The 228573-nt window shown below is 43.2% G+C and overlaps 18 protein-coding genes across 21 annotated transcripts; 6 read left to right on the top strand and 12 right to left on the bottom strand.

Moving 5' to 3' along the window:
- Nucleotides 1–3612: 3612 nt before the first annotated feature.
- Nucleotides 3613–12599, bottom strand: LOC306709960 (jupiter microtubule associated homolog 1-like). The gene is made up of 5 exons (XM_079178295.1): nucleotides 12420–12599; nucleotides 9852–9991; nucleotides 6838–6986; nucleotides 5648–5678; nucleotides 3613–4198 (listed from the first exon to the last, which is right to left on the bottom strand). The coding sequence occupies exons 1-5, from the start codon at nucleotides 12473–12475 to the stop codon at nucleotides 4044–4046; spliced, it is 531 nt and encodes a 176-aa protein (XP_079034421.1). The 5' UTR covers nucleotides 12476–12599; the 3' UTR covers nucleotides 3613–4043.
- Nucleotides 12600–12959: 360 nt separating this feature from the next.
- On the bottom strand, nucleotides 12960–18073 carry LOC306709767 (small ubiquitin-related modifier 2-like). The gene is made up of 4 exons (XM_079178041.1): nucleotides 18021–18073; nucleotides 16655–16786; nucleotides 14895–14966; nucleotides 12960–14337 (listed from the first exon to the last, which is right to left on the bottom strand). The coding sequence occupies exons 1-4, from the start codon at nucleotides 18039–18041 to the stop codon at nucleotides 14275–14277; spliced, it is 288 nt and encodes a 95-aa protein (XP_079034167.1). The 5' UTR covers nucleotides 18042–18073; the 3' UTR covers nucleotides 12960–14274.
- A 762-nt stretch (nucleotides 18074–18835) lies between these two features.
- On the top strand, nucleotides 18836–24426 carry nup85 (nucleoporin 85). The gene is made up of 19 exons (XM_079178046.1): nucleotides 18836–18969; nucleotides 19394–19484; nucleotides 19571–19727; nucleotides 19857–19927; nucleotides 20013–20056; nucleotides 20191–20260; nucleotides 20393–20514; nucleotides 20606–20740; nucleotides 21100–21222; nucleotides 21348–21479; nucleotides 21590–21696; nucleotides 21816–21899; nucleotides 22009–22074; nucleotides 22269–22420; nucleotides 22518–22635; nucleotides 23129–23229; nucleotides 23644–23795; nucleotides 23911–24000; nucleotides 24271–24426. The coding sequence occupies exons 1-19, from the start codon at nucleotides 18937–18939 to the stop codon at nucleotides 24367–24369; spliced, it is 1947 nt and encodes a 648-aa protein (XP_079034172.1). The 5' UTR covers nucleotides 18836–18936; the 3' UTR covers nucleotides 24370–24426.
- A 94-nt stretch (nucleotides 24427–24520) lies between these two features.
- Nucleotides 24521–30412, bottom strand: gga3b (golgi associated, gamma adaptin ear containing, ARF binding protein 3b). The gene is made up of 17 exons (XM_079177083.1): nucleotides 30358–30412; nucleotides 29802–29886; nucleotides 29645–29720; nucleotides 29459–29557; nucleotides 29246–29369; nucleotides 29067–29170; nucleotides 28798–28878; nucleotides 28531–28668; nucleotides 28055–28136; nucleotides 27836–27961; nucleotides 27509–27757; nucleotides 27311–27393; nucleotides 27064–27215; nucleotides 26600–26886; nucleotides 26332–26501; nucleotides 26065–26175; nucleotides 24521–25952 (listed from the first exon to the last, which is right to left on the bottom strand). The coding sequence occupies exons 1-17, from the start codon at nucleotides 30395–30397 to the stop codon at nucleotides 25842–25844; spliced, it is 2118 nt and encodes a 705-aa protein (XP_079033209.1). The 5' UTR covers nucleotides 30398–30412; the 3' UTR covers nucleotides 24521–25841.
- A 200-nt stretch (nucleotides 30413–30612) lies between these two features.
- Nucleotides 30613–34090, top strand: mrps7 (mitochondrial ribosomal protein S7). Its single transcript, XM_079178324.1, has 5 exons — nucleotides 30613–30680; nucleotides 31555–31746; nucleotides 31860–31923; nucleotides 31999–32166; nucleotides 32254–34090. The coding sequence occupies exons 1-5, from the start codon at nucleotides 30637–30639 to the stop codon at nucleotides 32473–32475; spliced, it is 690 nt and encodes a 229-aa protein (XP_079034450.1). The 5' UTR covers nucleotides 30613–30636; the 3' UTR covers nucleotides 32476–34090.
- Nucleotides 32674–37562, bottom strand: LOC306709984 (MIF4G domain-containing protein B-like). The gene is made up of 6 exons (XM_079178323.1): nucleotides 37503–37562; nucleotides 36783–36899; nucleotides 36568–36677; nucleotides 36122–36274; nucleotides 35614–35706; nucleotides 32674–34502 (listed from the first exon to the last, which is right to left on the bottom strand). Exons 2-6 carry the CDS (start codon nucleotides 36856–36858, stop codon nucleotides 34275–34277), a joined length of 660 nt encoding a protein of 219 aa, XP_079034449.1. The 5' UTR covers nucleotides 36859–36899; nucleotides 37503–37562; the 3' UTR covers nucleotides 32674–34274.
- A 968-nt stretch (nucleotides 37563–38530) lies between these two features.
- slc25a19 (solute carrier family 25 member 19) lies at nucleotides 38531–41445 on the top strand. 2 transcript variants are annotated; one of them, XM_079177710.1, is made up of 7 exons: nucleotides 38531–38652; nucleotides 39125–39285; nucleotides 39429–39584; nucleotides 39682–39852; nucleotides 40106–40289; nucleotides 40389–40519; nucleotides 40607–41445. In XM_079177710.1, exons 1-7 carry the CDS (start codon nucleotides 38634–38636, stop codon nucleotides 40820–40822), a joined length of 1038 nt encoding a protein of 345 aa, XP_079033836.1. In that variant the 5' UTR covers nucleotides 38531–38633; the 3' UTR covers nucleotides 40823–41445. The 2 variants fall into 2 exon arrangements, with proteins under 2 accessions (XP_079033836.1, XP_079033837.1); XM_079177711.1 differs by lacking the exon at nucleotides 38531–38652 and adding an exon at nucleotides 38806–38886.
- A 1578-nt stretch (nucleotides 41446–43023) lies between these two features.
- On the bottom strand, nucleotides 43024–77238 carry pitpnc1a (phosphatidylinositol transfer protein cytoplasmic 1a; the record flags this gene model as incomplete). Its single annotated transcript, XM_079177109.1, has 9 exons — nucleotides 43024–43334; nucleotides 44348–44411; nucleotides 44994–45149; nucleotides 46783–46878; nucleotides 48202–48273; nucleotides 52239–52246; nucleotides 53085–53173; nucleotides 55753–55901; nucleotides 77191–77238. 9 exons carry the CDS (start codon nucleotides 77236–77238, stop codon nucleotides 43024–43026), a joined length of 993 nt encoding a protein of 330 aa, XP_079033235.1.
- Nucleotides 77239–93019: 15781 nt separating this feature from the next.
- On the bottom strand, nucleotides 93020–101420 carry cacng1b (calcium channel, voltage-dependent, gamma subunit 1b; the record flags this gene model as incomplete). Its single annotated transcript, XM_079177737.1, has 4 exons — nucleotides 93020–93252; nucleotides 93665–93802; nucleotides 94846–94920; nucleotides 101180–101420. The coding sequence occupies 4 exons, from the start codon at nucleotides 101418–101420 to the stop codon at nucleotides 93020–93022; spliced, it is 687 nt and encodes a 228-aa protein (XP_079033863.1).
- Nucleotides 101421–107551: 6131 nt separating this feature from the next.
- LOC306709114 (voltage-dependent calcium channel gamma-4 subunit-like) lies at nucleotides 107552–118314 on the bottom strand (the record flags this gene model as incomplete). The annotated part of the gene is made up of 4 exons (XM_079177152.1): nucleotides 107552–108075; nucleotides 108424–108564; nucleotides 109670–109753; nucleotides 118092–118314. 4 exons carry the CDS (start codon nucleotides 118312–118314, stop codon nucleotides 107552–107554), a joined length of 972 nt encoding a protein of 323 aa, XP_079033278.1.
- A 2701-nt stretch (nucleotides 118315–121015) lies between these two features.
- zbedx (zinc finger BED-type containing X) lies at nucleotides 121016–123705 on the top strand. Its single transcript, XM_079176838.1, has 2 exons — nucleotides 121016–121303; nucleotides 121621–123705. Exons 1-2 carry the CDS (start codon nucleotides 121082–121084, stop codon nucleotides 123349–123351), a joined length of 1953 nt encoding a protein of 650 aa, XP_079032964.1. The 5' UTR covers nucleotides 121016–121081; the 3' UTR covers nucleotides 123352–123705.
- Nucleotides 123706–124731: 1026 nt separating this feature from the next.
- aimp2 (aminoacyl tRNA synthetase complex interacting multifunctional protein 2) lies at nucleotides 124732–128080 on the bottom strand. 2 transcript variants are annotated; one of them, XM_079177891.1, is made up of 4 exons: nucleotides 127944–128080; nucleotides 126501–126719; nucleotides 125891–126125; nucleotides 124732–125572 (listed from the first exon to the last, which is right to left on the bottom strand). In XM_079177891.1, exons 1-4 carry the CDS (start codon nucleotides 127956–127958, stop codon nucleotides 125184–125186), a joined length of 858 nt encoding a protein of 285 aa, XP_079034017.1. In that variant the 5' UTR covers nucleotides 127959–128080; the 3' UTR covers nucleotides 124732–125183. The 2 variants fall into 2 exon arrangements, with proteins under 2 accessions (XP_079034017.1, XP_079034016.1); XM_079177890.1 differs by having other exon boundaries at nucleotides 127830–128079.
- A 7021-nt stretch (nucleotides 128081–135101) lies between these two features.
- On the bottom strand, nucleotides 135102–137187 carry pvalb8 (parvalbumin 8). The gene is made up of 5 exons (XM_079176915.1): nucleotides 137160–137187; nucleotides 136709–136776; nucleotides 136125–136257; nucleotides 135704–135813; nucleotides 135102–135202 (listed from the first exon to the last, which is right to left on the bottom strand). The coding sequence occupies exons 2-5, from the start codon at nucleotides 136767–136769 to the stop codon at nucleotides 135177–135179; spliced, it is 330 nt and encodes a 109-aa protein (XP_079033041.1). The 5' UTR covers nucleotides 136770–136776; nucleotides 137160–137187; the 3' UTR covers nucleotides 135102–135176.
- Nucleotides 137188–140998: 3811 nt separating this feature from the next.
- LOC306709243 (parvalbumin beta-like) lies at nucleotides 140999–151038 on the bottom strand. Its single transcript, XM_079177310.1, has 7 exons — nucleotides 150953–151038; nucleotides 149792–149924; nucleotides 149409–149518; nucleotides 145730–145792; nucleotides 145334–145466; nucleotides 144836–144945; nucleotides 140999–141292 (listed from the first exon to the last, which is right to left on the bottom strand). Exons 1-7 carry the CDS (start codon nucleotides 151011–151013, stop codon nucleotides 141267–141269), a joined length of 636 nt encoding a protein of 211 aa, XP_079033436.1. The 5' UTR covers nucleotides 151014–151038; the 3' UTR covers nucleotides 140999–141266.
- Nucleotides 151039–152878: 1840 nt separating this feature from the next.
- lmtk2 (lemur tyrosine kinase 2) lies at nucleotides 152879–175238 on the top strand. 2 transcript variants are annotated; one of them, XM_079177564.1, is made up of 14 exons: nucleotides 152879–153383; nucleotides 158779–158912; nucleotides 159130–159283; nucleotides 159378–159454; nucleotides 159732–159850; nucleotides 160313–160400; nucleotides 164307–164437; nucleotides 166275–166359; nucleotides 167780–167901; nucleotides 168527–168676; nucleotides 168817–171904; nucleotides 172000–172129; nucleotides 172221–172466; nucleotides 173071–175238. In XM_079177564.1, exons 1-14 carry the CDS (start codon nucleotides 153281–153283, stop codon nucleotides 173097–173099), a joined length of 4656 nt encoding a protein of 1551 aa, XP_079033690.1. In that variant the 5' UTR covers nucleotides 152879–153280; the 3' UTR covers nucleotides 173100–175238. The 2 variants fall into 2 exon arrangements, with proteins under 2 accessions (XP_079033690.1, XP_079033689.1); XM_079177563.1 differs by having other exon boundaries at nucleotides 172221–172470; nucleotides 173075–175238.
- A 736-nt stretch (nucleotides 175239–175974) lies between these two features.
- On the bottom strand, nucleotides 175975–186138 carry tecpr1b (tectonin beta-propeller repeat containing 1b). The gene is made up of 24 exons (XM_079176775.1): nucleotides 185908–186138; nucleotides 185649–185828; nucleotides 185437–185559; nucleotides 185219–185341; nucleotides 184605–184779; nucleotides 184045–184145; nucleotides 183857–183958; nucleotides 182866–182993; nucleotides 182154–182743; nucleotides 181788–181915; nucleotides 181528–181683; nucleotides 181287–181436; nucleotides 180953–181110; nucleotides 180610–180737; nucleotides 179108–179201; nucleotides 178899–178995; nucleotides 178727–178806; nucleotides 178577–178633; nucleotides 178320–178494; nucleotides 177964–178099; nucleotides 177728–177820; nucleotides 177543–177649; nucleotides 177302–177421; nucleotides 175975–176939 (listed from the first exon to the last, which is right to left on the bottom strand). The coding sequence occupies exons 1-24, from the start codon at nucleotides 186130–186132 to the stop codon at nucleotides 176799–176801; spliced, it is 3567 nt and encodes a 1188-aa protein (XP_079032901.1). The 5' UTR covers nucleotides 186133–186138; the 3' UTR covers nucleotides 175975–176798.
- Nucleotides 186139–188631: 2493 nt separating this feature from the next.
- bri3 (brain protein I3) lies at nucleotides 188632–193547 on the top strand. The gene is made up of 3 exons (XM_079178062.1): nucleotides 188632–189191; nucleotides 190093–190201; nucleotides 192183–193547. The coding sequence occupies exons 1-3, from the start codon at nucleotides 189041–189043 to the stop codon at nucleotides 192313–192315; spliced, it is 393 nt and encodes a 130-aa protein (XP_079034188.1). The 5' UTR covers nucleotides 188632–189040; the 3' UTR covers nucleotides 192316–193547.
- Nucleotides 193548–193712: 165 nt separating this feature from the next.
- Nucleotides 193713–220668, bottom strand: baiap2l1b (BAR/IMD domain containing adaptor protein 2 like 1b). Its single transcript, XM_079177867.1, has 14 exons — nucleotides 220361–220668; nucleotides 218194–218269; nucleotides 217889–217975; nucleotides 211166–211227; nucleotides 209834–209905; nucleotides 209009–209143; nucleotides 204985–205137; nucleotides 204468–204623; nucleotides 203394–203514; nucleotides 202645–202861; nucleotides 200318–200380; nucleotides 199175–199397; nucleotides 194726–194772; nucleotides 193713–194635 (listed from the first exon to the last, which is right to left on the bottom strand). The coding sequence occupies exons 1-14, from the start codon at nucleotides 220409–220411 to the stop codon at nucleotides 194563–194565; spliced, it is 1536 nt and encodes a 511-aa protein (XP_079033993.1). The 5' UTR covers nucleotides 220412–220668; the 3' UTR covers nucleotides 193713–194562.
- Between the last annotated feature and the right edge of the window lie 7905 nt (nucleotides 220669–228573).

Genomic DNA, 228573 nt, shown 5'->3' with positions numbered 1-228573 from the left:
CAGTAAAAAGAAGAGCTTTTACTTAGTGTGAAGCTAGCTGTCACAATAGTTAAACTCCTTAAACAGGCGGTGTGTTGATAAACTTAACTGTAAAATATACTTTATGTTTTAAAGATGAGTATATATTCTGAGTAGATCATATACAGACAGCAATGAATATAATGCCAGCTAATGGCATGTTTCATACAAAGGAGGAGAAACCACCTCACTGGCTCAGAATACAGTTTTGCCAGGAATGAAATGAAACAGTATAAAAGGGTCGGTATGATTCTACGTCGACAGAGACACAAAAAATCTCAATCGTAATCCCAGTGATGCAAAAGCTTTATGAAATTTTAGATATTAAACATGTAATGAGTCTTACCTGGGCCACCCAGGGCTGTGCAGGACAAACAAAGGAAGGCTATGCGCTTAAACCAGACAATAGACATGCTGACAGTGACTGTATGAAAGAAATCACATGAAATGTAAACCCTAAAAGGGAAGCAATATAAATCTTTTTTGCTTACGCCTCAGACTTCTTGACCAAAAAGTCTTCCAACAACATGTGAAACTTGTGTGTGCAATAAGATAACTTCTGCAATATGAGATTGGCAGCTCTAATCTGAACTAAAATGATAATATACACACATGGCAGGAATTGGTTTATCACCTTGACAAAAGACAGATTATCCGTCCCAAAACTATTTATATAAAATATATATATGACTCATACTTAAAGGGAAGCTGAATATTAGACTGTTCTTCATTAAATCTCCAGAAAGCATCAGACACAAGGAAACACATTAGCACTTAACAATGTTTTTGAGAGCTTGTCAATGCATATTCCACACTGAAAGTAGGTCAAACGTTTAGCATTTAGTGTAGTGCAGTGAGTGGGAGGCCTTTGTTTTGCACTGTTTGTATTGCCCTCTAGTGGCAGAAGTGTTAACCATTTAGATAAAATACAGTTTGATGCTAAAACTCCTCTGGCCACCAATAAGTGGAGGCTGGTGTGTAAACATTTCTGCATCAACATGTACTCAAAGAAAAATATCCGCCCATATATTCAGGAGTAAAATCACATAATGTACCTAACAAGGTTTTATAAGATGCTGACCAGTGTAGTTTGAAGCAGAAAGGACCTCAACAGACTCCATTAGATGTCACTGTCCTGAGAGAATTGTAAACATCAACATCGATCACATCAATAAAAGGCTTTCAGCGTCTTTGGAGATGAATTCAAGACCTACCCCCACCCCGCCTGCTCTCTCTGCCTTCCTCTGGGACAGATTTGAAAAGGTCCCCGTCCATCCCCCTGCTCCTCTCTCCTCCAGTCTCATCTGCTTAAAGAGATACGACGTGAGCCGGAGCAGACACCCCCAAGCAGGGCTTTTACACTCCCTCTGTCGCTACGGAAATGGCCCTGTCCACTCGCCAACCAGTGCTTCCTGTTTAGGGCTTCTGGTGGGCGACGCTTTAATAATAGCGTACTTCCTCATACAATTATCCTTTCTCCTCAATTGCTGAGTCAGTGCAGTGTGAGTGGATGGGATCATCGATTGCCTGATTGCCTGATTGCTTGCCATGTCACTCAGAGATGACTCACCTCATTTCCACGCGCTCATATCCTTTTTCCTCCTCAGAGATCTCCTGGTAACACACAAGGCCTCATCTGGAGGACACCTGGTGTCATGGCCCCGTCAATACATTGAAGTTGCAAATGAGCACGGGTGCTTCCACATTAATCACAGACATCGGTTAAATAACTTGGCATATGGCTGCGGGGGGAGGAAAATGTTAATCTCCCGTCTCTCTAGAAAGATTAGCAGGATAATCAGGGGGGGGGATTGACAAAATAGTCTGTTTCTAATGTGGTTTTACTGATTAGCTGTTGATCTGGACAAAAGAGCAAACGGCAGGGTGGCATTTGTTTGCTACAGAGGACAAAAAGTAAGGAATTGTACACTCAAAATGAACGCTGGGTCTTCTCCAGGAGGGAAAGGCAGCAGAGATCCAGTCTGACTGTGTGTCTTAAGGTATGTATTTAAAGGAACAGGGCTTTCCCTTGTGGGTATACAGCACTTACCTAAAAACAAGCCTTCATTGACTGCCCTCCAACATCCTGGCGCGTCTCCAGAGCAGGAAGTTCTTTGCTTGATCTTAAGTGACCTCTGCATGCCTTTCACAGCAGACGAGGGCTTAAACACACCGCACTCTTCACGGGCTGCTCTTCGCGGTTTGTCAGCTCAGGAGGGAGAGTTGTAGCTCCGGAGGGAGAGACGAAGGCCACAGTTACAGACGTATGGAGCTTTCAGAATATAGTGGGAAGCCCACGGTGAGACTTAAGAGAAAAAGAAAATCTAAACGTGGATGCTTTGGGTCAGCAAGATCGTTCAAACTACCAGTCATTCCCAGATATTTCTCTATCATCACTGCTAAAAGATCCCCCAGCTTCACAGTAACAGCCAACAATACAGGCATTCAGATCAAATCACAGAGTAAAGATGAAAGGACTCTATTTGGGGCTCATGAATAATCAGAAGTGATCATTTTCTATTAGAAGCCTTTTTTTTTTTTGCATTTCACATCAAGGACTGACAAGTGCATCTTTCCATCTCAGTTGGTTGTACAGTAGTTCAAGGACTCAATCTATGATCAAGAGTCACTTCCTGGGGTTGAATTTCTATGATAATCACCCTCGTCTCTGCTACTCAGTCCGTCCAGCAGTTATAGCTTCCATGCTGTTATAAGATAAACATGTAGGGGCATTCTGGCATCAGCATGGCTGTAACAGCTGAAGGAGTTATGTGCATAAATGCACTAAATATAGGTGACCATATCTCAAATGTGCCTTTATATGTCACAATACCTACAGAATCGTCTTCTCCAGATGCAATCATTTGAATTGCAATTTCCATTACTGAATTGGTCACATAATTGTATAGAAAGTAACCTCAAACAAATTGGATTTGTTACTCGTTTGTCAAAAAGGAAATCTAATTGTCGCGATTCACCACTCTTTGTGTAGCTTTCGATTCAACGATACTTTCTCAGAGTAACATTGAACTCTGCGCTCTGAATATTTCAGAATACGAAAAGAACAATGTGTGAACGGCATCCACATAAACTCAAGACTAAGACAAGCATTTCCAAATAAAGCCATCTTCGTGGAGTGCTGCTGAAGGTCGTGTTTCAAAAGTAACATTACATCTTAGAGATGAATCACTTCACCTTTTGAATCCGACTCCACAGCAAAATGCAACGCCGGTCTTAAATCAGACGGACTGCAGAGAGCCAAATATCCAGCGTGTGATGTCATGAAGAGACATGGGGGTGGGGGGAGGGGGGCTTTGTGATTACTTTGGCAGATCTCCAGTCACAGAGCCTGTCTCTGCTCTCAACAGCCGCAGTTTTCGGTCTTCATCCAAGTGTACTAAATAATATTCAGCTCTATATGCTGAACTATTATTAATACACATGGAAACTGAAAAGGAGAAATGTGATGTCTACATTTTTAGTAACTTTACGTGCCTTCATCTACACTATTTCACGTCTAAACTGCAATAAAATATTCATTCTATACCGTTGCATGACCGTTACCAAATTAAAAAAAAAAAGACGCCAGCCACAGCAAATTCATATCAATCTTTATTGTATTTAGAAATCCACGCATCAAATCTTTTAATTATTTTTTCCTTTACCATTTACAACAGGGAAGAATGAGGGACAAGCTAAACGTCATGCCTTTCCCAGCAGGCGCGATGCACTACAGGATGGGCGGAAATGGAACAGGGGCAGAGAGAGAGAGAGAGAGATACGTAAAGTGCTTTTGTCAACAGTTTTCTTATTTTAATAGAAAAAAGGATCAAAACAAAAGGTTTGAGGGTGGAGGGAGAGGACACGGGGGCCCATGGACGTGACGGCGCTGAGTGCATGTGAAGTAGGGAAGAAGGTGACGAGTCGATGAGGAGGAGGAGGAGAGCGGTGGGGGGGCATTTATCTTTTAAAATATAAAAAAAAGCGTTCGAATGAAAAACAAAAACAAAAACAAACAAGTGGTCTCAACCCAGGATGAGGCTGGACTTGCCACCGGGTGGGTTTCTTCGGCCGCCCGCGGCAGCGTTGGCATCTCCCGACGGGGCAGAGGGCTGTGTCGTCTCCTTCGGCTGCTCCTGCTCCTCTTGCTCCACCTCCACCTCCACGCTGTCAGGACACTCTGCAGGTGCAGCACAGAGACACGACGAGGTTTAGCCGGTAAAAACACACTGGGGCTGGAAGCTAAGTGTCCTCAACGGTTGCATTAGGTTTTAGAGTAAAGATTGGTAAACTGGTCAACGGATGGAGAGGATGCAATGCCTCCTTTTTAGACCGATTGTGTTAGAATTGTAGCGTCTGTATAAGTTCTATAAAAAATAACATTTCATATGTTATTACAAATGTCAACAAGTCAGCCTCTGGTCCATTAGTGGCTGAATTACTGCAGGATTTGCAAACTCAAGAGGACGCAACAACGTAAAAGTCACATATAAGGGCAACACTGATTTTAAAATCTTCTCTTCTCTCATAATGGACACTCAAATATTCTCGGCTCGACACCAGAGCGAGTGGTGTGGTTGCTGTGACAACTGCATTAAATAATGTTTTAGGAGACCACACGGGCAGCCTGTTCAACGTGGACCCAGAAGCTCACACATCAGAACTCTCCAGGCCTTTGCACGCCTTCCACCACAAACGTGTGTCGTATTTATCAAACAGATAAACCCGGCTGTTGCAGTTTGCATTATTTGTTTGCAAGGTGCGCCTTTCTACACATGTTATTTTAAGGGAGGATCATGCAAATAATAGGAGGAAACGTGTCAACAGAGGGCGATTGTGTATTTTGCGGGATCTACTGATCAGTTTCGCTGGGAAGATTCTCCCTCAACACAGCGCAGTTTGGATTTCTAGGAACCACAAAGAACGCTGCAGTGCCAGAAATAAACATGCATTAAATAAAGGCTTATGAATAACTAAATACAGATTATTAGAAGCAAAACGGTTATTAAATGAAACAAACATCTGGTAACGGTCCCGCAAGCGCGAAGTGGACGGTAAATTGTAGTTTGTGTTCAACTATCAATGAACTGTGCAGCAGACTCGCTTCATTGTGTTGATAAACTGACTGAAGTCCTTTCTATTCCATTTCTATTATAATATATACTTCAAAAGCACACACACACATTCCAATCACATTCAAAAACAGGGCAAATAAGAGAGCTGTTATTTCTAAAGAGGCATGGACGTGCGGTGAAACCCTCCATTATGTGAGCAGTCAGCCACTCGCTTACAAACCTGCACCTGGAGGTTAATAATAAAAAGCGCTTCTTACTAAGTGAAGCCTGCCATCAAAAAAACAGCTGCCTGACTACAGACCATCACGCCATCATGACAGGGAGAAACCACATCAAAGAGATCATGTGATGTTGACTTAGAAAAGGAGAACACGTGTACTGTCTCTTTAAGAAAACAAGTGACGGACGCCAGCAGCACATTTAGAGTATTTAGAGGCAGTGAAAGTGGAGTTACCTGATCTATTAAAGTGGACCACGTCGCTACTCACTGAAGTCATGCTGTTTAGACAGAGAGACACTCACAGGCCTCTTTACAAACAGATCAGCATACTCACCAGTATTCGCTGGTTCTTGGCCATTTTCAACCTACAATGAAAACACAAGACAAAGATATCAGACATCCTCGCTGAACCAAAGGGACTTTTTCGCCTGCATCTGTAAAATGTCTTTGTGTGTCTTTGTGTTATCTGAATCATTTCCTGCTCTGTGACAACACAGTCCACGAGACAGGTAGCGGATTAAAGCTCATTTGTGTTATTGTCTTGTTATAACAGCTGGTTTAAAAGGCCCCGAAGTCCCGAAGTCAATAAAATAAACTTGTTATTTTCATCTATAGTGGTTATTATCATAAAACATACAATTCAAATGACTAGCAAAATAAAAGATTGTATTTGTGTTAATAAAACAAACTTGGCATTAGTAGTTTTAATTATGTATTATACTGATACTTAGCGTTATATAGCTCTAATATATATTTAATATTACTGTGAAAACATCTCCTTCAAACAATGTATTTATTAAAGTTTCTCGACAGAATCTACATTTTACAAGATTACACTTCAACACATCATTTTAATTTAATAATTGACGTTTGCCCAATAATCCTTTTTACTGAATAGAGCATGAACGCATCATAATGTAACTGAACGGTACTTCCGTACGTTAGCTGCACCGGCACTGCCATCGTTATTAGCTCAGCTGTTAATTCAACACGGATTTGTTGTTCACAATGTAGCATCATCAGCGAAGAGAAAGCATTAATGCCAATATCCCAATCTCATATTGTTATTGAATATCGGCCGATGACAAATCGGCAGTAAAACTCTATTTCACGCTAAGATGGTTAAACTGTGTAATTAATCGACGGTTCACATGCGTGCCGAGCCGTGAGGGGGATCCTTACGGACCAACGGCGGTCCGTTACACCACCAGGAACAGACTTCCTGCTTCACCGTCTCTTTATACCTCATTTAAAAACTGCTCAAACAGAACATTCTACCCATGTCAGGGAGTGAAGATGAAAAATTAAACCTCCACAGGGATTACAAATAACGTCAGCGGAGAACATCGATCAAACAACATCCTGGGTCAGTTTCAAATAGATGGATTAAGTCATCCATCCCCCAACGAATTTTCCACTGAACTGTTTAGAATGACAGGACTGTGTGCTTTTCAGGCCCTAAACTATGGGCTGCGGCTCCGTTTTTTGGAAACGGCGCCTCGACAAGACTGAAGCGAGCGGTACCTCTCGTCTCTGGTTCCAGACCAAGGCGGCCCCGGAGTTGTGGATGGTGGTCAGCTCCGGCTCGGTGTTCTTGGGGAAGAGAAGAGGCTGCTGGCATCGCCTCAGCGGGGCGGAGGGCTCGCCGCACAGGGTTCCTACAGCTGCTCCAGCTGTGATGGTAAGAGACAGACGGGGAGAGCAACGAACTGATTAAAGACCGATCAGAGTGTAATAGTCAAGTCAATTTCATTTATATTGCCCGATATCACAGATTTGCCTCAAAGGGCTTTTACAATCTGTACAGCATACAACACCCTCCATCTAGAAAAAACATGTTAAGAGGAAAACACGACATACACGAGCTGAAAGCCTGTTTTATTGATCCCGCCCCCCCCCTCCTCCCTTTTGGCCAATAGATTATTTTGAAGTGAGACAGGAAACACGGGAGACAAATGACAAAACATGACTCAGGCTTCAAAAGCAGCAGACTCATACCATATGGACACTAATCCAATTAGCTACAAAGCCCCCCCCCCCCCTCCAAATGTTTCTCACCCATGAGACAACCACGCTCGCCAAAAGATTCATCTCGTCAGATTTGAGAAAACATCAGCTTTATTAAAAAAAAATCACTGAGACCCAACAGAAAAACATCAGCAAAGCCGATTGGGCGTCTGCAACAGGAACCTAGTGGAACTCTTCCAGGCAGACGGCACCACTGCCAAACCTCACGTAACGCTGCAGCGGCTGTATTCTCCTTTAGCAGAAAGAGCATTAAAACAAAGCGTTTTGGCACGCTGTGGGGAACTAAAGCCACATAAGGTAACAGCCCAGCTGTAGCCCAGAGGGCCGTGGAGGGGACAGACCGTCTTTGTCATGAGGGGGGAACAACGGCCTGCCGGAGAAGCGTGGGAGTGGCCATTGTTGTTAATGGAGTGAAGTGAATCAGCCCCGCTGAAAGCCTCGTTCGCTCAACAAGACCTCCTTCATTACCGGCTCCACATTTCTGGCCGGTAAATGGAAGACGATAAACCAGATTCATTGGCTGGACAGTGATGCATTATGTTCTCATCACTACAACGCATATCCTACTTAACCGTATAGCTCTCCTGGGGCCAAGATATAAATGCATGTTGACGCTAACGTCATCGGACAAACGAGCTTGAAGGCAGAAACGACAACCATGCTGGGCTGGTGCTGCTGGTCTCGGCTTCTTCTCCGATTACAGAGGGGTCCTCGTGTGGCCCGATGCTGAGGACACTCACTCAGTATCTGAAAACCTTAAAATCCTGACAAACAACCTGCCAACGGCTTCGTCTAGCACTATGCTTCTACGTCAGCATAAACATAACACCAGCACATTCCTACAGCTGAACTGACACAACACAGTCATAACGCTCGTCAGAAGATACGGTTTAAGACCGAAACCAACTTTAAGAATTAGCTTCACACACTCGAAGACCACCTTATGAAGAACACTCCACTCAACTCTTTTTTTAGTTCATACAAATCACATCGTGTGAACAGTTTTTCATTGGAAAGGAACAATCCCTATAAAAACTCTTCCGTGATACAGATTCAGTCTTTACTGAAATGTGCTTTCACAGTCGTGCAAAAACACTCAACAACACAAGTCTTCTAGTGTGCCCGGGCCGTTTACGGCAGTAATGCCTGAAGGCACAAAACTCGTCCCAAAGCAAGTTTCTCATGCAGAGCAGTCGTCCATATCTGCTGCCAGAGGGCACGAGGGTGAAGCACGGGTTTAGTGTGTGTGTGTGTGTGTGTGTGTGTGTGTGTGTGTGTGTGTGTGTGGGGGGGAACTAGCAGGTGGATGGTGAAGTCTACAGAGCTTCCTAGGTCTGTTAGTGTACACAATGTTGCCATATAATGTCCAATTATTACCAGACTAACAGCTATACCCAGGGTGACGCATGGATGCGTCCTGCAGGATAGTATTCATACTTAAAAAGGATCTAACCAGGACGGCCTGTTCGTCTATGCTAGAGAGTTCACAGGCAGGCCAGACAGATCGCACAATGCTTATAAATCGTGCTCATTCAGGCAGAGACAATTATCCTCATCCAGTTGTATCCGTTAAAGGGGGAAAGCTATGAGCCGGCTCTCCTGAACTTGACCCAAGTGGATACAATGCGGGCAGGAAAAGGCCGTTTACTGTCAGCAGCTGCTGTCCATAAAGGTCAGAGGCTGAACTAATGATTTGGGGGTAAATTCTTCACTGTCCACGCATCCAGAAATCATTATACACCATGTAAATTGTTTCCCACAGAGTGACCAGTGTGAAGACATGTGATCATTGGCTCGTGAGTAACTTCACGGCCTCGAGCAGGAATGGAATCCTACTGCTGCGGGGACTCAACCTTCCTCTTTCTGCACACCGACTGGAGCCGGCTGCAAATCCACATCCTTATCACAAGCAATAAGGATAATGCATACTTAAGCTGAGAATGAATTATTCATTTGGCTAAATACTGGCAGGCTCATGTGAGACTATATTCATTTTTCATTCGAGCCTCAGTGGCTACATGTTTGGCAGTGGCCGTGACACTTTATACATCAGTTAAACTGCCGCTCGCAGGCTCCGTATCGCCTACTGCTGCGTTTGCCTTCCTCTCCTCGTGTACCCAAAAGTGAAACGTCCCTCGTGTCTGTGCAAGGCCACACGTTTCACCGATTGACACGTTTTTATACTGACCTATTTCTTTCCGTTGAGGGCTGATCCTCATCCCCGTCCAACAAAGCCTAGCTTCAAATTACCCTTATCCCAGTGCTCCGGAGCTTTTGGGCTATTTCACTTGAGGGATGTTCTTTCTGACAACCTAAATGGAAAAATACTCTACACTCTAGTTTGTATCTTTTCCACGGTCACCTGAGAGGAATCAAGTCCATGTTGCTTTTCCCCTGGTGCCAAACTCAAACAACTTGTAAATCTAAACCTTATTGTTTTCAGCCCGTCGGTATTGTCACATAGAAAAAATGAATCAAGATGGGGTTAAAGTGATATTAGATTGAGTTACTGGGTGGATTGTTCCTCCGATGAGCATGGAGGTCTTCGGGTTCTGCAAAGATGTTGGAGACCATCTTGTCCTTGCGGGGAGTCGAGTCGTCGTCTGCGCCGAAGGAAATGCTGGAAGCCCCGCCCGGCGGTCGTAGTATCCTAAGGAGCAACAAATCACGGATCATCATATCATTTGACTGACATCGGGCTACCATCCCCCACTATTTAGGCCAAACTAAAACGCAGGGCCTTCATGTCACATGCTGCTGATCAGCTGCACAGTGCAACAAAAAAAAAAAAAATCAATAGTCAAATATAACATGAGGACGCCTTAAGCTACTTGCAGCTTTCTCGCTGCTCCACCCTAACCCTTCTATAAACATACCACACACACAAAAAACACACACGGGCCACCAGCAAGGTCTCCGCTCTCTAAGCCCCGGCTGTCAGCCCGTCATATAGACAATCTCTGCCCTGCAGCTGACTCCAGTCACATATAATCAGAGAGGGTAGCGGGCCGGCCGCTGCCCTCTCCTCGGCGCAGATTCCTTTGCAGTGACAACACGAAGGCGTTGGTGTCGGTTCCTGGTTGCATTGTAATGTCATTGTTTTGTGAGTAAATCAAACACGACGCCCCTTCTGGGTCAACGTCACACAATGGAGGTGAAAAGTCTGATGTGCACAGCTAATATAGGTCACCTAGCTGTTCTAGAACAATATAGAAACGCTGCATGCGGAACCAATGCGTGGTAAACAAAGCACACTATCCAGCCGACATTCCTACCAACACAAGCTCAACAAAAAGGGGGACGCGATAAGGAGAAGGGAGGCCGCTTGTCCTCGCTGTGCTGAAGGACAGTCGGGGTGTGTTTGCAGAGCCCCTGCTTGACCCCTCCCTCTTTTTCCTCTCCTCACAGTCCCTGAAGCCACCAGCTGACACACACTGAGCAGCTGTCTGAGGGCCAGGCCGGGCAGATGCTAGAAGCAAAACTACAAAAGAAAAGCAACTGCATTGGCGTGGATTTTCTAAATTAATTCTTGTATACACACACACTCGTGGCTGTGACAGTAATGCCTAAAGCAGACTTCACCTCCTAGCCAGCGAAGGATGAGCTCATGCTTTCCACCCGGATTGCGATGGGAGGGGAGGGGGGGGGGGGGGGGGGGGGGGGGGGGGGGGAGCTTTTAGCTGCCTGGCAGGCAGACCCCACCCTAGAATGAAACTGCAAATAATATCAATGAAAAAAGGGGCATTAATGATTAGAAGCTGGAGGTTCAGCCTCAGGGCCGGTGGAGCTAGGGCAGATCTAGCTGAGCTCAAAAAGCCAGAAGATCTGCATGTCTGATAAGAGAAGGGTGGAAGGCTTTTTGATGGCCTACTAAAGATTTTTAGCTTAATTCTGCTCAAGTAGCTGCTGCACGGATCCCTCTGGTCGGCTAGCATCAGAAATGACCAGCAACTCGTAAAAAAAGGGTCTTTAAAAAAAAAAAAAAAGGAGCAAAAGCAAAGAGCTAAGGGAAGATTTACAGGCTTATCTAGCGCAAAGCCCCCACCCAAGGCCTCCCATCATCAGAAAACAGCATGCGACTTCAAAACGCTTAATGACTGACCGACACTTGACATGCTCACCACAAGCAAAAGGCGAATAGGAATAGTTTTACTCGGAAATCGGGCTCGTGTGCCCTGAAAAACACGACCCATTAAAAAAAGGCCTTTTCTCTGCATTGTTTTTCACTGCAGAGGGGCAGGAATGCATCCAGACGAGACGCATCACTTACTGGAGAGCCGCGTCTGCGTGCCTGGAGGATGCGTGGCCCTCTTAAGGTGTTTTTAAAAAAAAAAAGATTTAACCGATATTATTCGTCAGATGATGTAGCGTAGACATGTCTATTGAAACTACAATATTATCTAGAAGTTTCTCCAAACTTCCAATCGCCCTAACCAACAATGAGCCATATCGAGTGATAATGACATATGCAGACACAAGTCTCGTCTACGATTCTTCCTGCAATCAATCAACATTATCATCACATATCTGGACTCTCGCCCCTGAGCTTTAACGTTACACTTTTTTTTTTACTTCTATTTAAAAATGGCTGCAAAACCCCCACAGTTAATATATTGGCTAGATTAGTAGCTAGCAACTCCGAACAACAGCACATTTAGAAATCACCGCAGGAGAGGAGCTGGGACTTGAAGAACAAATTAAAAAGTTTTTTTAATGTATGAACCACAGCTAGTTAACCACAAACGGGTTAACGTTAGGTAACGGCAGCTTTGACCATTTCTCCATTTTCTTCCATCTTCTCAAACCCGCATGTCTAATTATCGCTATCCTGCAACGCCCAGACAGGCTAACCTAACGAACCTAGCTAAAGGCTACGTGGAGCACCAGTCAGCCAATAAGATTAACTTAATTAGCAAGACTATGTGACAGTTTCTCTAAATCCAGCGGGCTAACGTGAGGTAGCAGGCTTGCCTTGAAGCAGAAAAGAGGCGTTTGCTAGCTGAGAGGCTTGACCGCATCACACTTCTTTTGTTCCTCCGCAAAAGGTTTTCAGCTCTTTTCTTTTCTTTTTTTTCTACCTGGAACTGCTTTTAGAACCCGGCTCCATTCCTTTGAAGGTGGTTGTCGTCGTCATCTTCGTGGAGTATTTCGACGCCTTGGCGGTGACAAATAAGTCAAAGAGAAACTAGTGAAAGAAACAGTCCTCCTCCTTCTTCTTCTTCTTCTTCTCCCGCAGAGCTGCGACGGGATGTAGACTCCACCCGACACTGAAGAGCACAGCGACGACCAGATCCGTTGGTTCTGCGGGTGCCAGCCCACGAGACACAGCCCACCAGCGTTTGACCCGCTCTGATTGGATAGAACGTCACAGAACTACTCTCTGATTGGATAGAACGTCACAGAACTACTCTCTGATTGGAAAGAACCTCAGCGATCGCCTCTCTCTCTGGTGGCAGGTCTCAGACAGTAGAGTCCACATCCCTGCTATCTAATCTATTAGCATTGATCATGAAATATTTCAAACTGCAATGTAAGGGTAAAGAAAAACGTTTATATGCGTTTCTGCCCAAAAGAGGGTCCAGCAACCACATTGGAAAGCCAGACAAAATTAGTGGAAGTTTAAAAAAAGGACAATAGCTTTATTTTAACAAGCATCTTAATAGACAATACAGATGTTTATTTAAGGGGAGACACCCCAGGTGAATAAGGTAAAAATGTTTGACTGACATATGTCATCATGAAACTTCCCGAGTTGGTTGTTTATATTAAGGCAATACATTTCTTTTTATTACAAGTTTTCAGAAACATTATTTTAAATATGCAAATTATGCATTACCTTAATAAATATGTGCTAATTTGCAAAAAAAGAAAAAAGAAGCCAGGTTAAAAATTCATGTTTCATTTTGTTGACATGTTAGAGGGTAAGGTTTTTACATCACTCTATAAATCAGAAAATACTGTCAACAGCCATAAAAAAAAAACACACATTTTCACCATGTTTTTAAGGAATAAGATGTTCTACAAATCATACTATGAAGGATATATGAACAAACCCGTCTTTAGAAAAAAGTGGAAACTTTGGTGTATGTAAGTCCGAAGTGGAGATTTCTGGTTCTCTGTATGAGAGACATGTATTGTAAAATGTCATACATTTTAACAGACAATACAGGTGAACAGGGCAAAACATTTTCTGAAATTCCATTTGAAAATATGCAAATGAGACATTATCTATTGCTAACTTTTGGTGAATTTAGGAGAAAGTGAAGTGAAATAAACACCTAAATGTGTTTTTGGGATGTTTTTGTTTCCACTAGTCTGAAATCAGACACGTTATGGAAGCAAAATAGCCCGAATTCTCAAAATTGATCAGTGCATGATAAACAATGTTTTTGCCCGGGGGTGTCTCTCCTTAACTGAGACGTCCCCTTCAGGCTTCCCAAAACATGAAGCGTGGCTGAGTCAAACGACTAATGAAACATTCCTTTACACGTCCACTACTATATAAAAATGTATAAAATCAAGTATTTTTTTACTGAAGATAACAATGCAGCCCCATTCATAAACTGGGTATACTGTTCCCTAAGGGATGAAATACAGATTAAGAACAGATATTGTGGGCACTTACCAAGCCGAGCCCAACAACATTAGTTCAGTAAAGTCTGTTGCGTTCATTCTCCCTCCGTCACCAGTCCTATCTGTCTGCAGCCCTCGACCACAATACAGCATGAACAAACAAAACCTGGGCGTGGTTTATGTACAAACACAGAAAAGCAACACGGGTAAGAACGACAAACACTATACAGCAGTCGTGTGTAGTGCAGAGAAAATAAGATCTTCTTCAGCATGGACATCCGTTGAAGCAGCCGCTGTCTATCACAGGCCGGGGAGGTTGATTGTGTCAAGGAGGAACAATGGTGACGCGATTGCGGTTGATTAAATGAGGCCTCCAGTCTGTTGTTGAAACACGTCAATTGTATCTTCATCTTCCATTTCCAACTGTTCAGGGAAAGAAAAAAGAAGTTACACAAGCACGCGTCACATGACTTTGATAAGCCTGAAGTTATGTGCATTTCATACACAGTTGGTCTGCATCTTCCAAGATAAATTGGGTTCATTAGGCAAACGTTGTACAGTGAGAGGAGATATATTGTAGAGAGAGAGAGAGGAGAGGAGATGTTGCAGTTACATGTTATGAGCCTCAGGGCTGAGATCGAGCTCTATTCAAGCTTAAATTTGTCGTTTGCATCGGCAAAATGGCTTCATTGAAACATTAAGCCAGGCTTGCACAGCATTGCAATAAAATGGCATAACATGCAAGTTGTGCGTACTCCAGCCTTTAACTGCAGCAAGTATGTTTCCATTTAAGGTGTCACATACTATCACATAAGTACTTCATTTCTATAGCGTATTTAACAGCGCAGAGGGTAGAAAGGGAATATCAAAAACCCAGAGCACCAGTTCGAGCTTCCCCATGAAAGGGTCTGAAATACCTTTCTGGATAAGTGCACGGCGCTTATTCAGTCTGTTTTGGGTATTGACTCATTGTCTCTTACCTGCGATGGTGTGTCCGTCTCATTCACTGGCTGTCCGTCAAACCTGAACCTGATTTGCCTCATTGAAAGTCCCTGGAGAGACAAACGCATACAACGATTGCTGTAAATCAAAAGACTCATTATTCCCATTCCATGTTATGAATTGTAAAAACAGACGGTGCTGATCAGGTGACTTTGACCAACTCTATGTTAGCACGACCATCAGTGAGCAAGACTTCTACCAACAATCGATCATTCATCCTGTAGCACATTTCATTTACATTTAGAGAAAAACACAAAATACCTCCACCCAATTTATGTATTTTAAAACGGTATCTGTCATGTTGTTTATAGTTGATTGCATACAGCACAAGCAGAGCGTTTCATGGACATCTCTAGATATTATATTCATAACATTTTAAAGCATGTATTTCTTTGTATTAAGTGCTGAAGTTTAAAGGCAATAGAAGAGTATTGCTGTACCGTCTCCTGCAGTAAAACACAAATAAAGGAATATTGAAAAACATCTGCTTCTCACGGTAGTTTTAAAAAATGAGCTGCCTGACAAACGCGTCTCTTTTCTGGCCGTCTAAGGAACAGACAACGCAGAGTTTCCATTCCTCAAGAGAGTTAAACCTCATCTGACTTTCAGATGCAGAATAATATCAGAGGCTGCTGAAATAGATGCTTCAGAATGTAAAAGTTATCAAACCTCAACATTGTTTTCGTAGCCATGCGATCACTCTCGTAGATCTCGTAGCAGAACTGGATCATAGCCAATAAACTATGAACAATACCTCTTTGAGGACACAAATGACCATGATGAATAACTCCTTAGTGTGTCTCTTCTGGCTTTTATTTAAGTCTGACCTTTCCGCAGACTGCAATGTCTCTACATGGCTTGTATGTGACGCGTCTGTTGGACAAAACTTGAATTTCTCAAAAGGCCAGCGTTCGGTAGTTAGTTAGTTATGTCTTCTTAACACGACTAAACATGTGCATCCTTCAGAGAGGTTGCTTTGAGCCATCAATTCAATTCAAATAAGTATTTCCATATGATGTCAAAGCAGCACACACTTAGCAACATTGCTCTCCTCAGCCTCGCTCCACGCCGTCCAAACATTTTGGAAAGACGACGACAAGGCTTCTGCTACAGTTTGCCAAAAAACATCAAACTCTGGTTAACCTTTTACTGGCAGACATGTTGACATGTCAGAGCAGGAAAAGCTCAATAACTTGAATAATAGCTGCATTACATTTAGGTGTTCCAGTTCTAGGTCCCCAGTATTGTGAATACCGGTGCAACTAATATTATTAATGAGGGGACATCGGGAGTTTTGTCAAAAAACCTGCAAGAGGGTCTTTAGGTGTCATTTACCCAACATATTCTAAAAAATGAAACCGAGTGGATGTATTTCATGCAGTGGGTGTGAGTAATAGTGGAGGTGCTGCTCCTCTTGACTCCATAAAGATTAAAAAGCAAGCTAAATAATAAAGGAAAAAGACACTATAAGGTATGTAACATTTTCTTAGTGGCTGATATGAAGCTAAACATCACAACAAGCACACATTGGAGGGTGAATATCAAAGCTAACCTTCATTAAAGATCTTAAATAACTAAGTGGCAGTACACACAAGAGAACACTCACTGGCTGTATGTGGTCCAGTACAATGCAGTGATTTGTTACCACTAGTTTAGGAAATAAACCTGTGACATCATCCTGAATGGTCACGATCAATCAGCTATGGTTGCTGTGTGCAGATATTGAGCAACCGCCCACCTGTCTGTCGCAGTAGGCCTTCATGAGTTTGATGAGCGCCGTGTGTCTTTTGATCTTGAACTGCACTATCGATCCATCCTGACCCGCCACCTTCAGGTTGATGTGTTCGTTGCTTTCTGTCTTGACCGATTCCTGATTGATAAAGAAAGAGAGAGAAAAAAACAAAAGTTAACACGGCCATGCAGGGAACCAGAGCGGATTAATCAGATTATTGTCTTATATATATGCAGATTTGATCCACGACAAACACGGTTCATTTCCGGGTTACAGCTTCACAGATGTAAAGAACTGCATGTTTCTCTTCTTGTTCCAGAGCTGCAATCTTAAATCATCTTTACGTCGTTGTTGTTGACATTTAGGGTGATTGATTGATTAGTAATAACAGATGAAACATCAACAGTGAATGAAGAGCAACAGGTAACAGGTGTAACATGTCATTAAGGTATGTAGAGTAGTATGAGTCTATTTATACTGTGAGACAATAGAGCTTTGAGATCCGGTTTGACTTATAAACCTTCTCCTCAGGCAGATGTCTCTTTAGTACCGTTGACTCTTAAGCCGTTACTGACAATGTTCCAAATATCATTAAATATAAAAGATTTTTGCATTAATGTGATGAAATTATTAATCCACTTATGTATTTTAGTAAACATTTTATATCTGACATTGTTGTGAGTGCCACAACAAGTTTTGATGGCCTGGGGCATGTGAAATTGTATCATCGGCAAAACAAATGGACATTAAAGTATTGATTAGGATACTACAGAGTTATTTAGGTATAAAGTAAACAGAAATGGAACAAAGATGGACCCCTTCCTGATGGTAAGCTGGCTTGACAGAGAACCATTATGGATGCTATGTTGTCTTTATCACTTTAATGTTGCAGCTGGTAAAGGTGGAGCTCTGCTGGGAAACCTGATCCATAACAGCATATCATTATTTATTAGTTGTTGTATTGTATTTCATATTGATGATCTGAATCTACAAAGTAACTAATGTGTCAAACAAATGGAGTAAACAGTATATTTCCCTCTGAGATGTAGTAGAGTAGAAATAGAAAGTGAACACACACACACACATGCTATTAACATCAAAAGTCTCTCTCTCGCACACTAGTAAATAAACTGAGCCACCGAGGATGACACGCGCTGGTTGGCTGTGTGATCAAGCAGAAAGCGAGACGCGCGCCTGTGAATGCGCGTTCACAAACCTTCCGGTCTATCAAAGTAGGTACAGCTAGTAGTTCAAATTTAGCTCTCAACTTTATCAATGCAAAACAGAACATGTGGACATTTCCCCATGTGCCCCTATGACACAGGTCTGGTGGAATAAAAGAGTATTTTTGACACAATGTGAAGATACTCACCTTTGGTTTTTCATCAGCCATGGTCACTCTTTTGGCGCTTCTCTACACTGCCACACAAAGAATACGGGTGCGCGCACGTACTCGCTCCCGTTTAAACTATTCCAACCAAGCGTGCGCGGTCACGCGCCAGTGCGCGTCCACAGTGCCGGGCTCTGATTGGCTACACCGGATCACGAGGATGAAAGCGCGGTCTGGGCATGGGCGGGAGAGTCCCAATGCGCGTGACAGGAGCACTCAGCGCCACGTGCACGCGCACAACTATGTTTTTTCCTTTTGTTGTCAGGATTGTGTCGGTTCAGTTAACCCACAACACGCACCTCCTCACACTACTGACCTCTCCTCAGTCCTCCGCCAGCATCACTAGACAGTACATTACACTTACTGCACTTATTCTTCTTTCTTCTTTTTAACTCTATAAATCCCAGCGGCCATCTTGTTTTTCTCTCTGATGATGAAGATGCGCTTCTTTATTAAATTATTTCATATATATATAGATATAAGACTGTGTACTTGCATGTAAATCAAATCAAAACACTGATTCTTAATCTAGTGAAAACGTGTATGTTTGTGCATGGATAACAGAACATATTTAGCCAATTCATTAATTGATTTCCTGTATGTGAACCAGATGTATTGGTCATATGTTGTTCATTTAAGTATGTATGTCTTATATACAGTCCATGGTCGGGATAAAACCACATAATAATGAGCCATATACAAAGCAGATGTAAAGACCACCGTACAGTCAGGCAGGAGAACGGCCAGCTCCTAGCGTGACGTCATCACCACTGCGCGGTGAGGGGCCTTCGAATGAATGAGTGAGGCGCGCGAGAGGACCTGTAGTTCATGTGGTGGAGTGTTTACAGCTGAATAGTTGTTCATTTATAATATATTGTGTCTATAATACCGTTCTCTGATGGAGGAGGTAGACGTGGAGCCGGCGGTCACAGTGAGTAGCCCGCAGTAGATGAATCCTCTCTCTTTTCTCCCTCTGAATAGCATTGCTAACTAGCTTAACTGTATCGCAACAACACAACTAATCAAGCTACGTTGAATTATTAAATAAACAGAGAAAGTCCCATAACGTGTGTGAGACACAAAGGTTAATAACAGAAATTCATACGTCCTAAATGTAAAGCAGGAAGAACATAGCGGATACAATGGAGACTAGTTAGTTAGAAAGTAACTAACTAGTAGTAACTTAATTTAAGTTAATATAACGTTGTAAATTTGGCTATTTTATCATGCTTTTATGTCTTTATTCAATAATCAATGAAGGGATTTCTACAAGCTAGAACACATAATGAGTCTATATTTAATTTGAATCTTTCCGTCACCTGTTTTGATGACAAATGTCTCTTCCTTGAATGCAGAATATTCCTGCAGCCAGTGATGGGAAGCATTTGGGATTTGCATGGGGTCCAGGTGACATCCTCGTGTATGAGACCATTTACAAAGCGTCAGGTATGTGTGGATGTTGATACAAGCCCCTCTCTATGTTTCCACCCTCTCCCTCGTCCCTAATGTTGCCGTCTGTCCTTCATTTTCAGATGCTAAAGGATTTGGCTGCTCCTTCGTCCATGAAGTCAGGAAAGATGAGGATATATACTCCCCCATTTTACGCAAGCTCTTCAATGAGTCGCATCACATCTTTGTTGGCCTGCAAACGATTAAGGAGGACCTCCCCAGCAAGAACAAAAAACCCCAGTAAGGCGACGGCTCTGTTTCTGTGCATGTCACTGTGTTGCTTTTCACACAAGCCTTCGTTATAAAAGGCAGACGAAGCACCTGCAGAAAGGATTGGATATCATGATCTGTCTCCATCTTGCTCCTTAGATTCGTCAGCATCAGTAAAAACTACAGATCCGTGATACGAGCCTGTATGGAGGAGCTTCAGCAAGTCGCAGGTCAGAATTATTAAATGTAATTTTAATATTTTTAATCTTCGTTGTGAATTTTCTGAAATAATCACGTTTCTCTCTTTTTCTGCAGTTTCTACAAAAGATGCAGAAGTAGCCACGCAATATGGAAATCAGGTATGTACTGAGCCACTACATCCTTATGTGAGATGCAGACACAATGCACATACAGGATGCAATCTGTGTATGAGTTTAGAGTAGCGCTCAGCAGTAATTCAAGAACAACCTCTGCCTCTGTGTTGGTGTTACAGGTGTCCATTCTGTTGGCCATAGAACTGATCTGGAATCTGTGTGAAGTGCTGTTCATTGATGCTGCTCCTGGTTAGAGTTTGACTTTGTGCTTGTCGTTAATCTCCCTTTGTATCTCTGCAATACATTTTATAACGTGACTTTTGAGATTATGAAAGCACCCAAACAAACAGAGTGTGTGTGTGTGTGTGTGTGTGTCCTCAGCGGGTTCCCTGTTGCTCCACCTCCTAGACTGGGTAAGGCTACATAAGGCTGATGTGGATGAGAAGGCCAGAGAAGTGCTGCAAAGTGAGAGCCCTGCTGAGCACCACGACTACTGGGATGTGGTAGGTGTAGCACACACACACCATGCACACCTAGCCCTAGTTTTGAGGCTGAACTCTCGGTTATCTCATGTTTTGTATCTGTGCTGTGCAGGTGGTGAGTTATGTGCTGCAGGGCAGGTTGGAAGAAGCCAGACAGATGCTGGTGAAGCAGGCCACCCTGCAGCCTGCTGCCAGGAACATGTACAAGCTGATGGACACTTTGCTCAGCAAGATGCCATTCTACAACGTAAGATCGTCTTATTAGTTTTATTCTGCCGTGGCGAGATGATATCTGCATGTCATTTTATATTCTTGCTCGCCAGAATTATGTCACACGATGGTTTGATCTGAGCTGTAAGTGGAATTACTTTTAAAACACACTTCATGCCGAAATTACAAATATGAATGCTGGCTTTTTAATAAGCACAATTATCATTCAGGAGAATGACGCCTCTATTTACAGCATTAAAAATGTCAAACCTGTTTTTCTGCAGGAGTTGAACACTACACGCTTCGCAAAACTATAATTGATTGCAGTGCTATTGTACTAGTTTCCATTATGTTGAACATTCACATTTTTTTTTAACTCTCTATGATGATCATTAGCCTGGTGGCACCCAGACGCTGACAGAGTTTGATGTGAAGTGGAGACACTGGCATGACGAGGTGAACCGCTGCCTGCAGGACAACTCGTTCGCCAGCAATCAACACCTGGAGATCCTGTGCAAGGTCAGAGCCCTCAGTAGAACATGTCGAATGACATCTTTAGTATAAGCAATGAGAAGTCCTGTTTTAAGATATATAATCTTTACATTAACACCATTTCCCTCCTGTGTTTTGTCGTGTATTGTTAGATCCTAGTGGGGGACGAAGACACGTTGCTGGAGCACAAGGAACTCCTGAGCACCTGGTACCACTTCCTGGTCACGAGACTGCTCTTCTGCCACCCCACGGTCAAACCCACCGAGTTACATTACTATGCACAGGTACACTATACTAACTGCTGCTGCACCACTCGGCATTCATGTTCACTGCTACTGCGTGCCTGTTATTTACTGTGTCTGTCTTTGTGTGTGTGTGTGTGTGTGCGCTGCAGTCATGCATGACGATGTTTCTAGACTTGAGGAGCGTCCCAGAGCCCCTGGACAATATCTTGCTGGCTGCCTTTGAGTTTGACATCCATCAGGTCATCAAGGACTGCAGGTAACATGGCAGAATTACATCCATCTATAAATATATATCTATACTGGACATACAGTACAAGCCACATTCCTGTTTAAACTTGAACGCTTTCCTAATGTCTCCACCACGTGTCTCATCAGCATCGCTCTCAACAACTGGTGGTTTGTGGCCCATTTGACGGATCTGTTGGATCATTGCAAACTCCTCCAGTCCCACAATCTGCAGTAAGGACTCTGTTCAGCTGCGTTTGTACATTCATACAGTCTTAATCTGGAGACAACAAGACTGCACACTTTAGTCATCTAACATCTACGTGTGTGTGTGTGTGTTCAGCTTTGGCTCCAACTTGAGGGAGTTTCTCCTGTTGGAATATGCTTCTGGTCTCTTCACTCATCACAGGTACGTTTTATTTAAGTTACTAATCATCCTCATGGTGTAGAAATGACGTAGTGTATTAAATTACATTAGTCTCCGCCCTAGAAGGTGTCGGCACAGTTGGAATTTGCTTCTACAGTCGCCTCATGTTATAGGATGTTTTCATGTGTGTGTGTGTGTGTGTGTGTGTGTGTGTGTGTGTGTGTGTGTGTGTTCAGTCTGTGGCAGTTGGCCGTGGACTACTTTGACCACTGCCCAGAGTTCGGCCGTGTCTACCTGGAGCTGCAGATTGAGCGCGTTCCTTTAGACACGGAGCGCAAAGCCCTCAAGGTGCTCCGGATCTGTGAGCAGAGGCAAATGTCCGAGCAAGGTAGCTCTTCTTTCATAGTATCCGCCTGTCTTACCCAAAACGTTAATGTAGCTGTGATAGCGAGTTAAACCTTTTTTAATTCCTGGTCGTTCTCCAGTGCGGAGTATCTGTAAGATCATGGCTATGCGGGCGCTGAGGAACAACAGACTGGGCTCTGCTCTCTCCTGGAGCATCAGGGCCAAAGATGCCGCCTTTGCCACGCTCATTTCAGAGAGGTTAGTCCCCCGAACAACACTTCTTCTGCAAGACGTTGCCTTTTTAAAGAAACCTTTTGGCTTATTGGAGAGAGCTGTATCTTGTTTCCACCATGGACTCTGAAGAGCAGCCGTTCTGCAGGCATGTCTTAATCACGCTCTTATATCGGCCTCAAACCTCAAGTTCAGATGACTCTTGTGAGATGATATTTCTCGAGTTGATCACTCTTAAAGACAACTAAACGCTTCTTGCTTAAAGTACAGACGTACAGTGAATAAGTACATGTGGTTTGTGATTTGAGGTCTAAATTGCAGCTTGCTGGTCTCCTTGTGAAAGCACTTGAGGTTGTTTTCTTGCCAAGTGATTTTAAAAGTGTGTGTGTGTGTGTGTGTGTGTGTGTGTGTGTGTGTGTGTGTGTGTGTGTGTGTGTGTGTGTGTGTGTGTGTGTGTGTGTGTGTGTGTGTGTGTGTGTGTGTGTGTGTGTGTGTGTGTGTGTGTGTGTGTGTGTGTCAGGTTTCTACAGGATTACTGCGCCAGAGGGACCTTCTCTGATTTGGACCTGATAGACAACTTGGGTCCGGCGATGCTCCTCAGCGACAGGCTCACGTTCCTCGGTATGAACAAGGAACACTTGTAGCGCTGCTGAACTTGTGACTCAAGTGAGAGGACGTTCAGCCTCCTGGACAGCTTCCCTTATCGTCACATGAGACTCGGACACAGAGACATGTGTGCACACATAAATAAAGCTATGTGCTGCTTAATGTGACGGCATGTGACCGCGTGATAAACTGGAAGAACATCAGGGAAACTAGACAAACCAACCTATAGATACAAGTACAGTACATTTAATGACTTATTGTAACTCTGTTTCTCTACATTTAGTAAGAAATTATACAGATTTCATGACTAAATTAGCTGAAGTGTGAACAATTCATGCAGATGAAAGGTAACTTTACTGTGTGATGTAATCTATGTCAGCATTATCTTGGTAGAATTGACCTAAAAACAATGTTTATTTTCATTCCTAGGGAAGTATCGTGAGTTCCACAAGCTGTACGGAGAGAAGCGCTTCAGCGAGGCGGCCAAGCTGCTCCTCTCTTTAATGACGGCCAAGATCGCCCCCCGGAGCTTCTGGATGACTCTGCTGACCGACGCCCTGCCGCTGCTGGAGCAGAAAGAGGTCGGGACCACCGCGCACAAAACAAAGAACAAAAGAGGAACCTCGCACTGCTTGCAAAGAAGCTGTTTTGTGGACCGTTTCACCTAAAAGGTTGCTTTGTGTGTCGATTGTTCAGGTGATCTTCTCGGCGGACCAAACCCATGAGCTGATGTTCTGTTTGGAGGAGCTCACCTCCTCGCTGAACGCCTCAGACAAGCCCCCGCAGGTACGCAGCTCCTCACGCAGCCCGAATCCTGCTCAGGTGCTGATCATTGTGACGACAAAAGTGTTTCATATTTGGTCGTTTATGTCAATTTGGTGTTTGAGTTTGAATGAAGGTAAGTGAAACCAGACAAGTTATTCAAGTTTTCCCGCTTCAAGGTTAAACGAGAGAACAATTCACCCATGATGCATTAGCTTGTAATACACAAGACTCTTCTTCTACAGCTGCAATACTTCCTCCACACTTCTTATGCGAGTGTGTTTGTCCTTTCAGGAGGAAGACATAGAGCTGACCAAAGTGGAGCTACTGAGACTCGCGCTGGCCAGGAATCTGGCCATGGCGATCATCAAAGAGGGAACTGTGGAGGCATGAGTGGTGACATTATAAAGAAAAGCTCTTCCTTTGCATTTTTGTATTGTGTATATAAAGTCCAAGTAATGAAAATGTGCTGTTTGATAATAAAACTCTTTTCATAATGTTCATTATTGCCTCTCAATAAGTAAAATAACCTCAGGCGTCCGTTGAAAGTATTTATTTGTTTTCAGGTAGCGAACACATGGCACATCATACAGTATGTACAGACCTAGCGCTCTCCCAAAATCTACACGTCACATGTTCACATAACTTGTTATACAACAAAGAAAAGGTACATTACACACTATGTACAGTAAACACCTCGTCTGTACATCCCGCGTGACGAGCGGAGGACGACCAGAGGGACCTACGGGAGGATCAGCAGCACTGATTTATGAAACGTTGCTCACAGCACAGGCTCACTGCTGAACACACACTTCATCCACCTGGTGACGGATTTCCCTTTACATTTACATTTTTTTTCAGTTCACATTTTCTAGGTTCAGTGATGCACTGAAATACTAAAACGGAACAGAAAACAATAAATAAGACAAAAATACTCCCAACACTTGACATCGGTAGAGGAGTAAATAATCTTTAAAATATAAAACAAAAATATAATCACCCACTGCTAACATCACGACTGAAATGGGAACAATCACCTTTCATTTATTTTCAAAAGAAAAGACTAATCCCATGAAATAAAACCAGAGTTTGACTCAAACATAACGACATAGTTATGAATAAAAATGAACCACCTTAAGTGCAGTCGGTTCCCTTTACAGAACAAAATTAAATATTGTTGGTCCTCTACATATTTTAATAGTATAATTGATAAACAGGTACCCATGTCAAACATCTTGATGTCTGAAGTAATCAGTAGTTTTCACTAAACGGGATTCATTTTCCAGTTTAAGAAATCTCCTGGATCCTGTTTTCAAATATCTGGATATATTCAAGTATATTTTCTGCGGGCTAAACAAAGTGCTCAGCCAGAGGAATACATTAAATAAAAGCACAGCTGTTTGTATCTTAGGCTCTGCTAACTTAGATGTTAGCAATTTTGCGATACTGCAATCCATCACGTCCGTCTGGAGCTGAGCTCTGATGCATTGATTATTTATAGCACGTTAAAATCCGTTATATTCATCTTGGGGAAAATCCCTTTTAATATTTATCATAACACCATCGACCTGTAAACACCGCGGCTGTTTTACTTGCCCAGTGTGTATTTTTAGTTTGTTCGCAGCAGAAAAGTACACAAGCACCGTATTAATACAACTTTAGTTTCTGCTGTTAGCTTCTCACTGCCAGTAATAACAATGGCCGAAAAGAAAAATGAACAACTATAAGGAATGTGACGCTGTAAGGTCGAGTGCAGCTGAATTTCCCCTCCTTTCTCTCTGGGATGGATGTGCACACACACACAAACACACACACACACACACGCACACACACCTTCATGGAGCATGAACCGGTCCCCCACACCTCTATAGCTGACCCCATGTCTCTGGTGGGGGGAACTGGTCGACCTCTCCAACCTCGTTGCACAGACGGTCTCCAAGTGTGAAGGCCAGCTTGAAGCGCAGACGCACCTTCTCCTGTGAGGATACACACACACACACACGCACACAAAGATCTTTTAGCATTAAAGCTCTGTGGCGCCGACATTCTTAGTGTATTTGTGTCCTTAAGTGTGATTGTGTCACCTACCTTTGTTGGGTTGGCCAGCAACATGATCTGGGTAATGGAGGCTGGAGGCAGGATGGGGTTAAACGGAGCCAGTTCTGCTCCCGATGGAGGCAGCAGCTTCACCTTCATTGCCTGGTGGAGGATGAAAGGAGTCTGTGTATTTATGCCTTCATTAAAAAGGATGAATTTTCTACAACGTGCTTCCGTGCCGAAGGTGGCCGAGGGACAGCAGCACAAAGAGTCAAATGAACGCACAGTGGAAGGTATCAGGGGAACACGTGTCTCTACCTTTGGCACGGCAGCTTGCAGTACCACGTTGTGAACAAGCAGCGGTGCCGTGTTGAGCATGGACACCACCATTACCAACACGTCAGGCCTGCCGGGGGGACAGTCGGCGGCGAAGTTGAGGAGCATTCGAACGCCGTCCTTGTCGTAGGCCGTCACGGGCAGCACTTTACCTGAGGAGGGGACAGGCAGACATTCATCCAAATCATTTGTCCGTTAACCAGTCGAGCCCCGTCGTACCCGCCCCCCTCTGCTGTCCCCTGTTCCTTACTCGGTCTGATGGCCTCCGGAGGGACGTGCACGCTGCTCAGGGAGTCCGTGGCTCTGGCCGGGCTGCCCTGGAGGGGGAGGTGGCAGGGGGACAGAGAGCGGAACAGCGGGCTGCCCGGGGCGGAGCCCAGGCTCTGGGCCGCCTTGGCGTGGGACAGAGCGGGAGAGCCGGGAAACGTTCCCTGGAGGAGAGACGGCGAGGAGGGAGAGCCACGCCCTGGTACGAGGGGGGGTGCTGCTGCAGGCAACCCAAAGCTGCTTCCTCTGGCCGCCATCTGGATGGACAAGCTGAAAAATCACAATTGATAGATCGCTATGAGACCTTAAAGTACCTTGTACACAAAAATAAATCCTCAAAATGTCTACAAACAAGCACATAATAAGAGACAATTGTGTGGGAATGTACAGTGTTTACTCTCAAATAGTTAGAGAGCACTGACAGAGAGGCTGTAGGTGACTGTGTACCTCTTGTGATCTGAAAAGCCCATCATGGCCAGGTCTTGCAGGTCCTGCAGACTGTGTGTGGCAGCAGCGGGTTCAGCTGGAGGCACAGCTGGAGGCACAGCTGGACCAGAACACGCCACACTGCCAAACATATCCACACCTGCAGCTGGAGCCTGCAGAGGAGAAGAGGAGACAACAGGTAGTTGACCCTCTCCTGTTGACATGTTAACGAACAAAGCCGCGGTCTGGTTCAACATCTTAGATGTACCTGCAAGGAAGTCCACTGATTGGACAATTCATTCAAGCTGGGTTTTGATTGGCTGCTCAGAGAGGTAGGGGGGTCGTTCAGTCCTGGAAGAAGATACAGGCATTCGGATTTTGTTAAAGAGAGCCATGAGCCGAGCTTATTACCCAAAATGTGAAAGTGTTCCTTTAGCTCAGTGAGTCCCGATGGGGGATACGCTACCTAGAGACAGCAGCTCATCGTCGAGGAGTGAGAGGGCAGTGGAGGCCTTGTCGAGGGGGGGGTGACTCGGGCTGCTGCTCTGGCTGCCGTGGGAGCCGGCCAGGCGCTTGGGAGGAGGAGGCAGGACGGGGATGGGAGAAGCCGTGGGATTGGCAGAGACCAGATTCGAGTACTGGAAGGGAGGGGGGGCGGGCTGAGGGGGACTCGGAGTGTCGAGGCCGGCGAGGTCGATCAGTGTGTCTGTGGTGTCTGTCGAGTGAAGAGGACACATGAAGCAATCGCGCTTATTTAACAGAAACGTGAGCACATCTCTGAGACGTCGCTCACCGCTCTCGCTGGGAGCAGCTGTGGATCGAGGGTCCTCGCTGTCGCCGTTAATGTTCTGCCCCTCGACAATCTTCTTGTAGGCGTTGATGACCCTGGAGAGGTCATCGCTGGCCTGCAAGATGTCACCTGAGGAGTCAAAGGTTACAGATGGTCACACACAGCGGAAACGGTCGAGAACGGGCTTCTTCGGAGAAAGACAAAATAGCAAGCACAGCAAACCTAAATTGGTGTCATTGTCCTCCGTCTCGGTGGCCATTTTGAAAGCAGCGCGCCTCAGCTTGTCACATCGCTCGTAGAGTTCCTGGGATAAAAACGCAAAGGAGGTGCTGTACAGTTAAAACACAGCTGTGGTGTTGGCATTTGAATAATGCAAACATATAAAATAATTAGATATAAATATAAGAGACAACACTCGTAAACTGATCTTAAGCACAAACTTACGTACTCTTATTGTGTTTACATATCATTAGCATTGAGGTGGAAACTGAGACGTTGGTTAATGTGACTGTCCCTCGTAAATAAATAAATCATGTTAGGATGCTGACTGCACAGAGAGTTTTAGGACATGAATACATTACTCCTACATCTGGAAAAGTTGTGTTTTCCCTGTTTAGAAGGAAATGGTCCAGTTTCTTCCTTGTAGGTTAAAGATCTGATGTGTGTATGTGAGTGTGTGAATACACGGACACACGCACCTTAATGATATCCCTGTCTGAGTCGGTGGAGCTGTCTCTGTTGTATTGTGACAGCATCTCCGTGAGCAGCTTGACATTGATGTTCACCTCCTCCAGCGTGTGGATACGCTTTGTCACCTTATGCACTCGAGCCTCATCCTGTTAAAAACAACAAGACACAATGTCACTGTGCACCACACATAGACACGGTCACGTCAGCTACAACAAATATTATACAATGTTAAATAAATTCAATGCAACGGTTTCAGCGAGAAATACAGCTCTTACCTCTTTCACCATGTTTTTGATTAGTCTGTTGGCTTCCTGGAGGTCTTCTGGATTTTTACTCCGGAGAAGCTCAGCAAGCAGCTAAACACACACAAACACACATACACACCGACCTCCTTCACTACTAAATGGACAGCACTAGTTTCACCGACAACAAATGATTCTGCTAAACTGTTGGTGGCGATGCCCTTCATTTTCATGTAATAAACTCTAATTATTCAGAGAGGAGCGTTGTTTTCTTTGCTCGTTCCTTTCCTCCGGCCTCTCACCTTGCCCATGTCCTCGTTGTCAAACACCGGATGTTTCGGTCGAGTCGGAGGAGAGGGAATCAGAGTCCTGTCCAGCGGTAACTCGGGGTCATGCGTCACGAGGCCTGGTGAGGAGAGCGAGGATAATAAGATGTTGTTTCACACGCGTCATGTGACCCGCCTGACTGATCTCAACACACCCTGTCTCCTCAGCGTCTGGTAGGCTTCGCCGATCTTGGTTTCATTTGGAAAAGCCACCGTCCAGCTGTACAGCATCTCCACAATCTTCAGCTTCACCTTCTCAGGTGCACTGTCACCCATGTACTGGGAAAAACAAGAGGAAAAAAAGAGGCTGGATGGTAGCACATACAGTCAGCATACATTTCAGATAAACTAATTATGAGGCTGCTTACCTTTGGAGACACAACTTTAATCAGCTCGTTCAAAAATCTGTATTTTCCGACTTCATTATGAAACCTTCTGCCGCAGTTCTTCATACATGCCTCCAATACCTGTAGACAACATCGTTAAGATGAAGACAGCTTTGAGGGAGACTAACAAAAAGGTGCTTGTTGATATTAAGGTGAATCATTTCTTACTGTCAGAGCCTGCAGAGCTTCCCATTCTTGTGGCGAGTGTATTTTGTGGACGAGCAGAGTCACAGCTATCTGAGGACTGCAACAAGAAATTCCAGATGAGAGACTTTTTTTTTTCTTTTTTCTAGAGGTGACTAAAGAAAGATAATCACAGACATACCCTTCCAGCTCCTTGTTGATCTGATCACAGAAGCCTATGATGTACTCCCAGTCCTCCTGTCTGTTTGTCGGATGGGTGGCTTTATCTGTCAGAGAGAGACATTTACACTAACTTACACAAGTGTGTTTGAGGAGCACTATGTGCATGCACAACACATCCTATTGTGATCAAACGTTACAATGCAGCAATTGTCATCCTCGTAATTAATGATAGAGTGCTCATTGTATTGGCAGTGCTGCTCACTGCTGTCCAACAAACAGCAGCAAGTATTTAACTGTGCTGAGGGACAACTATCTTCTGTAAACAATCAGTGCACACAGACTGAGCTGTCACTGATAAACGTGACCCATGCAGTGTGTATTAAGGCTCTCCACCCATCCTGCCAGTGATGCAGACTGTGAACCAGCAGGACCCTCTATCGGCTCCCTCCAGCAAGCTGGAAAGCGGCTATCAGCGCGTGCTAACAGCTTCCTTACATCACCGATTTAACGTTACTGCCCCGTATCCAGCTAATTACCCACATTATTTAATTCATAAAATGAGATTAATCACTCACTGAGCCAGGATTCAAGCGACTCCCCTTCCTGGTACGCCATAGCACTAACAACATCGCGTGATGTCACCACCAGCGTGTGCGCGAGAGTCCAACATTATTGATCAGAATTATAAAAAAAAAAAATAAGAAACAATGTGTACCGTTGTAAAAAAAAAATCACATTAGTGTTCAGTTTTAAATCTACCGAATGAAACTCTGATTTTGAATTCAACTTTTTTTTCTGAAGGCATCTGCAGGAGGTACTAAGCTGGGGTCCGAACTGACACTCACATTTTCAAGATGGCTGCCTCCATCTCAGGATTATTAAAACCTTGGACACCAAGGTAATTATCATTTAATAAAGACACAGACACATTAACAGGTTGTATGAGCGGTCTATTTGATATTACTGTGCTTTGAGCGCAATTTTACTGCAATTCAGGAACGAAACGATGTAAATGATGTGATTGCTCTAATGTTTAAATATCTGCCAACACGAACGTTAAATAGCAAGTCTGCGATAAACTATCTTCATTATTACGCTTGCTTCCTCTGTCCTATAAAATATATTCAGTGATTTTATTGTTTTTCAATAAAAAATAAATTCAGACTATTAACGGTTTACCAACGTTAGACTACCAACGGTTAACTTGATTTAATTGGTTATCCTCTTGTCTTTTTTTTTAGCTCTCTGTCATTTAATATCTAATTTTACATCTTTTATCTTAATTTATGACTTTATATTTGCATTTAGTGCTTTGTATACCTCTATATGCCTTTATGTATTTTGCTTTTGTTTTCTTCTTCTTCTGTGAATCACTTAGATCAAATGTTTTACTATCAATCAGCTACTCTCATTAATGTCAATATTTTTCAATACAAAATTAACACTACAGTGTCTAAAATAATTACATGTTTTGTTCATTTAATCATTTTTTTAATAAAATGTTCCAAAACATGCAAAATACTGACAGGACGTCTTCAACTGTGTTCGACCAATAATAACAATAATGAAACCTAATATGTTTGATTTACAATGATAACTGAGAAAAGCAGCAAATCCTAATTCACCAGTTCACCAGATCATTTTCTGTTGATCAACTATTTATTCCAGAATTAATCTAATCAAAAATGTTTCAAAGTTTTATATGATTTGACTAACTTTTTTTAAATATCAAAGTAACTTGTGAAACTCTCTCGCCTGTCCTTTGTCGGCAGAGTGTTCCTGGTGAGGTGGAGCAGATACAACCCGTACTATCTGGAGCCGGAGGTCAGGAAGGAGGCCTACAGCACCCCGGAGACGGAGCTGAGTGCCGAGGAGAAGGAGCAGCGGGAGCTGAAAGCGCTCCGACCCATCAAGGCAGCAGCCAGCGGAGTCACCAGCTCTGTGTTCAGCGACCCGGTCCTCAGGTACAACAGACAGACCCCCCCCCCCCCAGCTCTCTGCAGCAGGAGTTCACGTCTTCAGTCAAAGCTCTGAGACTTCATGTCAGGCGATAAAGGTTTTCTCTTTTCCTTTTCAGTAAATTCATCAACATGATGATGACGGACGGAAACAAGGTTCTGGCCAGAGAGATCATGACGGACGTAAGGAAGCAAACTCAAAGTGGAGCTCAAAGATTTGCCGTGTGTCTAAATCGCTCTCTCTCTTTCTGCTTCCAGACCCTGGGGAGCATGAAGAGGAAACAGGTGGAGAAATACCACAAAACTCCAGAAGGGAAGAAGGAGGAGATCGAGTGTAACCCCTACGCCATTTTCCACCAGGCTCTGGAGAACTGTAAGCCTGTCGTTGGGCTGGCCAGCATACAGAAAGGAGGAAAGTACTACCAGGTGAGTGATGAGGCAGATCAACAATTGTTGGATTTGAAAGAAGTAAACATAAAAGTCTAATTATATTCTGTTTCGGTCTCCACCCAGGTGCCCATCCCTCTGTCGGACAACCGACGTCGCTACCTCGCCATGAAATGGATGATCTCAGAGTGCAGGGACAACAAACATCGACGCATGCACATGTACGAGAAGCTTTCCCAGGAACTGCTGGCGGCATCCGTGAACGAGGGCAACGTCATCAAGAAGAAGTTTGAGCTGCACAAGATGGCCGAAGCCAACCGAGCCTACGCTCACTACCGCTGGTGGTAGAGAGAGAAACCCCTCGGGACTGAAATACAGACATTCAGGGACACATTCTGCTACTCGGAGCGCTTCTATGAATAACGAACACCGTGAAAAGCCTTTTGTTGGAAGGACTACGCTGTAAAAAGTGAGCTGGACTACTGCATCGTGTACAATATACAGACGGGGCTCAACTGTACTGTTAATAAACACACAACTAAGGAAAAACTTCCAAGATTTATTAGAACAAATACATTTGCATTAAATGTACAACCCAACCATAAAAAATGGAATTGAGAAATGTAAAAATGTAATAAAATATATGAACAGATGCTGCAGTCAGCACTGCGTCCCGTCATTAAGGGACTAGTTCAACTCTTCAAGATCACTTTAATATGGCGTTGAACTTATCGTGTTTGTTTTATTAACTTGGTCTAAAGGAGGTGGAAAAAAAACCTTTAAACTGAAATCCTCAAACACAACTAGAAGAAAATATTTGGGGAAATATAATACAACATTTCCTAAATCCTGACCATGGCTGGGCTTTTAATTAAACTATTTTCCAACACCGAGGTTGATCTGTCTGCCAATTTTATATTAACCTTTACTTATTTACATATAATTACAGGAACAGCTTTTCAAAACAATGCTATTTCAAATGCAACATTTCTACCACACGACATTCGTCTGCTTGTGTCTGAATCAAAAGGCACAGCTCTGGTTAAAGACTGTGAAGACGTGAGTGAGAGTCAAACAGCAGACTGAGCTCAGCTACATACAGTGGAGTGAACAGGACGTCTGCTGGTTTTATAACTGACCTGCGTACACGTCAACATGAACATAAACATTCCTCCAGCAGTGGTGAGAGCAACTAAGCACATTTACTTTAAAACAATTGAGGTAAATATTGTACTTTCATTTATGTGATAACTTTAGTTCCTAGATATTTTGCAGATTAATAATACAAGATGAGTACTTTACTTTTGGTTACTGTGGTATTGCTACTTTTATTTCAGTAAATTAAACTACAAATTAAGAGCTCCGGCAAGAAGTGTTGCACGACGCTGTTCTTGTTATATTGGCACAAGTTAACAAATGAAATTTGTGAATCCAGAAATTTGTTTAATATCTGATTGATTTATCTGTAGAAACTATTTTAAAATATGAACGGTAACTAAGCTCTTGGTCTTTAGTGTATTAGTCGAGCTGTAACAAAGAATTAACTAAAAGAAGGTCCCTGAATTAAGACACTTTATCTAATTAAAACAGTAACTCAGGAATCCTACAGGACCAATGAGGGAGAAAAGTCCTCTGAATAGCAATTCAAACTTTTTTGTAAAATGTCAATTCCACAAACTAAATTATTAAAAATATTGATTATCAATTAAATTTGGTCACAACAGAAAAAGCAAAGCAAAGACCAGCTTGTCTCTTACTGGAATGTCTGTTCCAAGTCCTGTGGATCTGGTAAAAAATAAGTTGGGACTTTGAAATGCTTCTTTAAAACAGGAATGCCTGCAAGATCAATAAAAAAAAAAAAAAACTTAAAAAATATCTTCAGCTTCTTTAAAACAAAGTGTACCTGAATGTGGCTAAACCTCGTTAACATAACTTTGTGAACTATTGCACATTCCACATCCACGGCACCAAGTCTCGGAAATATTATCAAACAGCCAAATCAAAAAGTCTATTTACAGTTTTATGAACCGCCGTCTTCTCAAAACCCCTCCGCTGGTTTCCTGGAGGATGTCGACGTCCTTCAGAAATGTTGCTGGTTTTTAAATAATCAGAGGCTGCTCAGCACCCTTTGTCCATGCAAAACAATCCTAGTCGGCAATCTCACTGTAGTAGTACTTGTGGGCGGTGCCGCTGAGCACCCAGCCTCCGGCCCTGAACTCCAGGATCTCCAGCAGCAGCAGACGGGTCATAGAGGTCAGGCCCTCCTGCAGCAGGAAGCCGTCCCGCAGCAGGAAGAACAGCTGGTCCATCCGCGGGCCGTTCACCTTCTCCAGCTGCTCTCCGATGCGATGCAGCTGCACCACCAGACAGTCCACCTGCAGAGGGAGGAGGAGGAGAAGGGGACGTCAGGGACTTATATCCATGATATTAAAGTTACATTACAGTCAGGAAATGGCCTCAGACACGGCCGAAAACGTTTGTGAATAAAGCATGGTGGTCTAGAGGAGAGGTGTGCAAGGTGTTTTGATGGATTTGCATTGAAGGTCACACTGGTCTGCACCTCGTTTTATGTGGTTTCTCAAAGTTAGACATGAGTATTATTGCTACCATGGCCTGTGACTCAAAATATGTCATAAGGAATCAGAATTTCTCCTAAATACTTCTGCTACAATGTTGAACTTGCTCCGGGAATGTGACGAAAGAGGGAGTCTATGCAAGGTTAAACTCCAGGTGAGCCTAATCAAGCTAACGACCCTCTCTGCTGCCTGCTGAGGAGGAACAGGACTCTTCAAAGACACCGGGAGGCAACATTAACGTTAGCGCGATAACATTTACTGATGACACTATCAGCTAACGCACCAGACCAAAGACATTCTAGAGTCTCGAACATTAACGTTACTTGATGATGCCAGCTTGAGCTGAATACTTTTTTTGACCCGTTCTCTTCCTTTAACAAAGTCGTGATTAGCTTTTTGCTTGGTACTCCCAAAAATGCTCATTAGCAAAGGCACTTAAATCTGTACTCCTGAAAAGCGCTTAAACAAACCACAAAGGTCTCACACCAGATTGGTCAAACAGTAGCTCAGGGTGAACAAGGAGACCATGCAAGGTTTATACTTAATAACAAACACAATTTATCAAACTAAAGTTAACTCAAATGAACATTGGAATGTGTCCATCACTCAACAGCAATAGCAACAATGCATAGATGTGTGCTGTGGAGGTTTTTGAAGGCGCAAACGACAATGAGGCAGAGTGGATGTCAACCACATAATGAGGGAGCACAAGGTCAGCGTTTTATAGCTCCAGGTGAGCCTAATCAAGCTAACGACCTTCTCATGTCAGCCAACTGCCTGCTGAGGTGGACCAGGACCGCCTCCAAGACACAGGGAGGGGTGTGAAAAACTATTGCCACATATGCAGGATATTTATCAGTGCTTATTCATAAAATGAATATAACAACAACAAAAAAACATTCTTTCTCACCTCCTCTTCATTTATTAGAGCATCTGGTTGGGCCAGCCTGATCAGACAGTCATACACAGGATGGACCAGAGCCACCATTGGCATGTTGTTCACCTAAACGTCAAGAAAAAAAACATACATAGTGCTCAAACACTTTACAATAGATGCAGCTGTGTTGTTGTCTGTAGTTTAATTTCCCTTTCACACAAAGTGAAAAATGAGCACTGAGCCACTATTAAGAGAGTTGACCTGTTCAAAACAACAATGGCCGTTATCAAGGATGTAACCTGAGTCATTGTGAAAGTGAACTGGGGCCACACCTTCATATTTAACCCTTGTATAACCACACTTGTATAACAGTGTTTTACATCTGAACACAAGATGTGATCAAAGACAACACATTCAAGACATTCTACAGATGCTCTGATCCAGAGATATTCAACAATGTCGCTCCGTATTGTTGATTAAGCCCACATGATAACATGATCAAGTTTAAAACATATCTTAAGGGGAAGCAGCAGTAACTCACTTTGAGGTAGTCGAAGACGTTACAGATGAACGTGACGTAGCACACCCACTCCTGCAGCGAGCGCCCCCTCGTCTCCTCGCGCTTCTTGAACTCCTGCTGGAGGCGGTTCAACACGTTCCTCCTGAACGTCCCGTTGTTCTGCTTGGCCTCGGCCTGCAGCGAGGTGACCAAGATAGAAGGTGGAGGTATGGACCAAAAGTCAGGAAACACAGCGATTGTAAAGTAAGCTGGCTTAAGAGCCTCCTGTTGCTCCAGTGTAAACTACCAGTTAGGCATTAATAAGGGAAGAGGATTAAGAATTTGGTTAAGAGACTTAATGAGATGTTGAAGTTCTGCTCTGGTTTCTTAGATCCCTCTTGACTCAATGGTGCTCAGTGTCTTGATCAAAGAATCTAATGGTTGTCAAACTGTGTAGAGGCAAATGTAGAAGTAAAACTAGTATGGACCTGCACGATGGTGTAGCAGATGCGTCCAGCCTCTTTGCTGAAAACCTGGTCCTTTAAAGACTGATCCACGATGATATCGGACACCTTCTCCAGGTTCACTGAACTTGGATCTGAAAGAAACAAAAGTGCATTTACAAAAATGTGTATCATTCACACAGAGGATGCTGCAGGAAACTGAAATTGTAATAAGTCAGTAATAAGAGGAACACGCAGACCTTTCAAGGCTGTTTTCAGCAACATCTGTGTGTCCAGGTCAAAAGACTGGATCCTGTAGTCATCAGTGTTTTCCATCACAGACGGTAGCACCCACAATACCCCTGAGAGCGGTCACGCTGGAAAGATCAGACAATACTTATTACTGCTTTTTTAGATGTAACTGGTATTTTAAAACGAAATGTAAACACACACATTGAGGATCTGACTCAAGCCAGTGCTAGAAACACAGTGACGTGAGAGACAGACAGCGGAACAACTTCTGTAGCAACAATAACAAAATCCTGTGCTGTCATCAAACTGCCCACAGCTCATTCACTGAGGGATTACAGGGGCCGACGAGGGTCAAATATCACCCAACACCCCAAATCAACAGATTCAGTTCAAGAACATAACGTTAGTATTCCTTTAAATTGGGAGGTATTTATACCGTTAGCCACATGTAACTTACGCTAACGTTACTCCGAACGTCTGGCTAACGTTACACGTGATGTTAGCTAACCTAATTTACACAGAATTAGCTAACGTTAGCTTGAGTGCTTCTCCTCAATTGCAGAAACCAAAACGTTAAATGTTGAGAGTTAGCGTCAAGTTTGATGTCTAACGTACATTTTGTTACGTTACAACCGCCAAAAGAAAGAAACGGAGTACCGTTATATTAACGTTACATGTAGAGTTAACAGAGTTACTCACGTTTCGATAATAACAATGCCAAAAATTACCTAAAATTGACTCCACTTCTTTACACCGAAGCTGGTCATCCCACTTGGGTGGATGTAAAGCAGACGTTAGCCTTTCAAAGCTGAGGTATCGTGGCGAGATGAGTCCCTGCCCCTCTTCAAAAATAACGTAACGACGAACGAAAAGAGCGCTATTTGCATCTGTGTCAACCGTAAAAGTCCCGATTCTCGTAAACACAACCCTTATCTACACTTCTGCCGAGTTTTATATTTTTTATTTTTAATGTAATCACCAGAAATGCTATTTAGGTAATCCCAGAGCCGTATAAAGAGATCAGCCATGAGCAAAAAATATCCGTTTGAGTGAACGGAGATGACGTGACTCTCGTTAAACGGCTCTGGGTAATCCTATACATCCATGAGGTAATCATGCTGTTAACACCACTAGTGTGCAGCGACCTCTAGTGGCCATAAGACGTAGTTACAACACGTTGACTTTTTAAATGTTATGTTGGTTGAAAGTGTACAGAGCAAGATTAAATACTGTATTAAACTTGAATTGTGATTCAATTTGAACACTAAGTAAATTACATTAAATAAAAAATAAGTTCATACAAAAACAAAAAATATTGAAGAAGAATACATAAAATGGACAGTTGCGTTGATATGTAAGGTTTAGTTACTTCATACTCTGCAGGTTAGAAGTAAATACCATTTCAGCTGTTGTATTTATAAAGCCTATGCATACTGCTGAGTTTGTTTGTGAATATAAACAATAATTAATTGCAGTATGCTTTAATGAGCATTCATCATTTCATATGCCATAAAGACTATTATGCAGCATTGCATAGTCATCTATATTCAAACTAAAAGCATAGCTTCACATTAGCAATTCTACATTAATTTCTCCGTATTTAAAGGAATTAATAGGGATGTTAGCAAAGATTTTACGTCTATGTTCTTGATGGTCGTGTTATTTCCGGTGTGTTGAAGCGAGGCAGGAATTCATCTTGTCGCGATATTTCTTCTTTGAAAGGCGGAGTACGGTCCGTCTCACCCGGAAGTAATGCGGACAACCTGTGACGTGCAGCACAACACTTATGAGTAGCAAGCTGTCTTGTCCTATTATTGTTGGACCGGACGTGTCGGGCTCAGTACTGCAGCTGTAGTTTAATGTATGAAGGACTAGAAGGTAAGTGTCTGCAGCTCAAAGGCATCAGCTGCTCTGTTGTTGTTAGCTTAGCTTTGCTAGCCCCAAGGTCCCACTGCATGTCCTCTACACGTTGACAGTGTTATTTTCTCTAGATGCTGATGCTTCTACAGTAGTTTAGGATGGGCGACAGGTTCTAAAAATGCCCATCCAGGAAGATGTTTCACAAACCTCTGCTGACTCAAGAATACAAGTGAATGAATGACGTAGTTAAAGGTGTGTTTGTGCATAATTAAGTCAAATAATAAAAAAAAAAAAGTGCAGGACTTTTACTTGTAAAGGAGTACTTTTACACTGTGTTATGTAAACATCTTACTTAAGTAAAGGACACCAACATATTTCAGGGTTTTGTCAAGTAATCTTAATGGCTCACACATCCTGAATCTACCAACTTCATAATCCATTTTAAACATTACGAAACACAAATCCTGTGTTCCACCATTTCTCTCTGCAGTGTTAACGAGCATCGGTTCCTGTGGAGACATGGTGGGCTTTGACCCCGGGGCTCAGGGTGCAGCCCTCTGCCCAGAGGAGGCCGCCCTGGCCGGGTCAGCTGCTGGGATGGTCACCCGGGCGCTCATCAGCCCCTTTGATGTGCTCAAAATCAGATTTCAGGTAATGATGTGTGGGACTACTTTCTGTGTGCGGTGGTCGGGACTCACGATAGAGCTCAGTGTCATATCTCATCAGCTGGACTCTCATGGGTAATAGTGCTGTTTGCGTCCTGTATGTTCATCCCTATTTTTCCCCCCCCACAGCTGCAGATTGAGCGCGTGTCTTCACGGAGGCCCGAGGGAAAGTACCGGGGATTATTTCAGGCATCCCGGTGCATTTACTCAGAGGAGGGACTCTCTGCTTTCTGGAAGGGCCACGTCCCCGCACAGCTCCTCTCCATCTGCTACGGGGCTGTCCAGGTATAGCGCCCGTGTGGCCTTTTTCTCAAACCAACCCGACAAACACGGTCAGCTGTATTTACAGGTTTTAAATAACTGTGTGCGCGTGCTTTTGCAGTTTGCCAGTTTTGAGTTTCTGACGGAGACGGTCCACAAGTCGACGCTGTACGACAGCCAGACGGCAGGAGTTCACTTTGTGTGTGGCGGCTTGGCTGCGTGCTCGGCTACTGTGGTCTGCCAGCCTCTGGACATACTGAGGACACGCTTTGCAGCTCAGGGAGAAACCAAGGTGGAGAGATATGTCAAGAATTTCTCACGTCATTGTTTTGATTCTATTGGATAGCCCCTGTTGGGACTGAAATTCAAGACACTGTGAATTTAGCTTTCTCCTTTTGAATGTATTTAAAACATCTTACATTTAATCTACAAAATATCCTCTCTTGCCTGCTCGCTACAGCAGCCAGCTAATTGACTCATAATAGGCAAGTGTTGATTTTTAGCAAATAGCGAAACCCTGTGTAACGCTTCTTCTTTCCTCTCAGGTGTACAGGAACCTGCGTCACGCTGTGTCCACGATGTGCCGCTCGGAGGGAGCGCTGACATTTTACCGCGGCCTGTGTCCAACGCTGCTGGCGGTGTTTCCTTACGCTGGGCTGCAGTTCTTCTTCTTCAATGTCTTCAAGAAACTGTTGGCTCCACCGCCCAAAGAAACGGGAAACTTAGGAGGTCGGTGGAGATGGTGGCATTTACAACACCGCATAAAGCACGTGAAGGGTTCACGGCTTGACGTTTTATCTCTTCCTATGTCCCCCTTTCCCTTTCAAGGCCACCTGAGAAGCCTGGTCTGTGGCAGTGGAGCTGGAATGATCAGCAAAACAATCACATACCCCTTTGACCTCTTCAAGAAGAGACTGCAGGTGGGCGGCTTCGAGGCAGCCAGAGCTCAGTTCGGACAGGTAAGCTCCTCCACGACGTGCTTCACATATACCCGGAGCACGTCTACGCCTGACGTGTAAGCATCGTGTCCGGTTTCTCGTGTGCAGGTGCGGACTTACACAGGCCTGGTGGACTGCATGGTTCAAATAGCCAAAGAGGAGGGCGCCCGAGGCTTCTTCAAAGGCCTCTCGCCCAGCCTTGTGAAGGCGGCGTTGTCGACGGGCTTCATCTTCTTTTGGTACGAGGTGTTCCTCAATGCCATGCGGGACCTCAAGGAGATACGGAGAACAAATGGCCTCACCAAAGACCTAGAGGAAAGATAGTGAAGAGGGGGAAAAAAAAGTAACAAAGGCACAATCACGCACATCGTAAATAGACCCTTCTTCTTTCTTTGCACTTAACACATTTCATCAACTGGGTTGATGTTCGGTGGAGGTTTTTGTTGTGTTTACATGTAAGGATGTGAGAACATAACCTCATTTACATTGTTCTTGTGGTGTTGTTCCACCTTGTGTTGTATAAGCAGTGATTTTTTTTTGTATGTATTTAATATTATAAGAGTTTCTGATGGGTATGGATGTTTGCTTTTAAAAGATAAATGTTTATGGTCAAGCTGAACTTTGCACATTTTACGCTCTGACTTATTCTTAACTTTGCCAACATTGACTCAACTTCTCTTGACATTTCTTCATCTTCCAGATGGCTTCATGCGGAAGATGAATATTCAGCAACATTTGCTTTGTTTGTGTGGTCGAATGTCATCACAAACTCGTGTGTAATATTCATGTTGTTTTGTACTGTGGTGGAAAGAACGGCATCCTGTTGACAGTAGGAGAAATCCACTGCTTATTAAGAGTTTAGCGTTAGTTTGTTCTAAGTTAAACTCTGTAAAGTGGCTGTGCCCACACAGGTCTATCCAACACTTTATTTTTTAAATAAAACATGTTTGTAATAACTGAGTTGTCAGCGTGGTCCGTTGCAAAGAGGATGCATTAATGTTTGCAAAACACTGACAGCCGTGTGTATTAAACAGTATTGCAGTAGCATTAAATTAGGTGAAAGTGAAGGACTTGTTGAAGGAGAACCCCCCCCACACACACACACACACACACACGTTTATTCATTTAATTTAAGCCCAATGTCTCAACATGTGTCTTCATCAGAGGCCAAACAAGAATACTTGGTGGCAAACCACTTTTTATACATTTTCAAACACAAGGCAGATAATCACATCATTGGTAATCAATTCAACATGTATCACCTGCGTTGCCTTCTGTATATACGTTACATGTTATAGTGCCATCTTGTGGTTAAATTCAATTTTGCCAAAATAACAAAACAAATCTTATTTCCAACAAATTATATCAAAACTAAATAACAGTTGACTTTACATATAATATGTTTTTAGTTTATTTATCCAAAATGCTTCGTGTTTAAGGAGAAATGCATCCGGATTGCTTATTGAAGCTTTCTCGATGCCTCGTGTGGCTGTGCCCTAAATAATCATTAGATCTCCTAATGTTGCTTTTAGGAATCAAGGCTTCTTACACAATTATGGATACGTCAGGATTTCATTTTAATTAAATTTACTGAATACAAAACCCATCAACAGTATGACAAAAAATGTATACATTTGAAATGAATAAAGATGCAAAACAACATGCAAAGTACATGACCGGTCTGTAAAAACTCAGTTAAAACACAACATCAAGTGTGAGACCAAGCTAATAAAAACAGAGAACATTTAATATTCAGTCTCTGCAGTTAAAATCATGCAATTACGTAATTCATTTACAGACGACGTAGCTGACAGAACTCACTATAATAAACACTTAAAGAAGATAGAGAGTCCTGTTCTTTAAAATACCATTTCATAGCAGCATCGTCACTTGATATGATATTCTTTTTGAAGTACTGACAATTTACCGGTTTAGATATAGATCATACAATATATACAAGAATACACAATCACCTTACACCTGACTGTGAAAACCATAACACTCAACTGATACAGTGGCCAACGAGGATCTGTCGTAAAGTCTGAACCACATAAATAGATACGTCAAACCACAAGGTCCACTTAACAAAAGCCAGAGACTCCGATGCCTAACGCAGAAAAAAACAAAATTCTGTACATGTAAAGATTATGTGCAGTGACTGAACCTCCACACACCTTGTCAAGACACAAACAAAGCAAGGTGATACTCTTGTGGGATAAAAACATTTTCAGGAATGTAAACTAAAAGAAGAATGAGGAGCCTCCAGCTGCTTTTGTTCGCACTGTAGGACGCACTATACCTTTACACCTCGCAGGACTTTTTGCTATGGAGGTCAGGCTGCCTGTCGGAACCTGTTGGCTTTTGCTGTAACACCGGCGAGTATGCCGAGGGGGCTTGGATCACCAGGACAGTGAAAAGTCTCCTTCACTTCAGCTGGCTTGAGGGGGGCATTGTGGGATGTGCTGGGCACGCATCCTCCACTGATCCACAGGTCAAAGGCGTTCACCAGTGGCGCAGCCCTGCTCTCACTCTGGCTGCGGACTGGAGTTCCAGGAGAAGAAGTTGGGCAGTTTGAAGAGGGAATCCCTCCGGCCCGGATCCGGCAGGGTCAAGGTCTCCGGAGCGGACTTCTTCCTGGGGCGCTCCTTCGGCACCGACAGGAACTCGGGGGCTTCCGTGGAGAGGGGAGTGGTCGGGGCGCTGCTGGGGCCGCTGCGGGCGCTGGATGGCAGGGGGGTCTCTGAGATGGAGATGGCGGGGGGGAAGGTGCCGATCTTCAGGTTGGTGGCTTCTTGTGTGGCACGCTCGTACTCTCTGACCTCCTCCATGGTCATGTCTGTGGGGATGGATTACACACTTCAAAAGAGTGATAGGACTTCATTCTACAGAAGGCAGGGACCACTTTGTGCAGGGTCTTATGATTAACATAGAAAAAAAGTCAACTGCTCGGGAAATTAAATGGACGTTGGCTCTGGATATACTTTACTAACAGTCCAATTATTGCTGTATCAGTCCTCTGTAAAGTAATGAGAAAAGCAGGAAAAGGACGACTGACAGTGATAGACTGTCACTTATGATAAGTTGCCTGTGGTTTGAAAGCAAATTAAATAATAATGGCTCAGAGGAGGCGTGAAATGAATCATGAAACAGTGGAGATGAAGAGAGAGAGCACGCAGTTGAAAACAATGAACCTTTCAATGAAAATGAAAAACTCAAATCAAATTAGAAAGCCTCATTGATTCAGAAGATGAGTCACTGTCATGAAATAGAAAAAAAACGTAACAATACCAAAAAACAACATGATTCAGCTATGAGTGTATAGTGACAGCAACAGGAACCCAAAAAATGTCATTCTACAAATGTAGGCTTGAAGTATCACGTATTCACTTCTGCTTTGCCTTTAGAATGACGACATTGCTCACAGGGTTTCTGACATAAAGACACATACTGTAAATGCCGCCACCATGTTGTTATCTTTGTTGGATTAAATGCTAAACACAACAGCATATAAAGTTATACAGTTATTTATCCATTCAGAGAGATTGTGCATCTTTATAAACAAGAGAATACTGCAGTGTGCAAATAATGTCTAAATAACAGTGGTAGCTGTGAAACACATGACCCTTAAAAGACATATTCACATTAGCTGTCATCAGTTTTATACTTTCTATGAGGTATACTTTGAATTTGACCCATACAGATTGGGCTAAAACGGTAAGAAAACGTTATTCCACTCGCTGACTTCTGATATTTGTTCCGCATTATCCAACTACAGTCGTGAGATGAGTCAGTGTCTACACACAAAGCTAACCCGTGTTTCACCGGCGCTGCCATCTCTAACAAACTTACCGATCCACTCATCCACCCAGGCAAAGGCCTGCCTGTGTCCTAAAAGCAGGACATCTCGAATCACCTGAGCGGAATGAGAAAAAGAGAGAGAGAGAGAGAGAGAGAGAGAGAGAGAGAGAGAGAGAGAGAGAGAGAGAGAGAGAGAGAGAGAGAGAGAGAGAGAGAGAGAGAGAGAGAGAGAGAGAGAGGGGAAGAGGAAGCAAGATCACAGAGGAAGAAAGATAAAGAGGGGCAGAGGGAGTTCAAGGAGAGAGGATGTGAATCACAACGCGTTAACTTTGAAGGCCGTTAATGTTTCAAAAACATTTTTATGTTCTGAATGTTTCCGTTCACCCCTTGGTGGTATGTGAGTCACTCCCGGTGTTACCATGTGAGTAATGGCCCTGACGCCGTGTGTGTGTGTGTGTGTGTGTGCCTCGGGCAAGGAGAGCACAGGGACGGTTCACCCCGGGGACTGATGCTGTAGAGGGCCAGGTGAAATTTATTTGGGAAATAGGAGATATGTGCAAGGTAATCTGCAGGATGTGAACAGGGCAGATATTGTAGAAGGTGCCTGAAGCACTTACATTGATCTACAAGGGTCAAACCGTTTGACTGAGTAAGGAAATGGTATTTCTGAGAGGAAAGAACTCGTTTTCATCCCGACCTTGTGTACAAACTGCTCCACACGCGTTTGCAGGCCCCAGACTTCAAACTTGACTGAGACCAGTTTGTAGGAGCACATGATGGGCTCTTGGGTGTTGATCCATCCTTCCTCCAGCAGGCCTCGGTTAGTCTTCTTCGACTTAAAATAATGCAGATCCTGCAAGGCCACGAGACACCAGTTTAGAGAAAAGGTAAGACCAAAAATGCTCTTTTAGGATCTGTTTTTCAACCTGTTATCAAAATGCTGTTTCACATCATTTATCTCTCACACACACACACATTTCCTCCTCCCTGCCTTAAGGACATGAACATGCATTCATTATGTGTGAGATTCCCTACTCACAAACTTAGCGTGCATTAATCACTGCTCCCTATAGACTAATTATGCTGTCTTGGGGTAATGTGTCTGACTGTGACAGTGTGCGCGGGTGTTACAAAACTCTCTTCAGCCCTGCTGGGAAAACACTTGCCGTGTGAGGTGGAAAAGGCTTGTTGCAATTTGTCTGCGCATTAAAACGTGTCGTACTTTAATTGGCAGACCTTTTTAAATGATTTTATAAAATACCGCGATTACTGATATACTGAATAGTTTTTAGGAAATATTCGTATTCGCTGTCTTGCTGAGAGTTAGATGAGAAAATCGCTACCACTCTCTCGTCTGTACATCTAAATACGAAGCTACAGCCAGCAGGTTAGCTTAGCTTAGCACGAAGACTGGAAAACAGGGGGAAACGGCTAGCCTGATGTGGTTTTACAGGGGATAACGTGGGCTCCTGGAGTCTTTGCTGGCAACCTTACAGTACACTTCAGGAAGTGAGCTCGGCCAGTAAATAGTCAGGCACCTAACCCCTGTTAAATCTACAGCACATTGTTTTTTACATTTCCGTTTTTGTAACATGTTAGAGGCACATTTTGTTACTATTAAGACAAAGCCAGGCTAGCTGTTTCCACTTGTTACCAGTGTTTGTGCTAAGCTAAGCTAACAGGCTGTAGAATAAGTATGAAACAAGTATGTCTTAGAACATTGTCTTTTATTTCTTAGATTGAATATGTATAAGAAAACTCAAACAAGACAACAACAAAACGCATTGACGCTTTCGAGGTTTTCTGACTTCATTCATGAAACTGGATTGACAGGTGTGACTCCAAAAAAACATCCGTCTTTAAAGTCAAATGATATTTATATTGGCCAAGTGACATCCACTTTTAGCCCTGGACAGCAGCTCTGTGCTATTTTTAGCTGTGAGAGGATAAAAGCAGAAGACCATAAAGCCTGGTGGGAGGTGTGTGTGTGTGTGTGTCTGTGTGTGTGTGTGTGTGTGTGTGTCTAAGTGTAAGTGGGGGTGTCAATAATAAAACACCACTGCACTGATATCATGGCCCCTCGTGATTATTAATAGCTCAGCATTTTATGAGCATCACACCCTGACAGACGGACAAACACACACACACACACACACACACATAAATGTCAAATCACCACAGCTAATGTCCATCACCTCCCCCTCACGTAAACATGCATTTCCATCACTCTGAAGAGGCAGATGGTCAAAAATGAGCTGGCGCTGCAGGAGAAAGATAACACTCTATTCTGTCTTCTCACACGCCATCCCTTCTTCTGATCTTTCATTTGTGGACTTGTTTGCGCCCCCGCTCGTCTCCTCTCCTCTCTCCTTTTCATCCTTCCCTCCTCTGTCTTTGTGTGCATGTATTCATTTGCCCCGTGCTCCTCTACATTCATACAAACGTGTATATTTGTATCATGAGGTCAGTGACTGGACTCCCCTCACCTCTGACTCCTTGTAGTGGCGCTCGGGGATCTCATCATAGCAGATGTCCACGAAACACACCTCTGTTTCCTCTTCTTTGGGCTCGCTGCAAAAGATCTGAGGAAAAGGGAACAAGTCAATGTGTGAGGAGGACATTTAAATCATTAGGGGGTTTGACGTATGTTGTGGGACGGTGCGTTGTGTTTGTCTTGGTACGGTTGTAATGGGGCAGCTTTACACACTTACTGACAGAAAGGGAAAAAGAACATTAAATATTGTATCCTTAAAGTACAAAGCCCAGGTGTCCTTCCTTCTGGCTTTAACACACTAAACAAAAAGGATGTGACTCACTCCGTGTGGTCAGTGATTTCTTCCTGTGTCTGACTCACACAGGAACAGCAAAGCAATGTCGTCTAGTTATCCGCTCCTGAGAACAATTTCACCGCTCCTGCGTCACAGAAAGTTGATCACACTTTTGCCACAAGCGTTCATAGAGGTGTAGCGGAAGGGAGAAAGGCCAGAGAGAGGGATGATGAGGTTATTAAAAGAGACGAGGGAGAAGAATGGAGGAAGAAAAAGACAGACGGCACAAATGGTGAAGGCAGTGGCAGGAAGTGTAAGCGGAAGGAGCAAACACTCACTTCTAAAAACACCTCCGCTTGTTACGATTAGCTTCAAATGTGAAATTCTGACCGTCTGTGAAACCACACTGGGTTTGCGTCTCCCCTGAGCCACCACTAAGTGGAGCTGTGGCCTTGTGCTTTCAGCCACAAGTACGGATCGAGGCAGTATTGCATAACCTTCAGACCCTACTGCCACCAATGTGGTGCTGAGGGAGAAATGGAGATCAAGCGATGTGCTTTTAACAATAAAAGACTCAACAACAGCAATATTGTTATTATTTATTGATATGTAATTGTGCAGCTACATCCTTTGGAAATTAATTTCAAGCCAATAGCTGTTGGTTGTGATGTAGCTACAGAACCTTAGCAGGTCGTGGATTCTTTATGATTTCTTTGTTTTACTATTGATGTTCTGACTGACCTGCAGCTAACTGTCATAACGTCATCATTTTAGTCACATAAATGTAACCAAAGGCTCGATCATACCGAGTAAAAAGTGTCTACAGGACTGAGAACATGGTAGACCTCTTCGCATCCTTCACTTAATATCAGCAAAATCTCACAATGAAATGATGGCACAATGATGCCGTCACCCTCCGACACAGAGAATTCACCATTTGGAGGCTTTGAAGCAACAAGGTGTGTAAATATGGAAGAAGAAAAAAAAAAAAAGAGGCAAATTAAATAGACAATTGTGCAACAAGGGACTGGCAAAGGTACAAGACAGGAGAGTCCGTTGAGAAGCCATGCTGAGATCCCTGTAGCTTTGTCAGATCTTTCCACACAATACAAATCTCCCACTCTGAGCTCTACTCACATTATCATTGCTCCCTTTGTTGTCCTCGTATTTGGTCTCTATGTGGATGGAGAACTTGGGCAGGAAGGAGCACTGGAGGGAAAAGAAAAGACGAGAGAGTGAGGAATTGATATGAACAGATGATAATTACATAGCTTAGGTTTGGACCACACACACACACACACACACACACACACACACACACACACACACACACACACACACACACACACACACACACACACACACACACACACACACACACACACACACTTTATTGGTAATATTGACTGCCGTTCATCAGCTCTTAAACACAGGAGCTTGATTAGATCAAAACCTAACACTTCCTATTAATATACAACCAAAGAATGCTGGTTACATAAGCTGCTGATGTACAAGCTGGTGTGTGTGTGTGTGTGTGTGTGTTTGTGAAGGTGTGCGTTATGTGTGTTATGTGTGCCACAGCAGGACAAAGACAGCCGGAGGGATGAGGAAAAAATGAGCTATAGAGGGCAGCAGGAATGAGTCCTAATACCGGCAAAGGAGTTCGCATTTTTGTCAACGGGCTTTTGGTTACATGCCTTAAGAGATGTTAACGTTTTGTTCTGTAACTTAAAATACACTAATAAATACCCATCACGTGAAATTTGAAGCTTTTACGAACTTTTAAAAAGACGGCTGCTAACAAGGAGATAAACGAGACAACAAAACGTCATCACGCCGACTGTTCTCACACGATGCTGGTGGAGTTCGTCTATAGCCTAACATTAGCTTTTTACTTCTGCCCATTACATTGTTACTGTAATTATTGTGCACAGTGCAGTTAGTCAGTGCCGCCAGGTCTCACTGGCCTTGTCACGCTTAGAATGAGAAGACAAGCAAAGTGTGTGTGCATGTGTGTGTGTGAGAGAAGATAAACACACGCACCTTCATTCTGGAGAAGATAGACGAGACTGAGCTTTTATACAATATCATATTGAATATTCATCTCATAATACAGTAGGCAGCATTTTCAAGGACTCATGCAGTGGTTACTTGCCAAAGATGTGCTTTGAACATGTACTTTTAAAATGCCTTTAATGTGCTGTGATTTACTTTAGCTTTTCTTACAAAAGTTGATTAATGAAATTCCTATGTGTCGTGCAGACACTGCTGAAAAAGAGTCTGAAGCCACGTGAGGCTGTATTCAGACACAGCGGTGCCATGAGTTATAAAAGGTGGAAAGAAGAAAGATTGTGGATAATTGAACTCAAAACCCAAACAAATACACCCCTCCCCGATTAACTCCTCTGTGTACATCCGTGGCCTTTCCCTTGACCTTTGCACAAGCAGCAGCGTTGCCTGTTGCTGATTGGCTGCAATAGTTGTTTGCTGCTCATTTACAGAGCCAGGGCCGTTACCTGGCATCGACAGCTGGGTTCTGTCAATGTCAGGACGAGGATCGCGGCATCACATGTCACATGAAAAATCCAGAGGCGACAGTTCGTTTTGAACAATGAGCGGCTCCTTAAGAGGTTAGCGTAGATGCTGCAGTAGCATCAGTTATATTAGAATCGAGTATTTCTTCATTAAAAGAAGAGAGAAGAACGATTTCCAATGACGGGTTCTCAGATGGTTGTGTGTAACAAACCATCTGGCGGGTCGGGTTACGAACAACACACACAGATCAGACAGCTAGCTGACTACGATTAGATATTTGATGAATTTGTCAAAAACTGTATTGGATTAGTGCTGACTGCACCTTTAAATGCTGACATCGGCACACCAACACGTTCAAAGTGACAAAGTCAACTTGCTGATGTTTGTCATCCCAGTTTAGCAAGTTAGCAAAATTCAAGCAAACATTAGCTAATAAGCCCAAAAGTACAAAAGTACAGCAGAGGCTAATGGGAATCAGACATTTGGCCCTAATTATTGGACAAATTCAAATTTTGATTCAAAGATGGTGCTAGTTGAAAAGTCAGATTATCGTATTAGATTATGTCAAATTATTATCACCATTATATTATCACAATTCACCCCGAGAGGGACAGGAATATCTGTACCAACTGCCATGGCAATCCATTAAATAGTTACGATGATATTTTCACTAAAATCCCAAAATGTCAACCTGCTGGTGGCGAGTAGAGAGAGGAAAGCATGACATGAAGACAACCTATTTTAAAAGCAAAGTCATTGTCATTGCCCCTACCAATCATCATCCTCTTCTTTTGCATCACCAACCACCTCTAGCTAATCATGGCAAACCACTCCCGAGCATAATCAGTCCCATGAGGCAGCGTGACAACACAAGCATCATCAACACAGACTATAAATACCAAGTACATCTGGACATCAGCTTTGTTAGAGGCTCTTATCAAAAATCACGATGATTGCCAATTTGAGAACACAGGGAGCGGCTTTGTACACCTTCAAAATATATTTTCAGGAAAGGTTGCTTCTGCTCATTTTTGGCAACACTCATGCGACTTAACAACCTTCCTGACCTCCTTGCAACACCCAGATGTTTCGTGTATCTGCACGGTCTCGGGGGAAATGATCAACCTGCTGCTGATGTTATTTGTGGCTCATTGATGTTTCCTTGATGCCTGACATAAGGTGGGCAGATAACTGTTCCTTTAATGTCCCGAGCAAATCATTAGTGCTTTTTCCTCAGTGACGGTAAATTAACCAGTCGTAACACAGAGAGCTTTTTAATGTTTTTTAAGGAAAATAAACTTGATTAGTTGATATTTGCAGCAGGGTGGCAGGGGTCGTACCAAACAATCAGTGAAGAACGATCTAGGCCTGAGGGGGAAGTTCTTACATCTCGCTTTGACATTTCAACCTTCATTATGGTCCTGAGTTAAACCTGATTTCAGAAAAAAGCAGCTGCAATTAGTTTCCTTTACAGGGTGTCTTTGTGCACCCATATGCATATGATGAGGAGCTCATACTGTATATTCAGAAGGAGCCTACAGTAAACTGGTGCTCCTTGTGCATAAAAAAAAGTCAGTTCATCAGGATTCTGATCAGGATTTATCCTGGACTTCCAGAGTTAATCCTGGCATATCCAACTGGGAGTTGACCCCAATCAGACCCACAACACACTGGAGGTATTAAGTATATCACTTGGCCTGGGAACACCTTGAGATTCCCAAGGAAGAGCTGAAGGAGAATAACATCATGGTTACCTTGTGTTAGCATGCTGCCAACATGACTGACTCGGGTGAGCAGTGGAAAATGAATGGTTGATGCTTATTGTCACTGTCTCTTGGGTACCATTTTTAAATGGATGTACATCATTTTGTAAAACACAAACTAATCATTGAGTAAGAAGGAGAAAAATGCAAAGTGAGAAAAAAACAACAACAAAAACACGTTACTTCTGGATTTATTCGAGTTTCCAGATCACGCTTGTTTTTTGCCGGATGTGAAATTACATGCAATTTGCTGTGAGCACAATCTGATGAATGAAGGCAAGAAATGTCACAAACATGTTTCTCTTTCTCTCTCTATGTTTTGCACACACACACACACACACACACACACACACACACACACACACACACACACACACACACACACACACACACACACACACACACACACAACACAAAAAGCAATTATTTATGCACTTCATTCTCATAAAGTTTAATCAGTATGCGCGGTATTGAATTGCATTCAAGCACACAGCAACATGAACACGTGCCCTCATTCAAATGTCAAAAGGCTGAACAGTCTGAAACATTTCCAGGAAAGGAAAATGATTAAAAGAAGGGAACCTGCCAACGTAATATTGGAGCGTATTGCAAGACGTTGTATCCTAATAGACTACAGTGTATACCCTGTATGCACTACAGATGTGAGCAGTGTGACAGATGGATTCAAAGAACCATGAATTCCTGCTGGAGACTGGATTTTCTGGATTCCAGTGCCAGCAGCATTCAGGAAGTGTAACCACTTTCCCGATTAACCTCTACACCACAAAGATTAACATGTCAGCTTTTGGATCAAAGTGTTTTTTTTTTTGTATGTGTGATTTTGTGGGCGGGTGCAGACACATTGAGAGTACTCACCGTGTACTCTGATCATATTCCCAGCAGAGGCCATCAGTGTAATGGGCCGAAATGGGAGGAGTGTGAAGAGGGTGCAGACAGGTAGAAGAGAGCAGAGGAATGAAACAGTATGAGAGAGATAAGAAAAAAACAATTTAGTTCAAAATGGACAAAGGACCATTACGCCTCAGCAATAGCACTTCAGTCTCAGCGATAGTGTTTATGAAACGGTCTCATAAAAGTATTATGGACATACTGCACACACAGGAGGGCTGCACTTCCCTGTGGAGCTGCCACCATGTTGTTTTGCATGCTGCAGTGCTTCCAGTTAGTGAAAGTTTCAACATAACCACAAGGCAATGTGATAGCCGCAGGCTGATGATAGTGTATTACCTGTCAGTATGTTTTGTTAAGCTTGTGTTCATGTGTAGCCTTCCATTTGTCCATTTATCTTTCAGGTTAAACCTGCCTGTCCTCTCCCCGTCACTTCTACCGTCCCAAATGACCTCCGCCTCCCCTCCTTCCCTGAACCTCTGCTCATTGTGGATTGTGAATATTATAGAATATTGCTTCTATATCTCTTTGCCCTCCAAATGATCCCATATAATGGCGGCCAGCAGGTGAACGGAGCCATGATTGTAGAGGGCTGCAGAAAATGGAAATGTATTTGTGTGTAAATTGTTCTAGTAAAAATCCACAGAAAGCCATGCTATTACAGAGGGAGAGATCTTTCTTGAAAGAGACAGGGTTTTTTTAAACCAATGCTAATATTTGTGTATAATATAGTGTTCTTTAGGTAATAATGGTGGGACAAATCTTGCACATTTGAGATAATTGTAGCACAAGGATGTGTAATTAAAGCTTTACCTGTGACAGTGTAGGGGTAATAGTTCCAAGCCTTCTCTGTGACATAGAAGATTTTAGGGACCACTGCTCTGGCCCAGCTGGGCAGCTTGCTGAAACACAGAGAAAGAGCGGATGTATTTGTAAACTGTGAACTGAAAAGTTAGAGGACTGATGATACAGACAACTTGCTGTAGAGTAAAAGTAGCCCTCTCTGAAGGTGTCTCCACTCTATTCCTTTCACCCAGAAAAAAGCAATGACAAGCATCCAGCTGTTTGGAGCCATGGAGGCCATACGAAGAAGCCAGGATGGCCCCTGGGGAAGTTAATTACACTGATTACACGCTCCACCCTGCAGTGGAGTTTCACCGGAGCCTGAACTGTGATAGATACAGAGAGGGACGTGGAGGGCGGCAAGTACACAAAACTAGCTATTACTCAGCCCAAATTGATTCTAAATGCGGACAATTGCAGCCAAGTAGCCGGCACTTTATTGGGCGTCCAAGCTAAATGCAAACGATTGCTGAGGAAGAGAAACAACAGGGGCCAAACTGGAGGGAACATTTTGAAGAAACGCACGATTTCACAGGTGAAAAGACCAGATTTCTGGGACAGCGATACCTTTAACAATTGAACAGTCAGTCTAGAATAGCAAGAATGAAAATTGAGTTCAGTCTGTCTCATTATTGAGTCCAATCAGAAACATCACTGCATTCCAAATCACAGCTGGTTCAGATTGCTGCTGATTTTCAGCCAATCAAGCGAGGCAAATAGCACCATGATTGGACACAACGCCCAAAATTAAGCTATACTAAATTCCACTTTCAGGGTAATTCTCTTTTACACCAGCCTTTGATTATTTTTGCTCCTACATTATCACCCTCGTTCTTCTTACTTTGTGTCTAGCAGCTATAATTGAATGTGGAAATTATGCGGAGTCTGTGCGGACCATTGGGAGGAGACGGACGCTCTCCCTCTGGTCTCTCTCCAATGGACTGTCAAACAGCCAGGGGAGTGTGCACACAGCAGACTGGTCACATGTCCTCACACTGCCTTAACTACAAGCCACACACACACACACACACACGCAAACACGCACTCGCGCACATACACGCATAGACTGCAGCTATATCGCGGTAACAGGTGGTCTGTGGGTGGAGAGACGCAGGCGCGGCGTCCAACAGTGACTGCTCAAATTATCCATCACTTACACTGACCTTATCTCCCTCTGCCCACACACACACACACACACACACACACACACACACACACACACACACACACACACACACGCACGCGCACACACACGGCACTAAATCTTCCCGTCCTCTGAGTTTGTCAATGACACTTCACATTTCCCAAAGGCCCACTTACTTGTCACTCCTGACCACGAAGCCTTCCCCTCTCTGCCTCTCACGTTGGTTCTCTCTTTTCATCTCTGTCTCATTGTCTCACTTTTGGGGATGAGTGACCCAGTTGTCTGTGACAACAGTATTTGATTCTGATGAATGTGGACTTACTCGTATCCGTCATTACATCTTTGTAGACCGTTATAACATTATTAAACTATAGATGAATGCCGTGAATGGGGCAAGAGCACCGAAGGGCCCGTTATCATTAGGGTTGGTTGCATTATTGCTCTATAGCCGTAAAAACAATACTTAGTTAGCACCTAAAAGTAGTTTTAAAGACCTATTTTACGTGATAGTTTGCTCTTTTGATTGATCACTGCGTCCCCATGCATTGCTAATATCTCCTGTTTTGTCTCTTCTTCTATTTTCTGTGTAAACCTCGTCATTGCTGTTTGTTGTCCGTTTTCTGTCGGACAGTGCGATAGTCCTGGTAACACACCACCAAGTATGATCTCAGCTATAAATACTCCCGACAATGTCACCACAAACTGTGCAGCTTCGTAAAGATAGACGCTGTGGCAGCGCTGTATCAGACTGTAGGTGTACCTGATTCAAGAGCTTTAACATTCTTCCATCCATTCTCATCCATTTTGTTCGTTTATCGCTCATCCTTTGCAATCGTTGTGGATCCAATACGGGAAATCAATGAAGTACTGAACCAGACTTTCACCTATATTCGTCTCATCAGTGTACTCAATAAAAAGTCCAACTGTCCTTTATATTCTGTACACACTTATTTGTTTACTGCCGTAATGCTGCACAGCTAAATTGATGCAGGTGTGTGATGAGGGGTTACATTCAGAGCAAGTGAGAATGAGGAGACCACACTTCAGACTACACACAGAGAATTCAATTGCAATCTACATAAAAGAAAATGAAAGAATCAATTTCACGCTCGTAAAGTTTAACAAAGCACAGGAAGATAGGCTTATAGAGAGATGAAAAGGGGAACCTAACTAGATTGTCCCCTCTGCTTTCTGCCTGAAACACAACAGCAATTTCGTAGTAGCCTTACAATACCTAAAAATTGCATTTTATGAAATAATCATGTCCTATATGTGACTACTCAGCTATTTATTTGAATAAGACAAAGACATGAACACATCGTAAGATATCTAAGGAATGCTAATCTATGTCTCCCAAGGACTCTCCTGATATCTTTAACAGCAGCTGCCTAACAAACGTTGACCTGTGACAGAACACTGAGGATCATTAGTGTGAAATGAAATATTTTTTATTCATATTGAACATACGTTACATGGCAAGAGGAAGACACTCACTTGTTGAGGTAGATTCGTTTCTCGGTGAACTGGCCTGATCCGTGCTCAGGGTCCTCATACGGCTCGTTCTGGACCACCTCCACCCCCTCCCCACGCTCACTTTGTTCATGACTGTGTTTACTGATCATATACAGCTGACCAATCCGGTACTGAAAGACAGACAGGAGACAAACAAAAAAACAGAGGAACCTTGATATTAGATCAATTGTTTTATCGAATCTAGTGAGACTTAATTAAGGCAGGAGGAGGAGGTCATGCCGACATATTAACACATTGTTATAGCAACAAACTGTCCTGATACGCATCTGGAGTTCAATTCTGATGAGGCAACTTTGAATGGAAACAACATGCTCTTTGCTTTAAGTCCAACAACTGACTTAACGGTATAGTTTTATAGCAGCCATAACAAATAAACACAGATGGGAAAATACCAGGGTTTCACTGAGTGGTCCCGACACCTGGGTACAGTCGCCATCGGGAAAGAAAGCTGGAGTATTATGAGCGGTCAGATATCAGGTCAGGGCCAAGCAGGACAACAATAGTAACACTATAGCAGCAGCAGCAGCAGCAGCCAGTGAGGTGGTGACCCGATACCACGGCCCCTTGTGGCACATTAGTCAACAACCACATCTTCCTCATTGCTGAATGACCCACTTGGCCCAAAGACAATGTCCCTTTTGGTCGCTTTGATAGGCTGGTTCGTCACACTGCAACTATTTTCCATACATTTGGAAAACGACAAGCATTAGAGCGAGAGAGTGCTCCAGGACGGAGATTTCCGACAACTTGTAGGCCTATTTCCGGGGCCGGGGGAAATAGATACGGCCTTGATGGTGACTTATGCCACTCTGCTGGAATGCCTAGGGGTCATGTAGGACTCAACTGCCACACACACACACACACACACACACACACACACACACACACACAAACAGAGCAAACCAATGATAGCTGTGTTAAGCTCGTGGAAAAAAAAAAAAAAGGGACAAGGACTGCCTGGGATGTTGACTTGTGACTCCATATCCAGCCACAAAAAGCAAGGAATGGAGAGAAGCGACATTTGATAGTGTAGTGGAAAACAGCAAAGCCAATGTGTACCCGTAAACAAGCTCAGGGTGCAACTTATTTTATCACAATGCCAAATTTTTCCATCTGCCGACCATGAGAGAAAAAGCAAAGGGCTGAGACGGAGTATTCCTAGCTGGAATGTTGATGGCCGTACGTTTCTGACTGAACAGCTGTTGGAGTCTGGCATCATTTTTCCGCTGCAATGACAGTCGCAGGCAGGAGGATCCTGTGTTCAGTCACACAAACACATGACACGCATACAAAGCACAGTGGCAGTGAATGATTTGTGCACGCAAAACAACAATAAGGAAGAAGAAGAGAGGCTTCATCTCGACAACTTCAAGCTGCTCTAATCAATATTACGATCACTAAATGGATCCAATGATCGTATGTATGTAAAAGGGGTTTGAACCCACAGAGAATGTGCATGAGGAGATGGACAAGGGCCAAAAATCATACACATGCAAAATACATGTTGTGTAAACAGCATCGACAGACAAGAATAGCTGTCACAAGGTGAAACTAAACACCAGGGATATACTAAGGACATAACCTGAAACTGCTGTATACCGCATAGAGCAGTTTCATAGAAAACAGCTCCTCATCCAAAACACTTGAGACCCATCTTTGTCCCTTTGTTTGCAAAAGTGAGCTAGTTATTCAAAAGGCATAGTAATCGCCGTAATGAGTAGACATTATTTTGTAATTAACCGCAGCATTACGCTGTCATTTGTCGCATATTTCATCTGTATTTGTGATTCATTATGATGATCGAGAGCGAGGAGGTCCGTGACTTTCAGACAGCTAAGAGAAGAAGAAGAAGAAGGAGGATGAGGTCGTCGTACAAATCAATCGTTACATTTCCAGAGATTCCCGTTTTGGGCAAAAACAAAGATGAGAAGTAGTGTGAACAGCACACATGAATCTCCCTGCGAGACGAAAAAGCATTAAAGGCAGAGTAACCACTCGAGGGGACCTCTGAATGCCACTCGGATCACACTGATGGCCAGCAACAGCGCATTAACATTAAGCACCATCTTTCATGTTTCCCATGGCTCATTCAGGGCTCAGACATATTGTGTAAACACGCCAGCTGTGTTGATGTTCTTCCTACCTTCCATTGTATTGAGCCCCTTGTGTGCCGTCTACCTGATGGCTGCTGCTGATGAGTGAGAGGCTGCTTTCATTGTTGTCTTTGGAAATCTTGCTCTAATGACTAGGAGGGAGAAGCGGCCCTTGCTCAGGTTAGAGTGGCCATGAATAATCTTTTTTTTTTATCTCTTTCTATTCATCCCTAAAGAAAGTAGAGCCATTGGGGCTGACGGCAAGGAGAAAAAATGCTTCATTGGAGGCTCGGGTGCTGTTCTTTGCTCTTCCACCGGTCATTAGATTTATATACACAGTCAATTTTCTTTATTTCCTTCTTTCTTGCTTCTCTTTTTTATCCTCACCCTTCCTCTATGTCCCTGCCTAATTTCAACCTTTCCTTTTGTAAACATCTCTTTTCACTCTCTGCCACCAAACTGTACCTCATTATGTTGCATCTGTTAGAGCCACGTACAGTTCAGTCACTTTCAGCGCTCAGTCCTCAGTATAATTAACTCTGGTTATTATTTTATTTGTCAGAGGGAGACTGGCTGGATGAGCTGACCCAAGAAACATATCATCCTGATGTTGGCCCCACTTCTTCCTTCCTTTCAATCTCTTTGTGAAACTCCTCTGTTTTCATTTCTGTCAAATATGAAGCTACAGCCAGCAGTCACCGTAGCTCAGCACAACGAATGGAAACAGGGGTTGGTTATATTTCATATGTTTAATCTTATACAAAAACTGGAGTAAAAATTACAATTCACTATTACTGCCATAAGCCCAGAAATAGTCTCAGACATAACCCACCGTTAAATACGGAATTGTCCTTTTTACACCGTAGTTTATGTATGGATTTTACAAAAACAATGTTAAGCGTGTGTTAGGTGCTGGTAGACAGATGTAGTCTTCATTTGGACTAGAGCTGCAACAATTAATCAATTAGTTGTCAACTATTAAAATTAATCGCCAGCTATTTTGATAATAGATTAATACATTCTCTGATTCCAGCTCCTTGATTCTAAATATTTTCTTGTTTCTTTACCCCTTCATGACAGTAAACTGAATATCTTTTAACGAGACATTTGAGGACGTCATCTTGGGCTTTTGGAAACACTGATCAACAGTTTCCACCATTTTCTGAAATTTTAATCAACAGATTAATCAACAATGAAACTAATCGTTAGTTGCCGCCCTTCTTTGGACAGAGCAAGGCTAGCTGTTACCCTGTTTCCTGTCTTTGTGCTCAGGGCTGTAGCCTCATCTTCAAAGGGCAAATGTGAGAATGGTCCAAACCGGAGACGGCCACAAACACACTTCCTTCACTGCATACAAGTATAAAACAAACATGAACATATCAAAGCGCCCCGCTGTGCTTTTACTCTCAAATAGCAAATTTCTGAAATGTCAAACTTTTACTTTAACAAGCAGATGAATGTAACAATATCACATGACAATATCAGTTCAATGTAATGGCAGCAAAGTCCTGGTTACATTTAAATGTAGTCCCCAACACATAGGAAGTAATGAAACACATTATCCATCTTTGGAAATTTTCCCCAGTGAACTTAAAAGAACAATAACAAAAAAACTACAGTGCATTAAAGAAACATGCTGGTTACAACTAAAAATGCAACCGAGTCACCGTGGTTTAATAGGCATGTATGAAAAGTAAAATAATATTTAAAGACGAAAGCACTGAACCAATTCTGTGATCAAACTGTGTCGCATACTGCCTCTCTGTTTTAACACAACAGCAGGTGGTGGGGAGCTGTTATTGTGCTGCAGCCAAGGAGTGTGTTAGTGTGAGTGTAAGATAAGACTCCTGACAGAATGCACACACACGAGCGCGCGCGCACACACACACACACACACACACAAACGCACACAAAAAAACCCCCACACACACACATACACCCACACTTCTGCATATAAGACAATACTGGGCACAATGCATATATGTAATTAAAATTCAACCAGAGACAGAGTAATTACTGCTTTAAGCGCTGTGCTCCTGTTCAGACAAATGGCTTCTGCAGTTTGATGTCCCCTTTAGGGTTGTGTGTAGGGGGGCAACGGATCATAAAACTCACGGTTCGGCTTGTATCATGGTTTTCAGTCACGGATCGAAAAAGTTCTAAATGTAATCCTTTTACTTTGTTATCGTCATCTATCGTGGATTAAAAACACACCAAAATATATTGTGTTTTTATTGCAAAAAAATATTGGAATTAGCTGTTTTATTTATATATCTAAACTATATATATAAACTAGTGTTAAGAAGTTAAACATGTACTAATTATTTCTCGAATATCAATTTTATATTGCAGTGAAAACATCTCCTTCAAACAACTGTGTATATTCAAGTTTCTCTCCAAAAACTACAAGATTACATTTGAACGTTATAATTTTAATGAACAGAGCTGAGCGCCTCCTAATGTAACTGAATGGTACATCCGTACGTCGGCTGTTAGCGCTGGTGCTGCCAACGTTAGCTCTGCTCCTGTCAACTTCAACACGGATTTATTGTTCACAACATAACTTTATCAGGGATCAGCAACTAGAAAGCATTATGCACTAATACAAATGTGGACTTCCCAAAAAGGCACCGTGTACAAGACAGTACATTGTGTATCACATCCGGGAGAATCATGTTGCTCGCATGTGTGTGTGTGTGTGTGTGACCGTGCACCTGTGTCTGTCCACGACTAATCTCGCATTCTGCTGCAGCAAACTGCATAAGATTGTGGGTGTCCAATTATGACCGGATGTTCAACGACCTCTCGTGGTTGTGTTGACTTACACTGTTTCAAAACACCTTTTTTCGTATTTCTATGGGAAAAATCAGTTTGCCCACTTTTATTGTTTGGCTATCAGCTAACGGAACGACACACACAGCTGACTGCATCATCAGCGACCTGCAGCCAGAGACAGTTATTCCGATGCCTTTTTACTGAGCATCAACCTCACGTTTACTCTGGTATTGTGATCAAAAATAGACTTGAATAGACGGCTGTGAGCATACGCAGAGCCGGTGCAGACATCTGAATAGACTAAAATGAAAGTCTATCTAATGCGTAAAACCAGCGAGTGAAAAACAAGTCTGATACACTTGGATAATCTAGACGGTTATTTATTAAATAATAAATAAAGTTTAGTGAAAGTGAATACTTCCTTTGTCTTTATTAAATCGGGTGTGATGTGAAACAAAGAAGAGTTTTCATTCATTTTAGGCCATATCACCAAGCCCTACGGTATCTTTTAACAGCTTTATTTATGAAGTTGTATTCCCTCTGTTGCTTCGCAGATAAACGTTTGTGAAAGCCATCCTTGTGGTATTATCTCATCTGCCCATATGGTGGATGAATTATTCTGGTATCTGCTGTGAGAAGAGGGGTCTTTATATGTATATCTGTGCACCATATTTGTTTGCGTTGGCAAAGGTTGATCCTAATTTATCAAACCACATGAGAACACCCATATTTCAATACTTGGAACAATGTAGCAGACTATGAATTAAAAAAATAGAACATCCACCTTCCTGCCAACAACAACCAGTCTCCTCTGTGTCAGGAGAGGAAGGTTGCTTCCCCATAACGGACCAAGACTAATACAATCACATCTTTTAATTATCTGAACCATCATGAATATACTCAATTTGAAAACAGACAACAGAGATACAAAGGAAAGCCCGCTGAGCATGTTAAGGTACAGAACTTATGTTTCAGCTTGGTCGAAGTACTCCCGTGGCGCTGCTAATGCTAAACACACACATAACACACTGCTAATGTCACCAGCTGAACTTAATCAAAGCAATCAGTCAGTCAGAGAAAGAGGCACACACACACACACACACATGCGCTTGTACTAACGAGGACACAACTCCCACCCACGACTACAAATCTAACCTGAATACTTTACTGAACACACACACACACACACACACACACACACACACACACTGCTGTTTCAGCAGAAACCAGGGCATGCTGTTGAGAGCGAGTGCATATGACTGACTGTATTTGCTCCATTCACGCTGATTCAGCAGAATGTGAAGGTGAGCATTGACTCCCTGTAAAGGTTTGATGAATCCACAAGCCATAGCACTGCGGGTCACATAGGCAGTATAAGAGGATGCCAAAGACAGCAGCAGGCTCAGCCGTGTGTGTGTGTGTGTGTAGCCAAAACACGAGTGTATGTCGTGACACACGTTGTCGTTTCCTAATTTCATTGCCTTACTCAAGAACTCAGTCAGTCAGAGCAGCACGCAAGAGCAATAGAGCGTGACAGGTCTGAGAGCAAGATGACTGAGTGTCAGGACGAGGAAGTTCAGATTCTACCAGAGTACACCTTTTGCATTTTGAGGAGAGTCAAGTGAATTCATCATGCAGAACTTCTTCTGTAGTCATGTATAACAAAGATGGAGTAGACCACATACCGCCCTATACAGCAGTTATATTTTGTGCTTCTTTAAGGAGGGCGTATAAAATATAAACGTCTGTTGTAGCGTCATAAAATCACCCATTAGATGACCTACAAGCATTTCCCAACATAACATATCCTGTAAAACTACCACATGGTTGACGCACAGCAACAATATCAGAATTCTGTACAGATATTGGTTTGAGATTTTCTGCCTACGCCTCACTACAATAGAGGGGGATTGAATTGAATTTGTATCACTGGGTGAAATGCACTTTCACTTTAGTTGTGGCAACAAAGAACATGTAGTGTCCGACTGCTGTAATGAATGGACTGAAGTGGAAACGGCAACAGCCCTGATCCGCACAGCGAGGTCTTCTTAAAGCCACTTGCCAGGAGCAAAAGACTGCATCACATAAACCATGTCAAAGACGTGTGGAGAAGCATCATTTATTAATACTGATCGCTGCATCCATCTCCACCCGTCTTCTCATCCTGCATCTCTGCAGTGTCTGAGGTCACTGAACCAAACATTACGTAACGTCGAGATCACTCACTCCGGATCACACCACTACGCTTCATCTTTACTCCCCGCCTGGCAGCACACTGGGTAGCCTACCGAAGAGATGTGCTCATATGCATACATGTAACCAGGAGGGAGGGAGAGAGAGAGAGAGAAAAAGGGTGAGGAGAGGATTGGATTGAGGTAGATTGGCAGAGAGAGGTGAAGATGGCGACAAGGAAAAAGAGAGCAGTGCTTCAGAGCGCAAGGTGTTCAAGAGACTGACAGACTGTTGGCGGTATTACATGACAGGACTTGACTGAGGGCAGCTGTTTCCCTCTTGCCCTGCCCACTACTCCTGTTCCTCATCCCTTTTATATGATGCATGTCACTTTCTCCTTCAAGCTTGCCAAACATCTTTTTGCTTCGCAGTACTAACTCTTTCCTCCCCTCCCTGTCTTTCCCCTCTTGTCTCCATGCAGGGTGGAGAGCATCATTACGTCAGCCATTCTTCTGATACGAGTGGATGAAAGCATTTCACCCCTTTTACCAGAACGCAACTCCTTAGTTCAAGCCCTACGATATTACCTTTGACAATATTTCAGAACCAACATCACATTAGGCCTCGACTGGGCTGGCAGTGACAGCAGTATCCAACCGTGTAGCTTTTAAGGACTCGATGCAATTCAAACGCCTGCATAAAAACAAAATGAAGTATTATCAGATCATAATGCGTGTATTTACATGCAATTTACATTTATATGCATTCATATACGTCGGATGTCATCTAATAGAAGAATTTGAACCAACACTTGGTTCTCAGATTAATCCTAATAACTTTGGTGATCCTCTGACTTTTATTCTGGGGCGACTTATGTGGTTAAATATCTATGCATCGATTGCCATAATTGATCCGAAATTATGACATCCACACCATCCTCAGCTGTACTTTGGTTTCACACTAATTAGCATGCAAGCACGCTAAGCTAAGCTGGTGAACATGGTAAACATTATACCTGCTAAACATCAGCATGTTAGCATGCTCCTTGTAAACGTTTTAGCATTCTGATAATAGCATTTAGCTCAACGCACCGCTGTGCCTAACTATAGTCTCAAAGAGCCACCAGCATGCCTCAAGACTTGTGATCCTTAGATGTGCATGTTCAATCAAAAACCAGCAGGAGATCAAGTGCCTTTTCTGGCATCGGGTGTTTGATGTTTGACTGCTGACACACTGTGATGCTGGTTCACTTGACATACTACAATCATAAAGTGCAGGGAGTGTTACTGGTGAGATGGAGCCTGAAAGATGGGCTCAATCTTTGCGTGAGAAAAGGGTGAGATTCTCTTACCCCAGAGACTCTGAAGAGCCTATGGTGACACAACGTGAGCTAATAAGAGAGAACAGTCAGAGAAAGAGCAGCGATAAAGAATAGTGAGTCACAATTCAACCAATTTTGGTTCACGGCCAATTGGTGCTGTTGGATTAAGTTAATTTCTTCATACAAGTCTGTTTATTGATGTCCTTGGCTTCGTTTTAGTACGATGGACCACACATACACACACTGTCAACACAAAACAAACAGTGTTCTCCATTGTTCTGAGACACAGCTAAAAGATAGTCACATGTACCAAGGCCAATCTTTTTTTTAATGTTTTTGCCATTTTTCTAGCTTAAACAGCAGAATTAATGAGCAAAAAAAACAAAACGACTATGAGACAAAACTGAACCAATCAGATTAGACTATGTGAGTTTTAGTACACACACTATGTTCAGGTGACTGCAACAACACATCAAACATTAAACTGAGATCAAATGTAAATTAGAGATTTCACTATGCCACCCCAGGATGTGTTTAATCTCACTCCCTGCAGAGCTTAATTCACAGTCAGTAAAAAGCAGGAGCAGGGAGAGATCAATCAAACCCCCCGTGGAGAACAAAGAATAAGCCGCGGTGGATGCTGAGGTGTGACACACGTTAGTAGCAGCGCAGATTTTAGTGTCATTTGTGTCACAAACATAACATGCATACGTGGGCACACACCCAAACTCTGAAACACTGTTTCAACTCACTCTGGAGCTGTTTGATGTGCAGCTGACTGCAACTCAAGAGTAATTTACTCTACCTGCATTATCTTTTCTCAATACCTCTTGAGCCTTGAGCAAGAAGCAGGTGATTTTACTCCCAGGCCTCGCTCAGTTGGTTGATAAACAACTCTCCCTTCAAGTTAGATAAGCCTTTTGTCCTCTCTGTTCCACTCCGTGTTTTGGTACAACTTGAATTTCAAGTTGCTTGGGGAAAACCATCTAATTTATTATGTATAGAGAGAGAGAGAGAGAGAGAGAGAGAGAGAGAGAGAGAGAGAGAGAGAGCACAGTGTATCTCTTGAAAGCACTTTTGAGACGGAAAGAGAGAAGAAAAAGTGAGCGCGAAAAGTAGAGCAAGGGAGAAGGAATGAGAGAGAAAAGGATTGACCATGAGCGTTCTCTTGGTTTGGTCTTGGATACAATACTATTAGTGAGTGGATAAAATACATTAACAAGTGGCAAGATATATACATGTATTTGGTGGAGAAACTTAGCGTGTAACGATATACCAGCCAGACATTACGAGCATACAAGCCACTAGATGCATTCATCTACATTATCTCTGGTCATGTACAGAACGTCAAACACCATGACATATAGACTCTGATTTGTACGCTTATTTAGTTTTAAAATGGGCGCTACAAACACAAACATTTTTTAACAGCTTGGAGCCATAGACTGCCGTGACCGCGTTAACTTGGTACTCTCAGTATGACGTGTGTCCGTGGTGGCTCGTTGCGACGGCAGCTGTTGAAAACACGACCAGAGCAGGTGTCCTGATAAATGCCTAAAATCAATTTTAATTATAAACTCATCTGTGTTTATTTGCTGCGCCAACCATTTACATTAGTTGCTACGAGCTTTACGTACATTATTGATGACATCGGCAGTAAGAGGGTCTTTAAGGGCAGGGAGGCTTAGGACTGAGCACAGGGCAGTCTTGTGTGAGTGCTGTGGGGAAAACAGAAGCTGGTTGTAGAGCCAATATATTTGCAAATGTTAGGTTTTTCTGATCTTGGGGAAAACAGGGTGAGGGATAAGCTGAGAAAGTGTCGCATGAAAGAAACTGTGAGGTGTGGAAAAATCTGAATTGGAATAAGCAGTGTTATTTTTTATCAACTCAGTCAAATAGTGTTGTTTAGGAGGCTTGGTTCAAGGCAGCAGAAGCAGTGGATACTCCTTTTTGAAGAAACACAATAAAATAATATGACAAAACATACTCACTTTATTATTGCAGTTCACTCTGCTTAGAAAAAGGAAGGTACTGTAGTGTTATAACAATCAAGGATTTCTGGTTGCGCAACAACACTGTTTTTGGTATGCGTACACTTTATTCAAATTTTGTATGACTAAGCTAATTAGCTTATGTATGTACTCACATTTGTATACAACCAGATAGGGATGCAGTTTGAATTGACAGGAACAGGACAATCTTATGACTTGCAACCAAGTAAGACGGCAGTGCTGTAATTTCCCACAGGTACAGTACATTCAGTACGGAGCAGATAATAAGTAGAGGGTAGTAAATGTACCGGTTATCTCTGATTGGGTCTTTGTCGAGCCAGCTACAGCAAGAAAAAAAACCTGGCTCTGTGCTTTGTGGTAAGTTTGCTCCAGTGGTTCGAATAAGGGGCTTTCATTTCATGCAAAAACTTTCCTAATTTTGTGACTGTGCCCCTACAGTTCAGAAAGTTGACAAATGGCAATGAAGGCAAATCAGTGCATCTTTACACATACGGCATTTTATTCAGTTTTAGCTATTGTGGCGGCTAACATATCAACATACAGTATATGTGTGCTTTCTGATATACCCTGTCCAGTGGCCTCTATGCACAAGCAGTAAAGCCACACCCCAACAAACAAACGTTTCACAAGGTTGAGTCCACTAAAGTGAAGTGGGGAGGAGAAGAGAAGAGTTTACAGTACGTATTACTAAAACTCAGGGTGTGTATCCCTGAACTCTAAATATCACCCGACCCCTTCATCCCTCTACCCCTATCTCTACCCTATATCCCTTCATCCCTCTATCTCTACCCTACATCCCTCAATCCCTCTATCCCTACCCTTCATCCCTCTCCCTTGACCTTTTCCGCTTCCTCCATCATGCAATAAACCTCTCAAAACTCATATTGTTATTGGCGTGGTCCTTGTTAGTGAAATGTGTTTTAATACAAAGCAATTGCGTGTGAATGCATTTGCAGTACACACGTAACTTCACCTTATAAGCACAGACCGATGTTTGTGTTTGTTTAGAGCGATACGTGAACATTGAGGCAAATATCATTTTGCAATGAGCAAAAATAACAAAAACTAGAGTTACCGACTTGCGCTTATATGCCTCCACCAAGCAGTCATGGATGGTGGAGGCATCTGTGTGAAAATGTCATAACTAGCATATCGATTCTTCAGTTGTGGCAAAAAAAAAAAGGTGTTTCGTGATGTCGGTGTGACCTTTCACTACCAAATTCTTATAAATTCAAACTTTGTGCCAAATTTGAAGAAAATTGCACAAGGTGTTCCTGAGATATCATGTTGAGGTCACAGTGACATTGACCACCAAAATTGAATCAGTTCATCCTCGAGTCCAGGTGGACTTTTGTGCCAAAATTTGTAAGAATTCCTTCCGGGCGTTCCTGAGATATAGCGTTCACGAGAATGGGGAGCCACGGCTGCAAGTCACAACACCGCAATTACAAAGCAGTTTGGAGAACAGAGAATAGCTCCAGATCCCTCGGGTCTGCTAGCAGAGAGAAAAGGATCCATGCTGCTGGCCACCTGCACCAATCACACTAGTAGCTGAGTCAGAGAAACCAGGCAGGAACAAATACAAAAGAAAAGATATCTTGACAGAAAGTGTTGGAGAATGGCGTAATCATGTCCCACAAGATGAGAGGGTTATTATTCCGTTTGAGTGGGTGGTTTGAAAAAAAAAAAAGTGTCATGTAAAAGCTTCAATACCTCAAAAAACTCTTTGTTTGTGTGCTTGCCTTCATGAAATAAGTCAAAGAAAGTCTTGATTACGCTTGGAAGAAAAAAAAACAAGCTCAGGTCATCTTGATGGAAATGTTGTCCTTGTGTGAATGTTTCTAACAGATATTTGACACTCAAGTGAGATTTCTAAATAATGTATAAACATTTTACAAAAATGATCCTTTTCAAAGACAGCTAAATTAACTCCAGAACGAAATGGAGGAACACGACCTGCTGAGCTCATCGCTACATCAACATCGCACTCACCCCGTCTTCAAAACGTTGGATAACGTGCTAATTGTTGCAGCAGAGCACAGGTTCAGTATCAGAACTAAATTAAAACGGCAATGAGAAGTCATCTGTCCGAGGCAAAAAAAAAAAAGCAGAAACTAATAAAAATGACCTCTGCTGCAATCTTCCTTGATGAATTTGAGAGGCGAGCACCCATTTTAAGTCCATGAAGACCAGGAGGAAAGTTTGAGTTCAGGCTGAGTTACAGCAAGTCAACTGAGCTTGATTGTAGAAAATGGTTTGTTCATATTTCAATTGTAATCATTTAATTTTGTTGAATAGAATTGTTCATTTGTTGCTTGGTTAGTCATAATCTCAGGTATCATTTTTTGGACCCAAATGCAGATGAAAGTTGAGGAGGCAGCAGGTAGATTACACAATGTTTAATGAGAAAGGTATCTTACAACTAGAAGTAAAAGAAACAGGCAGGTAACAGGAGATCATGTGACTGTGACAAATAGTTAACTGATAAAAGCACTATTTACATGTCGAGGGAAAGAAGGCCAATTCGCTTTTAAATGCTTTAGAAACAGGTGGTCTTCACAATCTTCATTTGTGTATGTATTTTGCCAGCCAAATCAATCGAGTACAGTATATATGATGTACATGCATCACGCACCTACTGGTTCCATCGTCATGTTGAAGTGCTGAACTCTCTATCGACGTAGTCACTGAGCCAGTTACGAAAGCTGTTCACCAGATTATTAGAGTTTTCAAAACACAGTAAAAAGCATTAAAAGGTGTGTGAAAATGTAACTAAAATAACTTAATGTGAGGAGACAATTATTAATTGTATTAATTGTGTGCCCTTTAGTAAAACTCTCTTCTTCTGTGTCTCAGGGAAAACAGTTGGCTGTGTGGGTCAACACACACACACACACACACACACGCCAACCTTTATACGCATGTGCTCACTTACTGCACACAAAAGGCCACTTCATCATCAAAGAGATTTTTAATCAGTTGTGAGCTGCTGATGTTCCTATAGTAACCAGGGACACTTGTACCTGCTATAGCATGCACACTGTGTATCTGCGCACACATGAATACACCCACATACGGTAGAAGGGTGTGGACCTGCATTAGCATGGATGTGTTTCATGGTAAAAAAACAGGGCTGTTTGATTGTGAAGCAGCCCTTTGGCTCTAAGAGCCACTCGTGAGAAGGTTAATAGCGCGTGCAGGTACAGTTTTACATTTCACGTTACTGTAATTGTGTTTCGGTAATGACCGGGTTGGGAGATGATTGGGTGCCAGTGGAGTTGGAGTGAACTTCTCCTTTAAAGGCTGAACCCTTTCAAAGAATCAGGTGCCATTCGGACACATTCATGTGCGTTACTTGTACGGATCGGGGTTATAACGTATGCGTCAGCAAGGGGAGCACTCTCATGTTCAGCAAACTGTCACTCAGAGAAAACAAAGAACCCAGGAAATCAATTTCACCCCGGTGACAGCGTAACGTCTGTGAAACAAACGTGATGGAATATGGATTCATCAACATAAAAGGACTCGACAATGGCAGGATGGGTAATGATTAAGTGCCTTGAAGAGTTGTTTATTTTCCTATCCTTTGTTAGAAGGGCACTTGTTGTAGTGCTACGCTCAAGTGCACTCCCAATCGTCTGACCCTCTGTGAGCCTTTGCAATTCACGGTTTTCAATAAGGTGCTTCTTTGCGTAGGTTGTCAAGCAATGTTTACGTCCATGTAAGCAGACGCAGAATTTCTGTTTGAAAAGTTGGCAGATTTGTTTCCCATTTTAACACAAGATTGAAGGCTGAAGATGAGACTTTCTTGTTTAGATGGATGTTCTGTAGCAACCGCTTTGGGGGAATCAGTGCCATTTAAAAAACAAAAAACAGCAAAGGACTGATGCACGTCACTCCCCATTATCATACAATGATTCTGATCACATAAACAATCCACCGCCAATGCGTCCTGATACATTGTGATCACATTATAGTGTGGCGTGCCCAGCTGGTGCCCTTCTCACACAGCATCTCTCCTACCACCTGCCCCATAACTCTACCGACACATTCACAATGTGTCAGCACAGCTTCTATTCCCAGTCGCCATTGTTTCTCCTTGTTTAGACAGAATGTTGACAGTAAGTAAGGTTGAGGAGGAGAGGAGGAGGAGAGCTGGGGTACAAGGGAGAAATGGAGAGACAGGCGATTGAGAGCTTCCTGTTGTGATAAGGTGAATGATGACAGCTTCCCATTAAACTGGAGGAAGTGCAGCCTGTACACACAAAAAATCATATATTTTTCACACCAGTGTAGTCACCAAACCTGAACTTGCGAATCGGACGATAAATGAGATACAAGTGCATTAACAAAAATATGCGCATATATTTAGTATATATATTAATGCTGGGCAACGATTACAATTTTTAATCGCCATTGTCAAATACGAAGGCCGTAATCCAAGATGGCAACAGCGAAATCACACTCGAGGCTTCAAAGCGGCAGTCCACAAACCGATGGGTGAAGTCACGATGACTACGTCCACTTCTTATACACAGTCTATGAGTGTAACGAGTTGACACTGTGTGTGTGTGTGTGTGTGTGTGTGTGTGTTTGGCTGTTATTCTTCCCAGCTCACCTCTGTCTTTTTGTCTGTCCTTCATCGACTCTGTGCCTGAAATGAATGAACGCACTAGGTCTACTGTGATCCAGCCAATATCAAAGGCTCCCCCCACACCGGTCCACTAGCCAGCCTGGTTCTCACAACCTCCAGTCACTTGACCAACTGTTCTTGCACATTAACTGCTCTTAATTTAGTCCTTAGCGCTCTGCTATAAATAGAAATCTGCTGGCCCTACATGTTTACCAGATCAATAATGTTGCTACGTAGCCATTGCAGACGGGCCATTTTTGCCAGTTTGTCTGTTTTAGTATGTAACCCTGCCACGCCTTCTTAGTAATCTGAAAATAAATATAAATAACAAGATACACACTAGAAGTGTCTCTTGATTCGGGGGACCTACAAGGAGGCCGGGTCTGGGAAGCCTTCTGTGCAATACTTCGTCCTACGTGGCCCCTTGCAGGCAAGTAAAAACAAGCAGCTGGCAAAACTTTGCATCACGGAGGTTGTGCATGTCCGTCTACACACCCTCCCCAGCCCAACAGCAGAGCAGGCAGTGACATGGACCTCAATTTAAGGGGAAGTGGGCATTACAAATTTGGAGAAAACAGAGAAAAATGCAAAAAAACATGACAGGAGAATGTCACACAAGAGTTCCAAAGCCAGACTCCAACCACAAGGGTCGGAACTACATGCTATGCTTTTTAGACCACTGGATCACCACATCACCATCTTCAGGTGATATATCTGATGTCTTTGGGACCATTTTTGGAACCATCCAACTAACAGACAAAAAGGTCTTTTACTTGCTGGTGGTCAAGAAAAAAACAGAGTGCTACAGTTTTTCACTAGACGGCATTACACACTCATACAATCCATTTACAGGCCAAATGAAGCTTGCCAAGTTATTGCCCTTTAAAGCCGCAGCGTTTACTCTTTCGTATTACAACCTTGGAATCTGTAGAGTAAATAATGTGTGGTTAAAATGTGAAGAGAAAGAAGCGACTAAAGATACAATCAAAGCAGAGATCAAGACATAGAAGTATATACTTGACTCTCTCTCTCTGTTGTATATCATCTCTGTGCAGATTTGCCACTGCGTCACTAATCCAGTGCACCAAAATCTGAATCCCCCCCCCCCCCAGTCCCCAAACTCATAACAAACACACGCAGAATGACGAAGCACACTAACATGATTATGTAGGAGGCTGGATACGAAACATATCGCATTAATCGTCTGCCCATTGTTCGCCAAAAGATGAGCCAAGCCGACCACAATGTAATGCACTGATAAACGTAAAGCCAATGTTGCTGGATCCCAAAATAAAGTATTGCACAGACAACAGCAACAGTCTGACTCAGAAAGAGAAGAGCTCAGCTGGAGAAGAGCAGAAAATTAGCTGTAATAGCGAAGCCATAATCTCGAGACAAGGCTTGTGAGCGCAACCTCGAAAATACCACCAGGGTTTCAATTATCCCCCCAGCGGGTTCTCATTCAGCGCTGTCCTGTGAGCCGGCAGGCTGGCAGCTGGATAGAAGTCAGGCAAATGGAAGCAATTTAAGAAACGGTATGCGGATAAATAACCCAACTGACTGATCACCGTCAGTTACAACCTGAGGTAGAACATAACAAAGCAATATAGAATCGACTGTTGAAGACGTACGTGAACTGCAGGCACTGAGTGCAGACCACTGCACGGTCCAACAGAGGACGCAACGAAAACAACGTAACATTGGAAAAACATAAAAGCAAACTACAGCAGGATTCAGCAAAGACGGGGCAGAGGACCACTCCATTGTATTCTTGTCGTGCATTATCTTTCATTGATTTCATGTTTAAATCCACACATGCCACTTTAAAAAAGATGAAAATGTACTCCACACCAGTACAGCATATCAGCTGAGCAGATGTTGGAGCATACAGTGAAAGCAGTGAATGAACTATGATGGGTCTGGACTGATGCCTCTGTTGATAGTAGTAGTAGTTTAAACACTAGCACTGATTTAAAGTGTAATTAAGCTCCATTTTAATGACTTAGGGGGCTAATTTACTGCCTTTATTAAGCAATGATGGCGAGCAGACACTTCCCCTGTCTTTTATCAGAGCATTCTCCAAAGCTCATTACTCAGGATCTGATCAAGGAAGCGGCGAGAGTAATTCAACTGCTGCTCAGGTGCAGAACAGACACTCTCAGTTCTTTAGCCAGCGAATGGGTAATTAATTGCAGAAGTAACGGCACGGTGATTTATGAGGCAGAGAAAACTCTGCTCAGTGTAGTCTGAAAAATGAATGTGAGAAGGAATCGTTCGTAGCTGTATGTGAGATTTGCCTGTATGTCCATTCATCAGATATACCGGGTTTAATTTCCTCAACAATATGAATTGTTCGTATATATCGCCACACCAGTGAATAGCTGATTCCTATTAACTTTAATTTAAATTATAGTGTTCATACTTATATTTTAAAAAGGATTTTTGAAAAGGAAGCAATGTTAAAGTTGTTGGCATATCTAACTTATTTCTTTTTAAGTTGTTGTTCTTTCACTACGTTGCAGTGTGCACAAAAAATGGCTTATTCTGCAACTGTTTTATGCTGATAAAATGTGTGATTAATATATTGTATAAGGTTTTTTGTGGGGGGTAAGCGTACCGTATAGTAATTAAAGTCTTAAGTATATACATATTGACATTAAAATGTTTTTTTAATATATATTCTAAGTAGTCCTGGCAGTATAATAAGCACTATAAACCTATTAAAAGGCCCAGTCATGCAGAAAAATAAATAAATAAAGTCCAGATGCTCAATAACAATTCCAGAGGCCAAAACAAAATCGTTCTGAATTAGACAGACTCTCTGACAACTGGCAGATCGTCTTGGTGAGCATCTTTCTCTCCATCTGGTGTGAGAGAGCCAGGTCTAAGTAACAGGCTTCTCGCTAGTCCGAGCACAGAGTCTCCACTCTGGGGACGTAAAGATCTTGGGTGTGAGCCTGGCGTCTCAGTGTGCGGCGACACAAACAAACATATGGGAACCCCCCCCCCCCCCCCCCCCCCCCCCAGAGACTGAACTCACACTGACTGGCTGATGTCACCTCAATCGAAACAAGTTTCTGTCTCCTAAGCACGTTCCACGGCTTAGTGCCATCAGCGCAAAATAATTCAGAGATCATTTAGAGAGAAAGCCTTGCACATCTGTTCAGTCATTGTTGATTGAAGTCCCTGTTTAATTACATTTCTGCGGGACTAACACATATTTCATCCTTTTTATTTTTTACTTCTTAAGTTGTCGGTTCCAGACTAATAAAGACATCCAACACAACTTTTCTTTCTGTGGCGACAACATGACTCCACGATCAGGAAGAATGTCAGCGTGTGGGTTTGTGTATACGTTACTCTGGCCTCTCTCGTCCTATTAAAAGCGATTGTGACAATCAAATCCCCCAAATAAACTGTCATATGTTTAACAAATAGTATTCATAGTTAGTATGAATGTAACATTATAGAGTTATAAGTCTCACTAACTTATGCACAAAATGAACAGAAACAAATACTCCGATCCTTACATATTGTTGGCATTAAAGAAGAGAGTACTGCAGCTATTTTTTAGTTACATGTTTTTGTAATAGTCAACTGAGCTGCATTACAACCATGAAGAGATCATCATGACGGCGTCTCCAATTTAGTTTTCCCAGCAGTGCAATAATGTAATCACCTCCTGAAGACGTGTAGATTGTCGGTAATGAAATTCTTGATCTGTGTGTGCAACAAACCTGTCCAGACTCGTATTTATCTATTCCCGGTTGCATGAAACCTCTCAGGCGAAGATTGCCTCATTTTCATCTCAGGATGCCTTAGAAAAGATGAGTTATATAGATATAGTCACCATCATGATTTCTTAGGATGTTGAAAGAGAAGCCATTTGATCTCCAAGTGTTTAGCCTGAGTTACTTGAGTAATCCTTTAAGCTTTGCTAGAACAGCCTTAGTAGCCACTTTCCAAAGACAATTTGAAGAGACCCATATCAGTCTCTTAAAAGTCAACACAATGGCTGAATTTGTGGTGATTTTTCCAGACAGGGAAAACCAACTGAACAGCTGTTATAGTTACTGTCAACAATGTAACATTCGTGTTTGGACTAGCAACTTTGTTGGAAGCTATAGCCAAACTTCCACTCTACACAACACCTCTGGGTTCTGTTATTCACTCGCATGACTTCTCGTACCATTGTTATGCCGATGACACCCGGCTGGTGTTGTCAGAATCCGGGTGTGAGCTCTGGACGACCAACTGTCGTTCTCAGCAAACATCTCATCGGTTACACGCTCCTGCAGATTCCTGCTCTGCAACATCAGGAGGATTCACCTCTTCAAGAAGTACTACCCTGAGCCTTCCACTTAGCACTTAAAGGATGATGATGTGAGTGAAGCTTACCCATGGCAACTGAAGCGCACATAGACTGCTGCACGTGCTGTATTGTGACAGTAACCATGAAAGCCTTTGTCGAAAACCAAACAGCAAGTACTCAACCTGAGCTTCGGGAAATATTTTGCAAAAATGACAAACTTGCGTTTGAAACTTGAGGTAGTTTATTCAACTGGGCACTAAAGAGGAGCCCGTTTCCCTCGTGCTGCAATGGCATTCAAGGAGATTCTGATTCGTGACTCGTATGATGTGTCAGCAATGCATACAATATAACCAGGACACCAAGGCACTAAATGGATTACTCATTACTCATCATAAATCCGGTATACTGACTCTGTGAGATGAAGATGTGTTTTTATCATGCATCCAATTTTCATAGAAGCCCATGGCAGAAATTTGCATGTCAAGATGACATCACAACTGGTAATGACTATGATTTATGTGTCTTTGTATGTGTGGGCGCGTGCTTGCATGTTGCAACAATGAATAGATTACAAATGTTCATTTGTCAAGTCCATGACGGATCAATAGATTAAGTTGAACCCCATAATTATCACAGCAGATGTGAAAGCCTTTAGCTGGCCACAGAGGACACCGGTGTCTTCCATCACCATTGGGGCGAAGCAAAAGAAGAAGAGCCAGTCGGCCTTAGGACGCGTTGTGATAAAGCGGCATCCTGGTAATTATAAACATGAAACTCACAGAAACGAAGTGGGACAAACAGAGATCAGGGGCAGGATCGATAGACTTCAGGAGAGGCTGTTCAAGACTGTGATTAAAAAAAAAAAAAGGTACAGATTTCATCCTCACCCAATCTAAGAACACAACAATGAGCTTGGCTTGGCTGCAGTGAATGATTGTATCTCCACACACAGCAGAGCTGACTAAGACACATTTAACGGTGGCGCAGTAGTGACTCTTTGAACCACACTTAATCACCCTTTAGGTGGGAACATGTCACATCATAAACTGGGTTAAATGGTGTGTAAAACCTCACAGTCGCAGTTAATCTCAATAAAACACTTGCTGGAATATCTGCTGTTTATGTTCAGGCGGGAAACATTTAAAAAGTAGAGACAGGGGCGGGACAAAGCAGAAACCTAAGAAGTACAGTCACAACTCAGTTGAGCACTGAACATTTGAAAAATACTGTATTTTGCGTCGTAAAATGTCAAAACACAGCAGCAATCCTTGATCGTGGTGCCGTTTCTGTGTCACTGTAACCTGAGGGCAACTTCAGCCAGCAGATGCTTCTCTCCCTCATCCGTTCTTCACCCCTACCCGTCTCCAAGCAGAAACACTGTGTGTGAAAGTGTCTCTACAGATGAAAGGCGACCAGAAATGTGCATTCAAAACTGCATTTCAGTCATTTAGCCCTGAGACTGTAGAACGCATGCATCAATTCCTGCATTAAAAAAATGTGCATGCACTCAAAAATAAGGAGTACAACGACACAAATGTTACTATAAGACCATGTAGCCGATAAAAACACAATGTTGTTTGGAGGAGAGGAGACAGAATAATAGCTGTGAACACAGTAGTAGAAAGCAATTCGCGTCCACACACATTACTTATAACCACTTACAAAGCATGCAATCAAAATCCAGACACTCTAAGGAAAACAGATGCACGATTTGTCCATTACTACCAATAATAACACGCTTCCCTCTGCTGCTGCTAGCTGTGTACACAGTCCCTCTTAAACTGCATGACTTCCCTTGAACACAGAAGAGCTTTTTAGGCTAAACGAGAGACAACAGCAGCTCCACCCGGTGGTTTCTCTCTCTCTGACCGCACCTCGGTTCCAGGGGCTCAGTGCGTCCTTTGGTGCAAAATGACAAACGCATCACTGACAACTTTGCAAGATTACGGTTTGATAGTAAACACAACGTGCAGACCTGCGATCCTGCGGCTGTTAGCCACGCATTTGTGATGGTAGAGCAGCCAATCAGCAGACAAGAGAGGGATGCAAAACACGAGGACACCCAAGAAAACTTCACCTACCTCCTCCACGGTGAGAGGCATGCAGATGCGGTACTCCTTCATCAACATAGTCCTTTGTACGATGGTGACGGCTATACGCAGAGGAAGGTGTAGTAGGTTGTCGGGCTTCGGTCTGGAGTGCGATCCTGCAAGTCTGTTATTTCATTGAAATCATCTGTCCAGCGAGAGGAGCCGACGGAGTTCCACAAATTCACTAAATCCTTCCTCACTCGTGTATCAGCCGCACAAACGCGCTATGCCTACGTGAGTCTCTACACACCAGGTCCGAAGTACATGGGGGTCTTTTAATGGTTAATTCTACCCTGTAGTCGCCAGTTTGTAGAAACTAATCCAACAGCATCAATTTGTTTTTTTTCGGGGTAACGTCTGCAGTGTGGAAAGTGTACCGAAATCACACCAAACTCCCAAAAAACAAGTCGCTTTAAACTACCGCAGCTCGAAGCAGCTACTTGTAACCGGGCGAGGATTGATCCTGTCGTCGTCGCAAACACTCTTCATTTAACCGTATGCACGTTAGTAAAACGAGCTCCTCGCGGTCACCAGTGTGTCTCCTGCTCCTTCGACAGAGCTCCGCTCAGAGATGCGCAGCAGCAGCAGCAGACGCGTGGAGACGCTGCGTCAAGTGAGCGCGAGAGAGAGAGAGAGAGAGAGAGAGAGAGAGAGAGAGAGAGAGAGAGAGAGAGAGAGAGCAATGTGCAGGAAACACGAGGATGTCACTGTAAAAGGTTCTTATATACTATGAAACCTTTGAGCTATTGTATAACAGATGCAAGTAATGTTAAAATAGTCTTATTGCTCATTTGGTTGTTTTTCTTTAGCAGCTGTTCAATATTGGCGTTTTGCGTCAAACATTCAGTCAGATCTTATTGTCATGTAGGATCGGAAGTCCTTCGTGTTTTTGTAGCTCGTTTAACTTTCCCTCCACAGGCTCAGAGCTTTAGGATTTCAAGCATCTTTACATTTTTCAATTTCAGTTTAACAAAAAAAAGGATGAAAACTTTTACACCAGATAAGTGAACCGATGTTTAACCCTTCGTGTGGTATATTGCATTTGTATCTCACAAAACCTTGGTCTAGGTAAGCTGATGACATGTGGTAACAGTGTGCAGCACTAACTATGTTTCATTGTTATATTTGATAGTTTGTTTGTTTCTTTTCTGCATTGTCAATTAAACAATTAAACAGAACCCCTTTATTTGACTTAAGAGAACCATATGGTTCATATATATATAGGTTAAGATGATAAACATATCACATGAATATAATATAGGATCGGATAATAGGATTATACATAACATGTCTATACAGGCTCATCATGTCTTGGTTCTGACCCGGGACTTATAGTTTTAGAGCTGACCTTGGTTCTGAACTGGAGCTGACCATGGTTCTGAATTTAGACAAGATTAAAAATGTGCTGTTTGAGTAAAAGTTTCCCACATAACCTTAGCCAGCTGTGTGATGATTTAAATCAAAACGTTTCCTGTCATGTCTCTAAATATAATTTAATGCCGCTTTCAAATAAGTCAACCTTTAAAACTGGTTTATACATTGTAACCAATGGCTTTATTTATGTTAAATAAAATATTTGATCATTCTTTCTAGATCCTGTAAAAGTAATTAAGAATAACTTTGGGGATGGTTGTGAAAACTTTCCCTGACTGTTGAGCCATTCATATTCATTATTCAGATTATTAATCATTCAGCCATTAATAAAGGGTCGTGAGTTTCTCATAAAGGAACAACAGAAGTTAGAACGGTCGTTGTAAAAAAGAAATAATATGATGACTGATGGAGGACGATGTTGAAACGTTAATCTATACTAAATTCACAAGAAAAAAAATGCAGCAACGGTAATACACAAATCACATAATATGTTATTCAACTTTTATATTGTATTTTAACTTTTATACTTCTGCAAACTCATAAACAGAGCAGAGCACTATAACACGCAGTGCTCTTTTCTAAGGGCAGATGTCGCCAGAGACCGTACCGTTTAGTCAGAATTGTAGCGAAGACAAGCACTTGGATGACATACATTTAAATTAAAATTTTCGGAACACATTATAATAACCATCATTAATACATAGTAAATTGACTTAACTTAAGGTAATAGTTATTTTACTGGTAAGAAACTAATTATTATTAATGCTATAATACATTTGTATTCAATAGCAAATGTCGTTACTTGATATACTGCAGGGAGGGTCCACAGCATCTGTATGTTTTAGTATGTTTGGGACCTTTTCCCCCTAAGATTATAAACAACACGTCATATGGAGTTTGGCTAGTTTCTACGGTTGGTTCTTTTTTTCACGTCATGGCAACTAAATTAAGAATTAGTCAAACGGTCTCTCATTAGCTTTGCATAAATCAAGCAGCGGTGGACTGTCAGTGTTGTGTGAAATCAACTTTCCCCCTCTTTGCTGCACAGGAAGGAAACAGAAGTGCTTACGTCTGAACTCAAGAGGGTGCAATGTACTCGCATGTGTATCTGAAATACATTTCCCACACTGTCAATGTCACAGAACAGGACAGTGCAGAGGCACCAGCACAGACATAGTGAATCAGATTTGATTGTGTTCGTGCACAGAGCATAAACATCTGAGCGTGCATACAGCCACACATATGAAGGCCATGATGTGTGATCTAAACAGCACCATTATCAAAAGCATGCACACACACACCCACACACACACACACACACACACACACACACACACACACACACACACACACACACACACACACACACACACACACACACACACACACACACACACACACACACACACACATACACCACTGTCAAACTTTCTGGGATCAAGTTCAAATTGGACTGAGCGGCTGAAAACAAACTGGTGATGTAATAACAAATAATATAAACATTTTCATACGTGCATATATATTTTAACTTTAGCACATACTGTTGTTTTGGTTAAACCAGAGTGTGTGAATTAAAGAGTGAATTTAATCCGGTATGGTCACAAAACCATGCACTCACTTTATGCATGCAGTGCACACACTCACACCATCACACACAGATTTCATTTAACGGCCGAACAACTGCCTCAGATTGGCGATCGATGCACTCTGTTAAAGTTACAATCTGAAATCTCGTCAACGTACTGTTCTCCAGCTGAATTCATTATATGCCCACACACAAGGCAAACTCTAACACACACACACACAAAACAGAGGCCTTTTTTTTTTTGGTCCAAATGCCAAAAGACATGCCAAGCTTTTTGTGGTGCCATAATGACACCTGCTACAGTTAGGCAGACACACACACACACACACACACACACACACACACACACACACACACACACACACTCACACACACACACAACAAACTCTGTTTATTCCAGCCGGTATCACAGTGTAGGCGGAGAGGACGGAACTGTTGCTAAGAGACCTGGCTTCCTCGCCTCTTGCCGCTCAACATCATTAGTTGGCCTTTACTGTCACTTTCCTAACCTCTCAGCCCCGTCAGTCCACTGTTACTGTGGATGAAGGGAGCTTGTTTCTGCGCTTGCCCAATAGCGGGGGGTTTGGGCTGGTGCCAAAACTAATAAGGGCTTTATTGGAGCCATCGCTCTGGGAAAGACAACGCTGGTGCTAGATGGGCGTCACGGTCCGGCTTAATTATTGCATTACATCCAGGTGGATGTAGGGGGAGGGGGGGGGGGGGGGGGGGGGGGGGGGGGGGGGGGAGGTGCGGGTTCTTTCACGCCTCATTTGTGTTAATGGAATGTCTCGTACGGCATGATTGAACTCGTGAAATGTTCAACATGGAGCTACTGCTTTTCAAAATTGGGCTATGCAGTGTGCACATCAAGGATTTTGGCTCCGCTATATAGCTCAAAACTCTGACTTCTGATCCTCCTATTGCTTGGTAGAAAAGCCGTCCGTGGGCTGTTCTGCTTCTCATCTTATTCTGCTTCTCGCTGGGAAACACACAAAAAAATCTGGACAAGCTGTGCTCGTACACATTGTAGTGTCATTTGAGTTAAGTTATCTAATGTTGGTGTTTGTGATCCATCTGAAGTCAGCAGGAGAATTCAGCCATCAGCAGCGTTTGCGTCCGTGTCATGCGTGAACAAGGCGTTAAGCACTATCAATGCCTGAACTGGACCTCTGCAGATCCGTGAATGGAAGCCAGTTCATAAATGAGAGGCGATGAAGTGGCTGGAGGGTGTGTGAGGTGAATATATGTGATATGTATACACACACACACACACACACACACACACACACACACACACACACACACACACACACACACACACACACACACACACACACACACACACACACACACACACACATACATCCCACACTGTATATACTCACAAACGTCAGTACACTTGTTTCAATATAGGTGTGCTGACATGCGAGGTGGCAATTGAGAGTTGAGTGGTGACATTAACGGTGAGAGCAATTTTGAAGACAGAACACCTTATGAGGGATTTTACGAGGTAACGGTTAGATGAACTGCTCTGTGTCTCCACTGCTTGGCTGGAACAAAGCAGCACTTTCTGCACATCTTCTCTGCTCCCTTTGGCTTGATGTGAAAAAAAGGGACTAAAGAGACTTTGATTGCTACTTTGAAGTGCATACTGTAGTGGAGGTTACTCAAATATTCTAAGTACGAGTTGGGGCGCCAGGCAGGAGAATAATCAAAATCACACCCGTCACTTTAAAAATGTGGATAGAAGCAAGTTTAAGAAATACACTGGTTTTCCTTCCCTTCTTCTCTGCTACACCACATTATAATAAATATAGAAATCAAGGGATGTCTAACCAAAAGTATAACAAGCATCTTCCTGTGAGGAAAGCAGCAGGATAGCTGTTTCTCCCCCCCCCCCCCTCCCCAAGTTGAAATGTTTTCTTAAGGGCACCTGTGTTGATTTAAATACAGAATGATTGCTGTGGGAAGGAGCCGTGGAGCACTTGTTCACAATCAGAAACAAGACAACAGAAGACAACAAGCGTCCACGGGCAACGCAGCATCGTCGCCCTCGTCTGCGGCTGATGTACAAACTGAAGAGGAGATTTTACCAGCACGTCGCTCTCAAAAGCTCATCGTCTTTTGCCACGTGTGCTCTCGCCCCTCTCGTATCAATCATGCAGATGCAACCTTTTAGAACTGAGGATTGACGCGTTGTTTTCAAGACTGTTTCCATGGATACACTGAAATCCAATCCGCTTCTCGGCGTTTCCTGCTGGTCTGAAACCCAAACATGTAGGGGTGCTTTAAAAAAAATAATTTACCAATGAGCCAGGCACCCATAATGTGCCTTTTTTTTTGTCCAGGTAATTTCAAACTTCCCTTCATCCAATCTTGTGGGTCAGACAGCCATCGAGGTGTAACGCTCATTTCATTTAGAGCCCAAGATTGTCTCTTGCATAATGTATAATGAAATCTGAACTTATTGCCAGTGCAGAGATATTGCTGTGGGAGATGTGGCATCTTTTTTTTTTTTCCTCTCTCAGCTTGCATTTCTCCTCTAAGATTAAACGACAACTGCTCAATATCCCGGCTATTAGGGCGCGATGTCGGAGGGGCGGAGAGTGCTTTGAGACGTGTGCGTATAGATGTGCATATCAGTCTGTCTCATATGTGCACATATATGTGCTTGTGCGCATGACCAGAATGTGCAACGTGTTTTTTGCTTTTGTCACAGTGGATGCGGTGCATTTCAGGGGGCTGCTGATTGTCCGCCGGCTCACAGCCGAGCTACTGCCTCCATGTCACTATGGAGACACTGGTTGCTATACGTCAGCCAATCAGTGCGGAGCAGGAGAAGTTAAAAAGTGAGTCTGTTTAAAGACTGTCTCCGTTGTTTGGCGCACGCTCAGGGAAGTTAATCTGTCATCTCCGCGAGTGTCAGTTTTATGTCTTTTCCTCTCCATTGATGGGTTTCCATCCACGTTATCCTCTTGAAATATGATGCTGTATTCAACACAATGCTCTCATTATTGTGTAAAAGTTTTTCACCGCCACTTGAACCGGGGAAGTTGTTTTGTCGATGAAGACATCTTTTAGAAGAAGCGCAGAATGAGACATTCTGTGGAATGAACAATGACTGACTTGTTTGTTCAGTTAGAAGTTAAAATTCACCTGATGGTTGGATGGAAAACGTATCTTGTCTCTATTTCATGCCTTGTGTCCAGTGAGCTCAGATCACATTACGACCATGTGAACAAACTGCCATAATGAATATGAAGGAGGTGGTTTCATTTTGCATTGTGACTTACCAAACCCACTGTAGATAGCAATGTTGCAGACTCCCCACATCTCAGCAGGCAACTAGGTCAATTGTTTTCATATTGAAACACATGCATGGCCAAAAATTCAATAATAAAGTGACTATTAAGAGGATTATGGTTGCCTTTTGAGGGATAGCGACAGTACAGAACAATGGCAGAGCAGCAGGAAGAAGCTGAAAGAAAAGCTGAAGAAAAGAGGACGTACTGGATGAAAAGGGGGGAAGAGTGGAAAATAGTTCAAACAAGTGAGGATGTGAGAGAGAAAGAGATGGGAAAGGTGAGTTAATGAACCTTCAGATGGGGGCTAATGAGTTCATCTGAGGGGCTGTGTAGACCTGGATGAAAGTTAGACACACACACACACACACACACACACCTCCCCTCAGCCTTCCTCCTGCTTCTCACCTGTGGAGTGGGAACAAAGACACTCCATGAATTGATGAGTTCCTTCCTCCAGTATTACTGATGTTAACAGCTTGCCCCTAACTGTTCAGGCTTGGGCACAGACAGCTTCTTATTAACGGAATTACGGATGCTTAAAGTTTAAAACGCTGGCGTGACCAGAACCTCTATTGTCCTTGTTGATGTTAATGCACAGAGAGAACAACAATGACTTTAAACCTGAAGTGTGCTTTGTGTCTCCTCTGTCACCCGTCCTCTGCTCTTTGACTGTGAGTTGTAGACCAATACACCTCAATTGCTTTGCATTTTACCTTGTCTTGTAATTGAGTTGCAAAGACTGATTTTCTAATGGGGAAATGTCTTTTCTAATACGCACCATTGATCTATCCTCCGCTTTCTAAATTGTTTCTGAAATTACATTTTGTGCGTGTGGAGTTGAGGAGGCAGACAGAGTGCGGTGACGGTGATGTAGGTGAAAGGGGTGCACTGCAGCCATCACCTCCCTGTAAATGGTGTGTTGTCTTTGATAGCTGCGCTCGCTCACCTGCATCAGCCCTAAATGCAGCGGATTAATAATGCAGCAGCCTCGCTTCTCCGAGAAACACCAATGATTGGATTGAAATCTGGCTGTCGCTCTGTGTGCCTCTTCTCTTCCATTTAAACATAGTGTACACACTATACACACACATGCACGCACACACACACACACACACAAAGGTGATCATACATGCATGTCACATTTGGAGACACATATTAACACACGAGACACAGACACACACATTCATGCACACAAAGGCAAATGTGACACGTGTCTGTTTCTTCATGGACGTGCTCCTCATTCGTCTAATTCCATCCAGTGGGAAATGAAGGGTTGAATTGAATCTGAACAGAACTGTTTGTCTTTGACATGTCTAAATGCATCGCCCTTCAGATGACCGAGATAAAGAAATGCCCACTAATAACAAAGCACAACGGAGCAGAACATGTCTCACACGACACAACCTTTCAATTTGATTTCGTGGGAGCGGATGATTGTTGGACTCAGCTAAGAAATAGATCAGACGTGTGTTAGTATCTGTTTCTCTGTGTCATTTCATGCAAATAGAGTAAAGTTTGAGGACATTTGGCCTGACTGGAGCTCCCAGAGATATACAAGAAGTAAAAAAAAACACAGCCGATGCAGAATGTTGCCATGCAACAGCTGTTTCAGAATAACTTTAACCCTGCGTGATGAAACTAGTCCAAATCATTTTGAATGTGTCACACAAGAGATCTAGATTCTAAACAAACATCATGCATACGTAAATGGAAGCCCTGTAGTTTCATGATCCAAGCGTGAAGGATTCAAACGTTATTTAAGCTTTTGTGTTAAGTAATTTATGTGAAACCAGCAAAACATCCTTCAGTGGAACTGCGAACAATCAGACATATTAACAAAGACAACTGCAACAAGAAGACACTGGTTTCTGTGTAAGAGGGCTTTTGTGTTTTATTTTATACGCTTATCACATGTTTTTAAATGTAAAAGTAACTACAGCTGATATTGTAAATGTCTAACATTTAGCCCTGACATGTAGTGGAGTAGAAGTCAAAGTAGGATGACACGGGAATACTCAAGTATTACATTTAGTTTTCAGCTCAGTGCATTTTGTTTCCTTTCACAGGCAACATTTGAAATCACAAAATGTCCCAGTGTGTCTTTTCAAGGTTATGAGATTGAGATAGTCGATGATTGAAATGTAGAAAATAGAGCGAGTATGCGGACAGAAAGGTGGATGACGACCTAAAACAACACCTTCAATAGGCGGACAGATGGAATTAAATACACGTTTTTAAAAAGGAGTACTCATAGCCGTGACGCACAAACTTGATGCAAATCAAGACAAAGTATAAATAACACCAGTGACAAACTGGGTTGATCACACGTGGGTGGACAACCTCGTGGGATAAATCAACATGATGGAATAGTGAGCCAGCTTTAATCCCATTCACATTTTCTTTATTAGATATATCGTGCAACTAACGACTTCTGTCAACCCTGAAACAGCTATACGCATGTTATGGAGGAAATGCCCTTTAGCCACGGCTGCCACAGAGCCAGAGGAGGCTGTGGGACGGCAGGCGGACGAGACGGGATCATGACAAGCTGAACCAGAACCTTAGGAGACTGGCAGTGTGAGCTCTGATCAGCTGAGGGCCCAGAGAAACCTCTGTGCTTGAACCTGAAGGGAGTGTAGTTTTGTGGGAGACCTGAGGTGAGTATCTGTGTGTGTGTGTGTGTGTGTGTGTGTGTGTGTGTGTGTGTGTGTGTGTGCCACTTTCTCCTACTGCTCAGTGGCACTAAAACCTGCAAAAGGATGATGCTCAATATTTTACTTTAAAAAAAAAAAATCCCACAGGCACCAACAACTCCAACAATTCAAACCTCTTGAGGGAAACCAGCCGTCATTAAAGCCACTGTGCCCTTTTCTCTCTCTCACGGTCACCATGGAGACTGCGAAGCTCATATAAAAGGCAAGCAGATACTGTATAATGAGAAAAAGTAAAATTTAGATTGAGAAAACTTTTGGCTGTACTTACGTGCTCTCCTCCCACGTTGCCCACGAGTGACTCACCGGCCGGCACGATGGAGACGAGAGTGAGAACAATTGTCGCTCCGCGTCATTCGAAGGTTCAATGGGCTCTTTTCACTCTGACCTGAAAGGCTGGCGTGAATGTAGCATGTTTTATTTTTTGGGGGGGGGAAATGTAGGTTATGTGTCATTCTCACCTTTGAGACAAAATTCACCCGAGAGCTGAGACGACCCTCGACGATCGAAACACAATGAAGTGTTCCCATCGCACGCTGCATGAGACCCCAACTTCAGACTTCCGGTCTTCTTTGTGCAGGTGGACTTAATTGCTGCATACTAATTCTGGCTTATTCCTAAAAGTGTTGTGATGAGCTGTTATGCTCATACTCATTTCCTCTCTTCCAGCAGCATCTGTAACAGAAGTTAGATAACCGTACTGAAGTACAGTAAACTCTAAATTCAAAAAGATGAACAGAATGAGACTGGATAGTTTAGTTTTTCTCTGTTGATGTCATTTTAAATGCCTGTTTGCTCAGTCACAACTTTAAGCTTTACAAGCAAACTAATATCAGGCTCCTGTTATTGTCCTCTTCTTACCTGATATTGCTTCATTTTCTTATGAAGAAAGTAAATGACAACAGGTGCAACACCAAAATTAAAGGCAAAGAGACTTAAACAAGAGGAAACACAGAAATGACTGTCACACTATTGCTGTTTGCTCCAAAAAAACACTTTTCCAAGATACGTTGTCGTCTCAGTGATTGCTCGCTGCCGGCTTTGTCAGGGTACTATTCATTACTTCCTGTCTCCACTCTTCTCTCTTACGTAATGGAGAAAAAAAACATAATAAACAAGTCTTTTACTCCACAAGGACCGGACTGAATAACGCCTCCATGCTCATCATTTTTAACAATTGTTTCCTGTGTGTGTGAGTGTGTGTTTGTGTGTGTGTGTGTTTTGGGCAATTATTGCCTGACCTTTTCTTCCACCTCTCCTCCCTATTGATTGTGAAAATAGACTTGGATTAATAATTCACAAAAAAAAACAGTAGGAGTTTTGAGTACTCCTGTTGCCCATGGTAGCAGGACCAGAGCATGTGTTTGCAGGTGTGTGTGTGTGTGTGTGTGTGTGTGTGTGTGTGTGTGTGTGTTTGAAATATATATTTTCCCACCAACTCAAACACTCTGAACTGTAAGTCTAGTGATAGGAAACCTTCCATTCCCTCCATTGCTGTTTGTCCAGTCTTCCCTTTGAGTACTATGAGAGGAAAAGTACAGTGTGAGCATCATGATTGACACCTGTTGCTGTAGATGCACTTTCTGTAATCATTTGCCATTAAAGGAATACTTTTTACATTTTGGGAAATACTTACCGGAGCTGATAATTCCCAATGATGACGTTGTTGGTGTTCAATTGATTTGAAATGAGACACTCAAGCTGATCATTTCCCTGCTTAAAACCAGAGAAGTCCATTAATTGGAATGTGCTGCTGCAAGATTTGTAAGGAATAACAACCTGCACATACATGGACCTTAAAGACAAATTAGCTGGCTACTGTCCAAACTCACTGACATATATGAAACACTTCTTTGTCTCCGTACTTTCCCGCTCTTCATAAATACAACCCTCCCTTCCTTTCTAAAATCATAAACGGTAAACGGATGTGATTTAGTGGAGCACTCTCAACCCAGAAGACATTTCTTCTTCCCATCCATGCCTTGTCGGCTCCTCTGCCTCCAGGCCGGGGGCGAAGTATGCAGCATGAGGTTTGTACAGATGAAGCGCTGGTAGCTGGGTTGGATTGCCTTATTACAGGTCTATCTCCTGTCAACAGTCACTACCGATCCAAGTCATTAGACGGCAGAGTGCCTGCTTGAGAGAGCACTGGAGCAGAAAGATACTGGGGGGGGGGGGAAGGGGGGAGAAGAAAAGGAAAAAGCTGATAAAAAGAAGGTGGAGAGGAACTCACTGTCACTGCCTGCAGAGGAAAGCGTCAAATAGGGGAGAGGAAACGAAGGAAAGGGAGAGGAGGAGAGAAGAGAAGAGAGGACTGAAGCTGAGAAGGGGGACAACAAAGAAACAGGGGGAATAATGAAGGAATCACAGAGGAGAAACGGGGGAGCACGGGGAGTCTGCTGCCTGGCAATAAAGAGAGGCAAAGAGATAAAAGATGAAGCAGAATGATAAAAAGATTGGAACACAAAGAGTGAGATAAAGAAAGCAAAGGTCAACAAAGAAAAGTGGGGTTGAATGGAGAGAACTGGGGATGCAAAGCGAAAAGGTGTGAGGGCAGCAGAGAGAGATACAGAAACTGAGTGACACGATGACGAGGGAGAACAGAACCTGTCAGAGGGGGAGAGAGGCATGAGTGCAGAGAGAGAAAGACAGAGTGGAGAAACAAGAGCAGTTCAGGGTAACTTAAGTGTCGGTGTCACTGTCTCCTTGAGGTGAAGAGCTTAGTTCAGTAGACTACACGTATCTTGAATTTAGTGAGAGCTTGTTGACCGCAAAATGTAGTAAAAGCAGGACAGAGTACTATGAAAAATGATCGATAAAATAATAACAGCAACAGCAGGAAATGAAAATGCTAACAGAAAATGTACAAGGAGATAAATCAGTGGTCCGTCCCACAAGTTACTCAAAAGCAAGCATTTGAAGCCTGTCTGATAAGATATGAAGATTTCTTCTTCTTCTTCTTTTTCTTCAGTAGTATCCAAATATCATTATGTGATGTATATTCTAATCTATTGTTAAATAATGTGATACAAAACGTTGTAACTGCATGGTTGTGTTTTCTCCACAATCTCTCACCAATTATATATTTCCTTGAAACCAATTACAAATCTAACTGCATTAAATTTGATGCCATAGTGAAAATAAATTTATTCCTAATAGATTATATTTGTCTATTTTGTTTGTCTGTTAATCAAGTTTAAATTGTTTAGGGACAATTGTCTGTGTTTAATTCACGGCTTTCTACATTAGTATGTTTCCTGTCAACCCCAACTTAAACTCATCTACAATTAACCAGAATAAATAAATACATTCACTGCAAATTTCCATATATTCTACCAACTAATTAGTGCATTTAGCCTTAAGGACTATGCACACGTTAACAGAAGGCAAAACTAAATGTGTGATCCATAAGCACATCTTTGTGCGTGAGATATTGGCATAATACTAAACACATTGTTTCTCACGTTTATGGAAACAGAGATTGTGTTAGAGCAAACAATATAAAACAAAACCACGAAGGAATTCCAGGGATCAAAACCAGTGTGGGCTGCACAGAGTAAACTGTGTACGCTCTGCCCGTGCTGCTGCCATTGCTCTAAGGTGAAGGTCCCATGAATCATTTAGGGAGCTTTGTGCATCTATTACACGCGCTCCTGAAAAGCCCTGACCTGCAGTGTGTAAGGCCTCTGGAGCATTTCCAATATGGGTTGTCTCTCAATTCTACCACATTTTCTGGTTGAGAGATTCCAAGACCGGAGTAGCTCTGTGAGTGTGTGAGCGTGTGAGCGTGTGAGTGTGTGAGTCTGTGAGCGTGTGAGTCTGTGAGCGTGTGAGCGTGTGACTCTGTGACTGTGTGAGTGTGTGAGTCTGTGAGCGTGTGAGTCTGTGAGTGTGTGAGTCTGTGAGCGTGTGACTCTGTGAGTGTGTGAGCGGCGACACAAGGATGGTTGAATTTCTCAGTAAAGAAAAGACTGAATAGATGTACATCCATTAACTCTCTCTCTCTCACACACACACACTCACAATCACACACACACTCACACACACGTGTTGTAACGACCAGGCAACTTTTGTGATTGCAGTAAGAAAAATAAAAAGAAGTACCTCAGAGCAAATTGAATCATTCTTTGTTGTGTTTTGCTGTGAAACAACATTATTTAGGGAACTTTAATTTCATTGCACCTGCACCAGCTGAATGACTTCAGGGCCAGAGTGACTCAAAGTAACATGTTAGACGTAGATGGTTGTTTTGCTAACAATATACGACCCTTGTAGGAAATCTACGCAGGAAAAAACACAAATAAAAATGAGTGCTGTCAGGTGATTTGTGTCTTTTTATTAAAAAGATGATGACTTGAAAATGAAAAGAATTAAAAAGCCACTAAAAAGAAAGCCTGTCGTTGTGAATTCGTTTTTTATGTTTCTGACAGCAACAACATATTTTTCTGCAGAACGGTAACATCTTCAAGCTTTAAGGTAACATTTTACAATCATATGTGCTGAAATGAAAAAGTCATCGGCAACATACTTATATATATCCTATATATTTTAACTTTAGGCATATATGGCACAACACAAGTTAATACAGCATTGAAAACATCTTCATGAAAGCAATTCTCTGAGGATGTTTATGATATATTTCATGTGAATATGTTTCACAACTCACAATTATGTAGCAAAGTTTCAATTCACCATTTGCTAAGCCACGCCCCTATTAGTTACTATTGCTGTGCCTGTCAAGCTGTAAATATTCACTTTACACTAACAACTATTGCAGATTTACAAGATTAACCTCACAATCATCAATTCAGAGTCATTTTTGCAACAATGGTCCAGACTTTGATTTGAGACAAAAAGAGGCTTTTTAGTCGTCAATGTTGCTAGCTAATTAAGCTAACCTTAGCTTCATACTGTCTTCAGCTGGCTTTTTGTCCTGTCTTTATTACTGAGTACATTCATGATAATGTGCTAAAAAACCAGGAAACCAGGAAAGTCTTCATGTAGAACGCACGGAAATAAAGAAACAGTTTACCACAGTGTAGCTGCAGCGCTTACCGACAAGCAAGATGTTAAATTCATGCTTTAATATTCATATTCTCAATGTTTTACCTTTGTTTCACTGTTAAATTGTGAGGATGAGAATGTGTTTGGAGGATGTAACGCCGTCTCTGGTAACACGTTTTGCTGGGATTGCTGGAGTGTAAACTTTCCCAAACCTGTTCACTTCTAGCACGTTAACCTGTAATTATGAAATGCCGCTGGTTTTGGAAGTAACACCGTGTTACTAGGTTACTGGTATTTAGCTGGACACATGCGCATTAGAGCATGGGCTGGGGTCTTTGAACATCGATCTGAAATGAATGACTGATGTCAACAAGGGAGTCTCAGGCATGGAGTCTCTCTCTAGACACTTAGTGGGATTGATTGATTGTCTGTCCTTGGAGGAAAGACGAGGCTGCCGCAGTGCCTGGAGCTCGTTATAACGACTCACTTCACTTTAAACAAAGCGTTACAGCGCAATGGGTCCCTGTCTTTATCTCCTTTAGTGTGGCACGTTTTCTTCTTTTGTATATAATTCTTCAGGGTCCAATCCTGTCCGACCTGCTTGTTGTCATTCTGTAGTTTTATCTTTCTGTTGGGTTTCTAGTCTAGTCCAGTATAAAACCGCCTCTGAAAATCATTTTACTTTCATGTGAGTGACAGACATAGCTGCAGTTGGACTGTTCGGATGTTGTCAAATTAGCAATAAACAATTTGACGTTATATTTTTGAACATGATCGTCAAACACTGTGGCATTCTTTGTATTGTAAAATGTGTCAAAACCCTTAAATATGGCTCTTTTCAAGATTGAACTTTTCTTCACTTTTATGGATTAACTGGTGGTAATTCTTTTTATGACAGTATCTAAATCATTAGCAAACAACTTAAAGCGATGGAAGATAACGTATTTTACAATTTATTTTTGTTATATTTGTTGAAATTCTCCTTCTATCCCCACAGCAATCACAAAACATAATTCATTTGGCCTACATGAAAGAATTGGACGGCCTACCTACCTGCTACCTAACTGCATGCATTCGACCTGTACACTCATTCTACAATGTCTGTTGTTTACATTCACGATGATCATTTTGGGGGAGTGGCTTTGGAGGGAGGCCTGAAGCGACGGGTTGTCAGTGCTGCTGACTTGACGACTTTCTCGCCAGATTTAGCATCTTTTGGATGGAGTGGCGCTAGCTACTTTCATTGGAAAAGAGTTGGCAACACTTGGATTATGTTTTGAATCATGGCGTACTCTTTCTTCAATGTTAGCTTTAACCTAGCTTCAAACAGGAGCTCTAGGATGATAGTTACAGTTAAGTTACGCTTGGCATGTGGTGTGTTCAGGTGCTTGTGGAAAGCTCCAACATCCTAAACTTAAGACACAGCATTGCAAAAACCAAACCCCCAAAACAATTAAAAAGCATGGACTTTATAAAAAAATTATACGGTGAGTTTAGTAAATTCTTGTTGTAAAAAAGGTGCTGCTCTACAGATGAATCATTCCTCAGCTTTTAAACAAAGCAATTCCTGCTTGTAACTGCTAACCCCTGTGAAGATAACGTGAACTTCATTGTTTTTGGTGTGGCCGGTTAACTATCACTAGTCTCTCCAAGTTGATTATAATATTTTACTAAGATAATCTAAAATCAATGGACATGGAAGGTTGGAAAAAACCTTTGAATGCTTTGGGAAATGGCTTGCAGTATAGAGATAAATATGTGGGATAGGATATGTAATTAAAGGGCTAAAAGATGCGAAACCACCGGCATTGTTGTCACTCTAAACAGGGAATCCCCTGTGGCTACTCTAAGGTGTCAGGCTCCGCGTCCATGCAGGTCTCCCAGGGGTTACGTGGCATGTGGGGCATGGAGATGAGGAGCAGGGCGACTCCACTGAGGATGAGCAGGGTGAAGGAGGCGCAGGCGCAGGTGAAGGACCAGGAGTAGTAGTATTCAATCCAGATGGTCTCGTCACTGTCAATCATGCGCTTGACAGACTGGCGCATGACTTCGACAGAAATGATGATGCAAAGGCCTGCGTGCCAAAACAGAAAAAGAAGTGAGTTGTTGTTAAAAGCAGACGCTTCACTCACATTCATGGCAATATAATCAAGTGCTGTTACAGTTCCACATTTACAAGATGTGCAAGATTGACGGTTATATTTTAAATGCAACAATAAATGCGATGCTAGATGTTGACACCAATCAGGGTTACGCTAACAGAGCTACATCAACTCCCGGGGCTTGCCACCTCCGGAAAATATGTGATGAAAAATCTGCGTGTCGACTCTTTTTAATTAGCTGCATAAGTAGTATTCATCACAAAAGGAAAAAAAAGGTGATGACACTGACACACCTCATTTCAAGTTGAGCTGTAACACAAGACACAAGAGTACCAGACAGAGAGCCTGGTCTGTGATTCACGTTATCTGCCACAACTGTCTGACCTGCGAAGGCGAAAAACATCCCAGCAGGCCGGAGCAGGTAGTCCCGTCCCTTCCCGAAGGAGAAGACGACACAGACGGTGCCCAGGATCATGAAGAACAGACTGAAGATGGCGATGGCTGCTGCTGAGATGTTGTACTCTGAGGAGAGATGAGGATGGGAGAAAAGAGGAAAGGAGTAGGGAAGAGACAGTGAAGGGAAGCAAGGAGGGAGGGAGGGAGAAGACAATGAGGAGGCAAGAGTGATGGGAAGAGAGATGGCAAAGTAGCAATTAAAAATTGAGAGTGTGGGTAGGAGCAGAAGGGAGGTTGCAGTCTGGTTTACAGAATAATGGTTTTAATATTGCACAGATAATTAGCCTTTAAATTAGCCTCACTTTAAAAACAACAGTCATTTTTACTAACTGGCAATATTTCCATTTGCATGAGAGATAAGATGCTGCCGGCTTATAACAAGATGATAAGAGCGTCTCTCTCTCTCTTCCTCCCGTCCGCCTCCCCTCCTGTCTGATTCCCGATAAAGATAATCTCGTCTTTACTGCTCTCCAACACTCCAGCTGTGATAGAAATACTCCTCGGAGCATCTTATTCCATCTCAGCACCCCAACTGTGGAGTATCACCAACTGAAAATAACCTAACACTTAAGTCTCTCCTGTGTGAGTCTGTTTGAGGACTCTTGGTCTGTCTGTGTGTGTGTGTGTGTGTGTGTGTGTGTGTGTCAAAGTCTCTTCTTGCTGGGGATCAGCAATATACCATTTTTTTAACAATACCTTCAAAAAACGATTGTTTCCAGTGATTTTTTTATGTTATTTTTCTGGAAATGGCCATCCCCACAAAGCTGCATTTATAATCAGCCGGTGTTTTTTTTTTTTTTAATCAGATAATGATTATATATGAAATACATTTTACAGAAATTACAAGATTATTGTTTTGTCTGGACCAGATTGACTGAAATATTCAATATAATCTGGACTAACACTTAGTAAAAAGTGATTGCTGACAAAATCTGTTCTGAGACAAAGACTAAATCTAAAATAGCTGCCAATAGCTGTTGTTTTTAAATGTTTTAAGAGGTTACTTGTGTTGTGATTGACTCTACACCTTTCTTACAAACAGTTGGGTCTGAAAAAAAAACAGGATCTGTTGTAACTTGTCATCTTGGTGGCAGTGAGGAGGCACCCACCTTTCTGGGTCTTGACTTCAAAAACTTCTGCTTCTTCCCCCGAGGTAAAGTGTTTGAAGTAGGAACAGTTTTTAGCTGCAGGGTAAGACAGGGAGGGAGAGGAAAAGGGTGAGAAAGAGGGGGTGAGATAGAAAGAGGCAGGTGGGGGAGGCTCAGGTTGTATTCGTAGCCCTGTGTGCTTGCGATGCCAATCGACGTAGCCTAAATCTTAAGTCTCTCCATGGATCCCATTAGAAAGCTATCAGACACACATTAAAGAAACACGCATGAGCGAAAAACAGAAGAACATCATTATTCCTTTTAGCCTGGAAGTCTGACGTTATTCATGTTGTAAAAAGATCTTCATAAACCTTCCGTTTTACAAGTTTAAAAACTGAAATAATTGAAAAAGTTGCTTTGTTCAACCACTTATAACCTCACACTTCACTTGGACTTCAGAAATTTCTTTTGGAATTAGTTTTGTGGGCCCAATTTTCATCCACTCCTCCAGTTCATGGACGCTCTACGAAGGTCGATGCACGCAAAACCAGCGCCTCTTTGCTATTCCAGAGAAGGAGGTATAGAGTCTGTTATGTGCACATCTGTCGAACTTCCTCTTTGCCTCTGTTCGATCCGGTCACCACCGCCCACAAAAATCCCTGCAGTGTTCTTGTGTGACTTGCCGTTATCCTAAAGTAAAACGTCTTAAACTCAAAATCCGTCACTGTCTGCCTGCATCTATTTCTACACAGGAATGATCCATTTATGCACTTTGCTTCCCGAAACTCTTTAGTCCTTTGACCACAATCTTCAATACAGCAATCATACAGAAAAAAACGATCCCGGGGTGCAGTCATTGCCCGCACGTCCATCTCTCTATTTGCGCTCTCTAAGGGCAGCCGGGCTGAGAGGGGACGGGTGGAGAGGAGGTAAAGGCCAAGAGAGACAGTCCCGTCTTTCCTCTGCCCCACAATTCTCGCTGAGATTAAACCCATAAAGCAGACAGGTGCTCTCTCTGTCCACATAGAGACGGACAATGTGTGTGTTGGTGTCTGTATGTGTGTGCATATGCTATGTGTGTGTGTGTGTGTGTACCAGGCAACAGAGGAGCTGTTTGTTAAGCAGAGGAAGAGTAAGAATCACTAAAGAGGTAACCTAGCAACAGGCTGCTGCAGGTCTTGGCTAGCCCTATCTGTTTACAAAGGCATATCAAGAGGAGTGTGTGCATGCATATGTGTGTGTGTGTGTGTGTGTGTGTGTGTGTGTGTGTGTGTGTGTGTGTGTGTGTGTGTGTGTGTGTGTGTGTGTGTGTGTGTGTGTGTGTGTGTGTGTGTGTGTGTGTGTGTGATTGAGGGGATGGACTGGCTGACGGTGGGGAGAATCGGAGGCGAGGTCACAGAGCAGCTTGGATCTGCAAATATATAATTTTCATTAGTCTTCACTCATTAGCTGCCTTTACCTCTGGGACTAAACTAATCTAAGCCAATACGTGTTTGGGTGTGTAGCTGTAACATTTACTCCAGTTTCTATGAAGATTAATATCTGCTCACCGCACAAAGACAAGCCAGAAAGACCTTTGGTGTATACAAAGGAAGCCTGAGAATAAGAGCAGAGAATCAAAATGAGAGTTTAGTTGCTGGATAGTTCCTGATTTTCGTAGGTTGAGTGGTTGACCATTTGCTGAGTCCCACCTCCCCCTTAGTTGCTGACACTACACCTGTAAAGCTTTCTATTCTAGCATGGTACCTGTTCACAGTAAGACTGGCGGTCCGATTTACCTTGAATTTCTTAGTAATTATGGAGAAATCCAAAACCATGATTTTGGGGATTTTTCAAAGTGTTGTCCCTAGATTGTATAGAAATGGACGACGTCACACATTGGTTTATAACACTTGAGTTCATCATTTTGGCCGTCTTGTTTTTTTTGGAACCAGAAGTGACACGAGAGGGTGGAGCTAAGTGAAACCGAACGCTGCGTAAGACATTTTCAGGCGACCAAAATGTTATAAAATTAACTTTTATGAACTGAAAACACACTGTGAAAGGGTTAAAGTTGTAAAACTAAAACGCGGACAACTCACTGACGCCGTGATAGTTTCCTGTCAATCACGAGGCAGCCACGTGCTAAAGCATAACCCGCTTCATGGTCTATTTTTGCTAAGACAAACGTTGCCAAGTTCCGTCCCAATGACACATTATGCAGGAGGAGAACAAGTGCAACTACACTCACATTTTGTTCTGAAAGCTGCCCACGAAAGCTTAAAAACAAATCTGGCTTGTAACTTTCGATGGTGGACATTCGCTGAGGAGGAGAACATCTGAGTGCGTATCATTGACCTTGCAGTCAGGCTAATCGGGAGATTTAGTTCCAGTGGGGGAGAGTGATTAGAGCGCGGTACCGCCTGTCATTTTAGCTTACCCTCTTTCCACTACCAACCTCCTCTCAGCTCCTCCTTTACCATCATCCTCTTCCACCTGTCATTAAACCTGTCTCTCTCTCTCTCTCTCTCTCTCTCTCTCTCTCTCTCTTTGTCTGCTAATTCTTCTCTCAGTCCAGTTTTCTCGTCCTTGTCCTTGTCCCAGTATGGTATTTTCCATGTTTTTACCTACAATGTTACTTCACATTTGGTCCAGAAAATAGCCTCTATATCATTTGCAGGAGTGTTAGAGAAGATGTGTTTTTTTTAAGGCGATGCAGAATGACCGACTAATTCTGGGTCAATGTGAATAGGATGGGTGGTGGTGTTGGTATTTGAAGGGCTTTTCCATTGAGAGGTCTGATAACTGGGACACGGCAGCAGAGGGGCGTCCTCGCAACCTTTTATTGTGAAATTTAAAAACAGTAAAGTTAGTCCGTCGCCATCATAGCCACCACAAGCTGCATCCGAGCATCTCAGTCTGTAGTAGATGTTGTATCTGAACATGTTGTTCCCTTTATATACCTCACATTTGCATAACGGGGAGTGATTCATTCAAATATTGAACCTTTACACTTGTTTTCTGAACGCCAAAATCAGCGACACACCTCCGCAATTTTGGCTCCGCTCCCAAAGCTGGCAGACATAGTGAGGAAAATGACGGGGCGTCTAGAAAGTGAAAATGGTGGCTCAAGGTGACATCTGGGCTTTTTGAGAGTATGAATTTAGGCCACCGGCAGTGTGTCACCGAGAGAAGCAGAGGACGTTTTATTTGAAGGTAAGAGTGCTCCGGTTGTAATCTCTTCCCAACTGTAGGACTGGAAGCTCTAAAACATCCCCGATAACAAACTCCTCACCTTCTTCTTTGCACACATACGTGTAGGAGCACACACATGCCCATAGAAGCACAGTTTAAGCTCTTAATTTGCCACCCGAGCAGCATAATGCTCTCCATGAAGGTTTTGTTTGATTTTTACAGCACTCGAGCTGTCGTGCATCCTTTTGTGGGAAGCTCATTTCAAAAGTCATTTGGGTTCACCGCTTTGCTGATGTTGTTATGCAACCCCTTCACAAAAGCAGTGTAATTGTGCCTATATGTAAAGTTGTTTGGACGACTAACTCCCCCTCTGTTTTAGGAAAATGCAAATGTGTGTTATTGAGTCAAATCAACGCTGCTTGCTTGGGGTATGCTGTTCATCGAGGATGTTTTCTATTATGGTTACTATTACTATTATATTCTCTTTGATTCCAGTATCCTATAAAATACCAGTAAGAGTAGAAGTTGAGCGTATTTTGTACCACTACTTATTGAGCCAAAAATCCTCTTTCTATTTCTATTTCTATTTCCTCTGAATACTGGAATATAAAATCTATGGACATAGTCAAACTGACTCCATGTTGTAGACCTCGCCATCATGTAGTGTTATCTCTGCTGCTAGAGGTTGGCTGGCTTTTATTTTAATCCCCCCAAAAACCCATCTGTGAATTTACCACATGTGAAACACTATTATACATTAGAAACTGCACTAAAAAGCTGAGGCTTCAGCACTCAGACATGCTGCCAGTCTTAATAGCACTCTATCAAGGAGAAAAGCAAATGGCTGCAGCCAGAGAGTGGTTTCATTTCTCTGTGGCGCTCTCCGCTGTCAAACCACAGCCACCGGATCGACCAACTGGGTGCCAGTCGAGTGCACACATGTTGACAAGAAACCTGCAGATGTCTTTTCTTGGCCACTATGAAAACAATCAACTTCGCCTGGTGAAGAACTCACTAAACTCATTTTCTAAAGCACCAATCGGCATCTCATCCAGTGTCATACTGACGTAAAGACGGCCCAGAGGACGAGGATCCAACCTCACAGATCCATTTTCTGGCGACACTCTGGTGTGGAAGCAAATGGCAGCGGTTTTTCAGGTAATATGAAAGAATGACTCATTTTCGCTCATAATCAAAGTTCAGTTGTGGGAACGTAACCAACGGGGGTCTCTGGTAAAACAGCTGATATTTGTCGGCGCACACACACTCTTGACAGGTGGCGGCACACTGGGGGCTGAAGTCCTTTCGCTGCTGGAAGCCAGACAGGTGAGCCGCCAAACGAGTTTATTCTGCCAGATGGCTCCTCTCTCCCTCGTCGTTGTTGTCCATTCCAGATCGTATCGAGTACCGCAAAGGAAGCAAGTTCTTCACAGATATTCTGACACAGTTTTACTGCTGCTGTCAGGCTGTGGGGGGGTTATTACTGGATCGTTTACCATATTTGAGTTGTGAGTCTGTCAGCTACGATATACCTGGAGACTTGTCCAATGGGGAAAAAGATAGAAGGTGTTCTGGAGGCCCTCTGTGAGTCACATTCTTGTAACCGGCAGCTGTCACAACTCTCGTCTGTCAGCTTCTCCGCCCTCCCTTCAACATCTTAGTACAGTATCACCTCCGCCGCCTCCTATGGATACTATGAAAGTGCTCTCTTTTTCCCCATCAATAGAGGAATCCCTGCCTCTATCCACCTACACAGACTTCTGTTTTCTTCCCCAGTCCCCTTCATCTCTCCCGAGTCTCCCAGGTGCGCTTTAACTCATGAGCTGGAGCGGGAAGCCACACTTCATTAGGGCTTGTCCTGATCCTGAGGTGCTGGAGCCAGAGGCTCAGTCAATGATAGAGTCAGAGGGAAATCTCTGTGTTAGGCTGCAAGGCACGCACACACAGCCAGAGGCCAGCGAGATGCTGCTTGTCCCCGGGCCGGATCTGTTCAAATAGGACTTGTAATTAAAGCTACAAGGCTATTTTGGAGAAGCAGACGTTTGAATACTTGACAGAATGTTGTTTTTTTGTTGCTTTTTTTGGGGAATCACTTACTTTATGCAAATGTTACGCATGTTTTCTTGAAGACCAAGCAGCCTCTCCCACTTGGTGCATTTAAACAAGCCAAACCAAGGTGTGTCAGTGGCATCAGAAAACACTGCTTTAAATAGGTTGATTCCCTAAAAACTGCTCCGTGGACGGTCTTGATTTCCTCAAATCCAACCTCAGATCTGCTCTCACATGTTGAGCCAGACTGAACAAGAGATGTAGTAAGTTAAATAGCATCTATACATTCTGGTTTTTATAGAGCCGGAGAGTATGGTGTATAATTACATAACACAGGTAAAAGGGATTGTATTTCTCATCCACCAGCCCAGAGAGAAGAGATTCATGTTTTTGTCATGTTAACTGTGAAGTACAGCAGCGATGCTCTTCCATTACGCACTTGACTTCAGCTGTCCGCCTGTGCTTAATTGGTGGTCTCTTCAGAGACTTTCTCTGTGGAAGATAATGATGGTTTCAGTGAGAAGCTGGTCATAGAACTGTTACACGGGGTGGAAGATAGGCTGACCAAAATGGCTCTTATGTACAGACACTCGACTCCAACCCCTTACCGGTCCCGCTCTAAATCCATCAAGGCTGTTGTGAAAATGACACGAGGGTTTAATGTCCCGAGATTTATGGAAAAATAAATCAGATCAAATACTGAATGCTAGCAGACAGACCACCATATTCAGCTGTTAAGTCCATTTGTTCTGTTGCTTTTGTCTGCTTTGAGCTGCGTGTTTAAACAGATACATAAAGCGGAACTAAAAGTACAGACATTTCTTCACCGATTCCAATCCAAGATCCAACAATATTCATTTTATTTCATTCCTTGTGCCTCTAAATATGGCAGAAGAAAACTACTCACAGGGTATGAACATCTGAACACATGAACATCCAGGAGTAGTTCAAGCCAAGAGAGCTGTTAGTCAGCAACCACACAACAAATTCACTTTCACAACAAATACAAGTGTCGGAATATATTATAACCTCGTCTCCTTTGTGTGAACCATAAGCACAACAACACAAAGATCTTCAAACAGCAGGTTTACATTCATTCACCAACAAGCCAGAACAACAAAAGGCTCCTTACCTCCAGGTAAGCTGATGGGGCCGCAGCCTTTGCCCTGAGGGTCCTCCTCGACGATGAAGATGCTCTTCTTGCAGAGCCTCCAAAGGCCGAAGTGGGCCGCCTCGCAGGTGGCGTTGAGCTTCTCCACCCGGGGGCTGAGCACGGCCCAGTGGTCAGTCACCACCGCCGCCAGCATCGACGACATGCCCACCACGATCACCACAGACGTGATCTTGACCCTGGTCGCCTGCTCCTCAAACATGTTTGCCGCTCGATGTGTGCGCGCGAAGCTGTGGACGTGTGTGTGAGTGCACGTGCCCGTGTTTGCACGTGTGTGTGTGTGTGTGTGTGTGTTTGAAAGGCTGGTGTGCGTGTGTGTTTATAGATGAAGTGTGTGTGATCGTAAAGACTGCGTAGGACAGTCAAGGTTGTCCTGTTTGTCTTCAGATCCTCGACGTCGGACGTTGACTCCAGAGGTTCCCCCGTCTCGTCTGCGGCTTCACAACACTTGAGACGTCCTCTCCTCTCTCCTGCTCTCCCGTCCACAGCTCCTTCTGTCTGTTTCTCTGCCACGCGCCTTGTGGTTGGTAAAAAGGGGCCAGATAACAGTGCCCTAGTTTCTACTTCTCTCCTCGCTTCCTCTCCCTCCCAAGTTGCCTTCGGTGAGCTGAGGCCATTTCAGCTACGATATCAAGATGTTGCCTGTTTACACCTGTTACACCTTTTTACGGGTCAAGATCAGACGCTTTCATTCAAAGTTCAGGCACGGCCTATATCGATTGTGAGCATGCCAGTTGTGCACTTCTAACTGCAACGTCTCCTGAAAACTTCCGGGCTTCAAGTTTTGACAATTCAATATTCAATCGCCCTCCCAAATACTGATGTTATTAATCTATCATTTATCTGAAACACTCTCTGTTTCTCCTTTTCTTATTCAGTCTGTTTCCAGCTCAATTGTCTCAGTCGCTGTGTGCCAGGGGGACTCCTGAGAGGAGGGGGGGGGGGTCCTTTATTAGTTGTCATCTGAATGAGCTGATCTACTTCCTCAGCCAATCAGCAGTGAAGGCGGGAGACAAGGGTCCCACCTGGTGCCGGCAGCTGATCTAGATTGCTGATCTAGAAAGACAGAAAAAGGGCTTCGACACAGGAGCTCTAAAATTTGACGTTCAGTTCATAACGTTGAAATATGCTCTTCAGCAAAGCAGAGAGAGCGATCAAGTTTTAGAACTTTTGATATTCTTGTTTACTGAATTGGCCTTCTGAATGTTCCTGAATATATATTGACTTGCATTTGTCAACACATTATCACTCCCAACGAGTCAAATGCAGACGCTTGGTCAATGGCCCTGAGCTTCAAACTATGACGTTCTACGTTCCCCTCTAGCGTCAGTTTTCCGAGTCTTTTAAGTTTTAGTTTAGTTTTTTAAAGTGTCTGGACATGAATGTTTGACACCATGTTTTCCTTTTAGTAAAGACTTTTAATTTCATTTTAACTAAATATATTGTTGATCGGACACACAAATGTTTTTGATGGCTTCACTGAAAAAAATGACAGAGCACGGTTAGAGGATGGAAACATCTCAAAGGCACAATCAACCTTCTCCCTGTGAAATACTTGAGTAAATGGGCATGCTTTTTATAAACCGCTGTGCCCCACTTTAGACAGGATTCTGGCCCATTTTCAGCCCTGACGACACTCACACAGCTCTGGGTTTTAACACACTAAACGGGAAGACGCCTAAAGCAAGAGCAAGAGGTAAAAAATAAAGACTGTCGAGAGAATCATTTGTGTTTGTGTAAGAGTGTAAAACAGAAACAGAGAGAGTCTGGATTGTTCATTTAGTTTCGAGGCCAATTATACAAAATATGTCTGTGTGTGTGTGTGTGTGTGTAAAAACGTGAGAGCTGGAGAGAAACACCACAGCGTGTCTGATGCCTCACACCTTTAAGAAAGTGAATGTAATGTGAGACCAAAGTGCTTTCTCTAAACACCTTCAGGTGCTAACTGAACCGGGAAATTGATCATCAGAGAGAAATCATCTCACTTGCTAGCTTTAAAGAAAAAAACAAAAAACAGTGTTAGTTGAGACAGACAGTTGTGTTAATTATCATGTTCCACCTGGAAGCATTTGCAGCAAAACTGCCTTTTCTCCCGGGGAGGAGGCTGTGAGAGCCACCGCTTGTCTCCAAGTGTGTAATAACAGTGTTTTTCCAGGTGACCCTCTGACCTGCTTCATTTGCTCACGGCCCCCCCAGGTGACTGTGGAGAGACCAAAACACCTCACTGCTGCGGAGTCTCCAGGCAACGGCGAGCGGCGTGGACGGCTGTCATCAGTGATGAGAAACACTGAAAACAGATAGCGGCAGCCGGCAAGAGTCTCTGACAACATTACCAGGAATATCACCAGGCAAGCTTTTCAGTAATGTTCGAGCAATGTCAGAAAGAAAATCACTTCTGCTGAAATCAGGATAGACACATCTAAAATCAGCAGTGATTCACTTCAAACACGGCTGCCGGCTTTACGGTCTGATTCTTTTTTTTATTCCAGGATGAGAAACAACCTTAACTGGTGGCTAATTTTACCCACAACAGAAGAGATTGCACAGAGGGACCTGACTATATATTCATTTGCTAATGACAGGCAACATTACTCAAGCTAAATTAGATTGCCCCGGGGCCATTTCTGTGAGGGTCATGTTAAAATACCTCCCTAAAACAGAGGGATCAGTTGCCATACATGACGCCGTCCTTCGCTCATTTGACCTGTTCCGGCAAAAGCTGCGGCCATCGATCAACGTGAAGCAGAGGTTAGGTGATGACAGTGAAGTGAGAGTTAATGAGCACAGATTGAAGGAAAATGAAATTAGGTGGAAATTACAAGGAGCTGATGTAGCGGTTTAGCTGCAACGTCAGATTTCACTATCAAAAGATGATTTCCCCAGCTAGATAAACAGCAACATTGAAATCTCACCAGCATAATTACACAATTAAGACTACACTAATTCCTTTACTTTTAATAGCGTGTGCTCTGTATCCAGTTATATATGATGATGTGCTTTTGCGCTATGCAACCACAATATGCAGTCGGTAATATTCAGCTGTTTCTTGCAGGTTCCTAGTTGCATTTGGCCAAATAAAAACCTTTGAAAACGCATTACTGAATGGTGAAGAAGCCTTCAGTCTGTCAGGTAAAAACATTTTGAACAGGGATTTAACCTCGGCTGAACAGTCCTATTTCTCTGCCCGCTACCATCTGCTCTTTTCTTCAATCGGTACGTTTCTATATTCACACACATTGAGAAAAGACAGGTTCAGCCTGCGAAATGATTGGATCAGCTGGGCAATAAATAAATGGCTTCATTTGGTCAGGTGGCATCTCTTTGAGCGACAGTGACGGCTTGTTAACACTTTGATCTAAAAGGGCTGCCATCAGCAGGATGCTAACTGATTTACGTCTTTGCCACAACAATGCAGAGATGCGGAGGCTGAAGAGCCCAATAGCTCATTCTGAGATGACGGTGATTCAGTCCTATGCAGCAGAACTGAAGAGGCATTCAGGACTCAGAGAAGGTCGGCCTTAGCAATCTGAATGAAACGCTGCAATCAAAGGTTTTCAATGAAAATCAATCTCCTCTGAGGTGAATGCCTTTGGCTGTTTTTATTTGGCTTGAATCCTGTACCTTGTACACCCTGACTGAAATATCTTAACAGCGATTAGATGGATTAAAAACAAATGTTCAGACATTCAATGTTCCCAGAAGATGAACCACTGTGACAGGGTGATCCCTGATTTCCCCCCTTGCGCCACCATGAGGTTGACATTTGTGGTTTGAAGGTGTGTTTAATACGCTAAACTAAGATGGATTAACATGATGAACATTAAACCCGCTAAACATCAACATGTTACAGCTCAGCGTCAGAGAGCCACTAGCATGGCTGTAGTCTTGTTAAAACAGAAATCACCACTATAGCACAACAGAATAACCCTGATGTAGTTTATTTGTTTATGTACAATATGTTTTGGGTTGGAACTAAAAAAAACTGAAAGTGAGAGCGACAATCTAATTCAGATGAAATAAAAGATTGTTTTGATTGTTACAATAAAAGCAGGAAACACAGGAAATTAAAAATAAAACAAAGGCATTCTCAAATCCAATATAGAATAAAAATACTTTTACAGTCGTGATGGTTGGTCTTGATACAGCATGAAAAGGGAATTACTTTTTGATACACTAGGACAGGAGCCGAGGTTTCTTTTCCTGGAATTTTTTTGGGTGTACAAGTCTATTAGTAAATGTTAATCGCTAATTTCTTGAAAGAAATATTGAGAATGTAATTATTTCACAACAATAGTAAACCATAAATCAAAATAAGCACACAAAGTAAAGTACCTACACATGGCATTGGAAATATAGCTTTGTCTCCTACACAGATTTACTTTACTTCACCGCACAGAACATTCAATAGATTAACCTTAAACAGTGTGTGTTTACCTGAATATGTTCAATGACCAATGCCAGAATGCATCACGGCGTTATTATTGAGACATTGTTCAGTAAAATGCTTTGAATCCTCTGTTGCACATTCAATGTTATTTTTGTATTTTTATTGTACTTTTATATACAACTTTACATTACAAACAAACACATTTGGATTTTCGTACTATTTCGTACAAATCGTACTATAAAAGTGTTAGACTTACACTTAGAATGGATCATATCGGTGGCTTTCTTTTACATGAGCTAAGCCGGTTACACAAAGTGGTTTCTCCAACGGGATATCAAACACACTAAATACAATCAAATACGACTCTGTGGTTGAGTGAGCTCGCTTGCCAAACCAGAACCAGCTGAATAGCCCTAAGACTGAAAAACACACAAACACACACACCAGCTGGTTCTCGGAGCAAGCTCAAGCAAACACTCACAGCATATAAATAAATACAGTAATGGCATTTTCTTTTCTCAAATCATTTTCAACCAGGTTTATCTTGATCACTGGTCCATTTCCCAGCACTGCCATAAAGTAGGGGGAGGACCTCAAAAGTGTTCAACCTGCAAGAACACAGTATTTCCTGAGAGAACTAAAAGAAAGAGCAGTAAAACACACACACACACACACACACACACACACACACACACACACACACACACACACACATATCGGGTTATTAGAGCCAAATCCTTCAGGGACGCAGTCGCAGACAGCTCCCTCTGCCTCTGTCTGGGTCCTCTGTTCAACATGAGAGACAGACAAACACTCTTCGCCTGGCTCTGATCCTTATCCATTGAACACTATGGATGCTTTCTTTTCAGAGCAAAAGGAAGTCCTGACCTGAGCCGTTTTAACAGTTCCGAGCACCCCCCCCCTTTTTGGTCAGCTGCTCGTCTCTGGTGACAGGAACACGCACGACTGTCGCATCAATCAGGCGGGCTGTGATAGGAGGACGGACGACTGATATGGAAGTGAAGAAAAAGGGGCCATTGAACGGAGGTGCTCCGCCGACAAAACAGACGTTTTTTTTTTCCGACTGACAAATGTCAAGAGAAGAATAAGGAAGAGACGGCGAGGGAGACAAAGCATTTCGTACTGTTTGGAGGATTAGACGGTCGACTTGTACAAAGCGCTCAAATACGAAACATTCACTACACCAAGTCAACCATTTGTGAAGACAGTGACTCCCAAAGCACACTCTTTATAAATGGAGTTTGTTGAAAAGGCCATACATTACTCTACAGGACACAAGAACAGTGTCAAGAGAGAGAGAGAGAGAGAGAGAGAGAGAGAGAGAGAGAGAGAGAGAGAGAGAGAGAGAGAGAGAGAGAGAGAGAGAGAGAGAGAGAGAGAGAGAGAGAGAGAGAGAGAGAGAGAGACCCGGTTGTCTCTTTCAAACCTTTGATTTGAGTATAAGGCAAGACCAGACTGGTTATCAGGACACGATACAAACTCTGGAGAAGGATCCACAATTTATATACATACAAACAAATGGAACACTTTCAAGTTGAAGAGTACATTTCATTTAGCACCTTGTTGAATAATTTACAGGTAGATTACTGCTGATTGGCACATCTCAACATGTCCCACCCGCAATGTTTGGTGACCTTTACACAAACAAAGGTCCGAATCAGCTACCGCACAGACAATGAAACTCTATTCTGCTTCGATGATCTCTAAAAGCAGATAAATGGGTTCTCAGGTTATGTTAATTGGCTCATCGTCCGTCCTGCTGAGTGTCTTCTCCTTTCGGGTCCTTTCAAAAAGGACAGTCTCACCAAACGACTGTGCCTCTAAGATGGCAGGCTATCACAAGCACCCGGGCTCCAACAGATCGGCCCATTGATCTCTCACGATTTCATGTTCCTCCGATTCCAGGTGAACCTCTTACGTACCTCTCACACTGGCGTGGTCCTGCGATTCACCCCGTCCTTTAAATCATTGGGGAAACAGTTATGGACCTGGAGGAACTCTACAGCCGCTTCGTGTTCGGGGCTGTACGTGTTCTCCGTCACACTGTCCCTCGCCAGGGCGTACATGGACAGCTGGTCCAGGGCCCCACTGGACGACGGCCGCCCCTTCAGACCGGCGACGGGCGAGTTCTCCCGCGACGCCTCCGTCGAGTGGGAGCTGGCTTGCGACGTCCGCCGGCGGTACCGGAAGCTGGGTATCCTGGAGTACGGGGAGGAGGAGGAGAGCGAACGGATGAACTCGCGCCGCGCCTTCCAGCGAACTTCCTTGTTCTTCTCAATGTAGATGTTGATGGCGAGGACGGCGACCGCTTCGGCCACGATGAAGGACAGGGCGCCAAAGTAGAATGACCAGCCGTAGGAGTAGGTGTACTTCCTGTCGTCGTGTTTATCACTGGGGTCCCCTGCATTGCTGGAGATGTAGACGATGATGCCAATTATGTTGCTCAGACCTGCGAAACAGAAACAATGAATGGAAACAGGGAGAAGGGTCGGCGCGGATGAAAATATTATGGAGAAAACTGAAACTGTTACGACCAATCATCTATGGCTTTACCGCTAACAATGATGGAGCTCTCACCACCACCGGGACCCTTAATAACATGTCTCCTCATCACGCGTGTGTGTGTGATGAATGGAGGTCCTGACCTTTATCTGCATGATTGCATTGCCTTTGACGGAGTACATTGTGTGATCACAGGTGCCACATCAAGCTGCCTTTCTTCATTATGAAACGTGCAGCTCTTCGATGATTGCTCCTCACTGCGAGCACGGCAGACAAGTGTAATCCTCCAGCTCACCTGCAGCTACGAAGAGAATGCCGGCGCTGAGGAGGACGTTGTTGGTCTTGCTGTAGACTCGGCCCACCCCGACACACAGCCCACCAAGCATCAACAGGACGGTGCTGAGGATGGGGAACACGCTGGAGGCACGAACTATACCTGCAGGGACGGAGGAGGAAGGACGCGAGTTGATTAATATCTGGGTTAAATGGTTTTAACACAATTCATTAACCAATATTTGATAAGACAATAAAGAGACCGGTTAATAAAAGATGAATAGAAATTAATGAATCAATCCATCACTCAATGGATCAAGTTGTGAAGCAATTTATACAATTAATAGATTGACAGGGAAATAAATTGTGGAAGTTGAGAATTTCTTTACAGTTTTTAAAAAGAAACTATTTGAATTTTCATTTTGTGGAGGTCTCATCTATCCAGCCCCACCTCCTCCTTTGGAGAACTCCTTCATCATTTAACTTGAGACAAAGCTTTGCTAATCCGCTGCAGGATGTAGCAACAGCTCTCACTGACTATCACCTCCGCAGAAATGAATCACCGTGTCATTGTACAAGTTTCCAAGGATGAGCTTACTCAATTGTTTTGTTAAGCCCTCTTTTGAAGTTTGGATGTCGGAGCTTTGTCATCGTCCTTTTTAATCAGCTACCGCTGAAAAATACCTTGAAATTTCACAAGCAGCAGAATGTGTTTTGACAAGGATTTCATGTCCCTGTCAACACAGTTCAGTGGAAACAAGTGTATCTCGTGGTGAGCAGAGCTCACAATATGCTTCACGTAAAAATGAAAATGAAAATAAGCAGCTGATCCTGCACCAGCATCACTCAAAGTAATTTAGAAAAATAATAATAATAATAATAATAATAATAATAATAATATAGGGTGCTTGCTCTGCAAATGGTGTCGTACGTTTTTTTTATTCTTAAGAAAATAATCTCCAGCTCCATATCTATTGTTGGGTTGGCGCTAATTGATGAGCATGACAGTCAATTTAAAACTATAACTGCTTTAAAACCATTTGCAAGAAAGGTCAGACATCCAAACAGACAATAGAAAATGGATATCATGAGTTGTGGTCTGATACAGCAGCCCTGAACACGTTTAAAGGCCGTCTTACTGAACGCCTTTGTTCTGCATTTTATTAGTCTCTGTATAAAAGACTGAAGGTCAACTGACTTCCTGCGTTTCCTTTCAAAATAAAGGAAAGATAAAGGCGAGACAAAGAGGACGAGTGGGGAGCACTTACGCAGCAGGTATTCAGAGCTGTCTGTGTCGTAGTCGTTGTCATCAGGGAAATGGTTGATTCTGTAACAGCTGCCTTGATTGATGCCTGCAAGACAGAAGAGAGAAAGTCTCCATGTTAATGATGAATCACAGTCCCCAAGGTGCTAGAACCGTCTGATGTACAGTATGTGATGTTTAGGAGGACTGTTCAGATAGCAAATAGGATCTAGAATATAGGAATTGATCTCCTTTTGAGGCAAGCTGAAGTTAAACCGGATTTATTTGATGCTGAGGGGTTTGACTTTTGATGTGAATCCATCAAACTCCAGTTGGTTTCGGTTGGTTAAAGGACGTGTGGGGACCAGAGTCAGAGCCACAGATGCTCCCCGCCACACAACCTGAATTTGTTAAACTCGCTTCCATGTTCTTGTCTCTGATGGAAGAGGAAGGACTAGAAAATCACTTGGGGGGGGGGGGGGGGGATAATGACTGTATTAATTGATAGAGCACTTATCAAAGCAAAGTATAAAGTGCTTCACAGAGAGAAAAACTAAATAATAACACCAAACTCAGACTCAGACAGCCTTATTTCCTCGGGCAGGTCGTTCCTGAGCCTCGGGGCCCGGGTTGCAAAAGCTCTGTCCCTTCTGGTTATCTTTCATGTCTCAACCGTGCTGCTTCTTGAGAAAGAAGAGACACCGGGAGCAGCAGGACGTGGGAAGGGAAACAGATTACTTTAACTTAACTTTGTCTTCTGTTCAGGCAACTGTCAGCATGAATACCACAGTCAGGCAAGTGCTATTTACACGGTTAATATGACAACTTAAACAGAGTAAAGACATTGTTTGCTCTTTGTTTTTTTTGATAAAGACTTTATTCTAAAACCACTGTACAGACTCTTCCTTACAGCTTTTGCTGAATATAACAAACTGGATCCATGAATGTAGCACAGGAATGAAACATATCCTCTTGGATAGACTCATTCACCTCTCCATGGTTTCCCCCTCCAACCATGAATGAAACATATTTTCAGTTTTTAAAAGGTGGTCTGACGTGGATTATTGTTTATGGCTCAATGCACACATATTGTAGGAGGAAAGCCACCGTGAGGAAGGGGTCTACGTGTTTCAGGGATCAGTGTTTGTTACACGGTGGTGGGATTAAGATTGCGGTGCCCAGAGGGATTTGACGGCTGGTGGCGCGTTTCCAAATCCATGCTCAGGTGAATGGTTGAGTGGCGGGAGGAACAAGAAGGCAATTTGAACAACAAAAGACCGTGTGGTGGAAGCTCTTAGTGCCGAGGTGAGCCAGAGCGGGAGAATGGAGAGGCGGGTGAGAGCAGCATGTTGCTGTAATTGTGCAGGATTACAAACACCTTGTCTAGAGAGAGAGGGGGGGGGGTTCGGTTAATGGATGTGTTCAGTGCAGTGGTGGTAATGCTGGGAGCTCTTTGGCTCTTTCACCGTTTTTGGGCTGTGAATGACCTCACCACTTCGGTTATTCTGCAAACTGCACCCACAGAATGAAAGGTGGGCTTAATTTGCATATCTCAACAGTAGTATATATCTATGTTTTCGTGTGCTTATCTTTGCATTCGTCTGCGTCCCAGAGTATTTAATAGCAAGTGACCATTCACTATAGTTACCTTTGCTATGCCTTTGTAACTTTTTAAGCAACAAGACTTTGATTTCAAAATAAAAGTGGAAAACAAAAGCAGGCTTCTCTCCTTAAATGACAACCGTCTCTGGCAGATGTATCAGCTAGCCTGCTGATTAAGCTAATGTTAACAGCATGAGCTCATTTAAAACTGCGTCTCCCGGCATGCTTTCTGTTCTCGCCAGCTGGCTCGTATTGAAATAATTTGCACTTAACGGCTACATTTATGATATCGTGCTAACAGGCTGAGGTTAAAGCTGCACGTACCAGGAACGTAAATAAAGAAGCTCTTGTATTGCCGTGTAGAGCTACTTCGTCATAGAATTATAAGTGGGAGAAGGAAAAAAACCCTGTTTGGCCCATTAAGTGACTGTGCTGGTAGCCAACAGACACCTGTCAACTCCATTTCCCAGGTGCCCAAGGGTCAACGCCATCATCGTCTGTGCCCAAGCTTTTAAGGGCACGCTTGCTTCCATTAACTAGGTCTGCTGCTTAATAAGGGACATCAAATTAATTAGCGTCAAATCAGTCGGTGGAAATGGAGCACAAGTTTCTGTGTCTAGTGGCTGATGAAAAAAAAAAAAAAAAAAAAAGGAAAAGCTATGGTATTTTAAGCAGCGATGTGAGACTTTGTGCCTTGTGGAAAAAACCAACACATCTTAGCTCTTGTGGTTAGATCAAGAACTGTGAAGATATTAAAAACACAGACACCTTGGCTGTTCTGTTAATTGCTGTGTAAACACTAAATCAGCTGCAGCACCACAGCTTGTAGCTGACTTTCACTGTGAACACAGAAAGCTATTAATTTAGACTTGTACACAATATCTTCCTCCTCTGCTCCGAGTCCAGACCCCCGCCAGTCCGACGCCTCTGTCTTGTCTCCTGTGTGTGTGTGTGTGTGTGTGTGTGTGTGTGTTTGTGCGATGGAGAATGGAAGAAATAGAATACAATACTTCAACTGATTGGTAATCTGATTATCAGCAGAGGCCTCGAGGCGAGTGATTTATGAGTGACAGTTATCCGCTCAATGTACCTTTTGGAATTGTGTGTTTGTGTGTGTGTGTGTGTGTGTGTGTGTGTGTGTGTGTGTGTGTGTGTGTGTGTGTGTGTGTGTGTGTGTGTGTGTGTGTGTGTGTTCAGGCTGCAAGCTAGACGCTTCATGAAATGAAATAAAGTCTGAATACTGACGAGCTGGGAGGGAAGGAGGAGGGAGGATGCGGAGATTAAACTCGAGAAGAAGGTACAAGGAAATGAAACAACAAAAGCGCAGGGAGCAGAGGAATGATGGGGATGAATTAAAGATAGGAGGCCACATTGAAGAGGGACTCAGTCAGAGCCGGGAATCAACAGAACCATTGAGAGCGATAAAGGGCACAAAATGTGTTTCCAAATGTTGTGCAGTAAAGGTCGGACGACATTCGTGCCATGCAAAGGCTGTGAAACAAGTAGAGACCAAGGTTTTGCACACACACACACACACACACACACACACACACACACACACACACACACACACACACAGCTGGTCCTCCGATTTCTACAAAAAAAGTGCTTATCCACAAATGGGATGTTACAAGGTGATTGTGTTGTAACAAATTGAGAATCAATCTTACACAGTCAACACATTACATGGGAAATAATGGGTTCCCTGGGCCTGACTGGAGTTAAAAAGCCCCACGCGGCGCATTTCCTCCTCTTTTCCATGGCAACCCGTTAGCCTATAATATGTCCATTTACATAAACAATCTCCAAGGATGCTTCTGACGTCATCATTGTATTTTGATACCCACCAAATAAGAGACGCACATGCAAACACACATGCACTGGCAGCAGCTGTGGTGCCGCTGGCAACAGGATGATGTACGTCTTCATTATTTTTGAATTAACGCTGCGGAGCCAATAAGGGAGCTGCCTCAGCGGAATACACCAGTAGCGCTGTCTGATGGAGTCCAACACTTGACTCTGGCGTCTCCGGTAGAGTGTATCAGGACAACGAGCTCCATGTGGCACACATGCCCCCACTTTCCAGTTTTCACACTTCAGGAGCTCTGCAAAGAGATTGATGGACAAGCCGATCAAAAGTGACTTGAACGCGACACAACTTGTGCTTTGTTCTTATGCTCATAGTGTAAAAACTGACGAGGGAAAGCGCTCTGAGGTTTACAGCAGGTGGTATTTTTTTAAAGCTGTAAACGGATGAGAGCACTGCTACTAGGGCTTTATATCAAATGCACGCACAAGTCACAAAGTCTTAGTGACACATGCATTTATTACTTTGGGACCAGGGAATGCCAGGATGGAGTAATAAAGAAATGTGTAATAAAACAAAACCCTCCAAAATGTCAGCTCAGGTTGGATAAGACAGTTAATTAAACTGTCAGCAGGCAGCAATTTCTTCAAACAAAGCTCTGCTCATGTCACAGCCGCGGAGTTTTGCTGGCTTGTGTTTCCTTCTCCTGCCACGTCCGCCGTTGGTCTCGTGTGGTTACTGTCCTGCCATCTACCTGGATCTGTGTTCACCTGCACACCTGCCAGTTAATCAGCTCATCGCCTCTCCAGTATTTCAATCCCGGCACCGTGAGGCAAACCGGTACAAGCCGAGAGAGGACCACTTGAAAAGTGAAAGTCTTCACTGGAAAACAGCGCTTGGAACAGAGACAAACCAAACCGATGAACATTATGAAAAACACAAGGAACATATGGCTAGAAATCTCACTTAAACACAGAAGATTAACGGGCACAGACAAAGGAGAGCAGATAGACTGACTGCACCATGAAGGGAGAGTGATAACGAGGGACAAGTGAAAACAATCGGGGCGGGGCAGATGTTTATAAAGGCGGGAAACACACAAGGGCAGATTATATTAGTGGGTGACGGTAATGCACCCGAAAGCTGTTTGCCAACCGCCATAAAAATCAGAAGAAGAAGAAGAAGAAGAAGAAGAAGAAGAAGAAGAAGAAGAAGAAGAAGAAGAAGAAGAAGAAGAAGAAGAAGCCTGTATTAGATGTAATTATGTGATTCTTAACATAATGCTTAAGATTTTATAGTTTGAGAGCGGATTATGAAGACAAAAGATCTACAGCACTGCAGCCCTTAGGTTCTCTAACATATTTTATGTTGTACTGTATATTTCCCATATGATTGAAACCTGATATTGTTGTAGTTTCTAATTTCCAGTCTCAATCTGGTATTATAACCAGGAAATAAATCCCTGTTGCATATAAATGTAATAAATGCTTAAAAGGGATTCTGATTGCTATTGTGACTGATAATACCGAGAATAGACCTTTTATTCCAGTCACTTTCAAGTTTAACAAATAATCCAGGTGTTAATCCCAAACAATGGCACCATTTTTAAGTTGTTTTTACCAACTGCAGAATCAGTATAGTCCCAAGATATTAAATCAATCTTTATATTACTAGATTTGCAGAGAATGTCCCCAGAGGGAGATGGATGGTGACGGGATGAAACAACTGAAAGCAATGAGGAATGTGAAGTTTTTATAGTGAATCAACAAAAGCCTTGCTACTTCTAGACAATTAGAAGCTCAGTTAAATGAAAGATTTGTGATACCTTTGGGCAGATGGAGGAGAGCTGTTTCCTTCTGCTCCCTGTCTTTATGCTAAGCTAAGTGGCTGCTAGTAGGAGCTTTATATTTAGAGTGGCATCGAGCTTCTCTCTGGGTAAGAAAGCGAATTAGTGCGTTTCCCAAAATGTGAAACTTTTCCTAATATCTATCAAAATAGCTGCATTCGACACAAACAAACTTAATTGAAGAGGACAAGAGAAATAAAAGGCATCAAAAATAAAAAAAAGGGGGACAAGGGGGTTTGAGGGTATTGAGGGTTCATTAAAAAGAATAGAATGAAGCAGATTAAAGAATGAAGAGAAAGGAGGAGGTCAGTCTAAACCGAGATGAGAAGAGAGAGCACAACGAGCAGAGGAGAGGAGGACGGAGTGACGAGGTGGAAGTTGGGGCCTGCTGGCTAATTAGTGCCCCCGCTTGGCTTCTCAGCTGTAATTACAGACTTGTGGAGCATAGTGGGAATGACAAAGTGACCCCCCCCCCCCCTCTCTCTCCACAACGCCTAAACAAAACCCTCCTCTCAAACGCACACTTCTACTGTCCCCCATGCCTCGCCACTCACACCAAGCTGGGATGTTTACTGTAAACATGTACCTGCTAATTGGATTCTTTCCTCATCCTCAGAATTGCTTTTATTTACTCGAGTCACGCGTAAGGAACAGCCTCTGATGCATTACAGATTCTCATGCAAATTAGGCCTCACAGCATTTATGTGGGCAAACAAACACAGCAGAAAAAAAAAACCAAACAGCTGTTTAGAATTGCATAAATGAGGGTAGCGCTGACCTCCCGGCAAAGTAGCCTCATGCAATATATTCCTGCCTGCTCCTTAAATGTCATGCGGGCCCTCGGGAGAGGAGTGGACGCCTGTTGAGCAGGACGACTAGAACACACTACAACACGTTCATTATAAGGTTCTGCCGAGCGGCTGGTGTGTGTGTGTGTGTGTGTGTGTGTGTGTGTGTGTGTGTGTGTGTGTGTGTGTGTGTGTGTGTGTTACAGCAACGTGCTGTCGCTGAGAGAAAGACATGTTGTCACCGCGATCTGTTCAGACAAACGTGGTGATGTTTTCCCCAGTAGCTGTGATACACACAGAGCCGTCCCCGTCAATAACCCAGTGTGTTTGTCATTATGACCGGAGGGGTGTGTGTGTGTGTGTGTGTGTGTGGTTGTTTTCTCCACTATACTTACGAGTCTCCATGACAACAGAGCCACCGTCCAGCAGTGGAGAGACTGATGTGATAGGCTGACCTTTGATTGTGCAAATTATGATTTCAAAAAGAAGTCTGAACCTCATTAACATCTGCTCAGTCTCTAGTGTCATTAATCCACTGTCATTATTTACTTCACAGCACTGATGGGAAATCATGCCTCACATAATCGTTCGCTATCATTTGAAATGTATTTTCATTTATTTATTAGTCAGGAGGATGCATATATATATATATATATTTTTTTTTTACACTGCAGTCTGTCCACATCAAACACAGGTGCAGCTAAGCATGACTCTCAGTAGATTGCAAGTGTCATAACACACCGGGATGTGCTTCACATGAGTCTAAAGCGTCCATCTTCACCACAGGACAAGCAGAAGCAGTTTAATCATTGATGACTGCTCCCTGTATGTGGGCTCTGGTGACATTAAGCCTTAAAAAAGGGAATGAAGACGAGCTAATCCACAGAATCTAACTGCAAATATTGAAAGGCACCTGACAAAGAGGAATAAAGTATCTAGTGTCAGGTAAAATGTTGTTTTTCTTCGTGTGGGACAAAGTGAAATATATTCAGCAGCTTTTGAAGTATATATTAAGAAACAGATTTAGATACCTTTTTTACGTTATTAAAAGTCTAGGCATCAATAATAATAATATAAAACTGACTAAATCCATACAAAAGACTATACAGTCAACAGAAGATGCATAAAAGAAAGAAAAAAAAACGTTTCAGTTTCCTTCTGTTGTGAGAAGGTGTTGAAGACAATATTGCTCCAGAGATGACAACAAGGCTGCTGTCACGTTTCATAGCAGCTCCGTGTTTAGGGTGGACCTCCTGAATGTATATACATGTATCTGTATCTCTAAAGTGCCTGCCTGGAGATATGGCCTTCCGTATTCTGGGGATAACTAAAGATAAAATCATGTTTTTAGATAGAGTTTCACATGATAGGCACTTTGGCATGCACAATCTAAATAAAACAAAATAGGTTTGGGGCTGTATTGTAGGCTGTAATACATCATATTAACAGGGCATTTGAAGGTTTGCTACATTTCGTCGGTTTTGCTGTATTTTCCAAACATCTCTAAACCAATTTTGAAGATATGAGAGTCGTATTTTTTTCGCTCGCAATTGATTGGAAAAATCTGTGCGTCATGCCATGAAGACATCCATCCAGTCGCATCGACTAACTCATTGATGGCTGAGGCGAGAAGTCAAGGGGTGGCCGGCAGGAATTGGTCAATGGAGGAGTGTCTGTCTGCCTCTGGAGTAAGACGTCACTGTCAGCGCACCTTCACACATCAAATGCGTAAAATGGTTCAAAAACACTTTCCAAAGTGAAGAAAATACGAAATCGGGGATGTTTAACTCAAGTTCTATAACAATTTTTTCTTTTCTATTTGCTTGGACGTGACGTGAACTCTGAGTCATCTATTTTTAAATCACCGGGCATGTTTCCATAGCAATTTCAGGGATGTTGCCAAGCAACAGCATCGGATACAAAGACATGAATGAAAGTAGACGATCAGCGCGCACATTTCCTGGCAGCGACAGTCATTAATGCGAATGGGCTCAGACGCGCCGGGTTGGCAACGCATCGTAGACTGTAACAAAGCCATATTGTGTGGGCCATTGCTTGAACAATGCGAGGTAACAGTTGGCAGAGAGCTGGAGTTGAGCGTTTAGCTTTGTTTATCTGCTACTTCATTAGTGTTAAAATCCACAAGTGTGCGCATCGACGCTTTCTCCATCTGACCTATAACCTCTGAAAGTTGTTCCAAATGGATGATTATTTTCTTGTCCGATTGAGACATTTGGCGTGCGTAAAGGGAGTGCGTCCTTTTGTGCGCACTGACAAATAAAATACTCCTCGTAAGAAAAGAGAAAAGTCAAACTATTTGTATGAAAAGAACAGGGAACCTTGCAGTTTATGTTAAATTGTCATACAGAGCCACGGTGTGAGAATCGATTTGGAGCAGGCTTACCTTCAATACAGCAGATTCTCCACAGCCCAGAGTGGGTGAGATCGCCCTTCTTGGTTTTGGGCTGTGACTGGGTCTCGTCTGTGGTGGCATTGGTGGTGTTGCAGATGTACGCCCGAGAATAGAGCCAGTAGTCCGTGCCGATGGCGATGGTCATCAGGCTGAAGGCAGCAAAAGCCCCCACGGTGGCCAGCAGCGTTTGAACCCCGCGGTCACACCAACCCATGGCGCTTCATGCTCGTCCACACTCTCACCGGTCCAACATGCGCTCACCGGGAGCGCGTCAGGGCGCGGATGCTTTGGCCATACTTTTAGGTTTTGGGCGCGCCCACTCTCTCCGCTCCTCGGCTTAAAGAAAAGTGGAGCCCAGAAAAAGAAGAATATTTTCTGAAACGCTCACCTGATGCTCAAAACCAACTGGTTGCAGCTGTGACTGTGAGAGAACACCAGATGTGCCCACTCCAGAAGCTCCACGCAGGTTTGAAGCGCAACATCGTGTACCAATTAAGAGCACCCCAAACCTCCTCACCACTTCAGTCTTCTGTTTTCCCTTTATTTTTTGTCTCAAAACTCTTTTCTCTGTTCCCTACACGGACAGCGCCTCTGTTAAAATCCGAGAGAACTATACGTCAGTGGCTCTAAATTGAGACCCCACCCTCTCCAAATCTAACCAATGGAGGTGCTGTTGATTAAAGAAAGAAACGAAAAGCCCAGTGACATTACAGTTTAAAATTGAATCGCTAATGCATTTAAAACATGTGGAAATATGAATTAGCCAAACAATTTGTCTCTCAACTGACATTTGGAAACTCTCTACTGAATTCAGCAGCTATTACCAAAGCTGCTCCGTGGATGAGGATGAGGATGGGGGTTGGGGAGAGAAATACGGAGAGGTTTGGACACGATGGTCCTTCTCTGTGGTGCACTAACGCCAAACAGCCAAACAGCCAATCCCCCCCGCGGAACAGAGCATTAAAAAAGCAATTAGATGTTTGGTGAGCTCGTGTTATCACACAGCACACTGTACATCAGGTTCATCTGATTTCCCAAGATCATACCAGGAGAGGATGCTGAAAGTAAATAGTGACACAAAGATAAGTAAGGTGTGAATGGCAATGTGTGTCCCACTATAACAAAATCAAATGAATAAAGTAAAGTGAATAATGTGGCATAACATTTTAAGGGGAGGAAACAGTAGTGAGGAAAATATAATGAATGTGAATAACTTGCAAAATATCCATGTCTCACTCAAACTCTTCTCTCCCCTGCTTCTGACTTTGAACGTCTAGGCATAGCGGACGAATTGGTTTACAAAACATGCAAAAAGAAACACCAATCATCCTAACCGGACGAAAGACATGCTAAATGCATCTCTGGGCCAGATGGAAGGTTTTCAACTATAGCGGGGAAACACTTTCTTGGATAGTTTCGGCTGGCAAGGTGCCTCTGGCTTGATAGAAAACCTCTCTTGATGGTATTGCCAGCCTGGTTTCTGTGGAAATCTGGGTAATTTCACCGTGCAGTTCATCCTAGAATAAGAATTGGCTCTATTTTTTTTAATCACACTTATAGAAAGAACAGCTTTCACAAGTCAAACCACTGGAGGACACCTGAGAGTTCCCTGCAATAGTGTGAGCAGGAACAAAGAGAGGTATGAGGTTAAGACAAGGTCTGGTTGTGTGTGAAGCCGTTTGTACTTCTAGGCTACTATTTCTCAGAGTATCTGTCTCTCTTGTTTTAATTCCTTTGGGTAAGTTAGTGCCCCTTTAGAGCCAAGTTCCCACATGAATGAATGAGCAAGTACGTTCTGATCTTTAAAGATCCCTTCCAGACATATTTTAAAACGTATGAAAATACTCTACTTGGAATAAAAGTTTGTGTTATTTTCTGCAACAATGTTCAATTACCGTGTTAAAGATTATTCTATCTGCTCCTAGCACATTGAAAAACACAGAATCTACAGTATATGCAACTATGATTTGTTTCAAAATGTTTTACTAAACAAGACCTACCTCTCTGTAAAGTCCACTCTCAGTGTGTTCAAGTAATATGTATACGCTATACATACTGGACCATGATTGGCTCACGGACCAGCTGTGATGTCACAAGATCACGCTCATCTGTCCACATGTTAAACCTTTGCCCTTCAACGGATGAATGTGAAAACAGCATTATAGTGTAAAACTCTGCACACACATTATTATGCACAGTGAATCTAAAGCATCAAAGTGAAGAAGCAATCAGAGCAGCACAGTATTGAACAGAGGGGGACTTTAAATGCTATAAATATATTTATAATATAACAGAACAGTCAGCTGCAATGTTTTAATTTAGTGAAAGAATAAGCCCGTTAAACCAGCTGGACAATGTGCAACCCAACAGTTTGTTTTTGCCTTTTATGTATTTCAAAATTAAATATACAACTGTGATGGATAATGAAAAGTAATTTGATTCCTATTTCTTTGTTTCTGACTAATTATATTTTTTTCTTCTATTGCTGTTTTTTTTTTTAGTTGTGATTGCTGCTCAAACGGTAATTTAAATATTTTTGTATTTTCTCTATTGAATAAAACCTGACTGCATGTTTTATAATTCAATGTCTCAATTAAAACGTTGTGACTTCCGCTGCCCTGCAGGTGGCGCCAAACTCTAAGCGGCGCCTGGGAAAAAGGAAACGCTGGTAAAAGTACTCCCAGCGAATGTGAGTAAAAGTCACAAGGAGAGGACCGTGACGTAATGCAGAGCGCGCCCGTGTGTGTACGACGCATGCGCCCTCGCTCCACCGTGGCCATTCTCTCAATTGGCTGTCGCGGACTCTCAACGCGCATGTGCGAAAACGAAGAGTGACGACAGTGTCCGCTCCTCGTTCGCTCACTGGGCCACATCTGAACAAAGGCCTGCCCCTTTTCATGAGGATTTCGCTACCGCCATCGTTACTTTACGTGTAATCACGATTACTAAATTGGATTACGATACTTTTATTATATTTCAAGATGTCGACAACGGTGGAGATAATGTCCGAAATGCATGTTGATCTCCACGAAGGCAGCGGCGAGATCAAATCGGCCATGCATACTTGGCGTTATCGCCACCATTTCACGTACAAGGCAGATCAAGGGAAAAATATCATCGTCCAGTGTAATCTGTGTCTGCCGAGGGTTAACCTGCTCTCCACGTCGAAAACATCCACGTCAAACCTGAAGAAGCATTTAGACGTGAGTAACACTCGTCGATGCCCCTGTAATGACATCCCGTAACCGTCGGGTTCACGTTTTAAAGAGGTAATGAATGAATACTTCGTGACAAATAACGTTACATTGCAGCTGGGTGTTGATTACCGACTCGTGGCGCTGGAGGCTATTTATTTTTCTCCTTCGCTGGAAAAACAAAAGCAAATAATTTCACAAGTGGCATTTTGAGTTGTTTTTTTCTTTGCATGTTCAGTTTGATAAACTAATAGAAACTGAGAACATACAAATGGCACACGTCCAACAAACTGACATGAGCCCCTTGTGGGCGTTTCGTCCTGCAGAGAACCCACTTGGGCTGTGAAGCCAGGCCCGATGTCAAGAGGGGGAGGAAGAAAGAAGAGCTCAACGGCGAGGAGAGCCGGCACTGCCAACTCAAAAAGCTGAAAGCGGAAATCATCTCCAAGTGCATGACCCAAGCGAAGATCGACGAGCTGATTTTCAACTTCATCGTGGAGGACTGCCAGTCGTTTTACGTGCTCGAGCAGCCTGGCTTCAGGAAGCTGGTTTCGGGCTTAACTGGGGGGCTGAAGTCCATGGACAGGGTGACCTTGTTTACAAAGGTGGACCAGGGTTTCTCCAGGATGCGGGAGGAGCTGATGGCCAAACTCAGCAGCATCCTGTACGTGTGCACCACGGCCGACATCTGGACGGCCAACAACAGAAGCTTCTTCGGGATGACCTGCCAATGGATCGACAGGCATTCTCTGGAGAGGAAGTCCGCCGCCCTGGGGTTCGCCCGGCTGCAGGGCCGAATCACGCACGACACCATCGCCGGGCGGATACACGACATCCACGTGGCGTACAACATCGAGAGCAAAGTTCAGACCACGGTCACGGACAACGGCAGCCCCTTCGTCAGCGTGTTCAAGGAGTTCGCCTTGGACAGCCCGGAGAGAGACGACGACATCGGCTTCTACGAGAACGTGAGCGCCGTGCTGGAGGGCGAGCCGGAGCAGGACATGCTCCTGTTCCTGCCCACCGTGCAGCGCTGCGCGTCGCACACCCTGGAGCTCATCGTCACGGAGGACTTCTGGCAGGCCGTGTCCCAGGGGCCCATGTGCCAGCTGCATTACAGCACAATGGCCAAGGTGTACTCCCTATGGAGCAAATGCCACCACCTCCAGGTGGGCATGGACTCAGCGGAGGCGATCGGAAAGATGGCCCTGGTCGTGCCCGCCGTCATACGCTGGAACGTGGAGTACTGCGCCGTGCAGAAGATCGTCTCGCTCACCGAGCAGGAGCTGACGGAGCTGGGCGCCCGCCTGGAGGTCCCGCGCCTGCAGCCGGAGGAGATGGCCTTCCTCAAAGAATACGTGACCGTGTTCCACCCGCTCGCTTTTGCACTTGAACTTTTCCAAGCGGAGCAGAAGTGCTACCTGGGTCTGGTCATCCCGACCGTGCTCAGTCTGAAGAACAAGCTAAACGAGCAGAAGGATTCGGCGACCTACTTCGGCGACGTCATCGGCGCCATCGTGGTGGCCATCGACGCGCGGTTCCAGGAGCTGTTCGCCAGCACGGAGGCGAAAATTGCGACGGCGACGACGCCGCAGTTTCGCCTGTGGTGGATGGCCGCCTCCGACCGGGAGGAGATGTGCTCCCTGCTGGCCACAGAGGCCTCCCTGATAGATCCCAGCAACATCATCGAGGCCGACACCATCCGGAGCGTGTCGACCATCGAGTCGGAAGACGACTTCTTCAGCTACGGGTCGGTGAAGCCCGCCATTCAGATCCTGCAACGGGGCGTGATGGAGGAGATCCGCAAGTACGTCGAAGGAACGGGGAAGAGCCTCGAGTGCCTTCAGGACTTCCCCAGGATGAAGCAGCTCTTCCTGAAATACAACACCACGCTGCCGTCCACGGCCCCCGTCCAGCGCCTCTTCAGTCAGAAAGGCAACCTGGTCACCTCGCAGAGGAACTTCCTGACCGACGACTACTTTGAACGCATTCAACTTTTGAGATACAACAGTCACATGTGCGCATTAGACGGTGTGCGTCTCCTCTCGGCCTTTTAATTGATGCAGAAACAAACCATATTGTGCTAAAAAAAGAAGAAGAAACATTTCAGAAAAAAAACCCTGAGCAATATTTTATTTCTGACAATTTAGCCCGTACGTGTTAATATTCTTCCCGTATCTTGTTTGATGGGCACAGCATACATTATATCACCCCGACTCCTGAATGGCTTAATGAAAATACCGTAATTGACAATCATGGACAGTGACATTCGAGGACCGCATATACTAACAAAAGCATCTTTCTATCTGTGCTATTGTTGTGATTTGAAGTAGCCACAGGGTTAAACTGAAGTGATTTTTGTCTTTCAGTTCAGTTAGTTTTTTCTACAGGTGCTCAATGAGAATGCATCTCCTGTCTGTATGTTTTATATCATATATAAAGAGACAAGGAAAGAGACTTTTCTGTTTTTTGCAGTTTGTTAACAAAAGTAATTGGATTAGAGAAGCGCATCAACAGATACTGATCACCGTTTTTTTTTAAAGAAGTCGGTGTTCGTGTCACACGTCACAAATTGCAGTGCTGCAGAGTCCCCACGTGTATTCAACGCATGTCACATGCACATGTCAGTTAAAAGCGTTGGTCTTGTCAGACAGCTGCCTGGAGACCAGCAGGAGGCTGTGAGAGCACACAAGCACACTCAAACACAGACTCTGCGAGGGCCAGAGCTGACATGACAACTTCTGAAGATGTCAAACCCAGAGAGCGTGAAATGCCCTGGGATTTCCTTTTTCTTCTTTTTGACACCATTGCATGTGTGCATTTTCATGTATGTATTCTAGTCTTTCTTTGACTGCCAGAGAGATTTAGGTTTAAAACTCTCCTGCTGTGGAACTGCTCTAAAGTCTGCTCTGCTTGTGTTGAGTCCTACTGTTCAGTAGGATGCAGACATTTAAAACTGAGAGCTTAATATTCAACATTCTCAGTAATACAAATTCAGTTGAAGATTTAGAGATCGACCCATAATTCCCTTACTTTGCATTTGCTTTAGTATCCTCCTCACTGTGTTAATGTGCTCATTTGCTGCCGTCGTCCAATGACAACACTGGAGCACTCGGTAGGGAGAACACAGATTGCCACCAGATATTTTACACTGTCCAGAGACATGGAAGCCAGGTAAAGATATTTCTAAAATGTGATTTTTTTCCCCCTACCTTCCACTTCTTGTATGGTGCCACCCTGACTCTGGATCAGCAGGTGAAGGAAGTTACTGAACGATTACATTATCTTCAAACTATCTGACAATCCTGCCACCTGTTGGACACAGAGGTGCACTTCAGTAAAAGACACGTTTGTTTTTTGAAGGAAATTTGCTATTAAAGTGATCGAACATTCAAATAAAACAAACCCCAGGCCCCAGCTCAAAGTTTGATCCAAAGTGGTAGTTTTAATGATTTCAAATAAAACAACGGTGCAAAGGATTACCCATGAAAACACCCAGTAATACCTGTCAGCACACACATTTAGAACAGGGTCATGTTAGGCACAAAGTGGGTGGAAAGTGTACAGAGTGTGTTACTTCTGTCAGTACCTTTTGATTTAATCCGTCACCAAGCCCTCGTCTTTACTGTCCTCCCATGCTTCCTCCCTTGCTCCCTAAGAATCCCTTTGTTATACAAAAGCAACATGGCAGAGACAAATATGTTACTTTCACACTCAACCATAATGCTTCTACTGAGTCTTCGTCAGTTCTGTGATATATTACAGTAAGGAGGGAAGCATTAGAGGGTGTTCCAGACACGGCCGGGATATTTTAATAATCTAGTGCCCTTCTCTCACTTTGCTCGGGTAAGACACCCTTTCTGGTTTCTGGTCCCGTGACGGCCCCCGGTCACTTCAGAAATAGCTTGGCAGGGCTGAAGTGGCCCAGGTTCTCACAGGACTTGATCCAGCGCTGGACGTTAGCGGGAGTAGAGGAGGCGGAGCCGCTTTGCAGCACGCAGCAATAGCAGGCGATGTCGGCCAGGGAGAACTCGGGCCCGGCCAGCCAGGGGCCGCGGCCCAGAGCGGAGTTGAGGGCCCGCAGGACGGCGGCCCGCTCCTTGGCGCTGCCCTCCGCCAGCTGGAAGAAAGCCGTGTCCACCCAGCTGTCCACCAGCGTGGCCACGGCCGGGTCACTTGGGAAGGGAGACAGCAGCTTGAAGAGGAAGCGCGCCACGTTGGCCTCGCCCTCGACGGGACACATGTTCTGGACGCTGAACTTCATCTGCAGTTTGGGGACTGTGATGTGTGCAAAAGGATAAACATGTTTACAGGTAAACAAGGGCACAAGCATTTACCCCATCCATGTCAACATGCCAGTTATTGATAACATGAACGCAACACTTAGAAATAGCATTCCTAAAACACAATGACTGTATTTGTTTTATAATCTAACCGCCTACACACCGTAACAAAACTCAACTAAATTATCCAGCATTGTTGTGGAGCTCCTTGCTAGTTATTTACCAGGGCCGTGTGGCACCAGCGTATAAAGCTGGTTCAGGTATAGTATGGACATACTGTCTGTTTTCATTCACTACAATATTTGTGAATTACCATCTTTCCATATGAGGGTGAAGCCCAGCTGGAACATCTGGCGGGCATAGCTGTCTGCGTGGCGCGGGCCGAGGCAGGACAGGAGCTGTGGCGGCACGCTGGCGGCTGAGGAGTGGACGTGGACGGTGGAGAGCACTCTATAGCGCTGACACAGCACACTGTGGAGCACCAGCAGGGTCAGAGGGGGCTGCGCCGGGTTGGCGTTTATGACGATGTCTCGGAGAGCACCGAGATCCTTGTGACATAAACAAGATAACAAGGTAAATAGTCGAATCCTCCGAAAATAAATGACGTATTACGATATGTGTCTACTCTAACTAGGACAATGCAGCATGCAAACAGGCTGCAATCAGTCCACACCGTCAAATGTGCTTCAAGACACATTCCAATACAAACAGGTTGTGCAGGTTAGCACGGTATTAATCACTTCTAATGACAGTTATGATGGGCGTGATCAGGAAAACACCTACAGACTGCTGACCCAGAGAAAATAAAGTCAAAGTATGTCAGTAGCAAGAAACAGAGGTTCTGCCAGTACATGCAGGATATCACTTTAGTATAACACTCACTAGTTAAACTGAATTCACTAGTTTTATGCCGAGACTCTCACCTTGCCCAGAAGCGTGTCCAGGTCTGTGACGCCTTTGAAGGTTGTGGAGGTGGGGCTTTGGGATGAGAGGCTGCTGCTGACTGTAAGGTCCAGATCGGCATCTGGAGTGGACACCGTCTTGGCCAGGCCCTCCACGGCTGCCTTCAGCTCGTACAGCTTCCTCATGATCTCATCCTGTCGGGCCTCCAGAGCTTTGACTGCAGGGTCCACTTCGCCATTCTGGGGAGACAGAAAGAGTCGCTCGTTTTTGGGCTGAAACCGCAAATGGGAATTTGATATTTGAGCACAATCCTGCAGCAGTTTAACAACCTGGGTGTTAGCTGGTGTCCCAACATTTAACAGTTTTAGCACAGATAACAGATTCAGTATTGAGAACATATTTAACATATCCCAGGTCTATGGTGGTTGGGTTATAAAGGCTACTGGTAATTTGTGCCACAATGTCTACTCCAGATTAAAGTCAACACTGAACAACACACTGCAGGGTTAGAGGAAGTACTCAGACACACAAGTAAAAGTATTAATATCAGACTGTAGTAATACTCAATTACAAGTAAACGTCCTGCATTAAAAATATTACTTATCGATATGAAATATTAGCAAAATGTAAGTTAAGTATCAAAAGTAAATGTACTCATGCACTTATATTTACAGTATTAATATTGCTGATGCTGTTAAGTGTAAGTAACATTTTATTGTGACAGTTTTATACAACGTTACCATCGGTTATATAGTTTAATCTATAAAAATGAATCATGTTATGTCTATTACAATGCATGTATATATTTGTACGTGTAAAGTAACTAGTCATAGCTGTCATATTAATGCAGTGGAATAACAAGTAATAAAAAAAATAACTTTAAATTGAAGTGCAGCACGAGTATAAAATGGCATGAAATAGAAATACTTAGACTAATGGTAGAAAACTGTATTTAAGTAATGTTACAGTAACCTGTTAAGGACCATGGGAAGACATGCCATCATGATGTGCACTAAGGATTAGTAATAACGACAGTGTAAGCATATACAACGAAAACGGACTAATATACTCAAATATAAAAACATTAACATACCATATTCATCTTTAAACGTCGGAACAGTGGATAAGTGCAGTAACGTTAGTTGTTGCATCAGCCACAACTGAGCTCATTTTCCTTTCAAGCTAACTTGGCTAGCTAGCTAGCTTGGATAAGGTAAGCTAATGCTAACACACCGCGCGAGATGCACAGTTATCAAAACGAGTTCTGGGCAACAACGAGGGCAAAATAAAACCTAACCGACAGACAAAAAACAATCAACCGTGTCGAAATTAAATCAGTTAAGAGTTACCTGAAGCGCGTGCTCAGACGTGCTGCTGTTTCCTTGCTGCGCGTGGACATTTGGTAAGTTGTACATGCAGGTTGGTAAATCTGTCGTTATGTGGCCCCCACAGACGGGCTTTACCTGGTACATGGACATGGCGGAGGACAGCTGGTGCTCTGTCAGAGACAAACAGTTTACTACAAAATCCAGAACACAGACGTCTTCTTTTGGGGTTGTGATGTTGACAGGCAGCAGCAGCGGCCACCGACGCTCACGTTCACACAGGAAGGAGGCCGCGGTGACCTCACATCCGGTGAAGGTAAAAGTAGTTATATGAATTCGTTTGGGATTAGACAGTAAAGGACCTTTTCATACACTGTTTTAATATTCACACTGTGGTGTTAAAAACATCCACATTCACAGTTACATCGCTCTCCGCCACATCTCTCGCTGCGCGTGTCATCGCACGTGCACTAGAGGGCGCCACAATATAACTTCTCACATTCCCATTTCTGTAAAATGATTGCGGGAGGTCAGCAGTCAACAGAGGAGTCGGTCGGACTTGAATGAACTTCTGCACTTAACCATGACTCAAGTAAGGCAGACTGATTCAAAGATGATGATGCAAAGTAAGGTTTAATCTGTGGAGTCGTGAAATAATCATAATAATAAATAATCTCGTGTGCATTTTCTTCTAAGCTACAAATAGTTCAGTCCATAAACTCAAATAAATACGTTTTTACTAATAAATATATATTAAAAAGTTTTCTTTTTCAATTATTCCATACAGAATGGTATAATCAATAAGTATGTGATACCATTTTAAAATATGTATATTTGTATGTGTATATGAATGTGACTTTTGTTTAAACCTTGTGTGTGAGCTTGCATGTGCACAACTGTGTATGTGTGATGATACAAGTCTGTTAGTCAACAGTCTATAGTCACCTGTAGTACCTCATCTTTAAGGACAGATTAGCAGGAATATAAATAAGAGATAATGTGACATTTCTTTCCATATATACATTACTATAGTCTATCATGACAGTTAATATGTAGTAGAGTTTTGTACCTTGTGACTCATGCAGTCTGTCTGCTTTTTGTTTTCTCGTGTCTCGCCTGACATCACCATCACTGTGATCTCCTGGGTTCATAGACAAAGTTTTTTTTTAGATGTGGCTGCTTCAGTCCTACAGCAGTCAACCTGTAACACAGATCAAAATCAATTAGCTCAGTCTGGCCTCTGTTATTCAATCACAAGGGATTGAGTCAAACCTGGCAGCTCTGCCGAGGTAATGGTCGGATCTGATGGCCAGAGTAAGACCCGGGAAAGAAACTGAGACTGTACGGAGGGAGCTGAAACCTGACAGTTCAGTAGTTCTCTAAATCATGTAGGGACAAGGGACGTGGAAGTCTGTCCTGTCAGGCTGTGGGTAACATGGGTGTAGGGTGGGGAGTGACAAAGGCCTTGTTGGTGCTGTCAGTTACAGTCTTACTGGATCACCGACATAGATAAACAATGTGTGAACTGATGCAATGAATACTTTACTTAGAGACGCTTACACTGCCTTCGAGGAATATAGTTAGTCATTTTGGGAAATACACTTATTGGCTCTCCGGCAGAGAGTTGAATAAGATAACTAATTCCATTTGTAAACTCCAAAACGTAAATCAAACGTTTGCTTTGAACGCGTCTTATAAATTGGACGTGGTACACAGGTTCAGTGTAGTTATTGAATCTCACTAACTTGAATATTAATATCACAGTTAAGATGCACTATGGGGCATTAAGTTCATAGAAGGAACCATCATATCACTGTACATGTGGAGTACTCAGTCCATAGGTGTGCTGGGAAAGGATGACGTTGATACTCAAGGCTTGTTGTTGTTGGTTATTTGAACAGCTTTAAAGAGATTATAGGCATGTACTCATTTGTAGGTGTAATATTAGTCGATGACTACACACTTTGACTGTAAACTACATTTTAGGACGCAGACGAGTAATGTCTGAGCTTCTGATCGCACCACGCGTGTAATGCAAGTTTATGAAGCATGTAAGTGCTTTCGTGGCATTTGTTGTGTGGTGTTTACTGACCGAACTCCACCGGGACGCAAACGTCCTCTCCAATCATTTGCGTTTGCCTCCATTATAGTCAAAGTATGTTTGTCCAGGACTCTCGCCATCTTACGTTATTGTGCCCTCTCATTTGGGAAAAGTCAGCAAAGTACCCGTCTACCTCTCCACGACAGCCATTACTCAGTCTGAGGGTGAGTCAGCACGTGTGACAGCTGTTCAGGGGATTAGGCAGGGTGTGGCTTTTAGTTGCAAACTTAAGTCGAGTGAATAGATGTGTGTATATATATATATATATATATAAATAAAACATCAATTAGCGGATATGTAAACAATACGCTCAAGGCAGGGTGGAAATAGATTTCTAGAAATCGCCTTCCACGAAGGCCCTGTGTGTATCAGGGGTGGCCATTGATATGTGCATGGCCTATCATTCATTAATGAAGGGAAGCTGCACGCAGACATCATAGGCAAAGGCTTAGGACTAATGCTTGTTGGGGAACAGAGGCAGTGCTGTCATCCCCTGCATTATGGATGGAGTTCCTGCACAGAGCTCACAAAGCCCATTCAGTCTATCCTAACACGGCAGTTAAATCTTTCACGACGTTCCTCCCTGTTCAGACTATCAGGTAGCAACGTCTCTGAAACCTCCAGGCTCCGAAAGAGCGTGGAGCGAGTCAAAATATGAGCAGTGTTTGTCACGGCAGGCCGCTGGACGCACGGCGGACGTCCAAATGGTTCAACTTCCTTTCGCCGCGTTTGCTTGAGCACTTGGGTTTGTTATCCGTTGAAGATGGGGTGCACATTAAAGTTTCACACAGACTTAATCAGTAAGGGGAGCCTGACACTCCTTTCTTGATATGAGTTTTTGGTGACAATGAAGCGAGGACATCAATTATTGAAGAGACAAGCAGACGAGGCCCATGTGTCCATCCTCAAGTGCCCATCCAGACCAATCGCATTGGTACAGGATTAGCAGTCCCACAAAACGTTTCAATATAAAAGCCAGTTAAGTTCAAGTGAAGTAAAAGTAAGTTAATCGTTAAGTCAAGTTGGCTGGCTTACTTTATTTCTTCCTAATCCTTTGTTTGTTACCTAATGCAGCATCCTAACATTTGAAGGTTACTACTGCTACTGTTACCAATACCACTTCCACTATGACCTGTACTGCTGAATTCAGACCTGATGACATCTCAAGTGCATTTTTTTGTAACCTTAATTCTTAGAATGCAAAACAACACCCTCATTGATCACATGGATGGTGTAGAATAGATACGGTTTGTAGTGTAAGGAATATTCCTCATCCCCAAAATATATTCTAATTGCATGAGCCTCAGAACATGTACCTGGATTTACTCTACTGCTTAAGATTTCACTTCAGAATAAAATGGCTGTTTTATTCCCATCAACAGAATAAATAGTTCAAAGGAACTCAGCTTTTAATGTGCGTTACATACTCAATGTCCAACCTGCAGTCCAATATGAGCAAAATGTTGTTTTGTCATTTTGCTCATATTGTCAGCCCCCCGGGACTGTCAGAGCTAAGCTGACCTAGAGAGAAACAGAGCTACACAGACAGAGCTAGTCTCTCTCTCTCTCTCTCTCTCTCTCTCTCTCTCTCTCTCTCTCTCTCTCTCTCTCTCTCTCTCTCTCTCTCTCTCTCTCTCTCAATTTCAATTCAATTCAATTTGCTTTATTGGCATGAACGTTTAGAAACGGTATTGCCAAAGAATCAGAACAATTAAACGTACAATAATATAATACACAATAATATTAATACACAATAACATTAACACAACATCTAGAAGTGATTATTAATTATATATATACTGTATATATACACTCTCTCTCTCTCTCTCTCTCTCTCTCTCTCTCTCTCTCTCTCTCTCTCTCTCTCTCTCTCTCTCTCTCTCTCTCTCTCTCTCTCTCTCTCTCTCTCTCTCTCTCTCTCTCTCTCTCTCTCTCTCTCTCTCTCTCTCTCTCCGCCCTTGAGACCAGGTAATCTGCTTGTCACATTATCATGTTCTGCTGTCCCACCGCAGCACATCCAGCAGTGTCGACCTGTTGGCTCACATTTCCTTCCTGTTTACCACTCGCTTCTCTTGACCCGCAGGGGTCACTGCTACGTTGTGTGTCCTGTGGCTAGTGTTACCTACTGGCTTCCCCAACCTTGCCCCACTTTCAACCGTGCACCTGCGCAGAGAAGGAAGTATCTCTCCCTCTGAGTGTGTTGTTATCCGAGCTTCTCCTTGCTTTTTCGACAAAGCTGGGCCGACCATGCTAGTGCATGCTAGTGCATGTGAGCGTGTCCCACTGGTTAGTTAATGACGTGCCGACCAATAGCGTGGTCACGGAAGCCTAGCATCCACCCTCCGGTTCCGTTTCAGGTCAACACTGTCAGTTCTTTGGCTGTTGCACTGTTAGCGCTGTTAGCATCGTTAGCTGCGAGCCGACGACCTGTTTGAGCTGTCACCACGTTTGAGGCAATAGATATGCTCTGAATTTTGTATTGAGCACTTTTTAGTCCCACGGCTGCACTTTAATTGCAAAATACACAACAATTTACACAAATTGGCAGGTGAAAGGTCATTCATTTCCATGTAAGAGTTGTACGTGAGCATATGCAGCAGCGTATGGTAAGGAGTTCATGAGTGATCGAAGACAAAGTAGTTAACAATCCATTTATTTAATTAAATAAATACAGGTCCTACCGAGATTTGAACTCGGATCGCTGGATTCAGAGTCCAGAGTGCTAACCATTACACCATAGAACCCTTGTGCATCGTGTGTGTAAAAGTAGCACTAAGTTGACATATCCTTGAATTTTACCAAAGGCACGGGTACAGCAGCCCCCAGACAGCGTCCTCAACTTGGAAGTCAGCAACTTTGAGCACGTGCTTGCGTCCGTGGAGCACACGCGACTGTTGGCAGGTCCACTCTCTTGCACGTGTCAGCTGGCGACCGTTAACTGCAGGTAAAGTCCACCTGGTGTCATGATACTCTTAAACATTATTTAAAGGTCTGAAGGCAGAAAACGAAATAAGTTGGAAATCAGTCGAAAAACATTTAATTTATGTTAGCACCGTTAGCTGCGAGCCAGCGACCAGCTGTCGCCACGTTTGAGGCAATAGATATACTCTGAATTTTGTATTGAGCACTTTTTAGTCTCTGGTTTTAGTCCCACGACTTTGATTTCAAAATATATAACAATTTACACAAATTGGCAGGTGAAAGGTCATTCATTTCCATGTAAGAGTTGTACGTGAGCATATGCAGCAGCGTATGGTAAGGAGTTCATGAGTGATCGAAGACAAAGTACTTAACAATCCATTTATTTAATTAAATAAATACAGGTCCTACCGAGATTTGAACTCGGATCGCTGGATTCAGAGTCCAGAGTGCTAACCATTACACCATAGAACCCTGATGCATCGTGGCGTGTAAAAGTAGCACTAAGTTGATATATCCTTGAATTTTACCAAAGGCACGGGTACAGTAGCCCCCAGACAGCGTCCTCAAATTGGAAGTCAGCAACTTTGAGCGCGTGCTTGTGTCCGTGGAGCACACGCGACTGTTGGCAGGTCCACTCTCTTGCACGTGTCAGCTGGCGACCGTTAACTGCAGGTAATGTCCACCTGGTGTCATGATACTCTTAAACATTATTTAAAGGTCTGAAGGCAGAAAACGAAATAAATCGGAAATCAGTCGAGTATATATATATATATATAAGGACACACAGGCAGTATGGGCCTGGCTGAATAAGGAACACTATCATTATTACAGCAGACCATCTGAATCAAGCAGCAGTCAGTGTGACTACACATCCTGCACTGGTGACTACGACCTCATGCTAATATCAGGGTATGCCCCATAGTTCTGAGTAGCAGGTGTCTGCTGTAATAGTCAGGTTCCCCCTGTAATATACAGGTAATTGAAATGACACAAAGCTGGAACCACTGCAAGAACGCTTGTTGCTCTGTATTTTGGCGCCTCTAGTGGGTGGGTAAATAGGGAAGTAGTAGTTAATTTTAATCCCATGAATCCTGTAAGTGCTATTTAAAGTCTCTCGGAGGGAGGATGCGGAGCTGTTCGATGGTCAGTCTTCTGTCTGAGAGTTTGTGTGAGTGTAATAATTCTCCTTTTAATATATCCTGAGCAAGCTCTCCTGAGCTATCAAAGCAAACCTGGTAAAGGAGTACATGTGAGGCTAGCATCCACAGCTATAGCTTTCTGCAGAGTTTGCAATCTTCTGTGCATCGCACACATCTACACGCTCACACTGGTGCATATATTAACATCCACCCTGATGTGGGTTCATGTGTACATTTGGGATTATGTGTGCTGGCATGGAGCGCCGTCTGTGTCTGATCTCATATTTGATTTTTGCAAATTCATTAGGATGTGTGTGTGTTTTTTGTTGCTCTAGCCTGAGACACACCAAGGCTCAGCTGGGTTTATTTACATAGCTGAGGTCAGGTGTCACTCGATCCAGTCGCAGTGACACTCAGGTGGTCATCAAGGTCACCGCCTCTGCTTTTTCCCTGTGCTAGCTCTATGAATCTATAAACTCTCTCTCACACACACACACACACACACACACACACACACACACACACACACACACACACACACACACACACACACACACACACACACACACACACCTGTACTGTATGTGTACCCTGTGTTTACAGGACACGTTTTACTTCTCATCACACTTTATGACATTTAGCCTCATTTACCGCTGTGTTGGGTAAGTGGAGACATAAGGACATGTGTGTTTGTTTTGTTCATGGGCACATCTGGATCAGCATGTGGATATACGGATTCCCACTTCATAAAAGTTAATGAGACGGTCTTGTGCTTATGAAACAATTCAACACTCCTTGATCGCTACTACTTGATCGCCATACTGTGTATTCTTCCTGCCATGCCACCTTGTGTCACCTCAAACTCAAAGACATTCAGAAACACACAAGGATGTTGAATATAAATAAGGAAAAATAGCTCCAAGATTTGGATTTTATTCTTTTATTTTCTGAGTAATTTGGGAAATTTTACATTTATTTGGGAAATACAGCTTTGTGATATGTTTAAAACATATGAAAAGAAAAACTCTCAAATAATAATGTGAATGTGGATGACTGTGGACCGGAACAAGTCTTTAAAAAAAAAAAAGAGATTCAAAAGTTTTTATCTAACCAGATGGAAAATGATTAAACTAAGTGAGCCCTTGAAGCAGTGGAGGAGGGGCGGGTTGAGGGGGGTCAGATCGACCTGGAGCGATGGAGTCCAGTTGTTTAAGACAAGACCATGGCCTGGAACTCTGAGGAGACAAGAAACACAAATTGATCAGATGATTATTTACCACATCGGTCTGACACCTAACTCTAAAATATGCATTTTATATTTAGTAATGCAACAGATATGACCCATTAGAGAGAGCATGGCGGTGCAAAACTTCACTTAACATTTCATTAACACGATAAGTCTAACAAACTAAAATGTAAAATCCCAGATGGTCAATAGAAACATTGTTGAGGTGTCAGTTTTGACCTGTAGGACAGAAAAGGTGTGTGGGGACTTGGAGCAGGTCATTATGATTGCTGCTTGTTTGATTTTAGTCCTGGAATATATAACTGTCTTACTTTAAAGCACCCTGAAACACCAGCCTTCCCTCGAAATACAACACATTTAGTCAATCTGTATTCTATTTAGAAAGGTCAAATGTGGAGAGTTGTTTCCTAAAGCGTCGTGGTTTCTAGTTACGCATACACACACATGCATGTCTGGCATAATATATCACATATGGGGTGCATCCGCTCACCGTCTGCTCCAATCCGGCCGTCGCTATCGTCGTCAGCAGCACACAGGAATTCCTTCGTCTCCTTGTCGGACAGAATGCGTGCCCCAGGGGAGAACCTCTGGAGGAAAAACCTGGCGTACACAGAGAGACACAAGTTAGAGGTAACAACTGGACGCACAGCAACAGCCACAAAGCAAGAAGTCAGGGGCTAACACTGAGACCCAGCCTGTACACATTTTAGTCTCTTATCAGTCCCTGTAACATATCAGCCCTGTAAAGTAAAAAAAAACTAATGATGGACGGGCACACCCTTTACTACATCATCATGAAAATAGGATTATTTTCCATGAAGACATCTAATCTCTACTCCCGTTTTAGGATCCTTTACATCCTGGGCACAATATATAAATGGCTGTAGTTAGTGAACTGGCTGCTCGCTTACTTGAGTTCTTCCTCCTCAACAAAACCGCTGCCATCATTGTCCAGGATCCCGAAAACCTTCTTCACTTCCTGGGGGCTCTTCTTGGTGAGGCCGCACAGCTGGAAAAACTTCCTGGGGCAGAAGGAGTCCGGTGCTGGAGGCGAATAGAGAGAGCAGAGTCAGGAACTTCAACGTTTAGTGTCGGTTCAAACACTAGAAACACGACAATGACTGACGTGGTATTACTAAGTGTGACACACAGTACATAGTATGGAGAAAATATTGCTCCTGAATCAGTTTGGGGAGCAAATCTTTAATAATCCTTCTCCTCCAGTGATAATAATACGAACAGGATCATATCTAGTCTCTCTTTAGCTTGTGGCTTGTGCCCAATTGATGCTCAAGAAATCTCTTAACCTGCACCTCAGGTTATTCTGTACTTCAATTTTAATGCCAACATTTTGCAGTCTTCCAGTTGGCCATCAAATAGAGACAACCCTATAGACTGAGCAGGCTCCAGTAGAAAGACTGTATAGAACTAAAGAAATAAAAAAAAATAAAGATCTATCAAAGAGAGCAATAATGATATTGGTGGAAGACGATACCTTGGCAGTCCTTGATAGCACAGTCGATGGCATCAGCGGAAAGGATAGATGAGAGCGACATTTTGTTCCTGTAGGAGGAACAATCATGGTGAATTATTAACACATGTAGCCGGGTACAGAAGCGAACCCTCTAACTTGACACTGATGGAGAGTAAAATGTGTCCAGGTGTCAACACTGACATTGAGAAGACAGTGGCCATGAAAGTCAGCATGTATATTAATCTTTCTTCTCCGTTAAATAACGTCTCATCCGATGAATTAAATGTGATGGAAATAACTTTTATGGAAAATAAGTACCCAATTGTTTCACCTGTCATCTAACTAGCAGCCTCTAAAGTGCTCTGAATACACAGGAGCCAGAAAATCCACATCTGCAAAAGTCTTTCAAAGCAAATGAAAGTCAGCCACTTCCCATCAGCAGCGTCCTCTCTGAATCCACACAGCGACTTACCGCGTTTAGGGGGTTCTCGTCCGGTTGGTGATCCAGCAGAGAGGAAAAGCGATGTGGTGACTGCTGTACGTCAAGGCGGATTTATATAGGTCTGACTGCAGTGACAAAAGGGATTGCTTGAGTTACCTGTCTATGGATCAAATTCTAACTGCCCGCCCCAGATCCGATTTCCCAGCTAACTAATTAACCTTTACTATTTATAACGCCCAGGGTCAGAGAGACCGGAGCGTGGACATCATGTAGCACCCTTGGAAATAGCAAATTAAGTTAAAAAGCGTGTTAGTCTCCCCATCCACCACACCCTCCTCTTATCCCAGCGCCCCTCCTCCTCTCACCTCTAGAATTATACAGTACAGTAAATGCAGGGAGGCTGTAATGTAACTGCAAGCTCTCTCTCCTTTTCTCCCTCTCTTGCTGTTTCACCCCCCCCCCCCCCCACACACACACACACACACACACCCTTTCATGCAGATATCCTTTTACAGGCAGCAGTCCCAAAACGAGCACATCTGAGCCATATCCCGCTGCATCTATGCCCCTATCATTGCATTTGAGGTGAGTTATGGGAAATGATATGTCAGCTGAAGTTGACATTTTTCGTGGCATATTTGGACCGTGTGTGTCTCATGTTAATGCGGGAGCATGTGAGATTATTGAGTCGCCTAAGAGGTCGGCCCATACACAACCTCTTTCTGGGGTTTTCACCCTGCCCAGATCTGCCTGGACATTAAAAAAAGCCTAGTTGCTCAGACGCAGATTCACAACAGATGGAGTTCAGATTATTTGCAACCAAAACTGAAATAACATTAAACACACCGGCCTGCTCATCACTGAATGTCAGGGACGCCGGTGCTTTGTAACCTTCTCACTCTCTCAAACTGACGTGGGGACATCCTCGCTAAATTGCTTTGTCAACTGTGCTGATTAAGGGACCCGAGGTCACCCTCTGCTGTCGGTGTCCCATCCTGCCTCAATGGTGTTGATGATGCATAATGTCCCAGGTATCCACATACACCATTTGAATAGAGGTATAGCAGTCAGAGGTCACTCGGGGCTGAGCACGTGGCTTCATTTCCACTGGAGTTTAAACCATTTCCCCCACTTTGTTTCTCCCTTTGTCCGTCCAATTTGTCTAGTTGCAAAATGACCAATTTAGGCTGACTCTTCTGAGGGCATTGCAAAATGACCAATTCAGGTTGACACTTCCGAGGGCATTCGTGGCCCCCAGCGGACAAATGCAGGGGTCATTAAGCACATTCCTGGGGGGGTGTTCACTGCAGCAGCACACAGGAAAAGGTCATTTATTTCCATGATGTAAGAGTTGTACGTGAGCGTATGCAGCATGCAGCAGCGTATGGTAAAGAGAGCTTATGGGTGATCAAAGACAAATTACTTAACAATCCAATTATTAAATTAAATAAATACAGGTCCTACCGAGATTTGAACTCGGATCGCTGGATTCAGAGTCCAGAGTGCTAACCATTACACCATAGAACCGTTATGCATCGTGGAGTGTGAAAGTAGCACTAAGTTGATACATCCTTGAATTTTACCAAAGGCACGGTGTACTGCAGCCCCAAGACAGCGTCCTCAAATTGGAAGTCAGCAACTTTGAGCGCGTGCTTGCGTCCGTGGAGCACACGCGACTGTTGGCAGGTCCACTCTCTTGCACGTGTCAGCTGGCAACCGTTAACTGCAGGTAATGTCCACCTGGTGTCATGATACTCTTAAATATTATTTAAAGGTCTGAAGGCAGAAAACGGAATTAATCGGAAATCAGTCGAAATACATTTAATTTAATTCGTGTATAAGTGTTCTTATAGGTGATACACGATTGTGTTTCGGACATGAACTGTGTGTGCACACTGTATCCTTTTTGTTAATTTGTAATTCATTGGCAGCATCCTGGCGTCTTTCATTATTGAGTAAAAGCTTGTATCTAGTAGTTTGTCATTAGCCACCCCTCCTAAACCTAATCCCGGTGCCGAATCTTTAATTGGGCCCCTCAACTAGTGATGTCCGATTGGGAGGATCTAGTGAAAGTGGACTCCTGAGAAACTCAATCATCTCCTCCAGAATATGTGTGAAGAAAAGACTAAGGACACCGGATTAAGAGTAGCCGACACGATGCTTGATGTCATGTACTATGCTGATACCTCACAGACTATACTGGAAGATCATTTATTCATTTACATGTATTAATGTTCTTTAGGAGCATTAGTCTCACAATACATATTCAAAATATGTATTCTTAAACGTACAAGATTAGATTCTAACTAATTTTCACTGCGTTTTTGTAGAATGTCACTTCAAATAATTAGCATTATTTTGTTTAAAAAACTGAAATTAACTCAACTACCAATAATTTCAAGAATAATTGTCCAATAAATATCCGTTGTTATTATTATTTTGTCCTACATGTATGTATGATGAGTTTCCTGAGTGCCCTACAAGCCAGGCTCTCCTTACTGGCACGCTTGAAGCGAGAAACTCAAATGTCCAAACAGCTGTCGTTTTTTATTGCCAGATAATTTACAGTAACTTATATCTTGTCTCTGTCCGGTGCGTCTGTCCCAACTTCTGATGGACGCAACTCCATCTAGTGGCTGCAGGATGGAGCTGCATGACTGTACGCACAAACATAAACTGTGTAAAGACTAAAGTGTGCGTGTGTGTGCGTGTGAGACAGAGATAATTAATATCACAAGTTCGTAAATTAATTCATATTGCTTAATTTTCCTTTATCTACTATTACAGGTAAAGGTGTATTTATATGCCCTATGGCAGGGGTATTCAACTACATTTTCAGTAGTAACAACGTCTCGGTGTAGTCGACAACTGTCAAATCAAATAAAGAAAGTACACATCAATTATATTTTAACAATTATTATTCTCAGTTTTCACATTTAACTGGATGGATTATAAATAATACATATAAATATATAAATAAATGTTCTTCTCATTTCAGGTAAAATAAGGGCTGGATTAAAGAATAACTGACATAACAGAAAGCTTTTGAAAAGTGTCCATCTTAAAATAAAGTAATTCATTTTAGAACAATGAATTTCACTGAATTGCCCTGCAGCTTTAAATTCAGTTCATTCAGGTGTGAAGTGATGTCAATCAAAAAAGCCACAATATTATATTTTTCTCATCTTGAAATAAGATAAATTTGTGTGCATGGACTTTATCTGTGGTTATTAAAGCACTTGTGTTAGGATTCTGATCATATTGGGCTCTTAGGTTTATTTTCTGTGTCTTCATTTCAGATGTGAGTGAGTTGCCTACATTTGCTCCAAATTATACATACTGTTTTTAAAACTGCCCGTATGAAGAATTCACTTATACGAATTAGTCCATTCTTGGTTAAAGACTCTGATCTCTCTGGACACTGTTCTCTTTAAGGAGATCGTCTCGGGATATGACTCCTCCGACCCACGTAATAATTGTCCTGCTCTGCAATATTTTCCTTGTCTCAGCCCCGTGTGTCACGGTGTGTGTACATCTCATTCGAGTCAGGAAACTTGTCAAAATGTCCATATTTGATTGGCTGAGCTGCACTAGTTGTTGTGTTTCCTGCACCGCTGAACAAGTACCGTAGATGCTGAAAAAGCTGTAATAATTCTCAATTATCTATCGGTTTTAGGTCTTGGGTCCGGATACAGCGGCGTCTGGCATCTAATTGGTCCGCCAATTAGTAACCCCTGCCCTATGGCATGCCAAAAAGCAGAGAGAGAGAGAGAGAGAGAGGGGCTGTGAATGAATTTGCCCTGTTGAGTTTGTATGTGTAGTTCAAGAATTTCAAAGACACAAATAACACACAGGGAATAAAAGCCAAGTAAGACCGCAGAAAAAGAATATTTATTCTTTTTTTTTTTAACCTTTAGTACCTGGAAAGTGCATCATAGATTTTACATAGCAAAATTCATATTTAAGACATGAACACAGCCGAGCGACATTCACAATCATCATTTTTGGACAATGTGTTGCATAGGAGGAAACGTCTCTTAAGCAAATGTATAAAAATTATTTATATCAGATGAAAACGGGTAGAGGTCGACGTGGGCTTTGTTGTTCCATCGGAGCAGGTGTTGTTGGTCAGTTACTTTATTGTTTAACCATGGCAGCGAACTCTGTGGAGATACAAGAAAACACACAGTTAAGCATCTATTTTCCAGCAAAAAAAAACATCCAAAGAATGCTGTAACCACTTTGCGTGACAAAGAGTCCGTACCCTCAGCGCCAATCTTGCCGTCACCATCGGAGTCGCCGGCCTTCAGGAATGCCTTGGTCTCGGCATCCGACAGTGCGCGTGCACCTGCCTTGAAGGTCTGCAGGAACAGCCTGCAAACACAATCGGTGAATTAGTTCACGGACCCCAGCTCCCATTGGCTAAGACACACTTCATGTTGCATATAATTGAAAGCATTAGATATAAATAGAAAGTGTATGTAGTGGCTGAAGATAGTTTGACCCTGTGGTTTCACAATCAATCAGAACAATTCATATACCCTGTTTCATTAACTTAATTATTGTTTTATGCAGATGATATCAGAACAGAAGATGCATCAATGTGATTTGTGGATATCTGTTTAGGACAAAGGAAGTGTTGAGTGTCTTACTTCAGCTCCTCCTCCTCAATGAAGCCACTGTTGTCCTGGTCAACGATGGCGAAGGCCTTCTTGACCTCATCGGCATGCTTGCCAGCCAGGCCGCATGCGTGGAAGAACGTCTTGTGGTTGAATGATTCGGCGGCTGAAATGAATGCGAGTTTTGACTTAAGTACAGCCACATACAGTAGCTGCACAAGAAGCACAGTGATGCTCCAAGCAGGGAGCGATTGGGATTTTGCAAGAGTCACCTTTGCACCCTTCCAGGGCTTTAGCGATGTCGCCATCCTTCAGTCCTACGCTTGCGAAGGCCATTTTGATCTGCAGAAATCAAATAAATGTGATTACTTCTAAAGTAACAAAAGCATCACATATTGTTGACCATTTGGATTATGGTTAACTACATTCATTTTTTTCCCTATTAGAATAGGTGATCAATCACATTATCATTAAAACAACAGAGCAGCACTATTTGCACAATAGTTAAAATATAATAATAAAAACATTCTGTTATTGCTTCCAAATGGAATAGAAATGGACTCAAATGGAAATATTTAAAATTTCAAAAGGCAAATTAGTCAGTCCACTTCTTTCTGTGAGTGGTATGATGCTGCATTTCCAAATCCGGTTCTAGAGGCTGAGATTGTTCCCTAATGCAACTCTATAGATGCTGGGAGGTCTGACCAGTAATCCATGTCTTCATGCAGCTGACGCTCGCGCAAGAAAAGCCAAATAAAACTCCTTCTTTGGATGCTGCATTGCAGTGCAAAGTCCAAAAAATAATTAAAAAATCAATGTTTTCTGAAGCAGTGCAGGATGCTGAGGCTCTGTATGCGTGGATCCCAGGTTTCTTTTCCATTTCCATTTAAACTCACCTTTGTGATGTCTTTGCTTTGCAGACTACAAATGAAACAGACAGGACTTGAGTCGAATGCGGTGATCTTCCCCGGTGCTCCCGATGACCTTTTTATAGTTTCACTCCATCGAAATCTGAGGCTTAAGATAACTGACACCGCCGAGAAGGGTGGGGGTGGGGGGTGGGGGTGGGGCGAGGATTCGTCCTGTAGCCCAGAGTGCGGTCTATTTTAAGTTTCACAAATGAAGACGCTTAAAAGGTGCGTTTGAAGAAGTCTTTAATGTCCCCCTCAACGCTAAGAATAGGCTTGTGCACTGCTGAGGAGGACAAATTGGAAGTGCTGCTGGCAACACACAACAGTAGGCTATTCAAGAGGATACGGAGCATGCATTAGAGCTGCCACTTGGTTGTTGTTCCTCTTTTGGAGTTACATTGTTGATTTGGAAGACATTGGCTATTGGATTCATGACTTTACTAGAGTAAAAGAGCCTTTCTTTCACACTTATGGATTATATTTATGTCTTAAAAAAATGATAGTTTCTTCTCTATGTTTGACATTATTCACCTGATTGTTGCCTATTCACAGCCACAATGTGTCATATTAGTATTTTCAAGTCATTTGTGTTTTGTCAGATTCATCTCATCTACTTACAACCAAATCAAGGACCTTACTGTCATAGTTATGGTGAATAAAGACAGTCAGCACTGTCACAATCAGTCCCTGGAAAGTCAACAATGTGTTTATTGTTGTTCAGATTAGTCAAGATGGACTGAATGATTTTTTTGGAAAGAACCCCCCCTCCCCCCCTTCCGGATCCCTGTTCTTTGTAAGCCCATGCAGTCTACCATTCGTGTTATTCTAAGAGCTCGATATGTTTAAAAGCATATGGAAACGTTTCATCTTTTATTGTAACCTCCAAACAAAGTAAAGGACAGAAGGAGAAGGATAATCTGAATGGTGCATCTTGACATTTATAGCTATACACTTGTAATGCTGAGATCATCTTTCACCTATAGGTGGCAGCACTGCCCTTTGGCGCGAGGGTGAGCCGGCACCAGGCTGCGGTTACTATCTTTTTGTTTTGACCACTGGTTGATGGTAACAAGCTCAGGGTGTCATCTGATAGGGTTGAGGGTTTACATATTGCTGATTTGCAGATCCCTGAACACTCATAGCGCCCCCTTGAATTGGAATTTGTTTAAAATCTGACTGATGGTCTATTTTAATTTATTTCTATGCTAAAACATTTCTGTAGAATGTGTCCCAAATAAATGTGGCACATTCTAAACACTACAAAAGAAAACTGAATGAATTGAAAAGGAACCCCTTAGATCACTAAAGATGTGCGTCAATGCACCAGATTCAAAAGTTCCTGATGATGCAACAGTGGCTGTTAATAGCCCTCCTGTTGCCACAGCACATCATCTAATTGACTACTCAGCAGTGGGTGGAGGAAAAGTCCTTGGAAGACACCACCTGATTACACTCTGTGTGACAGCTATCCATTGCAAACCTCCCCGGATCCAGGAAGTAGATGAGCAAAGAGAGCTGTTCCGAACGTGTTTGCCAGCTTGAGTCTCGCCATCCTCTCCATCTCGTTAACCGACCATCCAAACAAGTGCTGTATGAAGCACAGTACAAAGGTGACTGAACTGAAGCAGATGACTTTTAGACCAAAAGAGTATTTATTGCTGGTGTTTCACTCTTCCTCAAAAGTGCAGATGGTGTTGTACAGTTTGCACAAGTCTTTTTTCAGAACATTTAACACATCTAAGAAACATTCACAGTAAAAACATGTGTTCCATGTTGAGAAATAATCCGCAGGCAACTCATAAATAAGATATAAAAAAATATTCTTTCAGCTGGTGGATGCGGAATCTTGCAAGGAGTTCGCAGTCCCATGAAAGGAAGTGGATCTTGGTCAGTGGAAATTTATGCCTTCACCATTAAAATAAACTCTGTGAAAGTAGAATGAAACTGCCATTAGTAGTGAACAGAATGTCATCATGCTGGTATGAGCTAGGCTAATTGGACTGGTCTGTGCGTGGATGTATGTGAGTGGATAATGAATATTTAACTGTGATGCAGGTTAATTGAGAGTCCATTGCCAGTTAGTATCAGAATTAACCATGCACGTCTCTGCTGATTTCTGCTACGTTCAAAGGTATGTAGAAAGTGCACTCTGCTCAAAAACAGAAAGAAGTCCTACCATCGACTCCGATCATGCCATCACCATCAGTGTCACCGGCGGCGAGGAAAGCCTTGGTCTCCTTGTCGGTGAGTGCTCTGGCAGTAGCACTGAAGCTCTGCAGGAACAGTCTGACGGGGGTGACACAACAGCAGGCGTTAGAATGAGCATTTCAGACTATACTGATTAATTGGAAATCACTGTGCAGAATGAGCATCACTTAAAGTGTTTCAGATTTTAAGGCAAATGCAACAAGCCTGTCCATAGAAATGTGGATGTGCAGTCATAAAACCTTCAGGCTTCATTACACTTGGCATTTCTTTAGTTTTTTGTATTGCAGTGAGTGCGTTTGAGCCGCAGATTAAAGCCAAACAAAGACAAAATGTCCAAAATTAAAGGAAAGAGTAAAGCTGCCCCCTTGCAAAAAAACCAACAACAGTACAGTAATATTAGATCTGGTGCATATTTTGAGCTACAGAGGCATTGCTGGCTTAAGTGAGAGTTGCTTGAGTGTCTTACTTCAGCTCCTCCTCCTCAATGAAGCCACTTTTGTCCTGGTCAATGATGTAGAAAGCTTTCTTGACATCATCGGCGGACTTGCCGGACATGCCACATGCCTTGAAGAACTTCTTGTGGTCAAAGGAGTTAGCAGCTGGAACACATTTGAACACCATTAGCACCCTGTCAAGCTACATATATAGACCTCAGTGTTGATTAAATAGGATTACTGTGGCTGGCAGTTTAGGTAAATGAGAGTTCAGTACATAGATATCAATGGATATCAGTTTTTTTAATTTTTTTTATCAACTTTGTAATTCATTTATATTCATAATTTACAAATAATAATAATGAGGATGAAGTGCGTGTGTTGACTGTATAATCTACTTTGTACTAAGTTAAGATAGTGAAGCTCACCTGAGCAGCCGTCCAGAGCGGCTTTGACTTCAGCCTCAACGAGGACACCAGCGAAGGCCATTTCTTATTCTGAGGGAGGAAAGAAGACTCCGAGTTAGTACACAAGCATCACAAATCCTATACAGTAGCCATGTGGTTGCATTGCAAATATCCTTCATTAAAGCAATAACTACGGATATTTTGTATTTTGGGGGTTCTGCTCTTCGGAGGGCCTAAGATACAGTGACTTCAGACTGGTATTCAGAGGGTTTGTGTTTTCCTATAGGCTTTTAAATCATTATAACAGAGCCTGAAATCATGTATCAACTTCCAAGTATTAAACAAGGCTTTTCCTCCTCTTGCTGCACAAGAGATGGAAAGTTCAGTAACACTGCCTTGGAAAGAATCTAGAAACATAAACATTTTCAAAGCCTCTTGTTTGTTTTAGTGACTAATTAATTGCTATAATTAGCAAATGCTGCCCCTGAGCATCACCGCTTTCTTTTCCTAAGGGATAGAGCGCTGCTCTTTGGCTCCGGATGTCAGCTCAGCTCTGACTCTGTTTATCCCAACGCTGCTATGACACTAAATAGATGATGCTCCCACCGAGAGGCCATATCACGGCAACATGAGCCACAAGTGAACTGTGCAGCTGGGGAAGCGCAGTGATGTCAAACGCGTCGATAGCTTTTTTTCATCCGGTTAAAAGAGAAGCGGTGAAATAGTGCAATTATCATCCACAGACATTGATCCGTCGAAACCAAATGGCCACATTTGTGCCTCCTTTTCGCACTGATTGAGTCGTCCTGTGGTCCGTGTAGTTTCTTTCTATGTTGGTTCCATTTCTTTCTAAAGTTATAGTCCAAGAGGTTCTCCTCGTCTCAATCCCTTTCCTCCCACTCTGACAGAAGTCAGCGTGGCCATTGCAGGGCGCACATCCAACTCACCTTTGGGTTGCGTTGAGGCGAGTGAAAACCAAGGAGGACTCAAGAGTGAATGTCTTCTGCAACAACCCATCTCTCTTATATATCCTTGAGCAACACCATTTACAGAGATTTGAGTCTCAGTATCGGGTACCAAGATGCATGGGTTTCGAAAAAAATGTGTCAAGTGGTCTCGACCTATTTTTAGGTGAACAAATGAGGATGCTACCATGTGTGCTGAGGCCTATAGCTAGACGTTTGGAAACCCGAGAAGGCCTGCTCGCTGACTTGACAGCGACACGTTGCATGATTTAAAGAATTCAACGTGTCGATTCTGATTCTGATGCTGAGAATATTAATGAAATGAATGTGTGAGAGTGGATATGTAGGCTAAGGGTCATATTCCTGAGAAAAGAAAACGTGGAACCAATTGCCTCATGAATGAGCTCCAAGGACTGCCAACGTTAACTCCTGCTCACTTTCTCAATGAACAGAGGAAATGTTCTTTTAAAAAAAGTATTATTGGCTACTAAAATGTTGTAAACATATGTGGAAGGACTGCTACCCTCAAACGCACCATTGGGTTTTATCTTCTTATTCATGATAAAAGATGTATGTCTGTGATAGACTGCTTGTCAGACTTTATATCCCATTCACATGCATTTGTGTCAAACATAATACCATATGACCTATTTTATCTTTACCAGCATTATTTGATACTCATGCATGCAGTGTCTGTTGCAGTCTGCTCAGAAGTGGATTTACCTAATTGCTTTTTTTATGATGGTTTGTATAAATTCTTGGAGTCAGGTTTCGTCTGAGGCCTCCGAGCTGGTCTCGGATGATACATAGACTATTTTTCTGCTCTCCTGTAACATTCACTAGCTATACTTAAAATACAGGCCACCATATATTTCCATATGGGCCATTTGAACTCTGCAGTGGGTCGAGTTTCAAGCCAGTGGACAAGCAGGTCTTTGGGGCCTACACCACCGTATCCCTGTCCTTAGCAGGCAATGCACCAATCAATCAGACGAATATTTGTGTGCTGTGCATTTGCGCGCGTAAACACGTAAACAATTAAGAATATGTTGTCACCTCATTTAACTCTGACGAGCTGCCTTGGCACAAAACCGTGAATAACTTTATTAATGCAGATATAAACACGCCACTTTTTTTTTGTGTGCGTCTGATGGGTTTGTTTTTGTGGCCTTTATGAACTCTTCAAGAAATGTAAAAGCTAGACTGGTAACCTGTAGGCCATTTAAACCTCAACCACTCATCTCAGTCATCTCAATTCTGTATCAATACCATAAAGTATGTTTCCATAATTACGGTGGATATTTCTACCTGTGTCTGCAGGAATTCAAAATCCGTCCAGCAGAAGGCAGTAATAATCCTAATAAGGAAAACGTAGTGACCGTTTTTGGAAACGCCCATGTGTCCTAGCATTTGAAGAGGGGTCCCATCAATTGAAAATACAAAAGTGGGGAAATTGGTGAAGTGGCAGTTCAATTTCCCCACTATCACAAGTTCCAGGTTATGAAATGATCTGCAGCAGTGAATCAGGCCACAGGCCATTTGTGACTTGTTGTAGCAGGGGAAACACAGGTGTTACCAATAACACTAACGATGCCTCTAACGTCTAACGACGCTCTGTTCAAGTGAGCCAGTGAGAGTGACAGTGAGCCAGCATAAACAGCACGGGACCCTGAAATTAAAGCCGCTGAGTGAATTCATACATCATTTGTTTTATTACTCTCAGCTGTGCTTTTCAAACAGTGAAAAGTCAAAATGTCTTCTGCGGGAAAGGCCTAAGGGGTTTTCCTTACCGTCACAATTATGCCTAATTATGTCTCTATTATTGTCACCAGGGCAGATGTCAGTGTGAGTCAGATAAATAGCTGAGTCAATAGGCACTCACCAAACAGTATCCTGTCAAACAGGAACTATTTCCTGTTTGATTCCTGCTCATGAACTAGAGAATGGTAATCACTATTTAGTGATGCAATGTCTTTGCGCAAGATAATTTGGTGAGAAAGTCTCATATGATTCATAATATAGTCAACTTGTCGGTCACAGTCACCTTAAGTGATGCAGGGACTTTACATGAATACGTTGATTCAAACCCCTGAATGTTACTACATGAGTTTAAGTGTTCATTTTAAGGCCTACATGAGACACTTGATGCATTATCCATTTCAGGCAGGTGAAAAAAAGAGCAGTACACAGTGATATCACATCTTAAATACATTTATTAACCCATTCCAGGTAACTGATTGATTAAACACACACACACACACACACACTATAACATCCAGCTTTAGCCGTCTGTCCACCAAACATCTTTATTGTAACACATAAACAGGGAGAGCAGCAGGCAGGTGGAGAATATCCCAGGTTTCTGGTCTTTGCATCAATCAATCTGGAAAATCAGGATTTCCATACGAAACCCGTTAACTTAAAATAGGGAAAAACAGCCGTGGTCAAAGATGTTCATCCTCTTTATTTCAGGATATCACAGAACTCTGTGGGGGAGAAAGACAAATTCAGTCAGATATTCCTATTAAGCACAACACACTCTCCACACAAGTCATTGTAAAACAATATTATGGTTATAGCTAAACAATCAACACATCATTTGGTGTACAACTGTTTCTGTATGTGCTTTTCATAGACTGCAATTTCAGCACTAAGTAACGGACAGCTCCCCTGCACAAACGGCTCCTTTTTCTCATCTGCCGTCAGCTTTTTTCAGATGTTTTACATGCACCCACCTTCCATCCCAATCTTGCCATCTCCATCCTTATCGCCTGCAGCCATCAGAGCCTTGGTCTCGGCCACAGTCAGCTCTCTCGCCCCCGGAGAGAAGTTCTGAAGGAACAGCCTGATGGGTGCACAAAGAATATGAGAGAAAAGTTCAGGCTTGTATCATCATTGAATGTATCTTTCCTGATGCCATTTTCTTACCCTGCAGGCCTTTCTGAGCAATCCCTCTCCCCATCACTCAGTCACCAGCCCTCCCCCCCTCATTTATTACTGAATTCATTCATACAGTGACCTCTGCCTGTGGGCCATCACGATAGCTACACATGCACAAACACACTCACACGCTCATCTGTATCCTCGTAAACCACACACAGACACATGCTATCCTTACTTTAGCTCCTCCTCCTCAATGTATCCGCTCTTGTCTTGGTCCAGGACCGCAAACACTTTGCTTCTATCTGCCTCGGATGAGCTGGCCAGTCCCACTTGAGCAAAGAACGACTTGAAGTCGAATGTGCCTGGAGCTGCATCGGCATAGGAGAGAGGAGAAGTGAGCAAAAAGAGAGGCAGACAGATGTGGGAGTGAGAGGTCAATCACAGAATGACAAGAAAGCGAGAATGGTGAGGAACAATAGAGATGTCGCATGTACTCATTCGCTCAGATGACTTTCATTCTTCCACCGATGACATTTACCAATATACACCCTGTAGCACATCACTGTCTTGTGCCATTATAGGCTATGCCATTATGCCATTGAAACACTCAAAGCACACTGAATATTGCCCATGGGCTAAATGCAAACCTACTGTAAATGTTAAAAGCCCTTTTTTTTGTATCAAGCTGTTCAGAGAGGAAATTCTTACCCTCAAGTACATCACAATTATTCGCTGAATAAGACTTGCAGCCACAGAATGAGAGATTATAAGATTAAAGAATATTCTTCTTATAATAAAGGACAAGAAATGGTAAAAAAAAAAGATCAATATCTTGAAGATAATTTGTCTGATATGCCCACTTTAATAAAACATTTTAGTTTTCCATCACTTCTTCAAATAAATCATAGAAATACTACCTCCATACATACATTCACAGACATTAGACACAGCTTGCATGTTATTTTGCCTGAATCATTGCTAACAGGGGGGTTCTCCTGAATAAAGGGCATATAAGCACTGACATTTGGTTTTCATCTGAGGGCTTGTGCTGCGTGTGCCTTGTCATGCAAACACAATCACTATAGATTACTGATAAAGTGCTTCGGGAAGTGAGGGCTGTATATCTTGTGTGATTTGGGTCTCTCTGTGTGAATGCTCTGCGTAAAAACACTTTGGTATCTGGGTGATGACTGCTCTCTTGCCACATGGCTGCCTGGTTACCTGCAAGCTCCCTGTCCCTGCTGTGAACAACGCGTACATGGTATCCCTAGTGGGACTGCATGGGTTTCACAAAGTCTGTTTCTCTATCAGCACAATGTGTGCGGATTTAAATTCACTAACTTTGTGTTCGTGTGTGTGTCTCCCTGCGTGCGAGCGTGCCTGCTGTCTGACTCACCTTGACAAGCCTGGATCGCAGCCCTGATGTCCTCGTCGCTCAGTAGCCCTGCAAATGCCATGGTCCTCTGTAGCTGCCTGAGGGGTGCTAACACACACGCACGGAGGAAATGCAAAGTGACAGGAAATAAAACTGGCGCAGGTGTTTTCTGCTGTCATATAACAGTCTCTGTCAGATAAAAATGTGTGGATAGATTAAGCACAATCGTTCCTCCATGAATAGTCTTTAGACACATCAGCACTGTCAAAAACTAAGGTGCTGAGTTGTACCTTTTATCAGGGCTGTGCCATTTTGACAGTAAGTTAAAAACAAATTAACAAAAGATTTCAATCAGAGAGAGAAACATTATATGACATGATTTAAATCACATGAGAATGGCTTGATGACCCAAGCTATGTATTACAAAATAAAAGATAAATTAGTTGCAACTTGAAGGAGCAAAGAAAAAGGTCCTTTTTTTATTCCCCATTATTTTGAAGCAGAAGGATTGAGATGCTTCAAGGCACAAAATCATACAGAAGCGCTAGTTATCATCACGCAACCATTGCCGAGCACATGCATTTGCAAAAAGCTTGATACTCACTGTGCTTAAGGTGAGGTTTGCACTCTCTGAGCCTATGATGCGCAGATCTCTGCTCCTCTTGCTCTGCTTGCTACCAACACTCTTTTGCAGCTTCGTGATAGGGAGTGTAAGAAGCAATCTGACGTATCCGTCCTCAAACCCAGGGAGATTTCCCCCACGCCACAGAATGCCTCCTCCTCCTTCATCAGTTAATCAGAGCAGAACATTTTCTCACTCATATTGTTGTGCAAACTTGCAGGCACAGTAAAGAATAATGACACTCTGATAATCACAAATATGAATGTATTTTAACTAGTGGAATTTCTTCATATAATATTAATCTTACAACTATCTACTGCTTTTACTGCTATTGCTACAACTACTGCCTATACTATAGTTTAATTTAATATTAATAAGGAATAATCATATAAAATACAAAAGCAGGTTTACTGAGGAAAAGCAACATCTTTCATGAGATGAATGTGATAATTATCAATCAGCTATGTGAATTTCATTTTAGTATTAAATATGTATGGTAATTTAAAAAGGTTATAAAGACACAGTGTAAACAGAAGATGACGCTGTCCTATTGTAAGTCTTGGCTATAAATAACAAAGGGCAAATATTTGGGTTTGTCTTGTTAACAAACATGTAGAGTATTACAATAATTAATTCTGGTGATATATTCTTCATTAAGGTTTTATCACACCTCGTAAAATAATCAATCATTTACTATGGCTTGAACGTAATTAAAATAACATTATGTCAGGAAAAATATATACAGTAGATATAGAGGAATGATCTTTAACTGGGATAAATAACAAGTTGACTTTTCAAGAGCATTCCTATATTTGTAGCTATTGAAACCAGTATTAGACGATTATTATTATAGTTATTATTATTATTATTATTATTATTATTATTATAGTATTATTTCATAATGTTTCCCGGTAAATCCTACAACCATCAACATTCATATGAAAACACAGGAAAGAAAATGAAAGAAATCCTCAATAAATAGTTCATAGTGCTTAAACCAGCCTCCGTGCAGCAGCCAGATTACCCTGACCACCTATTAAATGCTGCTGGGAAGTTTATGGTTAACCATAAATCTAAAAATATACATTTATTGTAGACAAGTCATTTTTCCAAATCATTATTGCGTGCCTCACATGGTTGGCAAGTGACTGGGTGTATAAAGCTCTCTTCAGCTTTGATACACTGGATTTACATGCCTGATAATAAAGCTCGAAGCTGATTGGCTCCGTGTGTTTCACCCGAAGGTATTCTTCGCTGTGATTGGCTTGATTGCTTGTCAATTATTTGAGGTTTTTACGCCTCATTTCGTGATGTGACGTCGTACAGGAACATGGCGATTTGGAAGGTAGCTGCTTCATGATAGTCAGGGCTATCGGTTAATTTCCTTTAGCTGTGTTTATTTAAATAACATTAGGGTACAAACATCAAATATGATACGTCGTGAAAGTTGACGGCTCGTTTTGTCTCCATGGACAACGGAACATGTCGTAGCGGTGTTTGCTGTCGTCAGCTGAAACTGTTAGCGTTGACATGCTAGCTGAGGCTAGTTAGCCGGTCTAACAGTAAGTAGCTAACGTCAAACAGACAGGAAATATGCTCGTTTATTTAGCCTACACTGACGTTAAACTGGCTATCAATGATTAATAACGGTTTAGCATCAAAACAGACATTTATTGTTTCGGACGACGGTTCCCATTAGCTAACATTTTGTTAGCTAAGCTAGGAGGATGAGGAGCCGCTATGGATGTGTTGTGTTGCTGGCCGGTGGGATCCTCCTGTCGGTGTGTTGGCTGTCTGAAGGTGCCCCTCTTCCATACCCTCGCACATCAGGTGAGACAGCTGACTGTAAGCTGATACACAGCTAAGCAATCGTTTGTTCACTCACTACAACTCCTGTCTATCTAGCTGCTGAGCTAGCAAGTGTTTCTGCTAATCAGCAGCTATAAGCTAACAACACAACAGTTTGGCTGCATTTCCTGTTAACCACTGGAGACTGTTTCAGTGCACGACACGTATACCTGGACTAACCACTATTGTTTATGTGATAACACAGCTAGCAGGATGGCAATTTCTTCTGTCTATATGGACTGTCTGTATTTTAATAATGCTTATAATGTTAAGTAACAGCATGTCATCGTCACGACTTTGCTAACAGTAATAGCAGTTAACTTTACAGTTTTCCTCAACCATAACTCAGAAAATACCTAACCTCGTTTAGTTTATGTATGATTGATATTTAACTCAAATGTGTCCGAGTTAATATAGTACAGCTTATTGTAAGTGCAGGTTCAGACAAGTTAATCTGTCAGTGAGGGTTGGTCCAGTCATTGGCATTTAAACCAAGTTTATGGGACAATAGACTGAATGTTGGCCTACCAGCATGGAAACACTGTTTCCTCATCACAGGTTGTGTCACGGGTGTGATCACTTCATTATTTTTGGTTGAATCAAAGTGTGATGCCAGTGTGATTTTAAAAACATCTCGTAAGTTGATTCAGAGACCAGCAGGAAATTCAATTTATGAAGCAATTCAATTCAATCCATTTTATTTGCGGTTTTATAATTGATAGTCGACCAACAAAAAACTAATTCATGACAATTTTGATTTATACGCAAAGATTTGGTTACAGCTTATTGGATATTAGTACTGATTTGGTTCCCACATTTTAAATTGGATGCTTTTAAACATATTGTCACGGGGTTCCAGACAAAATTAGGAACTTTGATTCCCCAGAGAATTGGTACAGTAAATTTAAGTAGATAAATCAAACCACAAAAATGATCACTTGTTGCAACCTTGTGTTGCGGATGCCATACATTCACTGAGAGACACGGTACTGGTTTCAGCGTTTCACTCTTTTTGGAGCTTTTCAAAGCAAGATGCTCAGTCAGTCAACGTGCTTCCTCGTGAGAAATAAATAGATGCAGACGCGAATATGCTGTAGTCGGGTCTTGGTAATGTGTAACCATAACACATTCCAGTCTTATCAGCTCCAGTCAATGATTAGCAACAGCGTTGTTTGCTAATTATGTTACAGCTTGCAGGAACGGTTATGTTGCAATTACACGTGCATGCTTTTTATGCTTTTATTACAACCTGTTCTTTGCCCCGCTTCCTCAATCTTTATTTTCCAGTGTGTCCTGATGTGATGCTTGATTGTTAAACATTTAGATTTAGATTACGGACTGTGGGCGAGATCCCACTTATAAGAACAATAACTGGAAAGTCTCTTGCAAAGCTGGTCTTCACGTGGCTCGTGCTGTGTTTACACACATCAAACATGAGTAACGGTAGAGAGTTAAGCTTTAACCGAAGTGTCAATGTTTCAACTGTAGTAACAGCCGTGTGATGGAGGCCTGTCCGGTCTGTTAGTCAAGGTGGACGCTTTGGCCGTAACCTTCCACTACATCAGTGATGCAGTGATAACAAACCCCGTCTGTAAGGGATGCTGCTTCTACACACTGTGGCCCTATGCACAAGTGCGTTTGATCTATGAGTGCTTCTTATCATAGCAGCCAGACAATTCCTAGTAGAACCCAAACATGCCAGCCAGACGATTTGCCATCCCTCATCCTGTACATAAACGGAAAGTTAAGACATCCACTTGTGCACACTGGTGGGTGAAATTTGCAAAAAGGAAATGGGTCAGCTCCTGCTTTTTGCGTGAATGCCTCCTTGAAATATGCAGTGGAACCGAAATGAGACCTGGCAGCTCCCTGCCGTATTGGTCCCAAAAAAACCAGTTGAGTCATTTGGTGGGGCCTGCCAAGTCATAATATGAACCCATGACTCAGATAAGGCCTAACCGAGGAGAACTGATCCCATGTAGCGCTGCCGTGACCCGGCTGCTGTGTTGTTTTTCTTCTCTCTGACTGCTGCTGCAGCCTCTCCGGGTGTCGTGCACCGCCTGGAACCCCGCAGCTCGGCTGGAACAGACGTGGTTGTTTGTATCGGGGGAAAAAAAGAAAGAAGCTGCCAACGATTCTAGAAAATATTTCTCACAGGATTGTTGTGAAGTTAAGCTTTATTTTAAGCCAATTGGAATTCTCTCTGAACGATTGCTTCCTGCCAGTGACTGATGCTCGCGTTGTTTGCTGTAAAAAATAAGCAGCGTGACATATTTTGGATCGGAATTAAACAGGGCTGTACAGCTCTCTCTTGGACTCATAAAGTTGGAAAATCTCGCCAGTCTAGAATTATGAAATATGCATTTCACAAAAGGATGGTCTCAGACTACATGGTATGTGTTTAATAATAGCTTGATCTGATGGATGTGTGGTTTTGGAAGATATCTTAAGTTTTGGGAAGGAAAAGTCTTCTTCTTTTACATCCTTCTTCTTCATGGCATAGTGGAAGACCCCAGTCAGGGGTTTCCCTCTCTGTTGCGTGACATGGCAACAGTACAGTCACGCATGCATGCAGCAGACATCGTTTCATGTTAGAAATGTTGTCACGTTGGTTTGATGTAGAGCATGTGTGGCTCTGTAACCCACCAGTTTCAACTAACCGCTGTTCAAAATAGAGATTAAGAAGGGACACCGTAGTGTCTTTGGCCTTTGTTCACCTGTTATGACTTTGTTTCTTCTTATTGCTCCCTGCATGTATTTGCCTCTTCTTGTGTTGTTGATGCGTTGTTTGTTGTAAAATGTTGTGCAGTCTATGGTTTGGAGTCATGCACGTTCAGCAGATTTCAGTAGTTTGGGCAGTTCTCCACCTGTGCCTTCCTCTTACAACTGTAGCTCAGAGGAATGTAGTACAACCGTCAGCAGCCCATATATATACGACTTAACAAGACCCTCCTCATGTCGAAGATAGAGTACAAGATGGGGAACACTTTCATTTAGCAGTTGTAAGTACACATCTCCATTTAGAGCTAAGCCTGTGTCCTGATGACGGAGCCATTTAATCTTTCATTCCTCTTCTCATCAATATTTCAACGCTGACACGGTTTCTCCATCTTCAGCATAGAGGAGAGATTTGTGGATGTGATCCTGAGGAAGCATCCATTATTTAGAAATGGGTAAAATATCAGTGTTACGTGTCTTTAAACATTTTACAGCTGGCGTCACGGGACACCTGCCAGTGCCTTTACGTTTCCTCAAGGCCAGGTGACATGTGACGTCTTTGACCCAGCGTGATCTAGGTTTGTAATGTTGTGATCCTGTTTTGATCATAAGTGAAGAGGTTGAGCAATCCTTTTCTATTTTTGTCGGCGATAGCTTGCCGTGAAATGAATCTCAATCACGGCTGACATGTTGGATCATATCTAACGCTCCTCAGGGAGATTAAGCGATTGCTGCTCATCTCGTCTGCCCCCCCCCGATGTACAACTGTTCAGACGTGAGATCACCGCTCTGTTGTTAGACTACCCATCAGCCTCTACAACGCTACAAGTTCTTACCGCTATTTCATTTCAAGGCAATGATTTATTTATGAGAGGGGGAGAAAAGGCTGCCAGATTAATTCATTTAATTCTGCCTGAGACCTTTGGCACTGAGGCTGAGGTTTGGCCAACGTTACCACTCTGTCACCTTTTTAATAATGGCATGGTCAATGGTTTAGGCCATGTCTATGTGGATACATCTGAAAGCGTCATTTACATGGAAAGACAACATGCATCCACAAGGATTCAATAAGGCAGAAGGCACCGTTTTAGATGTTCTCATTTACATTCAGTCAGATTTCAAATCTGCATTGATTTCTCAAAAAGGAAGCTTGAGATAACTAATTCATGTGCTGCTGCTGCTGCGCGAAGAGCGTTGATCAGTTCACGATTTGATATGCTTGTGAGAACAACTCTTCTATGAACCTAAATATAAATACAGATTAATGATGACACACTTACCGTGGGATAAGCTATTTCAAAGAGATTTAGGGACGTCGGAAAATAAGATTTCCATTAACATTCCAGGACTGCGCCATCATTTGGAGAAGATTCACATGCATCATCTACACTATAATGCAAGGATTCTTCAGATTGATCCCATCTGGAGAAGCACAGTTTATATATTTTGGGGAAAAATATAATTTAGGTGTCGACACATTGGCCTGAATCTGGTTTCTCGTTAGTTCCAAAGAGCTTACTTCTTGTATTACAGTCATACTCTAAAGTCTGGCTGTTTCTCTCCTTCATGCGCTGACGTAAAACCAAACTAGGAGTAGGTTTTGTAGTCTGGATGTATTCAGCGCCCGCCTTCGCCGGTCAGGAATCTGTAGTTCAGCAGAAGGAGACTCGGTAGGTGTTGATTCTCCCTCTAGCAGACAGGATGTACCTGACAAGCTACAACCAGTGGGAGACAGAATAAACACAGGAGGAAGAGTGGGGACACAAAATCTCACTCGTCTTTCAGCGCACACACACACACACACATGCACACATGCACACACAATACATGTAAGCACCCAGTGGGAGGGATTGACTTGGAACGTCTTCTGACAGACCAACGTGACTCAAATGAGCAGTGACATTTTGACACGGGAAGACGAGGTGAATAAATTAGTTGTCGCTGTCCACTGGAGCCCACTATTGTTTCCTGTTAACGGCACATTATCTATGTAAATCACAGGGGTTAGAATACACTGGGCCTTTTTGATAGTTAATGTGTTTCGCGTGTGAAGCAGAAGAAAGATGTCGGTTTGCACTAAATTGGAAAGCCCTCTGTGTTGGTCAGCATCGGTGTAGTGTGAGAGCAGCAGCTGAGCAGCGCAGTGGGGGGAGAGGGGGGGGGGCTCGCTGTCAGCCCTGACTGCTGGGCCAGCAGCATCTCCACCGGCGCAGACTTAACACTCGCTGTCACCGCTGCAGCACCATCAGCTGCTCATCAGCCAGTGGAAACCCCCACAACTGTCTCTCCGAGGGGCTGATGAGGGGTTAGAGGTCCGACCTGAAGAGTCACAATTGTCATGTTTGCAGAAATTGTACACCATTTAAAAAAAAGAAGAAAAAAAAAAAGCACTGTTTTGACATTTTTACACACTCATTGATTTTGTCTCACAAAGTGTTAGTTGATGGTGAAAGGGAGCAATGCGCTCTAGAAGTTGCAGTTCATTTTTGTCGTCGAGCTTAAATGAACCTTTCTTGTGGGTGGATTTAGACATTTTTTTTTACGCTCGACTTTGCTTGGTGCCAACTGTTATTTTCTTCTTCATTAATTCCCGAAATGAAGCACAGCAGTGAGTGTGAATAATTCAGCTTAGTTCCTGTCTTTTTGTTCATCATCTCAGGTGGAAGCACGGGGGCCACGCTGCCCGTCTCTCTCTCCCTGTCCCTGGTGGTATCGCTGACGGCTCTTCTGGCCTTGGTGGTGTTGCTCGTGAACTGTGTGACCTGCTGCAAGGAGCGGGAGATCAACTTCAAGGTGAGAGTCCCGGCGGGCAGGTAGTCAGACGGCGGACACGGCTCCACCTGCTCCCCACGCAGGCCAAAACCTAATGAATACGCAGAGCGGGCATCGAGTCACAGGCACAGTGTCTGTGAATTTAGGCTCTGATGTGAAATGAATGCCCCGCAGTTCTGTGTTGTAGTCTCATGGCGAGCCTGTTTTTGAATCCACTCTTTGATTTCTGTTGATGTAGGAGTTTGAGGACCACTTTGACGATGAGATTGACTTCACTCCCCCGGCAGAGGACACACCTTCTATGCAGTCCCCCGCCGAGGTGTACACCCTCGCCGTGTCCCCCGTGGCCCTGCCCGGACCCCCGCACCTCCAGCCTCCTGCCCGTATCACAGGTCAGACACACAAATGTAACTTTTCCAAAACTCCAGATGAAGCTGGTTAATTAGCACAGTCTTAATTAACATTGTTTTGTGGTTGTTTTCTCAGAGGGGTCCACCGGCTTCCAGGTAGCACGTCACAATCTCAGTTACATCCAAGAGATTGGCAACGGCTGGTTTGGCCAGGTGAGACTGTTTTCATTAATGTACAAGTTTAGCACAGTCCCAAACGATTAAAGAAACACAAACTGAAAACATTAAATTGTGTTCTACACAAACAATCCTCCACATATCCAGTGGAGTACTCATTCTTCTCCCATCTTTCCAATCTGTTGCCTCTTTTCAACGTTTTTTTTCTGCAGTTGTTTGCCTCTTTGTAACTTGTTGTACGTAGAAGCATACATGCTCCATGGCTCTTTTCTCTGTGTCTTGTTTATCCTGAAGTATCTTCATGTACCAACAGGTCCTTCTGAGTGAGATCTACACTGATCCAGGAGGAGCCAGGGTGGTGGTGAAGGAGTTGAAAGCTAATGCCAGTGCTACGGAGCAGAATGACTTCCTGCAGCAGGGAGATCCATACAGGTAGACAGATTCTAACTGAAGGCTATTATTGTTTATAATTAGGTGATCTAAAAATCAATATATTTAATATTTGTAGGGCTACAAATATACAAAAACATAAAAATGTCAATTAGTGTTTCTCAAAGCTTATGATGACGTCCTCAAATGTTCTGCTTTGTGCACAACTCAAAACATATTCACTTTACTGTCGTAGAGGAGTAAAAACGTACTCAAACAGATGAATCAATTATCATAATAGTTGCCGATTAATTTAATAGTTTCGAACATCAAATACATTTTACAACATTAGTGTGTGGATGGACGTGCATACAGTACACATGGACAAAAACATCCTCTTACACATTGCATCAGACCTAATCTCCTCTCCAATATTACCGATATTATTTGAAGGTGTTATTTCAAAGCTTACTGAAGTCGCGATCAGCATCAGTATCAACAGGCGTTGTGTTATTTTGTCTACAGAGTGCTGCAGCACCCAAACATCCTCCAATGCCTGGGACAGTGTGTGGAGGCCATTCCCTTCCTACTTGTCTTTGAGTACTGTGAAATGGTGAGTGACCACACGCTCTTCTAAATGTTATTTAAAAGCACAAAATACACCACCAACGCCCTTTTTCAATATACAAAATGTATAACCGACTGTGAATGACTCAACTCATAATATTTTCATGGGAATGAAATAAATCTGCGGTGTGTAATTATTTTTTCCCCCCATTTAACATGCAATGTTTGTGCACTAGTGTCAAGGAATTAAGAGATTTACTGCTTGCTAAACTTAGAAGGCTTCATTAATTGACATATTAGAGAATGATCTCATGTTAAGCTCACACATTCATGGGGCAGGATCCCTTTTTAAAAAATACTGTCCAGCAAGCACGCATCGCTGAGCGGCCCTGCTGCGTAGCCCCTCCGTTCATCTAAACATATCGAGGTAACTCTGACACCATCATGGCCGCTGATTTATCTTTTTCTCTCTAGCTATTGTGAGCCCGACTACTGGGAACACCCTCCTCCTCCTCCTCACGCTACATAGCCTGTCTAAGCCCGGGACTTCTCACATTCCCACCTCACCCAGTAAAGCGCCGGGCTCCATTTACGCTCCTCTGGTGTCGCCTCCACCAGTTGCTGTGTTTGTGCATTTTTATGGGTTGCGTTTTTGGAGACTGGTTGAGTTCGGTCTAAGGTAAACTAAGCCGTTCCTAAAGAAACCTATGTGGGTGCCAAGTGACAAACGCAAGAAGTCGCCTAAAAATATACACCACCGTGGTGTCCGTTTGATTTATTAACGGCACAAACCTTAACGATGGGAAGTACCGTAGCTTTTTGCACCATGGACTCTAAAATATTTATGTTATTAAGTAACCGAGAACTTACAAACACTGCACATTTGAATGCATGTTGAGTCTATAGTTTGTCGTTTTGGATAACAATATATTGAAAAGTGTTTTTAATTCTGTGTTCTCTTGTTCGTAAAAAGAGAAGTGAAAGTATTAGAAACGCCTTAAACTGTGACGTAGCCTAATCCATCAAAGTGCAGCCTCGAAACATACCTCAGAAGGGAGTCAACATTCTCTCCACTTAAATAGTCACTTCTAGTCTGTCATAATTGCTACTGGTTGACTGATTGTAAGGTGTGTGTGTGTGTGAGAGAGAGAGAGAGAGTGTGTGTGTCATCTGTATTAATACAGATCTGTAGTAAGGGAGATTAAAACTCCAGCATAGAGTTGCAACTAGTTATTGTTTTCCTTATTCTTTAAAGTGGCAGTCACATTTTATCTGCTCGCAGGAAAAAAAAGGAAATGCGTTGCTGCTGTTTAGGTGATGCAAATGCTCCCCCCCCCCCCGCCCCACACACACACACACACACACATACCCACACACACACTATTGTGTCCAGCGTGCTCCAGTTTGTCTCGCCAGGCGTTGCATAACTTTGTTGGGGTATTGTCCGGCTGCCCAGGCCTGGCCGGTGTTCCAGCATTGTTGTCTCTCCCAGCCAGCTCTAGTAACGTTTGTGACTTATCACAGGTGCGTGCGACTCATTCGGGAAGGTTTTGTATTTAGACCCAGGTCACGTTTGTTGAAGGTGATAATGTGCGAGGGGAGCACAACTGATTGATGTCTGTACTCGTCACCCCCGGCTGGATTAAGAGTTTTTAGAACTTCATCCAAGTGGCACACAATACGTGATTCCTTTCTTTCAATATAAACAGTTCATGTTCCATTCGCACGCATGTAATGCCTAACTCCATGTAGAAACACAGCGTTGAACCTGCTTTTATGTTGAATTTAAAGTAAAATTACCACTTTTCTCCGTCCTCCTACCATCTCGGGGCCGCGTCAATCATCCCCATAGATGTCGAAACACGAAACGTGACACTGCAGCTGCTCGGTTGACGAGATGTATCCCCAAAAAGCCAACATACTGTGACTTTCCCTCTGACGGCTTGACTCAAAGCATTTTACACATCGAAATACATCAAGCAACTGGTGCAGGGACGGGGGACGGGGGCCGGGGGCCCCACAGAATGCCACATACCGCAGAGTGAGTGACGGCCTCTAATGCACGGATCTCCTCGTCAGGCAGACCCGTCTCTAGTTCAGGGTCTCGGCCATGAGCCAACTGACTCCTGGCTTTGCAAAGCTGTTGATCGCCTCCATTCATTCCGGTTGTTAAAGCAACAATCCTCCCAATGTTATGGAGGTGCTCTTTATCTTATTACTGTCATGGCATTTACCAAGTTCTACATTACTGACTTTGGGCGTATTGAGTGTGAGTTTGACCTTGTGGGTTAATTGGTGGTAACTCATTGGTAACTCATTCTTTAAAATGGATTTAACAAGGACTGTTGGTTACACAGAACCCCATCAATGGTCCACTCGCTCTATTTAACAGCGGTGTTGGGCGGTGACACGTTACTCAGTAACTGCACCGGCTGAGAGTGTGAGTTTCCATGCGCACCTTTATAGCTAAAGTAATACGAGTAATGTAACTAATGACGTCGTTTTTACCTAAAAGGTAATCTAGTAATGTGACGAGCAATGTAAATTATTTTTAATACCAAGTATCGAGTAAAGGAGTCATTTATTACACTTAGTGAGTAACAGTAGTCATAATACAGCCTGCTTCTCGTCTCCACTAGCAGCATGGACGACTTAAATAACTTTTTTTTTATACATAACTCGATCATGTGATGGCTGAGCCAGACACGAATCTGTTCATTTGGAACTTAGTACATTCTTGTTTATTGCCGGGTCAGACACGAGGCCTAATTGTTTTGGCCTTTCACAGTAAACGTTGTTTCATTAACTGCCTGAAACCCGGACCTGATCACCTGCTGGGCAGCCGTTACAAATAACGACGGGCAGAGTGTCACTTACCATACATTGGATATAGCTCTTCTGTAAAGACTGCTTCTCAGAGCTGTGTGTGTGTGTGTGTGTATATATATATATATGTGTGTGTGTGTGTACGCAGGGGTTAATGTGGTCGAAGCAAACCATGCCGCTTATGTAAGACGACTCATCTAACTTAACCTGCTTGTAGTTCACGGAAAAGAACACTCCAACACAAACCTGCACGCTCGGTAACAGTTTTCAACAAAAGCGCCCCACGTATTCCATGAATCCAGTGTGTGTGTGTGTGCATGTGTGTGTAGTGTGTTCTCAGTAGCTGGTTCCTCGGGGGAGCTCCGTGCTGCTGGATAATCGGGAGTCTCCTTCGCTGCAGCTCTGCGGTGAACATGATCCCAAAAGCTCACGTAACTGAGACGACCCTTTGCTTTCACATTTAGGAAGTCAGAGTTAAATATACTGTTCCCTAAAATGTCCACTGTCTCAAGTTGTAGCAAAGAGTATTCGGTCTGTCTTTATACACATTATAGTGGAGTACAATATTATAATATAGTACTGTAGCTTCTCAACCATTACATCGGACCGAGGGGAACTCCTTGTTCCTGATTCCCTTTATTATATTCTGACGGCACTATGATCACTCACACCGGTGAGCTACATTCTAACATAAGACTCAGTTTCACCCTCTGACGTGTGTGTGTATGTGTTTTATGTGGCGTAGTTGATCATCATGTCCCGCTTTGCTCTCGGGACGCCTCGTTGTTTGCTCTCCGCCACCTCACGGGGCCTCCGACACCCAAACGGACACAAGCACCGTTTATTTCACTGACCCGAACCGAACTCATTTTATTTATAAGTCTCTGTGACCCCAGGATAGAGGTCCATTAAATAGCCTTACCCTTATTTGGTCCTCTCCCACATCCGCAGTGAGAAGTGCTGAGGAGACAGAAACAGGAGAGTCTACTGCCCCCGTGTGGCCGTCTCTGAGCAATGCATTTAACCAACACCTGCTTGTCCAATTCCTCCTGTGGCAATAATACAAATAAGATGTTTATATTGGATTTTGGTAAGCTAATACAGCCGTGTGTGTGTTTTTTTTCAGGGGGATTTGCGGGGCTACCTGTCTCAGCAGGACTGGATGTTCAGAAATGCTGAGTTGCTGCAGCTGCAGAGGATGGCCTGTGAGATCGCCGCTGGTGTCACTCACCTTCACAAACACAACTTCCTGCACAGGTAGCACTTCTACCAGATCACAGGTTTAAGACTTGCTAAGCAGAGCACTGAGTTTTTGTTTGTCACAACCTAGTGTTTTGTGCTTTTCTGCCATAGATCAGTTTATTAGATCAGTAGTTCTTTACACTCTTACTTATATGAAAGTATAGGTGATAATGCTTAATGTTTTCTGACCTTTGTCTTCAACATGTGGACTGCTCTTGTATCGTGAGATATAATCTGTCATTTAGCTTTATAAGTATTTCAATTTGTGCAAAACATGTGCTGCAATTTCCTAATGTTAATATTACGTCTTGTCAACTCATGCATATTGCATAATGTTTGAATCAAGATATATTGGAACTTAACTGGATACTTAATGTCACGAGACACAAACCTCATAAAATAAGATTGTTAAGACGTTAGTTCTCCTTAAGTGCTTACTGTCCAACCAGTGTCAGGAGTACCAGTGTTCTCCAAAAAAGGTGTGTACAGCAGAGAGGCTGCATTTCATTTTTACCCCCAGCGAGTGCTGGCTGTCTGGCTGCTCGTAGCCAGCCGGGCACAGGGGGGGGTCTCGTCCGTGTGGCTCGGGGTTACATACGACGCTCCGCTCATCAGCTCTATTTTGTATGCTCCGAATAAGCCCGGAGGGTTCCAATAACACAGCTCCCGTGCATTGCCACAGTGTCAGCTGTCCGCTGCCAGAGGGATATGATGATTCTGCTCTTTGCGTGTAAAAGGATCGCCTCATATTGGGCGTTGTGTTTTAAATCCTTGTTACCACTCAAAGGGGAGTTCTACTAGCTCCCCCCCCCCCCACCCCCCATGTGGACAAATTTAATTTGCAATTGTAAACATATTTCTGTGAAATGTAAAAAAATAAAATGTTACACTAGCTGAATTACTAGTGCAGCCGCATGCTGGCAGAACTGAGTGAGAGGTGATTGATGGTGCAGCTCCACAGACACAAAACCGTCAGTGCTGTGTGATATCCAGAGCTGAAACCTCAGCATCATGCATGGGTGAGAATGGTGCTACAAAACGTCTCGATATATTCTCATTCAGAAAGTGGGAAAGGTTTTCCTTTTTAAGGCACGGTTTAGTGATTGCTCAACATATACTTTCAGTACAAAGTACTGCCAATGTTTGCTTTTCTTTACCAGGCTCGCGTATCGGCCTCGTAGGGCTGAGAAGTTGGTCCCGTTTCCTTACAGTATGTCGGGCCCGAAGCCAACAGAGGAGGACCGGAGAGTTTAAAATAAATCTCCATTTGTCTTACAGAGGTTTCAGTTGGTCTAGCAGTCGCTGGGCCACACACGCACATGCAAGAACACTGGTTTCAGCAGTGTTTGCCGTTAAGCGCGTCAAAGGGACTCGGAACTTGTGCACAGGGAATGCCGGCGGAGCTGAAGGGGAAACCAAAGCCTGCCTCTGAAAGTGCAAATAAACTGCCATATATCTTAATGTGCAGAGAGAGAGAGAGAGAGAGACGGACGCTCTGTACGCCCTCTCCTGGCAGCTTCACAAAACGTTTCGGTGTTTCCCTCGAGAAACTGTATATCTTGCTGCTGTATGCACGAGTCAGGAATAGCCTCCTGTATGAGCCTTGTTGCAAGGTGAAGAGTAGAGGCAATGACGGGAGAAGAATTTCATGTAGTTGCCAAAGTCTCCTGTGATCCTTGCCAGACTGCTTTTGCACTGATTCTTGTGCGGTAATCTTAGCCTTTTAAGGTTAAGAGGAGACGGTGGGTTCCTTGTTGATACGATCGATTTTGTGTTCTTTTCACACTGCTGCCTGCGAGCTTCATAATCTGTGATTGAGTATCTAATGATGTTGTTCTCTCTGCTCTCACAGTGATTTGGCTCTGAGGAACTGCTACCTGACGGGAGATCTGACAGTCAAAGTGGGAGACTATGGAATTGGACCCTACAGATACAAAGTAAGCAAAAAACTCAATTTCAGGTGTTATCCGCATAAAGATTTTGTTGGTTGCTGTATGGAACCGCATATTTTACAACAGCGAGGGCTGGTTACACACAATGCTTTACATTAGACTGGTTTATTGACAAAGACCAGTCATAGGTTTAGTCCTAAATAGACATGATCCAATAGGTGTGGGCAATCGTCTATTTTCATATCGTCCAATGGCGGTTACTCCAGATCTTCGGTAGGCAGGGGCTGGGAGTAGTAGGAGGATGTGGGCGGAGTTAGCCAGTCTGACAGAGCTTTGTAATAACCTAACCTTTAAAACTCAAATTGCTGGCAGAAAGCTTGTTTGTTTTTCTTTTGTGGTCATTAAAACTGAGTGAAAACATTCAGAAGTAGCTACTAAAAAAACAGATTTTAGACACATTTGCACACATTGCAGGCCTTACAAATACTGGAAAAGAATGATCCAAATACCAAATGTAAACTTGTGTTAGGTCTGTTTTCTTGTAGCAGATCAACACAGCCCCGGTCTTTGTGTAGTTAGAGAGAAACTCACGCTGGCATACAATGTGTGGGTGAGACTGGGCACCCATGATGGATTCAGCAGTGAAAACTTTCCGTTTGTTTTACCTTATTTATCGTCTTCTTTTTCTTGATGGGTGAATTGTGAGAACACTTATCAATCCCCTTATAATTAAAGTGATCCAATACACATAAGAGTCCCAATTCATTGGAATATCTCTATACTTGGATGAATTTTGATCTTAAAAACATAGGTGCTGTTGTAATAGCCGTGTTCATCAGAAAATGTGGCTTGTTAAATTCTTCCACGAGGCACATGTTAATGAGAGTTTAGTAGTTTAAAGCTGTGTTTTGCCCCCTAAAGAAAGCTGTAATTTACCATAATCAACAACATAGTCCTTCTTACAATGGATCAGAAACTTCTCCACTTTGTGCAGCTGATGAACTGAAGTTGCCGATGTGAAGTTTGTTTATTTGTTGTGCAGCCAGCTCCAGATGACCTCACAGACAATAAATCTTATTCTTTATTGCAGGCTGTGCAGGTGTTTGATGAGTCGCATGTCTCACTGAAGATTTAAGGTTGTCTTGTCTTGTAACTGGACACGCCGTTATGTCCCAAGGCATTTCTGTCTGCTGCATTCCTTAAATACTGCTGATCCGTCCGTTTGGCTGTCTGAATTTAATACTTGAAGATAAGGTCACCCTGCGAGTCTATTTCTGTAAAGAAAGAAGAGAGGCAGAGGGAGAGCGAATAAACAGTCATATGGCTCCTGTTGCAGAGTGCTACATAATGAGCTCTAGTGTTTGCACAATTATTTACAGTGTAATCTAGATTGTTCCACTTTGTAAAAGAAGCAAACATCGTGTGTGACTGATTTTTTTTTAATTTTTTTACTATGTTACTATAGGAGGATTACGTCATCACAGAGGATGATGTGTTTGCACCTCTTCGCTGGTTGGCTCCTGAGCTGGTGGGCGAGCGCCATGGAGGTGTGATTACTATGGAGCAGACCAAGCCCAGCAATGTGTGGTAGGCACCAAACCGCAGCTCCTCACTGACACTCAAGGCCATTTTTTAATAACTCATCAGTATAAATGACATTTAGTATATTTGGAATAAGACATTAAACTGCTCTGCAGTACACCTCTGGCTGATTGCTGGGAAAGACGAGCCCCTCCTGCAAATACAAGGGCTTGTAACTACCAAACAATCTGGATCATTTCCAGAAGAGGGGGAGAAGACACTGACACGGCACCGACTAAGCATCTCTCCACACTGCACCGTCTTTTCAGCCACTCCCGCACTTCACGACTCATTGCCCAAATGCTTTTCAGTCCAAAACATGCAGAACTACGTGAGGTAGTTTTAGTCACAAGAGCCAGATTTTCCCCCCTCAATAAAAAATCGTTGAGATTCAAAATGTTTACCAAGTTGCCTTTGTTTAAATTTTGGCTCTTACTATCATAGCTGCTTATGAGTCATTTCATTTATTTATATTTAAACTATTGTGCTGTGTGTTTGGGTGTTCATTACCGCTCACCTCATGAAGTTTTGTGGTTTGAGGTCCAGGTCTTTTGCTAATTTCGAAGTGCACAAGATAACTTTTGTCCTACTGTTTGATCAGTCAGTCATTGTGTCCTCAATTGTCCCGTAGGGCCTTGGGAGTCACATTGTGGGAGCTCTTTGAGAACGCTACCCAGCCGTACCCACATCTGTCTGACCGGGAGGTTCTCACTCATGTGATCAAGGACCAACAAGTCAAACTCTTTAAGCCACAGCTGGATCTCCCTTATTCTGACAGATGGTGAGTTTTTGGAATAGGTCTATTGGCACAAATTACATACAAATGACCGTGGTTTACCTTAAAGCAGGATTCAACGTTATTTGGCCGTTTGAAATGTATCTTGTCTGAAAAAGAGATGTCTGATTTTCTTGTTACTGCAGGCATGAGGTCCTGCAGTTCTGCTGGCTGTCTCCAGACAAGCGGGCCACAGCAGAGGAAGTCCACCGTTTGCTTATCTACCTGCGCATGCAAGGCCAGAAGGACATAGAAGAAGACTTTGAGCAACGCTGGGATGCTCTGAAGCCAAACCCGTCCGCACGGCAGACCACTGTCAGCCACTCGTCTTACCCGATCTTGGAACAGTTCGCTGACGATGCCCTGCGGCAAGAGATCGACGAAGTTCTTACAGTTACAGAAACGAGCAAGGGTCTCAGCTTCGAGTATGTTTGGGAGGCAGCCAAGCACGACCACTACGAGGGCAACCATGGGCGTTCGGGCATGGACACCACATTGAACTATCACAGCATGTTCTTTCCTGTTTCCAGTGAAGACATCCAGGCCCATTTCCCTGATCCGGTTGCCAGAGCAGCAGGCACAAGAAGTGGTCACACTCCTTCAGGAATTCCTGGAATTGTGCCAGTGTTTGATGCACAAAAGCCGTCTAATGGAAATGAATATTTCATACAACTAGAAGAACAAGGGGAGAGCACTGTTGGGGAAGATGGGAATAGAGGGCAAGACATGGACTTCAGTTCAGGCCGGCAAGACTTTGTTGTTCTCCAAGATGTCCGTCTGGATGAGTCTAGTACCGATGCTGATTTCTTCCACCAAAGTATTGACTCCAAGGATTCCTATTTACCAGACAGCCATGTCTGGTCGTCTCTTGAAAATGACAGTCCGTACCACACCAACATTTTTACTGACGGGGGGTCCAAGCAAGAGGACTCTCCTTCCTGGAGACGGAGCTTTATGGAGCTTCCAGAGCGCAACGGGAACCCTTTCCTTGAAGGTGCACCTTCAGCCGTCCAGGAGGTGGATATAGATATAAGCAATGGGGATTCTTTTTTAGGGGATTGTTCAGAGGCCCCTACCCTGGCGGATTCTGTGGAAGCGGAGGGGCAGAACACAGATGAGGAGAGGCTTCGGAACGCTGACAAACTAGCCGACAACTTTATGTTTCTCAAAGAACACAGCCTGATGAAAGACGGACCAAGTTTCTCAAGTCCACAGGATAATTTTCTTCTCCCCGGTCGAGCCCACGAACCAGAGGAACGGTTCAAAATGAGTTCTTGGGAGAACATGGAGAATTTAGGCAGCTTATTCTCAGCGGACAATTATTTAAAACCTGCAGTAAGTAGCACATCCTCGAGACAGGAACTTTTAGACTCTCCGAGTTACAGCTTGGGGGAGTTATGTCCGTCTCTGATAGAAACTAAAACACTGGTGCCTTTCATTACAGTGGTCACAGAAGATAACACAAGCAACCAGCTGCCAGCTAGAAATAGTTCTTCCACAGAAGACCTCAGTCTGCTGCAATCCTCTCACAGAGGTGCAGACTCTGGTTTTGATTCTACCTCGGAGAGGTTTGAGGTCATCGTCGGTCAAACTGATGGCCACACCCCTGCAATCTCTGAAAGTGCCACTACAGACTCATTGTGCACAGATGCCAAAATTCCCAGCCTTGAAGAAGACCTTGGAACCTCAAAGAATAATGTTCAGCCCATAGGAAGTACAATGCCTGAAAACCTGCAAGTCCAAGCATTGCCCTCAGACAACGGACACAGCGAAGACCTCACAAGTAACGATCTGTTGAGTGAGCTAATCGAGGATGCAGATACAGAACTGGAAACCACTCTATCTGACCACGAAGAGTCCTTTATGGACTCTGATGGGCGCCCTATCGTCAGATCTTCTCTGTTGGTCTCCGGGCCGTCTTTGGACCAGATCAGCCAGGACAGTTTACTGGAAGACAGCATGTCCACCACTCTACCAACTGCAGACAATTCAGCCGAGACGCCGGACTCTTTAGACTCTCTTGACATCCACAGGCTAGGTGAACAAGGAGACGAGCTGAATGCTCAAACAGCCCAAAACAAACTCCAGCCTCCGTACAAAATATCCGACAGCGGGTATGAGACGGAGAACCTGGAGTCTCCCGAGTGGAACTCTCAGCCGAATGTTAAAGACCATTCCCCTGTCAAAAACGGCTTGAGTGTTGCCAAAGAAGAAGAAGAAGAAGAAGAGGAGGAGGAGGAGGAGACGGAGGAGCTCACAGCTGCCACAAATCTGGTTCCACCAGAAATCATCATCTCTGAAGTAGAGGGTGTGCTGGATACTCACAGTGAGGATCCCTGCGAGGACCAGCAACCAGATCACGTAGCTCCTGCTGAGGAGCCGTTCATGGGCAGTAACTACAGAGACTCCGCCTATTTCTCAGACAACGAATCAGAACCCGAGAAGAAGTCTGAAGAAACGGTTGCTGCAGGTTCTGGTGAAGTCACGTGTCTGAGAAACTCTACCGAGGCGATCAGCGTGGCTGCTGGAGGTCCAGCACTGGAGGTCAACGTGGAGAGGGATGTCCATTCTTTAGTTTCTCAGCAAGAATCTTCTGTAGCTGCCGAGGCACAGACCGCCGAGGAAGCGCCTCATGTTGGGGGAACATTACCGGAGGGAGATTCAGATATTGCAGTGAAATGCGAGACGGAGGCGGCAGAGTCTCCCACCAGTGAAGATGAAGATGTGAACAAACCAGAGTTGCTCAAGGATGTCACACCTTCTGATCAACCAGAAGATCTAGAAACCTCAACTCAACTCCTTCCACAACTTCCTTTTGTTGCCCCTTCAAAGCCGGTGCCGGAGAGCTCGGGTCATGCTAAGCTAACCAGGACCTACGCGACTGACATAAAAATAAGAGAGCCGGACATGGAGGGGCGTTTCCTGGGGAGGCGGGACGGACAGGAGGACGGCATGGATGCGGACGAGGAGGACGAGAACAGCGACGACTCGGACGACGACGTCCGCGGGTACCAGCTGCACAGCTCCAGCTCAGAGAGCGAGGATGACACGGTGCATCCGGTGCCACTCATCGTCTCGGACGACAGTCGTGCAAAGAACCTGAAGAGCTTGTTGAAACCCACCTCGCTCAACACCCAGGCCTCGTCGTCCCCGTTTCCTGCGAGTTGCGACGCAGATAACTCCAGAAGAGCCGTGTCGTTCTTCGACGATGTCACCGTCTACCTGTTTGACCAGGTACTGTATTGTCTATGTTGTTGTTCATTGCCCAGAGCTGTTATAGGTGTAACAAATAAGACATTTTAATTAACATCGTACTCTTTCTGATGTAGGAGACCCCCACCAAGGAACTGGGTGACCACTCAGGCTCACGCAATCAGGCTCCAGAGTTCAGCAGCCCGGTGTCCACTGCCAGCTACCTGAACCGCTTCACCAACTCCGAAAGCTCCACTGATGAAGAAGGTAATGACAAAAAAAAACAACTAAATGTGTGCAGCTCCTGCAGATTGTCTTTGCTATTACATACACTGACTCGTTCGTGAAATCCCTGCAGGTGGTGGTTTTGAGTGGGATGATGATTTCTCGCCCGGCTTCCTGCCCAAGACGGATAAAGACGCCGTATCAAAGACGATGTCCTCATCGGCAGCGTCTCGCTTTTCGTCTTCGCCGCCTGCAGCAGGGCGCATGCTGGAGCCCAGCTGGACCGGCTCCTCAAACTACTCCCGTTTCTCCATCTCCCCGGCCAGCATCGCTAGCTTTTCCCTTACGCATCTCACCGACTCCGACATCGAACAAGGAGGCAAGTTAAGCATGCAGTCACACCAACCCTATGTGGGTCTTTACACGGGCTTAAAGGAATAGTTACTTTCATGCCAGGAGTTAGATAAGAAGATCGACACCACTCTCATCTCTGTACGTTTACTTTAAAGATATGACTAGCAGAAGGTTAGCTTAGCATAAGCTGAGGTCTCCAACAACGCACTGGGATATTCTAGCCTGTCCCATAACTCACCATAAATCTACAACATGTTATTTTTACTCTTATTTTTCACAAATGTAATTAACGTGATATAAGGTGTTAATTAATTAACTGGTAGACTTGCTGGTTGTTCTGGTCTCAATGCTACGCTAAAATGCAAATAAGTGTATTTCCCAAAAATGTCTATTCCTATTCCTTTTAAAAATAGTTGATTTTTTTTGCAGTAGTCATCTCATCATATACTTTTCTTGGTGCAAATGTATTAAGATATTATTTAAATTACTATTTATATAAATGTATATCACATTTTTCATGTACCGAGCTCATTGGGCCGTACAATTACTCTTAAGTCATGTTAGAGTAATATTTATGAATCGGTTGAACTCGTGTTTAAACTCTCTTCATCCTCTCTTGTTCACCCCAGGAAGCAGTGAAGATGGAGAAAAGGACTAGTGTGATACATTATCATCACACTATTGGAAAAATGAAGCTAAACTCGCACTTTTTAAGAATGGAGAACAGCTGAACAAGGACAAATGACGCGGTTTGTGGGGCAAACCCGCGGACGCTTCTCTCAGGCAGAACTGCTCTTTTCCTACACAGAGACGCCCACGAGAACCACGACTTTCAGCAGATCAGACGGCCGCGGTCCAGCGCCCGTCTGAGCCTCATCACCTCTCCAGCTACATCAATGTGTGATTTAAATTCAGTGCAATTCCACTTGGAGGAGAGAGAAAAAAAAAAACGAGTTTCTAAATGTTTGCTTTAAAGACTTATCATGCGCATTCCAGGTGTTTGGCTGCTTCTTTTCATTGTGTGTCCAAGTGCACTCATTTTCCAGGACTTTCACCAAAAAAAGAAAAGAAAAAATGCTCTGAATTCAACACACTGGGCTGGCAAAACTCGTCACTACAGCCAAATACGAATAAGCTCTTTGATTTCAGCAGACCTAAAACTGAAGATCCAAGCTTTTTCCTCTAACTTTGTTAATTTGGCTCTTTCATGTTGTGCGATTATTTCAGTGGTTGCCTCTTTTTGGAAGAATGATTTTGTTTTTTCGTAACCTCATCGGGTGTTTTTATGTCACAATCTCCTAATTGGAGAGAAGCTGTGTGTGGTATCCTTCTGTACAGCATTTGAATAAGAAGGGTTTAAATTGACCTGTACTTAAAAAAAACAACTCCTCTACAGAGGTGACACACTGAGTGTTCCTTTATGTTTGAAAGGAACATTTACAGTAAGTAGTTTCATATTTTTGAGACGCCCCAGTGAGACTGTTTGGTGGTATTAGGCGAGGGTTGACATATTAATCCTTACAGAGACGTGAAATACAGTTGTGAGGAAAAACTAAAGACAAGTTATTCATTTTGTAAAGCTTCATTTTATGCTCTGAAATGTGCTGGGATGGTTTTTTTTGACTACTAGTCACTGTGGTCTCTATCACAGTGCCTGTGATGCTGTAAAAGACAGCTTCCTGTCACTACAACGTTCAAAATCACACGCTTAGTGAGATTTGTGTAAAAAGTGGGAGATTTTTATTTTTAAATGTCAAGAAAGAAGAAAAGTTGGTGAGCTGTTTGTAAACAAATGTGCAATGAATTTCGTTAATCAGTTGAAATTTTGAGTTCTGCCGAACGTGGCGGCATTTCTTCAGTAAAGTGCAGGGACTTCACAAAAACACTAGAACAAAAAAAAAAACACAACACTGCTGCTTTCATCAGTGTCATGAACAGAGTTGTCTGCCTTTTTTCTTTTCTTTTTTTTTGTTTCTTTGTGTCAAACTTAATTAACCTGTTCACACGTCACTTCCCTCAATAAGGACCGCTCGTCCAGTTGCATTTTTTTTGGAGCATTTCGTCATTGTATCTTATCATTTGCATCCTCTCTGTGGCTGTGCGTGTGTGCGTCACGATCGGTTTCTGTAAAGAAGCATAATGCAAACTGTTATGGATCAACATATGCTTTCCCTCCAGGGGTTTCCATGTACAGCTATTAAAAACGACGTTCTTTGAAACTGTAGGTTATACAGTTACTGTCGGGTTCTTCAAACACCTTCAAGATTTTGTCACAGCCGACCTGCTGAACAGCTGCACTTCACCCCGTGTTAGATGATGTCCGTCTCCCCATGCAGAAGGTATCTTAGCTGATGTGAACCTCTGTCAAAACCAGCAGCCAGTGCTTCAGTTAAACTTGAACATTTATTTAAGGAAATCTTGTTTTTATTTGACTACAGTATACATTTGCTTAATCTTGCACATTTGAGAAATGTAACTTAATGTTGAACTGTACTGATGTATGTAAATGTGATTTTATTTTATTTTTTTGTCTGTAAATGGGAAATGATGTAACATGAGTTCTAGGTATGAGGTTTCATTTTGTAACTTAAAGCGGAGTTGATCAGAGGAACATATCACACGGCGTCGGCTAAAAGCAGTTAAATTAAGACACGAAAGCAGATGTGAATTCATTCTGTCCTTTAAACTTGTAGATTTAAAAAAAAAAAATATTTTTACTTCATATTTATCATGCTTAGTGTAATTGAATGAAATGTTTATAATTACATGGTTTATTATGAAAATAAATGCAAATGAACTTCTAATTTGTGCTGGGTTTTTTTGACGTTTCTCTGTGTAGTTGCTGCACATAGTTAGTTTATGTGTTGTCTGTGGTGGCCGGCAGGAAAAGCAACGACTCCTGGCTACAACAACTGGCTCGTTGGATGCGGAAGGTAATCTATAACAAAAACAAAACGGCAGAATTCTTGTTTCATGCTCAAACACATTTCTTTCACAGTGCCAGAAGGTCATACGATTTCAGCCGTTTGATTTACACCGGCACAAACCTTAATCAAGCGATGAGTCATCAAAATCAGCTGTTTAATTAGTACCAGTACATGTCTACAAATATTGTGTCAAGTACTCCAAATACAACTTATTGGCTTGAAGCTTTCTACCACAGCCTTCTTCAGAAAAAGGGAACTTGTGTAACGAATGGTTGCATGTTTTCCTCAGATGTGTCCCAGAGGTCAGTAACTGGCTGTTTTATATGGCGTTCAGTAGCTGAGTGATTAAGACCCCTACAATATAACTGCTGCGTCCCTGGTTGAATTCTGGCCTTAGTTGCACGATATTACTAGTTTCAGAGTGAAACGTTCAGCCTTGCAGTCCATTTATTGAAAGAAAAACCTTCCAACTCAGGTGAATTACTGTCTGCTCTTCGTCCACAAACTGCATTCAACTTGTTTCCCAGACCGACTGAAATGACGTCCAAACATGAATCACTATTTTTTAGACTTTTATTTCACATTTCAATGCCCTTGGAAGGTGACGTTCAGAGCTGCTGTGAAATTACAACAGTCGCAGTTTTATGTAGATGGATATGATACTAACAGGAAGAGCTTTCCTTATTGCAGGAGGATAGAGCGGTGACATCTTTCAATGTAGACGGAGTTTTCCAGGTTACTCTGCAGTTAAGAACGCATCGTGAAGTATGAAGATTTTTTTTTGAAAAAGCCTTCAATATTTGGAAGGTTTGTCGTAGCAATATGGGCGGAAAAAAAAAACACTCCATTGCAAACATATAATAGGCCAAAACATATGGAGAAACAAAATTCAACAAATGCATAATAAATAAATAAATAATTGAAAGCACATGCAAAAGTATAACAGGCAAAAACAAAACAAGATTCTAGTAGCCGAGACAATTGAGGCTACCGTGGGATTGTGTGTTTGAAGACGAGTTAGTTTTGTAGCCAAGCCTTAGCCCTTTAACAAAGAGTCCCACCCTCTCAGGTTTTCACAGGATACCGTATATAGACGAATAAAAGCTATTGCTAGATCCCCAAAACACCCAATAGCCAAAGCCTGGTTAGATCAATCACATGCACTCACTTTTACATTTTTATCCCACAACACATCAAGATCCATTAAATGCTCTTTGTGCTCCCTTTCTCTTGTTTGGTCACCACTGCATACTGACAGGACCCTCTGCCAGGGAAACAAACCAGGAAGTAACATTCATCCAATCGACCAGGGGTGTGATTGTGCATTCCCTTTACATGAAGGGATAATTAAGGGCCTGTAGGAATGGTCTGAGGAGACAAATGTGGATCCAGGCACAAACAGGGCGGAGGAGGAGGAGGAGGGATGGGCGCTACACGCCCACAGCGTTCCCGTTCACCTGTGTGGGGGGCCGCGGGGGCAGCGGGCTGCGTGGGGCTCCGACAGGAGGAGGATGGGGGGCGCGAGGAGCCTCTGCTGAGTTCCCCCTCACACTGATGTGCTCCCATCCTCCCTGGGAGTCAAAACACACAATACAAATAAATGACTTACTTGCACGTTACTTAAGTTGTGCACTAGAGGGCACTAACAAGGCCATAACGCACTGGAAGCATGTTTCAAACCCTGTTCAAATGTGCGAGCTGTTTTTAAAGCATTGAAAGACATTTACATGCTGTTTTGGTCTTTTCATCGGATTTGTTGAAAATAAGAAAAATACATGTTTCTTTAAAAGTAAATTGCTTTTTTCAATTCCTTGAGTGCTGACAGTAAAAGTTAATATTAAGGTCAACAGTATGACTTTTTTTTTTTACTTTTCTTTCTTATTATTATCTATATGTGAATGAGAGTGGGTATACTTCATGATCACGGACTCACCCCTATACCATAGTCCCAGGACTGGCCCTTGGGCTGCATGGGTCCCACCCCCAGCCTGTGGCAGACTGCTCCAGGAGTCTCAGCTGGGAAGCATGGAACTCCCTCTGCTATGATCCACACCTGGAGAGAACAACAGCACTGAGCCAAACACTAGTGTATCAACATATATAGTTTACACTCTGACCCCACTATATATATATATATCCTGCCAACTACTGATAAAACTAAACCAGTGCCGGACCTGGTCTAGCGGTCCCACAGAAACCTTGGTGACGTTGTTAGAGATGAGCTCCCAGGCTGAGCCCTGAGGGTAGCTGGGGGTGAGGCCCTGTCTGATCCACAAGTTACCTGTATGAAGATTAACAAAAAGGGTTAACTGGATTGTCTAATGAAGTAAAAAAAATATTGAGGTTTACTGCTACTCACTGTTTTCATCCACAGCAAAGACAGAGGTCCTCCCGACAGACAGCTGTCTGAGAGTCTGCCTGGGGGGAGACGGGATGTGGTACCAGCATTCTCCTGTAGGGGGACGAGAGCGCTGCAAAGTTTACTGCCTTGTACTCAAACTATAATAATAATGCTGCAAACAGGATGGAAGTGATATGTCGATATGTTGTAACGCAGGTGTAATGCGTTAGAACAGTTTCACATCTTCAACAGACCTGCGGGGTTTTGTGGGGAGACGGACCCTCTGTAGAACACCGCTCCGTCCTTTGCGATGGCCCACACCTGGTTCGCTCCACCGATAGAGATGGACTTGAAGGGCTGGTCTGTGCCCACGTGCAGCCAGGAGCTGCCCTGTGGGATCAGACGGACTGGAGTTAGAAGAGAAGACGTTTGCAGGGAACAGATGAACGCAAACGCTTTGAAGGAATTACAACGTTATTGTTATCAGGATATAAGAATCTAAGAATATAAATCAGTGAATCTAGAAATATGTCCTGCTGCACACACTGTAAATCTCTCTTAAAATGAATAAATGTTTAGAGTCAGAATTAGTTTTTCCAGCTAATCTCACCGCAGGATTTTGGGGGCTGACACCCAGACGACACAGGACGTCTCCCTTGTCGCTGAGGGCCCAGACGGGGACCTGCTCCATCCTGCTCTGGGCCAGGCACGGCATCAGACAGATGTCCGTCAGACGGATGGGTGGGACCTGCTGCCACGGACCTCTCAATGTGATCTTACACTTCCTGTACGCAGAATATAGGATTATTTGAATGCCAAAGGAACAGTGAGTTAACAAACCACATGTTTGATTGCGTGTTCGATTACCTGGTCCATCTCCTGCGCCTGACAAAGTCTTTCATGGTTTTGTGGCCATGAAACGTCCTGTAGGAGGGAGATCAGTCAGACAAATGGAACAGCTCTCTTTCTTACAACGCTGATCGTTCTTTCACATCCTGAGAAGTAATAATAACGTACGTGGGGAAGTCTGCAGCGTACTGCCAGCCTTCTTTGTCTGTCCCTCCAGGGACGCTGTAGTCCACAGCCCACTCTGACACCTGAAACACAGGTCGGTGGGGGGGGGAATTAGCCGGCGATGAAACAAGAAATTAAATGTGTTTGCTGCAGGAATTTCTTCAATCGCACCTACCCAGGACCACTGAGGGGAGGGCGGGTGTGTGTTTCCTTTGGTGCACTCCTTCAGTCCGCTCTCATCGCTCCACATAGGCCGGTCAGTAGGAAGTCCTCTGGAGCCCAAAAAAAACACCAACAAGTTTATGTTTTCAGAGTAGTCAAAGACAGTCCTGTCAACAGCTAAGATTGAGATAAAGACATTTGTAATAGATGAAATGTTCCTACTTGTCTGTATATCCCGTCATAGGGTTCCACCTTTGGTTCTCATACACATGGACACTCCTCGCATCAGTCTGCTGGTGCATCTGAACTGCATCTCCTGCTGTAAACACAAGCATGCACAAAACATGTAATGCCAGCTATGAATTAGTTACAGATGTGAGTGCAAACATGTCTCTACAGCTGCAACAGATGCTTAAGCAATTGCACACAAAACTACAAGCTGTAAGCAAGAAGATTGATTATTTATTGTGTCATCAAGTGAATAATGAATTATGTCAGTGACATCAATTTTACATTTAAAGTAAACAGCCGAAGTAAACAGACGAATATCTTCATTAGAGATTTTTGTACCAATTATAGATTATGGAATAAGCATTTTAGCATATAAATATAAAATAACATGGCTCGTCTTTCAAGAGAATCTAAGCTTGAGAAGTTTTACTAGCAAATATTTTCCATGTTTACTTGATTTAAGCAGTTTAAAAATTAAATAAAAAATCGTCACAGATCAATTTTATTGGGCCACTTAGGACCCATAAATGGTTTCTACATACACTGAACACTTTCTTTTTCCTCCCATTTTTCAAGAGTTGAAATTAAATATTTTTTCTATGCACACAAAATGCTTTTTTGTAAACAAATGTGTTTGAATTGGTGTTAGTGAAGACTTCTGCTTTGCCACAATAATGCATCCACCTGACAAGGTGTGGGACATTAAGACGCTGATTAAACAGCATCATTATTACACAGGTGTGCCACTCCAAAACAATGCACTTTTATTACACAACGCAATGCCACAAATGTCGGTTTTGAGGGAGCGTGCCATTCGCATGCTGACTGCAGGAACGCCAGCAGAGCTGCTGTTCATCTGCCGCCATCACCTCATGCTGCAGCATGATAACGCACGGCCCCGTGTTGCAAGGATCTGCACACGACAGGCCCTTCTCACAGCAGCCAACGTGACACATCGTTGCAGGGTAAACACAGGTGTAATCAATAACAGTCATTAACGCGTGGGCCAGTTCCCTGGTAATGTGCATGTCTGCTCACTGGAATGGCTGCGACACGCTGATCAAACAGTATTGGGACCATAATTCATTTGATTAATTACACCTGTTTAACCCGGCTATGAAACGTCAAAATGAATGGTGTGAAAAAAATGTTTATTCCTTGAAGCTGAACACATTTCAAGATAAATCTTTTAATGTGACCAACCTGTGCAATAATGATGCTGTTTAATCAGCATCTTAATGTGCCACACCTGTCTGGTGGACGGCTCAAGTGCTCCCTAAACCTGGATTCAAACTAATTTGTACACAAAATTTGAGAGAAATAAGCCTTTTGTCTGCATATAAAAAGTCTTAGATCTTTTATTTCAACTCGTGATAAATAGGAGAAAAAACAAAAAGTCTTTATATTTTTGTTCCGTGTATGAATATCAATAAGTCTACGTGTGTAGATGATTACTGAATTATTTTCTGTGGGAAACATATGGGTAAGTTTACCCGGGGGGGGCTGTTGCCCATAGCGCTCGCTGTAGACCCAGGCGGTGCCGTCCCACCCGACGCCCCACACCAGCCCCAGACTGTTAGACTCTACACAGCGCAGGTGACCCGGGACCTGCCGCCAGAACCTGCAGCACCATACAGCGGAAGCACCCAGCATTAGCCACATTATTGTTAGCACACAGAGACAAGGTGCTGCCCACACAGTATGGAAGTAGATTTCACCATGCAGAGCAGTATGTTAGTGATATGTTAACTGACATGTAGCAACGTAAGCACAAAAAAAGCTGATGGGGAAACTAGGTCTACTGGGAAAAAATCTACTATTTGGCATCAGTCTCACATGAGGTCACAGGCCAGTGTGTGTGCAGGAGCTTCCAGGGAGAAGGACGGCTCGTGGACCATGATGTCTCCCTTTGAGGTCGTGGACCACAGGGCCTGTCTGGACGGGGGTCCTGTGATCCCTCGACACTCACAGCAACAGTCGGACAACAGGCGCAACTAAACCCATAGGACAGAGGAACAGGGAATGTGATCAGCAATGGGCTTCAGCTAGTAAACGTAAAAACACCACTAAAGTAAAAGATGAAACATTCTACCTAACATGCACGTTACATTTTCACTTTAAGTGTTCCTCTGTGTGCTTAGAAATATGTATTTGTCTGTGTAACTGTTACCCAGTCGTTCATGTCCTTTTCAGTTTGTGCTGCCAGAACCAGGGGCCACCTCAGTTTGGTCCTTTGGGTGGTGTACACAGCAAAGGCATAGTGGCAGTCCATGAACACTGGAACCAGCGCTGTCACTTCATGTATGAACACATGAACGTACTGTGGAGAAAAAAAATAGAGAAGAAAGTGAGGATGAAGAGAGCGAACAACTGTCAGTAGCCAGGTGAGAATTCGACTGACCGTAACCAACCTTTTTCTCATCATACTGTGTGTAGTAGACAAAGAAAATGCTGTCCTTCCCGCCGTCAGACTTGGTGGACTGCTCGAGGGCGACACTCACATCCACCCAGCGCTGAGGCTTCCAGTCTCTCCACCAGCGCAATGCACCTTTACGCACCCACACCGACTGGCGAAAGAAACGGGAGGATGTGACCACACGGAGAGGAGATGTGATCAATCCAAGACGGAACGGGGGAGTTTAAGAGAAGTGTCAAACACAAGCAGTCTTACGTGGCTTCTCTCCAGCGGCTTCTTGCTGATCTCCTCCCTGTTCTCCTGCTGCTGCGGCTGCTGCTGCTGCTGTTCGCTCCACGCTGCTGACTGGACTGGAGTCAGAGACAAGGAGCTGGTGAGAGGACCTGACAGACGAGTCAGACGTTGAGACAGACAGACAGACAGACAACCATAGAGATGACACACACAGTATATCTCTATACATGTAAAAAGCCCAAACGCGCAACACAGAGTACAACAGTCAGACACAGATAAACAGATACAAACTGACATTCAACTTAATGTTATCAAATGTGTGACATAAGTTCCCGTGAGGTGTACTCTCACTCCATTGACAAATATACATAAATACTGAAAATGTACCTGTGGGACTAAGCCAGCTGATCTGTGAACTGGCGTCCACATCGCAGCCTCCACCAGAGACCCAGGTCCACACCGGTGCGTCCTCTACGCCAACACCCTGAGAGGTCTCCAGAGTCCCCAGGGCGCTCGACGAGGGCCAAGCGGCCTGTGCACATCGGGCTGCTTCTGCTCCCTCCAAATCCACATTCATCCAGGGGACGTCGTGTCCCGCAGTCTCCGGGGTCGGGAGTATCGGCGCTGGGGACGGCTCCTCGACCTCTTCCTGCGGTACCTCTGTGATGGGGAGTTGGGGAGTGGAGGTTTTGTCCCGGTCTGACACCAGGCTGTTGATGAAGCTGTCGCTTGCAGGGATAAATGGTTTGGGGGCATCCTGTTGTAAGGCCGAGGGAAGGTCCTCTGTTTCCAGAGGAGGTGGAGGTGTGTCCGCTCCCCCTAAAGGGACAACAGAGGGGGCTGCTGCCTCCAAGGCTGGGAAGTCTTTAGTGCCGTTCTGTGGTTCAGGAGGACCTAACTCTGAGTCGGAGTCAGTGCAGCTCAGAAGGGAGCTTTTTGAGGCCTCAGCCAGCTGGTCACCAAACCCGCTCTCCTTCCTATTAAACAACAAACGCATATGGACAGAGCAGGAGAAGATAAGGGATATAAATCAGATCAGTTTCATTACAAGATTCAAAGAGATTAAATCGAATTAAATTGATCCTTTATTCATAAAGACCTGGGTGGGATAACCTCTTTACTATTCCCCCATTGGGCAGAAACGGGAATCCAGCCGCTCCCGCTTGGTTCAGACAGCGTCAAACCCATTCTGAAATACAGGCCTCGGTCCTCACCTACCGCCCACACCTAGCAGAAAAAAAAAAAAGAGAAGAAGACAATGTAGAACAACAAAGGTGAAACGCAACAATCACAGGCGCCCACACACCTATTGTGACGTGTTTTTTTACTGAACCATTAATTAAATTCATAAGAGGGAAATTCAGTAACAACAACAAAAACTAATAGGATAAATATGGCAGAATCCTGTCAAATAAAATAGAATAAGACTTCACTCTTCAAAAGGTGGATCAGTGGCACCAGTAGCTCACAGGCAACTGTTACTTTATAAGGCCATATACTGTAACACTGGCGCCTGCCACCTCACACACAGCTATATCCATAATTATCCATATCAAACCCTGAAATATGAAATATGGGATATGATGACGATGGCTTGTCCAGCTTCTAATTAGGGAGTCTCTCAATATGTCAGGCCAGTAGGAATATATTCTGGGGATTTATATAAGGCTAGGCCTGAGGTGCTACTGCCGGGACATTGGCTGGGACGGCTGGCTGGACTCGTGTTACAGGGCAAACGCGGGGCAGGACTCGCGGCCAGAGGTAGAAGTTCTGGGGGGAGGGAGGGGGGGGAACAGGGGTGAGGGACAGAAGGGGAGGAGGTGTGAGGTGTGGGGTTTGCAGTGCTAGCAAAAGTCCTCAGCAGTGAGATACAGAGAGAAAGCCTCTCTGCCCCTGACCCCAACCCTGAAACCAGATCCAAAAGCCGAGGGTAAAGTGAATCGGTCAGAGGGGAAGCAGCTCGAGTGCAGAGGAAACATGCTACAGTAAGGTTGTCCGGAATCAAAACAGGCTGGAATGATCACGTTAAATTTTAATATTGATAATAAAATGAAATGTTCAAAAGAATTATCTAGAGAAAATCTTTTCACCTGTTCGTTGAGTCCTACGTCCACCACCATCATCTCCCCTCCGATGCTGATCCAGCCGGAGCCACAGGGGTTGTGGGAGTTCACGCCACGCCTGAACCACACCTGGAACCACACGCCCACAGACAGACGTGTTACCATCACAATGAACAGCAGCTATATAGTCGGAAGTGCGAGGAGTATAGATTCACCTTGTAGTCTTTAGTGACCACCCAGACCACACTAACTCCAACGGCCACATGAAGCGCTTCAATCTCCTTTCCTGGTGATTCCAGCTCTACCCACGATGTGCCTGATGGAAGAAAAAGGCCGCGTGTTGACTGACACGGCATGAAGGAAAAGTCTTATCTTAGCAAGCTGTCACCGTTCCCACATGACAACACCACAGGTGGTCTATCCGGTGAGACTTGCACCTTGGATTACAGTCAATTTCCACCTTTTCTTGAAAGTTTTGCGTCCATTTTCCGAAATACTTTTTTTTTTTAGGTACAGTATATATTAAAAGGTACCTCATATACTATGATGCTGTAACTAAGAAAACTCTCTTATCCAGAGAAATTGTATCATAAAGTCAAAAAGCAATCGAGATGAAGAGAAACAAAAAGTTCATAACCTGACACAATTCCCACAATCACAAATTCATCGCACCAGAACGATTGTTTAAAGAAAAGAAAAAAAGGAGCAAAGATGAACCACAGTGGAAAATAATTTCGGTGGGTACATGTAAATGTGAATTACAGTGAATACTGACCAGTCGGGCTGTCCAGGCTGAGGCCAGTACGGACCAGCAGGTTCCCATCCCACAGTAATGCCCACAGGAGGTCCCCGGGGCCAGCCGATAACTGAGCCACCTCCTTGGGCACTTCTACTTCCTCCCATCCGGAGCCCTCTGGGACCCGAGGGTGGATACCCTCCCTGAACCACACCTGCAGGGTAAAGATAGACTGGGTGGTGCATGGTATAGCATGATCCACAAGAATGTATCCGTATAGATCAATAATAGAGCATCAAAACCATATCTGATGCATACTTTTATACCACATACAGGATTTAATTGTCTCCAGAGCACATTTAAGTTTGACTTTGTAAATTGTATGAAGTCATGCTGCCCTCTTGTGGCCAGAAATTATAAGTGAACAACATTAAAAAGCAGCTTGTTGCTTAAAAATCTAACTGACATCTAAATTTGAAGCATTTTATCTCATGTTAGCCTGTATGAATGGAGTGTTCAACAACAGTGTAGGTTGTCTAGGGGGGGGATTACCCACTACTGTGAAAAGCAGGGCATATTCGGTGCTGCATCAACTTTTCAGGAACTTTTAGTGTTTGCTAATAAATCCCAGGGTTGCAAATTATTAGACTGACCTCTCCTTGTTGGGACACGCCCCAGAGGTAGGGATACCTTCCAGACTGGTCACTCATCTCCCATCCACCACAGCTTATGTCACAGAGCGGCAGCGGCGGCTTCCTGGGATTGTCCAGGGGGATCTGCAAAAAGACGGCGGCTTTGAGTCTTCAGTCGGAAACCTGTGCTCAACTTTTCCAAACTGATATTTCTAATAACCAGAGAGTGTCCACCACACCTTTGCCCAGCTGCCTTGTGCTATGTATCTCCTGTAGCGGATCCACCGCCTGCGACGGACACAAGAGTTCCACTTCTTGTCCGGGGAGAAGTTGGCGGGGAAGTCGACCGCATACTCCCAGCCCTGAAGAGACGCACAAACAGAGCCTCACTAGAGGTGTACGTCAAGTGTGGGTAACACACTTTATATGTGTTTTATGTGTTGTTTCTTACCCCAGTCTGGTTGAGTTCTCCACAACTCTGATCCACATACCAGTCTCCCTCCCACTCCCAGCTGCGGGAGGGCAGCTCAAAGCTGTGGAGCGGTTGAGGATTCATCCCGGTGACGTCGCTCCACGGCCAGCGGTCGGTGGGCAGCAGTGTGTCAGTGAAGCTGTCCACCGGGTTCCACCTCTGAAAAAACACGCACAGAGCAACGGGGCTTGAGCATTAACCACATACAAGCGTCTGCTTTGTATGTGCATCAACGTACCTGGTTTTCATAAGTCTCCTCCCGGTAGTGGATGGGGGTCTCGCTGGGCATCATGTTGAGGTAAACGTGGTGGTCGCAGCCGATGCCCCAGCAGCGGCCCTTCCCCGCAGTGACACGCTTCAGCTCCAGCAGCATGTCATCTGCGCGCTCCCAGCGCTGGCCAGCTGTGGAAAGGCTGTACACCCTGCCGTACACATCCACGGCCCACAGCAGCGTGATGGGCATGGTGGCCCCTGAACGGAAACAGTAAGACAGCACTCATCTTTCCAAGCTGTCTTGTGTATATTTTATGACTCTTGTGCACTTGAGCGTTATTGATATCCTGAAGAGACACAAGCTTGAGTAAAGGCTACATTTACATTTACATTTATCCTTGACTAAGGACTGTTATTTCCCCAGTCGAGTAGTGTGCATAAGATAAATGTGTGTGTAATGAGACGTGTCATATCATCAGAATTATGTGGTTATTGTGTATTATATTCAAAATGTACTCTCAATGTTTGGACTTCAGTCTTGAATTCTGACTTTGATCACAAAATATTCCCAATCTTCTATTTTTTTTTTATTCTTACTTTTTCTCAAAATTGTGGGATTCATTTTAGATTCTTTTTTTTTTTGTAGTAACCACTAAAGCGTGGCAATGGGCTTTTAACTTGAAATATCTGACCGGAAGTCTGGCGTTTATTCCGGCCGCCTAACTTGACACTTGACTGATACTAATCCTCTCTACAGTATTGACAGTCACTATGATGCCCCGACTGCCACTATACAATCAAACAGGCCTTTATGCGTTTTATTTACAAGAAATGTAATATTAGGTCATGTGATCTCAACCAGCCGCTTGAACTTTATTCTCTAAGTAAAGGTAGCCTATCACATTACACCGTTTTATTTTTCATTAGACGGCAATTTCCTATAATGAACTTAAAGCCTGCAGTGTATCTTTAAACACACACACGCGCACGCGTGCGCGCGCACAGACACACACAGCACCCTAACGTCACCTGGATATAGGTGTCCGATCCGCGGTTGTCAAGGGAGTATCAACACACGCGACGTGACATCAGGTGCAACAGCCGATACCTGCCATCTCCGAGGCTCCGTGCTATGGGCACATTTACAAAAACAAAAAAAAACTCAAGTTAGTTCCCAGCAGAGGAAGTTAAAGCATGCGATGCAGCGTGAAAACACAGACAGCTGAGATGGAGTCGAATGCCGCAAAGTCGGCTATAAGCTGTTTACATCTCCAGGTCTCAGGGCTGCAGTCATAAAACCCCCTCAGACACTTTCAAAACACGCACACCATCACTTACAGACGAGGCTCTCTCGCGAGCAACACCTTTTGGAGACGACGAGTCAAGTCATTCATGCATATTCCGGCTGCGGTATTTAATTTACATTCCGGGACCAGAGGAATGCTCCGACTAACTCCCGAGACCACAACAGGAAATGGAGGAAGTGTCGCTCTGATTGGCTGAAGCTCTGCAGGGAGTGTGGGATCTCTTCCTCCTATTGGTGGAACAAGGTGAGCTCCTGGTATTCTTTCTTTTCTTTTTTTTTTCTTTTTTCCGACACCTGCTGATTGACGCGTATATTTCAATAATTGATTCAGAGTCAAATGAATTATTGAAGCGCGAGGTTGGTTTTACATGTCTGGCTACAGTTTGGAATATTTCATCACAGACCAACAGCTCGACCTGGATGAAAGGAAAATACAAACTAATTAACACTGATGTTTGGCAGAATGTAACTAAGTACATCTACTCAAGTACTGTAGGCCCACTTAAGTAGGGTTGTAAGAACTTTTAATATACTTAAGTATTTACATTTTATGAAACCTTTCCTTTCCGGTTGAGTAATTAAGTATCTCCAAATTTGGTGACATTTAATTATAATTGTTCTGATAAACTGGAGGATAGAGTTGTCCTTTATGTGTTGAGGAAATACTTCTTCAGATAAATAGAGTATTTGAAAAGCCTCTTGGATCAGCGGGAACATGCGTCACCATAAAGCTGAAAACAAGGCGGTTTATTCTGAGCTCATGAAAAGTGTTTAGAGATGAGTGGTTCTCACAGGACAGCGATGCTAAAAACATGTGATGATCTTATAGCATACGATGCATTGCTACCACAACAGTATATACATGCAGTAAAATGCAGTATACGGTGGAGGCTTTAAATAAGCCCAATTGGCTTTCTGCCTCATCCTGCACTGTGATATTATTTATCTCCGTTATGTTTGATTATTTTAATTTTATATTTTTAATTGTGCAAATAAATAAACATCTAAACAACGAGTGCCCCGGACAGCTCCCTCATCCTTGGGGGGGGGGGGGTCCCAGGTTCAGCACCTTGGACAGAGGCAACAGTCATCAGCCATCACCTCATATCTATTTATATGACTGACTAAATCTGATGATGTAAATCCAATATTATGCAACATTAAGGGTAACCCACTCCTAATGAGGCTGCAGTTATGTAAGTCACAGTGTGAACACGTTTCCCCTCCACACATGGGGAGTGCTCAATCTGTGACAAATTGCACTCCGCTGACTTCACTGTGTGAACCATTGGGCCTGCCAGTCGGCACTGGGAGGTCACGGTGCTCTGCAGTTCACTGCATGCAGCACTGAGCCTTGTATTTTCGTGCACTGTCGCTTTAAGAAGCCTCTCGGTGCGCAGAGGCGCAGCTCATCACATGATTCTTCTCTTGTGACAATCCAGACAGAAAGGAAAAGCCTCGCTGAGTTAGAAGACGCTGTGATGACAGATTACTGTTGTCTTGGTGCCAAAGGACTATCTACAAGGAGGGCGATGGAGTTAAGTTAACTATTACCGGAGAGAGCAAGACCATTCCTTGTCTTTGAAGGGGACATTTGCTCAAATATTTAGTGTTGTTGCGCCAAAGAGGACAAAGTTGGCGCATGGAGAGGGACGAAGTTTCATTCTTTTTGCGCAGCGTCTTTTCCTTTTGTTTCTGTCGCCACTGCGTTTCGTACCGACGTCACACGGCTTTTCGGACAACCAAAGCCAACTAACCGGAGGTTTCGGTTTCGCGTCGCTGAAGAATTTAAAAAAAAAGTTAAGGGAGCCAGACAGCGAGACAACTTGAGGACGCATCACGTCGGTTTGAGATGGTGGACAGCAAGCCTCTCCTTCAGGACAGACCCCCCGCCTACGCCAGCGTCCCGGGGGCTTATGAGTACGGCCCGCAGCCGCAGACCGGCTATGGGGCCATCCCGTCTCCGGCAGCCCCGCCGCCCTACCCGTACCCCGACGGCCAAGGCAAGTAGCCACGTACATGCTCCACATTTACCCCGGAACGTGGAGCAGCCAGACGGGGAAGGGAGGGCTCACTGCTGCTCACTTCCGTCTTCGTTTCAAGTGAAAGCTCAAATGTTGCGTTTATCGTGACTGGGGAGTCTGTGGCAGTGATACTGTTTTTGTCTCAAGGGGGCCACAATTTAAACCAATAAGTGTCACTTAAGTAACAAATACCGTGGAAGACAAATAAGTTTCGTTTATCAGGCGCTCCATGCGCATGCGCAGTAGGGCAATAGCGATGTCTGGTTTTTGCTAAACGAATATATGCGCCTTTAAGGTGGTACAGGCTAAATAAGAGGTAAATCAACCAAAAATAACAACTTTTATAAATGATTTACAATGTCGACACAAACTGGTTCGTGTTTTCATGGGAGGCAACATTATGTGAAACAGTATGTGTCTGCTTTGTATGAAGGAAGCGTTCATCTTCTGACTGATTGCGTCAGAGCTGCAGTGACAAGGAAGTTACTCTGTCTTACAACAAAAAAAAGTAATTGCTTGTAACTTCCTGTTTGCTAAAATGTTCTTGTAGTCTGTTGTTGCAATTATTGTAGAAGAGTGCAGGTATTTGTACAGGTAATCTGTGTTCCAGTAAGAGTTTTATGTCTCTCACAGGGAGGCGTCCTTATCAGACACGTGTGTTGTAAACGAGCATGGTTCTGGTATCAAAGTTTAACACAGGTGGTAAACAAAACAAAACAAAATCAATATGCCCCGAGGGTCAGTGGCATGAACCTGTCCTACAAACACAAAGCAACACAAAGCCAAACATGATATGGTGATATGGTGAATGTTGGTTTATTTTTGTTGTTATTTACAGTGAAAGTAGAACCAAATATGTCTTCCCTCCTCTCATCCACAGGGTACGCATCAGCCCAAATGAACCCTGCCATAGCCCAGCAGCCCTACCCTGGCACTTACACCATCCTACAACCGTCTGTCGTGGTGGTCGGGGGCTGCCCCGCCTGCAGGTTAGAAAACACGCACACATGCACATAGAAGTGTAGATCAGCTCGTGGTTAAAGACGAGCGTCCCATGTTCACCGTGACTAAGCCGGTTTCTGTCTGTGCGTCTTCCTCTGGCCTGTCTTATTTTCAATGCCCCTGTGTGTATGTTGTCTACAGTGTGACCTCAATGTTCAGCGGATGTGACTTTCAGTTGTGGAAGTTTTTTTTTACATTGGTTTCACTGAGCCTGAGTCCACATCCTGTCAGTCAGATGATTTCAGCCTCAAACATGTGACGGGTCCGATCCAGGCCAAGGGTGCTACAGGACACGGTTCACAGAAAATGAAAAAAAAATTAGAATAAGATATCCTCCCATCCACTTGTTGTATGTGAATAATGAAATGCACCGTTTATCTACTCCGGGGACTGAAGGGAGCAGGTTGGGCAGCTTTTCGTAGCAGGATAGTTTATTGTTGTCACGAGGTGAAGGAATACTTCTGGCATTCGTTTCCTCGGTCAGTAAACGCCACAGTTCTCTGGCACCAGAGAGACATTGTGTAAACTCTCACTACATGGCACCGCAGCACAGAGTGTGGTGTGGTGCCACGGTAGGTCAAACACGTCCTGTTTTTAGGAGCTATTCTAATCTTAATAAGGTTAAACCCAGGTCATCCCCGCAGCAGAATCCGATATTATTATCAGTGTAATTAAGGACTATTTATCAAGATTATTTCTATTGTATCTACACCCCAAAAGTCGGGAATCCACATTTTAAGTGAAAGGTCTTTCACTGCATTAGCTTTAGGCGCTTTCCAAAAGCAGCTTCTAATTTCCCTTCTCTTCAGGGTCGAGTTTGAAACATTTGTTAATTAATTCCTTCTTGGGCCCTCCAGCAGATTTACTGGTTGCGCGGATTGGTGTGGGGCGGTCATGAGACCGTGGGTTAGCACTTTGTTCACCGTGACTCCGGATTAAAGCTGCTCTGAGAGCACAAAACAAGTTTCTTCATGTTCTGATAACCATTTGTTATCGTTGTTTTTTTTTATATCACAGGAGACGAACATCCTTTCTAGGTTGTACTTTATTTTCTCTAAAGATCTTTTGGACCATAAGCCAAAAGCTTAGACACATTTTTACAGACTTTAGCCTCAGATGATTTTAAGCAAGAGAAGTAAATAATTGGCAAATGTAACTTTGAGTTCTTTCAGGTCAGACTGGTACAAAGAGGTGTCTTCTTGATGTTTACAGTAGCGTGTCAGGACATGGTTCAGATTGGAGATAATAAAGAGAGACATTCAGAGAAGCATTCAGTAAACCGTGATCACAAGACCTCGGCCTTCTGTGGCCTGACGATAACAAACTGTACATTATTATCAGTTCCATTGTTTATTCTGTGTGATAAATGAATTAAATTAAAAAAAGATGTAAAAGTTACTCCATCCCTCCTACAGAAGAGCAAGACCGTCAGACTGAAAGAGACACAGATGACGTGTGGCCGCTTTGTGTGTCTGTTGTAGTTCTTTGTCTATTTGTGGCTGTTTGTCGTTGTTTTGTGTCTCTTTTTCTGTGTGTGTGTCTCTTCAACAGGAAACTTTCAGGTTGTGACCCAGTACACCGTTCAGTAATCCATATCCATATAATAGTTTGTATGACTCTGCCGCCATATCGGGACATTTTTGTGGCACACTATACTATGCTATTTTAATGAATTTTATGACTCACTACACCATGACATTTTACGGCATGCTGTATAATATTTTTATGACGAACTATAATATGTCTCTTTTTTTATGACATTTTTTATGTCTTAGTTTGTCCGTCTATCCATCCTACGTACAGACGTCCCAACGCGATATTTCAGGAACGAACAAATCACATTTTTGGCCATAACTCAAGAATTGATATGCTAATTTTGACAATTTCACACTGAAGTCTAACCGGATAAAAGGATGGAGTGATGACATTGTAGACAGACATTGATAAAAAACGGTGTGTGTGTTGCAGAGTTGGTGTTCTGGAGGATGACTTCACTTGCCTGGGGATCCTGTGTGCCATCTTCTTCTTCCCCCTGGGCCTCCTCTTCTGCTTCGCACTGCGTCAGAGAAGGTGTCCCAACTGTGGCGCCTCTTTCGGCTAGAGGGACCAAACCACAGCTCACGCACCTGCTCATGCTCCCATGCATACACACTCACACACACACACTCACACACACACACACACAATCCAGCATTTTTGTCTCTTATTTTGTTATCTTTTCTTAATATTGCTGTTGCCATTATGTTGCGTACAACAAATTATCAAGATATTACCGTGAATTATGACGTTTTTATTAGCGGCACGTGTAGAAATCTATTTTCATCTGCCAGTTGTAAGTGTCCAGCTGTTGTCAGTGCCTTCACTTCATGCTGAGTGATCATCAGAGATTCCATCAGTCGTGATTTCTCCTGTAGATTTAGCTCGGTTATCCAACTGTCTGAGCAGATTCCTTCATGTTTTTGTCAAGCCAGAATGAACTAAAACATGTGCTTACGTTGTTTTTTTTCTTCCTTTTGCTGGCACACTTCATACATATTTTAATGCTTAGAAACATTGTACTCGACACATAATCCATGTAGATCACTGATGTATTCGCTTTTTTTTTCCGGAAATGTAAACCTTTTTTTTGAAATGCTTGTTTTTGGCTCTGTGTGTCACAGGGAAGAAAACACACACACACACAAAAAAAATGACGTGTAAAGACGTGAACTGTCCCGTCTGAAACAATGGACTTGTTTCAGACAGAACGCCTGCACCGTTTTGTCTGTTTTCGTTGATACTATTTCTAGGGGCCATATTTGCACTGATAGTTTGTTTGACGACTATTCTGCTGGGTTGTGCTTTTCCAGGGCCAATGCAGACCTCAGGTACATACAATCTGAAACGCCCTCGACTTTACAACCTCAATCACTGTTCTACTTGGGACTTCTACCTACGTCAAGGACTCTTATGTCAAAGCGCAGACTCCTCCTTTAATGTGCGGGGTTTCACTTCAAGGAAGCATGCCGAGAGTCAAAACCTGACGAAATCTCTCAATAATGTGTATAATCTCTGGATTTGTATCTTAGTACTCTGTGACAAGTCACCCTGCCCCATTCCTCCCAACCAGACAATCAATTGAGAATGTCTTTGTCCCTGTATCTGCAGTGTCTACGTCTTCCATCTCAGCCAGATGTTGTATAACTGTCCATGGCAGAATAAAGAGAGAGAGAACTGGGTGGGAGTGATTTTAAAGAAAATCTTGCTTTAGAAAACACACTACGCACGCTCTTATGATTGAGGTTCTTACTTTTTATATATCGGTTACTGTAATTAAAAATGAATGCTACTTACGTTTTTGACTACTTGCTTGATTTCATTTTTCTTTTCATTTTCAAAGGGCGATGGATGAATATTTAAAAATACATAAGAGCATTCACACGGACACTTTCGTAGACCCGTTGTGCATGATAAACAAAAAAACAGTTTAAAAAAAAAAAGGTTTCGTTTTTGGAAGAAATAAATCTTTATTTTTCATACAGCACATTCTATTAAGATTGCAATGTGGAGCAATAACAAGTCTACGGACTGGTCTTTAGAATTGCATGTGCAATGATTAAAGCAGAAATGACTGCACTGCCGATGTGAAGATGAGGTGATCGTCCACAATTTGAAGAACAGTAGTTATGTTTGTGTCATTAAGGCAAAAGTCCTGTCTAGATGGCAAAGGACAATATTCATAGCATATGTTGTACAAATGTATATACAAGAGGGACTAACGATTTTTGAAGGCATCTCTTTGAAGTGATTTTTCTCTCCTCGCGGCAACAGTCGGCATCACAGCATCGACACTAAGATGCAGCGTTTAAATAAGGACCTGAAGGTGAAATGCAGAGGTCCTCTAAAGTTCGTTCTTCTACTGTCCTATGGCATTTCTAACAGTCATTTTGACGATGAACAAGCAACATCAAACAGCATAAATACGTCGCCGTATTTCCTTTGACCGTTTTCATTCATCCATTTCTCAAGTGCGGGTGAGAATGTGGTCCTTCTAACATCACCACCACAAACGGAGGGACAAAATAGAAAACATATACATCTTAAATATGTGAGCATCTGTTTTGGAAAATAAAAACGGTCCCAAAATACTTCAGCGTGAGAGTTTGCAGCAGTGAGGGGATTCCCAGATTCAAATGGCATTTTTTTTTTGTTTGTTGTTGTCTCAGTGCTGAGTTCTGTCTGGTTCCAGACCAGTAGACGCTGCTGGACGGTAAAGGCAGGGCAGAGCTGCACGTCACCCGGTAGATGACACAGGAAGGTCGGACAAGACGTTTGCGGGAGCGGAGGGTCGTGTGTAAATGTGGACCGATCAGATGGCCGGTGCGGAGCGGTCGTTGGTGACTGTCGGACGTAGCCGGATTGTGGCGAACGGGTTCCCTCCCCTGTGAAAAAGGCAGCAGAGACGAGTGATGAGTGCACGTCTGAGTGAGAGAAAAGGCAGATCATCCCGTTCATGTGCTTATGAGACTTACGCGAGGTAAGCAGGCTGAGATCTCGAGGTGCCGTTAGGCTGCACTGCCTGTGGAGAAAACACAGGCTGAGTATCACAAGGCCAACACTCACTGTAACACACAGTATATAACCATGACACATTGGCACTATGAACACCTCAACCATCCCCCTTTCTACTACGTGTGATGTACAGTAACACACACACACACATATATATATTTTTTATGCTGCTGAAGGATTAGACATGCTGGATAAATGGATGGGCGTGGGAAAGGCAGCTGTGTCATAACACGGGACAGTGTGTGGAATCTGGACCTTCTGGAAATTCAAGTCTGTTCCACAATTAACCACAGAAAGTTTTCTTTTGACAAGCCAAAGTCAGTTTCACTGAGCCTGAACACATGCATGACGTTTAGGGCAGGGTTCACCGCTGAAGGTGAGGATTTTGTTTTAGACAGTTCTCATTATTTAACAGAAATTCAAGTTTCATTTAAAAAGGATTGACATATATGTTTTTAAAGCAGAATATTGAGGGATAAAGCCATTACCCCCCTAAAGTACATCCTCAATTAAGTGCATGTGACCCTCCCCACCTGAAATCATCCGAGCTATGCTGATCTTGCACTCTTGGTTACATCTTGGGGACTATGTGTGAGAGGGACAGCTAAACAACACAAGTGATTGGGAAGTGGGAAATAGAAGGAGCAAATCTAAAATGACCACTCACACACTCTCACAGACACACAGACACACACACACACACACACACACACACACACACACACAGTCAACACAACAAAGTTTGGAGTTTCTGCTTTTCTGCTGTAGCCAGAAAAGTTGATCCTGTAAACACACCAGGAATGTAACCACAGTCTGAGTCCTACATCACTCCCTATTTACTATATAGTGCACTACATTTGGTGTCCAATTTTATTTGATGTTCTGCCAGTAAATTCCCACAACTGAACAAAAATGTATGTGAATGCTGCTACAAAAATCACACAATTGTCAGAAATCTCAGTTTACTCCAAAGTACACTAGTGTCTATTATACAGGGAGCAGTGAATGACTGGATTAAGGAGACATTTTGGACACAGACACTGTTTTGTAAACAGTTTGTCAGCATAAGTGCTGAAGATAAACTGTTGCTCTTCCCTTCTGCTGGCCTTTTCTTCCAGTTATCAACCTGCAGTACTGCAGACATTCCACAAGAGGTCAGCAGAGGATAGAGTGACTGATGTCTCTGTACAGAGCGTCTCAGTCTTGGCACAGTTCCGACCGCTGTTATTCCCCACAGGACTTAAATAATGTAACATCTGTCCTCCTCTTACAGATGTTTGGATTACAAATCACGTAGCAGCAGCCATGGCTGCTAAAGGACACGCTTCTTTATACACGTACACACTTTTTAAATCTATTCTCCAAACAGCATTGAGTGTCTCTCTGCTTTTGTACTGCAGTTTAACATACACATGTACAGTCGACATGCTAATTCACAGCATGAATGTCTTCCGTTCTGCTCTGTTAAACTCTGAGTAAAAACAATAACAAGTAACTTTTCAGCTTGGAGGTCAAAACCGTCTCTACTCCTTTTACTTTCTTTGTGGATCTCAATCTCTCACATCACTCTCCCTCTCTGTTTGCCTCCATCCTCTACATACATTCATTCCTGTGAGTCCTTATCTTTTTCTCGACGAAAAGCACAGAAACAGTGAGGGTGCATTTCTTTCTCATGGTGACGGTGCATTACAGGGTAACCCAACCTCCCCCGGGCCCTCCTGTCTCCTCTCCCCTCCTCTGCTCCCCTATTCGTCTCTGAACCAACCCACAACATTGGAGAAAGAAAAAAAATGGGGGAAATATGTGAATATAGCGCTGGTAGATTTCAGATTTTATTATAGATATTTACACTACGGTCAGGATCATCATACAATATTATGGGAAAATTAAACTGACTTCCTCCCAGTATCAGTGCAGAGGAAACACACGCTTTACCACTTGACCATACTAAAAAGTTTATCACACAAAAAGTGATGAATCACACTTATCATGCTGACAATAATGTCCATGAATGTTGCAGACACACAAGCCCCAAACGAACCCAACAACACACAAGCACAGACATGTGCACACAGCCTCAGCCTCCCACTTATACACTGAGCATAAATTAAGAGTATTACAGAACTACAGTAGCAACGTTCCTCCATCCGCAAGTCTATTCTGAGATCTGCGTGTGTTATGAGTTAAAGCACCGGGTTTGTAAAGATGGAACGGAGGATAAACTTCCCTGAAAGTGAACGTAATTTTCCCCGGAAAATGGAGGGAGGGAGGGAGAGGCGGGCATTGAAGATGGCGAGACAAAAGTGCCGATGTTGAGATAAACAATGACTGTAGAAACTGAAAGGACGAAGAGAGAGCGAAAAAGAGGGAAGCTGGGTGTCGGGTTCACCAAAAGAGGAATTCCACCATAATGCCGAGACACATAGACACACACACACACAGACACACACACAGTAATGTTTGGCACTACTACTGCAACTACTACCACTACTATAAATACTGTATATATATATAGATTATGTTGTCAGTCAGTGTGTTTGGTTGAAAAAACACACTGTGTGCAATAATAAGGTGCAATGATAAACATTTATTAAGTATATTAATAGCTTTAGGACATGGAGCTTGATTTAACTTGCAGTCACTTATATTATATTGACAATTCTAGTCCGTATGGTAAGTTAAGGTTACAGTAAACTTCAGGAAATGAATGCTCATCGTCGGCATGTACAATATATCACTTAAATCTCCCAGCTGATAGGGAACTGTAGGGGGTTAGTGAGTCTCTACTGGTAGACGTGATTATCATCCACTTGCCTTGACACTGGCTGAGTAAGAGGTAGTTAGTGTGAGATGTTTTGAACATTTTAAATGGGAGACATGCATAAATCATCCGGTTTGAAAAGTGCCAAATGTCGTCAGAAGTCTCCAGGTAGACCAGAGAAGTGTCATGTGATGTAGTGCAGCGGTTGTGTATGCGATAGAGCAGACAGAGCAGGTGCTTCCGACCCTGACCTACCACAGCACATTTACATTCATCCAGAGCAGGCAAACTACAAAAGCTTTCACAGAGTAAAGCCGCAACTTTGGTTGACACTTTGCATGGTCTGCAAACGGGACAACATTCGTAAAGTAATAACCTACAGTCATGCTGCTGGCTGAAATGATGATATTAAATACAAATTCTGTGTTGCCATTTGTGAGGATGCACAGAAAGCGTCATCATTATATTATCTGGGGGTACTGTGCACTGCTGACCCAGACTCAGTTCTCATCTCTATCCCAATGTCACTGCCTCTTACTGGAGAAGCGACTGTAACAACACAGGATCTTCTCAGCCTCTGTCTTCATCCCCACCAACCATGAGAGGGTGAACCGCAATTTTGGAAAACAAGACAGGTTTCCTGCAGTAAAGCTTGCATTAGCCTTTCTAATACATCTGATATTTTGTCTTTTTGTCTTCTCCCCAAAAAAAATATTTATCTAAATCTAAAGTGGGTCTTCATGGTGATTTTTGGACAGTCAAAAAATCCTAGTTTCTATAGCTACATGTCCTGTTCAGGGTCACGGGGAGCTGGAAAGGACTTAAAATGGCCAGCGTGAGAGGCAGATTATCCCTTGGATACAGGAAGTTACACACAACCAAAACAGTTTCTACACACATTAACACCTATGGACAATTTAAAGTCTCCAATCCACCTGACTGGAGGTTTTTACACAAATAAGCTGCAGTTTGAGCAACCGAAGCCTCACATACAATAAAAGGTAAACAACACCGTTGTTGTCTTTATAATAAATGTGCCATCCTCCAACGTTATGTCCCACCTTAGCCTCAAATGAGCCAAGAAAATCCCTGCTTTGGTATGCTTTTCAAAATTTAAATTCAGTATTTAAATTTCTTAAGAAAACAAGCCTCAAGCAATAATTACTCGGCAGTATGTGCTTGTGCCTCACATGCATTTGTCCGGAAGATATTCACGCCATAGAAGTCGTTTCTACAGCATTTCTGTATTGTGTATGTCAGCCGACACAGACAGTCTATCAGATTGTGGTCAGGTTTCCGAGGCTGACATAAAAAGCTCATCTGACACCGCACACACACACACGCACACACACGCACACGCACACACACACACACGCACGCACTGTCATCAGCAGTCAAGATAAGGCTGCACAGCTGAGGGTACAGTAGGTATCAGGTGAGACGAAGCCTCACATTGCCAGTTCTATCACAACGCTACGGCGTGACTGTGCCAGCACAGCAGGAAGGTCTGACAGCAGACAGAAGGTGCTCCGGGCTGATTACATTTCTTACAGCAATAACTTCTTTAAACGGAACATTTTCCTCTCGCTAAAAGTGTGAAAATGTCAGATGAACGGACGTGATCCAAACCACCCACTGACTGACTGACCGTGTGGGGATCAGACGAGGAGGAGGAGGAGGCTGCAGAGGGCGTTGGGGAGTGCTTGTGGTTGTAGTTTGTGGCGACGGTGCCGGTGTTGTTCTTGATGGCGTTGCGCTGCGGGCCGTCACTGTAGTCCGCTGGGGGGAGCACCATGGTCGCCTCGTCCGTCTCCGTGTCCTGATGGTGGAGGTTGACCACACTTCTGCTGCGGTACGGGGCCGTAGACACACTGTGGAGGAGCAGGAGGAAGAGGAGGAAGAGTGAGGGGACGGATTACAAACAGATATATGAAGGAAAAGAAAGGATGAAAGATGGAAGTGAACAAGGAAGCAGGAAAAGGGGGGAAATAAAGCCACTCAAACTAATTTGCATGTGTGTGTACTCCTGTTTTTCCATCTTCAAGGGCTGTATCTTGGGTTTAGGGTTACTTATTGTTTGGCTTATAGGCATGATGAAAAAAAATAAGGTTTGGGGCACAAACTAAATGCAGTCAGTGGAGGGTCCTCATAAGGACAAAGGGACCAGGATGCATATGCGTGTTGTGTCCCCCAGCGCCGGTTATACTTTAAACTTTCTGTGGCAGCTGGTTGGCAGCCTCTCTCTGGGAGGTGCAGCACATTAAGATCTAATAAATTAATCCGACAGGGATTAGTCTCTTTGAAGAAAAGGCTGGAGTCGACTCCACTGAACCTTCTCTCTCTCATCAGCAGCTAAATCTATTCATCAGCACAAAACATCCTGTTTCCTCATATTTTTGCTGAGCTTGTCTGACATTTTAGATCCATTTCAGTTACACAGATTCGCTGGTTACACAGAATGTACACGAGCAAAATACACGCAAACATTGTTTTAGGGTGTATGACTCCTCAAAGAGTACATCCCTCACTCTGCGTTACATAACGTAACACAACAAACTCTTTTAAACAGAAAAGGTTTCATACGGTTAGAAGATTGAGGAAACAAAATAAGCACAACAGGAATCAAAGGTTAAGGAATGGGAGAGTCCCCCATAGGATTAGAAAGATTATCACTCTAACATGAGTAACTAGAGGAAACAGTGCCAACAATACAGCTGGCTGCAACATGAAACCTGCTGCTGTGTGTGTGTGTGTGTGTGTGTGTGTTAGCTGGAACCTGGAGTCTCCTTACCTGTTGTTATTCACGAGAGGCTCGGAGAGAGCACGGCAATAAGATGAAGGGAACCAGCCCCTCCTGCAACACACAGACAAAGACAGAGAAGCCAAGTTAGGGATGATTACATCTGGAGGTATATCCTGCTGCCAGCCGGCCCAACCGGCTCTCATTGCACAGGAATCCGAAAGCCTCTCTAAATGATTAGCAAAGAGCTATGCTGGTCGGCCCTCAACGCAATGACTTCATCTATCTCTGAACCAGAAGACACATGTATGCTTCTTTTCCCACACTATTGTGAGGATGCTATAGAGCTATTATAAGTACCTGTATATATACACTGTGTGGTTGAAGTTGGACTTCATCACAGCAGAGACATCCTCAGGAATGGATGGCTCTGATTTGTAAACGGAGATCATCAAAGGTTACCTTTTCAAATGCCTTTTGATTTGATGGAATTTATTGTACCGTTTGTGTTCCATCTTTTATAAGAAGCAAAAGGAAATCAATGACTTGACTGAATCAAGGGCTCGTGGTGAAGGTCTTATCTCAAAGCAGCGGAGCTGACACGCGATTAGTGTTTGTTTGGAGCTTGAATGAATCTTTGCGCTTGTTTAATAAATGAGTCGATATCGGAGTCAGGCTGCAGAGACCCTTGAGGTTTTCTGGTGGCCTCAGTAAGATAAAAATCAAGCAGCCTTTTTGTCCGTGCCCACACAAACACACACCAAAATAACTTCATTATGGAGTTGAAAACCACATTGAGAACAATGGGATGAAGCCAGTCAAATGATTTCACCAAATGTAGGTGCCCCAACTAGTTCTCACCTTGATCTGATAAAAAAACAAAAAACACTTAGTGCTTGAAAACACATTTAAAAGAATTTATATGAGAGAATGAAAAGGTTTATGAAAATAAAAACGAGTCACAGCTTGACTCTATCAAAAGCTGAGACCAAGGACTGTGTGTCATTGTGCCGTTATGGTACAAGATTGTACGTAATCAGTACATACATATAAGTGGATACATGTTCATATTTGCACTTCTGGCATGGAAAATGAATGTTTCCTTTGTGCACCTGAGATAAATAAAGACTCCTACTGGAAAATACACCTCACTCAATCTCACTCATAGTAATAGCAGCTTTTATTTATCAAGGGAAAGGTTTCCCACTGGACAGGTTCACTGAAACAACTTGGCATTAATAAAAAAACCTGGTTCAAGGACAACTCAAGAGTGCTGGTAGCCAAGGGTGTTAACTTTCCCCAACTGACTTCTCCTGGACGAGAAAGCAAAACTCTAACGAGCCTGCTTGAATGATAAAGTGACCATGACGATAATACGCGTGGTCACATGTCATTATTTGTCAAATGTTGCCGCGGTGTAGTATCTATTTATTCATTTGCTGACATTCATCCCTCAGTCCATCAACAGTGTGTGTGTGTGGGTATCTGAATCAGTCTAGGTGTTGCCAGGCGAGTTGCCGGGAAACACTATCAAAGCAGACATAAGCCAAAAGGGAGAAACCCAGCGAGAGACCCAAACGCATAAAAGCCAAACCTCCTGCAGGACGCGGAGAGCTCGTCTCGTCAGACGCTGTGATCTAATAAACACGGCGATACACACTTTTTAAGCCTTTGGACGCTCGAGCTCGCCCCGCTTGCACAGCTTTGGCAGCATGACCAAAGTCTCACTTCCTCTCCGCCCCTTGATCAGTTTTATATACTCTACATTTGCCAGGTAATCTCTCTTGATGGTGGTAAAGATCAAACCTGATGAATGATTACACTTAAAAACGACACTTCCTGGATGTCAGATCAAATCCCTGTTTCAAAAAAAATCAGACATCAGAGACCCGAGGAGGAGAGTGGGCCTGGTTGGTTGCCCCGTCTGTGTGGGAGAGCAGGTGGTGCTCTGAACTTCTCCCTGCGCCTCCCTCCAGTCCGCTATCCTACATCCAACCCTCAGGCCACACTTTGCTTTGATTTCCTTATCTGTGAGTCAGGCAGCACTCGGTGAGCCGAGAGCTGTGCGAGTGCGTGGACATGGTCAGCATGACAATCTGACGAGGGACCATCTGGCTGGCGCAGTCCGACTCGTGTCAATCATCTTAACCGGTAGGAGGGCGGAGGAACATGGCAAATAAAACAATGGATGATGAAGGCCATGATGAAGTGTAGGCGATTATTGTAAATCCACATATCAGAAGGAATCACTTCTTGCTTATACTCCGTGAAATATAAGGTAGCTGAAGTACATACATGCACTGTACGAACAGAACAGCATGCCTTTCCTTATTTGGGTAATCTTAGTTTTTTTAATAACATATAATTCAGACACTCACTTTCCATTCTTCTCCAGCTCGCCGTACATCCACCCGTCTCTCTCGTCGGGGATGAGCAGTGCGATGACGTCTCCCTCCTCGAAGCTGAGCAGCGTTTTGTTGCTGCCGGCGGTGTGGGGGAAGATGGTGCGCACTCGCGGCCTCTTCACTATGTTGTTGAGGCCGGTGGCGACGGACACGGACCTGGCCATGTTGTGATCCTCGCTGCTCCCGTGGTCTGGGAGTGAGGAAGGAAGAAAAGGCGAGGATGATGATGATGATGAGGAGCAACAGTGAGAGTACAACGACTCGAACGTCTGTACCGAACTGAACGACAATCCATCCAATAGTTTTCACGATATCTCAATACAAGGCAAAAATATCAACTTTGTGGTGGCACCGAAGGAGAAGTCAACAGAATGTATCCTTTTAAATATCTGTAGCAAATGTTATGACAGCCCAGCCAAGGCTTGTTTAATCATTTATAATGCACATTTATTTGTTACAACCATCTCATCCTGAAATACGTCTCTGTTGCGCCGAGAGAGCAACGAAACAGCAATAGACAAAAGTGATACTCAAATCCAGATCCAAGTGAAACAGATGCTATTCTTTCTAGGAACAAGAACAGACAGTTCATGCCGGGTGCTCCACAAAAGCACAGGCTTAAAGATAAACAGTGTGAAGCCTTGAGGGGATCTATTGGCAGAAGTCATCACGGCACAGAGGTGCCAAATTAAAAACCAATGCCATATTCCATGCCATAATACCTATGCTGTTCATGGTGGTGCTGGTTACGGTGGTGGTGGTGGTGTTGTTCTCCTGGGTGAACATGTTCGCCAGAGGACTGGTCTGAGCCTTCAGAGGTGGAGCCGGAGGAGCGGACATGTTCTGCCACAACAACATTAAAGAAAAACGTTAGCATGTGAATGACCTGCATGTATGCAGAATTCACACTATTATAGACAAACTAATAAACACCCAAATAATGATATTCTAAACTGGCCTCAAATCAATTGAGATTCTGTGCGATGAACTGAAGGAGAGCCACAGTCCTGAAACATCAATGTAATTAAACAGTTTCGTACGAAGGAAATGATCTGAGATTCCTCCTGGTCAAGGTAAAGATGTGATCAACACATGCAGGAAACATCTGGCTGAGCTCACTGCTGCAAGATACAGTTGAACTAGTTACTAAAACCAAGGGCTCACTTTCTTTTTCCAACTTTTCCAACTATTTCAGGCAGATGTACCCTCCCCATTATTGTGACTTTGAAAAAAAAAATCAGACCACATTTTATGACAAAATTATGCAAAAATGTAGGGAGATCTTGCTTATTTCTCTGGCTCACCTAAACTATTCCTAGCACTACTAGCACTGTGGGAGTGAAGCCAGTACTGTTATCTATATTTGACTGTTTAATGATCGCAGTCGCCGCCTCATTAAAGGCTAAACATTAACTTATAGCATATTTAGCAAGATGCTTGATTTAAGACCCAGTAAACGTCACCGATCCAGATATAAACAAGTCATTCTAACTGGCTATTGTCATAACATATTAAACATAATTACATTGATGTGACAAATTAAGCTACATCATGCTTAATACATGTAGTTTATCTTGATTACAAAAACATACACGGTGTTCATACTAACCCCACATTTTAAAGGTACTCCATTCTCTCTTCATTGATATGCAAAGCTATGCAGCAAAGTGCTTCAGGAATCACATCCTCTAATCTGTAAGGACGCAGTCATTACATGTGCTGAGATATTGTGTCCTACCACACACAAGGCAGCGCCATATCTAGCGCGAGGACATTATTTGTGCCTCCCATCGTACCATACTGTGCCGCGACGGGGAGGGAGAGGGCAGAGGCGTGATGGTGACGGGCGTGCGCAGTCCGTCGATCATGGACAAGATGCTGTCGGGCATGTCGGAGGCGTCGTTGCACCGGTCCTGCCAGCTGTTTAGCTTTGCCGTCAGCATGTCTCTGGCCTGTCCAGCAGGCGTGGACGCAAAGAAAAGATATTAAAAGAAAAAACATGAGTAATCAGCAGAAACGGTGCACACATTTTCATCACTATGGCAACATGGAGAGTACCAAGATCGGGGGTTGAGGAATAAATTGCTCAAGCTCGGGTCTTGATTCAAATTTTAAAATCGTTGAATGTTTGTCTCCGTGCGGTATAATCTGATGTACTATCTCGGCGACATATTTGGATTTCCCTTTCAAAGCCACATTAGGTCTAACGTAAAGATCGCGTTACGCCTCCACTGCAACGCTGTAACGAAAGCGTTCACACAAGGAAAAGCTTGACTTCATTCTGACATAACGAGGAGCAGAAGGGACTTGTACCTTCTCGTGGAAGGAGGCATACTGGTAGGAGAACATGCAGTGTTTGTCCACCAGGAAACAGAAGCGTCTCTTCTCCTCCAGCAGAGCCTCCTTACAGCCGTCTGCGATGAACAGCTGCATGTCCATCTGACGGCTTGTCAACGTTTCCAGGCACTGAGACAACAAAAGCACACATAATACAATATTAGAACAGTTATATAATAAGTCAAAATGAATAGATTGAAATCCATTAGTGTGTCTTTTGTTATCCTCGGTCTCACAAACTACCATCTTAATTAGATCATCATGTCTTATCTTCTCCCACCACATGGTTTGAAGCCATCTAGTCCCTTTCACTGCCCATCTGTGCACAAACCCAACCAGGGCAAATAGCATGAAAAGGAGCAGGTTTACTTTCTGAATACCCTAATCTCTCTCTTGCAGGGGGAAAGGTATTATTAGACTACAGTTTACTGCACTGACAGATAAGGTTGCTTTGAGTGTTTAGTGAAAGGACGGAGCAACAGGAACAAAACACAGCAGTTGTAGGGAGGGAATGTGTTATCTACACCGATTCTAAAAAAAAAAAGGTCAGAAGGCTATTGAAAGGATTTTTGACTCGTGTGTCCTTGTGCATGTCTGGGAAAGTGAACACACAATGTCTTTACCTTTAATGTTACCATTAATATCCAGGGCCCAGCTGTGAGCATGTGCAAATATTACCTACATAGGATCATTGTGTGGATTTGAATTCTGGCTCATTTAATGCATTTGTATGATTTTTCCAACCAATCGTTCACATAACACACATTAACCTCTTCTCAAAAAGAGTAAAAAGAAGACCCTTTTTTTTTTTTAAACATCGTCTTTTGTCCCTGAGTCATTGTCAAAGCTACAGCTGAGATCCATATCCTCGTCCTCATCCAAGTGCCCGGAATTGGCACGCCCATAACGGTTGTTGATACAGTGGCACACACACCCTCTCTATTCAGTTTTTACAACCGTCCTCTTCTGATAAATCGCTGAGGGCTTTATTTACCAGGAGGCTGTGGTGGGTTTAGTGCATTTATGCCCATCAAACATATTTAACATGGAAACGTGGCAGCCACTTGGTAGGAGAATGTTAGTAAATGTAACCAAATTAATGTGAACTCCAAAAATAAACATCATTAAAATGCTTAATTCTTATTCAATTACTCCACCAAAATGTTTGTAGAACTGTTCCTCTGGGTGTAGAACTCACAGAGTAAACATGCCCTCATAACTCAAACAGAAACGAACAATACTACTGAATTATTTCTATAAAAACTGAGCGGATATTAAAAAAAAAACCTCTGCACACCTGTGTATGCATTCAGAGGCAAAAGTGACTCTGAGCAGCGGTGATGTCATCCTTGTCCAAACAGTGTCGTCTGTCTGCCTGACCGAACGTGAATCGGTCCGTCTCTCTAATTCCAGGAAGTCCTGACATGAACTCCTCCGTTTAGAGTCGCTGATATCTCGACCAATACCCGACGTGATGATAAGACGCGGATCTCTGTGGCTACGTGTCAACAAACAAGCAGATGTGCACACACACACACGCGCACACACACCTGCCGTCTCTTTATTTCTCTTTTGCTGCCGTTGCTTTTTCCCCCACCGACATCCCATAATCTCACCCTGCTGCTCTAACTACAAGCTTTACTGCAACACAATCAACTCACTATTGTGCAGTATCTTTAAAGAACGTAACCAGTAACCCAACAGTCAGATTGGGTTTATGACGACCACGGACACTTAACTAAAACCTTGACCTTTAATGTCGTCCAAAACTAATCTAAAGCGTAATCTTGCTTTGCCGACTTCCAGTATAAGTATTTGACTGTTGTACTCTTTAAATAGTATTTGTGATAAAATCTGACTGACTGCATACCAATCATACATTTTCAGCCCAATATTCTTAAACATCTCGATGAAGGACTGAACGAGCAGTTACTTCTACACTGCAAAAATTACAAAAACATCGGATATTAAATAAAGATTTTATCATAAATTCTCATATTCTTGCCCTTGGAGAGGAAAGGTGAGCGTGCCACACTAGCTACATTACAGTGTGTTTCCAACTGACTACCACCGTGTTAAAATAAATATTCATAACATACATTCATTTAGCTCATTGTAATGTTCGACTATGCAATTATAATTTGTATTATTGTTTTGTTTTGGCGAGGAAAACTGCAGAATTTCATGCCAATAAGGATCGTTTGAATGGAATAGAATTAAGAGAGAGACGGAGAACGAGAACACCTTTTCAGAACTGTAGAGGTGGGCGGCATCATTTCTACCAACAAGTGGATGAGGGGAAAAAGTGGGACGCACACACACACACACACACACAAACACACACACACACACACACACACACACACACAAACACACACAGAGTCTTACTATAGGTAGGGCGGCAACAGAGAGATAAAACAAACATTTCTTCAAAAACGAAAATCACACTTCCCGTCTTGATCTTTGTTTATCTTACGTACAGAGGGTAAAACCTTTTATCAATTGTTTGACAGTTTTGACAGCGCTCTCCCTTTCTTTAAAAAAATAAATCTCTGATTTCAGACAGGTCGTTTCTTGGCGTTGAAGTGTCTTTGGTGTCTCCTGGTGAATCCTCTGCTGCTGTAAACTCCTGCCTCTAAGCCCCGACACCGTGTCTGTCCGTCCGGCCCAACTGTGTCTGCCCCTAAATCCTAATACCTGGCCTTGAATCAGATAAGTGAGCACAGCAGCGAGCGAACAAACTGACTCATGGCTGTTGTGGGGGGGGGGGGTGACGGTGAGGGAGAGAGGAGAGGTGAGAAAGAGAGAGGAAACAGAAGACGTAGAAGGCGATAGAGATATAGTGGGAAAAAAGAGCGTGGAGGAACGAGGAAACTAAAGAATGAGACATAAGAGAGAAGAATAGAGGAGAGAAGAGGAAAAAAGTCTGTAATTCTAGAAGAAACGGGAGAAAGAGTTCATCATGTTCTCGAACATGTATTTATGTAAAAATACACCGTAGATTATGTTAAAACAGACACATTTAGGGCTGCACATTTTTCCTTTACTGAGTAACTTGGGTCTCATTCAGTCTATAACATAAATAACAATTGTGATAAAGTGTTCATGTTCAAATGTGCCGTTTTGTCTGACCAAAAGAAAACAGTTTACTATGATATATAGCAAAGACAAGCAGTAAATACATCTAAGAAGCTGAAACTAGTGAACTTTCGTATTTTTTTCGATATTAATGCTTGAAAAATGACCCTTTCTAAATCGTAAATCATTTCACACACACACACACACACACACACACACACTGAATGGATCGATGGTCGGTGAGGTTATGTGAGATCTGAGGCCGCCGTCCTCTCATGGTCGCAGCTTTGACATTAAACTTCTCATTCTACAGAGTCACTGTTGGGGTTTGGTGACACCATGTAATAACTGCACCTGACTGTAAAGACTTTTAGATTAATTGTTGCAGGTAAAACACCTGAGGTAACAAATGTTACTCAACTATTAGACCATAGGTTTTGTCTTTTAATGCATCAAGTGAATGTCCACTTCACACATTTATCTCTTGTCATGATGACTGGCAGCCATTGAGTGTGGAGACGGTGCAGCACTGGCAATGCATTTATGCAAATAAGTGTTTGGATCGTAAAGTAGTTTATATCCTGCAACTCTGGTCAAATGTTTAACAACCCTCCTCGTTTGGTCGCTTGTTTTGTGCATGTGTGTGCTTCCTCTTATCAGTGAGCATGCGGGCGTATTCGTGGAGCGGACAAAAGAAGCCAACAACAAACAGATCTTCTCCTGCATGACTGCACAGACAGACGATTCGCACATCGTCCCCAACTACTGTTACACTGTCTTTGACGCGGTGCGTCTCGGGTGTCGGGCTTCGTGAATGATTGTGTTTTCTGTGTAATTATGTCTGCGCACATACGAACACGCAAAGAGCGTCCGTGTGTGCGATGTGTCACGTGTCCCGTCAGTGCGCGTACGTCCATCTCACCTCGCTCTCCTTGTTCTCGTACTTGTTGGCGTTCTTGCCTTGGCTCTTCCTCCTCAGCTTCTTCAGGTCGGACTGGGATCTCTCCAGAGAGTCCTGCTTCATCTTGTGCTCAATCTGGTACCTCTTAAACGTGGCCTGCAGCGGAGGAAAGAGGAAATACACGTGAGCGCAGGAACGCCGACCTGATATTCGTCAGGCGGCAGAAATCAAGAGCGAGTTTGCACTTTTCAATTGCGTAAAGTTTGGTGACTTTTTTTTCTTCAAAAAGTTATGTCCATACCTCAGTTTGAAGTCATCACTGGACATAACATCATGTATGACACTATCAAGTATGCCGTCGGGTATTATAGAATAAACCACTTCTGAAACACATTATGTCTCTTCGTGTTAAGTTGGTTCCATCTGCCATTTGGCGAAGATACAAATTTAACATGACGTCAATATGTTTTGACTTTGTGATGCTGATGGAAAATATGACCTTGTTTTTCTTCTGTGATGTGTCGCAGTAATAACTCCCATTAGGGCATAAAGTAATTGCTATGCCTGCAGTCATAATGACAGGAAATTATAGGACTGATTTGCTGCCCAGGATGTTTGAGTGTAAATGAAACCCTCATTTCATTGAGCTTCCTCAATGAACAGGAGTCGTCCTGTTCATGATCACAACTAACGACAATCAAATGTTTTAACTTGCAGACATGTCAAAAACATAACAAAACATACTTTTATATGGCAGCGTGTGTTCTCATGAGGGGGGGGGGGGGGGGGGGGGTTGGACACACATGGACACTCAAACAAACATGCACGTGCACAGAAACTACTTACCGTCATGTATTTGACATCCATGTCAGTCTTTTTCTCCAGCTCGGATATTATCTCCTTGTGGAACCTCTTGAACTACAGGCGAAGAGGAGGAGGAGGAGGAGGAGGAGGAGGAGGAGGAGGAGGAGGAGGAGGGACCAAAGAGAGGAGAGGGGAAGAAGACAAACTTGTGATTATAAACTTGATTGGAGGATGAAGTGCTGCAGTTTTTTCAGCTTTTGCTGTCAGAAAAAGAGAAAACATGGCAAGTCCCAAAGAGAGAAACGGAGAGCGACCGTTTAGAGAGTATCTGGGCGAACGTGCGGGGGTTAGAGCCGAGTCCGAGGTTGCGCTTATGAATGAGTCAGAAACAAAGCGTGGGAATGCCCACGGACTTCTCTTCCTTTCTCTCGAACGCTCTCCCGTTAGTGTGAGGGTGTCAAAGTGCTTCCATCGCCGCAGCCTTGATGCGATGCAGCGGCGGCGCCCACATGGGGCGGGCCGAAGAATCGGAAGACCCCATTACTGAGCGCACACAGAAGACCCCGGAGACCTTGTCGCACACAACACACACCCTCATCGAAGTCTGTGAGAGGTTTTTCTTCCATCATTTTTTTTCCTCTGACCTGAATTGATGCTGTGACTCACCAGCTGGAGTCCATTAACAAGTCATCCCACTCGCTGATTCTCAGAGGAGTGCCTCGCAACTTTTCTGCCCCCAAAGTTCAGATTTAACAGGTTATTTTCAAACTCCAAGATCTAAAAGGCTCCATTAACAATGCAAATGTTACCAATTGTTGTGGTATAATGATGAAACTATGTCACGATTAGTATTGATATTTCCAGCACCTTATTTAAGATAAAGCCGGGTGAAGGGGTCGTTATCCTTGCATTAAAAAAAACAACTGAAAGATGAATTAATAATGAAAATAGTCAGTGTTTGCGGCTCTACTCTATTGTGAGCGTGCTAACAACCTAAATTAGGCTGCAACAGATCCAGCTGATGCTTTCCCGGGGCATGTTGAGGCCTGTCCCCCTGTTCTCAGCAAGGGAAAAAACCAACAGGTGCTCCTACAACCCAAACCTGTTGTTTCCTCATCCAACCTCTTTGTGTTACACCGGTCCAGGTTAACGTAGGTGGGGAGGGAGCAGAGAGAAAGCCCCTGGCTGACTGTGTGTTCCACTGAATGGTGCTCAGTGAATTGAGGCGTTGCTTGCGGTTGTCTTGATATACTGAATAACAGTTTCAGAGAGCGACTGACAAAAGTGCGTTTGGGGGAGGCAACGCAGTTACTGAGAACTTAGGTTACACAGGAATTTTCAGGAAGAATGTGCAAAAGCATATCTAGCACTCACATTTTCTTCCAGCTCCAGATGAACCTTCCTGTGGACCTCGGAGATGTCCATGAGCACTACACCTGTCACACAGAGAGGAATATATACTGATTATATACAAATATACACACACACACACACACACACACACACACACACACACACACGTCAGAAGATGGACAGGCTGGCAGTGATGTCATTGTTTGGTGTTGTTTGCTTTGACAGTGACAAATGTGTACGATGACAATAAACACAATGTATACACAATGTATACAGTTTATGATTGAAAGCATCGCTGAGAAAGGATGTGCGTCATTTTCAACCTCAAAAACCATCAAATGTCACCGGCTACAGATTATGTTACAAAAAGGATTTCCATCACTGGGATGAAAGTAAAATAAAAACATGTGGCCGGACCAGAAAAACTGGACCACCTACTGCTTTGGCTAATCAAAAAAAGAGCTCAGATAACAGGCGGCCACAAAACACAACCTTCTGTTATTGCATGTTGCTCACAAAGGCAATCAAATTAGGATTATGGAGCATGATGTGGAAAATGATAGATATATTACTTGATGACCTCCCCACTACGATACACACATAATCATAAAAACACTGAAAAATAGAATTGAATTCACAAATCCTAATTTGTTAATGAAAACAAACAAATACATTACAAACTAGTTGCCTTTTCCAAAACCACTAAATAATGACAAACAGTAAACCCAAGTGTCAATGTTTGCAGCATTATGAGCAGTAACTCTAAACCAGATGGCCTTCATGCAGACTTGTGTCTGTTGTTAACATATTGTCTGTGGCCTGGGTAGTGCTTCTCTCAGATTGAAAAGTGTGTGTATGTGTGTGTGTGTGTGTGTGTGTGTGTGTGTGTGAGAGAGAGTGTTTGGTCCCTTGACAAACACTCTTCTTTAACACCTCTCAGAAGACATGAAGGAACAATGTGTGTGTTTGCAAAGATGCGTGTGGGCCGATTCTGCTAACTTGTCTTGGCTCAGACGGAGGTTCACTTTGAAGAGAAAGAACGGTGGAGAATCAGCAACGCTACAGCAGCTGATGTTTGGCAGTAACTTTGGACGTCAGCAAATCATTTGGATGATCGTCGGTAGCGGCCATTTGTCAGAAGAATCTAAATCAAACTTAAGTCAAAGGGCCCCTGACGTACCACAGGTATGTGGTGCACGCATGTAAAAGGGTCCAGAGTCCATGCAAAGTTTCTGCGTTTCTTGTGATTTATTTCTCAAGCAAGCAAATGATACAACAAAGAAATCGCTGCCTCTCTTATAGTAAGGCCCACCTCTGTGCATACTGGTCCGTACCTGCCTACTTACATATATAACAGTAGGTGCTCAGTGTTACCTAATCCACAAACAAAAAAATAGATATAATAAACAAATGAATAACGAACCTGAACAAACTTGCAAAGAAAAAAAAAAAAGATCTAAATATATAAGAATTTTGAATCTAAAATAAGCAAACATCTAGAATAATCAAACAACACTACTTATGAGTTAAGCAACAACTAAATAGCTCCTATAAGGTCCTTTGAGTCTCACTCTTGCTGTTCAAACTACAGTTAGAATTACAGAGAGCGTATGCTTGGTAGATAGATAAATGTAGGATACATGACAAAATGACGACTGTCTCTCTACCGCGGGTTCATGGGACGTCTAGATATAAAAGCAGGATGCAAATGTTCAGAATGGAAACTTGATACCGGATGTTTTGTCTTTTTTTTTTACCCGCACTGAGCTTTTCCCATAGGAGTTTATGTTCTGTGCGCAGTGAGCAAATGTCACGACAAAAAGAAAACATTCTTCAGTAGCCAACAAGTACAGCTGTGCTGTAGCGCTGTAGATAGTGATGTAACCTTGAGCTGTTTGTTAAAGCCACATTTTTCACAGATACAGTGGCCTCTGATTCAGAGCACATAAACTAGCTCATTTGTATAGAAATAGAAGACCCGGGCCCCGGTGAATAAACAATACTTTGGTCATTCAATGTTTCCATGTTTGTAGATGCTGTAGACCAATATATAAGTACAGTAAGTATTTTCTTAAAAAAGGTGCCACTTCCTACAGTGGAACTAAGAAAACGAAAATCATGTTTCCGTTTTGTCAACAGCGTTCTGACGGGTCAAAATTTACAACGCAAATCCCTGACTGCCGTTCAATAGGCTGCCAGTCTGATGCATCACTGTGTCGAGTACATTCATCAGCATGTAAACACAGCCCTTCCCCTCTCTGTCTCTCACCGCCCCACCTTGCATTGTGGCGACCTGGCTCTTTCTCTCAGCGCAGCTCGAACAGCTCGGCAGATAAAAGGCCAACAGATCACCGAAACAGATCAGTAGATCTGCCCTGTGACAGAGCAGGAGGACAGGGACTGAGGGGGGAGGGGGGGCGATACCACGGGTGAATAGGAATAGTCAGCACAGTGAAACCTCGCCAGTTGATTACGTACATTTCCTATTACAAGATTTCTGAAATTCTAAGTTTAAATATGCATATTAGCAATTATCTTATTAAATATTAGCTTATCTAAATCTGAACATGGGATAAAGACAAAAATTCTTGTTTTATTTTGTTAAAATATTAGTTTTTTAGGAATAAACTGTTTAATGAATCAAGCTGTAAATGATATATGAACAAACCCATCAGTAAAAAACCTTCAGAATATAGACAGGAATGAAACTGGAAAGTTTCCTGTAAGTAAGTAATACTGAAGTGGAGATTTCTGGCTCAGAGTCTGAGGAAAGGTTAACCACATTACTCAGGAGGCTGCTTTAGAAGCCAACCAGACACTAAAATGTTCAGGCTAACTACCCAGGACTCAACGCCTGACACGTCTGACCTCAAAGTTTCCTTATCTTTCAATAGGAACAATGTAATCTTAAAAATGTCACTAGGTGTGGTATAGAGTCAAATACCTGACAGACAGGTTTATTAGTTGGACCCAAACGTTGTGAGTCATCCACACGTCTGAATAATGAATTCAATGCAAACGTGTAATGTCACTGACACAAAGCTAACGTCACAGGAATCAACAGTCGCTTTTTTTCCCCTTTTCCAGCAGTTCAAACTCATTTGTTTATTGTTGTCACGGCCTGTGTAATACGTTGCCAAGCAACAGGTGTTCGAGCAAGGTGTGACGGCAAAAGTGTGTCATGATGTGGATTACACCGGGAGCAATCCGCCGCCATTAGCTAACAAAACCAAGCCGAGATAAACCCACACAGCCCAGACGGGCTGCCTCCAGACCTGTTTACTCAGGCTGTAAACGGGTCCTGGCTGCACTCACTGCGTTTTGTGGAGCGGTTTTACATTCGACATTGCAATGCTGACAGCTGCTCCTCAAAACACAGAAGGTAGCATCTGAAAATTCGGCAAGTTAAGTGCCTAAAGTTGAACTTTTTTTCGCTCGGATGTTACGTTATGAGCCAGACAATACGCAAATGTGAAACGGCAAAGAGGTCTTTGGTTAGAGACCAAACTGTGGCTATAATGGTTCCTCGAGTACAACAGAACAGCTACAGTACATGTGCTCTTGTCCTTTAAAGCACTGTAGGTCATGTCATTGATCACTACTGAACAACGACGACTTGATTAAACGTTGAAGAAATGTTACCAACTCCATTCTTGAGCCATGAGCCCCGTGGCTACCGTGGAGCAGAGATGAGGTAGAATAAATAAAAGGCAAATTAAGAAAGCGTGTGAGTGAAATGAACAGAACTGAACATGTGCAAAACATAGAAAGAGAGAAAGAGAGAGAGAGAAAAAACTCCTCTCTACTTGGAGCTGATTTTGTAAACAACATTTTGCTGGTAGCGCGCAAAGCGGCCCACAGTTCCTCCACTGTTTTTGACTGTGGGCAAAATAATCCTGGCATGGGAGAGAGCCACCTGACACACCATGCAAACATGCTTGGATTATGTAAAGTGGGCCCGGTGCCAGTTGATCGGGCCAGGACCATCAAAGGACGGCGCGAGCGTGTGCGTGCGTGCGTGCGTGCGTGCGTGCGTGCGTGCGTGCGTGCGTGCGTGTGTGTGTGTGTGTCAATGAAGCGCCTGCAAAGCCTTTGCTGCTGTAAAAAGGACAAGATTGGATGGGATTGAATTCCCCGCGGATAACAAAATGCTGCACGGTCATGGCGTCTCACAGGCTGTTAAATACTCTTCAGGGATTTTTTTTTTTGGCAACAGTTGTAGGGTCCTTGTCAAATACGATCTGAGGAAACCAACAACATATTTTAGGTTTCCAGCTTCAGTGACACTTCGGTTCACCTCAAATACAAACATCCTGGCGCTTCAGATCTTAATTCCTGCTCCTGGTTTGAAACAGAGAAGGAAACAATTGAGACGCCTGAGTGCTTGAATGAATGAGCTGTTGACATTTGAACTCTGGCAGAGGAGGAGGAGAGGGGAGACTAAAGGAATTAGAGGAAGAAGGGAGGAGGACGAGGTGCACCGGTCCTCCAATGCCTCTCAAGAGTATCTGGTTTCTGGTTGGCTACCCGTCACTGGAGCTCAGGTTTCTGACGGGGCAGCTTCACTACATCCACCAGCTCACAAGGTGAAGAGACGTTTCTATTCGTTGAGAAACACCTCATGTTTCTAGAGGGAGATTCTGCTTCCTTATAATTCTTATTGTTGCCTTGAAAAACACATTTACCGGTCGGCCATCCCGGCTGGTTATAGAGACGTGTAGCGCAGACTCCGGTTACAATGCATTAAAGGGTCTGCTCATTAGTCTGCAGTGTGTATTTAATCACCCCCTGCTCTCCGTAATCCCCCATAACGACTCAAACCAAACTGATCTGCCATGAGACCATGTGCCTCTCTCTCTCTGTCTGTCTGTCTGTCTCTGTAACACAGGGATTAGAGGGGGCTGAGTGTGACTTCACCTCACATTAAAACTGTTTTGTAATGCTAATGGCGTCGGACGTATCATTTCTAGTTTTCATTTTTTCAAAAAAAGGGGAATTTACAGGTGGTAATTGTTTTTTAATCTCTGAGATGGAAACTGATAATATCCAGCTTTTGTTTGTTTGTGTCCCTCCCCCTCATTTCCTCTTCACTTCCTATTACAGGAAGCATAATCCAAGAGGTTGCAAGAGGACCCAGTTTACTGTAAACTGCTCTAAAAAAGAAAAAAAGCCCTCTTACAGCAATGTGTTCATACAGGAAAATCCAGCAGTGTCAAGTCTTTGTCATCTTTAAAATAGATGGTGTCATGACATGCCGGTTTGATTTTCAGTGACTGAAAGCTAGAATGCAAACTGGTGTTTCTGTCATGTCCTTATGTTTACATGTAGCGGACATTATTTATTTCCACAATGTGAGAAGATCACAGTCCATAACTGATGAACCACCCAAAATCAAGATTTAGATTTCTTTTGATTATCAACCACCTGCAGATTCATAAAAAGCTCCCTGTTGAACATTTAACCATGGCTGAGAGTAAACTTCTCAACTTGTCCATATTCTCTGCAGACAATTAAGTCTTTGTAGCAGAAACAATGACTGTTTCCAACATGCTGAACAGATGGCGGGAAGGGAAGGGAAGCTTAAAACAGTTATAATCACACTGTTTTGCACAATTAAAAGAAACGTGTCACCATTAGAGTCTGTTGCGGCCAACATCAAATTAATCTGAACAGCCACATTTCTTCATTAAGGAGGACATTACAAATTGTTAGTCTTCAGGAAGGTTTTTTTTGGGTAGAGTATCACTTTAAGCGTGCCAGGATATACACCAGGTGGCTCTTCCCATCGTGCTGAATTTAATTAGCAGTTTTGCTCCTAATCAGCAGGGGAGCTGCGAGACATACCAGTGGTTATATCAAAGTGTGCCACTAGTGACAGCGAGTTAGGAGGCCAGACATCTTTGGACTACAAATGAGCTTGTGGGAACTGAAGCCTGGGGAGTTGGTTAGAAACAAAACAAATCCTACGCTCCAGTGTATTAAGCTCACCGCACGCACATCGATCCCAGGCAGCACGCTGGCAATGATCAAAAGATGAACTGCTGCTGTGTTCAAGCTACAGCGCCCACTGGCTTGTGTATCTCGACAATGAAAAAAAACCAGGTGCATTATTATTCACTCGTACAGCGATGCCTTTAACAGAACGACTGCGTCTGGAGTTTTTGTAGATTAAGTTGAATACTTTGGATCTCTCGCTGTGCTGTATATCAGATCATTATTTCTAAATGAGACTCTGTGCAGCCGTGAGGTTCCCATTGCAGGTTCCTCTCATGTCCAGGCTGAAGAAAAAGGTGATCAGGTTCGGCTATCAGGACTTTCTGGGAATTTGCTGACCTGCACGATGAGCTCACGCTGGCAGCGTTGTAAAACAATGACTGGCGGTATTTATATGGTGTTTATATAACCATGCTTTATCTTGGGTTTATTACCGTTTACCTCATTGATTTGTTTTTTTTATTTCTATTGATCGTGAGGCACTGCTATAAAAAACACTAACATTTTTTTAAAGCCACATTTATTAAAAGGGTAGAATGAGAAACTGTTGATGTCTGAATATCCAGAAAATACCCGCCGTACTAAACCTATACTCTGTATAAATGCACCCCTGGAAACCAACGTTAAACGCCTCGGGGGTCGTAAGTGAGACAAACAGCTGCTTCAGCTAAGCAGCAACTACCTCCACACTCTGTAGATTTCCTACAGTAGCTGTAGAGATCCAGAGGACGGGGCAACGTGGAAACTTACCTAATTCTCTGGAGACAGGAGACACTGCAGCATTCTCCCCAATCTTAGACATTGCATCAAAATACAGCTTTCCCGCCAGGATCATTGCTGGGAAAACGACAAAATTACCATTAATGTTATATTTGCTCCCTAATGCATGTTGAAGACACATTAAACAACAACCTAAACATTCTCTATAAAAGGTATACCTGTACCCCCCCCCCCAAAAAAAGCCTTTATTCTACTCTCAACCTTCTAGTTCCAAGCATTTGTTTTTCGAAACTCTGAGTTACTGTGAATGATTATTAACGTAGTCACATGCTCACCAGCCACTGCTTTCTCATAGTTCTTGCCCAGGTTGACCAGATTCCTCAGTCCTGGGTTGAACTGGTCCATCACAGTCTGGGTGGGTGGAGACACAGAGGAGAGACAGTTAGTCATGATTTCATTCAAGGTTTGAATTGTTGTGTTGTTGTAACGCTGCTGACTCAACAGGTGGGTGACAGTCCAACCTGACGGAGTGACATCGCATGTGAATAAGGTGGTGAGTAACCAAACGCACACGGGCATGTTAGACCCTGTTGACTGTTCATTAACAGGCGCCGTGACCTATGACCTTTTTAGGCAAAAATTCCATTCACATGCAATGCAAGCAGTCTTGATTTTAACACACAACGTCGTAGAAGACAAAAAGGTGCTACGAGGAAAATGACACGGAGGTTTGACGAACGAACGTCAAAAACAAAAGATTGAGGAAGAATAAAAGAATGACAAAAACAGGAAACAGTGGAAACATTAGAAGAAAAGAAGATTTTTCCAACAAACCATTTTGTGTTTTTACATGAAGAACAACCAGCCCTGATGCCAGAGCGTGGACCTATCATCACGTCTTACACTTATCTCTGTAATTATCGAGCTGCTCTTTCTCCATGTCACACATCATGATAATGTCCTAGTTCAGGTTCACACCCAAGAACAGAATCCAGGATATGATTCAACTTTGGAAATCCACCGTTTCTCCCCCACTCCTGATTCAGACCTTTGTCAATAAGTGACACATCAGCTGTCCATCTCAGTAGAGAAAAGGAAAAGACACCTTTGATCCTCTCATATCCGAAATCCTGAAATATGTACACAAAAGCCTTTTAGGCCACAATTTCCCCCTGACAATCAAGTAAACACACAGCCACTGTTGATTATAGCGGCGAGCCAGAGGTGATGGCTGCCGAGGAGCTCGCTGTATAATCTTACCACACAACTCAGTCAGCCAGCTAAATTATTAAACCCGGAGTCTTTTTCCTGCATTTCATCACACCGAGGCGCTGTGGGGGCTGTCTTGAGAGGAGGCCAGCGGGTAAAAGCTACTCAAGAAGGCTAAATGCTTGTGAGAAAAATAATTAAGCCCCCACCCTTCCACCCTTCCCATCACCTTCACTTTGCCACCTGTGGAGTTTGCAGACTGACTACACAGTGTAATAAGTTAAAGCTCGTGGTGGGACTTGTGCAGGGCTGCCCTCTCTTATTAAATGGTTGTTCTGGTCTTTGTCGAATTTGATGTCTTTAGTCGATTAGTCATTGTTTTATGCTTCTTTTCATGCTGAACGACTTATTTCCAAGACCCTTACGAGCACATCTTTGATAATCACAAGGTGTAAAGTGGTGCTTCTGTTTGATTCTTTGTGGAGAAACTCAGATTTTACATGTCTGTCGATTAAATCAACTTATTTTGGTTCGAGGACTGCCGTAGATATTTGACTCACATCCATTAATGCATAATCTTTTTTACTTATTGGTCAGATTTCAATATTCACTCCAATGAAACCAACTGCTGCTCCATAAAAAGCAACTGACAATTGATTATGTTTTGAGGGACACTTCCCCCAGCTATCCAGCAGCTCAAAGCAAGTAAAAGCAATTCACATTCAAAGCATCCACTTATCTTTAGAAAGTAGACTCAGCTTAATTACTGGATGGCACGGATGCCAAAATACACCACAGAGCACTTCGCATGATGCTGATCAACCGAGGAAGCACTTTAATGAGGAAATGGAACTCTCAGAGTGGATCTACTTTCTTCAAAAACCAGTCGGTCAAACTCACTAATAGTCTGTTAAAGCCACTCCAAGTCAGATCTGTTCATGTAAACTGTTTCAACACAAAAAAAACAACAACCTAAACGTTCAAATATGTCGTTTACAGCAACACTCATTTATTACACATAACATATTATCATCAGATGTATATTCGGCTCTATTAATAGCCAAATAAAGAAGGTAAACAGATCCCAGGTTGGGTTTAGGCTTCACTCAATCTTTGCCTGCTCTATCAGTGAACAGTTTGATATTCAACCAGCTGTTTAAAAACCCCTTCAGCTGGTAAACGTCACCGGAAAGTTGAACCACAGCCATGGAAGGTGTTTAAGTGGTAAACTAATGCATGTGTTCATAGATGGAGGGTTTTTGTCTCTCGTGTTGTTTTCTCACCAGTACCCACCTTGTATGTACTTTCAGTGAGCTTGTTCACCTCATCCGCGCTCCTCGACATGTTTAACTTAGATCCTCTCGCGACTCCCGATTAAGAAAAAAATTTGAAAATATAAAAAAAAAAACTACACCGACGCCACCCCCCACAAAAAAGAAAAAGAAAAAAAGAAATCCAACAGGGAAAAGTGACCAAAACTACGGACACATGAAACTCCTCATATCCAGCAGGAGACGCGAGACGCACACATGCCAACACCAATGATACAAGCTGAGAGAAGTCCAGAGAAGGAGAGTCAGCTGTCTGCTGCTGCTGCTGCTGCTGCTCTCTGCGTGTGAGCACGGAAAAAAGCTGAGCTGTCAAACTTGTTGTAGGTGGTTAGTTTAGAGGAGAGAGGGCAGGCCTGTGGAGGTGGGGAGGTAGAAGGTGGACAGGTGTCAAGCCCACCCGAGTACAGGAATAAAATACACTCTTCCGGTTGGCTGCTTTCAAATTAAATCTTTTGTTGGCTCTTATGTCATTGACCACAATCTGTTGCGACATTTTCATTGGTGGAAGAAGTATTTGAATCATTAACTTAAAGTTAAAGTAGCGGTGCCACACTGTAGAGATATATTTCTATACTCAATTACAAGTACAAATTCAAATTAGTAAAAGTACAAAATGATGATCGGCAAATTAGAGCTCTACTTATAATATCAAAAGTAAATGCTTTGTATACTTTTTGGGATGCACCGATCTGACTTTCTCAGTTCCAATTATGATATCTGGGCTTTGGGTACCGGCCAATACATAGTGCAAGGCAACGTCAGGCTTGACTAAAACATTGCTTTCCTAACTCTGAAAATCAAAATGTAACAAATAAATTGTTTGTTCTGAAAAGTAGTTAGTGACTTAAGTTGTCAAATAAATGTAGTTAAACAATATTTGACTCTGAAAAGTAGTAGAGCAGAAGTATAAAGTAGCATAAAATGAAAATACTCAAGCACTGGTACTTCAAAATTGTACTTAAGTACAGTACATGACTTAATGTATGTAGTTATATTCCTCTACTGAACCTTTAATATGAATCTAAACAGCAAGTAGGCTACCAGTGTAACAGCAAAAGACGTCGCTTTATGAAATTCAGGCTTTTTCATGTGTTTCAAATCAACAACTTCTGTTTCTGTTTTGTACACATTTCTACCTCTCTGACTAAGGTTTAAAACTTAAAACTTGTTGACTAACTAACAAACGCTTTTAGTGTCACTCTTTATTATCTCCTCATTTCTATACGACCCTGTATATTTGTGGTTGTCTGGATTCATGATTCCACTGCATATTGTGAGTCCTTTTTCTGACTCTGAAATTCTTGTTTTCTCTACGCTTTTATTTTGAAAGCCTTGTTACAGTATTGTTCTGTATACTTCTGTCTAGCTTGACACTTTCTGTGGGCAGGTAGAAAAGGTGGGCAGTGAAGTGAATACTGGAGACGGGCGCTCCCTGGAGGCAACTAATCCATAACACAAAGAAAGCACTCATCACACCGTTTACCGTGCTGGACACACCCTCGTTTTGGAACTAAAAGTCGTTATTTATTTGAAAAGGTGTAACGTTTTCTACTAATTGATACAAACAATTTATTTGTGTTAGTGTGCTGGTTTAACTTCGTGGAGTTCTGTGTTTACGTGTGCTTATAGTGTTACAGAAAACAGTTTTAAATAGAACATATATAGACTTTATTAAGATACAACACAACTTGCAGTGATATATAGGAACATATAAACAGTACAGCTCTCGATTTGCATTTGTTCGTTCAACAAGTATCATGCAAAACAGTGAAGTAGAAGTAACAAGTGGGAGCTCCTTATTTAAGTGTCATATAATGTAATGCTATTGAGGAGGTTTCCTGATTTACCACTAGATGTCCCTCATGGTCAGCTGATTTTCTCTCCGGCTGAGAGAAGTTTCATAACCTTTGAGACCAAAAAAAAACACACATATATGTGCATCAAACATGTATTCACACCGAGCGTACAGTTATTCTTGTGTTTGTTATGTTTTCTTTTTTTCTCTTTCTTTTTATATTCTATGACAAGGTGACATGAACAAATGACCAATTCAAACTCACATAGGCCCTAAACTTTCGGCATTATATTTGGACGCCCGACAAATCAAACAAAGCAGCGGCAAATATCACAAGTGTCAACGGCGAGAGCAAATGTGCAGAGCCTTTGCTCTGTAAATGTCATTTTGATGTTAGAACTGTGGAAAGCTCCCTGCAGCCAGGGGAGCTGCAAAAGGAGCTGAATGTAAAATGAGATTGTGCCCTCAGGCTCTGAACACATACCACTGATTTCGGCATTCAAAAATGCTATACGGAAGTGCCACATACAACTTAATTAGTCTCTAAAGCCACTCTGAGTGGTTTTCTATCTTTGTCCCTCTTGCTGCGTCTCCTGCGTCACGACCGTCCTGGCAACCTCCCACTGAGTTGCGTTCCTGTAGGCTTAAATCAATACTAAATAAAGCAGTACAAGGGTCAGTTCAGAAGGGCTGTAAAGTAACATCAGGCTTTCACAAACTTTTATGTGCTCATAGACGGATGTTCTTACGTTTTTTGAGCACTTTGTGTAAATCTAAATCCAATTTAAGTACACTTGGCAAGGCAGCTGTCAGTATTCCCGCCTTCTCAGAAGATTCTTTTGGACGTTGAATATCTACTTTTACCAAAGTTGACCCGCTCATTCCATTTTGAGAAATTGTAAAGCACAGTTGAGCGCAGAGTGTGCTGCTATGAAATATACTTTTAAAAACACCCCGGTCTCCCACCGTTGCCCCTTTCACTTCATCAGTGAGACAGACAATCATAAAACCTGTCAAACTGTCAACTGCGATGACGAAATTGATGTTATTAGCATCAGCTGGGGGGGGGGGGGGGGGGGGGGGGGAAGGCCAAGATGAGAAAGAGAAAAGAAACATGTTGAAGCAGAACATAAAAGCATTGCACCGTATACCTTTGTACAAAACAATTGTGTAAAAATGGTCCCGTCTTGTGGCACTGGAACGGTGAAATTAAAGGATATGAGACATCACGAAATTCTGTATGCACTGTGCTCGCTGCCAGTATTGTTCAAGCTCCTTGTGACCTCTCATTCATTGTCTCTGCTGTGCATGTCCTCTCAAGGACAGCCTTCCATCCGCTGTGACGGAATAACTAAGTGAAGCAAGGCATTCAAAAGACAGCCTGCGTGTGCTGTGCCAGCAAGGCCACCTCTTTTTTACGCATGCCATATCGGTCCCGGCAGTGCTTCACAGAGCGGTGGACGATGGAGACGGCTAACAATTTGCTTTTCCCCCTTGGAGATGTACCTGTACATGCTTTTCGCATTCCACAACCTAACAAGTCTCATCAGCAGTAGCTGTGATAAAGAACAGTCTGCAAATATGTTAACTTACGCCCCCGTTCTCTGAAACTCTGTATTTCTTTGTTTCATTGACGTCGTTCATGCTGTTCCTAAAAATACTGCAAGGACGGAATAAAGATACAAAAGTCCTCGTTGTACTCATTCATTTTGACCAACACCATGGCCCGATGTGCTGTAGAAGACTATTATTTCCTGATTGAGCTGCAACGCTGGAGTTCATTACTTTCACCAAGCAGGACGATATATCTAGCCTTAATCTACTGGGCAAAGTGAAGAACTGAAGCAAAACAACCAATTCTCATGTACAACGTTGCCTTGGTTGTAAGTAACAGTTTGACCATCAAAGCCAAAAATAAAACCCATTAGGCTCTTGCTGTGCAAAACTGTAGTTTAATGGAACAACGTGCATTGAGCAGAAAAACAACATATATCCAAGCGCTTTAGTGACACGCCAGCCACAGAATATCCATTACATGAGCCGTCTTCTGCAGCGTCACAGTATTCAAGGTACAAATCATCAGTAAACACCAGGCGCTGAGCTTTGACAGGCTCATCGTGACGGGTACAGGAACTGGGATTTGAGCAGCTTTTGGGGTTGCACTGTACCAAATCATTCCCAGGACATTCCCCAAGTCAAGGCAGGCATAAATCTCAGTCTAAAATAAAACTTGAATAGATGATGATGTGCTGGTGCCTGGAGGAGGCTGGAAGAACTTGAAAAAAAAAAAACTCGTATATGAAAATAGATTTTTAAAGGAATATATTTTAACTGTGTCACTCTGATTTAAAACTTATTTTTATGGGGACCACACAGAGGTTCCCCCATTCCCCAGTCGTAGAAGCATTTTTCGAAACTCATTCTTATTCTAAAGTGATAAGAACAAAGGTCTGAAAAGTTATTCTTGTGAGGAGAAACTGCTGATTCACTAAGCCGCTGAGTCATCTGCTCAGGTATTCTGCAACATTATATTAAGAAAAGGCAGGGGCCTATTTCATGTGCAGCTCTCCTACAAAGAGCGAACAGTTGCACATCACACGTCACATTTTGTGCCATTTCAGTTTCCACTCAAGTCCAATAATGTCCTCTTTAAAGGTGAGATAGACCTTTAATAACTAATCATTCTCAGGGCGGAGAGCCAAGTATGTGTTGACCTTGTAAAGGGGTAAAATAAATTAGGATAGATAGAGGTGGAGGAAGTTTTACTGGATTTATGTATCTCCCAACACAGAATCATGCAGCAAACAGTCACCAGCACTCACACACACACACACACACACACACACACACACACACACACACACACACACACATAAACATAAACAGGCCCGAGCATGCGTTGGGTACGCAGCAGTGTTTCCTCCTGATGATATTGTGGTCAGCAGTGTGTGAAAATTTAATAACACAGTTGATGTCATGCACCACATCTGACTGGATAAGCCGTGTCGGGTAAATCTAAAGTCCCACTGCCATGTATGAGCTCGCCATGCTTCACTGACGCTACAAAACATTTACAAACAGGAAACAGGAGCAGCACATGATCCCTGCATCAACAAAAACTGTCCGTTTTATCCATCAAGAGGCTGGTTTTCTGTGCTCTGTTGGAGGCCGCTGAACATTTCAACAGATCTGAAATCAAAGCAGCGTGCACATGTGACTGTAATCGGTAAATGTCACGGAGAAAATGCACTCATTAGTGATGAATGATATTAAGCAACGCAGCAGTGGAGGGGCCATGTAGCCGTGATTGATGCAGCCCTGTTTCTCACCTTCTGTTGACCTGCAGTTGTAGCATCCTTATGGGGCTAATCAGTGTAATCTTTAAAATGCCACACAAATGAACTTCTGCTCCAGGGAGGAAAACAAGTGGAGACCGTAATGCTGCCCGGAGCCTGGTGCAGGGCATAGATTCACATTTAAAGACGCAAACAAAAGACGTTACTATTTTGAAACTCACCTCCATGCCCGGTGGCAGCGGGTGTTTATAGGAGCATTGATCCCATAATTGTGTTTATGCAGAACTCCTTTTGGAATCCAGACACTTTTTGATCACACCAAAGTCACATCTCCGAGCTACGAAAGCTCGTAATGCTGCACTGAGACATCTCGCCCACAAATCTTGTCTGAATGAGACAAGAGCTGTCATTTCTTTGCTACAAAGCGCTGCGCTCGGGGACCTTAACTGAGAGCGTTTGAAGGCTCTTGGCACACAAATACGCACACATGCATATGCGCTAATTGCTGTCTCTGTCATCAAGATTGCCTTCTCTAAATACTCAAGGTTTGCATCTGGGTTGATTACACCTTCCTAATCCCTCTGAATCTATGCCTCGCCATCTAAATCTGCCTTATGACAGACAAGACAAGCTTTGTGTAACATGGAATTCATGGAATTATCTTTCCATTAAATGTATTGCATTTTTTTTCTATCTGCAAATACAGTACAGCATATGCAGTGGTTATAATGCATAATGGGAATATGAGACAGTTTCCCCAGCAAGCAAGTCTTTGTCGCTTATATGTGAAACTCTTGAATTTGCATTATTGTGCGTGTGTCATGGTCGCTATAAGGACATCAAGTAGGGATGAAGTTATGTGTCTTGGTGAGGTGTAACCTGTGCTGCTCCGACCACTGCTGACCATCGTGTCTCATTTATGGTTCGGCAGCGTCATCCTAACAGAATGAAGACTCAGGGAGTGAATGAAGATTAATTTTGTATACAGAGGTCAAAGGTGTGTTTGTGTGTGTGCCTGTGCATTTTTCAATAGCTGATTAAACATGGCTGTGTATCTCACCTTTGAGTGGGTACATATTTACACAGGTTTCTAAACGCTCCTCAAAGGGCACCGGTTCGCACTTTTGAAGGCGGTGGAAATAATGCAATGTCCTCCAGTCATTTCAGCGTCATACCGTGTGGCTCTAGTTCATAAATCCCACAAGAGGATATGACAGATGTCAGGATTTGTAACACAAACTTAATTTTGGAAAACTGCTGGCTGAAAAAAAAAAGGCCTTTTAAGCAACAGATGCACACTTCGAGATTTAAAGCACTATTACCATCTTAGCTGCGTCAGAGCCATAAAACGGCTTCCAAAACAACTTTTAATGCAAACTTCTTAAGTCCATAAACCGTCCGTACTCATATCCTGCTGGATTACATCCGGAGCTGAGGATGAAATCAGTGAGGAAAAGGAAGGCTTTCATTGTCTATAGCCTCATGAAGAATGACTTGTCTAGAACAAGCCTGCTATCAATTACGCAAAATGTACTGCTGTTAATGGGAACAACCTTGAAACTCTTTGGCACAATGAGTCAGTCTAAACTCAGGTGAACGACAGTCTCCTGAGTGCCTGCCCGCCTCTAAAGCTCCTCCAACTGTGCATATCGAGCATTTCACTGCCTCCCTAACAGAATGTATTACTGCTTGATTATTTAATGGTGTTGTCTGCTATTCATGACGCGTCGTCAACAAGTATTGAATTGTGTAAAATGGAGCAAGGCAGAAACAAAATCAAATTATGCAATTCTTCTCCGTTGATTCAGTGTATTACCTCATGGACTTGCTGTCTGTGTCCTATTTTGCGAAAGCATGCCTGTGTGCAGAAAACTCTCATTAGCTGTACATCTGTGTGTGGAACAAATACAGACTCCCAGCGTTTCTGAAAATCCCAGAGTGACAAACATCTTCCAGAGCCGGTGCACAAATCACAGACTAATCCGATCCATCCGATCACTAACGAAGTATACGCTGTGTTTAAGCAGCATGAGCGTGTACACATTTATATGATAAACCGGCCACTTTTCCTCTGTAAAGCGCACGCGAAGACACGACGCATCTGCTGAAGCTTTACCCAGCATCCTCTGAGCCACGTGGAGGCTGCAGGAGGAACATATGGGTAACGTGATGATGCTGACCTTGGCAACAAGGCTGTTGATCTCAGCTGCCTCACGCTCATCGTATCATAACCATTCCTCTCACACCACCCTCAGACACACAGATGCTTATTTTTCATGTTCTCTGTTATTCTGCTGATCCAGTGTCTTCCCTCAGTTGAAAGAACCTCAAACATTAGGCTAAAACTATTGTTTGTTTTGAAAGACTAGTCACTGAAACATGCTCGGCCATGTTCCCCCATCTGTCGTGGACCTGTAGCTTGTTATTTGTGAGTAATATAATTTGTTGCCTGATCCAAAGCAGGATGCATGGGCTTACTTTCAGCCAGTGGAAACAGGAAGTTCATATTCATAAATAGCACGCAGCTCTATAAATAGAGCCTGCAAGGATTTATTTCCACAAATAAAAGGTTTTACGTCCCCAGATCCCTTTCCTGATGAAAGTCACATGATCTAGTAATATCAGCAGAGAGCAGCGGCTCAATCACACCAGCAAGAGTGTGCTCGATATACGGGAGGGAGGGTTCATCTCTTGGGTAGGAAACATTGGCTGGTGTGACTTCGTTAGCAGCGGTGGAATGATCTAGATAATACACTTATCCACGGCACCTCTGGGGGAAGGCGAGCTGACGACATCTGATTAGATTCCACAAAGATAAAAGGATCATGAAGAGTCACATGTCTGGTTTAATACTGGGTGACTTTGAGAGTCTATCCCATGAATCAACATCAGACTATAAAGTGATAACTTTCTGTCTTTAATCTCCAGTCAAGAGGCGCTGATTTGTTTTATCGCACTTGCGTTCTTTAGGTGAGTTTCATTCTTGCACCTGCTCAATTTGGATCACACTTGTTCTTCATTTTTATGAACTGATTCTCACAGTTCATATTTATTTTCTGATGGTCAGAGCTTTGAGGAATGTGA

This window comes from Pholis gunnellus, assembly GCF_910591455.1.
Source record: "Pholis gunnellus genome assembly, chromosome: 17".
Taxonomy (NCBI): Eukaryota; Metazoa; Chordata; class Actinopteri; order Perciformes; family Pholidae; genus Pholis; species Pholis gunnellus.
This window is presented reverse-complemented; position numbering and strand designations above follow the sequence as displayed.

Bases quoted from the DNA above. Each gene is read 5' to 3' on its own strand.
- LOC306709960 (XM_079178295.1), bottom strand. From the start codon at position 12,475: ATGACGACGACAACCACCTTCAAAGGAATGGAGCCGGGTTCTAAAAGC. The intron at 9,992-12,419 runs GTAGAAAAAAAA...GTTGCTCCTTAG, and splicing joins GGTTCTAAAAGCAGTTCCAG to GATACTACGACCGCCGGGCG. The intron at 4,199-5,647 runs GTGAGTATGCTG...CTGCACCTGCAG, and splicing joins CCAAGAACCAGCGAATACTG to AGTGTCCTGACAGCGTGGAG.
- pvalb8 (XM_079176915.1), bottom strand. From the start codon at position 136,769: ATGTCGCTCTCATCTATCCTTTCCGCTGATGCCATCGACTGTGCTATC. The intron at 136,258-136,708 runs GTATCGTCTTCC...ATTCGCCTCCAG, and splicing joins TGCTATCAAGGACTGCCAAG to CACCGGACTCCTTCTGCCCC. The intron at 135,203-135,703 runs GTGAGCGGATGC...TTGTCTCCTCAG, and splicing joins CGGCCGGATTGGAGCAGACG to AGTTCCAGGCCATGGTCTTG.
- LOC306709984 (XM_079178323.1), bottom strand. From the start codon at position 36,858: ATGGAAAACACTGATGACTACAGGATCCAGTCTTTTGACCTGGACACA. The intron at 36,678-36,782 runs GTCTGCGTGTTC...TGTTTCTTTCAG, and splicing joins GCTGAAAACAGCCTTGAAAG to ATCCAAGTTCAGTGAACCTG. The intron at 34,503-35,613 runs GTGAGAAAGAAT...CTCCCTCTGCAG, and splicing joins CTCTAATAAATGAAGAGGAG to GTGGACTGTCTGGTGGTGCA.
- lmtk2 (XM_079177564.1), top strand. From the start codon at position 153,281: ATGAGGAGCCGCTATGGATGTGTTGTGTTGCTGGCCGGTGGGATCCTC. The intron at 160,401-164,306 runs GTGAGTGACCAC...GTTTTTTTTCAG, and splicing joins TCTTTGAGTACTGTGAAATG to GGGGATTTGCGGGGCTACCT. The intron at 171,905-171,999 runs GTACTGTATTGT...TTTCTGATGTAG, and splicing joins CCGTCTACCTGTTTGACCAG to GAGACCCCCACCAAGGAACT.
- LOC306709767 (XM_079178041.1), bottom strand. From the start codon at position 18,041: ATGGCTGATGAAAAACCAAAG. The intron at 16,787-18,020 runs GTGAGTATCTTC...TTTATCAATCAG, and splicing joins TGGCTGATGAAAAACCAAAG to GAATCGGTCAAGACAGAAAG. The intron at 14,967-16,654 runs GTGGGCGGTTGC...TTGTCTCTCCAG, and splicing joins AGGCCTACTGCGACAGACAG to GGACTTTCAATGAGGCAAAT.
- slc25a19 (XM_079177710.1), top strand. The intron at 39,585-39,681 runs GTATAGCGCCCG...GTGCTTTTGCAG, and splicing joins TCTGCTACGGGGCTGTCCAG to TTTGCCAGTTTTGAGTTTCT. The intron at 39,853-40,105 runs GTGGAGAGATAT...CTTTCCTCTCAG, and splicing joins CAGCTCAGGGAGAAACCAAG to GTGTACAGGAACCTGCGTCA.
- tecpr1b (XM_079176775.1), bottom strand. From the start codon at position 186,132: ATGCCCATCACGCTGCTGTGGGCCGTGGATGTGTACGGCAGGGTGTAC. The intron at 184,780-185,218 runs GTCAGTCTAATA...TTTACCCTGCAG, and splicing joins GCGTGTCCCAACAAGGAGAG to GTGTGGTTCAGGGAGGGTAT. The intron at 184,146-184,604 runs GTCAGTATTCAC...TTCTTCCATCAG, and splicing joins CAGCCTGGACAGCCCGACTG to GCACATCGTGGGTAGAGCTG.
- nup85 (XM_079178046.1), top strand. From the start codon at position 18,937: ATGGAGGAGGTAGACGTGGAGCCGGCGGTCACA. The intron at 21,223-21,347 runs GTCAGAGCCCTC...GTGTATTGTTAG, and splicing joins ACCTGGAGATCCTGTGCAAG to ATCCTAGTGGGGGACGAAGA. The intron at 21,697-21,815 runs GTAACATGGCAG...GTGTCTCATCAG, and splicing joins CAGGTCATCAAGGACTGCAG to CATCGCTCTCAACAACTGGT.
- zbedx (XM_079176838.1), top strand. From the start codon at position 121,082: ATGTCGACAACGGTGGAGATAATGTCCGAAATGCATGTTGATCTCCAC. The intron at 121,304-121,620 runs GTGAGTAACACT...TTCGTCCTGCAG, and splicing joins ACCTGAAGAAGCATTTAGAC to AGAACCCACTTGGGCTGTGA.
- aimp2 (XM_079177890.1), bottom strand. From the start codon at position 127,958: ATGTCCATGTACCAGGTAAAGCCCGTCTGTGGGGGCCACATAACGACA. The intron at 126,720-127,829 runs GTAACTCTTAAC...CTGTCTCCCCAG, and splicing joins CGTCTGAGCACGCGCTTCAG to AATGGCGAAGTGGACCCTGC. The intron at 125,573-125,890 runs GTAATTCACAAA...CACACATCACAG, and splicing joins CACCCTCATATGGAAAGATG to TCCCCAAACTGCAGATGAAG.
- bri3 (XM_079178062.1), top strand. From the start codon at position 189,041: ATGGTGGACAGCAAGCCTCTCCTTCAGGACAGACCCCCCGCCTACGCC. The intron at 189,192-190,092 runs GCAAGTAGCCAC...TCTCATCCACAG, and splicing joins CCCGTACCCCGACGGCCAAG to GGTACGCATCAGCCCAAATG. The intron at 190,202-192,182 runs GTTAGAAAACAC...TGTGTGTTGCAG, and splicing joins GGGGGCTGCCCCGCCTGCAG to AGTTGGTGTTCTGGAGGATG.
- LOC306709243 (XM_079177310.1), bottom strand. From the start codon at position 151,013: ATGGCATTTGCAGGGCTACTGAGCGACGAGGACATCAGGGCTGCGATC. The intron at 145,793-149,408 runs GTGGGTGCATGT...CCTCAGAATAAG, and splicing joins TGGCAAGATTGGGATGGAAG to AAATGGCCTTCGCTGGTGTC. The intron at 141,293-144,835 runs GTAGGACTTCTT...GTATCTCCACAG, and splicing joins TGGCATGATCGGAGTCGATG to AGTTCGCTGCCATGGTTAAA.
- mrps7 (XM_079178324.1), top strand. From the start codon at position 30,637: ATGGCTGCCTCCATCTCAGGATTATTAAAACCTTGGACACCAAG. The intron at 31,924-31,998 runs GTAAGGAAGCAA...TTCTGCTTCCAG, and splicing joins CCAGAGAGATCATGACGGAC to ACCCTGGGGAGCATGAAGAG. The intron at 32,167-32,253 runs GTGAGTGATGAG...GTCTCCACCCAG, and splicing joins AAGGAGGAAAGTACTACCAG to GTGCCCATCCCTCTGTCGGA.
- gga3b (XM_079177083.1), bottom strand. From the start codon at position 30,397: ATGGCGTACCAGGAAGGGGAGTCGCTTGAATCCTGGCTCA. The intron at 28,879-29,066 runs GTGAGAGGCCGG...GTGTGTGTTTAG, and splicing joins ACAACGAGGACATGGGCAAG to CTGCTTGCTGAGCTTCTCCG. The intron at 26,887-27,063 runs GTACACAGTCAC...GTGATTTTTCAG, and splicing joins GGCTTTTCAGATCACAAGAG to CTTGTCCATCCAGATGGCGG.
- baiap2l1b (XM_079177867.1), bottom strand. From the start codon at position 220,411: ATGTCGAGGAGCGCGGATGAGGTGAACAAGCTCACTGAAAGTACATAC. The intron at 209,906-211,165 runs GTGAGTGCTAGA...CTTCGCCTGTAG, and splicing joins ATCTGGAGCTGGAAGAAAAT to TTCAAGAGGTTCCACAAGGA. The intron at 209,144-209,833 runs GTAAGTAGTTTC...CCTCCGCTGCAG, and splicing joins TGGATGTCAAATACATGACG to GCCACGTTTAAGAGGTACCA.